This window comes from Stegodyphus dumicola, chromosome 5, assembly GCF_044657685.1.
Source record: "Stegodyphus dumicola isolate Sdum_Otavi_A_Nest chromosome 5, ASM4465768v1".
NCBI classification, from domain to species: Eukaryota; Metazoa; Arthropoda; class Arachnida; order Araneae; family Eresidae; genus Stegodyphus; species Stegodyphus dumicola.
Window position 1 is genome coordinate 195,837,168 of NC_140772.1, and position 288,358 is coordinate 196,125,525.

General features: G+C 32.9%; 2 protein-coding genes and 1 long non-coding RNA gene across 8 annotated transcripts; 2 read left to right on the plus strand and 1 right to left on the minus strand.

The window, feature by feature from the left end:
• The first annotated feature begins 15,700 nt into the window (after positions 1-15,700).
• Positions 15,701-167,451, plus strand: LOC118196809 (uncharacterized). 4 transcript variants are annotated; one of them, XM_085817514.1, is made up of 15 exons: positions 15,701-16,311; positions 78,051-78,250; positions 96,148-96,615; positions 103,042-103,391; positions 108,911-111,070; positions 124,862-125,055; positions 127,912-128,231; positions 130,069-130,225; positions 130,389-130,560; positions 139,286-139,461; positions 145,704-145,983; positions 150,258-150,604; positions 150,733-151,148; positions 151,561-151,782; positions 165,542-167,451. In XM_085817514.1, exons 2-15 carry the CDS (start codon positions 78,074-78,076, stop codon positions 165,617-165,619), a joined length of 5,517 nt encoding a protein of 1,838 aa, XP_085673640.1. In that variant the 5' UTR covers positions 15,701-16,311; positions 78,051-78,073; the 3' UTR covers positions 165,620-167,451. The 4 variants fall into 4 exon arrangements, with proteins under 4 accessions (XP_085673640.1, XP_085673642.1, XP_085673641.1 ...); XM_085817516.1 differs by having other exon boundaries at positions 167,054-167,451; XM_085817515.1 differs by having other exon boundaries at positions 145,707-145,983.
• Positions 167,452-167,597: 146 nt separating this feature from the next.
• Positions 167,598-233,745, minus strand: LOC118196808 (ribosomal RNA small subunit methyltransferase NEP1). Of its 3 annotated transcripts, none has more exons than XM_085817519.1 (7): positions 233,397-233,745; positions 207,653-207,754; positions 202,718-202,859; positions 196,043-196,101; positions 193,022-193,171; positions 171,620-171,736; positions 167,598-168,008 (listed from the first exon to the last, which is right to left on the minus strand). In XM_085817519.1, exons 1-6 carry the CDS (start codon positions 233,547-233,549, stop codon positions 171,623-171,625), a joined length of 720 nt encoding a protein of 239 aa, XP_085673645.1. In that variant the 5' UTR covers positions 233,550-233,745; the 3' UTR covers positions 167,598-168,008; positions 171,620-171,622. The 3 variants fall into 3 exon arrangements, with proteins under 3 accessions (XP_085673645.1, XP_085673646.1, XP_085673644.1); XM_085817520.1 differs by having other exon boundaries at positions 171,610-171,736; XM_085817518.1 differs by lacking the exon at positions 167,598-168,008 and having other exon boundaries at positions 171,444-171,736.
• A 33,049-nt stretch (positions 233,746-266,794) lies between these two features.
• LOC146997382 (uncharacterized) lies at positions 266,795-272,545 on the plus strand. Its single transcript, XR_015041029.1, has 3 exons — positions 266,795-266,888; positions 269,437-269,528; positions 272,410-272,545. It is a non-coding gene; the product is annotated as an uncharacterized LOC146997382 (long non-coding RNA).
• The last annotated feature ends 15,813 nt before the right edge of the window (positions 272,546-288,358 follow it).

The following is a 288,358-nucleotide window of genomic DNA, read 5'->3' on the forward strand; positions in this document are numbered from 1 at the left end:
TAAGAAAAGAACTCGATTGACAGATGGGCATTCACAATCCGCAAAGAAGATAATTTTTAGCAAATCCTCTCCGGGCTTATGAATTTGATCAGAATCGAAACGCAGCCAAGTGTCAAGCTGTAGTACGAAACAAAGATGCTTATAATTATTTACATATGTATGTTACATACATTTATATATGTATGTTACATATATACAAACATATGTAATTTTATTTATACGTAGAATAAAAATTTCATAAGAATATAAGAGAAACAGGCTAGGTTGTCATTATTTATTCTGAAGGTTTGACCAACTTGGTAAATTTTCTGGAAAAATGTAAAAAGTTTTGTAATTCGTTTATCTTTAGTTTAAATGAAAATAAGTTATTTAATGAGTAATTACACATATAAGAATGATCGGGTCAGTCCATAAGTTCGTGCGCATTAAGAGTATGCGTGGAATTCACTATGACGCATTTACTAAAACAATACAATTTTGAACCTGTTGAAACTTGTCATCGTTTGACTAACATATTATCCAGTTCATCAGCAACTTTCGTGAATATCGAACGCATTTTAGTACCCATAGAAGATGAATATAGATAATCAGTACAAACGTACATTTTATATTTTCGTGTGGTGAATCTGCCAGTTTTGCAGCGATAAAAATTAATAGTGTACATGATGAACACACTATTAGTGTGAGGACTGCCCAGAAATGGTTTAAAAAATTTAAAGTTGGAAAAAGCAGCATTGAGTATGAACCCCGTTCAAGAGATTTTGAACTGTTAGAACCAAATCAAACGATTCATTCAGAAGTTTATAGTGAACAACTTTGCCGTCTAAACTCAGAATGGATCAAAAAACGCCCACGATTGGTGAATATCGAGAAAGCGTTGTTTTATCATGATAACGCTAGACCGCATAAGGCTCGAACAAAGCTGCAAAAAATTAGTGAATTTAATTGGGAGCTTTAGCCTCATCCTGCTTACTCCCCAGATATTGTCCCAAGTGATTTTTCACTTATTTCGTGCCTTAAAAAATTTTTTACTGGGAAAAAAATTTAATTCTAAACAGGATGCACACAATGAACTTTCAAGTTTTTTTGCATCAAAACCAGAGTCTTTCTACAGCAATGGCATAAAAAAGCTGCCTGTAAGATGGCGAGACATTGTAGATAATGGAGGGAAATATATAATTGATTAAAATATTAAACTGTGTTTTTTTATACTATTTAAAAATTTACCAAAAAGTGTGCGCGAATTTATGGACTGACCCAATATTTGAAAAAAAAAATGTCAGTCTAAGTATTTAATATTTAACTGTCAACATTTTTTAATTATAAAGTGTAACCAACAAAAATGTCTTGCAGGTGTGAAATAGAAAATAAATGTAAATTTGAATATATTTCGTATGCGATATTATTAGTACTGTTTATGTATGTTTTGATGAATGTTTAATAAATAGTTAAAAATCTATTTTAAACTCTTTTTATTTTGATAATAAAATTTTTCATTTTGTTAAACAAAAACGCTTTGGCCCGTTAGCTATTTTCAGACTCAGCATGCGGGCCTGCGTGCGATTTTGAGTTTGTGACCCTTGATGTAGGCAACGAAAAAAGTTTTCGTTGTTTTTCAAGTCACCATTTGATGAAGCGCTCGGCAGGGAGGAAACAAAATACCCCACGAACCGGAAAAGCGATAGAGAGTTAGTGCAACCATTGACCTACAATAATATGAACCTATCTCAAACTACTGCTTAAGCTGCTCTTGTTTTCGATCTATTGTTAATTGTTATATAATAATTACCTATGTAAAATATTCATCGTAAAACTATTAGATTTAAAAAAAAAATTCTATGTTATTTCTGTTCCACGCGATCATACTGCTCCCTTTTGTGACCTCTGAGCCATTTAAAGTTCTTCAATGACGAAAGAAATTTACCTGCTTTCAAAGTAGTCCATAAATATTCCGCTTTCAGACAGGAAACAAGATTCTGAAGTGGGCGTCTCTGTATCTGAATTTAGACTGCATTGGTCAAGTGCTTCTTTATTTTATGAGGCAAAAATGCAGACGTAGAGACACTGGTTTTTTTTAAAGCAAGAAAGATGAAAAATGAGCAATGGACTCGAACCAGGACCTCTCGATACGCACCGAGTGCGCTGGTCATTACACCACGAAGGTTTGCTAAGAAGGCGGGGAGAAATATCTTATACAGTCATTAATATCCATCTTAAAGCTTTACACAATTCCAAATCACAGCTCTTAATGACGGCGTATCTTATATAAAAACACCTTCAAAGTGAGATAGAGATTTCTTTCAGAAACAGAAATGCTGGACGCTAGGGGTCTCGTGTTTAAATTCAACTCTGGAGATACAGGTCATAAATTTGAATGTACTGAATAAACCGAAATTTGTACAAAAGTCAGATACTGATGATATCTTTTTTGAAATTAAACACCGGAAATGTAGTTTCTAAATACTGTTACGAATATTGTACATAGAAAGATGAGTTTAGCGCAATTATAGGTGAAATTTTTGAATTTTTCTGCGCAATGTAATAACAAGAAAAATATAGATAGAAAAAATATGCCGGAAAAGTAAGAATACATTTGCAAATCCATTTCAACATTGAGCAAAGGGTATTTTGGTAATTTGGCGAGAAATCGCCCAAAGTCGCCAAACTTAGCGACCATTTGGCGACATTTTAGTTCGGTCTCTGTATTACTGTAATAAATTTCGCAATTGAATAAAGGTAATTGATCGCTATATTAGCTGTAACCGTAATTTGACTCTCGTATTGCCTTCCAGTAATTTCGAGACGCAGAAAGTACTAGAAATATCTCAGCAGCCGAGTAAAAATTATATAACGTCGGAGAGAGCATCTGCTCTCAGTTGTTGCTGTTAGCTATTCGGAGTACTCATATATCTCCGGATAGCTTTCTCTTTAGATGTGCTTTGCATTGCTTTGTGTTTAACGTTCATAGCAGTTTGAAGTGTAACTACTCATTGTACTCTGTGATGTTGTGAAGAGTTGTGCGACTACTTCTGTGGAAAGTTACAGAACTCTAATGTGTTTCTTTTGTTAGAAATAAATTTTATCAGCCTATCATCGGACCTGTGTGCATTCAATCTATTCTGAATCCGTACGCACGCAACAATACATTTGAAAAAAAATTTGCTTTTGTTTTGCCCTTGTTTGAGTTATCATTTCTTTTTTAACGGACAGAACAAAGTTATAAATGATCAAATTATCGAAACATTTTAATATTACTTCTTTAATTTTTTAAAAAATTTTGTTGTATTTTGAACTGATTGTTTCTAATACTGAAACACAATTCTTTCATTCTCGTTAATGATGGCTCATTATAACAACAGATATTAAAAACCTCGCTAGTTTTACACTTTCCATTAGCTAGCTTCGATTACCTCGAAATATTGATTTTATGTTCCTTTTTCCTTCCTCCTCTCTAAGTTGGTAAAATGACAGTCATTTGACGAAGGTAATATGAGTTACATTTTAAACTTTAGAAATCATATGCAGAATAATAGGTGCCATCCAATGTTATATTTCCATATAATTTTAAACCTAAAGCTTTTAAAATCGAAAACAGATAAAGTCATTTTTATTCGTTCATATGGCAGTACTATACGCAAGGCTAATTGTGTGTTTTTAAATTATTTTTCATTACTTTATTACATATTAAAATGTATTATTTGCCAATCATGTTATGTTTCTTTAATATTAAAATTTAAAAAACATACTTACCCTCTTAAAACATATCACTAAATTTGTCACCTCCGTTTCTAGTATTTATAGTCGCCGTGGCATAAAATATTTAATTTAACGATTACAGCTGTAACGACTTGTCCAGTCTAGCAGTACACTACCTCAATTTCGCCGAAGCCCGAAGTTACCAGTTCTGAGGGTCGCATTAGTGGAAGTGTGCGATCTGATGTGCATTTTTTTTTTTTTTTTTTTTTTGATGAGCGCGCGAGATTGGTAAAATTTGTTTGATAATGGAAAAATTGTTGCTAATTTTTCAGTGCTATTAAACTGCTCAAGAGCCACGAGTAAGATTCCACGGAGCCGCATGCAGCTTGCAAGCCCTAGGTTAACCAAACGAGTTCGGTAATTGTAATTAATAAAGTTTGAAAGCAATATTTATCTCATCCAAGCTCTATTTTAATTGATTAATTTAAATTAATTTTACAGCTTTGAAGCTGTAGAGTTTTTTATTTTATTTTAAAAGAAATTCACACACTCTTTGATTAGGGAAACTGACTTATGAAAAAGACTTTATGATATCATAAAACCTTTAAGATATAAAGGTTTTATGATATCATAAAGATTTAAAGATAGATATGATTTAAAGGTTTAAAGATATCATAAAACAGAGATATAAATTATTCTTACGAATTATATATAATTTTTATCTATTACGATATTTCTCTGTGCGTCTTGAAATTTTCAATAACTAATTTTTACAGTGTATAGTTTTAGTACAGTTATAAACCGGAATTCACAAATTTCACCTCGCTTGGAAAAATATCGCCGCTTAACGAAGCATCGCATTTACGAAAGACATAAATTATGAGCTTTAATAGGTTAAGGAAAGAACTCCGAAGGAGATTTTCGCTATTACGAAGAAAGGTTGAAAGTTGAATTACGGTTAAATTTTCTCCCGCGACTTCTTATGACTAAAAAAAAAAAATCTTACTATTGACCATTTCATAGCATACGTTTTTAAGGTAGTTCCTCGAAATTTGTTTTGGTTAGCTACAAAGAATTATGTATAAGAAAGAAAAATGTATCATTCTTAATACTTGATCATACTACATCTTACTTCAAACCTTTCGCAACAAAAAACAACAAATTTCCATTCTAAGCAATGGATCAGGTAGGCATCGAAATTGTAGACACATTGATTTTAAGGATAGACATAACGATAAGATATCAATAGTTAATCCTTATCCTCTGTCTTCTACATTACAGGCTTTGCACCGATGCATTAGTGTCACTGTCACTCTTTTATAGCTTTTACTTAAGTTGCTGGTTTACTATTATTACTTATTTATTTACTTTAGAAGATAAACTGTATTTATATGATTTGTGTCCTTATCATATCATTTTTTCTTTACTGTCATTTTAGGTTTTAACGGCTTTTTTGTAAGATTTGATAATGTTCTGAGAAAATTTTAGGAAAATCAAAACCTTTTTACTTCCTTGTACGAAGTAAAGGAAGTATTGTAATCACGAAATATTCCGGGTACCAGAAGTTCAACGAAAATATCCATTTCGACCGCTATCGAATTCAATTTAACGATGTTTTTGCGTGACATCTGTACGTAAGGACAGAATAAAGGACTCCATTTCTCCAAACGAACTATAAAACTGATTTAAAATCGATTCAGAAGAGACTTTTTTGTGGCGGCGATGTATCTCGCATAACTCAAAAACGAATAGCCTCAGAAAGTTCAAATTTTGTATGCAGGTCTGCTATCAAATGTAGGTGCGCCTCCCTTTTTGTTTGCAATCGGCCGCACCAAAGTGCATATATATATATATATACTCTGGTGCTCGGCTCAGCGAGCTCAGTTTATTTATTCTTATATATTTGTAAATTATGCATTATTTGCTTTAAAAGTGACTGAATTATGTTGTTCTTATCTTCCGGTTAAGGTTTTTGTGCCTTTAGTTAACCTGCAGGTTATAGTTGTAAAATTATCAACAGTTTAAAAGTTGTTCAAGTGCGGCTAAGCCTAATTTTTTTACCATAGTAGACATTTTTTTTTTACATTTAGAACTTAGCAGAATAGTGGATTGGTTGCCAATCTAGAGAAACTAAGCTTCGCAACAACAAAGTAACGCCTCCTTTTATTATTGTGAATTAAATTATGCTTAATCCATTCTGTAATTATCATTTAATTATTAAATTATCCCATAATATTGACTCAGTATAGCATCTACAACAAATTAAGTCAGTTTCAACGCCTTCGGTGTCTTTTTGCCGAGTGAGACCAAAAGTACACTTTCAGTTTTGTGCATCGAAAAATCTGCCTTCTGTGCTGCTGTCCGAATTACTTTTTTTTTTTAGGAGTAAGTGTAATTTTAATTGTACAATTTTTTTAAATATTAACTGTATTTGGAGTTTTATGCTTTTCTATATCTTTCAATTTTTAATATAGATATTTTGAGATTTTATGCATTTTTGCCTTATCGCGAAGTGAGAACTGAATTAATTGAATGAGAAATATATCTCTAATGAAATTCGAGGAAACAAGTTTAAATGAAACGCAGGAAAAAATTTGTATAATTTAATATTCCGTACAAGGAAGTCATGTGGTGTACACATCCGATTTTTCCTATATAAATTAATAATGAACGTTTCTTCATTTTATGTTATATCGGTTTACAAAATGTTTCACAGATATGTTCTGTTAAAGTTCAAATTACTGCATTTCGCTTTTACGAAAGACCTGCACTAAAACTTCTCTTTGCTCGTCAGAAGAGAATTTTTGCTTTTACGACGGGGGCTGACGTACGGAAATAGTATTAGCAATTGTTGCACGCAACAGCTGAAGGATAGTGGGGCATTTTTGAAACAGCTGCAGAATAGTGTGGCGTTTTTAAACGTTAAGAACAAGTTTGTAAGATGTTTCAGTGCCTAAAAAAAACGGTGCGATAGAATAATTCATGAATCTAACCGGTGAAGTATAACGTCGTATTTCTTAGTCTTAACGTCATATTGCTGTGTCAACGTCATATTCTGTTTTCTGTGTCTTCTTAGCCATAGCACATCAAATGCGTCAGATTTTGAAGTCGTGGTATACAGATATCAAGTCTGTGCCTGCCATCATCGACTCAAATAAGATGAGCTGTGGTATATGATCATTATTCTCCATCTCCTGTATATATTCGCTTTTATCTCTCACCATCCAAACTCCAATGAATTAATTTTTTTTTTAACTTCCGTTCGTTTTTTCTTTTTTTTTCTTTTTTTTTTTTTTTTGACGGTTTTACAAAGTAAGTGCGTATTCTATATTTTTACTTTACATAGGTGTAAATTTTATCACACATTTTATGTTGTTATTATTTAATTTATTATGTGTTATTTGGTTTAACACAATGAATTATACACATAGTGGTGTGAAAACGATCAGAAAATCTTTCTCATGTGTATGTCAATGATAATTACTTTTTCTCTTCATGCCGTTTGGTATTAAGAAATGTTTTATTTGAACGCTCTGCTTTCGCAAACCCGAGAAAGCCTACATTTGTGACTTCACATTTTTCTCCTCCCTAATTCCAGGTTTATGTACGAGTTACTGACACTTTCTGGATTGTCATTCTCAAATACTTCTATCGATTTGAGATGTAAAAGCAAAGTATAAACATATTCTAAAATCATTTATTTGAAATTTATAGTGTTTACGAATTTTGTATCTAAGTAATAAACATTAGTGAAATTATTTGTGAAACTATTTTTTTTAGTTCAAAGGGGCTTTGTCCCTGAAGAAGTATTGTGTTCGTTTTGCGATTTTACGTCGAATCACTATAAACGGCGCATCACGTTTCAAATTGTTGCCACCAAATTTTAGTCCTGCATTATATTTGAAGAAATTAAATAATGAAGAATCTGTATTACATGTATGTATATTTCTCGCGTTGTGATAAAACAACGGTACCTAGAGCCATCCAATTTTGAATGACGTAATCTTACTGCGAATATGGGCATGTGAAAGCCCAAATTTTAAATATGGAATTTTTTATTATCGATTTCATATTTTGTAAATCTTTAACGAACTTTTGATTAACAAACTCAACGATTTAAAAGCGAGCAATGGCAGCACTCTAACGGGCGACCGCGTGGAACTGTGTATCCGAAATTTTCATGATATTTAATAAAAAAATGTAACACACAAAACGTTAAAAAAAAACCTTTGGACGTAAGTTTTTTTTTTTTTTTTTTTTTTTTTTGTATAAGGTAACACGAAAATCTAAAGAGGCCATAATTTGTCGGAAAAATAAGAATACCAGGAAATTCTATTTAACATTGAGTAAATGGCTATCTCACCATTTTGGTGAAATATCGCTAAGCTCGCGACAGTTTTGGCAACTAATTTTTGTCGCCAAATTTGGAAATAGATTGCCAAAAGTCGCCAAAACCTGGTGACATTTTGGTAAGGTCCCTGCATCACTGTAATGTGTCTTCTAATTGAATAACTGTGATTGATTCCATATGTAGCTGTAACCGTATCCGTCCTTTGTATACCTTCCAGTAATTTCGTGAAGTGCTAGAGATTCCTCGACGGGAGGGTGAAAACTATGTAAGACCAGAGAGAGCATCTTCTCTCAGCTGTAAGTTCAGAGCGACTTCGGAGTATTGAGATATCCGTGAGAGCTTTGCGTTTTAGTAGCGCTTTGCATTGCATTGTGTTTAACGTTCTTAGTAGCTTGAGGTGTAACTACTGATTGTACTCTGTGATACTGTGAAGAGCTGTACGAGTATTTCTGTGAAAATTTCAAGAAATCTGAAGTGTTTCTTTCGATAAAGTAACTTTAAACAAGCTATCATCGGTCTTTGTGCGTTCAATCTATTAAGAACCCGTACGCAAGCAACAATACATTAAGTTTGCCTAACTTAAATACCGCTACGCTCGGCCGCAAATTAGAAGTAATTCTTACTCGTTGCCTGGATGTTACACTCATGGTGAAAATTTTTAATTAACTTACTGGATTTAAATGAACACTTACTTCAATTGCTGGAAAACTTAAATTTTTGTGATACGGTTTTAAATGCTTTGATATTGAACGATTGAAATCTTTCAACATTTCTGGATCTAAAGACTAGTTCGCAGTGCATGATATGACCGGTTTAAAGTGACTCATAGAACTTATTCAGAAGGCGTTTCGTACACGCATCTTGAATGTCAATCAAATGTAAGTGAAATCAAAGCGGGTTATTTTTTTTCTTTGAGGCGCCTACCCTCAGTATGTTTCCTTAGCAAAAATGGGACATGGAGCAATGAAAGAAAATGTTCACTGGAGCCGGATGGAGGTCACGGCCAAGATGGGATTCTCTCTGCGTTGAATTTCCTCGACATGTTCTCGTAAAATACCATAAATTACATTCCGGACATGGAAAGAGGGTTTCAGAACATTAAAATTGTTTTTGTGCTTCATTTTTATAACTCCGAATGCAAAATGTTTGATACGAGGAAGAAAGCTTGCTCTTGTCTGAAAGAAAAGAGATCACAATATTTACATTGTAAAAGATAACACAAAAAGTTTAAATAAGTAATACTGGATAAACTGTATTTCTAAAAATCCGTGTAATACTAATAATCAATTAAATCAAAAATTCGGGAAAGTATCAGCGAAGTTCTCTTTAAATACGGTGGAAGTACGAAAGGAAAAGCTAATTGAATCATTCATCAGCACAGTCACAGATCTATATACAAGGTTCAAATCTATTTTATTAACGCAACAGCAGCGATGTCCGGCACAGGATGCTAAAAATGTCAATGGAATATTTCTTTAGATCCCTACAAAGGTGCAGAAGGATATCCTCTGACAGCTGACTGCTTTGGAAAGTATTTATATGTACATATTATTAGTCCAAAGGAGCAATTTGTTCAAAAGGACAATTATAATTTCGTTTTGGCATTTTGCGTTGATTCACTATAAACGACGAATCACTGGTTAAATTGTTGCCACCAAATATTAGAGTTCTGTATGATATTTAAAGAAATTAAATAATGAAGCATCTGCATAAATGTATGTATATTTCTAGCACTGTGATAAAACAACGGTACCTAGAGCATTCAAATTTTGATTGTAATCCTCTCTCGAATATGGGCATCTGGAAGCCCTAATTTGGAATTTGTCAATTTCATATTTTGTAACACTTTAACGAGTGTTTGATTAAAAACTCAAAGATTTCAAAGCGAGCAGTGGCAACACTGTATGGAAAAAAAATTTATCTCCAGCGCGCGACACTTTGTATCGGAAATTCTAAAGTTACGCTTATTTTAAAATTATTTTGCAATATTTCTGTTAAATTAAATTTTATACCTTAAATGCGAAGAACACGATATTTAATAAATAAAGGTAACACACAAAACCTTAAAGAAAACGTTCTTTTGGGCGTATTATAAAATCTGAAGCTTTCAAATTTTATTTTTTTATTATTTTTATTTATTTTTGTGTTGCTTTTCTTTCACTTTCATATATAGCGCTTTATCTCATCCACAGGATTGGGAATTGAAGACTTGATTAAATCGGTGCCAAAGTACTTACGTTGAAACAGTTCTGGCTAATTATTCAGTTACAAAATAAAGAAAAACTGAAAGTTTTCAGATTTTATATCACGCCTAAAGGGACGTTTCTTCTAACATTTTGCGTGTTACGTTTATTCATTCATGTTCGCACTTAAACCATAAAATTCAATTCAATAGCAATATCATATTTAAAAAGAGCATATCTTTAGAATTTCCGATACACAGTCTCGCGCGTTGGAGATAAAAATGTTTTTTTTTTTTTTTTTTTTTTTTTTTTTTAAGTACAGTCTTGCCATTGCTCGCTTTGAAATCGTTGAGTTTGTTAATCAAAAATTCGTTAAAGTTTTACAAAATATGAAATAGATAATAAAACAAATTCCAAGTTTAGGCTTCCAGATGCTGATATTCGAGTGGAGGATACGTTATTCAAAATTTGATGTCTCTAGCTACCGTTGTTTTTTCACAGTGCGAGAAACATACGTACATTCATGCAGATTCTTCATTATTTAATTTCTTGAAATATAATGCAGGGCGCTAATATTGGGTGACAGTAATTTGAAAAATGAAGCGCTGTTTTATAGTGGACGACGCAAAATGGCAAAACGACATTTATAATCCTTCTTAGCAAATTGCCCCTTTGGGCTAAAGAAGCACCAAATACTTTTGAATTATTGCGAGCTACCAATCTTCTTTAATATATGTTTTAAATCATTATAAAAGTTATAATGATAGGAGTATTTCACAACATTATACTGCAAAAATTAATAAGTAATTTTTCTTCTTAAAATGTGCTGATAATACTCAGTTCACAATTTTAATAATTGCCATTGATTGAATGGATGATAACAGGACTCTCAGCAGTTACTAGTAGTCTCGGTGAGTTATCAAATTCCATGAACGATTTTTTTAAACTTACTAATCCGTTATTAAAATATTCACTTTTCAAGAGCGGCCTTTCATTAATGATTATAAACAGCAGAACTTAATTTATTCGCATTCCCGAAATGTCTAATACGTAAAACAAACAAACTTTTAATCGGATGACAGAACCGCTTTATACGAGTTAAAAAAAAATAGCAGCACAAATTCGTAAATTAAAACTGTAGTAAAAATAGATGCCGATAATTAGTAGCGTAGTAATTTTTACTGTCACGAATTGACGCGATTATTTTCCGAATTTTAAGGAAAGTTTGAGGTTTCGCAAATGTCAAAATTTTTCCTCAGTTATGAAATAAATTTTAGAATTTCTGACTTTTACTGCTTTTTCTAATTTTTATTTTTATTTTTATTTAGCTATGAATTACTTTTCATAGCTAAATAACTTTATCTCAGAGTTTATGCGAAAAAATACACTGTAAAGAAATTTGATTCTAAAATCCAAACCACAGATTTTAAAGACACAATAACACGCCGAATAAATACTAATTCAGAAGTCAAACAACAAAAATCAGCGTTATACCTACAAAATACCTGCAAAACCGCATTTTTGCGGTTTTGCAGCTGAAGATGATGGTTCGGTAAAACCATCGAAACTAGTCCTGTGAAAATTTTGTAGGTATAACGCTGATTTTTGTTGTTTGACTTCTGAATTAGCACAGATTTTAACTTCTAACTATCCCTCTAGAATACTAGTTCCAAGACCTTAGTTGAGTAATAACGTTTGCATCTTCTGTGATTTTTCACGTGTTACAATCACAGAACTGACGCAGAAAAGAAAGTGTTATGTAAAAAAAAAATGATTTATAAAAATGCTATTTGCTTAAATGGAAATCCAGCTTTCAAGTGCAGGTATTGATAGGATTTGGTATAAACACAAGTTTTTTTGGCATTTGTATTATTGCTTTGTATCTGATAGAGATTACTTTGGAAACTTTAGCATCTTTGACCGCTAAATTATTTGTTTTCAGCAAACTTCTAGTGCAAATGTTTTGCTGTATACTTTTCTCCAAAATTTTAACGGACAGCTTAGGCCTCGATATTATGAATGTAAATCCTACGACAAACAACTGTTAATGCGATTATTAAGCCTCGAATTCAGGATATGCCCAGCTACCATATTGCGGATTTTACCTTTTTTCCACAATTAAGTTATAGATTCATTAGGTTTAAAAAAAAAAAAAAAAAAAAGCAAGAATCTTGAAAAATTTGCAATGCCGTCGCCGAGACTCGAACCTGGAAGTCTCGAATATGCGCCAAGTGTGCTATTGTCTAGCTTTCTCCAGCATCAACTTTTAATAATGGATTATTTTTCATAACAATACGAAACGTAATTGCGTTCTTATAAACGTACTTCTTTCCCTTAACTTTTAATGGTCATCCAAGTAATTAATTTGAAAAATTAAATTTTAAGATTAAAACTTTAAAACAAAACTCATTTTAAATCAGGAGTCATATTTCGCATGTAAAAAAAATAGTTAGATATATGCCTGGAGCTTAGATGTTGAGAAATGACAAGATTTATATTTCGAAAATAGGATATAGAAGAGAGTTATATTACCGGCATGACAAATGAATGTTATATTGTCAGCATCACGACTAAGTCATCACGACTAAGAATGTCAGCATCACGGCTTATACGCTGCTAGCCATTAAAACTGCTACACCAGTAAAGAAAGAAAACAGTATAATCTTGTTTATTGCACATATACATTATGATAGAAGAAAGACATGATTAAATTTGTTGGTACATAGAGTGCATAATTCAGTACACAGAGCTGCCATCTCTGAAAGCAAAAGCGGCTTTAATGCGGCTGGGCATCAAATCGACTGAACTTGGATGGCAGATATGGGTACTTCATGCCATGCGGCTTCAACTATGTGTAAGAATTCATCAATTATAGTGATTGGAGAGTGGTGGCTTTCCAGTCTCTCGGTAACCCATGATCAGATGTTCTCAATGGGCGAGAGTACTGGCCGTAAGAGAATGTACTGGCCATGATAATGTTTCGAGAAATGTGAGGACACCACGGTAAATAGGCGGTAGTGCCATTATCTTGCTCAAAGATGAAGTCACGGAGACCTTGAAGATAGAACACAACCTCAGGCCTTAAAAATGCAGAAATATAATAGCTGCTGTCTACATTCCTCTGCTATGCGAATAAGAAGTGACCCGGATATGTACCCGATGACACCCACATCAGCGCATCAAGTCCTGTACCTCCATGACGATGGCGAATGAAAATTGACAACGTTCATTCTGCTTGGTGCCTCCATACACAAATACGTTCATCATGCTGCTATGTGCTTAACCTCGATTCGTCTGAAAAGAAGACGTGGTGTCACTCCTGTTTCCAGTGTTGTTGTTCGTCGCACCACTGTAGACACGCCTGTCGCTCCGTCAAGGAAAACTGCAACAATGGTCACTGTGCCCACAGTTCGTCGTACTTGTCCATGAGAATACTGTCCTGCACACAAGCGAGGTTCCTGACTCAAAATACGTCACGTGGCTAGAAATTGACAAAACTGTTCTTTTATGGGATCGGATCGGAATGGTTAGCTCACTGAAATGAATCGGCTGTATTTTATAACTCACCACTCACTAACAGTAACCTTGCTGAAAAATATCTGGAATGACAGGTAATGAAGAGCGGTTAGAGAGGATGAAGCGAAGAGCGGAAAGATATCTGGAATAACAGAAACAGCAATGAGATCAAAACAGATTAGCGAGGTTGGAGCGAAGAGCGAAAAGAATGGAAAAAGGAGTGAGGTCGGAAGAGCTGAACCAAATGCCAACTCCCTGAACTGATTTCCATTGTAGCTTTCAGGTTCCCTAAAACCCCCTCTCTACACAGAAATGGTAATAAAATTCTAGATAAAACATTTTCAAGCAGTTGGGAAATGGTAAAAATTAAATTCATTTTTAACATAGAAAGATAATTTTTTCCCCTCCCCGCTCTCGTTTTTCTTTTTTTTTTTTTTTTCTTCAAAACTGGTAAAATTGATTAGTTTGTGAACGAACAGTAGATCTCTATTCTTGGCACGCTTCCGACAAGAGCTCTTCGTGAATTGTGAAAGAGTTACAACTCCGCTTTCTAGAATCGGAGTAAATTCAGTAAAGTGAATCGGTTCTTTGAATCATTTCCGAAATGGATAGTCCAACTTCTGACTATGCTGCACGATGCCGCAAGGCCGAAAGGACAACATAACTATCCTCAAGCGTTAGAGACGACCTCTGGGATCCTGCATGATATTCAGTTTGGCCCTCCTGGACCCATTAATTTTAATTCGCTTTACCTCGACCACCATGAGTAACAATATTGCACAACGATAAACCGCAGTCTCGATAGACCATGATCCTGCCACGGTCGAATTCCAACACGTGCAGGTAGGACTTTCTCCTTCTTACACGAGGCATTCCACGACGTTTACATAAACATCAACGCTCGAATGCGATTTCCAAGTGAGAAACCCGCCGTGCCTTCTCATTTATGTACAGTGTGGATGGCATTACACATACCTACTTTGCGCATACGCTCGAATGCTTAGCATTTCTATATTACAGTAAAGTACCTTTCGCTCATATTTAACGTTTGCTGCACGAATTCTTCATGGTATGGCAATTGTAATTGCCAGCAGTGTAGCTTCGGCAAAAACAAGGATATGAATTTTTTGCTATTTATCTTTAAATGTACCTCATAGATTGTTTTTCGACTTGACAGAGGATTAAAGCTAAAATTAATAAATTTATACACTACTAAATATTTACTAAGAAGAACAGAAGAGAATAATTATGTAAAAACCATAAATCGATTTTCTCCATCCTTTAACAAATTTTCCAACATTTAAGTATGTTTTGCTCGAAACAACAATTTCGCAGATTCGTGCCTTTAGCTTTGGTGCCAATGTTGTCTTCTTTTGATAAATGTATTATGTGCTTAATACACCTTCATTTGAAACTCATATAGCAGATTTCAGATTAGTAACATTTATTTCCTTTTATAACATATGTTGCAGACAATGCAGCCAGTGAAGATTATCTGGGCAGTTGTAAATAAATACAACAGAAATGATTATCCATTAAAAACGCATCATTATCGGGCGATCGTAAAAGATGCAATCACGAGAAATAAAAATAAAAGAGAATAAATAATTCAATAACTATTATGTCGAGCAGAATCCTCTCTTTAAAAGAAGCATTTATTCTGCTTTCTTTAAATAATCGGAACCATCATTTATTTTTAAACGGCTAGTTTTGGTTTTTAATGGTTAATACAACCCGGACGCTAACAGTTTATCTGCAACGGTAATTATGGAAGAAACCGAGGAGGGAGTAATCTGTCTCCCTTTAATCGAAACAAAATGCTTTATTATCGCCGGAAAAAGACCGGTCGATGAGAAATAAATATACCACACCACCCTCTAGCGGACGATGTAGGCGTTCTGCGGGCAACGTCACGACTGACGTCAGTGCAAAGCTAGAGTTCCGTTCCAGGTTGCCAGAAGATCTGTAGTAGTCGCAGCTTGAGTAACCGTTAGTGATCCTTACGTATTTCAGCTGCGGAATTCGTCCATGTAATGGGATATTTTTTCTAATTTAGTTAATTTTCTTTCCTCCACTTCAATCCAATCCGTAGACAAGAATGTGAAGCGGGTGTGAGGAGCGCTTGTACTTTTCCCAATGTGTGTATAAGGAATGCACCCATATGAAAGTGAATTTGATTTGTCGGCCGCATTTTATGTGACTCGGTGCCACCGGAAATCTAGAGAATTGGCACTCGGCGAAGTGCGCCCTCCCCGTCTGTAGCGGACAAAAATGCATTCCGTAGAAAATTAGATAAAAAGATTTTTGATAAGCGAGCTCCTTTAATGGTTCTCATATTTAAAACAGTGTACGTTACTTAAGTTTGGTGTTCATAACTTGTTTATCTGGTGGACAGTGAAAAAAAAAATTCTGCGCCAGAGGACGAAAAACAAACTGGCAGTAGGACATAGTTTTTTCTTTTCACTTTTCTGAAACTGTTTTCACTTCGGATTATTGTGTGTTTTTAGAATAATTTTTCAGTGCAACTGATAAGTATTAAAAGAACAACTGAATTAAATTTATTGGGTAAGTAACACTTATTTTTTATGACTTTTATAATTCTCTTAGACATTTTTAAGAGCTGTATATTAATTAATATTTTAGATTTTCATTCTAGTTAAAAAGCTCAATAGAGATTTTCAATTTAACTATCTGACCCAGAAAATGGGTTATCAAAGTATGCTGGTACTTTCATTTTAAATACTTCATTTTTCATATTTTCTTAGGAAAATATTCAAAAGAAAGAAATGATTACAAATCTACGAATTGTATTTAAAATATGTTGTATATTTTTTATGCTTCGCGTAATATTTAATTAATAGTTTTTGAATTTTTTTATTTATCTTATTTTTTAATACATTTTGAAGTATTATGTACGTTATGCATCGATTCGTCATCAAAATTATTATCTTTTGATCCGCTGTTTATTATTAATTTAATCGCTAAGATCTTTAATTAATTTGTGTTATTTTTGCATGTATTTCTTATTTGTCATGCAAGTAGTAAGAATCTTTAGAAATCTGTAATTTTTTTATTCTATTAGAACGAAACTCTATTCACGTCATTACTAAGCTTCTGTTTGTTCAATTTTGTTCATTGTACTGGATAAGTGGATAAGACCCCTGAATACTGGTAATTTAATGTGGATTCAAATACCAGCGAACGGGCTGGCCGCGTAGACCTTTCTTGATTTTTCCCCAGACATGAAGTAAATATGAATCCGTTTACCTCAGAAACTCCTCTGGAAAGCATCCATTCTGTTAGGCGGATAGCCTTCATGTTTTACTTTAACCTTTTCCATTGCGCTTAATTTAGTTTGCTTTGTATTTGGTAGGTATTGTGCTTAAGGCAAGGGATGCCTCCGTGGTAGAATTTTTAAGGGAAATTTCCTTATATTCATGTCACGCATGGGGAAAACTACGAATACTCCCATCAGACAGCCCATGTGCCTGGAAACGAAGCCAAGTCGAACTACCAGTGTTCAGCGATTTTATCCCTCGGCCGCCAGTAGGCCTTTCTATTAGGTTATAGAGATTATAATATTTTCATTTAAGCAAAAGTAAAATGAAAAAAATAGGCGAGAGGGTCTGTCTCTTTTTGTCGGATATTAAAGCTGTAAGATTTTAATTTAGGTTTAAATATTGAAATTAAGCTTCTTTTTGATACTGTGGCAAGACTGCATCTCATGAACTGGTTTGGAATTTGTGGGAAAGGATAGTTAGGAATTTCTTTCAGCTTGCGCTTCCACCTAAGGAATTAATGACAAAAACTTGTGGGATTTCTCACAGTAAGATTACTGTAGAAACTGAAGACCCTTAAGAACTGATAAGTGAGTAATCGCTTGAGTTCGTGTGACAAGAAAGAACAAGATGGAAGGGTAAATAACCCATTATTATTCAAATAAGATTTAACAGAACTCCGTCTTGGAGTGTACAATAAAAACCGACGCTTGGGCTTGAAATTAAGAGGCTAAGAAGTAAACTAAACTAAAGAGATATAGCCGAAGCTATCAAGATTCTAACCGAGTTGGCCCTTAACGCTAACTGACTGCGAAGCTATCAAGGGCCTCAGTACGGCCGAGCGTAATAACAGCTGTGAGAGAGAGTAGCCAAAAAGGCGGACGCGCGCTAATCAGAATCTCTGATTCTCTCTAACTCAGCAAGTAGAACTACGCGGTTAAATACCGCTCTTCCTCATTATGTATTCAGACGTGAATCTAAAACTACGTTCTGGCCGGAAGTAGTAAGTTGAAGTTAAGAACTGGATAGGAAAGAATTTTAACTCAAAATTTAACTCTTAATAAAATTAGCATAGTCCTTACAACCTACAAAAGCGGAAATTCAGAGATGTATTCCAGAAGTTATTGAGTAGGTCAGGTCATTAATCTCTGGTAAAGTGACTGCTAATCTGCTGACGTTTACTATAGACTATTACTGAATTTGGCATGAATATCTCCTATAATCTTTTTAACTTCTGAGAAACTTTTCCAGTTATGACGAACAAAATAAGAATCTCAAGAACTCATTCAGTTTTGTTCGATATCTAGATAACAAGATGATTTTAATTTTCATCTAAAATTGAATTAATTCATCTATTTAAAACTGCTTGAGAATGTTAACTTTATATGACATGATCTTGATACTCTAATCGTAATAAAAATAGCTTCTTTGATTTTACAATCGCGCGACCCGCACCATTGTAAAGTCGTGAGTATTTGACCCTCTAAAGGTACTGAGTTTGACACGCCTGGTATAGAGTAATAACTCTTGTATAGCCTGCTTCTGTAGGTTTAGACTAACGTAGCGACAGAAAGATAAAAAAATTGCAAATGAACTGTGAAAAAATAATAAATCATACATATTTTTTTAATACATATGATTTGTATTAAATGCATGTATGGCTGCATCGTCACAAGAGAATCAGTGATAATATTTGTAGAGACACTAGGTATTTTTTAAACTGGGAGACGCAAAAAATGTGCAGTGTCCTCACCTGGACTCGAACTTGGGCCTCTCGAATACACGCCGAGTGTGCTACCGTTACACCACGAAAACATGCAGAAAGGAGGGAGAAAATACCTTATATACTCCCACGACTGGGGATTAGGGGGCCCAGTCGCCAAATCCTGGTGGTGAGGAATCATCATCCACCACCTATTAATTCGGGCGCTACTGTAGAGTCATTTTAGAATTTCGAAAAAAGGAAATCGAAGAAATCCGCAGTGCCCTCGACGGGACTCTGGATCCCTCAAATACGAGCTGTGCAACCGTTACATCATGAAAGAATGCAGAAAGGAGGGAACAAATACCCACCTAACCAAACAAGTTGGTCTTATGGTCATAACAGGTCACGCCACGATGTATAAGTTAGTGGCAATGCTACTTTATATTATATTGTGGTGTGGCCTGTTATGACCATAAGACCAACTTGTTTGGTTAGGTGGGTCGGCCTGCGCCTCCTTCTGGTATTTTATAGATGGCTGTTTAGTATTTTTAGAGGGAACAATATCACTTTTGCCTGTCTTGTCATATTTATATGCGCGAAGAAAAAATAATACACCCGTGATAATTTTAGCTGAATGAAAGCAAGATACATTACAGTAAGCGATTTTACTTAGTGATTCAATTTTCGTGTTTTAAAAAAACAATTGCTTTCAGTAGATCATTCATTCAGAGGCTTTACATTATTATTTACCGCCCAGACGGTAGAGATCCTAATGTGGTACCAAAGGCCCCAAGTTCGGACCCCGAAGAAGGCATGGATGTTTTCAAACGTATAGTGTCTTTGCGGCATCTAAATATATATCTAGCCGAACGTCCTCTCGAGAGGTTGGTGGTAGAGGAAAAGGGGTGAGAAACCGTCGACCCGCCCCCCCCCGGAGTGCTCTCGATCAAAATTGGGCGAAACTGAGTGCATGGTGCTCAAAGCTCTTGCCAACGGCAGGTGCAGTCTTGCTCTCTTTGCCACGATAAATTTCGGTGCTTTGTTCTGATGGTACTATCAGACAGCTGACGTACGTCGCAACAACACAACACACATTATTATTTTAAGTAGCTAGAAATTTATTTTCTGGCCCTAAAGTGTTTTATTTTTTAATTAAATTAGTAGTAATAGTAGAAAATACTATGTAAAAATATGCGCCACCCTAAAATATCTGTTGTTGATTTTCCGACATAATTCACGCTTATTGTATTATTTTATTAACCATTTGATAACCGCTAAATTTTAACTGAAAGCATCATTCGTTTGGTGTAGATGGCATGTTTATATGGATCATTATATTTAGAAAACAAGATTTTTCCTTTCGGAAACAAAGATTGAAACTGGCCAACTGAGATGAACATGCCCGGAATGTAAAAAGAATATGATAGATGAATCTAGGAAGAGAGGTTAGGAGAATTTTTGGAAATTACATTACCGTGTACTAAGGAAATCAAGATCACTCAACTACCCTTTAGGCTCGACTGCATATTAGGCGGAACAAATTCGTCGAAAGTGAAGATAAACAAAAAACACTGACCCTAAGTCTTGCCCATAGGACTAGTTTGAGTGAGGTGGAGTTCACTAAGATATACGAATCGGTGTCTGAAAAAGACTTGATCCGCCACGAAACTTTCCCTGGGAATAAATAATAAGTGCCTCATAAAGATCATTCATGCATTAAATTTTCGGTAAATAGAGCAGGTAGACTATATGTTTGAACTTACTGAAAATTGTTTTTATTAAAAATATTTTAACTATAATTTTAAATTCCATCATTAATGTTATCAGGCAATGCTGTGTTATTAATTAAATGATAACATTTATTGAAGTTTTGTATATTTCTTAAGCTAATCATGGTAGGGTTGCAGAAACTCTACAAGAAATTTAAGGGTTCGTTAGGGAATGACTGGCATGGGAAGGTAATGACTGACATGACCACTCCTCCATTGGAAAACTAATAAAACACTAAATCTGCCTCTTGGCAAAACAAAGGGTCAAAACATCCAACTTTCAAGTTTTGAGTAGAAGTTACTGTTGTTTCTACAACTTTTTGAACCATGAGTATAAAAATTTAAAGGAATATTTCTCCACTTAAAGATTATTTTCTGGTAGCCGGATTGGTATCTAATTGCCTTTTATTTTATTGCATACATCACAGGTAATATAATATCAGTGCTTTATGTTTGAATTAACATATCATATGGGTCTTTTGAAAATGGGTTTAATTTAGGATACTGTAACTGAAGGATCTTAGACCTTTTCTGTATGATGGCGTCTTCATAAGTTTGACGTAACCTATTCATAACCATTTTAAACCTGAATTTTAAGATACGCAAAGGCCCAGAAGTAAAATCTTGTGTTTAAATCATTAATGGGCGAATTATTCAGGTTTCTTTTGGTGTTATTGTTGTTTCAGATCTTTCAGAGAATAAGGAAATATCTAAATATTTCTACAAGCAAGCTGGCGAAAAAATAGTACCTTTTGAATTCTAATCCTTTTTTACAAAGGCTGACTGAAGTGTTTTCAGACTACTTTCTTTCTTTTTTCGAAATTAGACATGTCTTTGGTACTGGTTTGTCAATAAGGTGTACTGGGTTTTGTCACTGAGGTGCTTGAACCTGCTGTTTGGCAACCATGGTCTTCAGAAATAGGTAGGAATAAGTGAAAGTAACTGCTACGTTTTGCCAAGGCGGGTGAGGAAGACGCGATGAAGCAATGAGGATTTTGTTAAACTTGAAAGAATCGAAATGAAACGCATGAAATGTTACAGTGTGCAGATGGTGATAAAACATGCAGCCATTTTTCAGCAGTTCAATAGCAGAGGCACTTCAAAGTGAAAATACGTGAGTGTTTGACGAATCATGTTCAGACAAGCTATTCATTACGGATGTCATGGATGCCAACATTGCACAGTCATGAGCACAGTGGCCAGTGACTGTTATGTTAACGTACTGAAAACATGTATAGGAAGACGTTTGAAGAGTATCCTGGTTTTCTTCAAAAATAGTGATTTTTTTAATTTTTGTTCCAAGATAACCTGCCGCATTTTGTTGCTGTAATGTTGCCAGGACTGTCTGAAATAGATCTTTCGGCACTAGATTCCCCTTGATGTAGCCTAGACATATAGTGACGTGAGACATTTGGGCATCCTTAGAATTGAAAAAGCGACTACGCGTTAAGAGGTTTTCTTCCAGATGATGAAGTAGTGCTCTACTCACAGTGTTAGATTCCGTTTTGAAAAAGGAAGGTGGGGAGGGGGAATTACAGAGCCAGATTGTGAATACGAGAATCTTTTATGTATCTCGAGCAATTAATTTTCATTTTTTTTTATGAAGAAACATTTAGGATTATTATAAAACCTTAGAGGATGATGTGCGCCTCCCTGAAACTTTGGGTCTTGTGAACCTAATCCAAAATTAGGCCCTGATTATTGCTAATTTACTATATTAGCATAATGAGACAGCCAAGGTTTTTAAAATATTCTGGGAAATATGAAAGCATTAAGCTAGGCATTTCATTTCAGGGAAGTAACGATGTTTGTTTAAGGTATAACAACTGACTGTTTTGTGCTGTCATGGCAAAAGGTTTGCAGTTTCACTGTCATCGTCACCAATATGTTGTTTTCCATAATTTATATTGTATTTCTATTATAATCCTACTGTCTGTCTGAATATTATTACCTTTCAAATTTGATTTATAAATCTCTTTCTATACCCTCACTTAACGGCAGGTGCTGTAAAATATATAAATATTCAGAATTTCAGCTTACACTTGGGATCATTTTAAATCATTGAATGCTTTCTTTTAATCGTACGTGCATGTAGAACAAAATGTGTTTACAGGAACAACTAAATTATGGATGTTATGTATTCTTGCCAAAGTGCTAATCGGAGATGTCTTTCACAAGCCCCAACTACTGTGATACAAGATAACAAATAATGAATTATGTACTGAGCCAGGGGAAACAGAACAAGAGATTCGTACTTTTCCATTGGCTGTCCATTTTGATGCAGTAAAGGAAAGCAAACAAAAAGCATCTGTAACATAAATAAAATAAACTGTGGGTTATGTAGATTTTTTTAACTTCAAAATAATCATAAACTTCAGGGTGCATTTTACAGATAAAGCCAGGAGAAAAGAGTTAAGAATAAAAAAATTCATTACAGTTACCCTTGTTGTTCACGCACTGGAACGAATTTTTTTTATTCCTCATTCACCATCAACAATGCGGGGAAAAGCATGAGTGTAAAGTTCCTTACCATGACTTTGAATTGGAAATTAAAAGATAAGAAAAGCGTTTTCGTGTAATCCGGATCTATATTTGAAATTTATGTTAATCAAATCCTTTGCTTTCTTTTTTGTATTAGCTTTTGTTTCATATTTTATGAAAACGGTACATAAGCGCTCATCACATTCATGAGATTTCATTAATTCCATATTATAGTTAAGGAAAAAATGCTGGATAAGTGCCAAAAGCTTTTGCAGTGAATATTGAAAACGCTGTAGAACTCCAATTAATTGAGATTCGTGACATAAAATGGTTATTGTAATTCAGTTTTATTATCGTAACTCACTAGATGGAGCAACTCCGATTTCATTTTATTCCTTTATATTTAAGCAAAGGTATTTGTTAAAGTTAAATAACTGCAATATTGATATTTATAGTAAATGAAAATAAAACTTTACGACAGAAGACTCTTTCAAATAGCGGTAGTCCTTAAAATTCATTCACACACAAAAAACACACACACAAAAGTCAAAACTCACTCAAGGAAAGCTTTGTGTTAATATAGATGAAAAACTCATAGCTAGTAATGTTTTGTTTTTTAAGTAACGATTTCTCCTTTTCATAGTCTGTGACTAATGATAGTATTAGGAATTTTGTACATATGCAAATAATTTTAGTGAAATTGTAGTAATTTTTTCAACGTAACATGAATCTAAAGAAGCGAAGCTTGCCAGAAAAGTAAAAATACAAAGGCAAGTCTATTTAACATTGAGAAACGGGCGATAGTTTCAGCGACTATTATCTTCGCCAAATTTTGCGAGATATCGCCAAATGTTGCCAAACTTGGTGACAATTTTGAGACATATTGCACCGTCCCTGTGTAACTGTAATGGGTATTGTAATTGGATAATTGTAATTGATGATATATATAGCTGTAAGAGTATCTGACCCTCATATGCCTTCCAGTAATATCGAGAAATACTAGATATTTCTTGGTGGAACTTAAAGGACATCGGTTAAAAATATCACCGGTTACCATATTACGAAGAAGTCTTTTAATCATGGACACTGCTTCATACAATCAGAAAGTCCATAGAAAGTTTCCCGTACAATTGGCTTAATGCTATATAAACAGGCTTTTGCATATTGATTTTCAGATTCGCATATTTTGATCGGGCTGATTATGGAACATAGCGGGAAAAAAAGCAAGGACTGCAACAGAGCAAAATAGGGTATTTTTAAGAAATATATAGGCCATTTTTAAGAAATATATAGGTCATTTTTAAGAAAACTTAAAACGATAACATAGGAAGTCCGTCTAAGCATAGAGACACCTTTATGCAGATCTACCAGTATTCGTCAACTGAGAATATTTGGGCTGCTTTTTATGAATAAGCTTCTGATTATCTAATTTTGGCTGATATCTTTGTAGGTGCTATCTGGTAGTGAAGAAGGAGACAACTGATGTATTATAGTTGGATAAAACTGAGCTTTAGTTTTGTTGCAAAGTTTGACAGATCCGCCAGACAGTCATTAAGTCTTGATTCGATTTTGTCAGTATAGTGCCACAGCACCAGAGAACAATGCTATCTGCAAACGTGCCAGTTTAATTCCAGAAGAAGGAACCGTCTCTACGCTAGCCAAATAAATAGCGAAACGTGTAGGCCAAAGGACTGATCCCTGAGAGACTCCTCAGCTAAGTTCATAATTTTTGGACTTAAAAGTGTTTTGTTGACGTTCGCTTTGATATATCTATGCTGTAAAAGTCTGATATCCAAGTCAGTGCATTGCCTCGAATACTTAAAGTGTTATGTAGGTTTATAATCAGTTACGCCTCAAAACTCAACTCTGTCGAAGGCTTCCGTTAGGTCTAATAGAGCAGCCACAGAATAATGGATAGGTTTAAGATTTTGGCCGTATTTTATGGTTTGGAAGAAATACGGCATCTTATCTGTAGTGCTGTGTCTCCTTGTAAAGCCCTATAGCTCGCTAGGCACTAAATTGTTGCTGTCCAAATAAGATTGAACTCAAATTAAGATCATTTTCTCCATTATCAACATGCTATTACATTTGTATTGATATCTACATGCTACACCAGTAAGTGCAATAGATCTGAAGTTTTCAGGCGAGTTAGTTTTCTTGCCCTGTTTTTTTTTATTGGGATAACCGTGGCTGTTTTCCAATCAGATGGTAGCCGCCCTTTAATCTAAGAGAGATTACTGATTTCAAGTAGTCTGTGTTTTCCTTTTAAAGCCAATTTCCAGCATTTGGCCACGGGATTTGCTGAGATCGAGGAGGGCCATCGCTAGGAGAAATTTCTACATGGAGATTTTGATTAAATCTGGATATCTAAGCTCGGAACTACATCATCCATTGATTACATTTTGGAGTTTTTTCTCAAAATGAGCCTAACCTTGCACGTAAAGTCAAAACTTGTTAATTGAGAATGGGGTGCAAGACGATTGACAGCTGTTTTGTCTCTAATAACATGTATTATAAAATGAGTTCTTTCAACTGTTTTCAACTTCACTGTGACAAAAATTAGTAATATTTAAATGAAATTTCAAATTACGGATTTTATTTTTGAAATTGTTACATTTGTTTGGTGAAATAAGCATTAAAGCGCATTTTGATTTGCTTCATTGTAACATTAAATCATGTACATTATGGGTATATATTGGAAACTAATAGTGTACCATGTAAATGGTCAAATACTGTACAATATTTAACTTTAAATCTCGAATAGCTGCAGTCTTATATTTTTCTGAGTGTTTAGTTATCGCTCACATTGCTGTCAGAAGTCCAGTTATCCAAATAGTTTATTTTTCTTTCTGAATCGAGTAAAATCAAGCTCGTTGTTAATTTAGTATATGTGTATATTTTAAACGCTTCATTTCTCTAAATAGTTCGAAATATAACTGCATATGCTTAAGAAATTATTAAATAATTTAGATGAATATATACATGACATTGAGATAGTCCACAGTTTCGATCATTTCCGTAGCGAAGTAGAACCACCATTTTTAGGCCAGAAGGGCTTTTAGTCTCAAAAGGGGATTTTGAATTGAATCACTTTTCAAATTGTTATCACCAAATGTTATCGCCGTGTTTTATATTTAAAGAAACTAAATTATGAAGAATCTACTTTGAATGTATGTATGTTTCTCGCATTTTGAAAAAACAACGGTATATAGAATCATCAAATTTTGAATAACATAGTATGATTAGGAAACTCAACGATTTCAAAGCGAGCAGTAGCAACACTGTAGAAAATCTCATTTGGGCATAATATAAAATCTGAAAGCTTTCGGATTATTTAATTTTTAAATTCATTTAGATTGTAAGGAATCATTTTAATTACATATTTACAATTTTTAACATTATTAATTCCACTGCTCATAAATGTCATCTTAGCTTGATTTTAAATGAATATATATAGTTTTTATGTATATGTGTATTGTTTCACATGAATAAAAATTAATTTCCTAGTTTATATTTAGCTTATCAGCATAAAGTTTTGTTTAGGCTTATTCATTGTTTTATTTTAACTAAAATGGGAATGTGGGTTTAGTGAAATAAAAGTAAATTCATTGTATAGTTTTGCTAAAATAGGTGTACTTTGTATTTGTTTGATGTAGGTAAAGGTATATTTTTAATTATCTATAACTCGTAAAATAAAATACAATAAATTAAAAAAATAAAAGCTCGTATTTGTATGAAAGAACAACTTAGGTATTCGAACTTTCCGAATATCCATTTGGCCTGTAATCCGAATTAATTTTGATAATTTGCACGTCTCGTGTGACTGGTTTTATATATTTGAAATGTGCCGGAGTTCATGAAGAATTTACAAACATAAGATTTCACGGTTAATATTAAAGAAGTCATGAGTCCTAGTTTTCCGAAGAAAGTTCATTTTCAGGCGACGAATATATAAATCCTGCAGAGAAAATTTCGTAGTGTCTTTGTTTTCCGACACGTATTGTAGGAAAATAACGTGATTGCGCGTCTCGGCTGCCCTCTGCAGTAAATGTCATGGCTGCCGACAGAGGTGTCGAAATGCTTATCGGGAAACGCTTTCGCAAAACGAAAACATCTCACCGACGCTTGCCTCGGTAAACTGCAAGTCATATTTGCAATTTATGGTTCTCAGTGATGTCGCTGGGCAACGTAACGTCCTAGATTATCATTCTTTATCAAGGTAAGTGACGGGAATATCGGAAATGCGGTAAAATATCGTTTCGCGTATTTTCTTCCGCTGATGCTCTTATATTTAAAATGAGCGAATTCTTTTGATTGTTGCGTTTTTATACGTGAATGTCTTTATACTACTCGTATTTCAGGGTTAGAAAATTTCGAATGAAGATTTAGAATTACTTTTTCTTTTTAGCCCAAAGGACGTTATATCAGAAGGGCTATCAATTTCGTTTGCGTTGAAAACTTTAAATGTCATTTCATTTTTCAAATTGTTGCCACCACATATTATCGCCCAGTGTTATATTTAAAGAATTTAAATAATGAAGAATCTGCATATATGCATGTATGTTTCTCGCATTATGATAAAACAACGGTACCTAGAGCCATCAAATTTTGAATAATGTAATCTTCTACCGAATATGGGCATCCGGAAGCTCTAATTTGGAATTTGAAATTTGTTTTATTATCGATCTCATATTTTGTAACATTTCAACGAATATTTTATTAACAACGAATTTTTGATTAACAAACTTAACGATTTCAAAGCAAACAATGGCAACACTGAATGGAAAAAAAATACCTCCAGCGCGCGAAACTGTGTATCGGAAATTCTAAAGATATGCTCATTTAAAAATTATTTTGCGATATTGCTGTTGAATTGAATTTTATGGTTTAAGTGCTAAAAACATCTAATAAATAAAGGTAACACACAAAAGGTTAAAAAAAGTCCCTTTGGGCGTGATGTAAAATGTGGAAGCTTTCAGATTTTTATATAAATATTTTTTTACTATAGATTGTCACATTTTATACATTCGAAATTCAAATTGACAACCTTCTAGCAGAATAACTTTTAAAGTTTTAATTAAAGCCATGGATTGCACAGTTTTACAATATAAGTGGAGTTTACTGCTAGAAGTTTACTTATTTTGACATAAGCAGCGGAGAGCATTTAAAAATTTAAAGGTTAAATCATTAACGTATAGCAACCTCGTTAAAAAATTTGTTAAAAAATGGTTCTTTTGATTGTCCGTAAATAGAAAGAGAGAATAAAGTATCTGCCCTGAGATTTGGCTTGCGAATATTATAAATATAGTTTCTTGTGAAAATAAAGCTCTGCTCATGTTGCAGGTTTTGAATTATTTTCCTTACTTAAAGAAAGAAACTTTGAGAGATAATGGTTATAATTGGTAAAAGAATTATTCGAGAAGATGCCTACAGCTGTAAGGGGTAGAAGCTAACCATTAAGAAAGTGGTATTAGCTTTACAATTCTTGATATTTATTTTTGTAAATAAAGGAAACAGAATCGCACATTTGAAATACGTGTAGTAGTGGGCGATTGTTTGTTATTAGTTGAAGTGTATTTGTTTTGTCACATGATCATATAGTTCAGAACTTTTTGGCCACCACATGATGCTACTGAACGTGCTATATGATTAATTTCTGGGTCGCATTAGTAGAGAAAAATGCAATTTAAAATTTAAATGCAAATTGTCAAAGGAATATGTGCAGTATATTCAGGTTATGAAATAAGGTGCTCTCAAAGAGAAATCTTTTATATGTATGACTTGTAAATTTAATGAATGAATAGACACGCATAATTGTACCATATACAAGTACTATCAAGAGGGCATAACTTTCAGAGCTTTATTCATTTCTTTGAAAGCGACCTTGATTGAAGTTTTAAGTTGTCCTAGTCAGTGGTTGAGATTTAATATCATCCATAGCTCAACGCTCTTTTGTTTATTAGATATAATTATTGAAGATTACAAGTAACTATAGAAAAAAGATCACAGTTTAATCATAAACTATTTACAAACCCAGACCGCTTTTGAAGTCATATTTAGATGAAAGGTTTCCTTCTCTAATAATCTGAAGTCAGGATACGGAGAGGAGGAATGTTTCTATGATTTAATAGGCAATTAATCTTTTTCCTTTTTTCCTGTTGAAGGTTCAGCTGTAAAAATGGCACTGTTAATTTTTAATAGTAATCAATTAGCAAACGTAATGTCTTATGCCCTCCATGTTAATTTAGCATGTGAAAAGATTTCTCAGAAAAGGGTGTTACAGTCAGAATATTTTCACACTTAATTTCTTCACCGCCCTTTAGGGAGACGGATGACACTGCTACTTAGAACTGATGCATCATTCTAATTCTAGTTCGCGCGTATTTAAATGAGATAGAAATAGATAGTATTTAAAGAGAAGTTTTTAATTTAGTTAGACCCTGTTCGCCTACTGAAGGCTTAATTTTGAACGTTATTAGTTGATATTCGAATCTTAGCAATCTGTCTGGAAGCTACGAAATTGAATTTTCCTCTACTAATAAATAAAAATGTATAATCATATATACGTATAACACGCAAATTAGGGTAAAAAAATAAGAATGAGAAATAATTTGACATTCTTAAGCTAATAGGAATTTTATGCTTCAAACTGGATTTTTAATTTTATGCACCAAATTGCTTTGAAATATGAACCAGTAGGAAAACATGCAAGTACTTCACATAGCATTTAAAATAAGGTACGCACAATCGCTCCCACATAAAATCAAGTCTATCAAGGCTATTCTCTACAAATAAGGAAAACATGTATAATCATATATATGTATGACACGCGAATTAGGGTAAAAAAAAAAAAGAATGAGAAAATATTTCTGATTCTTAAGCTAATAGGAACTATCAAGACTCCTAATTTTATGTTTCAAAATGGATTTTTAATTTTATGCACCAGATTGCTTTGAAATATTAACCAGTAGGAAAACATGCAAAAACATCATATAGCATTTAACATTAAGTACGCATAATCGCCATCACAAAAAATGAAGTCTGTTTAGTGAAATTAGAACGTATATGATTTCATTTCGAATACTGCAAAAGAAATGTATCATCACCGTCATCAGCAGGAGCATAGTTTTTGATTTTGATGCAGGAAGGATGATACACATGTAATCCTCAAAGTAGCAGCTCAATGTACGACAGTCTACAAATATTGAACCATGTAGTAAAATCATTCGAAGCTTTATTCTCATCCCATATGGCAACCTAAATTCAGTCATAATAAATAAATAATTTATAGCATAATAAAGAATTATCTACTTTATTATCTGGGGAAATACGTGAGCAGACAATCCAGGACCTTTCAGAGGTTATGTTTCTCAGTTCCAGTCCTTTTGTTTTGATGTCGCAGGTGATTCTGACGTCACAGTGAGAATGTGCGCTGCCGCCACAGATTTTAATGAGCTTAAATTGCAAAAATTTCTATTTTGTCAGGATCCCCTCTCGTTTTGTTGAATTCCACGAACACGAATGATTTGTAAAGTAATATAAAATAGTATGGTGTGTTTAAGGTACTGTGAGGGTGCTTTACTGTTAGGAGAAAAAAAATATTGAATCATTTGCCGTTTGGTATGACACTATGCCTTCTCAGTGACTGACAGTTGTTTTACCTTTTTGCTTTCATGCAGAAGGTGATCATTTCGAGAAATTTTTAAATCTTTCTTGAATATGCTTATGTATCGTTATATGTGACCTTGTCTGTTCCTACATCCACTGCATTGTTAAAGTTTTGCTAAGCATATAAACGAGAATATTTTATGTCATTTGAGTCATGCTCAGAACATACATGTAAGCCTTTCTTTGTTGTGTTTTTCATCGCTATAGGTGGTAATGAAAAAAAAAAAAAAACTGTTGATATGACCCATATATAAACGCGTAGCTGCCTGTCCGCTCAACCATAAAAAATGAAATTTCAGATATTGTTATTTGAAGGTATGCGGTCGAGACTGTGATGAGTTAAAACAATAGAGCTCTCATGGTTACAGTGAAACAAAATTGAAATTTTCGGATGGCAACACCCATTTTTTCTTGCCCAGATTGATTAGCGTATTAAAAACCATAATAATGGTGTTTGAATGATACACGTATGACGAAAACTGTCGGCGTATAACATTTACAAAGAAGAGCATTGTAAAGGACCAGTGATAACACAAGAAAGAGGAGGGAAAAAAAACTTTATTGGACTTGCAATTTTTGAACATGTAAACAGCGTTTTGAGATAAGACTCATCTCATCTCCCTTAATTTTGCAGTTTCATCCTCGCCGACTCCAATGGATTTCTGGTTTTGAAGTTACATGAAATGCAAGGTATATATATCAAATCCACCAGATTTGTCAGAATTGAAAGATGATGTTACGTTCGTCATTATTGTCAACAATCTTCCTCATGCAATATGTTATGGTCTACGAAGGTTGGTATTTGCCCGGGAAAAAAGTAGGTTTTACTGCTCAAAAATTTGAACTTTTTCATTGTAATCGCAACCGTAAGAGCTCTATTGTTTTAAATCACAGTCTCGAGCGCATTACTGTCAAGTAACAGAATCTAAAATTTCATTTCGATTGGTCCAGCGGATAGGCCGCTAGGGGTTTATATATTGCCGAAGTTTTAATGACCACCCTTGTACTTCATCTTTCAAAGGGCGTGATAAAGTAATTCCAGTTTCATTGCATTTAAAAATACCACGAGCTTCTTCATAGTCCATTAACGCATCACTCAAGACGTCATTTAGGCTTTGATAGCTTCATTTCAATCAGCACTTCTGATTTCCTCGCATACAGATTTCAGAAAGATTTAATGCTGCTGTTTAAATCGCACGAGCATCATTTACTTGATTGAAATTTATTGTTTCCAAGCCTTTTAGCGAACGCCTGAGAGTTGTTTTTCCCCCAGTGGAGAAGCTAGTATTGAAATTAACATCTCTTTTGATGTTTTTAACTTAACAGCGCAGTATACGTCTTTAAAATCGGCATCCTTAATCTCTTTCTGGGAGTTTTATTAGAAGATTGAAAATATCTTTACCTTTTTCAAAACTGCTGACCTTGATATGAGAATATAATAATTTTTCCTAATTTATAATTGCGTTTTTACATCGACAGTTTCCATTGTAAGTGGTAAAATGCTTGATTTTGTAGATTTAGGAATCATTATGATAACACTCTCTCTAATATATCAATTAAGTACAATTCAGAAGATTTAGCAGAAATGCTCTTTTCCAAAACGGAAATTTCTGTTTCCGTAAATTCCGCAAAGAAATCTTCAGAATGACTCTTGAAGACATTCCTTCTTGCCCGTACTGAAAGGATGTCTGTTAAAAGACATTGCTAAATATTTCATTGCAAAAGTAATTTTTCAAGAATCAAAACACGCCTAAAATAAGGTAAAATAAAAGAAATTATAATAAAGTCGAGGCCAAGTATGACGAATTAATGGATTCTTTTTGTTAGCTTGTCCAGTTAACGAGACTTTTCTCTATTACAAAAACTGAACTTTGTGCCAAATTACCCGAAGTGTTAATTTAGCAAGAGGAAACTGTGACATTACAGCGTTTTTTGATAACTTAGCGAATTTTTAAAAAGTTGTAAAATTTTAACAATAAGTTGTAAAGTTCGACGGCATTGGCTATCAAAATCTTCATTCTTAATAATATATGTGGATTATTTGTAAGTGTTCAGCAGCTGATTTGAACTGATAGCTTTCTTCTTTTGATGTACAGAACCCATTTCTTCCCTCCATAGAGCTAGTCTGGAGTTTTAAAATTTGCGGACCTTCTTCTTAAGCTCCTTAAACGTATGCCCATGGTATGATCTTTTATAAAATTTAATTTACACATTTATCTTTTCAGATACATATTTTTTATAGCGGTGTATGTTTACAACTGATTTTTAGCCATGGCGACAAATATTAGAAGATCTACGTATCTCTTAGAAGTAGGATGAATGGGTCACTTTTTGAAACGATCAGGTAACTTGGAGCTGATAGATGAAAATTTTTTGCCAGGGCACATTAGGTAGTTTTTCCAAAATCTGCTCTAGTAAATTATTTTTTCCCAAGTTATTCTCCTAGCTCCCTAAAGAACTTTTCCATATTTCGGAGATATGACCACATATTGCATAAAACATACAACTTGACATGAGCGGGACGATTAAAAAATATTTGGCCAAAAATTAACAGGCAGGTAGAGGTTTGAAATAAGCAAATTTTGTAATGGAATGTAAGTACTGGAGACAGGAGACTACTGGGTGAACAGTTGTGCCGCCAATGAAGATTTTCAGCTTTATTGCTCACTCAGTGGGACCATGTTAATTAAATTTTATAACATTACTATTAAAATTTGATTTTGATGTACATATAATTTTGGCATACATTGACAGAATTTCATATAAATATTAACAGAAATTTTGATAGAAGAGTTAAATACAAAATTTTTTTATATAAATAATATATGATTTTGATGATATGCTGAAATATAATAATAGTTCATAGTTCATAAATAGTTCACTATTCATAAAAGTTCACAGGTCTGAAGTCTATTAAAGTTTATTTATCTGATATAATTAGTTTGAAGTAAGTTCTGATAAAGTTTATAGTTAGTCTGGAGTAAGTTTCATATTTGTAGACTGAAGTTATTCTGATTATGTCGAAATAATGGCTGGTGTGGAACTGTGATGCCTTAATTTATGCTGCCTTTAGATTATCACAATTTTCTATGTGAGTAAACAAAGGTCACCTTGAGTGGCACAGAGTGCCGTTGAGCGGTAGGTAAAACAATCTACTGATGTAAAGCTTCAGTTCTTGCGACACCGATAAGCGTTTTATCAATGAGTCAGAAATTGACCGAAATGGAGCAGTTGCCTTAAAGGAAGTACTCGGGACTCGTTTATTCTTCGAGCTACGGTTCTGTTTCAATTCCAGTGCTGTAAATAAAATGCATCTCCACTTGCGTGTAGGGATAAGTACTGCTCGAAATTCGCGCGTAGAATAACAATTTACACTTGGAAAACGCATTTATCTACCGCTCAACAATTCTTTCCAATCTTCAGTGTGCTATTTTTGCGCGCATATTCATTTACAAAATCTGTTTATATCGTTCCCCCTCTCTACCTGCCCTGACATTTTTGCCACATATTTTTTAATTATCCGGTTTATGCATATATGCGCTTCTATGATTCAAAAATATGCTGCATTTTGTTTTCTTAAATTTAAGAAATGCATCCTCGTTAATAACTTAATTAACCACCCATTACATTTTTCTAGTTCAATTCCGCCCTCGGGTGCTAGCCATTTTATTTAAGCTTTGGCCACTACTAAGGTTAGAAGCGGTAGTCAATTTTTTTTTTTTTTTTTATGGAGGCACCTAATAAACGGCCATCGTTACCTCCTCTGAAGGTAGAAACAGTTTACCTTCTCCAGGCCCTTCAGTACGATATTCAAAGTCACTGACTACTTTCCCGTCTAGGCAGCCTAGTTCCATGTAAATACAAGGAAAATACCTAGAACAGTGCTGTGTAATATATATATAGACCACTATTTCATGCTATTGAAAATATTCGGTAAGGAACAGAATTATCTCATTTCACGCTGTAAATGTCCAAGGATTAAGATAGCTCTTATTATCAGGAATTTCGAGACAAAAGTGAAAGATTGTAAGTCACTTTGGAACGAAATACCTGAAAATTCAAGTTAAACCCACGCCGAGAATCGAACCACGGATTTCTCAGTTGATATTTGGATGCGATAACCTGTCTACTTTTGATAAGAGTGCACACGAAAGGAATGTCATAATCCCCTACGTTCCCTCCTACTTAAAAGGCGACAGAGAGGCACAAACTCTAACCCGTTAATACAGGTTTTGCTAATGAGGCCAACATTTTTAAAACATGCGATACGACGTGATGTATATCACAAGGTCAGCTAGTCAGACGAAAAAAATTAGTAATGCTACCAATAAAATAGCGAAGATCAGTAACGCCAACACAACGTTTTGGTATCTTGCGCTAATAATGTATCGTAATGAAGTTTTTCCCAAACCGAAATATTTTTAACCAATAGAAATAGGAGAAAACGTAGCTTGTTTTACAATTTTTTCTGAAACTGTATATACGAGAAACTTATCCGCAAGCTCTTCCTTTTTCCTGTAAATCACCTCTGAAAATTCAGCGTCGTCGTATATACGAAAAGCCATCGTCAGTATAGTGCGCTGGTCAAGCCAGGACAACGTGATAAAATTTTACAAGTGAGTCTAAAGCATTACCTGAATAATTGATGATTATCATCATTGCTTCAGAATAACGCTTCCATTCAGGACATTAATTGAATTACCTCATTTGGTAGTGGTAAATCCTTCCTAACAATGTGGGCATGTATTGTTTGTTTGTTTAATTACTTAAACAAAGGACACAATTTCTTTTAGTCCAAAGGGGCAATTTTCCCAGAAGGGCTGTTAATTTCGTTTTGACATTTTGCGTTGATTCACTATAAACGGCGAATCACTTTCACATCGCTGGGAATCGGAACTATGATCTTCCAGTTGCTAACGCGCATGAGTAGATTGTTGTTAATTCTTTATATAGGCCAGTGGTTGTCATCATTCATTGCTTCATTTACTTATTTTGTCGTATGTCAAAATGTCACTCTCCTTACCAGTTTATTATTTAAATTCGATTTTAAGTAGTGCATAAAAACTGAAGACCGAAAATTTTTATTTTGATGTTATTTAATGTTTATTATATTTAATAAATATCTAATTTCTAATCTTTGTGATTATATGAGTTATTATTTTGTATTTGGTAAACGATTATTGAGGAAATGTGAAAATGACTGTATGAATACTGTACGTATCCAAATGATCAGAAGGTTGTTGATGCTTGTTCCTTGATCTATTGCACCAAGATATTTTACTGTACATTTATTTACAATTTATTTACAAGTCGTATGCCACTTGGCATGTTTACAAGCGTTATGCCTCCTGGCATGTACATAATAGACATATTCTGCCACCTGGCATGTGAATTGATACATCATATTAGTTTTCTGCCACCTGACAGATACGATGCAATTACCTCAATTACCGGTAATACGCCCGACATTTTGGCGTGTCCGCTTCCCTTACGTTCTGTAACGCAACTAACTCTTTATGCGGTGCGCCCTCTGGGCACAAATCACCGCAATCACCGAGGAGGCCAAAACACCCTCCCTCCCCCCCCGATGAATTACATTCATCTTAATACAATCTTCAATATATGCAAACAAGTAAATGAAAAATATAGAAAATGAAAACTTACAAGAACCTTCAAAAAGTATAAAATTACATATTACACTTACCAATCTTCTAGCAAAACATCTTATATCTTACTATATTGAAACGTTAACTATGAGAGTTAAACTAGAACAAACAAATAAAATTATTAGTACAATAAGAAATGAAAATAATAATAAAACATATTCAATATAAACCAAACACTTAAGTTAATGTTCTTCAACTGGTAAAAGACACAGTTTGGTAATAGGACGTTTAATGTCCCCGTGCACAGTTTTTAGTCTAACCACTCGGACATTATTGTCTCTTCCAGGAAACACTTCTATTACTCGCCCGAGTTTCCAACGTAATGAAGGCATATTATCTTCTTTAATGATAACCAAGTCATTTAGGCGAATATTTCTGCTAGGCTGTCTCCATTTGCTACGCTGCTGTAGTTGGCACAGGTACTCTTTAGACCACCGCTTCCAAAACCCTTGGAACATCTGCTGTGTTAGTTGCCATCTTTGCAATGGAGACACTCGTACTTCGGTTAAATCTTGTTCCGGAACAGCTGTTAAAGAAGTCCCTATAATAAAGTGTCCAGGAGTCAAAGCTGTCAAATCATTGGGATCACTGGAGACTGGTGTTATTGGCCTCGAATTTAAGCATGCTTCAATTTGTGCAATTAGAGTTAGAAACTCTTCATAAGTCAAAATTTGAGTTCCAACACATTTCTTTAGATGCAGCTTCATAGATCTAACAGCTGCCTCCCATATACCACCATGATGTGGAGCAGCTGGCCGATTGAATATCCACCTTATGTTTTCATTTGCTAACCACCTTTGAAATTCTGAAGCCTTCCGTAACTCATAGGCGGTAAGCATACCAGATTGCTTTTCACGAACGGATTTACAGTTGTTCACGAAGCGCAGAACATAAGCCATTATTCCCAGTACTTTGGTTAAATTTCCGTACAGTTCAAGATTTAGTAACGGTTCTGTGGATTCCACAAGTGTTTTCAAAGTAACACATTTACGTTCTTCACTAACGTTTTGCAAGTCAGCTTCGGTATTCATTTCGTTTATGTGATGTCGAATATCTACTTCTGAAAGCCAGGGTGGCCCAGAAAACCAATCACTATCATTAATTAGAGCTTCAGCATCCATCCCCCTCGTAAGTTTATCAGCAGGGTTTGTCTTCCCACTGCAAAAGTACCAGTTGTTTAAAATTGTTTTCTCCTTGATTTCTACCACACGATTTCTAACAAATTGTTTCCACTCGTTGGCAGATCCCTTGATCCAGTGAATGCAAATTTGGGAATCAGTCCAGTAAAATATATTTCCCTTATCCAACTGCGGAAATATCGATTGCAAATACGAACCTAATCTTGCAGAAATTAATGTTCCCAAAAGTTCAAGCCTAGGGAGTGTTACCCTTTTTAATGGAGCCAAACGGGATTTCGACACTATGAAACTCGTTTTACATTTATTTTTCTTCTTAAATCTAAAATATGCTACGGCACCATAACATTTGGGACAGGCATCAGAAAATATGTGAACTTCTATAAACTTCCAACACATATCACTGAAGTACTGTCTGGGAATTTCGAAAAACTTTATTTTTTCAACTTCTTTTAACCATTCCTGAAATATGAATTCTGTATCAAGGGGAACACTTTCGTCCCATTGAATACCCTTTTCCCACATAGTTTGCATTAAGAGTTTAATTCGAACAGTAAATGGATTCATAATTCCTAAGGGATCAAAGAGCATACCACATGCTGCTAAAATGATGCGTTTAGTTATTTTGAGATTTTGTAACTTCTCAAACTGAGATACATCTATTTTCAAATTATCATTGACATTGTCCCAGATAAGACCTAAAACTTTCAACGGTACCAAAGAGTCTTCAGATGTTTCACGAGAGTCAATTCCATTAAGTTTCCATAGTTCATTCAGCTCAGGTGAGTTTGAAACCCATCTACGTAAATTCATACTGGCCTCGCTAAGAATGAAAATCATGTCCTTGCTTAAATGTAAGGCCTTTGCTACATTAACTGTCCCAGAAATTAAATCATCTACGTAAAGCTCTTTTAACATACTGCATGCCTCTTCGTAGGCATTTTCATACTTTTTTAAATGCAGTCTTACTGTAGCTGTTAATAAATAAGGTGAGCACTTGACCCTGAAAGGAACTCGATTGTGTTGAAGAACTTGTAAGTTGGAATTACTGTGATCGAGATTTGACCCTTCCTCATTTATCCACAAAAACTTTAAAAAATCCCTATCTTCTTTAGCTAAGCCTACCTCTAAAAATGCACGCTGAATGTCGGCACAAAACGCAATTGAATGTACCCTGAATTTAATGATAATCTTTAGCAAATCAGGATTTAAATTAGGTCCGCTTTCCAAACAATCATTAAGTGATAAATTTCCCTTACTTTTAGAAGAAGCGTCAAAAACTATTCGAACCTTTGTAGAATCCTTCTGCTCGCGCACTACCGCGTGATGAGGCATGTAATACCCCGTTTTCAAACTACTATTTAAATACGTATCTACCCGTTCCACTATACCATCTCTCAAGTGTTCATTAATTATCTCATTATATTTTAAATATAGCTCGCTATTTTTCTGAAACTTATTATTTAAAAATTGTAAGCGCTGTTTCGCGATTTTATAATTGTTATTTAAACCTTCAACACCCTCTTTCCACAATAATCGAGTTTCATATCTTTTATTCTTGTAAGTTGTATTTCGTTCAAATGACTCTAAAATTTCTTTATCTGATAGAGATATTTCTTTATCCGAACTTATCCCGATAGTTTCTAATTCCCATAATTTTTTAACTCTTTCATAATCTAAGTCCTCATTTACAACGGTTATATGATTAACTCTTGCGTCCTTACACTTTGATCCTTCGTCCTTGCCTTGAATCACAAAACCGAAAGTGCTTTCTGTTGCGACTAAATTTTTACAAATCTTCACGTTTCGTTCTCCTAAAATTTCCCAAATATAATCCGAACCTATTAATACTTGAATTTCGTCACTCGTACCAGCATCTGCTAATTCTATTCCCATCTCAAACGCCATCTTTCGTATCCACCGAGAAGGAACTTTTACTTGCCCTAGTGTTATAGAATCAATGACTATTGCGTTAATTTTTATCTTTTTACTGGGATGGCTTACATTTTGCAATACGATTTCTACGATATCATACAAGCGCTCTTTTGCATCTTTGCATCCAAATGTGAAAATAATAAGCACTTCTTTATTAGTAATTTTCAACCCCAGTGAATCAACCACTTCTCGTAAGATGAATGACTTTGTTGACCCTGAATCTAGCATACATCGTAATACCTTTTCGTTCCCCCTTTTACACCTAACTGTTGCCGAAAACGTCTGTAAAAGAACGGAAGTCGGTGATTTAATTTTGTTATTATTTTCATTACATAAGAGCGAAAGAGAAGGTTCAAGGATTGGCGTTTGTTTTGTCTGATTGGAAGTATCCGTCTCTAAATATTTCGATGCGGCGTCACATATTAACGAATTATGTAAACCTTGGACATTGCACAGTCTGCATTTTTCATCTTTATGAGCACAGAAACGCCTTGGATGCCCTTTCGAAAAGCAAATAAAACATAAACTTCGATCCATTAATGCCTTTCGTCGAGCCTTTAAATCAAGTGCGCAATCATGATTCATATGACAAGCAGATAAACAAAATATGCAGACATTTTGATTCTCTTTCTTAGGCGGGGTAGAGAACTTTCGATTTGGATTAAAATGTGATTTTTGAAAGTATTTAGAGGGAGTTTCGCTTTGACTAGTTAATACCGAAGCACCTTGCTTATTCGTACTGTAATCATTTCTTTTAGAATGCATGTAATATTTATTTCGATAACCTTGATGGGAACCTTTGTTTCGTATTGATGTTTCATTTACATCAAAATTCTTAGAACGCGCTAACATCATTGATGTTTCCCTACATTCCACTTCCGTTTTCAAGAACGTTAGTAGTTCATTAACATCGAAATTTTGTTTATCACTTCTTTTCCTAGTGAATTCTAGAGTTAAATTCTCGGGTATTAACTTTAACAAAATAGGGGATAATAAATGTCCATAAGAACCACTAGTAACATTTAAAGAATTTAAATTCCTTATTTGTATTTCTATATCGTCATAAAGCTTCCTCAAAGAAGCCGTATTTCCGGAATATTTTACAGGTTCTAAACTCAACAATTTATTCATATGCGCATTAATTAGCAGGTCATCTCTGCCGAAACGGTTTTTTAGTATATCAACAGCCACCGTATAGTTTTCACTAGTAAATGTTAATCCACTAATAGCATTTAAAGCTAAACCTCCCAAAAGCGATTTTAAATAACAAAACTTGTCAACCGAACTGAGACTTTCGTTTTCGTGAATGGAATTACTAAACTGATTCCAGAATTCAAGCCAAGAACAAGGATCACCGTAATATTTTGTAATCGTTAATTTTGGCAATTTTAAAATATTAACTTCACAAGTTTTCAACTTCGGAGATATAGTTTCCTCACTAGAATTTCTAGATTCAACTTTACACGCGTTTTTTCTTAATTTTTCCTGAATTTTACATTTAAAACTTATAATTCTTTCCTGATATTCCTGCGCGGAAATTACTTCTGTTTCCAACTCCTGTTCCGTAATTATAAGTTTTTCAATCTCAGAATCGTATTGTTTCAACAATTGCGATTTTTCAAGTAACATTTCGAGTAATTCTTTTAATTTCTCATCCGCGGTTTCACCCTCTTCTAACAATGCAGAATCTATTTTACTCATCAACTTAGTAGTTAAGCTACGCGTCACCGTACTCAACTTCTTTGCCTTATTCATAGCCTCCATTTTACCATTAGATTCTATCAACTATAATAATCACCAAGATTTTTATTCAACAATTCTATTCAAAACTGGAAAAATGAAAAAGGGCCTACCTCGAATTTCTTCGCGTTAAATCCTGGCTTTTCAGTCATGAACTCACTAATTTTCTTCGTCCATTCTTCATCTCCACAAATCACGTCCGGGTCACCAGAAAAAATGTACGTATCCAAATGATCAGAAGGTTGTTGATGCTTGTTCCTTGATCTATTGCACCAAGATATTTTACTGTACATTTATTTACAATTTATTTACAAGTCGTATGCCACCTGGCATGTTTACAAGCGTTATGCCTCCTGGCATGTACATAATAGACATATTCTGCCACCTGGCATGTGAATTGATACATCATATTAGTTTTCTGCCACCTGACAGATACGATGCAATTACCTCAATTAGCGGTAATACGCCCGACATTTTGGCGTGTCCGCTTCCCTTACGTTCTGTAACGCAACTAACTCTTTATGCGGTGCGCCCTCTGGGCACAAATCACCGCAATCACCGAGGAGGCCAAAACAAATACACTGTAGGGTTCATCACTCTTTTTGACTAAAGTAAATGTCGAGGAACCTAGTGAACTGTTAAGCGACGTGCCACTGAGTTCAAATAACTAAAGTCTTAGACTCAAGAAGTGTTTAACTGCCCTATATTTCACTCAAAATAAGATGAACAGTTAGTTGGCCCCTTTCTCGTGCTTACAACATTAATTGAATTACCTCAATTAATGTTGTAAGCCGGTGCTTACAACAAGCTGGGTGCTTACAACAAAGCTCGGGTTTAAACTCAGAATAAGAAATAAGACCTAAATTATAAATAACTAAGAGACTTGGCCGAAGCTAATACAAGTAGGTAACGTAGTTGGCCCTTAGTTTAAACTAGCCGTAGAATAGCAAAAGGCACGTAATATACGAACGAGCGTAATAGCTTCAAGAGAGATTTAGCCCGAAGGCAAACACGCGCTGCTCAGGATTCCTAGCTCTTTCTCACGAAGTAAGTTGAACCTTCCTTAAATACTACTTCTAACTTATTGCATTCAACGCGATTCTAAAAATTCATTCTGGTAGGGAGTTGTAAGTGGAAACAATAATTCATAGGAAAGTACTTTGAAATTAAAATAACTTTACAGTTAAAATATACCTTACAACACCACTAACAAGAAACCTAAAGTGAACTTTTTTCTAGCCCGTTTGAATCACATTATTTTAACCATGCCTTAGCTCAGCGGTGCCCAACCTTGTGCTCGCGGATCGTTTGGTATGTGCTCACCAGCCCAATTAGGTACTATAAACAAAAAATATTTTAAAAATAACCATTCATTTATACTATTTCTTAATTGTTAAAATATGGTAAGCATTTATAATCATAAGAGATATCTTACAAGACTTTATAAAATAATTGATTGCTGACTGATGATAGCGAACATGGAATACCTTATTGCTTCATTCCGATGTTAGATGGCTGAGCAGGGGAAACTGTTTTCATTTCTTTCTTTAGAACTTCTTTCGCCAAAAAAGCAGTTTTTGGAATCTGGAAACAAAAGTTGTAGAATTGAACGATAATAATTGGTTATCCGATTTGTATTTTCTCACGCATATAACAGCTAAACTGAACAAACTGAATGAAGATCTCCAGGGAAAAGAAAAAACCCTCTTTCAATTGACTGGGACTGTAACTGCTTTTCAGATAAAGTTAAATTTGTGGATAAATCAGATGGAAGAAAACAATTTAACCCATTTTCAGAATTTATCAAACCATATTAATAACAACCAGGCAACTGAAACAGAAAAATACTCGGAAAACCTAAATGCACTAAATTTTGAACTCCGCTTCTCTGATTTCCATAAAGTTCATTTCCATAAAGGTCATATTGTTATTCATCTCAAACCCATTTGCCTAAATTAATATTTCAGATGTATCACATAAGACTGGAAATATATTTAACAAAAATGTTGATGTTTTGGAAATGTGCTCGCGATAGGCCAAAATGTGCTTGCGAAAGGCCAAAGGTTGGGCCTTAGCTGTTCTATGGAATAAGTTTTTATTTCAGTATGAGTTTAGTTTAGTTTACGAGTATGCTGCAACTCTCCTGGCCGATAATAATCGGCCTCATGGTTAACGCAGCAGTATGAGTTTATCAGTCGGAAATCGAATTTAATGTAGATTATTTTAGGGAAAGAAGTCCCCCCCTCCCAAAGAGAACTATCACCGATTCAGAACATACGAATATATATGAGGAGAGCAATCGTGTCTTGAAAAATGTTGGTATATGCTTTTCATTGCAGAGTCAATGTGTGTGTGCAGCCTGTTCAACAGCATACGGTCAGAAAGATCTAGTAAGCAAAGAATATGACTGATCTGGAAGTTGCATTTTAAGTATTAAGTTGATTGTATTCGCAAAGCAATAGTTATTATTTTAAGAAGGTTAGGATGTTTGAATCCTCGAACGCTTTGGGGAAAACGAAATATGAATCTCGAATCTTCGTCCTTTTAATCGGCATTCAAAATTCTAGCCTAAAATAACGTTAAACTTCTTTACTCATAACTTTAAAAGATTATTTTTAAAGAACAGTGAAAGCGTTTTGTTAGAAAACAATGCTGCTGCTGTTAGAATTTTCAGTTGCATTTAAATCACCAGTATCAGCCACCAGTATAAACCTAGTGCAAAACTGAAAGCTTATTATTATGAAAGGAATTTTTAAAACGAAGTTTCTTTCCTCTTAATTTCCTGGTGAGAGTTTTGCATTCAGTGTTGTTTCCTATTTATCACCAGTGTTAAAATTTGAAGCAATCCTTCCTTCTTTTTTTTATTTCCTTTAAAAAAGAATCTAGAAAATTAAAATAGTTAATTTGTTGTATCTTGTATTGAAAAAAATTAATCTTCATATTCAAGTGATACAATTAGGTACTTCATGTGCTAATTTTCATTTATATTTTTTAAGTATAGCTGTGATTTAAAAAATTGTTATATATTAGTCACAGATGTAAGACTTAATTTTGATTTAAAATTTTATGTTGAATAAAGCTCTCATTATCATTCTTCAAAAAATTATTTGAGAAATTGAGTTTCGAAAGATTCGAAAACCTGTTTGATTTCGTATTTGAGGAAGTTTAGGATGCATTTTTAAGCTTCTTTAATGTGTATTATATTTAAAGGTGAAATTCAGAAATTCAATAGAACTCAGACAAAATGAGAATCCCTAAGCAGATGGGTTTAAACATTAACAGGCAGAAAAGATGTCGCAATTCTTGTATAATAATATCACTGTAAATCTCTTTTCAAGCTTTAGCTGCTTTAAGATCATGTAAAAGCAAGGGAAAATGCTTCTTTTTATGGCATAGCATTAATTCCACAGCTAAGATATACTATAGCTTTATGAATGAAAGTACTAAGGTTCGATAAAAAGTAGTGACAACACATCGATAGTTGTGAAAAAGCTGCATTATCATAAAAACTTAACAGTAGTCCCCCATTATAATCTTCTGCCATGTCTACCATCTTTCGTCAAATTATTGGTAGGTATCACACACCATCAGCATGTCCACTTTGATTAATATACTGCAGCTACCATCCTGTAGCACAGATAACCTCCTCTGTACTTTAATGGATATGCTGTAATGTTGCATTGGATCCTTCGAAGGGGCTTTTTAATTTCGGCGAAGAGTTGATAATCACATGGACTATATCGGGTAAGTATGCTTGGAATTCCATCGCCACCTTTGCAAGATAACCATGCAGTGTGACACCGCAGATTGTCATAATACGAGCGCTGTTACGAATTGCCAAGGAAGATTTTGCGACGGTAGCAATCAGAGGTACAGGAACACCCGTTGTGAATCTGTGTGATTTCATTGTGAAAATGAAGGAACCACTGCAAAGGCCCCAATATAACAACAGAGAGGAGGTTAATCGTGCGTTAGGGCTGTCGCTGCAGGGCTTTAACAGAAGAGTAGACGTACAGATGATTTATATCGCCTTCCAGTTCTTTGGCACAAAGTGTTGGATCTGGCAAGGGATTATAATCAGGGCTTTTAAATATAAGTACCTAAGATAAATCTTTCTAGGACGTGTTACCAGTACTTTATGTCCAAAGTTTGTGCCACCCAAACAATATATTGATCAGAGACACTGAATGCGGCTCCGATGGTCCCAGTTTCGAATTGCAGAAGACATGGATGTTTGTTTGTAAGTGTATGCAACAAGGGTGCACTCAAAATTCGTGGTGAGTTGAAAGTCCTCTCGAATGGTTGGTAGTAGGGGAAGAAAGGTGGGAGACCCTCGTACCACATACTTGGAGTTTTCTCGTTCAAAACTAGGGCGAAGCTGCGCAGCTAATGCCGTGGAATTATACCTGTACATTTCTACTGTGAAATTCTAGTTCCTGCCCTTTTATAGATGTACCTGTACTTGTCAATCCTTGCTTGTAATGTTAGTTACATTTTAATATGAATGTTTCTTATAAAATTAACAATATTATATGAATGTATTACAGTATATATCATATAGTAACTATTTAATATGAATGCTTCGTATTAAAATAAACAGAATTATGTACAGTATAAAAATGAAACCATTTTTATTTTTGCTGTTATAAATGTTCATAAATATCGTTTAGAGTGTTTTTCAGAGGATATATATTTGTTTCTGCGTTGGAACTAATGCAATGGAGTAGCTGAGGCGGGGCGGAGGGTGCGATCCTCTCCAAGCGGCCCATTTTATTTGCGCTAGTTTTTTTTGGGGGGAGGGGGGTGGCTTGAAACACTTTTTTTTTTTTTCCAGTTAGTATGGTGAATCTTCGAGACAGGTGACAAAAAATTAGATTCTAAATTGCCATATGGAATTAAATTTAGAAGAAAAACAGTTCTATAATAGTCAAAGAAATCACCGCGTGATTTCACAGCGACATTATCTTTTTTATATAGTAGCATAAGCATCTAAATCTGCATAATATTTTTGATGGCTTTGCGGGGGAAAGCAACAAGCAAACATGATTTTTAAAAGTTGGAATTAAATTTTTTCTTCAAATATAAATTAGAATTTAGTTTATTTCCCAACATGTCTTTTTGAAGCTATATGTTTGTACATCAAGGGAGGCGGGCAGGCGGCAAATTTAGGATTCATCTCCGGCGGCAAAATTTTTAGCTATGCCACTACGGTTAGTGTTCGGCACTTGACTTAATGTACACTTTTTGGTCGTGCTGTTTATAGTATAAAAATACCATTCTGATGACATTTCATCATTCTGTATAAAAAGTCCTGTGCGGATTTCTATGATCTCTTTAAAGTATTCACGATAAAGTTTTATGACTTGTAAAAACATACAGTGTAACAGATTCACATCAAATAATATCAGTCTCACGAAATCGAGGCTTGGATAATGAGAAGCTCTTCTGTAATTAAAAACCATGATTTTTAATCAAGATTGTTATCTCATGCATTAATATCTTTTTATTTAATAATAATGTACTTTTATTTATAACTTTCTACGTTTCGAGGAATTTTTTTTTTTTTTACTTCGAGCAATGTTTATTTGAAACCTAGATCTATTTTAAATAATACGCAACTATTGTTTTATAATCGTATGATAAATGTTAGTAACTCCGCCCTGCGATTGAAGCGTGTAGCAGTTGAGAGATCGAGGCAGTTCGCTCGAGGGCTGATGACCTCATGCTAGACAGAGAAAAGAAGGATCTTCGTCGAATCCTCCGAAATGCGTCACCGATTGCGCAATCTGCGCAGTGTGCGATTGCGAAAAGCTATTCTCAAAAAATGCGCTATGCAAACACCTGTCTGTTGACTGTCGGAATCGCAGGGAAGTCGACCGTATAGTTTAAAATCCGACTATAGAAGGAAAGGCTTTTCGCAATTTAAAATCATTACATAACTCGAGTAATAGACGGCTCTTAGCGACAAATGGTATGACTATTTTTTATGGTTTGTTTCTGTACACAGTATCAGAAAGTTTTTTTGTCACGTGTTTCATAAACTCCAGTATAAAAAAATTATGAAGTAAATATGCTGCCATTATTTAAAATCGATTCTTTCCGATTTAGAATTATAATTAAATTTAATTAGCCAACTAAGGCAATAAAAATAATTTAGGTTGTGACATTTTAATTGTTGTGTTAGAAACAAGCTATGATGGGTTAATATTAATTTTACTTGCCCTTTTCCAGTAGCGTTACATAACGTAGAAAATCTCAAATTTGGGAGAACAGATGAATTTAGTGGGAGATCACCAAATCTAGAATGTTAATTTTGAGATCGCCAATTATTTTTTTTAAAGCAGCTATTGAATTTTGTTATATCTTACATATATATGCATATGCGTGAGATAGAATTCTTCTTTTTAATTTAGTTAACCTTATTTCACTTTTAAAAATAGAAAATGCTTTGAAATGTGTTATTTCAATTTCCTTTATGATTGTTATAGCGCAAGTGATACATATACACTGACATGAAGGTAGAAGTGAAAGTAAAAAGTTTTATCGAGTAATAATTAAAACCAAACTTTTATTAACGCTAAATACCGAGGCTGTTCGATATTTTTTAGAAGATTTTGCATTGTTTTATAAAAAAAGTCGTTTGCTTGGAAGTTGTTTTTAAATGCAGATATATTTTTGACAGTATAAATTATCATCTGCTACCTGACAAGTTTGTTTTCATGCAAAATGGCCCTAAAAGAAGCGATGAATGGAAGGCTATGTTTGTGCTTTTTCCGAAGACAATTATTTATGTCTAGTTATTGAAAAACGCTGTGAAAGGTATGGGTTTTCGATATCCTAGATACGTTAGGTAATATTGTCAATAAGAGAGGGAAAAACGTCAAAAATTGTTCATAATAAGCTAAAAACAGAATGTTCCGAATGTTGCAAAGGTAAAAATTTTAATGTTAAAAGAAAGCCAATCAAAGGCCGCGAGTTGCAGAATCATTAAAAAGATCAGTGTCAACTGTAAACAAAGTGATTAATGCTGATTAATCTTAAATAGGCTAAAAACCATAATGTGCATCGTCTTTCTCCACGACATATCGGCGAACGCAGAACGCGCTGCAGAATTCTTTATGCGAATATTTTATTCGAACAAAAATAGGAAAATGTCACAATAGATGAATTTTTGACGTATTTAAAAGACTACAATAAAAAGAAATCTATTTCTTATCATCAAAGAGAGAAAAAAAATCTTTAAAATAATCTAAACGTTTTAATTGATTAAATCAAAAAGTTTTAATTAATTTTTTTGGCTCAAATAATCTAAAAGTTTTTCAGAGAAATTTATGATTGTTGCTGGTTTTTCATGTAACAGAAAATTAAAAGTAAATATGGAGGAGAAAATGTTAAGATCAACTCCGCATATTATGAGGAACATATTTGTACCCAGTTTTCAAATATGAACACTTCTGACACACACTGTGATGAATCAGAACTACATCAAGACAAAGCAAACAACGAAACGCCAAAATTTACTACTCATTTCATGGAACAAGAAACGAGTGCCAAGGCCGTACTTTTCACTCATATCCCTATTAAATCTCTTGATCTACCAATGTATTTTTGCGCTTTTAGACTTTTAAAAAGCAGGTTGTCCAAACGTCGACGTACAACCTCCTTAGACTTAGACCAGAGTTTCTTAATCTGTGGGCCGCGACCCCCATAGGAGGCGCGGGACCTGCAGCAGGGGGCCGCCAAAAATTTTATTAGTTTTGATATTAACACCAAGTCGGGTTACATTACCTGGTTGCTTCATGAGCGCCTTGACGTGATTCACAGCCTTCCTCGGACGACTGTGTCGGCAGAGGCCAACCCAGCGAACAGCCCGCAGGGACTTCTCATGTTCATCGCCACAATCCATCACACTGAGGGCTGCGCGGGAAGCCGTCCCCCCAACACAGCGCTTAATATCTACATGAGAGCGTCCCCACAACAAAGGCAACAGACACGACAGTACCAGTACGGTCCCTGCCAAGCCTGCGCTAACCATAGGATGGACCTATGATTCTAGTCCTGTGAAATCTGATTATATACCCAAGAGACCGAAGCTGTCAGGACACAAGTCCAGCCAGTGGTCTGGGAGAACCCCGGGTCTCCTCCCATAAATGGTTGGTTCCAGAAATTCCCACCAGTCGATCCCCTGGGATCGGTTTGCCCAGCGTCATTAGCCTATACGAGCCAGGGCCTGGACCAAGGCTACGTATAGTTTCCAACGGGGCTACGAGGAGGCTGACGCTTGGCAGTAGTTTTGATATTGCTTTAACTCATTATTCATACAAAGTATCTGAAAATAGATAAAGATAAGACAATCCGGATAAATAAAAAACGAAAACGTTTCGACGCATTCTTTTTATAATAGTCTGTTACTTATTTAAAATTTTCACATTGTTCTATGCCTTAAAATTAGAAATTAAAGTTAATGACCTAAAACTGCAATAATATATTACTGTACAAGTGAAAAAATTGAAAGTTTCACTCACACGTGTGTGGGATTTGCGCAATGCTTATGGGGACCCACACAATTTTCGTAAATATTATGGGGTCCTAGGGACGCGAAAAAATCTCAGTGATAAAAAGGCGTCGCGACTGAAAAACGTTTAAGAAGCCCTGCCTTAGACCTTTAGGAAAGCCGTTCGAGAGCAATGGCGTAAAATACCTCTTCCGATACTACAAAAGGCTGTAATTGTCATGGAAATTACGGTGTATAAAGTAGTACAGAATGAGGGTTGTAAAGACATTAGGTATTTTTTTTTAAGCAGGAGAGATGAAAAATGAGAGTGCCCTCGCCGAGACTCGAGCCACGGACCTCTGGAATACGTGTCGAGTGTGCTGGCTATTACACCACGAAGGCATGCTAAAAAGACGGGAGAAATACCTTATAGAGTTATCAAATAGAACATTTAAAACAGATAAAATATTTCTGTAATTACACCCCAAATCGTCTAAAAATTGTGCGAACGGCCTCTGTAATGTGAAAGCATGTCTGTGTTATGAGAATTAAAATAATTTCACAATTTTTAATCTAACACCAGTGACATAATTTTGATTTCTTTAGGACTGACTGCCTTTGTGCAGTTAACATATATTATGCCTTCTCTCTTCATTGTCTGCTGTAATGTTCTAAAAATATGAAACTGCTGCTTGTAATTTAATTGTTAATTTTTGAATATTGAATAAGAGGCACTGTCCTGCTCAAATTTACCTGTAATATTCACTTTAAAATTGTTATTAATAGAAAAAATACATACATGCGTACAGATCCTTCATTATTTAACTTTTTTTAAATAATGCATCGCGATAACATTTGGTGGCAACAATTTGAAAAATGCAAAGAGTGATTTCGAGTCTAAGAACACCTCTGGTGCTAAAATGAGACTCTCCTGGTTCCATCTCCAGCTTTATGCTCTGCATCACCCGCATGTCTCACCCAAATGTTTCGTCATACACACACATATACACGCCGTATCCATTAAAGTTCTTAACCGCGCTTTGTTTTTGCAATCGCTGCTCCTAGACATGTGCTTTCAGTTAAAAAATTTTTAATGAAGCAAGTATTAAAGCTTTGATATTTCTACGTTAAAAAGTTAAAAAATAAAATTGTATAAAATCTGAAATCTATCTTTTTATTTGGTCCTCCATTTCTTATACATATATTTAATAAAGTTTTTGTATTTATTATAAAAAATATGTTTGACTTCCGAACGCGAAAATTTTGTATTTCGTTATTTATAATTTAATTTCAAAAATTTGTGATTTTTGATGTCCTTTTCATAAGTATATTGCATTTTAAATGAAACACAAATGCAAAGACTTCGCTATTCAATTTGTGTACTACTCTTGAGTGTCACACTTTTTTGTGTTTGTATTTTTTATAATAAGTATAATATTTTTTATGTATAAGTGTAGTGATCGCAGAGATGCATCAGTGTCATAATTTTTACAGAGTTAAAATGTTTTTAATTAAAAGACTCCAAAGCATGAATATTTTTGTCATTTACTGGAAATACATGTCCACGACCTACGGTTGGGAAAATAAAATTCAGGGAAGGACTTTAGCGGAAACGTTGTATATATGTTACTTACCTTTACAAAAAGTTCACTGAGAAATCATGTCGCGTGTTTGAAATTTGTAATAACTGAATTTGGATGTTAGAAACCTTTTGCGAGCATTCTGTGTATAAAAAATATATGAAACCTCGTCTTCCGGGGCAGGGTAATTCGTGTTGCAGTGCAAACGAAGTTGAATGCTCCTTTATTATTCGGTGCGAAATCGCATTTTGATCAAAAAGGATTGGGCTTCCTTTTTGATCAAAAATAGATCCCTATCTTGCTCCAACGATCTTTCATGCCGTATTTTTTCCCGTGGACTCAAACCATCTGAAAGGATGCTACAGATATTCTATGGCTGTACCCAAAAGAAGCATTATACCAGTGTTTCTGAGAATGTCCGAAGTGATGGAGCAGGTGTGTTTCAATTGATGTTCTTCAAATCAATAGGAATTAAATATTAATTTGTTTCATAACGAATAGAATTGCGTTCCAAGCCTTTTCAATTTAATTTTGTAATATTAGCTGTATATGAAAAGAGATTCAGTAGCTTTTTGATAATTCCAGACACATTTTTCCATTTGAAAAATTGTTTTTAGATCAATAGCACTTTTAATAAAGTCATAACAATTAATGTCATAGCGCGGTAAAATATAGAAAAACAATTCCAATAATCCCCCATAGGCTGTGGTCCCAGTTATTCTGAGTATTTGGACTTTTGCGTTAGCATTAACATTTCAAATTTGAAACGCTAGTAACATATTATATTATGCAGGAACATATGCGTTAAGAACATGTATTCCCAGAATAATAAATTATTTTCCGTCACTCTACCAGTAAGGGCATTTGCGTGCGTATAGAAATAAAATCTGTGAAGTACTTCTTTAGAAGAACGAAAAGTAAAAGGATTAAAAAATAAAAACAGTACTTATGGAACAGAAAGAGAAGATTATGAAATCGGGGCAGGAAATGAAATTACTTTTTTTTTTTTTTTTTTTTTTTGTTCAAGAATTTCACATGATAGTAATTTTGAGATAAGAATCAGGCATTTTTTTGACTTCGTTCCTTAAATGAGGCCCAGATGTTTCGCTGCGTTGAATACTCTGGAAATGTGCCTTCTGCTGTTTGTATGGCATAAATTCCCACATCTGTCGCTGTCTGATATATAGCTTATATGATAATTCGTGTACCGTTTCCTAAAATGCATCTTTAAATGCACAATTCGCTACATTTGTTTACCATAACTCTGTTTATCCCGACCAACTGGAACATATCTATTTAGGATAACACTTTGGAAAACTCAGGATTTTGCAATGAAAAATATGAGATTTTAAATAAATGCATAAATAAACACGAAACAGATTGTTAAACAAAACCGTACCGTGAGACTATGCCAGAAACACGAATCTGCATTGTTTTCCTGTTTTTATTTATGTGCACTTTCTGTGCTCATTTTCATGTCTTACATCATGTTGAAAGAGAGAAATCTTTAGTGTATGAAATGAATGGGGGATAGTCAGTGTTTCCAGATAGTGTGATATTTCTCAGACATGCTTCTTTTAACAAACGTGTGCGACTAAAATGTATGTGTATGCGATTTTGCGAAATTGTTGCTACTCCATCATTTCCATGTGCTAATTTGTGCGAATGTAAAATTTATGAATATATCGTAAAAAGCTTTTATGTTAAAATATTTTTAACATGAAAGAAATAAAACATAACTTTTTTATGTTAAAATATTGTAGCAACTAAAATTAATGTATAGTAAATAAATAAATAATTTAAGCTTAAATAGAAGTTGAGATAATGAGAATCTTATAAAGCTAAATAAGTCAATCAAGTAGAAAGGAAAATTCTCTGAAAAGCATTAACAATTAAAATAAAGCAAAAAGTAATGAATTAGAAAAGGAACTACAAGGTCAGAAAACTTAGTTCAAAAACGTTAACAAGCCAAATTTGAAGAAGCACTTGACAATTTCAGTTCTCTATCTTTTCAGTTAAGTGGAGCTATGACTAAAATAAATATTACAATTAGCTTTCCATATCACTGTGTACACTTTTCTCACCCCTTCTTATTTGTTTTCAGCTTTGGTATATGTCTCCTGTTGTTTTCTATATATATACTTATTTTATAAGACTTGTAGGTTCTGAAAGAATGTTTTCGCTTTGTATAAACCATTCTCAAGGAAGGCGTTCTCACTTGTTGGAGACAACCATCGAGTATTATGCGATTATTTGAAGATAAAAATAAACTATCTCTGCATCTATTTTTGTCCTCCATACTATCAGCGACAACGAAAAAAAATCTGTTTGCAGTGTCTGTTCTTTCTTCTGGTCATCTGTTGAGTGACGTATAAACAGGGAAGTCGGAAAAAAAAGAGAGAGAGAGAGGTACGGTATTTATTCCCTTAAGTCTTGAACTCCGGCAAATGTTACTTTGTTAAAAAAAATTAAAAATTTATAAAAACAGTTTTAATTATATAATCTGATAAAATAAAATTTATTCTGGTATTCTAAAAAACATTTCAGTTACTTTGTTTAAAAGAAAATTTATTAAAACCATGTAGAGACATTAGGTTAATTGGAAAAGCCGCAGAGATGAAAAATTAGCAACCGCCTTCGCCAAGAATCGAACCACGGACCTCTGGAATACCAGCCCAACGTGCAGAACCACTACACCAGGCACGCTAGGAAGGCGGGAGAAATACCTTATATACTCCCCCTTTTAAAGGGTGACTGGGGTTTTTAGAGGACCCCATCGCCAAATCCTCTGTTCGGAGAATTACTCGTCCAACACTCTTTTAGTTCGGGCGCCACAGTAGAGGCATTAGATAATTTTTTAGATAGCAGGCAAGATGAAAAATATGCAACGCCTTTGCCGGGGAATCGAACCACGGACCTCTGGATACTGGCCCAGTGTGCAGAACCACTACACCACGAAGGCAGCTAGGAAAGCGGGAGAAATCCCTTATAACGGTTTGAATTACAAGTATATAAGCTGATAAAATAAAATTTATTCTGGTAGATTAACAATTCCAATTAGTAAAATATCCATTATGCTGTAATGAATTGAAAACTGAAAGTTACTTTTATATGTAAAATTCACGCAGGCATTCAAAAACGAATTTGATACTTAAGGCGTTTGTTGAAGTAGATAGTAATCTGAGACCTACAAAATGTTCAAGAAGTTGCTTGCAAAGCCAAATTTGCTGGTTTTACCGATTAATAGTCCCTACTTGAGTAATACAGAATTAGCCATTAATAGCTCGCCATCTAAAAATATAATATCAGCGTATTTCCGCTAATTTATAAACAAAAATTTATAAACAAATTTTTTTTTAATTCATTAAAGCAACATGATTATTTTATTAATTGTAGTTTTCGATGTGCGGTGTAGAACTTTCAGAGTTTATTTTACAGATTTCTCACTTAACTGAAACTGTTTTTATAAAATTTTCTATGTTATTTTAAGACATTTCGTGTGCAGAAACGTATGTCTGCAATACATATTAAGGAAATATGTCCTGTAGTCCTCTTTCACGAATCCTACATGTAAAATGTACAGTTCTCTATGGTCTGTTGATGTTGTGAAGCGCCATCCGAAACAGGTGCTTACCTTTGCCATAGATCAAGTGATTTATGACAGTTCTTCCGACTTCCCTTTATTCAATGGCGAAATGTTTGACATATGTATGCTGGCATTTTTGCTAGTGAAAAGCAGTTACATAAACGAAAACATGCGCGATCAGTTACAACGGCAACATAATCGACTTACCAAGTGATGTTCTTGCTATGCCATGGCGTGCCATAAAGAGTGCTTCTCGGGTGTAAGTAGGTACGGCTTCTGGCACACAAAATTGTGCCTACGTCGTTGATACCGTTAGACAATTTCTTTTGCTGACTGTGACCTTTTATACAGTAGACGCCGCCTGATGTGATCTCGGTTAATGTTATCTTTCGGATATTCTTATTGAGTTGCCGAAGTCCTGACATTCATACGGAAACATGGAAAATACATTGCTTATTGTGATCAACATTTCGCTTAATATTATCAAAATGTCATAAAATAAATTAATCGCCACAAAAGGTCAAATTAGATCATAAAAGGTCAAATTATAAAAAAATCGCAAGTGACCGATAAATGTCAGGAAATAACGGATTAAGTCACCAAACAGCTTGGTTTCGATTTTAATCAACCATTTAAAATGAAAGAGAAAAGAAAGCAAACCTGATTTAGCGTATTCAGTTGCGATCATGACGGCACGCGTTACATAAATGAGGAGAGAATCGTTACGACCTTGTAATAATAGACTATAGTTAGTTTCCATTTGGAAACTCCAGAAACGTACTGGTTCCAGAAACGTACTGGTTAGTTTCCATTTGGAAGTGCCTGAAAGCGTATTGTCTCGTAAACATACACATATCGAATAGTTTTATCTTGATTAATTAATGAAATACCTAACTATTCTTTGTTTTTTGAGGTGGCGGATTATAATGCGTGGTAGACAAATGTCAAGCAGGGCTTAGTGCAATGACATAAATTGCTTGCATCGCTTTATATTTATTTTATAGCGTACTATTCTTATGATATCATAGAGATTAGAATTTATTGTTTTACACGTGTAGACGACGGCACAAGCTATTTATTATGCTGACTTAACAGTTTAAATGAATAATGACATGCTGAAATTTGGATATGTTTCTGCATTAATGATTTCTGTGTCTGCTGACTAATGCTTGAGTAATTTTTGACAAGTGAAAAGTTCTTGTAGATTATTTGGTAATCCGTGCTGTTGATGAATAAGCATACAACATTTTTTTCATTTATTTTGTTAATGTCCAAAATATGAAAATGCTCTGTTATTTGGAAACGTACTGGTTGTTTTAAAGAAAGCTACAGTTTTATTAAGAGAAAATTATTTATAAGAAATGAGAGCGCGTTTATAAGAGGAAATAATAATTATCACTGTTTTAGAGTATAAGACTTTTTAAAGTTAACATGTTTTTATGTTAATATGTGTGTAGCTAAAAGGGATCTCAAACATTTCCTAGTTGGAACCACTTTTATCAATTAAAATGTTCTGCAAACCAACTTACTCTTATCCTCAAGCAGTTTTTTAGCGTATGTATAAATATACTTTTAAAACACAGTTACTCGAAATTCGTTTAATTTTATATTGCTATTCGTCAATTAAGGTAATCGAAGAAAAGTTGTATTTTGTTAATAATTCAAGGCTATTAACATTTGGATATTTTTCTTATTAACTAAAAATTAAATAAGTAATTGATACTCACATTAATGACATGGATGAGACTGTCGTATCTGTCACTGCTGTTCTGTATTAGGTTATATGCTAGTAAGCTTATAACCTAATACCGAAGATTGGCACATACATCAAGTGGATTTTCGTCCATCGTTATTATTTGAATTAGTAATTAAAACTCTTTCTTACACAGATACACATTATTAGCAAATTGAATTATAAAATACCATTGTACAATTCAGTATCTTCCGTTTTCAGTGATAATGAGATACTGAAATTAACTATATCTTTTGCTTAGAATATTATTTTATATCTGATGTCTTAGTTAATGGCAGTTTGTTGCTTTCAAAATCAATAACCCAATGAATCAATAACCCTATCAAAAGAATCAATAACTCATGAATATTCGTCAAACTTATTAGAAAAATAAGTTTTAATTTGTGACTTGAGAGTTTCAAGATGGGAACGTATGTCAATGCATAATTCTTTTTGAATAAGGATATAATTTTCTACTAAAAAGAGATTCTAAGGTTGGAAATGGTGAAACATTTCTCTGTTTTAATCAACTAACTACAAAAGAAGTTTCCTTTTTTACACCCCTTTAATTTCTGATGGGCATTAAGAACAGTCAGAAAATTTTCTTGTAAGTAGAGGTATAATTCTGAGAATAAATACATCTGGATAATATGTCGATGGACTTAGCCCCATCCATCTTTAAGAAATGACGTAAAATCTTGTTAATTTCATTTATAAATAAGCGGACATCATTTAAAAAGAGGATCGTAGAGCAAGATTCGAGAACCACAGATTGAGAAACTTAAAAATGAAGTAAGGTGCGGATAAGTTTAAAAATAAAAGAAAATCCTCATTGATAAAATATGCTTCTAAAAGAAGATGATTTACTTTTTGAAAAGCTGCCATTCCATGCAAAAATGCGTAACTTAATAGGAGAAAATAGTTGCTAATCAGACATTCTACAATCTTTCTTAAATTGACATACGTCAAAGCGATAAATAATTTCGTGTCATGTATGTTGTAGCTGCACAGAAGTTATGCAATTTACTGCTGCAACATTTATCTGCTAAATTGCATGTGGTATAATGGGTAAAAACGACATTAGAAAGGTAGTACATTGTTTTTTCCAATCTTGACGCCGTCATCATGCTGCGCAAGGGCCATCAGTTTGCCACTATTAGTATAAAGCATAAAATGATGAATAGGTTATAATTATTTTAGTTCTAATAAAAAACTGAATTGCGAATCGAATAAATCTTCATTGAAAAACACCGTTTATAGTTTTAACTTTTCTTTGGTGGGTAGGGTCATGTTTAGTACCTCAGAATCAGAACATAATCCTAAAATTAATCGTTCTTATCCCTTAATATGTGCTTATTTGACATTTTCAACGTCTGTGAGAAGTATTATAACATTTAAATTTAATCGTTTCTGATCACACATTTACAAAGGTTTAACGAAACACATTTTGAACTTTCATTTCCGCAAAACATTTCTTCGTTGCTGTATGAGGAAGTGATGGTATGACACATTTAACCTTGAACGAAAGACTTGAAGGACGTTCTGAAATGTTTTTACCTGTTACGGCAATACTCTTCATAGAAGATGATGAAGATGTGTGTGTATTTAGACGTCAGTTGATCATTCACAGTCGATAAAAAGCAAGTGCAGTAGCACCGGTTACCACACTTATTCTGTGTTCGACGATTAAGGATTGAAATAAGTAATGCGTGCATTGTGTAAAATAGTGAGTGAGTTATTACTAAATTTTTTCTTCCTTGCATCGCTTATATGCAGGTATGCTGTGCAATCTTTCAAATAAGCAGTATGCGTATATGATAGTCGTCTCCTGGCTTAAGCCTTAAAAAGTCCATTATCCTTGTGTATAAGTAGCAGTGTATACACTTTCAGTTCTTTCATTCAAAATTTGTGTATAAGCAGCAGTGTATACACTTTCAGTTCTTTCATTCAAAATTAAATTAACTTTCATCTTTTTTTTTTTTTTTTTTTTTTTTTTTTTACCTTTTTGCTTGGAATCTGAACGGAATACGTTACAATTCAGGATCCATCTTTTACAAATGTGTCAGGATTATTTTATGGATGGATTGTAATTTTTAAAATTTTTGCAGTTCGTGCAAAAACATGGACTATGAAACATCCTGAGCGACCTCGATTTGTGATTTCTAGCTGTTTGTTATACTGGGAGTGAGATTAGTTCTCCATTTCAGACATTGCACCTAGTCTTGGCTGTATTCCAGTTAAAACGCTTCGCTACCTTGCAATGAGGGAACCCCATATCGGTCACAGGCAAGAACTACTCTAGTATCGAACATTCTTTATATTCTCGTTTAATGACATTATCCTTCCCAAATAATATTTCCAAATCATCAGTCAGTCCGTGATGCGTTATTATTTTGGCTGAGGCCATTTTCTTTCATCAGAAGGGCATTGAATGAAGCAGAAATTGAAAGTTTTTTATTTAAGAAAAAATGAAAGCATTTGGCATTTGGTCCTTAGAGGATTAATGTATTTGCAGATCCTTTCGCCATTTTTTTTCTTTAGTTGATAGCTTGTTCGAATTTGTATCGCTGTCTAGTTCATACATCGGAAAAATTCTTGAGAAGCTGCTTTGGACATTTTATTTTCTGTTAGTTTCAGTTAATCTATCAGCCTTTAATTTCTCCCTTATCATCTACTTCTTTTCCTTGATTACTCAGTTCTTGAAATAAAATACACTGGTCTTCAAAATTAAGAAAATTTTCACATTTCGTCGTTTATTTCCAAAACTTATGGGAACATTTTAATGAAATTTGGCATGGACATAGATTGACGTAATACAACGAAAACAAACAATATAACAGTTATAGGGCATGATTATGCGAAAGGCTCTAAAACAGAAATTACAAAATCGGGGGAGGGAGGAAGCAGGTTAATAATGTTTATGTTTCTTTTAAGAGCCATCCTACTCTCATAGCGTTACTTTGTTCTCTAAATGAGGCCGTTCGTGAAACCCTTTGGCAGTCGGTCCCAATACTGAAGTAACGCTGTTTCCAGATTCCTGGAGGGTTGTGAAAGTGGGAAAGCTACACCCAGTTGCTCATCAAAGGACATCGCAGAATGTTCGATAGGATTTAGGTGTGAAAATCTGGTTGTCCAGTCAATGTAGTCTACCCGATTAATATCCTTGCTTTCCGGAAAATTATCCACCAACTTATAAGGTATTTCTTCTCCCTTATTGGCATGCCTTCGTGGTGTGTTGGGCTGCACGCTCAGCGCGTAATTGATTGCGTGTGGTTTGATTCCCTGCATAGTTTTCATCTTGCCTACTTCCAGAAAAATACCTAATATCTCTACAAAGTGAACAAATCAAGTGGACGAATTCAAAAATATGAAGTGTGGGTCAGTTGCATCCTAGAAATGGCAAATACATGTGATGTTGAAGAACAATAAGGGAATTTCTGGTTCTTTTCATATGAAGGTACATCTAAAATCAGCTGTTTGGGTGAACTGGGACTCATCTATGAAGAGAACGATCCACTACTGATGCTTGGTTCATAATCGATGTTCTCTGTACCAAGCAAAACAGGCTGTCTTGAACACAGATGGGAGCAGGACGCTGACAACAGGTTTTCTTGCAAACAGACCTCTTTCATGTAGCTTTCTGGAAACAGTTAACCTTAGAAGTTTGGCCTCTTCTTGCTCCTTGGAGGTCACAAAAGAGCTGAAACTCTGTTTTAACTCATGTTACACCTCAATGAAATGAACACATGTGATGTTTCCATTGGAAAACTTCTTCCAGGCTTTCATTCTACAGATTTGGTACACTTTTACCATAAGTTGCGCACGATACTAGGCGTTACATTCAAATTTTTAGCATCTGCATTTGAGTCTACTTTACTCCTGTCGATTATGCATTCCATAAAGAAAATGTTTGCTAGTTTTAACTGTTTTCTTTTGAATTTTAACAAATACTGTAAAAAAGCGTCAGGAAAATTGCTGAGGAATATGAGCTATTCAATGTTAGAGGGCACATGAGATGTGTTGGGATTTTGGGGGGAGGGGGAATCCATTACTATTCATGTGACACCTTAAAGATAATCCTTAAGAATGGGGTTTTGAATAAGCAGTGTTATTACAGATAATATTGCAAGATAAAGGAGAAAAAATAATTAATTTTTTGAAAAATTTAATTTTTAATTTTTATGAGAAAAAAATTTATTTTAACTCTATTTTAATTTTAAAAAATTGAAAACTTAAATGTAAAATTAAATTATTAACTTTAAAAAATTATTTTTTTTCTTTTTATAAAAGTATGAAAATAATGAATTTAAACTATTATTTTTAGCCTAAAATATAAAATTACTTAAATTTTTCAAAGAATTTTAATATTTGCATAATGCAGTGCAATTCTTACCTAAGCAAATTCAAGTTAAGTGCTGTGCACCAGTATTACAAATGCTAGTTTTTCGTCATCTTTTCCAGAGGACAACACAGTACATATTTCCTATCCATCTTTCTACTTCTTATCGCAGAAATATGTAAATCAATAAAAGCAATAGCGCTTACTCATTGTTAATCCTGGTGATTAATAACTAAGCACATTATTTTCACTTAGTTAAGTTGTTTGAATACGGCAAAGTACATTTTCGGCTGAGGGGAGTGTTGCCTTCGTTGAGGACATTCTGAGAGAAATTGGCTGGTATTCATCGAACTTCACTTACATTGCTGTTACAGTCATTTAAGCAATCAGTTAAAATACTTGTCGTCATCATTCACGTGAAAATTCCATCGTAAGTCTTAAAGCCACAATAGGATAGCCACTTTTTAGCAAAGAAAGAGTTGTATAATTTTCATGCTTGACTGAATATCACATAATAATAAATTCTAAGACCAAAGCATTTGGAATTTATGTGCATACTGAATTGCGAATACGCGAATTTAATGAACCATTCAGTATTTCGGTAGTTGCGAATACGCGTCATTTTGCCTTATACAAGTCAAAATATATTTCTTATATGCAAGGAAAAAAAAGCAAGTTAGAAACATATCGTCTGCTTTCTTCGCTTCAAAACTTGACGTACAAATTCTAAAAGCTAGATTTCACCTTTAGAATTCTAGGTATTGTATGTGTGGTTTATTAGTCATACTTATTCCTAAAGACTTAGTTACTTCCTCTGTTATGATATTGTTATTTATATATTTAAATATATTCTCCGTTTGATAGGCTAGAAAACGTACAAATGTTTTGAACTTAACAATTGAACCAGCTTTAAAAGGACAACAAAAACAAAGTAAAAAATACAGTAATTTAAAGTTGAAAAAATCAAAACGAATGACACACGATGTATTTATGCAATTTATATACAGTGTCTCACAAAAGTGATGGGATACTTGTGCTTTACAAAAGGAAACTGTAGTAAAATAAATTTAAAAAAAAAAAAAAAAAAAAAAAAAAAAAAAAAAAAAAAAAAAAAAAAAAACGTAAAAATTTTTTGTGGGTGTGTTTCATACTTAGTAACAATTATTACATAACATATATTTTCTCAAAATATTAAAATTTTAATTTAATAAAAATACAATTGTTTAGAACGGAGCAAAATATGGCTCACATAAGTGATGGGACACTTAATTTTCCATCAAATATTTATCCAAAAATTTTACTTTATAAAAGGTTTTAATATTTTGTTGGATTTCCTTTTACTTTTAAAACATGATTTAATCTTCTTGGGATGGATTCGACTAATTTTTTTTTCGATTTCTGGAGTGATTTTACCCCATTCTCCTTGAAGCACCGATTTTAATTGTTGTTTTGAAGAAATGGTGTGTTTGCGAATTCTTCATTCCAATTCTTGCCAAATATTCTCTATGGGATTTAAGTCTGGAGATTGTGGTGGTGTTTTTATTATTTCAGGACAGTTATACAGCAGCCAGAGTCTAACGTTCAAAGCAGTGTGCTTTAGGTCATTGTCCTGGTAGAATTTAAAATCGTTATGAAGGTTCAATTTTCGTGCTGAAGATTTTAAATTTTGATTTAAAATGTCAATATACTTGTACTGATCCATTATACTGTCAATAAAAACAAGATTACCAACTCCAGCGGACGACATACACCCCCATACCATAACTACTCCTCCTCCACCATGTTTTACTGTTGGCACCAAGTTCTGTTTGCGAAATTCTTCCCTGGGTTTTCTCTACACCAAGATTCTACAGTCAGAATCAAATATATTAAATTTACTCTCATCAGCAAATATAACTTCATTCCAGTAATCAGAATTCTTATTTATGTTGCATTTTGCGAAAGCCAGTCTGAGGTTTCTATTCTTTTCACTCACGAAGAATTTTTTCCTGGCTGCTCTACCGTGATATCCAGCAGATCGAATTACTCTTCCAATAGTCTCGGGATTAACAATTACTCCATATAATGCTTGTAAATCAGCAGCAACTTTAGGAGCACTCATTCTTGGATTTTTTTTTTTAATATTTCGAACGATAATTCGCTTTATTCTATTGGATGGCTTTGATGGTCGGCCAGGTCTTCTTTTATCCTGAATCATATGATTCTTTTTATATCGTTTAATGATATTGAAAACTGTTGAATGACTCAGGTTAACTGTTTCAGCAGTTTCTCTAATAGAATTTTCATGTTCAATATGCAAATTAATAACTAATTTTCGAATTTCAGGCAAAGTTTCTTTTCGTTTAGCATTCATGGCTGCACAGAGATAAAAAACACAAAAATTCCAAAACAAACTGGAGAGAAATACTGCAGATGAATTTATAAATTATTGCCAATTGCTTTTGAGTAAAAATAAAAACCCAAAAAATATTTTTATAGCTTACTTCAGACGATTTTTGTTGCATAGTACGTAGTAGTATCTAATAGTGTCCCATCACTTATGTGAACTAGTTTTTGCTCCGTTCTAAACAATTGTATTTTTATTAAATTAATATTTTGAGAAAATGTATGTTATGTAATAATTACTAAATTTAAGTATGAAACACACCCACAAAAAATTTTACATGTTTTTTAATTAATTTTATTACAGTTTCCTTTTGTAAAGCACAAGTATCCCATCACTTTTGTGAGACACTGTATGTCATCTATATATATATTTCAATATATCTTCCTTATTTATGGAAACATAAATTCATTTTGAAATTTTAACATCTGTTCCCGTTTACAGCTAATATGATTAATTTTTTTCTGCAGTAATAATAGCAAAAGCGAGAAAAATTTATCAAATCATTTTCAGATGCTTTATTTGAGTATCTGCTAAGACAAAATATGTGAACATTTTGCGAAATGTTTTTCATCATGTAATAACATAATTCCTCATGTTAGTATTCTGGTCTCTTTCTCGAGCTAATCATTTGTCACCATCGGTATGAATGCCATCCTATTGTAAAAAATTTCTTTCATTCTGGAATGTATTTTAAGCCTGTCAAAGCGCTCATGGATGTTACTTATCATGGCAATTTTATCATGATAAAATGGTTGACAAGCAGAGAAATTGGTAAAGAGCTCGCCCTCCCCCCCCCGCAAAAAAAGAGATTGTTTTGCTTTGGCCAATAACTATTTTGTAACCCTATTTTTATTTTTATTAGAAGTTTAGTACTAATATTTTATTACCTTCATGAAAATACTCCAAAGCTTTCTTTGTCTTATTTGCTTATATTTGTATCATATTTTTCGTCAGCACTCGTACTATTTAATTGTGCTTGTAATTCACAAAATAAGTAGCAATTAAATGTTTATCCACTGAACAACTCGGAAATCTCTGTTTATCAGCATCAGGAGGGAAGAACGTTACTCTTTTCTTAGGAAGCGTAAAGCGTGAAACCATTATTTTCCTCCAATTTCTCCCAGTATAATTAATGTTAGATAATACATATGTATCGATAGTTCGCGGAATTTTGTGAGAAAAAATTTTGAAGTAATAAACGGAATTATTACTTCAAAATCTTAGATCTTAGGTGTCATCTTTTTCAAAATGTCAACTTATGAGGTAATTATTAACGCTTATGCCTAGTTCAGTATGTTAGTTTTAAAACAATAAGAAACTTTTTTCTGCATTATTTCTCAAATATATTCTTTATTCTGGAAAATAAAAACCTAAAGCGACGCTTTCTTGTAGACCATATCAGTCTGTAAAGAGAGTCCGAATCGCTGGTGTGCGTGTGTGCTCTAGATCGCGATTCCTATAGAAAGGCAGTAAAATATTTCACGTTAGAAATGTATACACAGATTTTTGACGTTAGCAGTTTATTGTAGTCTTTTTTTTTTTTGACAACTTGTCCCCTTTATGCTACGTTAACAAGGATTTATCATCCACCTGCCCACGTAATTTTTATTCTTTGCGCGCCGTAATATATTTAGTTTATCATCTACCCAGTAAACTGTTATTCCTCAACCATTTTGACATTCGTCATAACCTAAAATCTTTAATTTTTCTTTTGAGTGAAAACTCTGTGTCACTTAATAAACGCAGAGCTATTTAAAACCAGTGGCATATTTCTTTTTACATCTTTTAAGGATTATGTTAATTATATGAACAGTTAAATTTTAAGTTAATGTTCCTTTCTTGTCAGATTCTTAACTTCAACTTACTACTTCCGGCCAGAACGTAGTTTTAAAATCACTCTGATTACATAATGAGGAAGAGCGGCAGTTAACCGCGAAGCCTTTTGGCTACTCTCTCTCAAAGCTGATATTACGCTCAGCCGTACTCAGGCCCTTGATAGCTTCGCAGTCATCTCGTGTTTAAGGGGCCAATTGCATTAAATCTTTGATAGCTTCGGCTATTTCTTTAGTTTAAATTAGTTTACTTCTTAGCCTCTTAAATTCAAGCCCAAGTGTCGGCTTTTTTTGTACACTCCAAGACGGAGTTCTGTTAAATCTTATTTGAATAATAAAGGGTTATTTACACTTTCATCTTGTTGTTTCTTGTCACACGAACTCAAACGATTATTCTCTTCTGTTCTTAACGTTCCGCAATCACTTAGCGTTTACAAAAAGAGGAACTCTACAATCTTTATGTTTGAAAAGTATATCTAACAGCTATTTGATAATGCGTTTGGCTTATGTAATTCATAATGTATTTTAACGGATGGTTTTTCTATGATTTGTACCGTAATCGTAATTAATGAAAAATTTCAAACACCGTATGTTTATCTATTTGCGTTAGAATAATCATTTACGCGCCCTACCAACATTTATTATTATTTATTGTAATAGTTGTAAATAATGGAGACACTTCTCCGCGTTCTTTTGGTAATCCAGTACCAGCATTAATTGACTTCAAATGAATTAGTAAAATAATTACTAATTCATTTGAAGTCAATTAATTTATAGTTAAAGATTTTCTCTTAAATGCAAAAGCTCTCTTTCGTTCTAAGGATATAATAATGACTGTGTCAAATCTCTTTAACGGAAACATTTTGCACGCGAAAGTTCAATTTTCTCATCTCTCGTAATGCCAAGACATGTAATTTGAATGCCTTTGTCATGATTCAGAATTAAAAAGAAATAGCAATGCGCTTTCTGTTCGTTCCCTGCGTTAAGAATTCAAAATGATGTGAATGGAGAAGCACCTTATTTTATTTGACGTGCTTGTTTCAGCTATTGATTTTTATCTTATAAATCAGAGAGAATAATGTGATCGAATATTTCGCGTAAAGATGTATTGCATTGCATTTATTTTAAATGAAAGATATAACAAATGCTAGATTTCTCTCTTTTCTTTTTTAATCTTTTTCTGTATATCTTTTTCTTATTCATTTTTTCCTTCTTTTTTTTTTCTTTGTATTTTAACGCATTGTTGAAATTCTTAATTTTGTTTAATTTCCTTTTGTTTCTTTTCTTCATTTTTTGTTTCCTTTTTTATACTTTTAATTATTCTCATTTCTTTCTATCCGTCTCTCTTTCTGTTTTTTTTTTGTGTCACGTTACGTTATATTACATTATTACACTACTTAGTACAGTCATAGTTTTGCAGATTGCCAGTTCTGAGAATAGTTGCCATTCTCTAGCAAAATGTTAGACAAGCCTATTCTCTAGCAAGACCTTAAATTTGTGGCTCAAATTTGAGCGATCATTTCAGTTGACATAATGTTCAACGAATATTATATGACGAATTGTGTTTCATAATCTTATGTCATTAAGAGCTCTTTGAGTTACAAATACCTAAATCTGCTGGTACTGGATCGATAACTATGTAAAAATACCTTGGAATCTGGTTAAAAACTAATTACATTTTAATCTTTGTAAAGTGTTGTTTAATCTTTAGAGCCTTGGTATTAAATAAAAATTCTATAGGGTTTCCCAACGAAAGCGCTTAATTTAATATGCCCAATAAAATACTCTATTTTCAGGGAATGGAAAAGTTTTAACATATTTTCAACAGGTAAATTTTGCGATTTAAGAATGAAGAATAATATACTGATGTCCTGTAGAGGTGGGTAATGACACGTTTCATTTCTTGTGTCAGGTTTTTTTTTTTTTTTTTTTTTTTTTTCCTGTATAAGTTGAAAAACTTTTTGAGTGTGCAATAACACTGTCGCACAAAATAGTGATGTTTTCAACAGACCAACTAGCGCGGTGATTCAGTGTGTGAATTCTATCATACTACAACTGGTAAATGTTCCGATTTAAGAATGAAGAATAATGTATGGCATATATCCTGTGGAGATAGGTAATGACACGTTAGCGATATTTTCAATAGACCAACTAGCGTGGTAATTCAGCGTGTGCTGTCAAAACTTGTGTCCTCAAATTTCTGTATCAGTCTGTGAATTGTTAGTTAATTGGATGCACTTTCACATCCAGAGATTGCACGAAGATCCCTAACAAAAAAAAGTCTGTGTAATAACACTCGCCATCCTTGCGATGAATTTTCACAATTAAAATCTCTGTTCCTTTGCATAACGCTGCATGTCGACTAAGCTGTAGCGAAGCTGTGAAATGAACTGACAGTGAGAAATCCGTGTTACTAGGTCAAACCAAGCTCGACAGTCTTAAATCGGAACATTTAGTTGTTGTAAGTATGCTTTCTGCTTTCTTAGAATAAAGTATAAATCAAGCGCTCCTGCTTCGGAAGAAATCCGAATGACTCCTCCCTAATCTCCCGTCGCCCTTTAAAAAGGGAAGTGTATAAAGCATTTTCTCTCCTCTTCCTGCATGCCTTCGTGGCGTAACGGTAGCACACTCGGCACGTACTAGAGAGTGCAGGTTCGAGTTCCGACGAGGCATTACACATTTTTCACATCTTCTGTTTAAAATTACATAATGACTCTACATATTTAAACTTTGTTTCAACTCAAATCTGGAATGGCTCGCTATATGCCTTGTTAAATTCTCTACTCTGATTATTTGAATCCATGTAACCATTAAATCATCTTCATAGAAATACAATAATATATGTACCTCAAAGCATCAGAGAAGAATCATTAATACATACTAAATTATTCACCAGTTCAATATAAATAAAAGTTCAATTTCAACAATTAAATTCTACTGAACCTGTGTTTGTCATGGAATATTGTATTTTTTCTGGTCCTTCATGTTCGAAGAGGCACTGAGAATAAATATCGTTTATAAATTTAGACATATTTCCCTAGGCTGAGTTATCTCATATTCTACTTAGCGAGTAGGGCTGTTACTGGAGGCAGGCCTTGAATATAAAATTTTCTCTGCCAATTCTGCTCTTGAGTTTCCTTAGAAGAGATAATACAGGTTTAACATTGTCTTGTACATGACAAAACATAAGGTCTCGTGAACTAAAGATTAATATGAATTCTATCAATTCAAATATTTTTTTAATGTACCTTAGTCCAAAAGCATGAATCGGGAAAACTCTTTAGAGACGGAGATTTCAGAAACGGAGAATCAAGATGCAGCCCAGAGTACTGACGAACCTGCTCATAAGCCTGTTGCCTAATGAGTGAGGGCCAAATGTCGAGAATGGGCGGTTTTGCTGCAAAATTTACAAACAATCTATAGACAACTCTGCTGCAAATTCAAGGCCAATCTGATTTTCACCGTCTTTGCAACCTCCGAAAAAAACTCGGAATATTACTTGACAACTCCCCACGAGGTTTATCATTGGTTCCATTAGAAATTAGAATTCATCTTTATCTAGTCGCTTAGTTTTAGCTCCATCCCCTTTAAAGCAAATGAGAGGGAAAAAAATTCATCTGCCATACCTCAACATTATGCTTATTATTGCTACTCTTCAACCCCAACACCACGATCGCCAATATTCAGAAGCAGATCCAATTGCTAGATTGGGATAGGGTTTTTTACCCAGGCGCCCAAACATTTAGTTCACGCAGAGAGAGAGAAGTAAATCGTCAGAACTCCCGTGAGGCGAAAATTTTAAATCCACGGGAAAGATTTTTAGACCTCTTGTTCGTTTCCGAAAGAATTTAGACACAAAATGGGAAAATCACCATCCGGTCATTAATGACTAGTGAAAGGCAAAGAAAACTCTCTTCTGACATTAAGAGCTCTTCCTCCTCGTTAAAAATTTGCAGAAAGCGCTAACGAAACATTTTCCTCTTCTTACTTAATTTCAAAGACACATTGTAGTTTCTCATCCTAAATTCCTGAGCTAACAACCTGGACTAAAGAATTGAAGATCCTAACAAGTTCATATTTAAATTTAAATCATTAATATTATTAATATTAGATTTTGTATATAAGGTCTAATAATAATAATAATATACTTTTGTGAGACATTATGATTTTTGGAAGCAGGATAGATGAAAAACTAACAATCGCCTTCGCCGGGAATCGAACCACGGACCTCTGAAATACCGGCTCAGTTGGCTGACCACTACAACACGAAGACACACTAAGAATGCGGGAGAAATACCTTATATACTCCCTCTTTAAAACATCGACTGGGGTTTTCAGGGGACCCAATCGCCAAATCCTGGGTGAGGAGAATCATCATCCAACATCCTTTTAGTTCGGGCGCCACTGTAAAGACATTAGGTATTTTGGAAGCAAGAAAGATGAAAAATATGCAACGCCTTTGCCGGGAATCGAACCGCGAATCTCTCAATTACGCGTTGAACGTGCAGACCAGTAGCATACCACAAAGGCTCGCTAAGAAGGCGGGAGAAATACCTTATAAATTTATATACAAAGTTACTAAACAAGTTAAAAAATATTACAAAATATTTTTAATTATTGCAAAATATTTTTTACATTACAAAGTGTTAAAGAACTTAACCATTATTTTCTACCGTTATCATATTTGCATATTATCTCTTATTCATTAAGGAGAAGAATGTATTGTTACGCTCATCATATTCGTAATACTCCTGTACCGTGCTTTCTTGTTTAGTTTCAGGATCCCAGTGATAAAGAGTCTTTTACCGCAGCTACCAGATACCCTTAAAGGTTTATCCATCAGCATATATTATAGCTAACTTTCGTGAGAAGATTTGCTTTGGTTTCAGACGTCAGCAATTAAGAACGGATTTAAAGAGAGAGCAAACTTTCGTAAAAGATAATCTTTATGTTGTAGTGTTAACCACAGTTCTTCTGTAAGGCGAAAAATGTTCGCGCATGCAGTTATTATCTATAACCTGTCCAACTTTGAGGCGCATTTCATTTGGGGTAACTAAGCGTTGCCATATTTCTGTTTATTGTTAGCCAAGTAACAGGGGCTTCATCTCTTAACAATCACATCAAAAGGAAAAAATTCCGCTTTACATATTCATTACATGTTAATGGATATTAGTGTTATATATTTTTTCTTTGCGAATTTGATAACATTACAATATATATTATAATACTGAGAACTCTCTCATATATTTTCACATTACCAGTTTCAGTTTATTGCGCTAAAAGTTAATGAATGCAGACAGCTACGTTGTATTGTTGCAGTACCCAAATAACAACATTATCCGTATTACGCTATTGCATAAGTATTGCCACTGCTCGCTTACAAATCGTAGACAAAGTTAATAAAAAATTTGTAAGTTTTGCAGTGAAATAAAAATAGCGTTGCCAAACATTAAGTGCATTATACCCGATTCCAAAATTCTTGGAAGGCCATTTCGACTGTTCCCATCTTCGTACGACTTTAATCAGCCGAGATATTAATTAAAAACTCTGAAAATACTAATTCTCGCACTCGTTTTTCGGAGTGGCAACAATCTAGCGCGTAGGAGATAAAAAAATGCTTTATTTCGAAAGTGTTGATACTGCTCGCTTTCAAGTCGTGGAGTTCGTTAATCAAAAATTTGTAAGTTTTACAAAATCTTTATCTATTTATATATATAAACAAGAATTTATGTTTGTGTGTTTGTTTGTTTGTTCGCATTATTGATTTCTGATCAATTATAATAATTTTTTTTGCCACATTTAATCGGCTAATATTGAATATATAGGTGAAATATTGGATGGAACTTGAGCTTTTACGACCATTTGTTTGGAAAGAAGAAAAATCATTAAAAAGTGCGTGCAGTTGTTACTGATATAATTAATGAAAGAGAATTAGTTTATTTTTCTATCGACATTTTTTATGTGGGTTCTGTATCGCATCAGACTGAAAAATGTATGACTATGAATCTTATTTTTTTGCATCGTTATTAGAGAAGTACTACAGTGGTATCGTTCTCTCTGTTGTTGTTATTGGATTTCACTTAATAGAATTAGCATAAAGCACCTTAATTTTGTTGGTTCATTAATGTTTCCTTCCAGTGAAATTGTGCCAGGTTGAAATTGGTTTGGTTTATGTAAATAAGGCAAAGCCTCGAGGGCTATCTGCCTAAGGGGAGGAATGCTTTCGTGAAGGACTTTCTACGGAAAACTGTCTCGTATACACATAGAGAAAACCACGAAAACGTCCATGCAGCCAGCCCGTTTGCGGGATTCGGACCTCGGATCGAACTACCAGTGTTCAGCGACTTTACCGCTCGTCCGCTGGCGGCAGTTGCCAGAATTTTAGCACAGTTTTTTAGATTAAGGTTAGGACAGCATCATCCTTATCTGATTTTTCTGTTACCATTGCAAAATGAATTTTCTTACATGTCACAATTCTTTTCAGTAAATATGGTATTTTTCCCGCCTTCGTGGTGTAGTATTCGGCATGCTCGACGCGTATTCGAGAGGTCCGTGGTTCGAGTCCCAGTGAGGGCATTGCTCATTTTTCGCATCTCCTGCTTTGAAATAACCTAATGTCTTTACAGTGGCGCCCGAACTAAAAGGTGGTGAATGATGATTCTTCACCACCAGGATTTGGGGATTGGTTCCCTTAAAATGTCAGTCCCCCTTTAAAAAGGGGGAGTATATAAGGTATTTCTCCCGCCATCTTAGCATGAATTCGTGGTGTAGTGGTCAACACGCTCGACATGTATTCGAGAGATCCCTGGTTCGAGTCCCGGTGAGGGTATTGCTCATTTTTTACATCTTCTGCTTCGAAATAACCTAATAGCTTGTCATATTTTCTTCAAAACGTTTGCATTTATCGTTATGTTATTTTAGGAGTAGCTGTTTTATGAACTCTTGTTTTTTCTGTTATTCAAAGATGATATCTCACGGTAGTATGCAAAATTCCAAAATGGTTATTAAAAGCTATGCGTATGTAACTCTGTGCTCTAATTCAACACTAAAATAACAAAAGCTTCAAAATTATTAATTATCTTGTTTGGTGCATTGCATCTCGTTTGGTTGCGAAATAGTTTCGTCGGTAGTTCTATAGTTGATTCAAAGTTAAGATGAGAGCATTGGGAAAGCTGAATCGACGGATTAGTGGCTACTTTTCGTGTATTTCTTCACTCTCAGCAGTTTATTTACATACCGATGTGCCATATGAGTATTTAGTTCCCCCTCGTTCCCATTTCAAAGTAAAATTTCCGATTCCATTTGTTGAATGCTTTACGATTTCCTCTAAGCTGAATGATAAAGAAATAATACAACTACGTATTGTATTAAATTGGCATATTTGGTATAGGAAGAACGTATAAAAAGTTAGATTTTTACAGAAGCCCTGCCCAGCTGCAGTATTAAAAAGGCTCCCGTATTTTAAGAAACGTCGCAACTGAAAATGCGGGTCTAGGATTTGTAGTTAAGGCAATAAATTCTTTAGATAGCATTTCTAAAAGCCCTACATAGCTATACCTGCAGATATCTTAATGAAAATAATTAAACTGAAATTTTCAAATATAAATCTATTGATTCCGATGCTTTGTTTTCTTTAATAAGAGAATACGTTGCCATTAAGTTTGCAAGTTCTAAATTAATCTGATTCCCGACTTCCTATTACCTCAATTGTTGAAACGACGAAACGCTGTTAGTACCTGAAATCAAAACCACGATTTATCAGGTTTGTTTACTGGTAACGAGGCGTGCAGTGCCACGAGAAACTCTTGTTTCGAAACACGTGAATCGACGTTTGACTTCAGTTTCCCAACTGTCGAATTGTTTTATAACAAGCTGGGTTGCTATGGGAGAATCAATGAAACATTGTTTTTATCTCCGATTCCTTTACGATAAAAATCATACAGTATTCAATAACAGTTCACGTACATCTTCAAACTTTCATGCAGGTGTTCCTCAGCGTACGACGAGGTTACGTCATGATTCATTTAAGCTCAAAATACTGGAAGCCAAGAATGAATCTGATGCACTTAACGATTGTAGCTGAAAAGAATCTTAGAAGACATTTTTAAGTTCCTGACGAAACATACCAGGCACAATCTTTAGCGCTTTAACGCTAGAGAAAGGCTTATTATTTATTCATCATACTGAAATAAGAAATAGACATATGTATTTAAGTAATCCACTCCAATCAAATCCAACAAATTGACAAACTGGAAAACATAAGTGTTATGCAGTTCTGGCATTTTTTTAAAAAATAACTTTTGCCACATTGAACGTCTGCACCTCAGTAAAATTAATGCTAGATTAAGAGTCTAAATTTTCGAGCGGTATTAGTAAGTATAAATAGTTCATATAATTTACTGAATGTTGTTCTGAAAGTGAAAAACTATGTGGCTTTTGATTGTGATCGTAACGTAGGATAATTATGGTAATTTTGGCTTTGAAAAAATTTTTTAGTAAACTTTGCAAGTAAATATATGAGGAATTTCTTTTCAGCTAATTAAAACGTAATTAATAATTTACCAGTTAGAATTTTATTTCTCCAAAATTAATAAAAATTCATTATTTTTTAAAAAATTTTTATCGTATTCTCCCTACTCACATAATCGAATGTGTTTTCAGAAAACTCTGCAACTCAGTTTAAGAAACTTTGTAATGAGAAATATACTCAATTCCTGATTACCCGTGCGAATTAATGCATAGGTACGCATGGAAATCTGGAAAACAAAAGTAATGAATGATTCATATAAAATAATAACAAATATATACGTTCCGCAGTAAATAAACTTTCCTGAATGTTTTTAAGTTGTATCATAATGTCTAACATGGGTTTTCTTTGTAAAATTTGCATAGATTTATGCTATTTAACTGGGGAAGTCTTTGTTTTATAAAATCCTAGAGTATTCGTTTTATTTTAATAGTCACTTTTCGGTGTTTCTTTCGTTTATATTTTCAGTTTGTTTTAGACATCAAAAATAATTTCAACGAAGCCAGGTGTTATTACCTCTTTATAAGAGGAATTTTTCAGTTTTAGAATGTTAAATCCATCTATTAGCATTAATTCGTTTCTAGGCCTTAGCAATGAAATCTACTACATCAAAAACTGGAAGTTTCGTCTAGAAAGTTCAAAAGTTTCATTTTTAGTACTATTCTCATAACTTTTCTATGGGAAGGGATACACAGGTAAAAATATTCCAGAAAATAGGTAACTTTCGTACAAATGGTTATGAGTTCAGTATATATAACGAGCAGTATGTAAGGTAATAAAGTGTTTTTCCGCTTTTTTGGAATAGCTGAGAAGGAGTTTCGAAACATTCTTAAATATACCTCGAAGGAAGTATTTACATAAACAAATTTCAATTTTTTAATGGAAACAGTGTTTTTTTGTATTCATGAAACTGTGTTCAGTGTTTCATTAGCATTCGTTAATTCATCCTTTTAGGGATAGATTGTGTACGCGGACATATACTGTTAAACGGAGTTTTTTTTTAAGTATAACAATGTACAAAATACTGTGATGCTTCTTAAAAAGCAATGTTGATTTCATTAGAAATATATTTCTTATTCAGTTAATTTTCTCCCTCACTTTGTGGAAGGGCAGAAATGCGTAAAAGCTCAAAACATCTTCAATAAAAATTGTAAAATACAGAAAAATATAAAACAACAAATACAGTTAAAAAAAAAAGAAAAAAATAGAATTAAATTTAGAGTTTTTGCGCAAAAACAAGCGATTTGGCCAGCGGGCAAGAAGGCAGATTTTTCGGTGCACAAAACTGAAAGTTTACTTTTGGTCCCACTTGGGAAAAAAGACACAGAGGTTGGTGCACACAAACTCACTTAATTCATTATTCTACTAAGATTTTCAAACGTAAACAAATGGTGGCATGTTAGGCTTAGCTAAACAAACAACTTTTAAATTATTGATAATTCTACAACTATGGCAGCAGATTAATGAAAGGCATAAAAATCTAAACCAGAGCATAAGAACAACTTAATTCAATAATAAGTTGGTAACTGTGCAAAAAAATAAAAAAACGGAGCTCACTGAGCTGGGTGTTTGGTGCGTAATATGTATATTACATACGTATGTATAGACGTCGTGAAAAAGTCTCTTATGAATCCATTTTGGGAAGAGGAGTCCTTTATTCTGTCCTTACGTATAGATGTGACGCAAAAACATCGGTGAATTGGATTGGAGAGTGGTCAAAATGTTTTTTGTCGTTGAAAAATGATATACAAAAATTTTCGCGACTACAATACTTCATTTACTTCGTACAAGGAAGTAAAAATATGCATCAATACATCAAGTGCAACCATCTCATTCATTAAAACTGAACTTCCTTGCAATTAGAATCTGCGATTTTGTTTCTGAAAACATTTTTCTATTTGTAAAATTAAAAAGAAAAAAATCTAATAAACCATTTTTTTCCTTAATCTTAATCTAATTATTCTTTTTAAGTTCTTTGTGTGCATTTATGTGTATTATGATTATGTTTTATGCTGTACATTATAGAGAAAAGTGTAAGGAGTGTCGATGAAGAAAACTTCTTTTAAAAAGTCACGTCATATTTTTGATCTAGGAAATAGATAATGTAAGAGTTTAATTAAAAAAATATCTTATGTTTTTTGGTGATGTAGATGTTATAAACGAGTAAAATATAACTTGAAAAAGGTTAGGAACTCGCCAAAGGTTTTTATTAGCAGAAGGAGTAAAAAGTGATGTTGACCTTTTGAGGTTTTTTTCTCTTCTCAACGCTGTGATTCTCTTTTGAGGTTTTTTTTCTCTTCTCAACGCTGTGATTCTATTGGTTGGGCTTATTGCTCTACTTCGTAAACAGAGCCAGACGCACGTCAACCTTATTTCTTCTTTCCTGACCGAATGGTAGTGAAAACGAATTCATTCTTTCCTGTTTGGATATGCCATGTTAGAAACCATTTTTGTGAAACTTTGATGTGTGTTTTATTTCGTACAATTTGACGGGTCTGAAGATAATTTTGACTACTGCTTAAAGAAAATTCAACGTATCATGTTTGCACATTAGGTTTTCTGATGCATAAATACCCTTATTTTAAACAATTCATAATACATGAGTATTTAATAATAGAGAATGGTAATTTGGTTTTTCGTAGCTACAAAACAATACTTTCCGAAATGTGTTTGTTACCTAATGTATAATAACCGCAAGCATTGCCATTCTTTTCAAGTCCTTCATCACCTAGTTGAACTTTTTATACATGGTTGAAGCAATTATGCATTTCATTATTATTATAGTTTTCGGCATTGAAAGATGCCCCGGTATTGTTTAGTATGGAAAATAACTATTCGATTCCTGCATTTATCTGGATAAGCGCTTTCATAAATGTCTGTTATTATTTTGATGGATTAGTTGTTTTGCAGAAGTTGACTGTTAGTGCAAATTCCAAGGTGTGAGTTTGAATCCCGTAGTGGACTGGTTGTTTGTGTTTGTTCTTTATCTTTTCTCGCGGGTGCAGTATTGGTCTATTGCCTGGTCATTGTTCTCAGTGATGCGACGATAAGTTCGACGAATTCTGCTCATCCTTACGTATTACGTACTGTCCATCAAGGGCATGACTATTGACTGAAAAAGAATAGGGTAATTTGAAAGAAACATGCTTGGTCAGAAAACGAGAAAAACCTTGATCCGTATTGATTCGATTTTGTTCTTAGACGACTGCTGATTTAATTCAGCACCAAATTGTTTTATACAGAGTATTTCCACAAAAAATTCATTTTGACAGCGAAATTGTTTCTCACAAAATTTAGGTTTTCCTTCTATTCCGTGTATCATAATTTTCATTTAAGATTTTGTAATGACTACTTTTGGTGCACGAATCTCCAAGTACTAAACATCTTTTAAAATACAACTCTGTTTTTCATACGAATTATTATTTTTTTGTGACCCTCGTGTGTACCTAACTTTTTTTTCCGAAACTGTTTTACTTTAGCTGAATATATAATGCTGCGAACCCTCTACAATACGACCATCAATTGTTCAGCGTTTTCTTTTTCTGATATTCTGTAGAGGCGGTCTTCTCAAAGAGGTAATATTCAGTATCGAAGAGTATTTGTGCTATGTGAAGTATGATTCACTTTCGGAGATGGTCGATACGTGGAGGTTCACTACACATGGCATGAGAAATGTCTTTTATAACTTGTACTAATGGTACGTTTATATAAGATTTATAAATTGTATTAAATGGATACATTATTAATTTGCAAAATAAAGATAAAATCAGATAAATAAAAGAAGTGCAGTGGAATTCCTATTATCCGGGTTTCAATTACTCGAACTCTTAGTTATCAGGATAACTTGTTCTTCTTTCAAGGCCATTTCAAATTAAATTTGATGTTAATTTATTTACATATTTTAAAATGTTTTCATTAAATTAAATGATACAAAGAAATAATCAGTAGTTCTCAATCTGTTTTGCCCTATGCACCTCCTTTCACCATTGCTAGAAGAGCATTCCCTTCCTTTTCCAGAACTCGAAAAAATACATTTATGCAGGTTAAGATTATTTTTATGTGCTTCTAAAATTAAACAACAAAAAGTGTAGAAAATGTTGGTAAACACTTAACGTGAATAGTAATAGATTTTTATATTCATTAACTAAAAATAAATTCTTAAAAGTTAAATAAAAAGCTGACCGCATTGCCTCTCTGAAGCTGTGGAATTCCCTTTTAGTTGAGAACCCTGAGTAAAATAATATAGTTTTAAGAATCTATTTAATTAATTCAGATAAACCTTTATTGCGCTTCTTTAAGTTGAGACTGAAAATTATGCTTTCATTTCACCATCATCGCAGGATAGCGATATGATGCATTTTAACTTCCTTTCTATAAGTTTTGTTTATTCGTAACAGGTATGAGGATAATTCAATTAAATGGTAGAGTAAGATTTTTTTTCCTATTTCAGCTTAGAATTCTATTCATCATTGTATGAAAAGGTTCTCAGCTGCTTCTGAAACGCCGCCACAAAGTGCCTTATTACCAGAAGAAATCTCTTCTCCAAATTCTAACCGTGAAGGAAAAGATGACGGATTTGAAAAAGCTTATCAACATTTTTTGGCCAACAGGAACCCACACCTACAAAGACAACGTAAAGAACCTCCGCAAGTGAGTGATACACCTATTTTTTTTATTTCGCTTCCCTCCAGTTTTTACTCATCAGTTAAAATTAAGATGTATTGAAGTAAGGTGTATTTTTAGAAAATTATGAAGTATTTCTCTGTATTTTTTTAACTTTCGGTATGAAATAGTGTACAGAAGTGGTTCCGAAACTTATTCAAGTCTCAGCGCCTTTTTTCAATTAAACTTTTTCTTTGACGCCCTACCCTAAGTAAAAGTATGACTAATCGTAAGTAAGAGATAACAAATAAAACTCGTCTACGTTCATTATTTACATTTTCTTTCACTTTATTAACATTAAATTAATAATTAATGTGATAGATGAGTCTGTAAATCACTGGCATTTTCAACCCGTGGAATTAAACTGGACAAGGCTACCCTCATTTGTTTTTCTACGCTGATATTTGCCCTATACTTGCTTTTTATTACAGTGACCGCCAAAAACCCGGCTTCGCATAAATGCGACTTCGAAAATGGAATTAAAATCCGCTGAGCCTTATCACTCTTAGAAGGAGATATTCATCTTTTATTGAAATCCAAAGTTCTGTCCGTTCCATGCTGCTAAATTTTGGCGGCAAGATAACTCGATTCTCTACTTCCGAAGAAGTAAATTCAGATGGAGCGCTAATGTTAAATGGGTCTTGAATCCATGCAAACCCTATCCAAATTTTCATTTTGAGAGTGTTTTCTCGAACCAAATAATTAGCTGTGATAAGTGCCCTTCAGACATGGCTTTCACATCTTGAGAAAGATCAAGTTCATTTGATGTTAAGAATTGCTTCAGTATTAAAAAACAATCTCTGTATACATCATTCAATTTTCTTTTCCATAGCTTGAATTTTTTTAAAAAAAGCTGCGATATTTTTTTTAACTTCAAAAGGTTGATGTATTTTCCCTTCACAGAGATATTTAAGAAAATTCAGCTTTTAAAAAGGTCGCATAAATATACCAGTTTTATTTAAAAAATCAGTATCAGCAATCCCTTCTGCATACTATATACTTCCTTTTTAAGGAAAGAAACAATTTCTCGCCGCAGTTCAAAGGTACGCCCTTGCGAGGGAAAAAAAAGGGGGGAGGACTGTTCTGTATCTTCCGTTTTACTGGACCGATTGACAAAATTTAACTTGCTTTTTTATGTCTCAAAAGCGCCGACTTTGGATATATATTAAATATATATATGTATATAGCACTGTTCTAACATAAATATTCTCATACAAAATCGGACTTTTTTGAATTGACATGACGATTTTTTTATGACATAGCATAATGTATCATATGGCACGATCGACAAGGCGCAGCGCTGCCGGATCGCTTTGGCAAGAATACTCTGCGCAGTGCAGGATTTATGTATTAAGCTACACAAGCTATAGCTTAGGGCCCCCGCTTTCTTGGGATCCCAAAAAAACCGTCTAGGTATCCAGATATTATATTTGGCACTGACCTATAATATCTGGACTTATAAGGGGCCCCATATCTCAAATAGCTTAGGGTATTATCAAGTCAAAATCCGGCCCTGACTGTGCGCCGGCAACTTTACTTTTTTTTTTTTTTTGTTTTGTTTTGTTTTGTGTTATCCAAATATCTTGGTCCAAATAATTATAATGCATTTACGCGCCTCTGTTTTGTAGTGCCTCTGTGATGAGGCTGCAGCTTCCCGTGGCGTCGCGCCTCACTTTTTTGGGAACCACTGGACTACAGTAAAAAATTTTAGAATTGTTACGTTTTATGGACTCCGGCCGTTGACGATTTGATAATTAGAACTAGATACCAGAGAAAGTAATAACTGGACTATTAAAAATGCCAGTAATTGGTTTTCTGTAAACGTTTATTCGTTTACAGTTTTTTCATCAACTTAGACCTTTTCCTATATTATCAATATGTCACACAATTGATAATATGTTGTGTAAACGCTTAATTGCATATATAATCCGCCTTAAAGTATATGCTTATTTTTTCCTTCTTTGGCTAATTAAAATGCAAAAATGTTCCTTTCGGTGCAAAAAACATTGCTCGCAATTATCAATACTGGTGAGCATTAATCGTTTACTCTTTTTATTGTCCGTTTCTGTAATCCGCCAGCCACTGAAACTTTCCAATAAAAAGAATGAATCCACAAAAGAACAAAGAGCAAATTAAGTTCATAGTATTAAATACGAAATTTCATTATTTAGGTACATCCCACAATGAAATATGATTGCTCTGTCACCTTATTTCGGAAGCAGGTAATAGATTAAAATACTGTTTTAAAAAACAACGTATTTTATAATCAAGTAAAACTTCACAGAAGAGAAAAGGGGTAAGAATTCAATTAAAAATTACTATCCGTGTTTTGATAATAGCTGGATGTCAGGCTCTTATAAATGTCTGTCTGTAAAAGCTTATGCAGTTCTTGACATTTCCAGAAAATTTTCGTCGTGTTTAACTTTATGCTTTCGTTTAATTACACAGTACGTAATATAATAATAAAGCCTTTCTTTATAATACATACCTGCATACTGGATTTTTTTATATAACTTTTAGCAACTGCAGTACGTAAAAAAGACAATGCTCCATGTTACTCGTATTCTGCAAACACTTTAGGAACGTAAAAAACAGTTGACATCATAGTATAGCTAGTTCTGAATTAATTTAAAATATTATTTTTTTATTTTTACAATCGAAAGCACAAGGTAAAGAGCTATAATGTTACCAATTTTTCAAATCTGATCGTGATTTTTATCTGTCGTATACAGTGTACTACTTTGAAAAATGTATCTTCCTTGTTGTTTCGTGCATATCTGGTGGTGATGGTGGCAATACTATTTTATTATCTTTTTGTCTCCGTATCCATTACGTCTAAGATCTCCATACTTGTTGGGTAATTCATGTTCCAATATAACGCTTTATACAAAAGCGCAATAAAATAACCAAACATTTATCTTAAAATTTGCGAAACATAACGAAATAGCTTGTGAAAATGGAGTATGCTTCGTTTATGGGTGGGATAATTAATGAAAATCGAAGGGAAGGTCATCCGGATGTCTGTATTCTCTTACATGTTACATCATTTTTCATTATTCTGGAACTTCTTCGGATGAGTCATCATTGTCGAGCATTTATAATCATCATCTGTCTAGCTTATCAAATTACTGAAACCGCAAACCTCTTACTAGTAGTTTGTAAATTATTTTTCTTGGGCATTTCCTCATCCTCGATTTTCTCATCTATAATGCTATAGCTAAGTTTCCTAATTGTATCGACGAGACGAATTGTGAAATACTCATTTCCCTTGTCTTCATTTCTATTTTTATTGCAAAGAGGCTTTGTCCCTGTAGGAATATTGCTTTCGTTTTGTGATTTTGCGTTGGAACCCTATAAACGGCGTATCACTTTTCAAATCGTTGCCACCAAATGCTGTTGCCCTGTATTATATTGAAGAAATTAAATAATGAAGAATCTGCATAAATGTACATATGTTTCTCGCATTGTGATAAAACAACGGTACTTGGAGCCATCCAGTTTTGAATGACGTAATCCTACTGCGAATATGGGCATCTGAAAGCCTAAATTTGGAATTTGTTTTATTATCGATTTCATATTTTGTAAAACTTTAACGAATTTTTGATTAACAAACTCAAGGATTTCAAAGCGAGCAATGCCAACGTTGTACAGAAAAAACATTTTTATCTTCAGCGTGTGAGACTGTGTATCGGAAATTCTAAAGATATTCTCAATTTAAAATTATTTTGGGACATTGCTGTTAAACTGAATTTTATGGTTTAAGTGCAAAGAACATGATATTTAATAAGTAAAAGTAACACACAAAACGTTAAAAAAAAACGCGCATTTGGACGTAATTTAAATTTTCTTTTTATTTATATTAGAAATTCTTCTACGCCTTCCGTGTCAAAATCATTGGCATGCATACTGACTTCATCGTTTGGTTTATGGCACTTAGGAAATTTCACATTCATAATATCGTATTCATCAGCGCTGAGTTGTATGAAATCATTTAACGCATCTATTTTCATATGGAGTCCAATTTTATTGGAACGATTTTCTTCATAGTAATTTGCATTCTTTTGCCATGTGTGTAAATAGTAGGCATTCCTCCGTCAGACCCAGATCCTTGAAGACAGAAATTCTAAAATAAAATAGTTTCATGTTTTACCATGAATAAATTACGACATTGTTTTTTTTTTATCAGCTTACCTATTTTCTGTTATCTAAGAATGCACAAGTCGTATGTGTATGTGTATATTTGTAAGTGTAAAGTGAATCAAAATCAAATGTATTTTACAACTTATATATACATAGCCTTGCGGGATCCCATCACTTCGTGTGAATTCGAAAGTCCTAAATTAAATGTGCACTGCTTACAGTATTGTATGACTTTATTGGATGGTTGACTAATTTTTTTCTGATCTAGAGATTTTGTGGTTATTATGTTTTTTGGGGTTAGCATTTTTTCATAAGGAAATTAAATTTTTGTGTGAACATATTCTTCTTACTTCTTCGTTTAGTTAGATGAAAGTTTTGGCAGTTTCTTTTTTAAATCTGACTAAATTAGCGAATATAAAATAACCCTTTTTTAAAGTATGTATTTAATTGTAATTTTAATCTGTAAAGTATTTTCTTCCTCTTTTCCGCGTGCTTTCGTGTGTAACTGGATAACACGTCCGACACGTAATTTGAAGACCCGGAGCTCGAATCCCATCAAGGACATTGCATATTTTTCGGTTTCCTGACATCGAAAAACCTAATGACAATGGTACAATGTTTTCTATTTCTATGGTAACTTGGAGACTCCGAAATACACTACTTTTTCGTTATTATGCGAGTACAATGACAGAATTAAAATCTACGTTTACTAAAAGTAAAGGATTATTTATAGTTTTTTAAAAATAATATAAGAAAAAATTAACACATAATCTGCCGCCCAGACGGGATAGAGGTCAGTGACTGTTGATTGCCGTACAGAGGTCTCGAATCTCGGAAAAGGCATGGATGTTTGTAAATGTATAGTGTCTGTGCGGCATAGGGGCACCCTAAATATATGGCGAGATATATTTAGGGTATAATAGTCCTTTCGTGTGGTTTAGTGGTAGGGGAAGAAGGGTGGAAGATCCTAGGATTACGTCCCGAGGGGCTCTTTCTGAAAATTCCAACTGCCTTGATGTTGTGTTAACCACTCTTTCCATGAAATATGGACTCGACAGTAAACAAACAAACAGAGAACCTCTAAAATCAATTTATGATTTTCATGTGAGAAACGAAACAAAGAAAGTAGAAAGACACAAACTAAAAGCGATAAGGTAACTATGATATGTCTATGCATATGTGAACATAAATCAAAATCACATCGTATATACATTTCCTGCATATATTTATTTACATAATATACGTACGTATATTACATACACTTACGTATAGTACATATAATACATATGTTTTAGATAATTATTTTTTTAAAAATGCTGTGACTTTTCAGGTGCCGTTTATTAGTCTTTATAACTTTTTTCAAAACTTTTACTCTGGGAGAGAATCTCGAAAAGTTCTTTCAATAGACTCCATTTCAAGCTATATCGAGAAGGGCATTATTTATAGGGAGGATGTGATATTCGATGAATTTCTGCTTTATTGAATCCTTTGAAAGTATTTGAGGGAATGGAGTAAAATTCTGATAGTGCGTTAAAGTACTTTCGTGGCGTCTGGAACATAAGAAAGATATTTTGATTGGAAAATCGAATGCATATGTTTTTCATCCTCGCTCCCAATGTTAACATTAGAGAAAACTGAACGAAAAAAAAAGTGATTTTAAAAGGAATACAAAATGTTATTCATGCAAGAATTCCGCTACATTTCACATAATGTTCACATATATGATAAAAGGGGGAAATGTCAGAATTGCATTATGAATCCGTAAAGCTGAGTTGGATCATTTTCTAATGTAAGAATATCTCCCCACTTGTTTAATTTGCCATGTATGCCATTCAGAAAGACATTTTATAATAAAAGCGTGAGGCGAACAGATCTGGTGTTCGTTGCCAAAATTAAAATAATCTAATCTTATTAAATGCATGTATTTCTAATTATACAATTTTCATTAAACTTAAGCAGCCCCTGATGTTTGTTATTTTTTTAGTAGTAGTTAGTTATAGGAGATCCTTTATGCATTTACTGTGAATTTTTATTTTAAATTTGTGACCGAGGGATCACACCTGAAACACAAAACAGTGTCTAAATGGTAAGGCTGTATGCTATTGTCAACGTCCGCACTTGTGCAGCCATGCCGGAGCTTTTTCGTTAAATCTTATTAAATGCATATTTTGTAGAATTATATAATTTCTATCACTTTTGAAACCACTGTATTTCAGTCATTTTAAGACTGAGATCCTTCATTCCTTAATGTAGGTTTTCATTTTAATTCTGTGACCGAGAGTATTACATCGGCATATAACATAACATCCAAATGTTCCTTCAAATCGAAGGTTTGATTGAGTATGTGTCTTTGATGGGGATGGAGCAACACCACACTTCGTACGGTTTGTGTGCAGAGTTTGAAATCGTTATTTGCTATCCAGTGGTACAAAGTGTGTCGCCAGATTTTCATATCATACATAAAAACCTACGTAATTTATGTACAACATATATCTAATAATGCATTCTATTTTGAGATTAGTCTTCTCCAATTGTTAAATTTTTCAACAGTGTTTAGTTTACTCTTTCCTCTTATCGATAAACTGAATTATTGCATGTAGTCAACACCAGCAGTACAGTTTGGGAATTAGTTCACTTTCATCGCATCGTGATCAATAAAGTCTTTGAAAATCAATTTACCGTACATTAGAAAAATTACGTGTACAAGTAATTACAAGTATCTAAGATAGCTGCTAATAAAATATTTTCCTTTTGTATCCGTTTCGGCGGTAGGACGGATATTTTCTTCTTTTGATGTATCTGAAAACAGCAACACAAATTTACAATGATCTGATGTCTGACGAGCGGGCACAAAAATCTTCATATTGCATATTGCTAAGCAATTCATTATAATTTTCTGCAATGAAAATAGAGAACTGAAGTGAAATGCAGGTTGTATATGCCGTGAAACCTGTCTTGGCGATTATCTCATGTAAATAGCCATCTCTGAAAATTGCCAGTATTTCATAGAACATAAATAAACATGGGTATTGAATATCATCTCTCTAAAACTACTGCTTCTTTCATAGAAGACCAAAACTGTCTTGAATCATGAATGGTCATTTCAGGGAGATTTCATTTTAATTAATGCCGTAGTATTAATGCTCACGCATAAAACATTGTTAAATATTTTCAGGACCTGCAGTATTTCAGAGTACTTTGCTTCATGTTTATTATTATGTAAACTAGTTCCAAATCCCATTATTAATTTTCCAAAAGCATGTGTATTACTGTTGCAGATTGATTGCAAATAATCAAAAAATATGTTTCCTCTTGTTTTTTTTTTTTTCCTTTTACCAATACATATGCCATTAACACATCTTACACAGAAAATCATCCTGTAAGAAAAAGGATTTGGACACCAGATGGAAATACTTTCCCATACGATGTAATTCTGCCCAATGCATCTGCCATTAACACGCGTGGAAATCATCCTGTACGGAAAAGGATTTGGACACCAGTTGAAATGCTTTTACGTACGTTGTAATTCTGTCCCATTGACCAAGAAATCGGACGCAAGTAATGTGGCTCGCAGAATGATTTCAAACAACATTTCATTTATTCTGCTTTCTCCAGTCTGACCTCATTTTAACATTTCCGGTAATTGATTTCTCACATTTCTGTTGTTATCGCAAGCACTTCATGGAGGCGTTAAGTTTATATTCAGTCTACGCTCTGCTGATCCAATTCCATTTGTGGAGACTTTTTTATCCAAAGCTAAAAAGAAAAATATCGCCATTTTTTATAATTTTTTATTTATTTATTTAATTTTAATGAAGCTAAAAAATGATCTTACTTTTTTAATTTTAGTGCATATCTCATCCGCTTATGATGGAAATGAAGTTCATAAAAATTTCAGTCAAAAGCGTGTTCACCCATTGTTGAAGCAGTCTTTTAGTTATTCCTAGTAACTTTATCCATGTCTTGATGTTCAAGAAAAGTAATAACTGATTATTATCGATGAACAATGTATTTTTAATTGCGTTGTAATTGAAGTGCACGAACTTCAGGAAGTTCAATACAACTATATTTTTTTAATCAAGGTATAGTTCATAATTTTTACCTAGCACAAACTGAAAAAATACAAAAGCTGAAATCTTTCAGATTTTATATTACGCCCAAAGGGGCGTTTTTTTAACATATGTGTGTTACCCTTATTTATTAAATATCATGTTCTTCGCACTTAAACCATAAAATTCAATTCGGTGCGAGAAATATACATGCATTTATTCAGATTTTAATTTCTTTTTTCTTTTAATATTTGGCAACAATTTCAAAAGTGATTCGTCGTTTATAGTTAAGCAACGCAAAATGCCAAAATGAAATTAATAGCCCTTTCTGGGCAAATTGTCCCTTTGGGCTAAAAATACTTTTTTGCGTTATGAAAGTTTTGTTACTTAATATAAAAAAATTTTATTGCGCATTTCGAGATTTCAAAATATGTGATCCAGACATACAGAAGCGTAATACTACGCGGTTAAAAATGAAATATATACCTCTAACGGTAATAAGCAGATTAAGTAAAACATATGATGGCAGAATTTGTTTTTTATAGACTTATGTGTATTGCAAAGTAAACCCTTGTCGAACGCGAAGGTTACGTTATTTACACATTGCTCGTACGGCAAAACTACGTTCCGCAAAATTAACTTCCTATGGAAAAAATGGGTTAAAGGTTATAGTAGTTCAGGTTAAGGAAGTATGTATAATTCATAGAAACCTAAATATTATTGTAATTAAAGAAGAAAATGAAAAAAAAATTTAATGAAATGATTTTTCTATTACTGTTTAAAAAGCAGGTATATGATGCAATATTTTTTTAAATAGCTGGTGATTTTTTGCCTAGGACACTGTTCTGACACAAATTATTAAATATTAAGGAGTGGAAGGTTTTTCGATACCTTTAATAAAGTATTCTCTTCTTTCTTCATTTAGGTCAATCTCTATTACAAAGTTGGACATTTTCTGTTTATATATATATTTATTTATTTATTTATTATTATTATTATTAGTCCAAAGGAGCAATTTACCCAGAAGGACTATTACTTTCGTTTTGGCAGTTTGCGTTGATTCATTATAAACGTTTATTTTTTTTTTCAAATTGTCGCCACCAAATATTATCGCCTTGTGTTATATTAAAAGAGATTAAATAATGAAGAATCTGCGTAAATGTACAGGGTGGCCATAATTAAACTGACAGTGCTCACAGTGTTCTGTAGCGCGATCTATTTGCGAGAATGACGCCACATTTTGTAGGAAGATTAAACAAGACGGGGGACGAAGGATTCCGCGAAAAAAAAAATTAGTTCCAAAAGTCACCGCTAGGGGAATATTTGGCGCTGTGTAATAGAAAATAGAGTGTTAACAAATGCAAATTAATACGGAATAAAATTGCCTTTAATTATGATATGCCGTATGGAATATGGATATGCCTTACAGTACGGTATGGAAAATCTTACGAAAGATTATCAACTTCTATCCGTACAAGATCAGGCGTGTAGAGGAGTTACTGTACCCCGACCATGATAAGCGATTGACTTTTGCTCTCACCTTTCTTGCCAGAATGGTGAATGATGCTTGGCCGTGATGGATGATCTTATGGGGAGATGAGGCCCACTTTTATCTGAATGGAGCTGTGAATACCTAGAACTGCCGAATTTGGGATGACAAATCACCACATGCAGTCACAGCAGTTCCCTTACATTCACCAAAGGTAACTGTTTGGTGTGGGTTCACAGCGGAATTTCTCGTAGGTCCATTCTTCTATGAGAACATTACTCCGACGGGACCGGAAACCTGTTCTGTTACCAGAGAGAAATATTGCCACATGTTGAACACCTTTGTCATTCCGGCACTTCAGCAAAGACAATGCGTGGGGGAAATCATTTTCATGCAAGATGGAGCCCCTCCACACGTTGCTGTACGGGTGCAAGAGATACTACTACAGAAATTCACAACAGAAAGAGTCATTAGCCGCTACTTTCCAACTGCATGGCCACTTTGGTCGCCTGATCTTACCCCATGCGACTTCTGGCTATGCGGTTACCTTAAGTCCAAGGTCTGTCAAGGAGTGGTCCAGGACCTGGCTACGTTGAAGAATAACATATCACGGACTGTACGGGAAATTCCTGCAGACATGTTACTTTCTGCTGTTGTGCATACTGTGCACAGAATGCAATATGTTGTCCACAACAATGGCAGCCACATTGAACTTCATTTGAATGCAAAATAAAAGGTTATTTCCGTATTGATTTGCATTTGTTAACACTCTATTTTCTACTACACAGTGCCAAATATTGCCCTAGCGGTGACTTTTGGAACTAATTTTTTTTTTCGCGGAATCCTTCGTCCCCCGTCTTATTTAATCTTCCTACAAAATGTGGCGTCATTCTCGCAAATAGATCGCGCTACAGAACACTGTGAGCACTGTCAGTTTAATTATGGCCACCCGTTATGTATGTGTCTCGCATTGTGATAAAACAACGGTACCTAGAGCCATCAAATTTTGAATAACGTAATCTTCCACCGAATATGGGCATCTGGAAGCCCTCTTTTTGGAATTTGAAATTTGTTTTATTATGTATTTCTTATTTTGTAACACTTTAACGAATTTTTGATTAACATACTCAACGATTTCAAAGCGAGCAATGGCAACACTGTACCGGGAAAAAAAAAAAAAAAATTATCTCCAATGTGCGAGATTGTGTATCGGAAATTCTAAAGATATGCTCATTTCAAAATTATTTTTGCGATGTTGCTGTTGAATTGAATTTTATGGTTTAAGTGCCAAGAACATGATATTTAATAAATAAAAGTAACACACAAAACGTTAAAAAAAAAACGCCCGTTTGTGCGTAATGTAAAATCTGAAAGCTGTCAGATTTTTTTTAAACAATTCGTGTAGCTTCTTATACCTTGAAAGGCTCTTTATCTTCTGCACTATCGCTGCTTTCACCGTCGACTAGTATTAGATCATCCGATACTTTATTTGTCATATCATCGATCGTCATTCTCAGCTAATTCTTTAATTTCTTGTTCTTCCATGTTTGAAAATACTTCGCTGGCTTTCGCTTTTGTAATTTGTACGATTTCCTTGTCTTCATTTTCAGTCGATAGAAATCCTTTTGAAATTGTTGACAATTTCTTGCCAGCGCTAATGCCAGCAAGCATTCATTGTTGATGAATTCACTTGTTCCCATGCGATTTGAATAATTTTTATGCAGTGTCTTATGTTGAACTGCTTCCAGAATGTCATTAGTGTGTCGCGCATTCCTTCATCTAGTGCTTTATTTGCAAAGCTGTAAACATGCCTGACATAACAGGCTTTGAATGTTTTTTATGATTCCTTGAGCCATTGGTTGGATTAAGGAAGTGATTTTCGGTGAAAGGATTAAAACCTTTACATTTGGATGTAATCATATCAAGGTTTCACTACCGTATTCTGGAACGTTACCGAGAATTGGGAAATTTTTTCTGTTCTACTTAACGACTCTAATTCCAATTCATCCTTACCCTTAACTTTTAAAGAAATTACGTTTTAGTTTTCTTGTTTCATAAATAGATGGAGCCGGTATCTTAACTCCTACCCAGCCATTTTTATTTTATCTTTTCACTACATCTTATATCGTTCATTTGCACTTTGGCAGCTGAGGGTCATGGTTCCGTAAAACCATCGAAACTAATCCTGTGAAAATTTGCAGATATAACGCTGATTTTTTACTTCCTTGTACGAAGTAAAAAGGAAGTATTGTAATCGCGAAAAGTTTCAGGCAGCATATTTCAATGAAAATATCCATTTTGACCGCTATCGAATGCAATTTAACGATGTTTTTGCGTGATATCTGTACGTAAGGACAGAATAAAATACTCTTTTCCTTCAAAAAAATTATAAAACTGCTTTAAAATTAATTCTGAAGAAAATTTTTCGTGGCGTCTGTACGAACGTCTGTACGAACATACAGTGTCTCACAAAAGTTATGGGACACTTGTGCTTTACAAAAGGAAACTGTAATAAAATAAATTAAAAGAACATGTAAACATTTTTTGTGGGTCTGTTTCATACTTAAATTTAGTAACAATTATTACATAACATACATTTTCTCATAATATTAAAATATTAATTTAATAAAAATACAATTGTTTAGAACGGAGCAAGAAATGGCTCACATAAGTGATGGGACACCATTAGATACTACTACGTACTACAATAAAAATATTTTTGGGGTTTTTTATTTTTACTCAAAAGTTATTGGCAATAATTTATAAAATCGTCTGCAGTATTTCGCTCCAGTTTGTTTTGGAATTTTTGTGTTTTTTAGCTCTGTGCAGCCATGAATGCTAAACGAAAAGAAACTTTGCCTGAAATTCGAAAATTAGTTATTAATTTGCATATTCACCGTGGAAAATCTATTAGAGAAACTGCTGAAACAGTTAACTTGAGTCATTCAACAGTTTTCAGTATCATTAAACGATATTAAAAGAATCATATGATTCAGGATAAAAGAAGATTTGGCCGACCATCAAAGCTATCCAATGGAATAAAGCGAATTATCGTTCGAAATATTAAAAAATATCCAAGAATGAGTACTCCTAATGTTGCTGCTGATTTACAAGCATTATATGGAGTAATTGTTAATCCTGAGACTATTAGAAGAGCAATTCGATCTGCTGGATATCACGGTAGAGCAGCCAGGAAAAAATTCTTCGTAAGTGAAAAGAATAGAAAACTCAAACTGGCTTTCGCAAAATCCAACATAAATAAGAATTCTGATTACTGGAATGAAGTTATATTTGCTGATGAGAATAAATTTAATATATTTGGTTCTGATGGTAGAATCTTGGTGTGGAGAAAACCCAGGGAAGAATTTCGCAAACAGGACTTGGTTCCAACAGTAAAACATGGTGGAGGAGGAGTTATGGTATGGGGGTGTATGTCGTCCGCTGGAGTTGGTAATCTTGTTTTTATTGACAGTATAATGGATCAGTGCAAGTATATTGACATTTTAAATCAAAATTTGTAATTTTCAGCATGAAAATTGAACCTTCATAACGATTTTAAATTCAACCAGGACAATGACCCCAAGCACACTGCTTTGAACGTTAGACTCTGGCTGCTGTATAACTATCCTGAAATAATAAAAACACCACCACAATCTCCAAACTTAAATCCCATAGATAATATTTGGCAGGAATTGGAATCAAGAATTCGCAAACACACCATTTCTTCAAAACAACAATTAAAATCGGTGCTTTAAGAAGAATGGGGTAAAATCACTCCAGAAATCACAAAAAAATTAGTCGAAACCATCCCAAGAAGATTAAATCATGTTTTAAAAGTAAAAGGATATCCAACAAAATATTAAAACCTTTTAAAAAGTAAAATTTTTGGATAAATATTTGATGGAAAAGTAAGTGTCCCATCACTTATGTGAGCCATTTTTTTGCTCCGTTCTAAACAATTGTATTTTTATTAAATTATTATTTTAATATTTTGAGAAAATGTATATTATGAAATAATTGTTACTCAATTTAGGTACGAAACACACCCACAAAAAATTTTTACACGTTTTTTTTTTATTTATTTTACTACAGTTTCGTTTTGTAAAGCACAAGTGTCCTATCACTTTGTGAGACACTGTATGTACGTACGTATCTCGCATAACTCAAAAACGAGTATCCTCAGAACGTTGAAATTTTGTATATAAGACTGCCATAACATGTAGATGTTCACCTCGTATTTTGGTTGCAATCAGCCGCACCAAACGTATATAAATATGTTTATATATATATCCACTCTGTTACCCGGCTCAGTGATCTCAGTTTTTTGCTCTTATATGTTTGTAAATTGTACATTTTTTGCTTTAAAAATGATTGTATTATGTTGTTTTTATCTTCCGGTTAAGGTTTTTATGCCTTTAGTAAATCTGTATGCAATATTTTTAGAATTATCAACAATTTTGTTGATCTAGTGTTGATCAAGTTGTCTAAGTGCCGCTAAGCCTTTTTTTAATGGCGGCCATTGATGTTTACATTTGAAACAGGAGACTAGTGGATTTGTTGCCTATCTAGGGAAACTTAGCTTCGCAACAACAAAGATAACGCATTCATTTGTTATTGCCAATTAAATCATGCTTAATTCTTTCTGGAATTTTTTCGAGGAAATAAGCGTTTGAGATTTACTTCGTAATTTTTAATTTAGATATTTTGAGTTTTTATGTATTTTTGCCTTCTCGCGAAGTGAGAACTGAATTAATTGAAGGAGAAATACTGAATCTTCTGTGAAAAACTGTTTCTTTTTTGTTTTGTTTGCTTAATTTCTTTTATACATAGTTCTATCTTTATTATAGTATTTGAATAGAACATGTGGCAACGATTAGATAATTCTTTAAATGATATACATTTTGTGCATTCTGAGTTATAATATGAATGAAATATAATACTGTTTAGTAAACCTAGCGCCAGAGTGTCGCTATGGTAAACAAAGTGAATTTTAAAGAATGCATTTATTGTATTGTGGTTTATGCGCTGTCGGCGAAGTAGGTTTAATTCAATCTAATAAGTTTAAATAAAATGCAAGAAAAAATGCGTATAATTTAATATTCCGTACAAATAAGTCATGTGGTGTACACATCAGATTTTTTTGTTTCAACTCTAAATTAATATTTGTTCGGCATGTTATTTTAACATAAATTGGAAGAACTTTAACGCTGAGGTTTTGCTCTATAAAGCAATATCTGACTTCTGTAATGAAAGACTTAACCGATGCTCTGCTGCGTACCGCGTACAGTTGAAAATTTTAGATGAATTAAATGACGACAATCAAGAGAACGCGAAATACGCAAGTCGGTATTCGATATCGATTTACTGTATACAGCATGTCCAGCCGTACTCAATTTTGTTTGTCTCATCCTCCCCCCCCCTATTTTTTTTCGTGGTCTTAAACATGTACTTCCTATTACAAAAATATTTTAAATGAAGCAAATATTTATGTCTTGGCAATTTTAAATTTAAAGAGATCAATTTTGTAAAATTTGCGAAGTTTAACATTTTATGCGTTCGTTTGGCCGCTGTGTAAGGAAATTTTTTTATTTTTATTTATTTATTTATTTATTTATTTATTTTTGTAGGGTGCAGGGTGTTTAGAAGTGTGAGTCCCGCACGACGGGGGAGATCTGAGATTATCCAAATGTTTGAATTTGTATGTTACTAAAAATAAAATATTCGTTTGAAAAAATGTTTCTGACGTTAAAGAGATTAAATAATTTCTGTGCAGATTACTGTGAACAGCATTAATCAATATATTTTCGCAGTGGAGATACTATTCACAGAATCTTATAGACTCCGTGTTGTTAAAAAATACTTGCAGATTTCATCATTGGCACGAAGCAAACTCGTAATGTTACTTGCATTAATTAAAAATTAAAACTATTTGTAGTTTAATGAATTTTTATATGGTTACCAGATTGTGATTCTGAAGTAATAAAACTTCATGAAAATATTAATAAAATAGTTTTAAACTTCTAAATTACTTGCATGAAAATTCTTTCAGCGTATCAAATATCACAAAATTACAAATTAAAGACACTAATGAAGCTCAAAAGAATGTCATTGAATAAGATTTAAAGGCCAAAAATCAAACTTGAATAATTCTGCTTTATTTATTAACCAGCTTCTTCAATACAAATTAAAAATGACGTCTAAAATCGCAAATTTTAAAATCGAATATATTCTTTGAAGAAACTTATTAGGTCAGTCAAACTTTTGTGATTTATTTTTATAATAATATTATTCCTATGTAGATTTTGGAACGAGGGAAGCGTATAAAAACTCATAACATTCATAAAATGGATCTTTTTCCTTAATTTACGAGTAAAAATAACACAGCATTAATATTTGCTCCATTTGAAATATTTTTGTAACAGAAAGTATATGTTATGATTAACGGTTGTGAAAACAAAAGGTTGAGTTTTCTGGAGACTTTATATTTCTATTATTGTTTTTAGTTGAACAGGTGACCTAAAATAAAACAAAAATGCGAATTGCGTGTAAAAGTTAGGAATCAAAAATGATAAGCATTTAAAAGACCGTAAGAATATGTATGTATTTAGGTGGAAATTAAAAACATGTGTGACAATGTATACAAAGGTAGAAAAATGTTTTCGAAGCTAAAAATTTTGAAAAGAAAGTAAAATGAATTTTTAAAATGTTGAGTCGAAAATGAATTTAAGAGAATTTTCAGATATATATTAATCTGAAATTTGTTTTAAAATGTGAACTTGTTAATATGAATTGAAATGAATTTATGAAATAAGTAAAATAGTCGCAAGTGAATTTAAAAGAGCTTACTGCTTTTGTAGGATTATAATTGTGTAGAAGTTTAAACCAGTGTTCTTCAAAGCGAAAAAAAAAATCTTTAACAGAAGTCCTAGCCTCACTTGTGCTTGCAACTAAAACATAACCGCTTGCAGGTATTTCCAATGACATAAGTTGAAATTCAAATTCAGGTAATGTAAGCGGAGATTACTCTAGTTAAGTTGGCTGAAATACGTTAACGGCGCATTTTTTTATTTCGGCTAGCAAAATGACAAAAGCCGAAATAATCTCCGGCAGAGCTGGCGATAGGACGCAGCTGTAGGTGAGGCTGTCAAAGGCTGTGAATTTGAATCATTCAAAACCCGCAACTTAAATACTCACACAACTTATTTGCATTCTGGTGAGAACTGTGGAAAGAAGAAGTTGAAGCTTTATAAATCGATACGGAAGGTAAAGCTTTAAATCATAATTGATGAATTAACGTAAAATATTTTACAGTTTGTTATAGGTTAGAAAATTGTTTTAAAAGTATACATTTTCTTAAATGAAATAAATTGAATTTAAGAACTAACTGAAATATTTGGAAATAAATATAAAAGAGCTTACAAATATGCCATTAGTTTAACTAAAAGATCTAAAAATAATTTAAATGCTACGCAATTAAAGTAATTATTAAGTTTTGAAAATGTGTTGTAAGGATTATGTTAATTTTATTAACAGTTAAATTTTGAGTTAAACTTCCTTTCCTATCGATTCTTAATTTCAACTTACCACTTCCGGCCAGAACGTAGTTTTAAAAGCACGTCTGAATTCTAATGAGGAAGAGCGGTATATAACCGCGAAATTCTACGAGAGAGATACCAGATATTCTGGCTGCACGCGTCCGCCTTTGTAGGCTACTCTCCCGTAAGCTATTATTATGCTGGGCCGTACTTTAGGCCCTTAATAGCTTCGCAGTCAATTAGCGTTAAGGAGCCAACTGTGTTAGAATCTTGATAGCTTCGGCTATATCTCTTTTAATTAAGATTAGTTTAGTTTAATTCTTAGTCTCTGAAGTTCAAGCACAAGTGTCGGCTTTATTGTACAACTCCAAGGCGGAGTTTTGTTAAACTTTAATTGGAATAAAAAAGGGTTATTTTACCCTTCTAGCCTGTTGTTTCCTGTCACACGAACTCAAGCGATTATTCGCTTATCAGTTCTTAAGATTCTTCACTTCCAACAGTAACTTAGAATTACATAGTAGGAAATCCTACAGTGTTATTAAAAGACTTGTTGCTCTGAAAGTTAAGTTAACCAGTAAAATAAATGAATTTGAAAGTTCCATGTTTAATTTCGTTTGAAAGTTCCATGCTACTCCTTCTTTTTAAATGTTCTAAATTTGTTATTTCTCGCAGCATCCAGACTACAACCTAAACCAAGACTGGCAGAGTGGTACATTGGAGAACAGCAACACTTCCTGGGAAGGGGACTGGACACCGATTGCAACCAAACTAGACTCCTCAGGAGGAGGAAGTGGCTTTTACAAATATAGGAGCACGACCTCATATCAATCCGGAGGCAATCTACCAGCCAGCAGTTCGAGTTATGGAGTAATGCAGTCCTCGTCTAATTCCCCAAGTGCCTCGTCGTCCTCCTACTATGAAAACAGTGATTTTTATGGTGGTGGGTACAATAACTATGATCAGATCGTGAGCAGTTATCAGGCAACTCCGTACCATTATCAGTCTGCGAATGCAATGCGGACGTGTGACGCTTACAACGGCAATAGAAATCCGTCCAATTGTCCTCCGGCCAAGCAAGCTCCCTCCGATTACCAGCGGAGGCAGACTCGCTATGGCATGGATGCCATGCTTAGAATGCAGGTAATCTGGATAATTTGTTTTGTTCTGTAAATTGTTTAAATATGTAAAGACTGCATCGAAAAGTATTATGTTACCGCATCTTATTTACCATCACTTTTGAAATAATTCCAAGGTGGGGAAAACACTGATCCTTGCGCTTCTTGGACAATCATCCTTTGTCATTGTATTCGGCATAGCTCTTTAATTAAATTACTATCAAATCGTGCCCTTTCTTATGTTTAATTTTTGTGAACGAAGAAGAGAAGTAAGTTTCATGGAGCGCTACATCTGATTTCTAAGCCAAGAGTTAGGATAAACTATGACTATTGGACGTCCAAGTCTGAGACTTCCATCATCGATGTTATGCAATCAGTCTGGGTTGTTCGCTTGCCAGTGTGCCTCTGTATATCCTGTAGTACTGAATGCAATATAACTTAGAATTTACAATCTGTTTTGTATCTTAAAGTAACTTTCATAGAAATGATTTTTATTTCCTTTTGTTATAAACCTGTAAAAATGAATATTATTTCCAATTAGGATCTTCAAAAAAGAAGGTCAGAATAATTTGTGACGTATGCTTGAAAGTCTCGATAGATATCTAAGTGATGATACTTTCGATTGCTACTCAACAATGTATGCATGTAGACTGCTTTAAAAAAAAAAAAAAAAAAAAAAAAATGGGACAGTGCTATATCTCCCGTTCTACTGGGCCGAATGACAAAATTCAAACTGCGTTTTTCATGTCTCGAAAGCGCGACTTATGATATATATTAGATTTATATATAGCACTTATCTAACATAGGAATTTTGACACAAAATCGGACTTTTTCTGAAATAACATACCAATTTTTTTCCATATTTCGATTCTACGGTTCAAATTATGCCAGAATGCCACGTTTTGTAAAAGTCGTACGAGTAGTTTTTAAAATATTAGCTCTCAAAATTTTAGCTCCTCAATGTTAATTGAATTTGGCAAATATTTATTAATATCTCTTTTTTTATTAAACCTTTTTGATTTTTCCTTTCACATTTCGAAATTAAGGTTCATTCCAAATAAAAATTACCCATTTTTTGTGTTTTATTTTTTTAATTTCTATTTTTAAATAATTTTTATAAATTTTTCGAAAAACATTTTGAATTATAACCTATAAACATTTTACTATCATCTTAAAGTAGGTGTATTTCTAAGCATACCTTCAAAAAATTAGACTTTTTTATTCAAAATTTTCTTAAGATATACACGAATTTACATATTTTCGCGTTTTGAAATTTGGCATTTTTTTTTGAGCGATAATAACGGCAAATGTGGTTTATGGATTTTTGTTACAGTGAATTGCCACAGCTATTTTTAACCTTGAATTTCAACTAAAATTATACGGAGAATTAATCATATGAAATTTTATCCCTCAATCATGCGTAATAAATATTTATTAATACTATATGAAAAGCTATTTTTTAAAAAATTATAGATGATATTCAAATTTTTAACTATTTTTTAAAATTCTCTTTTTTCCTTTAAAAAAAAAATATTTGTAAGAGTAAATTTTTTTTTTCGGCGTTTTATCATCTGCTACTTTATTTTAACTTCGTTTAAATCGAATTGTCTAAAACTGAGGACTTCGTTTGATGTTTATTTGAATTTTATGAAAATATTTTTATGGCATTAACTGCATAATTTATTTCTAAACAAGCTGTTGCTTATGAAGTGGCTGAAAGAGTGGCTGATACTATTATCCATATTTTTAAAGCACAGTATATATTTATAGAAACATAAGATTTAGAATAATCATTTTTATAAAAGTCAAATTATGATATAAACATACAACCCTCTAGAGACCGAATTAATGGAAGTTCAATTGTTATGCAGAAATGATCTGCAGCTACTTAATGGCTGGATAAGTCAACAGGTTCTGTGGACAAGTAAGAATAATTATATAAACGACACCCAACATTCTGGATTCAATCAACAACGAAGGTACGATGTCGATGTTTATTAAATGAATTTAAGAAGTTTTTAAACATAAAAAATAAACTAATTTTTTATGCTAAAATGTATTTTTATGCGTAGCGTATTTTCATTATATCCTTAAGCCCACCATCGGCCAAGCGGTAAAGACGCTGAACACTGGTAGTTCGGTCCGAGGTTCGAATCCCGCAAACGGGCTGGCTGCATGGGTGCTTTCGTGGTTTTTCCCACGTGTAACGTGTATACGAGCCAGTTTCCCTTAGAAAGTCCTCCACGAAGGCATTCCTCCCTTTAGGCAGATAAACCTCGTGTGCTTTGCCATAACTGAATAATCCAATCCAATTCAATCCATTATATCCTTAAAATTCTAATTTAGAATGTAATTGTCAAGAACTGAATTCTAGTTATCAGTAATATAATAAGTAATTATTACAGTTATTAATAAATCCTTCATATAAAGTAATTGCAAATATTTCAAAAAACTTTCTGTCTGAATGCAAATATTTTTCTATGCAAATATTTCTAATTTTATATTAATTAAGATTGCAGACAATATTATTTATTTGCACTTCAGTCCTTACCGTCAGCTCTAGTAGAAGTTACAAATCAATTATATTTAATTAAGGAATGACAATCTAAGTTTAGCAGCAGCGTACCGTAACAGCAATTCAATTATTGGCGCCGTATCTTTCATGTTACTCCCGATTGGCAAGCTACATGATTTTTAATGAGTATTCGGGTTTTGCTAGTAACTTCACTTGGAAATCGCGCTTTAGTTATTTGAACATAGAAAGAACATGGGAGCTATTTGGTTAAGATGCTTTCATAGAGAACCTTTGTAAAGAAAACCTAGAAAACTACGAAAACCAACCATGCAAGCCTGGGTTAGACTTCGCAACAAACAATTAGTATTTAACAATCTTCAAATGCTAGGCAACTGATGAGGCTCCAATTAAATCTCCAATTTAATATTTTATTTGTAAATATTTAAGATATTGTTGTATTTTTAGACACAAAAAGCAGAATTTAAGTTTTGTTAACTCGTTAGTAAACTACCAAGCCGTAGTGCAAATGAATATTCAATTTTTTTTGCAATAATTGTATTCACTTAATATTCTTGGAATATGAGCTAAAGAAGGAATATTCTCGGAAGATTAAAGAAGTGTTTAAATCCAGTGATATTTTGTCTTACAAGCTGAGGATCAAAACGATTCTGTAAATGGCTGTGAATTAAGCAGATGACTTTTAATCTTACGTTATTCAGTTAGAAAACATATTCCAAATGTTTTGTATCGCATGACAATGCATCTTTTCATTATTCAATAACTAATCGGAGAACCGCTTGTGTACCGAAAATAAGTATATGTACTCAATCGTCCTGCATGTTCTACAAGTTTGTCTTCTTGTGATTTTTTTTCTCTCCCCAAAACTAAAGTTGCCTCTCAAAGGAAAGTTTTTTGACATTGAAGAGACAAAAGGAGTACGACATCTACTTTTAGGATTGGATTGGATTGGATTAATCAATTACGGCAAAGCACACGAGGGCTATCTGCCTAAAGAGAGAGATGCCTTCGTGGAGGACTTTCTAAGGAAAACTGGCTCGTATACACGTTACACATGGGGAAAACCACGAAAACGCCCATGCAGCCAGCCCGTTCGCGGGATTCGAACCTCGGACCGAACTACCAGTGTTCAGTGTCTTTACCGCTCTGTCGCTTGTGGGCCATCTACTTTTAGAGGCATGTCAAAAACAGATCTCTACAAGCCTTCTCCTCCATTACATGTCGTGCATTTAGACAAAAAGTTGCATCAGCGTGAATTCTATAATCTATTTCTATTAAATGAAGGATGCCTTCGTGAAGAACTTTCTAAGAGAAACCACCTGGCATACACGTTACACATGAGAAAAATCCACGAAAACGCCCATGCAACCAGCCCGTTTACCGGTATTCGAACCCCGGCGTGAACTACCAGTGTTCAGCGACTTTACCGCTAGGCCGTTTGTGGGGCTTTATGAAATGGAAAGCGATAACTTTATTTAAAATGATTGTCAGAAATACCAAGATGTTTCGAAAAGTTGGATACTTTTTAATATACTTGCAGAATGCCTGAAGAAAAAGAATAAGAATAAAGCAGAATGCCTGAAGAAAAACTGTTTAAAGCAGTGTATGCAAGTCATCTTAAGTTAAAATGTCGGTTATACATTTCTCTTATTTGTATATCTTTTCTGAACGGAACATTGAAAGGCGTGTTAAGTGTGCTTTACTGTATTTTCGCTTTTAATATATGCAGTTTTCAAATGCTTGTAGTCTGGGTTACAAAGTATTCTTCCGAAAGAAACGCAATTCAGATAAATAAAATCAAATTCTGGAAAATTTATATTAATAAATATATTTAAAATGCTCGGTTCGAATGAATAAGTAGAAAATTTTAAAATAATTATCTGAAGAGACAATGCAACACTAAAAATTAAAATAAAAGTCTAAAAATTTAAAAATTACCTAAAATAGTAATAACTAAAAATATAGTATAAAGAAAAGTATTTAAAAAAATAAATAAATAAACGATGCACCTTTGATTTTTTAAACTACGCAGTTCAAATGAGTAAATAGAAATTTTTAAAACAGTTTTTCGAAAGAAACTATGCAGCGTAAACAAGTAAAATGAAATTCTAAAAAGAAAAACGTTGTTTAAAGTTAATAACAATTATAATTAAAAATATAATATAAAGGACATTATTTGAAAGAAGGAACGATTGAGTCTTTTTTTTCCTCTCACGCACTATGTAAAAATGGGAATGAAAATAGGTTGCCACATATTAAGAAGTTCGCCAAGTGAACTAATTTTGGCGCAAACTGAACAAAAAGCGCCAGCATAAATTGTTGAATTTCTCCGAAAATTTCGCACCAAATTTTACAAAATTTAATATTTAGGCATAATTTGGGTATTAGAATCGAAATATGTAAAAAAATTGGTATGTTATTTCAGGAAAAGTCCGATTTTGTGTCAAAATACCTATGTTAGAATAGTGATGTATATAAATCTAATATATATCCTAAGTCGTGCTTTCGAGACATGAAGAACGCAATTTGAATTTCGTGATTTGGCTCAGTAGAACGGGAAAAATATAGAACTGTCTTTTTTTTTTTTTTTTTTTTTTTTTTAGCAGTGTACATTATAAAGAATGTGCTTTTTACTGAATGTAATTAGTGAGAAATCCTCAATAATACTGTAAACGACTTACTGCTGTATCAAATATGAAAATGCAGAAATGTAAGAAGGGCATAAAAGACCATTTCATTTAAAATTCATTCTGTCAAGTAAGTTGAACAGAAGGCGCACTTGTTGCTTACAAATCAGCCAGCAATTATGGCGAGAACTCAAAAGTAGAATTTTATATCTAAAAATAAATGTAAGTATTTATTATCCAAAAGCCACGCTACTAATTTAAAAACAAAAGTCTTCCATATCATTGCCCATAATACATCGCAAAATGCACAAACCATGATAATAGAGGCTACAGAAATGAATGAATTAACCTCAGAATGCTAATTTAGCTTAAATTCTAGAACGAATGCTTTGTATTGACTGTGAGCAATTGCATGGTATATACATTAATTTCGAAAAGAATCAAAGTACAGTGTTTTAGAATCAAACAGTAATTTTGATAATTTTATGGTCATTATTTTTTCAATCAAAAAATAGCTGCACTATTGAAAAAACTGTTTCTCATTAAATGTAAAAACAGTTTTTCTTTCTGTCTTTTGGGCCCACCAGCGGTCGAGCGGTAAAGTCGTTGAACACTGGTAGTTCGGTCCGAGGTTCGAATCCCGCGAACGGGCTGGCTGCATGGGTGTTTTCGTGGTTTTCCCCATGTGTAACGTGTATACGAGCCAGTTTCCCTTAGAAAGTCCTCCACGAAGGCATCCCTCCCCTTAGGCAGATAGCCCTAGTGTGCTTTGCCGTAATTAAATACACCACACCACACCACACCTTTCTGTCTTTTAATACTACTTCATACATTTAAATAACTATAAAAAACAAGCATATCTATAGTGAACTAAATGTAGTGAAAATTAATAAAATGATCTCTTCTGTTTTGACTAGTGGTTTTTTGTGTGGATAATAATTCTCTGTCAAATCATAATCTGTTAAACTAGGTGATTAACATTTTAGTGAATATTGTTTTACAGCTTATGAAATTACTTTGTTTATACTTTGGTCTGCTTGATCTTTATCTGTTACACACATCTTCATTGTAAGTTGTGTGTTGTCAAAAATAATATTTTTATATCATACATTAGTGTATGAAAATATTTCTTCCAAAAAATGTCAAAACACTAGAATCTCGAGTATTATGTGGATAATTATAATCATTCGTAATATATGGAACATGTAACTAATATAGTACAAACCTAAACTTTTCATTTACTTTCGAATTTAACAATAAATAATTGATTACTGTTTCTTTTGCCCCACAGATCAAATCTGAACCAGATCCAGATAGAGAAACCTCACTAGAAGTTGATGGTGAAAACTTCACTTCTCTTTTTACAAAAAGTCTGACATCTCTTTATTCCCAAGATGCTGAAAATGCTTTTGCAGATGACAATAAATCGTATGGAGCTGATGTTATGGTTTGTAACCCAGTTTCTGGAGCCACTTCAGTGGAAGATACTGGTTACCAAAGATTGGGTACTTCACTTCCTCAGTATTCTTCTAGTTACCAAAACGAGCGAAGTAACTTTGGCTTTTATGAAAGCAGAAATGAGCCAACAACCAGTGTAGTAGAAGAACTAAGATCTGAAGGAGAAAGAACAAATGCATTTAGGTATGGGCTTTCGTTTTAAACTATATTTCGCTTGTAAAAGATAAAAATGTACAAGGGGTGATCAAATGAAAAGGTACGAACAGACGTAAAAACGTAACAGTTAAATATTTGCATATTCTGCCATGGGAGAACGTAGCGAGACATCTCGGGATACGATTGGAGCCTCTGACTGGGATCGGAGCATGCGCAGGAGAGAGCAGAGGCTCTTGTCAAAATCGGCGTCCAAATGATGCGGCGGTCCGTATGAGGACAGGATGGCGTTTGCGTTACAAAATTCGACGACTGGCGAGCAGCGAGGTGTTATCCGATTTCTGCCTGAGGAAAGTGAGAAACCGGTAGCTATTCATCGCCGGATGGTGACAGTTCACGGGAAGAAATGTGTGTCTGACAAGTCTGTCAGAAAATGGAGTGCCCGTTTTCGTGCAGGCCATGAGTGTGGGTTATGACCCGAGACCAGGCCAGGCAAACACTGTCATCACGAGCAATCTCATCGACAAAGTGGACGACCTAGTGAGAAGTGATCGGCGTGTCACATTGCGAATGTTGGCCGTGAAGGTGGATGTCAGCCATGGAACCGTGTGGACAATTGTTCACGACAGGTTGCGATATCGAAAGGTGTGTGCCGCTTGGGTTCCGAAGCAGCTCACCGACCAGCAAAAGGAACTGCGTATGGGGCAACATCTGTTTCGGTATCAGGAAGACCCCCTCTTTCATGGAGCGTATCGTCACAGGTGATGAGACCTGGTGCCATCACTACGAGCCAAAACGGGACAGCATGCAGTGGAAGCATGCGTCGTCACCTTCCCCTAAAATGTTCAAAGCCGTGCCGTCAGCAGGCAAGGTGTTTACCGTCCTTTTTCGACGTTCAAGGTCCGCTACTTGTGGAATTCCTCGAGCACGGAAAAACCATTAACTCCGCTGTGTACTGTGAGACACTCAGACGTCTACGCAAGTCCATCAAGAACAAAAGACCGGGGCTGCTCACGGAGGGTGTGGTTCTGTTCCATGATAACGCGCGTCCACACGTCTCCAGAGTCACACACATAGAACTGGCCGAGTTCCAAGTGGGAGACGTTGGACCATCCGCCCTACAGTCCGGACATGTCGCCCTGCGATTTCCATGTGTTTGGTCCACTGAAGAAACACCTGAAAGGGAAGCGCTCCAACTCGGACGACGTACTCAATGACGCTGTGAAGGACTGGGTCTCGTCAAGGCACCAGGAATTCTGGGAACAAGAAATCCTGCGGCTTGTTCATCAGTGGGATCGTTGTGCTCAGGCCTATGGTGTATATTTTGAATAAGTCTGCATTTGTACCAACCGTGTCGTTTCGTACCTTTTCATTTGATCACCCCTTGTACTTATTGTTGTAAATGTCTGGTTATATTATCCGGTTTTAGTACCGCAGCTTTCTGTGCATGATTATGATTAGCTTTTACGGTAACGACTGACTTTATCAGTGTTTGACTAATTCACTAAAAATTATCAGTTAGAATTAGAAACAACTAAAAATTTATTTTAAGGCCTTCTTTTGGGAGGGGAGAGTTCGCAGAAACTTGAAAAAAATATCTCTATTAACCATCTCTATTAGTATCTGATTAAATATACTACTGCTAGTAGTCAGCAGTAGTTTGTTTAATCAGATCCATAGAGAGCGAATGCCATGCACGTTTGAAACGGAGAACCTAAATTCTTAGGAAGCTTAGCTGGAGTTATGATATTTTTCTCAAGACCTAAAATGCATTAATGAAGTTAAAAAAGGTGGTAAATAAAGGGGAAAGAGAGAGCCCTTTTAATCATGGGGCTGTTTCGTAGCTCTCGATAGATCTAGGTGCAATATAAACAGGCTTCGAAATCATTTATAAATAAATTCAACTAGTCAAACTAAGGAACCTGAGGGCGTCTTTGCAGTTAGTTTTGGGAAACCAAATACGGATTGTTTTTTCTCACTTTATATTAGTGAGTCCTCTATGAAGACATCTGCTCAAGACTTTGAATCTTTTGCCGTCTAATTGCTCAAATTACAACTCATCAGCAAGCGGTAGGGCTTCGCATAACTACTGAGACAAACGAAATTTTATTTAAACTGTCATTTTTAAATAAAGCAACATCAATCAATCACAGGGGCCCTCAACTGGTTGGGGGAGAGGAGTTTCACGATCTTGGGAAAGGAAATTCACAGATCTCAGAATGGGTATTAAAAGCAACTAAGACAGTTGTTGAAATTGCGTGACCAAAACTTCTGAAGAAAATCAATTTAATGTGGCGTTAAGTGGAGAGAAATCAATAGAGACCTTTCTTTATTTACATTTGTTTAAATATAACAATTGACATATTGATAAACATATACATAAGTTTTAAATATAATTTTATGTGAAGCTTTAAAACATGCTAAACTGAAAATATTTGAATTCTTAACAAGAATATTTCAGTTGGCGGTCGACGGGGGGGGGCAGAATAAAAGTTTGTCTTATGGTGAGAAGTGGATATACAGGAATAAATGTTAAGAACTACTGTTCTACCACTGGCTGGACTTATGTCCTGACAGCTTCGGTTCCTTGGGTAAATAATCAGTCTTAACGCTGACTAGCACCAATGTTTATACGGTGGTGGGCGCGGGCTTGGCGGGGACCGTACTGGTGCTATCGTGTCCATTGTCATGGTTGTGGGGACGCTCTCATGTAGATATGTAAGGGCTGTACGAGGGAGGCTGGCTCCCCGCTCAGTCCTCGGCGATGGATGGTGGCTATGAACATGAGAAGTCCCCGCGGGCTGATTGGTGGGTGTGACTCCCTTCCGTACAATCTCTGAGTGTTGAGAGCTATTAACATGTAAGGCAGCTCAAAGAAGGAAGCCAGGGAATGGATGCTCCACTCTTGGTGTTAAGTCCTCTTTCTCTTCTCACTGCAGCTTTAATAGTTAAGCTATTTTGCATGCTTATCCGTGATGTCCCATTTCAACCTTTCCCACTTCAGGCTTTCCGGAAGTGGCTACAGAAATCGTGTTACTGACTGTCTTTCTTCCTTCTCTTCGTCACTACAATTGGTATGTTGTTGGAGAGGGAAGCAGGCATTCTAAGATAAAGATCGGGTGAAAACTAATTTACGTGATCAACGTTAAAATAATTTTATATAGGTAGTCCTCAACTTACAAGAAGGGCTATTTTACTGTTTCTGTCTTAAGTTGATTCGAATGTAAGTTGGGAAACTTACTTTATTTTTGATTAATAGTATTTTTGTAAAGTAGGATTTTGTTTAACATAAAATAAGCGTACAAATGTATAAATTTACATATCATTTATAAAGAGTTTATTTGCATGTATGCACATACGCACTACATATTTTATAGTAAATTTAACATTTACTTTAAATTTATTGATATGAAGAAGAACACAAAAATATATAAACGATGTTTTTAACTAAAAACAACAGGAGAGTAATTGTGATTCCTTCGTTATTGCTGTCTCGCCCCTTTATATATTTCGATCAGTTCTTTGATCCACATTTTCGAGTAGCTGAAGTCCTTGATCTATTTTATAAGATGCTTCAAAAATTCTTATATAGTAAATTGTTTTGGCAGTTTCTCTTCCTTACCTTCCTCATAACTTCTGAGTTGTAAAATTATTTCAGTTTTGGAAACTAATCAGGAGGGTATCAATTAGAATTCCTTCTTTGTGATCCATTAACACTTCTACATCCTCTATATTGATATCTAGATGCAGAACTACCACTTCTCAACCATATTTTCGCCAATCTGTTATAGATATCATACTCATTTTATTCTTCCAACATTTTCCAAATTCTTCAAATTTCTGCCAGGAAAAGAGGACATACCTTTTATTTAAATATCATAAAGTAACTCTAGCAGATGGTCGTAAAAAATCTATTTCTCTATAAATGGCTTAAACCTCTGGTCATTTCATAAAGCATTAACATAAACATTTTTATAATAAAGCACTTTTTACTCTTTTTTAACTATTATTTTGCAAATTCAGGCTATTTTGAACTAAAAAATTTCCGTTTTAAGCATTTCACTTTCATTTAATACAGCATTTCTCAAACTTTTTTCAAGTGGGTACCACTTTTATAAATTTGAATATTTTGCTGATCACTTTATTCTTCCCTTTTCAAATGCAGTTTTTAGAATATGTTTCAACTAGTATAGATACATTGCTGTAGAACTGAACCAGTCAAAGAACTGCCCATATAACACAATACAGGGTGTCTATAATTAAAGAGTCCTATTTAATGAAAAAATGAAGATGTCTTTCAGAGGAAAAAAATTAGTTACAAATAGCATCAGTAGGGGGCGCATTGTATGAATAAATTATACATTTAGCTACACCTTTGCAATAGATCTACAATTTTACAAATTTTGTCCCCCCCCCAAAAAAAAATGTTCCGCAAGATTCCAATCATTTTTAGCTATCATCTGAAATCGAAGAATGTCATGTTTCACAGTTGACTGAAGTGTGTGCTGGGAAATTTTCAACACGTGGCGTGAAATACTGGCTTTAAAATCAAGTAAAGTCTCGGATTGTTACGACTTTACCATATGTTTCAAATGTCCCCTAAGTCAAAAATTGCATGGATTTAAGGTATGGAGATCGGGGAGGCCACACATTAACGAAAGTGCCGGCTGTTTTAATAAAACAATCTTACTAACAAAGCGCGATCTCGGAAACTTATCGTCATTGTGAACAACAAGCACATTGAAAACAAAGTCTCCGCGAATGTTTTTAGGTTTTATAACAATTGCTGCATGACGTCGCAAAGATTTACATTTTTACTGCAGGTTTTCAACGTAAAACGCCCTCTGGTGACGCTATTTGTAACTATCTTTTCCTCTCTGAAAGACATTCTCATTTGTTCATTCAGTCAGTCACAAAGTTTCACAGTTTTCTGATTACTAGTTTCGCATATAGGCAGCTCTGAAATAGGGTTCTTTAATTATAGACACCCTGTATTTTATGATTTATAGGGTGTATGATCGTGTAGTCTGATTTCCACAAATAAATGTATAAAAAACTTTGAAACTATTCAGTACATTTTATCAGAAACATTTTTATTTAGATAAAAATCCACTGAAAAGTATTAATTTAGCTTTTGGAAAAATATTCACTTTTTTTGCTTGCGATTATAGCGAGTTTTAATGTTAAATATTTTTAGCAAATAGACGAAGAATTCGTTAACTGAAATATGTAATGATCCTCATTGAACGTTTTCTCATCCGGTGATCTCTTTTCGCTATTACTGCTACTTTCTTGAATTAAGTCAAGTACTTTTTATATTTTAAGTGGAAATTTCGGAAATATTAAAGCAGCAACTTTTAAAACAGTAATAAATTTTAAAATGTTTAAGAAAGAAAAATAAAATCGTATATTTTATTTTTAATTGTGTGAAATTTAGTTTTATCTAATATAAAATAATGAACGGTTTTTAAAATTAAAGCAAAACAATTGTGATTATTATAACTAGTACTTTACTGTAATTTTATTACAACATTTTTCATTTATTTCAGATACGATAGACCTTCATTTGATGACATGCACCTTTATGCTTCTTCACCAAATGATTCAAAAAGTCAGACAAAGAAACGCAAACTTTCAATGCCAAATATTAATCCCGAAGGAAACTTTCCAGGATCAGATAATCGCAAGAAAACTCCTCGATTGTTGTCTTTCAAAAGTGATTCCAAATGGACTCCAAATTCTTTCTCATTTAGTGATGTACAGATAAAACAGGAACCTATCGATGATTACAATACAGAAGATTTGGATTCACAAAATCGTGGAATATTACCTTTTAAAGATAATTCCACAGGAACCAGCAGCAAAAATAGTACACAGCAGCAAGACCATCCTAAACCTGTGCCTCGAAAACGTAGTCCTGGAGCCACTTGTTTTGATCGTTTTGAGAAAAAGTCCACGCCCACTAGTAAGAAAGTGTCTCCTTTATCAGTGTATGCGAAAGTGCAAGATAGCATTGTTTTAAGTGTAAAATGTAGGCGTTATAAAAAGCGAACGAAGCCAATCGTTGCTAAAGAAGAGCTTTTATATCCTGGTAGAGAAGAGATTGAAAATTGGAAACGGATGGGAGCATACAGCCAGAGCCCAGATGAGGCAGCAAAGCAAGTTATGGGAGATCTTCTGGAACGGGTCTGCCAAATTAATGATACAAGTATAGCTGATAATCCAGACCTCATGCAAGTTGATGTTCATAAAGTGAAAGAACTGCTGTTTCAGTTTTGTCAGAGGTATTCTTTGGATTGTAATGATTTTGAAGACATTGAAAGTGTATTAAAACCATGCATTATAAAGGATAAATCGGCAAAAAACTCCGAACGGGCTTCCGCCATCCGAAAAAGGACCAGCGTTTCTCCAGTTCATCCCAAAGCGGTGATAGAATTGGTGAACAAACCCCCAAAATCTGAAAGGGGTGCCAAGAAAGTGAGTAACGAGGCTCCTAAAGTAGCTGAAAGACGGGTTCTCCGAAAGTTACCTGGACGTGTAGATCGAGGCAGGCAACTACGCAGATGTAATAAGGTACCCGTTGTAAGAAGGCGCTATTCCACCAGGAGTACTAAAGATGTCGAGGAAGTGATGAATAGTGATGTGGACATCATCATTGATTCTTCGACTGATCGTGAAAGCGAGGCCGGCAAGGAAGCGGAAGTCCGGAAAAAATCTCAAAGGCTTAAAGGCAAACATCCGGTATTGGAAACGCCGGCCAAAGATGATAAAATTTTTACCAAAAATTTCAGAAATTCTAAGAAAGATGATCTTCGGTCTCGAGAAAAGAAAGATAATGAAAAACTAAAAGATACTTCTAAAGATTTACCGAAAAAGAAAAGTCCTCGTGGAAATATAAAATGTAATGATACCTCACAGTCATCTTCTGTTGATTGTGTAGATGTTGCAAAAAATCAGTTACCAGCTTCGGTTGTTTTGTTGAAAGACAGCAGAGAACCTATATCTGTTTCTAAAAGCAGCGAAAAATCCTTCAGCAGAACTAAGTCTGTAGAAGGGAGAAAGTCTCAAAACAAAGACACGTCTAGTTCTGCTTCCAGCTCAAAAACTAGTGTTTTAATGACACATCCAACTAACAGAGGTTTGACACGGCGTACCGATAACCGCGAGTCTCCTTTTGTGTCATTAAAAAAAACTAAAGCTACAACATTATTGAAATTATCTGATATTAAAGTTGAAGATAATTTTACAGCTGAGTTCTCCAAAGTAGCCAAAGAACCATTCAAAGGTATTTTATCATCTAACAATCCAAAAAACGTGGAAAACATTTCCTGTCCTAACAGTAAGAAAATCGGTAAAATAGATGCGGATGAAAAGCAGTTTAAGATATCTGCTTCAAAAGAACCCAAGAATTCAGAAAATGAGAAGAAAAATCCTCTAGTTAAGATTATTGATGATGAGAAAAATAGGACAGGAAACGAAATCCAGTCAGATTTGCCAAAATTGGAAAAAAATATTTCAGAATCGTGTGAATTTGAACCACAAACAACACAGTCATCCATTTCTCAGTTGAATGAAGAGAATGAAGTCAGAACTGCCGATGATGACGAAAATTCAAAAAATGAACACAGTAAAGATAATTTCGGAAAACCTCCTGAGTTAGTATGTATGAATGAATCAAAAGAAAAACCAAAACTTTCTGAAGAAAATCGGTAAGTTCAGATTTTTAACCAAAGCATGAAGTATAGTTGCAAAATTAGAATTTTTTAATTCATGAATTTGAAATGGGTGAATAGTTATTTGCAAGTGGTCTTTCCTTCTGATCATTAAAAATATAAATATGTTTCTCATAATTTTCACTTGATAGTGTGATACCATTTTGTAGTCACGAAATTCCTCTTTTATAAGATATTTAAAATTATTGTAATGCTGTTTTCATTTCTATGATGTACAGATTATTTTTAAAAAAGTACAAATTTAATTAATGAAGATATAGAAAAACATTTTACTGCTATGACAGTGCAGAATTGCGTAAAATTTATCATTGTAATATATTCAGGAGCAGGAATTTGGATGATGTAGAAGTGTTGATCCATAATGACTAGGATATTGGAGGCGAAGGCAGACTTAAATCTTCATTTTTTATTTTAGCAAACTTGCTGCAGCAACAATCAAGTTGGCACATTAATTGTGCCTATTCCAAGAGATTTTACATTTTAGATAAATTTGCAGTAAGAAAGAAAGAGCAGACAGACTGCAGTGCTGCCAGGCCAAAGCATAGAAAGCAAGTGCGTAATGTTCAGGACGAAATCTTAGTCAAGCTGAGTTAATTTTGGTTCTCAAAGCATTTTGATTGGATAGTTAATATTGCTGTAAAATTATTATTATTGGCTGGTTGAGCTTTAGTTCCATTTACATAATCAGAATTACGTAAGAGTCATATGACATAGAATAGTCTCGAAATGACGCAGTGCAGAGAGAGAAGTTACTATTTTTAGAATAGAGAAGGGAAATTAATTTACGCTGCTAATTTAATCTTTTACATATTCTTTTTTTTACGTTATGAATATTTTGGTGTAATTAATATTGAGAATGGATAGATTGCTAATATACTTTCTCCTTATAATTTTTATTATGAACTTGCTTTTTAAAACAAAATTAATTCTAAACATAAACAATGATACCAGTTGTATCGAGAAAATTGTGCCGTTTACACTTGTTGCCAGATATGCTTTATGGCTACCTAAGGGTGGAGTAATTATGTGACAATCCTCCCACCTTTTGATTAGTAATATACAATTAGTAATCAAAACATGCGATAAAGTTCTGAGTTCAAAATAATAATTCAGTTTAAAAGTTCATTTCAGAAATCTAGAAGGAAATTTAATGGTCCTTCTATTTCTTTTCACGACAGTTTTCTTATTTCATTGGCGAAACAGGAAGAGATTGATCAGGCAAAGAAAGTTTCCCTTCGTCTATCGGATCCTCTTTAGCTGATGAAGATTTCTCAAGGGGGAATATTTTTTGAATGCGTCGTACCACCTCACCATAAGCTCACTTAACTTACTCTGGTGTTTCCATCTTTATCGGAATATACAGGGTGAATTTGAACAAGTGGGTAAAGCTTTAGGGTGTGATAGAAGACAGCTATACGAGCAATATTTGTCATAGAATGTATAGTCGAAATGCAAACGGCGAACCGCTAGGTGACATTGTAAATAAATGGTATAAAAAGGGTTGGTCCTCGCACCCTAAGGCATTTTCAGCCGTGGATTGTTGGTTATACGAACCACGAAATTTTCAGGGCAATGGATTGGTCAAGGTGGTCCCATAGCTTGGCCACTAAGATCACCGCATCTCTCGTGTTTGGACTTTTTTTTATGTGGGATCATATGAAAAGCCTTAAATACGAGTGCTCCATTGAAATGAATATGGATCTAGTCGCCAGGATTGCTGTTGTTGCCAGCGATGTTCGGGAAATATCTGATGTCTTCGTAAATGTGCATCAGTCCCTATCCTGCCGATGTGAAGCCTGCATTACAGCTGGCGGAAGGTTTTTTGAGCAATTTCTATGAGCATGTTTTGTTAAACTGTTTTCGGAAGTATCTCCTCTCATTCTTGTGTTAATTCTTTAAATGTAACAGTGGAAAACTACCCATCAATTTCACACCGCTTCCGTTCTGACCATACATTATGTGACGAATATTGCTCGTCTAGCTGGCTTATATCACCCCATAAAGTTTTGCCCACTTGTTCAGATTAACCCTGTATATAAATCACCTAAGCCAGCCAGAATGCCCTTCGTTTTCTCTTTCATTTTCAGTTGGATTTGAGCCACTTATCAATTGATTGGATTTAAGCCACTTATTTGACCAATACCAACCAACATGGCCCCTGCCCCCATGTATATTCTATAAATTTGTTGGCAAAACATCCTCCAGAGGGTAAATCTGATGGATTTACAACTTCTGTAACATGGTGTCAGTCTTCAGTTTTCATATTTTACGAATGTTTCACGAAAGTCTCATTATCATAATAGAGAGCTATTGAAGAATCAGTCCAATAGTATTCTTTCGAAATCTCGATTCTACGATTTTTTCCCTTAATTTAAGCTAATCCAGCTCCAGTAAAACAGGATAGAACTTAAATATGGGGATTGTGCATTTCTTCAACGGAGCTACTCTGGACTTGGCTGGAAAAAGCTGCACTTTTACTCGCTCCTTATTTTCGCTTTTCAAATGAACTACGGCTGCGTATGACTGCTTCAAGGCATCAGTGAAAGAGTGTAGGTTGTATGATACATCATCGTCTAATGTTACCTATCTAGGAATCTTCACCGAGAACAATAAAGGTACACTGTAAAAAAAAAAAAAAAAAAAAAAAAAAAAAAAGGGGGGGGGGACAGTTTTGGACTACTGGGCTGATTGGCGAAATTCAGATTTCGTTTTTCATGTCTCAAAAGCGCGACTTAGGATGTATATTGGATTTATATATTGCATTGGTCTAATATAGGTATTTTGACACAAAATCGGAGTTTTTCTGAAATGACATGCAATTTTTTTCCCATGCTGGTTATCAAAGATTGGTGGTTGAGGTGAAATGCAGTTGTTAATCGTGCCCCATAACAATCCAACAAGACCTGATGATATATGGAAAACGTTCCTGGCTTTCAGCATAGTTAGCTCCAATTAAAAGTTCTATAGGTAGTGAGTCATTTCGTACATCAATAAGACTGATGCCTTTATTCCATAATTGAACCATCCAGGATCCTGCTTGAACACTAGGAATGTGCCCACAAGTAACCTGATGGTCCAGAATTAAGATTTAATAAGAGTAATTCACCAGTACCTTGTAGTATTTATGTTGCTTTCTAGAGTTAATACCCCCAAACAATTTTTACTTCGTTGAGCACTCGCCCCTATTTGGTTCATGGTAGATTTTAAGAATATACGACCTCTGTGAGTGTCAAATAAAGCTCTTCTCTTCCCATTTGCTCCACTGGACACAGAGTTTGTAGAACTTCTGTTTCGCTTTGGTTTAAGAACGTTACATTTTCATCAATGTGAGAAGTCTCTGGATCAATACTCTTACCAGCATTATACAATTCAGGGCATAGTTCAGTGCTGTAGTCTGATCTTTCTTTTCACTAATTATGCATTGAAGAGTAGTCTTACAATTTTTTTGAATGAAACCCGATTCTCAAACATGAAATACAGACTTTATTTTTCTTTAAAATATCCTCTTTTTCCTCAAAAGATATTTTTTGGCCTTTAAAGCAGTCTTGACAATAATGTGTTTAGCCACAAAACACACAAGCAGGTATTATAGCTCCAGTACCCGACACTAATTCATTAACCACCCGAACAGATTGTTTTTTCTCTTGTATTCATTGCTAATCATTCAGAAAAATTTGAAAGTTTATCATGACATTGTTTAGTACAAATGCGACATATTTTTCCTCGATATTCTTCAACTGTCAATCAACATCAGAATCTTCAGATTTGGCATGTATTAAAGGAGTACAAATTTTATCATCCAATTCAGCCATATCTGTAGCAATTCACTGTAAAGAAGACAATTTCATTTCAATTTCCTCACGTTTTAAAAATGCTATTAACGAGTTGTAATGCTTCGTGAACTTTGCTCTGACAGGTGTTCCTGTTTTAATATTTTCCATATTAATAAAAATCTTAAAATAATGAAATCAATATCAACAGATTCACTGACATTATCTTTAAACATCACGTCCAAGCCACCACAATACTGAGAATAGATAGACTGCTAATCTACTTTCCCCTTAGAATTTTTATTAAGAACTTATTCTTTAAAACAAAATTGATTCTCAACATAAACCAGGGTTCGTAGCGGTCCTTACAAGTGCTTATAAGTCCTTATATTTGAAAATAAAATATAAAGGCCCTTATAGGTGCTTAATTTTTCTTTAAAGTCCTTATTTTTTGTTTTTAGTGCTTATTTTTTACTTTTAGTGCTTTTTTTTAATTCTTTGTTTTTAATGAACGCGCATTTTATCCCCGTACCAAAGCCGAAACTAAATAAACAACTTTTCTTCCTTATATGCAACGTCAGATGGTGAATCATACTCCCGGAAATTTCTTTCCCTCCCTTCCTCTGCATTAACGTAACCTATGGTGCGCGCGAGAGTACAGACAGGTGCACGTCGTTCTGTTGGCCAAAGATTTGCGAAAACGGTAGAAAATTCCGGTACATTCGGTATTCTTTTCCTCCCACCCAAATACTGCACACGTTTGAATTTCTATCAAGATTTTAATAATTTGCATTCTCGTTCCGCGTGGTCAGTTCATATTCGCGTTTTTATGTGATCGTTATGCTTATATTATGAGCATATGTATGACTATTTATAATAATATAGTTGCAGTAACTGCTGAAGTATAGATAAACTTCCAAAAATGAATATTCGGAATGGCTTAAATAAAAGGAAAGTAATCGAATAATCAAAATAATTTCATTTTCTTTGCCACAATACATTATACAGTACGGAGGTTGGGAGTTTCTCCGCAAAATCTGTAATATTGAAGCAGCGGACTTTTTTTTTTTTTTTTTTTTTGTCACTGACCTATCTGGATTGAATAGGACTAAAAGTTTTTGCGGTCTACCCAACCCAAGCGAAGATTGATTCTATTCCGGAAATTTAATACAGTCTGTTGAAAATTAGAATCAGAAACACCCCAGATTAGTAAGTCTCTTTCTTTTCCTTTATTTAGTTCTTTATTCTCCGAATACCGGCAGGTGTTGATTCCGATTGCGTAATATCACATATGGAGGTGTTCATGCGATGCGTGCGTTGTTATACAACAATTTCAAATTAACTAGAAGTGGACTGTACTAAATATTTTATTCGACAACTTTAATCAAATGCGTGCCATCTTTCAAGCGATGACTTACTACTAACAACAACAGCAATAAAAAATAAAACTGAGTAAGCGTTTACAGGGTTGCTGTAATGAACATCTGCGCCATGCAAGGCGCCAAGAAGAGAAAAAATTACGTAATCCTACAGTTAAATAGTCTTAATGACTTAACATACCCCCCGGCATTGAAGGGTTACTTCAATAATTTCGTGCGATAATACTCATAATAACCTACAAAATTGTACAATTACTACCTTATACAATAATGCAATACGAATAACATCTCTTAATTCAATATAATAATATTCAATTTTCAATAAAAATTTTATACACAATACAATGTACAATACAAGTTTTATAATAATAAGCTAGCACTTAACACTTAACTAAGCTACTTCTTGGGATAAAATTGCAATTTTTGTAATTCCACGCTTTAATGATGCCCTGTGCTGTCTGTATTTCTACTACTCTAACCTTACCGTCAACTCCAGGAAAAATTCTTGTAATGCGCCCTAACACCCATCTACAGACAGGAAGCTCATCCTCCTTAACTAGTACTAGCATACCTATTTTAATATTCGTTTGTTCTACCTTCCATTTTGAACGCTGCTGTAGTGTGTTTAAATAGTCCCTATGCCAACGATTCCATATCAACTGGACAAATCTGGTAGTTCGTTTCCATCTTGAGAGTCTGTTTTCAGGTATATCAATTAATTCGGGTTCTACTATAGCATTCAAGGGTCTTCCAATGAGAAAATGACCTGGTGTTAATGCCTCTAAATCATTTACATCGGAAGATAAGGGAGTAATAGGGCGAGAATTTAAAACAGACTCTATCTGAGTTACTACAGTTAATAACTCCTCGAAAGTCAACCTTGCATTATCTACAATCCGCTTTAAGTGATATTTCACGGATTTTATTCCAGATTCCCATAGTCCACCAAAATTAGGTGTCCGTGGGGGAATAAACTTCCATACTATTCCTTCTTCACCTAAATAATCTGCTAATTTTTTGTCAGGATTTCTAATTAAATTGTTAATTCTTTGCAATTCGGCATTTGCGCCAACGAAGTTTTTTGCGTTGTCTGAGAAAATGATTGAGCATTTTCTGCGCCTAGTAATAAATCTCTTTAAGGTGGCAATAAATGCGTCAGTGGTGAGATCACTCACTAGTTCGAGATGCACTGCCTTTGTTATAAGGCAAATGAAAAGAGCTAAATATACCTTATGAAGAGTTCCTTTCCTCTGTCCCTTGTACCTAATAAAAAATGGACCGCAAAAATCGGTGCCGACATGATTAAAGGGTGAGCTTGGATTTACGCGTTCTGCAGGTAATGACCCCATAATTTGTTCGATAGTGACTGGTTTATTTTTACTACAAATTATACATTCATGGGTAATCTTTCTAGTTAAATTCCTACCTTGTAATGGCCAAAATTTCTGTCTCATAAAACACAATAATGCTTGCGAACCTACGTGTAAATATTTCTGATGATAATGCTCAGCAATCAGCTTAGTTAGTTTGCATTTAACAGGCAAAATTATTTGATGTTTTTGTGAAAACATTACATTGGCCCCTTGTAATCGGCCTCCTACTCTCATTACATTATTTGCATCTAAAAAAGGGTTCAAAGAAAGTAAATTACTTTTATTATTAATGGGTTTACCTTGTGCGAGGGAGTTATAATCTGAATAAAAACTACATTTTTGAACCTCTCTTACTAAAAAGGATTCTGCCTCATTTAACTCCTTTGAACTTACTCCTCCTGTTCTTCTCTGTGCTCCTTTCTGTTTTGCACACCTAGAGTTCCAAATGAACCTGAAAATATAACTAACAATACGTAATAATTTTAAATAATTGTTAGTGATATCTAGGACATTATCAATAAATTTTGAAGGCAAAGTGCATAAACAAGCAATGTCAGTTCTTTTTCTCAGTTCATTAGAAAATGTCTCTGTTTTTTCTAATTGTTCAAAGTCAATGTTCTTGTTAGGTATGACACCTTCACTCAAGAATGGAGGACCTTTCCACCACAGATCAGCATCATGCAGCTTGTCAAAACTCAGTCCTCGGGAAATAAGGTCTGCTGGGTTCTCCTCTGAACGCACATAATTCCACTGGCGTGTATGTGTTAGCTCTTGGATCTGCAACACTCGATTAGCAACAAAAGTTTTTAGTACATGCGGGGGATTCTGAAGCCATGCTAACACTATGGTTGAGTCACACCACAGACATATTTTGCTGATGTCCAATTTCAATAAAGGCACCACCTTTGCAACAAGCTGTGCTAGCAGTACAGCTGCGCAGAGTTCCAGTCGAGGTACTGTCAGCGGTTTTAGTGGAGCTACTCTGGACTTGCTGCAAAGCAAATGTGAAGATGAATTATTGTCACTTCTACAGCGTAAATAGATGGCTACTCCGTATGCGTGTTCTGATGCATCTGAAAATCCATGAATTTGTATATCAGAAAAACTATCCTGTAAAACATATCTACTGACTTTCAAATTGTTGATAGATTGCATTGAATCAATAAAAAGTTGCCAATCCTTAATTATCCTTTCGGGTAGCGGATCGTTCCAATCAAGCTTCAATAACCAAAGTCTTTGGATGAAGATTTTTGCTTTTGTTATCCCTGGACCAAGCAGTCCTAATGGATCATAAATGCGAGCAATATCAGACAACACTGTTCTCTTTGTGTAAGTATTTGGTTTCTTGATGGTTGATTTGTACGAAAAACAATCTATCTTTGGATTCCATAATAATCCTAAAGTTTTGATGCTCTGATCGTCATCGAAATTACTGAAAGAATATTCCTCTTGTCCATCCGGAAACTGCAAAAGATCAGGATGATTAGCACACCATCTGTGCAGACGCATTCCTCCACGTGATAATAGGTTAATCAATTGCGACTGTAATTCTTTAGCCTCTATTAGAGTATGGGCTCCTGTGAGTACGTCATCGACATAAAAATCCCTTTGTACTATTGGCGCTGCTAACGAAAAATTATTTTTCTCGTCTTCTGCTAATTGATTAAGTGTGCGTGTTGCTAGATATGGTGCGTTGGAAGTACCGTAAGTTATAGTCTTCAGTCTATAGACCTTAACTGGTTCTTCTTCACTACTCTTCCATAAGATGCGTAATAAATCTCTTTGATGTTCTTTAATCAAAATCTGACGATACATTTTTACAATGTCTGCTGTGAAGGCAATTTTATGCGTTCGAAATCTGCAAATAATATCAAATAGTTCGTCTTGAACTAACCCTCCATTCAGCAGAATATCGTTTAACGAAATTCCAGTAGTCGTAGGAGCAGTGGCATCGAACACTACCCTAAGTTTAGTGCTAGGTTTCTCGGGTCTGAAAACCCCATGGTGAGGAAGATAATATGAGAAACTAGAGCTATCCCCTTCATCAATTTCTTCGGAATGGCCTAATTTATTATATTCCTTAATGAAATCTTCGTATAAGTGTTTCATTGCGGGATTGCGAGTGAAGCGTTTAAGTAGATAATTCAGTCTTTTGCTAGCGTTTTCTCTCGATTCCCCTAAAAGGCTAAGTCCTTCCTCCTTAATTGGCATTTCCACTACATATCTGCCATCATCTTGCCTCGCGTGTGCACGAAGAAAGTGCTGTTCACAAAATTCCTCTTCCTGACTTTTCACTTTTTTTGCTTCATTAATACCTTCAATCTCCCAAAACCTTCTCATGTTGTCAGATAAATTATCCCCATTTTCCACAAACCCACAAAAATTATCAACACTGCCTTGCTGCGGCATGCGCACTGACCCGCTAACGATGTATCCAAAAACTGACTAATGGAGAATCAGGTCTTGCATATTTATTCTATTTGTTCCCAGTAAATCAAAAAATATTTCGTTAGATAATAAAACATGTATTTGACCAGGTTTATAAAACTCTGGATCAGCTATACCAATGAGTTGCAACTGCTTAACATCAGAAATGTTTATATATCTAGCAGGCGTTACCCGAGTTATTTTTGGAACAACAAAAAATTGTAAGGTACGAATAAAATCTCTAGTAGCGTTAGCGATGGTTGCTATAGCTTTTTCCTTAACACCCATAACTGTACCATTGATACCTGAAATAGAAGCGTTTATTTTTCTTTTCTTCAAATTCAATAACTCAGCACCTTGTTTAGTAATGAAATTATTTTGAGAACCGGAATCCAGCAAGGCTCTCAGCGAGATAAATTTTCCATCATTACCCTTAACGAAAATAATTGCAGTTGAAAGTAGAACTTGTTTATTAAAAGAACTGGAAATATTCAGCGCAGTACCGTTAATGGACCTTGTTTGGTTGGTTTCATTAGTGTCACTAACCTTTTGGCTGCTTGCCATTGGAGTAAATGTATCAGCATTTGGAGAAAGATTACTGCTAAATTTATTAGTCTTGTTTGTGATTTGATTCGATGTGCCGTTTGCTCTATCGAAATTTTCTTCATTTCGATCAAAATGTAAGAGCGAATTGTGAAATTTCTGACATTTTCTACATGTATTAGAACTTTTACAGTCCTTGATTGTGTGGACCGAAGATAAGCAATTGAAACATAATTTTTTTGTCTTTACAAATTCCAATCGTTTCTTGACTGTTAGATTTAAGAATTGCGCACATTTCAACAATAAATGATCAGCTTTACAATAAGGACAATTTTTTGAATTTTCAGAAAGTGATGTAAGAGCCTTGGTATTAAATGAACGTTTCGATTCCCCATGCGGAGGTTTGTAATGTGATAGGGTGCGAGCGTGTTCCTTCAGAAAACATGTCAGTTGTTTAACCGTTCCTATCTCGTCTTTTTTAAGTGACCTTTCCCACCAACACCGAGTATTTCTATCCAACTTTTCAACTAATAAATAAACAATTAACGTGTCTGAAAATTCTTCCACCTTTTGCTCCAATGCTTCCAAGGATCGTAAACATTCATGCACCTTATCGATAAATTTTAAAAGCGACGAAGTAGAATCACTCGTTTGAGGTATAGAAATTAATTTCTTTATGATAGAATTGATCAAATCTTTTTTGTTGCAATAGCGCTCAACCAACAGATTCCATGCTATGTCATAATTCGAATCAGAAATTGGAATGGACTGAATAATATTTAAAGCGTCTGCCTTACACGAACTCTTTAAATATTGCGATTTTTGCGCATTAGTTAATTTGCTATTTTTATGCACAGCTGCGGAAAATAAATCCTCAAATTCAATCCATTCTTCGATTTTCCCACTAAATATTGGAAGAGACAATTTAGGCAATTTTATATCCGAAACAATTATGTCTTTACTCGAACCGTTTTCATTTGAGCAGCTATTCCTTTGAGAACAGATCTCAGAAATTTTTCTTTTAATTTTCAAATGAATTTCATCGAGATTATCTACTACATTTTCCTTTTCCTTAATGAATTCGTCAGTGTCCTTTTCTTCACAATGTGCAAATAAAGAATCGAAAATGTTACTTAATTCCTTTTTAAATTCTAATATTTTTGATTCGTATAACTCCAATAAGGAAATATCTGCTTCATCCACTGTAGAATTTACCTTATTTTCAAACTTTCTGATACTGCATTTTAAACTTTTTTTGTTAGCTTTAATCCCTTTCAATTCACTCATCATGAACAAATAAATAATTTATCACTTACCGTGATTGCAGATTTCTCGACAGCAACACCGGAAATGAACGATGACACAGTATTCAATCTTAATTGCGTAATCCACACGAAAACGAAAGCATTCCAAACACTCTATATGAAGCTATCCGTAATACAACCAAACGAAGGTATTACAAATGTTCTAAAAGTTAATTTTAGCAACGATATCTTTTACCTGTGGCTCGACGGGCCATAAAGTGTTCATGCGATGCGTGCGTTGTTATACAACAATTTCAAATTAACTAGAAGTGGACTGTACTAAATATTTTATTCGACAACTTTAATCAAATGCGTGCCATCTTTCAAGCGATGACTTACTACTAACAACAACAGCAATAAAAAATAAAACTGAGTAAGCGTTTACAGGGTTGCTGTAATGAACATCTGCGCCATGCAAGGCGCCAAGAAGAGAAAAAATTACGTAATCCTACAGTTAAATAGTCTTAATGACTTAACAGGAGGAATTACGCCGCACGTATTGCGCAATAACGTTTGCGGTATTTTGCATTGATAATTAATTTTGATGTTCAATCTGAGATTTGTTTATGAACACTTAAAAGAGTTTTACTGTGCTTTCTAAGAGAATATTTCTCAGTTCCGTTTGTTTTTATATGATGCACAATATCGAAATGTCAAAATCATTTATTTAGCCAAAATTTAAATCTAAAGAACGGCTACAATCTCCCCCACTCCTCTTTTTCCAATTACTATGCGGAAATTTCCGAGTATGCTTTTACTGTTAAAGGATGACTGCATGAAGCAAAATCCCGTCTTCTGATTTCAGAAATGTGCCTCTTTTTTACTTAAATTACTTTGTTCGGGATATATGTTAACGGAAAACTGTTATGGAATGAAAATGTTCAGAATTTTGATTTAAGTTGAATTATTTAAATATTAATATGAGTGGAAAAATAAATTGTATTTATTATTAGGTGCCAAACGAATACAATTAATATGGCTTATTATTATTTATTTTGGAACTACTCTGATATGCGCCCTCAAGTCGCCAAATATTTTTGGCGAGAAACTTCACGCTGCCATATTACTGTCTAAATTTTTTGTCTACATTTTGAACTTTTAGCTTAAAATGTCTCCAAAAACGCTGTTTTCGCACATACAAAAACTACGTTTTGAACACACAATTTAGCTAAAAATCCGAAACAAAAACAAAAAATTTAGATAGCAAAAACGTAAAGTTTCTAACCAAAAATATTTGACAAGAATCCATGTACACAGCGACATGTTTTAACTTAAAAAAAAAAAAATCTACGAATTGCACAATGTAGGCAACGAACGAATCTACAAACTACGCAGACCTCGCTTTAATAAATTAACATAACAACAATAAATTTCAAAGAATACCATGTACACAGCATCCTGTTTAAACTTAAAAAAAATTCTACGAATTGCACAATTTAGGCGAGGAAGGAATCTACGATCTACGCACTCCTCGCTTTAATAAAATAACATAACAACAATAAATTTCAAATAATACCATGTACACAGCGTTCTGTTTCAACTTTAAAAAACATCTACGAATTGTACAGTCTAGACACTAAACAACAAAATAAACTAAAATAAATTTCAAACAATTTAAAAAAACAACAATAACGACAGAAATTCATACTCTTTTACATACAGAAATTCAACCAATGAACATAACATTCTACAAAATAAGAACAAGGATAAAATAAAATGCACTTACCATGAATTAATGCGTTTTCGAATAGCAGAAATATAAATTTCATACCGCCTTTAACATGCCGCCACGTAATCACTATCGTATTTACATGACAGCCAGACACACTATCCAGAAAATTTATACTATGGTTTACAAATAAATAAAATCACAAATCCCTACTTTTATCATGCACTGCCGTTAAAAATAATCTCCCAGACCCTGTTTCCACAGTTCCAAATACCCACTACCCCTCAACAGGATAGCCACAATCATATTTCCTTTTGCCGAACTTCAATTCAACAACTACCATTTTATCTTTCCCTCCCATCTTCTCAGACACAGAGGCGAACCAACGAGCTCCAGCGAAAGATTTTTCAACGTCAACAGGGTTGCCATAGAACACGCAATCGCGCCAAAAACCAGCGCAGAACACATATCGCCACATTTGGTGAAATTAGGGCATATATTAGAGTTGTACCTTTATTTTCTATATTTTCAGCTGAAATATCATCAGTAAATTTTGTAATATAGTTTAGTTCTGCATAGTTTTTTTTTCTCTCATTGTAAACTAATTCTGTAAATTGAACTGTCATTTAATTGTTTTCCATTTTTGAGGTAATGCTCATTCTCCTAATAAATATTGCATTGCTCATATTTTAAATTATGAGTCTAATTTTTCTTTTAAGGTTATGCAGTTGTGTATAATGTAATTAGACAGGTGCTTATTTTTCCTTAAAATGTGCATGAAAAGTGCTTATAGGTGCTTATTTTTTTAACTAAAATGTGGCTATGAACCCTGTAAACAGTGGTGTCAGTTGAAAATTATCATTACATCTGTTGCTAGATTTGCTTTGTGGCTACTTAAAGATGGAGTAACTACTCAACAATTAATGAGTTTTAACATATGATGAGTTAAAATCCCAGCAACAGTTTTGGTTGCTTAATTGTTTTCATAGTTTTCTACATATGTAATGTAAATATGAACCATTTCCTTTAGAAAAGCTGCTATGAAGATATCTCAACTTAGTTGATACCTTCTGAGTGCTTTGCTATATTTGCCTAAACTAATAACAGTTAATTTAAAATTAAAGATTTGGATCTAAATGTTCTTTTATAAAAAGATTATAAATTTCCTGCATGCATTTTATAACACTTGAAGATTTGTATGCATTTTATTCTTGTAAGATTTGTATTTATGAAAAAAAAATTGAAAATGTTCTGCCTTTGACTCTTTTTTCCCCTCGCCAAACAAATCCTTGCTTATTCTAGATCTGAGGAATACAAGTCAAAACAGCCTTCTGAAAGTGTAGAAAGTCATAATTCTAACACTTCTATGATGGGACGAGTGGATGAAATATTGAATTGTTCTCAGAATGCTGCCAATCAACAGTTTTCTGAATCTGAAGACTCGGACTGTGGTCTAGTCATTGATCTAGAGAGAAGACAGTCAGTTGAAGAACAGAGTAAGACTTACTAACTCATGTGTACTGTATAATTTATGTTTTCTATATATAATACAATTATATATATGTATTGATTGGTAAGCAATTTTTGATTCATCACAGTTGATAGGTAAAATTGAAAAATAAATGAACACAAATGTCATATCACATATCCAATATGTCATATACATGAATTCAATTTCGTTAATAATTCAATTTAATGTTGTATTGTACTACATGTCATAAATTAACCCACAAGGAATGTATGTGTTAAATATTTTTAACCTAATATAGATTGCAACTTATTAATATTTTTTATAAAATACTTGTTAATAATAATTAATAAGCTATCCACCCTTGATCTATATTATATTCAGATAATTATTATGAAAAATTCTTAAGTAGGTCGATTCCAAAGTTTCAAGACTGATTTTATTAGGCTATATGACCTCTTTTCCAAGTTTGAATCCTTAACATTAAATTACACTTCACAGCATTTTATAAAAGATTCAAAACATGACACAAACTGTTTTGTGTCATCCTAAGTACTGCAGGCATGGCTTTTTCACTTCCTCATCAAAAGAGGATTTTTCATCTCATTTCTCTTCATCTTTTTCATCTTCTCACATAATTGCCATTTTAATATTACAACTCTTAAAAATCATGTCACTATCAAGCATTTTCATGGAATAAAACCATAGTTAAAAGATTTGCATAGCATTCACATAATAATCACTGTTTATTATTTTTCAGTGGTTATGCAATGATGTTGTTTAAGGCCCCACTTTCTACCCCCCCCCCCCGAAAAATTGTAGCATATTCCATATAAAAAAAATCTGATGTGTACACCACGACTTCCTTGTACGGAATATTAAATTATACGCATTTTTTCTTGCATTTCATGTAAACTTATTGGATTGAATTAAATCTACTTCATCGACAGTGCATAAACCACAATAGAATAAATACATTCTTTAAAATTCACTCTAGTATTTGTTTGCCTTAGCGACACTCTGGCGCTAGATTCACTTAACAGTATTATATTTAGTTCATATTATAACTCATAATGCACAAAATTTATATCATTTAAAGAATAGAATTATCTAATCGTTGCCACATGTTCTATTCAAATACAATAATAAAGCTAGAATGATGTATAAAAGAAATTAAGCAAACAAAACAAAAAATAAAAAAGTTTTTCACAGACGATTAAGTATTTCTCATTCAATTAATTCAGTTCTCACTTCGTGAGAAGGCAAAAATACATAAAAACTCAAAATATATATATTAAAAATTACGAAGTAAATCTTAAACACTTATTTCCTCAAAAAAATTCCAGAAAGAATTAAGCATGATTTAATTGGCAATAATAAGTGAAGGTGTTATCTTTGTTGTTGCGAAGCTAAGTTTCTCTAGATTGGCAACAAATCCACTAGTCTGCTTTTTCAAATGTAAACAATCAATGGCCGCCATAAAAAAAAAGGCTTAACGGCACTTAAACAACTTTAAAATTGTTGACAATTCTAAAAATATTGCACACAGATTTACTAAAGGCATAAAAACCTTAACCGGAAGATAAAAACAACATAATTCAATCATTTTTAAAGCAAAAAATGTACAAATCACAAACATAAAAGAGTAAAGAAACTGAGATCACTGACTCGGGTAACAGAGTGGATATATATATAAATATATTTATATACGTTTGGTGCGGCCGATTGCAACGAAAATACGAGGTGCACATCTACATTTTATAGCAGTCCTATATACAAAATTTAAACGTTCTGAGGCTACTCGTTTTTGAGTTATGCGAGATAACGTACGTACGTACATACATACGTTCGTACAGACGCCACAAAAAATTCTCTTTAGAATTAATTTTAAAGCAGTTTTATAATTTTTTGGAGGAAACGAGTCTTTTATTCTGTGCTTACGTACAGATATCACACAAAAACATCGTTAAATTACATTTGATAGCGGTCAAAATGGATATTTTCATTGAAATATGCTGCCTGAAACTTTTCGCGATTACAATACTTCCTTTTTCCTTTTTACTTCGTACAAGGAAGTAAAAATGGACTCATATCCCTCATAAAGGGCCCCATATCTTAAATAGCTTAGGATCTCATCAAATCTAAATCCGGTCCTGCTTGTGCATGACTGCCTTGAAATATCTTTGTTGTTGAAATGCTGATAAATGGCTAAATGTTTCATCAATTTATACATACTGTAATATTTCAAATGTTTTAATATGGCTTTTCCTAAGTTTAACACAATATTCAATCACATTTCTGCAGCATTATTGTCTGAAAGATGTCTTCCTTACCCACCATGACAGAACATCCTAGATGTTTTCATTTCTGTAGCTGTGATTCGTAGTTGTACAGCTGCAGGTTCAAACATTTTGATCTTTGCGAAACTCTCAGTACAGGTTACCATGTCTAATGTGTTCAGAAACAGTCCATGAAACCTAGTCAACCCTTTTAGTTAATTTTGTAACTTCTGAATTTGACTTTTAATTCTTTGAAAACGTTTGGCTTAAAAAAGAAGTTTGATTTTTTTTTCTTTTAACTCTGATGTAAAATCCCCTTGCCATTTGTTAAACTATGTACTTTTATTTTAGAACAGTATAAATGATATTAATATTAAATCGAAAGAAATATGAGAAATAATAATTTGATAAATATTTGCTTTTATTAAAATAATTTATTAGAATTTCACCAGAAATTTACTTTCAGATTACGTTTGCATAAAGTTATGAACATTCAAAAGATAAAATTGTTTTTCTTAAATGTGATATTTAATTTAAATTATAATATTTTGATGTATGATTTATATTTGCTGTATCATCTCCTGTTTTTCAATCCACTTTTGAAGAACCAAAAGAAGCAGCAAGTGTGGACCAGAACTTCGATGATTGTGTTATTAAGAAAGAAAAGGCTTCTCCTGTTATGCATGAGGAAATCAATCATATACCTGTTGAAAATACAGAGGAAGATGATGATTGTATACTTTTGCAGCCATCAGATAACATTCCATCAGTCTTCAGTAATCACATAGACAAACCTTTATTAGAAAGTTCATTTTCTGCACTAGGCTCCAGTCACGACAAAAAGATGAAAAATCAAGAGAGAGATGAATCCATATTAAGGACACTCCTACTAGAAACAGGTGAAATAGCTGCTGGAACTTCTCAGGTATTTATGAAATTTCTATATTTGCTTTAAAAAGTAAGCTGTATATTATTAGGATTTCCTAAGAGTTAGTTTGCTGAACAAAAATTTTTAAATAAGTAAATAAATAATACTTAGAATTAATTTCTCTAAATTAGAGGGGTTTTATTCCTATTGATTCTACTATGGCGTTCGAACTAAAAAGGTGGAGGATGATAATTTGTCACCATAAGATTTTGTGATGGATCCATTAATCCCCAGTCGCCCTTTAAAAGGGAGAGTATATAAGATACTTTCTATCTCTTTTCCACATGCCTCCGTGGTGTAACTGGAAGCATGCTTGATGTGTATTCGAGAGGTATGTAGTTTGAATTCTGGTGAGCACATTGTGAATTTTTTCAATTTCCTGACATTGAAAGATTCTGAGCAGCAGCCGAAAAAAGCAGCAAGTGTCGACAAGCTACAAGTTACCCCATAATAATTCAAAAAAGGACGAATCTGCATGATCTACTCTTTCAGAAGAAATAATATTAAATTAATGTGATCCCCATTCTTGACTTGCTATTTACAAATGAATTAATATATTCTCTTGTCACTTATGGTCCAGATCAAGGTGACAACAGTAACTTTAATACACAGAAAGTAGACAATTCAGGGTGAAGATTTACAAAAAATTGGTTTTATGGTAAACCAATTATTGGGGAAGCTGATAGAAGAAAATGGATTTTATATTCCATTCATCAAAATGCATTATTTTGCTTTCCTGCATTTAGACCCACAGAAAATATTTCAAGGTTGAAGGCAATTTCAACAAGTTATTTCCCAACACAAAAATTCTCTAGAGCACCCAAAATCCATATGTGGAATGGAAAGTAATGGGAAAAAGTCTAAAATCAAGAAATACAGTGGCGTAAAGTACTGAAAATAATACTAGATGCTATTTTGTTATGTGCCAAAAATAATATTGCGCTTACAGGTTTAATTGAAATTATTGAAGATACAAACTGTGATATTTAAAAAAACAATTATTGAATTTGCTAGCAATTATAATACTACTTTAAAGGAACAAATGAGAAAACAGAAAAGGTGCAGTTTCATATTTCTCACATATATTCAAAATGAAATTGTAGAGTCATTAGTTTATTTTGAAGCAAGAGACATGAAAAATGAGCAGTGCTGTCGCTGAACCTGGATCTCTAGAATATGCACTGAGTGTGCTATCGTTGCACAACGAAGGTATGTAGAAAGAAGAGAGAAAATACCTTATATATTCCCCTTTTTAAACACGATTTGGGAATCGCCAAATCCTGGTGGTAATAAACATCATCCACCACCTTTTAGTTCGGGTGCCACTGTAGAGTCATTAGGACTTTGAAGCAGAAGACATGAAAAATGAGCAATTCCCTTGCCAGGACTTGAACCTGGACCTCTCGAATATGCTCCGAGTGTGCTACCATTACACCATGAAGGCATGTAGAAAGAAGGGAGAAAATACCCCTTTTTAAAGGGCGACTGGGGAGGAGGGGATCTAATCCCCAAATCCTGCTGGTGAGGAATTATCATCCACTACCTTTTAGTTTGGGCGCCACTTGTAGATTTATTAGGTTATTTTTTAACTTTATTAATATGCATTAATTAACATGGCATGCAAATAGAAATTACTTTATATTTTTAGTTGTAGAATCAGATAAAATGTGATAAAAATATAATCTCTATTATTATTTTCGATCAAAATGTATTTGTACTACAGAAAAAAAGAGAGTCCAGTTATAGGCTGTAGTCCCAATTAGCCTAGATAAATGAGTTCTGTTATATTATTAAAAAACCAATTATACTTATCAACTTCCACATTAAATTATAGGATATACTGGAGAATCAGCGTTCAAGTTCAGCAATTTCTATAGACTCAAAAGCAAGCATTAATCAGGATGTTATGAAACTTCTTATGTACCAAACATACCATGAAATGTCTCCATGTGGTTCTTCACCTGATTTCGATGAAAAGAAATTTCCACTAGGTAAAAATATTTCAGCTCCTATTTCTATGAATATATTGCTAAATTATCTGCCCAAATGTTGGATTCACACAATTTAATGAAAAGCATAGAAAATGATTTTAGTATTTGTAAAATTTGTGTTACATGTACAGTAATTTAAGAGCAATGAAATAATTCATTACAGATCAACTGCCGACAGATATTAATGCCAATTTGCTCTCAGATTCAGAAGAATGGAGTAGAGATCCTCGTTTCATAAAAGAAAAAATAAAAAAACTCAAGCATGAAATTGTGTATCTGCAGTGTATGGCAGAGCAAAAAGATAAAGAGCGTACAGCCATTGTGTGCTTTAAGAGGTATTTTTTAAATTATTTATTATTTTCCTTCTTATAATGCTTCACTACTGTTACGAGTTCTTAATAAAATTATTACAGCAAGTCATGTATATTTAAAGAATAAAAATTATTCTTATTTTGATTCTGATATAAAAATTTTAGGAATGTAAAACATCATTATGTTGTTATTATTACTGATACTCCTCATCTAAATCAAATCAAATCAGATCAGATCCGTAAAATTAACCATATTTTCATATAAATTATGGTCATTATATAGATCTTTTATAAAAACTCAATGACTGTGTAATCAGTTAATATTTGTATCTAACTTTTTACTAGTGTATTACCAAGTTTATCCACATGATACATATACAATAATTAATAATTTATTTAATTTATATAATTAGCCAAATACAGCACTTTTTTGTTTCTTTAGTTTATATTTCTTTTGAAAAATTATAATTTTAAATGAAATGAGTTATTTTATTTTTGAAATAGTTTATATGATTGTCTTTTGTATTGTCGCCAAAATGAAAAATCTGATTTTCAGATATTTAAAAGTACATCACAAATAATATTACAATGCCGTAAATAATAAGCACATAAAAATTACAATGAAAAAAGAATATTAATCCTTCAACTTACTTTTTGAGTGTTTTGAATGCAACTTTTAGGCCCCTTCCTCCCAAAAATATAATATAAATTCTTCAAAATTGGCATCAGAATCCAGTTTGTAAAATTCATTTTCACTCATTGGGATGTCTGGATTCATATCATCATCACTTTCAAAACTTTCTGTCCTAAAATTGTATGTCCTTTTTGTACACAAGATTGTCCTCTCTGCCATCAAGTTAGTGATGTGGCACTTTTTAAAACCTCAAAATATCATTTCAGAATGGAATTCCAACCATGCAACCTTTATTAAATCTATTCTTTTTAAAATTTCCTTTTTTCATTATTGCATCATCTTCTGCCATCATCCACTCCATCCATTTGCTAAAGCCATTCCTTAAATGGCTTATTTAAACAAACATTCAGTGATAGATGTTAATAATCCTGGTATTACAACTAATTTTGCTTTCATTCACTGCACTTGTCTTTCACTTTATCAGCAAATTTTGAATGAGTCTGAAACCAGCTAGAACAGATTATTAAATACTGCACTTTTTTTTCCCAGCTCCATTTTCTTTTCAGCGAGTCCAATGTGCTATATTTATCTATTCAGCTTTTTGGGATTTTATACCCTTAGGAAGAATCTTTCATATGAAAATAATTGTAGGTGGTAAACAGGTTTGATCTGCCATGGGCACAAAACTACCATAAAATAGCATTTTTCTTGATTCGTCGTCTTCATGAAAATGGTTTTAGAACCTTTAGTATGACAGCGTACAAATAATTTGACATCAAATCAAATGACTCAGGAGTTTCGTCCATACTGCCAATTTGACACAACTAAAAACCATATTCTTTTCGTAATTTTATCATGTATTATTCATTAGCTTAAATTTTTGCTTCTAACTCTGAAGGGAATTTTTATGCAACTCTAGTTCATAAAATGATTGTACCATCCCACACAGGCAACGAAATCCCCTGGCTTGCTTTGAATAAATTCGGGTTGCTTCATCATGTTCAGCTCCTTAACTGAGATAACTGCATGGCTTAAATAAAACTTTCCATTTCTGATTCTTAAATACAAATGATGAATTTTTTCTGCCTAGCATAAAACATAGGCCATGCTTACCTGATTTTTGGCTTCTCCACTAATTCAGGGTTCGTACGGTCCTTAGATATTTTGGAATCGATTTTTGGTCCTTAATTTTGACCAAAAGCAGCAGAAGGTCTTTAATTTTAATGATCTGAAATTTTTGTCTGTTTTTACGACTGCCATTTTGAGTGAGAATTAGCATTTTGGAGGAATATTTTTGGCGATTCACTGACATATATGCAAGAAGTGAAGCATAAGCATTTCGAAATTCACTTTTTCTAATAAAAAGCTCTTAAAAATTTTTCACATTTGGGGATGTGAATTCTTGTATTAAATATTTCTAAATTTGTCGACTTTTCAACATTTTGGCGATTTTAAGATCAGTTCTATAGAAACTTTTAAATTCTGAGATGTGAGAAACTTTTGACGATTCTTTTTTTAAATCGTAACATTGATAAACTTTATTAAAATAATGGTAATATATTGAAATTATATTTAAAAAATAACATTAAAATAAAACATTTTTTTTTCTGTCATATTATAAAAGTTTCATTTTGGCAACTTATTATACAATATTTTTTAAATCTGGCTATAAAGTACAATTTACGAAACAGCTCTTAGCAAAAGCAAAATAAACTATGTAATTTAAAATTTTTCATAGTAAGAGTTTCTCCCATATAATTGCCTCAGAATATTCAAAATTGTCAGAATGTGCATCAGTTTTCGCAATAAAATTAATTTTACACTCTCCCCCCCCCCCATTTTTTCCAAAATATTTCTGGCTTTTTGCTGTTACAGAAATGATAGGGATAATTTTTCTTTAGGATTTTAGACAATGCAGCTTGGAAAGCTTAGAAGGATTTGAAGGCAAGATTTATAGAGCCACGATTTTAGAAGATTCGAGAAATATGTGACAAAATGAAAAAAGTCTCCATGGTATCAACACGTAATAGATGTATTTAATAGAACGTTTGCGATGAATTTCTTACATTTTGGATAATGTCTGGAAGAACAATGAAAACATAATGTTTAAATGTTTTACTTTAAACTTTAATGTTTTCTCATTTTTGATACTATAATCTTAATATGTTTATCTTCTCTTTATTTTCTCTACTTTTCACTAGACACAAGCATGGAAAATATCAAAAGTGCTTCTAATCTTATCACATGGACAGACATTATAGAAAGGGATTTTTTTATTAATAAAGAAATTGAAAACTTAAATTTAAAAGCTTCATCTAATATGTCTTAATACATCATACACATGCTGGCACTAGGCATTTTCCCACCTGATGCAATCTCTGTGGATCCTAAATTCTGCTGCCTAGTGCCTTTCTAAATTCAGCTTCCAATGCTTGCTCTAAATTCTAAAAGTTTTACAATGTCTAGATTTTGTTGTTCGGTGTGTCACTAAATTCTAAAAATTCTGCCACATCAGCTCTGTAACCGCCCTTTACCATATATGTTTCAAATTTCTTCTAAATGTTTATATTACTAAAGAAATCAAATTAGCTGCCTTTTCTGTACATTCTATAAATGCGTTTAGTGTTTTTTAGAATAACAGAAATCCTTAATTAAATCCAAAAATTCTAAAATGAAAAGGAAACGTGTTGAAGAAAGAAACCGAATACATAAAGAAAATTATTCTCCAAAGATATGTGCAGTTATTATTATTTAAATTACCCAATTGTTTATGAGTTCAGCCTTTACTATAATTTCCCATTTTAATTTCCTCATATGATAGAGTTACTGAGCCAGATAAAATTAAAATTAAATTGTATAATCTTTGACCAATTGTCCACATTATTAGTTTGAATTTGACTGTTCTTGTTTAATTACGTAACCGTGAGCTGTAATTGATTTTGTTAGCATCAACTTGCTTTTATGTTCTAAGATTTTTTTAAATAAGAGGCTTATTTAAACCTTTGTCTGATATTGTAGTTACTTTCAGACATAGTGGTAATATGCTTCGTGTCTGTCGGGGGTTTTGGACTATAACTTTTATCAGATCAAGTAAACCCTCATAACTACATTGTGGAGAGAGGTTGACAAGTTAGGAGACAAAGCATGCAAAGACTAGCAAGAGTATTGATATACAAATTGAGACAAATCTTTAATTGTTAGAAAAAGATGCTTAAAGAGAAGGAAATCAATATAAACTAGCCAAAATGTCTGGGAAGGCTTCAAATTAAAATAATGGATAAATATTTTGTTGAGTGTTGTTGTTAGCTTTTAATGTGTAATTATCCTAATATTGTTTAAGAATCAATTAAATTAATTTATTAGATTTTGATTTTAATAGGGCTTTTTTAACAAATATTGTTAAAAAATAAAATTTTATAGTGGTCATGTAAATCCATAATGACTAAGGTTATCACATGTTTATAACTATGCTTACCCTTAAAAATTATCTCTACATATTAAGCGAGTTATTGCATTTCAATAATAATCACTGTGGTCCCAAGATAAAATTAAAAAATGTAAAGATTCGAGTAAAACTTATTCTTTGCATCTAAGTGAGACTTAAAATAATACAAAACAACTTATCACCTGTGGTGCTTTAATGGCTGATTGGAACCTTAAAGTATATTAACTGGATTATAACCCCTGGAACTCTACACGAAGCTATGACACTAACTGCAAACAGAGCCTGACTAACTTTCAACACTTGCCAACCATGCCTACATCAAGCCTTTCAGGTTTGTTCTAATCAGCAGGTCTCTCTCTAGACAAGCAGCAGCATTGACAGCATTCAGTCTTTTGTTATGAATCATGCTGATTATGGTCTTACTTCTCATTTTAACCTATGCCGTTTGACATAAAATTTACCTGCTATTTACTAACCCTCTAGACTGACCAAGTATGTGACAAAATGAGACATTTAAAAAAAAAAAAAAAAAAAAAAAAATCAACATAAAGCTAACTGTTAGTAAAACATAAATGTCACTTATCTTCTTTTAAATATAACAAACTATTATAAGTTTAATCACTTATCTTCTTTTAAATATAACAAACTATTATAAGTTTAAATATTAAATGCTACTTGATAAATTGAATAAAGTTTATTTTATTCTCAAACTTATTAATAATTATGTTAATACAAAATTGAAATTCAGGCATAGATAATATTGTTAATTGAATTTATTCAGTTCCCATTTGCTCATAGGTCCTTAACCCGGCGGAAGGCGCGTCAAGAAAAGTTACTAGAGTGGGCGCGTGGGATATCATATACCCCAATATTTAAAACACGGTAAAAGTAATTTTATTTAATTGTAGAGATTTATTTTCTTTTATAACACATGAATAATACTTGGGTTATAAGAAATTAATTTCCAAAATAAGCTTATAGAGAGTTAAAATTAAGATAAATAAAAATAATAATAAAATAAAAATCATTTCCTTGGTCTTATTGCTTCTCTAATACACAATCCTTATTTGATCTGTTTACACTTAATAAAATACATTCATGTGTTCTTGGCACAGAAAGTTCTCATTTTAGACATCGCATTTGAGTTCTTCTGTCCCTGGCTCAAGAGCATTCATCAAATCTTTTATACTTAGTTGTTTCGAATTTCATATATTCGTTTGAATTATTCGTCGAAACTTCTGCTCTTTTTTTTTTTTTTTTTGCACACAGTACGTAAGTCTCTGAATATAAATAAAGTATTAATATCTGGTCATTGTTCAGTACTTTTTTTTTTAACTGTAATGTTATGTCCCTCAAAAATAGGCATCGGCTTCAGTATCTGGTTGGTGGAGTAGCAGTTGAAAGTATTATAATTCGAAAATCATTTGCAGCAACCTTTAGTGCAGAAAATAAAATTAGCATTGCCCACCTCCTTTTTATTCTATCAACTGAAAAACTTGCTGATATTTCATCCACAGTGTCCACTGCTCCCTTAGTAATATTATAAAAACATATAATTTCTTGTGTTTTCTTTTCTCCAGGAGTATCATCTACAGCAGCATCGTTATGTAATGTTGAAAGCGTTAGAACAGTTTTTCCTTCTCTTAGGAACATAAGAAATTAATGTTTAATTTTTTTTCCGAAACCCAAACAGTGTAGAAAATATTCCTATCTTCATTTTCAGTTTCCGAAATGCAATCTTCATCACTTTCAACAATTTCTAATAATTCTCACAGTAATTCCATCTCCATTTGCCATAATAAGATTAAAAATCTTTTAAAATATGATTTCAAACACTTTGAAATCGTTTACGAGTGCAAATATTTACTGTTTCACTCAAATAAATATTAAAATAATTATACACAGAAATAAATTTCTCAAATAAATATTGTCACAAAAGCACTTACACGGACAGGTGCGTGGGGTGAATTAACGGGGGGCGCAGCCCTCAGCCCACCCAACCAAGAACACTTGGTCATATGACTTATCACAAGGGCCGGCCCATCTAACAACAAACGAGGGGCCAGAGACCCGGCCGTGCTCAAAAAACTAACAAAGAAAAACAAACAAATAAAATATTAAACTATGAATCCCGGGAAACCAAAAGCCCCAGGAACCGAGTAACAAAAATGTTAGAAAAAAGAGAACTAAACAAAATCATAAATACGACCAGTGAATTTCATGTCATCACTGGACCTTAAACATTCACACAAAAGAACATAATAAAATAATAAAGAACTGTTAGAAAATAAAAATAAGACAACACATAACCAAGCAAATACAATACAAAAACACCATTCACACATAGATTCCTATGGCTTCTCTTGAGCTATTCACAATCTTCATAATTTGTCTAGAATATTCCACAAAGTTTTTATAATTTTTCTTGAAATCACTTCTATAATATTTTTGATATCTATCCCTTGCACTCCCAGTAATAATACAGTTCTCAAAGAAATGCATAGAGTCTCCAGTGACATTACAAATATTACATTTATCATTGTCCTGCAATCCAAAACGTTTCAAGTATGCAGGGAAGCGTCCATGTCCCGTAAGCATTTGATTGGCATCTATATCGTTATATAACTTCATTTTCTTTTCAATATTTATATTTTTCAGTAAACCACAGTTTCTATTAGATTGTTCCCAATTATTTTTCCATTCGTTCAATACATAATTATATAGAGTAGAGGTGGCCCTTCTTCTAGAGTCTGGGATATTTTTAATAATCACATTTTCATCCACAGCTGCAGACTTAGCTAATTCGTCCGCCCTCTCATTCCCTTCATATCCTGCATGTGCTTTTATCCAGTGAAGCTTAATATTATGTATATCTTTCAATTGTGCATATGTCTTTTTTATTTCAAATACAAGAGAGTTTTTACTTTCAGGACCCGAGAGGGTCTGTAGCACTGACAATGCATCAGAATAAATATTTATATTATATCTAATTTTCAATGTGCCTTTAATCCAATTGAGAGCTTCAAGAATAGCATACATTTCTGCTTGATAGACAGAATTCATAGAATTTAAACGAAATTTCCAATTTTGTATTTCAATTCCATAGAAGAATACTACAATCGCACCTCCAATACCCCCTCGAGTCCTGAACCATCTGTGAAAATATTCATTTCCTGACATTCGAGAAATGCACAGTCATAAGGAATCAAAATCTTATTACTAGGATGAATACAATCATCATCGAAATTTAGAAACGCTTCACTTTTAATAACACATTCATTTATATCTATATGATCAACCAAATTATTCGAAAGTAAAAATTTTTTATAATAAAAACTATACTGGAATGAGAGGGGCGGGACACCAGCAAGGAGGCAGACCACCTCTGTAGAGACTGTCCTGAAGACTCTCGTAACTGCCAGCATCCAGCTTCTCTGCAAAGTATTCAATTTATCTCGCAAGTGGATCAACTCCCCTGCCCTAGCACCCCAAGCACCTATTCCATAGAAAATCTTAGGTAAGATAACACTGTTAAAAATTCTCTTCAGTATCAGCGCTTTTTTATGCAAAAATTATCAGGTGCGTGGGGTGTGTTATACCCCAGTTGCAACAAAATACCGATAAATATTTTTCTGAAACACACAGGCAAAGGAAAAGCAGTTCTGAAAGTCAACCACTGCTAGAAACTCAGCTACTGAATGCAGCACAGAATTTCAGTTTCACAAGTTAGGGATATTCCACTTTTTTGTAGAGGTGGGGTATGATACACCCCACGCGCCTTCCCGCGGGTTAATTTTTTTCATTAATGGTCCTTAATTTCCGTGAAATGTGTACAAACCCTGTAATTCAAGATGTTTTTTCCTTCCACTGTTGATTTTTTCATTTATGGAGAAATGCTGAGCAGCCATACTGTCGTTACGAGTTTTCAGCAAATGCATTACCTGTAGTTTGAAATTTGCCATATAAGAATTTTATCTTTCCACTAATCTTTCAGACAAAAAATAAAATGCCGAGACTAGTACACATACCACAGATTGTATACAAGACAGGAAACAAATAGAAAAAGTGTGCAAGTTTCAGATAAGGTTTACCGGAGTTAAAACTCTCACTGTTGGCTTCTGGTGTTTTACTTTATAGCGATTTAATTGGAAAATATTCCTCTTGATAGACTTGTTTGGCAACAAGACATGTTTAACCATTACAGGACTTCCCCTCCCCCATTTCAGTTTATGTACAGGTTTTGAATTTGGGGTAAATATTTGAATTTCGGGTAATTTGTGGTAAGAAAAAATTCTCTTGGCTTATATTCGGAAATATATGATATTTTAAACCTCAGCTAGCCATGTTATAAAGTATGGAACAGAATTGATTAAAATACAGTCAGGTGTACTCTTGAAATGTAGCAATTGATTTATTTATTAATCTCTTAATTGTATTAAACTTGAGATTCTTAATATATAATGTTTGTTTCATAGCAATATTAAACTCGCTTGTAAAGAATTTGTTATACATGTAGGAACTAAGAAAATTACTAAATTGTGTTGTGAATATAATCATATAAATATGTAAAATTACGTAATGTAATATGTGTTTGAAAATATTTTGCATGCGTTAGAATTCATATTACGAAATAAAAACGAGTGACTCTTACAAAATTTTAATTCATGCAGATACAAAGAAGAAGTCTTGAGACGTTTGATCAAAGATTATGCCTTTAATGTGCAAGATCACGTTCGGGACTGGATTCGTTCTCGGAGGGAGAATACTTCATCTGAATCCAGAAGTTCCTCCAGTCAGCAACAATCATCACCTTCAACGTCATCACAACATCCACTTCAATCAGAAGGTTCATATAAACTTTCCATAATCCTGCCTTTCATATCACTAAAAGCTGATGCTGATTATGCTGCATAATATTCTTTACATATATTAAGTTTGATCATGTTAAAACATTCATTTAATTACTAAACTAAAACGTTCATTTAATTACTAAACTTACGCCGTTCTGAATTTAAACTCTCATAACATTTTCTGGGTATTTTTATAGATTTCGCACTACTTTATATAAATGCAGCATTTTTTCCCCGATCATCAGCTATCAGTAGTAAGAGAACCAAGCAATGAAACTTGCTTGTGTGAGAAAACTGATCTTAGAATCCATATTCTTTTTATCTAAAGTCCTAAGAAAGAATTTAATGAAGCCTAGTTTTATAAAGCTGAGGCAAATAAATATTTCTTTGTTTACTAAGACTTCATGTATCATATTTTCCAAATTTTAAATGAATATTTTCTAATTGTTCTTGGAATTATGATAGTGCTTTTCCTATATAACAGTTCTCTGTAATCTTACTTATTGTTACATTTGAATGCAGCGATTTCTGGATATTCATGATTATGCAATAGACTCATTTCTGAAGACAGGTATATTGACAACTCTCTTACTTTGAAACTTTTACCAATAAAATCACTTTTTATGATGGTGCATTCCATAGTAACCAGTAAGGGAACTTAATGAACTCATCCAAATCCAGTCCTTTGGTGCATTGTAAAATTGTTAATAGTTCAGAAGATCAAAGCTTCAACTCATCATTATAAATTTTAGAGGTATTTTCTCTTTTTAATGTATGAACGCCTTCTAGTACCTTTGTATACTGTCAGCTGATGCGAATTGCAAAGATATGAAGGATATCTTGAAATGATCTGGTTAAATAGCTCTATCTTTTCTTAACCCTTTGCGCTCGAGGCGCTTTTCTGTCGAGTGAACCAGCAACTCGAGAGTAATCAGCCACTCCCACTTATATCATGAGTTCCTTATTGTTAACTTAAAATAATTTTTGACACAATAAAACACTTTAAACTCGTATATTTTAACATTATACATATTTTTTTAAACTTAATGAAACGTATGTATTAAACATTACATTCTAAAATTTTGCTTCGTATGATATTTTACAAAACAATCTCCAATATGCATCCTTGGCTTGTCGGGGCATGTGTCACAGTAGTATACAGTTTGTCACTTTTGGGACGTTCTTTGGGAGCAAACCTTGCAATCTTTTTTTTTTTCCCATCAAAATAATATGCAACTTCCCATTTAGTCGGATCGCTTAAAAAATGCTGTATGAAGTAGAAGCTGTGCTGGGTTGTTTTTGTCGAAAGTCTCCTCTCAGTTGATCCACTAAAGTCTTCAAATATTGTAGGTGAGTAAGCAGCCATTCGTTTCTCTGCTTCTTTACTGATTTATAAAGAATGTATGAATTGATGGAGCAGATCTCCAAACTCTCAAAAAATAGTTTTCGCCACCATTTTACAGATTTTCTTAAAAAACAATATGTCGAAGCCAGTTGGTCAGCTCGATCAACACCACTCATAAATTTGATGCAATTTACAACATTGGGCTTTTTTATAACGACTTCAATACCGCCTCATAGAGTTCTTCTTACAGGAGTTATTCCCGCATTATTCCAAGTAGTCAAAGCCGGCACAATCCTCTTGTCCTTCCACGCAAAAACCAAAATATTACCTTTATGATATGCACATGTGGTTCGATTTTCAAATTTTGGCTTTCGTATTTCACATGGCAGGTGCTTTCTATTTGTCATGATCATCCCACTTAAGTGGCACTTTTGTTTGCGTAATTCTTCTGCCAATATGTAACTCGTATAATAACGGTCCGTGAACATGTGGTGTCTGTCCCTGAACACCGGGAATTTAATCCTGTATCATTTTATATAGATGTAGCATTATTCTGTTTGATACCGGTAGATCGGGTCTTATTAAAGTTTCTGTTGTTAGAGATCCATAATATGGCAGAATAGCACAAATGAAGACGGTATTTGAATCTGCAAGCGTATAAACCCGAATACCCCATTTTGTAGGTTTCATTGGATTGTACGTAATGAATGATATGCAGCCTTTGAATTTGACAGTCGACTCATCCACACAAATCTGCTCTACAGGTACAAAATAATTCAAGAACCTTTCATTTATATACTCGAGGAAACCAGATACTAACTGCAAACAGGTTCTAGGGTTTGTGTTTTCTGAGGGTATTGTCTTGAGGTGAAGTCTCCAAAATATTTGACAAAATCGGTCTCTCGTAAACGTGTCTGAGTAAAACGGAATATAACTAATATCATTTTTCGACTAGTATTCTTGTATGTTTGCCAGTGGCATTGTCCCCATATTTATGATTGCCTCAATAAACGCCCAAAATTCGGTAACTGTTACATCGTACCATGATCGCCATATAGAACGAGATGATAAGGTCTTCCCTTCCACCTTCCTTGCAACGTTATTGTTAGTTTCCTGCACTAGGTCAGTAACTAATTCCTCGGTGAAAAATAATTTGAAAAAATCTATTGGTTCTTTTATGTGTGCAAATACGTGCGGTCTTACTTGTCTTTCACCGGATACAAACGGTATTCTTCTGGGGATTTCTTCGGATTCTGTGCACACTGTCCATTCTGAAGGTTCAATATGTACCTTCAAAATGGACAGTGTGCACAATCATTTTTGCTTCCAGATTAACTATCAATTATTCAGATTTTTCGTCTTCTTGCTCCTCTAACCTCGTCATTATCTTTATCACTTCTGTCTTTGTTCTCATGGGCAAGCTGTCTATGTAGTGATGTAATTTCGTTCGTCATTACCGAAAAATTAAACTCGTCTTCGCTAGAAGTAACTTCTTCATCGTGTTCCATACTTACTGGGTTCAGTAACTTTGAAAGAAATACTGCGATCGGCAAGAAGGTTGAGTTCGAACTGATGTCGAAGACAGTCCTACCCGCTGTCGCAAGTATTTTTGAAATAAGACATTTAATTGCATAAGCATTGCAAAGACAACATTTATTTCAGATAAGACATCCTTATAGCTATTCAGACACCTCATAATATGATGTACAAAAGGCCAAGTAGATCTTTCAAGCAATATCCCTTAGGTCAAACACAAATAAACACATCGATTCGATTGGTGCCTCTCAGGCACCGCTCGAGTTATCGCATCACATGCAGTGGTGCCTGAGAGGCACCGCTCAAATGCAAAGGGTTAAATGTTCCAAATATTTTTATACTCTTATTATGCCTATAATGTAGGAAAATGTTTAAATATTTCATTATTAAGAAGTAAAGGTTAATTTATAAAGAACTATATTATGTAGCAGATATATAAATTCTAAAATATGTCATCAAATATTGTGGGGAAATCCACAAATGCATATTTATATCAGAAGTAAGTATCAGTGAGTTAGGTAACTGCTTCATTTTCTGGCATTTCCAACATACATAATTTGCAATGAAATTTTAATACAGAAAAGCATCGCCAATCATTATTGTAATATTGGGAATGGATAATACCAGTGTGAGTTGTATTTTTCAAAATATACTGGCTCTGGCAATAAATTCATATTATAATAGTTAAGTTCAAAACACAGCCAAAAAACTCATATTGCTATCATCATCTGCAAAAAAAGCTATCAAATGCTTGCGATTTCAGAAGCTAAAATTTCCTGGTCATATTCTTGCTGATTCTGGTGTCAGTTTATAAGAACTATGGTGTGAATAGTAAATTTATTTCTAATTCCTTTCAAGTTCAAAGATCAGTTTCCCTGATATGCCAAAAAAAGTTTTTTATAAATTCAGGAATGATAAAAAATTCCCAATAATGAACGAGAAACAATGCTTGAAAACACTACTTTTTTAAAACTATCAAAGTGGAAGTTGAATGGAGAGTTGGTTTATTGCATATTTATTGATATGTATTAAACTGAAATCAAGACTTATATTATTTGGCTTTATTTATTCATTGCATGAAAATTTTAAAATTTACTATATTTCTATACTTTTGAAAAAAAGGCTTCAATATAAATTCAGAATGAAAGCATTTCTCAATTAATCCTGAGATTTCTTGCACAGCTACTACTTTATAACTTTGCCTGAAACAGTTCATAAATGTAAATGGTATACAATAAACCCTTGCCAAACGTGTGTGTGGGGGGATTTTTGCTTGAGACAGTGACTGATGCGAATGTTTGAATTTTTTTGTCATGAGTTTTTGAATGCCCCTTATAGAATATCCTTTTCTTCTTTGTTTGGATCAGTTCTGTTACAAAATGTCTTAGGTGAGCTGGTCACATGGTACAAGCACCAAAGCATAGTCGGTTCCTGTGTTCAATAAAGTGAAAAGGTTGATAGCAATTGTGGGTAGCATTTTGCTTTAAAAAATAAGACAGTTCCTGTATCTTCATAAACAATTTATTTCTTGTAAGTTAAATGCACATTATCTTGTTTTTCACTATCAGCACTTTTATTGTCAGCTGGTGTTAAAAGATCATTCGATTCTTCATTTGCCATTTCTGACTTACCATTTTCGATTAATACCTGTATTTCTCCTTTCCTATATCTGAAAATCTTTCATCAGGATTGCATATGCAATTTGGATAATTTTTTGGGTTTTATTCCAATCAATGGAAATCCTTTAAAACTGACAACTTCTCACCATGAAATGCCAGCAATCGTTCAGCACTGATGAATTCACTTGTTCCCATGTGAGATTAAACATTTCTATGCAGTAGTTTACTTAATTGCTTCTAAAATAACATTAGCATGTAGTGTTTTTCTTCATGCTGGCCTTTATAAGCAGAAATGTAAACATTGTTCACATAAATAAGCTTTGAATATTTGTAGGAGCTCTTGATCCATTTGTTTTATAAGAAAGCAGTGTTAGGTGGGAGGAATAAAACATCTGCATTTGGACATAATATTTTGAAGGCTTCATCATCATCATCTCCTGGAGCATTATTGAGAATTAGAACTTCAAAGCTAAGGTTTTACTTTTAAAAGCAATGTTTGATTTTTTAACGAATTATCAAACCATTCATTAAAATAGAAGGCTTTCGTTATCCAAAATTTTCTACTTCTCTTCCACATTATGTGCAACTGCTTAAAATTGTAACCTACAGCATGAAATATTTTAGATCGATAAATAAGAAAAAGCTTGCACTTGAAGTCACCAGATGCATATCCCTTTAAAAAAAAAAAAAAAAAAAAAAAAAAAAAAAGTGAGTCTATCCTTAGAAGTTTTAAAAACCTGGGGCAACCTTTCATGTATTTTGTGATAGAGGTTTGTTCTCCCATTCTCTTATAAATTAGGCTCATCTCATCCATATTCAAAATTTGTGTGGAATTTGTTCTTCTCTTAAATAAATTTACAGCTTGGGGCTTGAATTTTTCTGCTGCTGCTTTATCTGTAGTCAGCTTCTGCCTGAAGCTTCATATTGTGAAAATTAAAACAATGCTTAAAGTTCTCAAGCCACCTTTTGCTTTTACGAAAGTCAGTTTTCTGTGATGATTTGTCATCGTTATTTAAAACAAAAGAAAACATACCTAAAGCTTTGTTTCAAATAGCAACACCATCCACAACTTCAGTTAATTTGATCATCTGTTCAAGCTATTGATATTTTTTCCATTTGTGAAACTTTTCTTGAAACACAAGAAATCTTTGTCGAAGTACGCCTTTAAGCTTTGGCAGTAGACCAGATCATTGCTTCATTCTCCTGTATTGTTCTTTTGCTTGATTTGTTTATTGCTGGTTCTCTTGCAAGCGATGAAACATGTACCATTTTTTTATTTATCCAAAATTTAAAATTTCTGAGATAACATCATAATTCTGCATCTTTTCCCTATTTTATTAATCTTCTCCCATTTAGATGCAGTATTGAATTTCTGAAAATAAAATGCAAAAAGAGAAGAGGATAAACAGTGATAAATATGTGATTATACCTCTGAAATGATCACAACTTGGCCTGGGTTACTCACCTAGCTGACAGTGCCAAGCAGAAACCACATGCACGAGTGGTCTCTTGTGAAGAGTGTATTTATATGGCAGTGCAGCTGATGCTGTGCAGTATACCACTTATGTATATAATTCTAGCATTCAACAAATTAAATAGAAACAACTTAGGTAATGCGTGTGTGCAAAATCATGTTTGTCAAATTCGTGATTGGGAAGAGTTTATTGTGCAAAATTATATGTTATTGATAAATGTAGATTGTATTTATTTATTTATGTTAGTATTACTATTTTAATAGCAGAATCACAGCCACGAATGTCCCCAGCTCATCAAGTCATTCAATTAGCCTATCATGCTACAGTTAAAACAGATGTTCCAACATCAGTTATTGCTACTGACAGTAGTAAAAGTCCTCATTGTGGTGAGAAATTGCCTACTGTTGAAGCTATGATTGCAAAAGCTACAGAAAACTATGGTGTTGACATGAGAACTGTGAAAAATAGTACCACTACAACAGAAACTATACTGCATAAAGTTCTTTCTTCTAAAGAAGCAATTTACAGTCCAACAACCTGCAGGTAAAATTTAAGATTTTATATTATTACAAAGAACATTTTTAAACTTTCTGTATTGATACATTTAAAATTGTATAATTTGTCAGTAATGTTAAGTTAAAGATTTCATGACTTTCTCATTAAAATGTTTTGTTTCTGAATTAATAAAATTATTTCCTTGATGGTGATGCATGCATTTGAAAGTTTTATATTTTAGATTTCTTTTCTATATAAGTAAAGTAAATAACGTTATGATATTTTCAAAAATATTTAGTGAAATTTATAGTTAAACACTAGGCTCAAATTAGCAAAATGCCTTCTTGTATGATGTATAATCAGTTTTATCATAATAGTGAAATTATACATGTGAAATTGGAACATTTGACCTCGGATGACTAATGAGAACATCTAGTATGTTCAATGCAATTCTGATTTAATTTTAATAAGTAATTGAAAACTTTATCAGTATTAAAGGGAGCATAAATTCAATTAAAAATTTATAAATGGAGCTGCAAAGAATTCAAATTAAGCAGAATTCAAGGTGATAAATTATTATTATTTACTGATGCCTATTGGTATATACTTTTTCAATATATTTCAACTCTGGTTTCAAAACTAGCATCAGGTTTGCTTTTGCCATTTACAATTTTAGAGTCATGTGTTATTGAATGTTATGATGTGTTATTGAAATGAATATATACGTATAAACTGTGAATATTGTTATTATTAATATATATTAATCTTGAACAGGGCTCGTACACATTTCTGCATAAGGAAATTAAGTACTTTTAAGGACCATTAATGAAAAAAATTAAAGACCTATGAGCAAATGGGAATTGAATAAATTCAATTAAAAATATTATATCTATATTAGAATAATTATAAACGCCATATTGCAGTGATGACAGTAATAGACACAACATTCCAAAAATCTTGGAAAGACTGTGCTAAAGACATTTTTGATGTCAAAAATCATTACTTGTTTTTTAATTTGTTTTTTTAACCTTTTAGCTAAATTTTTGGTTTAAAGCTATTTTTTGTTCAAATATTTGAATATGGTTCACTTAACAGCAGAGCATATGATTATTCTATAAAGACACAGAAAAGTGTATACCATGTCTTTCTATATGAAACATATTAAAAAAATTCTCAAAACTAATTTTACTTCAGAATTTTATATTTATATGTATTACAATGTTTTAAAAATACATTTCAGTTAAAAAGTGAAAGCTTTAACTTATTAAATCAGCAAACAAGCACTTTAAACCAATGTATTAGTCCTTTCATATAAATGAATAAAGTATTACAACTTTATGAAGAGGTTCACAGTTTTCAAAACAAATCCATTTATATCAGGTAGTGAGCTGTGATATGCAGATGGATTTTGATGTTTAACTTTTTCAACGCTTACCAATCTGTGCATATATGTTTTTTCTACGTTTTATATTACATATAACGGTTTTTCATGCATGTTCATAGTTTACATTTCTTTGGTTAATAAAAATTTTCACTTTTAACTTATCACGGTTTTTCACTACAAATATTTAATATACTTACTGTTTTCAATAAGTGCAAGTTTTTTTGCAAGAAAAGTTATTTCACTAAAAGAAAAAATTTGAGAAAATGGTCATGATGTGCAATTAACTGTTGGAAAAGAAACCATTTGGAAATGTAATGTCAGCAGCTAATAAAAAGAAGAAAGGTCTTTGTTCTGAGAATTGATTTAGTGGATCACAAATATAGTAGTTTCTTACTCTACTGCAGATTTTTTATTGTTGGAGCAAGGAACTTATTTCAGTCTGATGGTGTGACAAGTAATTAAACATGGGAAAAACAGTGGTCATCAAGTGGAATAATTACAGTTTGTAAAAAATTAATTTTCTGATATGTCTATGTATGGTGCTATTTTAAAAAATTCCTAATAAAATTGTATGCTATAATAAATTAAATACTTTAGAATTTATGATTTTGTTCAAAAATAATAAATGTAATGAGTATTTTATGATGAAAAACCAGTTACATCGTTAAGCTTCAGTTTCTCACATATGCCATATCAGTAACCATTAAGCATCTTGCCAACACAGAAACATGCCAGATCAGCATTCTCGCCAAGGCCACTGCAGAAGAGAAGTACCAGTCTAGTAACAAGTTGCTTGAAAAGACATTTGCTAATTTTAAAACTTTACTGCTGACGCTGCACTTTGACAAAGGAATTTTCCGAATTTCGTTGCCATATTTATCATTTTATTATCAGAAGATAATACAATTAGCTGCTCCAATAGTGTATGGCCTTTTTATTTTTAGCAATCAAATATAAAACTTTATAAATTTCTCAAAATATCAGTTTTCTTCGTTTGAAGATTTTTAACACTTGTTTAAAATATTCTTTTTGTTTACTGAAGCTTGGATATAAGATGCTTTCTAAATTTGATGGTTTCATACACTCTATAACCAAAACATTATTGCAAATTAAACAAAGAAGTTGTTCGATGCCATCACAATTGAACGTAAAGCTAAATTAGAGAAATATCTATCAAATTTTGGCATATTAGATGCCCTTTTTCTGATTTTTAGATCCCGCTTAGAGATTTTGTAACACTGCCATGTGTGTCCACTACCTATGTTACTCAAGTTTAACTATTTATCTATGGGTAAAAATTATTTTATCTTAAAATATGAATGAAATAATATCACTCGTAACAATTATTTGAATACCATCCCTATTTGTATATAACAGTAAAATACAATAATGCATTATTCTTGCATTGTTACCATAAAACGGAAACAGCAGACTGGAAAAACATTATCACCACAATAACTGCAGTGACTACATCTTTATGATTTTGCATATTGCAAAATATTACTGCATTTGCGTCATATTTTGATCCTGAAATAACTTATGCTGAAATTGCAATGCAATACTGCTATTTTGATGTTAGTGGTATTTTTCAGCGCATAAATATAATTTACAGCTCAACTTAGCTGGTATTATAATTTTATATTTGTATTGTACAGAAAATTTAATATATCAATTTAAAGATAATGATGGGATTATGATTAATATTATTTTAAATCCATGTATTTGAATTATATTTTTGCGATTCCAACATTTCGGTTTGTGACCTTATTTGTGTCAGAACCCATTGTTTAAGAAACACTACTCTATACAAAGCATTAGTTTTTAGGGATGCAGACCCCGCTGTTATGTTACTCGGATGGTCATCCAGAGTGGGTATAATTTTTCAAGGCAGAAATTTTTGCATTTAAACATCTCGAACCACTTTTGAAATGTGTCATAAGAAACAGTACTTTATCCACATGCAGCACAAATCTTATGATCTATCTGACATGCATTTTTCCTTTTTTAAGAAACTTTTGAGTCTTCTACTATTACTACTACACTGAAAACACAGTTTATGCAATGCGAGCAGAAAAGACTGTTTTTACACATCTGCTTCAATCAGTGTCACACCTTACCAGCAGTAAAACAAAATAAATGGTAGAAAATGCTGTTTGATTAGAAAATTTGCAGAACTTTCAAATTGAGCAAATAAATTTGTGGGAAAGATTACCAGTATGTCAATATATGTAAACTTTTTTGACGGGATGGGGCTTTCCAGCAGAGCCAGTTTTACATAAGTTAGAGCTTTATTTTAGTCTTTTGAAAGAAATTTTCTTGTAAAGTTAGAAAGCAACAAAATTAAAAAAAAAAAAAAAAAAAAAATAATAATAATAATAAAGGACATTAGTTTATATAACATTAGTTTTTAAATATATTTTGTAAAATAATAATAATTACAAGTGTAGTAGTAGTACCTTTTTGCCTAGAATTAATCTATTCCAAGAACTAATATTGCTCAATGAAACCACAGAAAATAGGAAATAATGTGTATACACATTTATATAATATATGCATTTATATTGCATATATTGAGATAAATTATAATTCATAAATTACAAAGATTACAACATTAAATAACACAGTGCAATGTATATTTTATAGTGCCCTTTTCCACTCTCACATAGAAGGGCTTTTGATATTTTAACCAAATCTTCTAAATAATTAAGTAATGAAAATGCATATGTGTAGTCATGGTTAGAATTGAATTACTGAGTAATTTAGTTTGCTGTATTTGATCATGTTCTCACCCAGCATACATTTTATAGCTTAAAAACTTTTTATATCTGTAACTTTTAAATCTTTTTCTGGACTTGGTAAGCTGAAGATATGTGGCATAACTGTATTTATGAACTACTAGGGGAAAAGCACCTTTGTTAATGGTTTTAAAATATTTCAGGTCACCTTCAACATCTGATCAAAAAACAGGAAACAGGAAATGTAACAATCATCATCAACAGCAGTCCCTACAAATATTCCAAAAGACTCTTTCATCCACAAAAGAATCTAATTTCAACTCAAATCATTCAGTGTCTCCAGTATCGGAAGTGCATACTGTAGGAAAATCAGTTTCTATGCATCATCCTCATCTTCTGCAAAAAGTGTTAACAAAGGAAATAAGTCATGCTCATCGCTCTAGTGTGTCTCCTCCTTCTCTACAGCCTGAACTTCGACCAATTGTGTTCAGTTCTCAAGCCTCCAGTTCTCAGAAACAATATCCTCTTGATCTGATTGTTACTCATACAGGTAAATTTAACTTTTATCTCAAAATTTGTTTGAAACAATTTCCATCATCTATATTTTTGTCTTCAGAAATTCTTTTTAACTGAAGTCAACAGGCAAAAATATATTAAATAAAGTAAATAATATTGCAGATAGCAAAGCAGAAGTATCTAAGTCATTTGAAGTTTGTGCTGGATCATCAAAAGTTAGCATAGAAACACTTAAAAGTACTCGTGCAGTATCTAGCCCCAAATGCACTTCCAGTAACTCTTATTCAGCATGGAGCAGTGTGCAGATTGGAAGAAACATGTCTATCTCTACAAGTTCCATTGACTTAAGACCCGACCATGTAAAAGCTCAAGATGCACTTTTGGCAAAGAAAAGGCCATCCACTAATGGTCATACAAACAGACAAGGTTTTATGGTGGTACCACCTGCCACGACACTGCAGCAGTCTCAGAAGTCTAATGCTTCTAGCAACAGCCAGCAACTAAAGTTAGATACTGGACATCATGAAAGGTCTTTAAAAACCAGTGTAGAGAAGATATACAGTCGTAAGACTGAAGAAGTGAGTATTGTTTATTACATTAATCTAAATTTTACAATCTGATTTTCAAAGAAATATAATGAAATGGAATCGTGTAGTACCATGACAGTAGTGTAGCAAAACTGACAGAAACCTTATCTTTAAGTATAGGTCAACAATTTTTCATTTACAACCTCTCATATTTTGTTCATGCAAGTGTCACACACTATAGATACTTAATTTTGTTTATAAAACTGTTTTAACTTACAAACATACTGTACCAGATATTTATATAAAAAATAAATATATTATTCTAAATTTATGTTGTTACTCTTTAGAATTATTCAGCTCTTGAATTCAAAGCAATTGACTGAGTCTTAATTTTCTTAATGTCCTAAGTTTGTGTTTATTGCTGTGACCATTTTTTAATTATTATTCCTTATTTTCATTGTAGGAACGCCAAACATTATCATATTCATCCTTGCTTGGCAGTAATAGTTCCATGCCATATGTAGGTCATATTGTTCGTAACAGTGTTTCCTCCACTGTCAGCAAAGCACCGTTGCCATCTACGTCAAATAGCAGCACTCCTCGATGCATGGGTTGTGGAATTTCAGATGCGAAGTTCCTTTGTTCTGGTTGTCGAAAACATTGGTATTGCAGTGCTCAGTGTCAAGTGAGTTATATTAGTAATTTATTTATAACTTATTTTAGAAATGATTAGTTACAAGTTAACTTACATAATTAGCTTAGAATGCAAAATTTGCAAATTTACTAGTATTTGAACTACATATCTGCTCAAGCATTCTCATCTTTTTCTAAATTTCATTTAGATTGGTTGAGAATATATCAAGAATTTTTTATGACCACACAGTATCTCAAGAAAGTACATAAGGATTATGTTTAGTTATTTCTAACACTTTTCACATTTGACATTTGCCCTCCAGAACGCAGATCAATTATGGTTTTTGGAATGTATATCACTTTTTTTTTTCAATGAAGTAATTGTATTTTTCTGAAGTAATTATTTTAATAGTTGAGTCCAATTTCTAAGAATGCATCTTTTAACCCTTAATACGATTTTATTAAAACTATGTGTACCAACAGATCAAATTAAATTAGGTAAGTCACACAAGACTTAACCCGGCGTTACTCGCGCTAATCGTATGTATGCAAGTGCTCACGCCGGGCCTCAGAGGCCCGTTTATGGATTTATATTTTATGCAGGTCATTAAACACCCCATTAAGCATTTACTAACAACATAATTTAAGACAATATTTAGAGCTCTAATTTAATTCAATATATGTATAGAATTTTTTTAAAAAACTTACCAAGTTTTTTGTACAATTGGTACATGTTAAAACAGAATGATCTCCACAGACATTTCTTTCACATTTTGTACATATTATCTTAGATTTTCGGTCCTTTGAATTTGGGCAAATATAGCACCTTTTTCTCTCAATTACTTTCTGTTTTTTAGCAGTAGGTTCTTTGCTCTTGGGAGATAGTTTTTCTTGCAAATGTCGAGGGAGACATGGTACAGCGCACCTCTCCACTGTGTAGTCTTTCAGCAAATCTGTTGCAAGATCTCTCAGAAACTGACTGTGCTGTAAGGATGGATGTTTTGAGCATTGGAGTAAAACTCGAGCATTGATTGCAGCAGTATTTAGCTGTGTAAAGAACAGAACGATCGGCCATCTTTTGCTGATTCTTGTAGATAAATACGCTGTAGACATTTGGTCCACCACATCAACAGCTCCTATCGTCAAATTATAAAATGTTATTATTTCAGGTTTTTTTTTTTTTTTTTGCCTCACCTGTTGTTTGGTCAATAGCTTTGTCGTTACGCATTGTAGATAAGAGGTTAAATTTTTTTTTTTTATTTTAGGAACATACGACACTAAAGTCATGTCTTTCTGGAATGCAAACAAGGATGAATGCACCTTACGATTTTTACTGTTCACAAACTCTTTTAGTATTTTCCTCTTGTTCTTTCTTATGGTGCCCACTAGAGTAATGTTTTTCTGAAGGAGATACTTTGCAAGTTCATAACTAGTATACCAGTTGTCGACTGTTACATCTCTCTCAGAATTTAACTTTTCTGTTAACCTTTTGACGACTTCAACTGGTGAATTATTTACATGATACGGGCCTTGGGGCTGAGTACCTACATAAACTTCTAAATTACATGTAAAGAAAGTTCTGGCATCAACAAGAGCGAAAATCTTTATTCCATACCTAGCTGGCTTTTTTGGCATGTACTGTCGAAATGAACAGCATTCTCTAAATGGTTCGAGTTTTTCGTCAATTGTAACATATGATCTAGCTGTGTAAAACTCCTGACAATTATGCACAAATGAGCCAAATACATATCTTATTGGGGCAAGTTTGTCCATTTCTTTTCTCATTTGCCTGTTTCTAACATCATCAAATTTTATGCATCTCATAAGAAACAAAAAACGATTATGAGACATGGTCCTGTGAAATAGTTCTATTCCCATTCCCTCAGTACGCCATAAATCTCTCAGATGCACATGGGATGATTTATGAATACCACATAAATATAGCAATCCAATAAAAGCTTTAATTTCGGAGAGTTTTGATTTTTAGCATCGCATTCTCTCTGAAAGTTGTCACTGATAGTGTCAATATATATATTTGTACAGGCGACGATCGTATTCAAGATATTTTCATCCAGTAATAAACTCGAAGACTCAAAAGGAGAAGTTACGTTTTTTGCCACTCGAACATTTCCAGGCAACTTTGAAATAATATTTCGCGATAAAGTTCGAACTTTTTGATGAAATTTTGTTTTCTTCCAAATTGTCTTTCCATCTTTTCCAATAAAACAATCACAAACTGAATTAGAATCAATAGCGTCCTCTTCATCAAACTCGATTTCTTCTTCAGACAACGTATTATGCTCACTAAACCTTTCATCGCAATCAGACAATAAATCATCACCTTCAATAGATTCGATACTTCATCTAGCAAATTACGTAATCGTTCCATTTCTTCATCATATGTTAATCTGCGAGCCATGTTGTGCTACGAACTCAGTGCACTTCAAACTCGAAATTAGAAACATGTTTACTCGCACCAGGCCTAAGCGACCAGAAAACTGGCTTTTTGTCCGAACAGAATAAAAAAAAAATTCCTGAAACACCCCCTTTGTGTCAAAGGTCACCTTACACTCAGCTAGACCGGGTGTGGTCCATTTCCGTATTAAGGGGTAGGGTTTACATAGCTTTAACAAACTGATCGGACCTCGGGTTAATTTTGAATATTCCTTCCACAACATAAATAATATTCGATTTAACAAAATTGCAACAGTGGCTGTTTGGCGACACTTTGCAAAAATCATTGCCATTTTATTGCTGGGCCTTAAACCTGCATACAAAAATTATTTATTTACCTATATATCTAAAAGGTATCAGAAATAACAGAAATGTCTCAATAGCCTTTCAAGGTTAAAGGTTAAAATTAGTATAACAGAGGATGGCTCTGTCAACTAGAAATGTCCATTCATATACAGTGATTTGGTCTCATTCCCTTCTCAATAAATTAGTCAGAAAAGCTAACTCTTAATTGCACAGTTATGTGTGAGCAATTAGGTGCTGACCCTGAAGTGAAGGTTACATAATTAAGACAAATACTAACTTTCATAAAAATGCTATGATCTTTTATGCTGGGCTTTGGATATGGAATATTTTTAATAAAGTATATGCAAAGCAACTTTCATAAGAGTCAGTGTGAAATCAAAATTATCATTAATGAAAGAGCAATTTAAAAAAAAAAATAAAGAAAATAATCCATATTATAATAAACATAAAAGTGCTGTCTAACAAATTATGTGTATGTCAAACAGTTTCAAGTAGGAAAATAAAAGTTCATTTGATTATATATATTAAAATAAGAACAAAAAGAAGAAGAAACATCAGAATTAAGAAACTAAATTATAAATAACATTAAAGAACGATATTCACTTCAGAACTCGAACAATGCCATTGAGTTTAGACTCATGTAAAAAAAGTTGAATAGAACTGTTTGCTTTTTGGCAAAGTTCATTCTGCTTTTATCCCATGTAATTTTAGACAGCTTTGTTTAAACTGCTTTATGATATTTTTTTTTTTTTTTTTTTTACTGTTCCACAACAAACACATTTTTTTAGACAAAACCATTTAATCTGCAGCCTGGTTAATTGGGAGTTCACAATAATAGACTTCAAGGCTCTTAGTGCCACTGTTCAAGGTAGAACCACTAAAAAGAAAAATACTGAAGTAGAAGAATGATATATATATATATATAATGTTGTATGAACTTTTAAATCCATTTAGTGCGAATACAAGTTATTATTACTTGCGCAATTGCTGCAAAGTTAGTTAATAATAATTTATTTCCTAAACCATATTGATTAATTGATTATATTATCTCCTAAGTTTAATTAAAGTAGAATTATTTTAAAAGTGTGCATCCATACTGGCAAGTTATATTTTGAAAGATGTTTTGAAGTAATTTGAAAGCAAAATGTTAATAATGTTTTAACGGGGACTGGAGTTAAATCATCACGAAGAATAATATTACAATTGCAAAAGTAAAAATTAAAACATGTAATTATTGTCATTGATCGGAAATTAGTTGACTTTTCAAGGGGAACAAACCAACTCCCGTTCAATGATCAATAATTGATAGAAATACGTAAATATGAAAGTGTTTCGTCTTTACTCGAGTTATAAATTAAAGCCAAACCGGCAATTCTAGTCAGGCCAAATATTTCCGCGAATAGTTGTTACTCAAAGAACTGATTCTCATGAAGCATTTTAGTCAATTCAATTTGGAGTAAAAATCAATTACTGTAGAGAAATCTTGTAAAACTCGAGTAATCGTCCCCGACACTATCATCTTTATGTATTTGAGTACTATATTATTTGTAGAAATTAAACATTGGAAATTGTCATTATGAAATCGAAATCAAAGTAAAGTTGAAATAAACATAGAAGATTATAAAAAAGATAAATAATGCAAACTTTGCAAAAACAAATCAAAGAGAACATAAAAATAATATAAAAATAAAATAGAAAATAATATAAATAAGATCAGTGAATGTACATGAAGATATAAAGGCCAGAAAGGTATTAAGTAACTTACATTCTTTCTAGTGGGGGAGTTGGCAGTGTGTTCTCTTCGTGTCTGACTCAGAAGTGTAGGGTGTCCGAAAATTCTTAGCGGCAGTAGGGGCTTTGAATTATATCAGTCGGCAAGACTTGGGTGAAGAAATTTATGGTAGTGGGTGGGACTTGGAATTCTTGAGGGATGTATTTTGTGGAGTTCTTATCTGAGGTTACTAAAAAAATGGGCCTATTTCCTGCCTTTAGACTGTCTACTAGCTCTTGGATAACGAAAATGCCTTTTTCCTTTCTTAAATTCTTAATCATTGCGACACGACAATTAGCCAGAAATTAATTAATTTCCATTCACTAGTATTTTTGAAAAAATCTTAACAGACGGTCTCTCTCAGATAAGAACTCCACAAAATACATCCACAAATAACTTTTGAAATATATGTTTAAAACTAAAGGTATAATAACCAAGTAAATAAATTAATGAATGCTGATACAGAGACTAAAGCTGCATTACATATATCCTAATTCTAATGTATTTTATATTTAGGCATATAATATCCTAAATTTTACACATATATAAGTATGTAAAGATATAAAAATAAACTTAAATAAATAACAATAATTAATTTTAAAAAAAAACTGAGAGGGTTACTGAGAACGATTTTAACTATTGCCCAAAAGTGATTTTTTAAAAATTTAATATGGTTGATCTGTATAGTTTATCAACGGAGATGGCCTATAGGATATTAGATGAATATGTACTTATACTAACATGGGTACATTATATATCTTTTGTAAATTAAAAATTGAAAAAACATGTAATGTAATTCTATAATAGTATTTAATGTTCTTAATTAGGTATTTCATGAATTAATGCAAGCATTTTCATTTAAATCAACCAGATTAAAAAGGAAAAAAACAATTTTTAAGAACTGCATTCATCACTTTTAAATAGTTTAGTTTGTCACTAATAACACACAAATTAAATATGAAACAATGTTGTATGTTTTTCCAAATGGCAACAGATTTGACTGAAAACTGAAACAAAGCAAAATCGCATTTTGAGATTGGTCCTTTTGGACCAATAATTTAAATGAACAACTGGTCCTTTTGGACCAATAATTTAAATGAACAACAAATTATATACAAAACCAAAACCCAAATTATGTACTGTAAGTTGCATTAACTGCATCAGTGCATTAGTTGCATCATTGGCAAGCCAATTCAAATATCACATTATTCATTTCTGAAATCATGAATTGAGACAAAAAATTTGCAAGCCCCCCCCCAAAAAAAACTATTTTAAAAAACAAAATAGTTTTTGCATTTGCACATTTTTATGTGCCAATTCATAATTCCAGAACTGAATCTGATATTTGTTTAGCTTATGTTAAATATACATAGATGTAATATTTTATATCAAGATCATACATTTATATAACAATATTCTGAAATGAATGTTTAAAAAATAAAAGTATAATACATAATACAAGATATATTTTTATTCCAGAAGTAGCCAAATATTTGAATCTAAAATTTTAGTATGGGCAGATAGTTTGAATCAGTTCTATTCAATAAAAAATACTATTTTTAATATGTATACATCCATTTTTGCTGCAGCTACGTATATACTGAAGAAAAATGTTTAGGCATTTCTTACAAATGCATAGGTGCACTTAAGATAACAAAATAAAAACTAGCTCTCTTTTCGTTTAATTAAAAAGCAAGTAATTTGTGATATTAAGAAATAACTTACAATTTCGACACTTTATTTTTTCTTTTATTATGCCATTGTTTTTGTCAATTGAATTTAGCCTTATTGTTTTAGTTTTATTAACTAATTTTTTATTTAAATATCTTAATCGTATGTTCAAATTAAGTTTCAATTCTAGCAAATGTAAATTAATTTTTCAACGGGAAACAGAGCTTTAAGAATTCTCACGAAGTTCTATATAATATTTTATTCTTTTCTGAAAGTAGAACTTTTGAAAATAAAAACTGCTCTTCCATTTTAAAAACTTGCATTTCTACTATTCAGATAGTTAAGACTTCTATGAGACAGATGCACTCTCTCCATGATGAAACACAGTTTTCATCTTTAACTAATATATATTGTTTCATAAGAATAAATTGAGTTTAATTAAAAAAAAATTAAATTTAACTAGATATTTAATTAAATATTCTTTGCGCCATTGCTGCAAGGAATGAACAAATTTAAATTCTAAACAAATACGTATAAAAGTAAAAAAGTAGAAAAGCAAATTTAAATTCTAAAAAAAGGAAAAAAGCCAAAATAATTTAAAATTTAAAAATATGCAAACATGTAAAAGATTTAATTCTCGAACTAATCTACAATATCATTTAAATTCAGAAGCATAAGTAAATCAAGTGTAAAATCTATCCATGAAAATAAATCTACTAATTTAATAAATTAAAATTAAATTAAACAATTTTTTAAAAAAATGCATATGTGAATGATCGTAGAGTAGGCAGGAGACAGACTTATCAAGGGGAAGTTGCCTCCAAACCTAACTCTCCTATCATTCAATTTGTGTTTCGTCATTCATGCAGGCAAGGGTAAAAGTCAAAACCAAAAGTAATTCCAATAAAGTGGTACTCTTAGAAATTAACATTTAAGTATTAACATTAAAGAATTAAAGTTCAAAAAGGAAAATACTAATTAAGTCTTTTGAGAAACAAGCAAGTAAAGTCAAGAATTAAACTTTTTCTTAAAAAATTAATTTTTTATAAAATAATAAAAAATCTAGAAACAAATGTATTTTAGAAATCCTTGTCTACAGAAACTTCCCCTACACGAATATGCATATCAATAAAAAGAAACTATAAAAGAACTATACATAATCCATATAAACCAATAAGAAATAAAAAACAAAAAGAAACAAAAAGAACTAATTCACAACAATACTTGTAAGCACAATTTCTACAAATAACAAATACAATAAATATTACTGCAAAATCAATTTCCTTCATCCTAACTATGATCATATTCAGTTTAGCAAAATTTTCAGAAAAAGTCAACAACTTTTTCCAGCTACCAAAGTACAGATCTCACCAGCTTTCAAGTATCAAAAACCTCTTAGTAAATTGCTAATTAACCACCATGAATTAGCTACTACAGCCCATTGATACTGTAAAGAGCTTCAATACAAAGATTTCATAGATAAATTTCATCAACATATTATAACAGGTAATTTAGCAATAGTTCAAAACCAACATTTAAGAATTTTAATGGAAAAAGGTACCAAATTTAGACCAGTACTAAAAATTAACAAACATCACAGTTTTAAAAGTTTCATAAAAAATATAGACGAATTTATAGTTAAAACTAGTTTCAAATTAAATATTCCAAATTCTACCTTTATGGCATGGAAACATGCAGTATTAGAAGAATTCAAGCAAAAAATTCGAAGAATTGAATTTAATAGTCATTTACAGTGGAATATTCTCATACCTCTTTTACAGGATTTAAAACAAAAGTTCATAATTACCAAAATTGACAAAGCCAATAATAACTTTAGCATAATATGAAAATTTTTTTATGTCTCATTAATTAATACTGAACTCAATAATGCCATCATTACTTACAAACTCACCAATCTACAAGAAAATGTTATTGCAAAAAAAGCTAAAAGCATTTCATAAGAAAGTGCAAATTTCACAACCATCTAACTACAATAGATTAGCAAATCTATATGCTCTCCCAAAATTTCATAAATCACCACTCAAATTTAGATTTATTGCTAATGGTACAAATAATTATAAAAAGAATATAGATTACATATTTGCAATTGTACTTAAAAAAAAATCTCTAATTTAATCCAACATCTTGTTAACAAACAACACAATTATAGATGGATTATTTATAATAATGCTCTAGTTCTCAGCAGTTTTAAAAGTTTAACAATCAAGAACATTAACTGCTATGACTTTGAAAACCTTTATACTTCTCTACCATTAGAAGAAATTTTTACTAGTTTAATGCAACTTCCACAACTTTTTCCTGACATACTTGACATCCTTTGTATTGAAAGATGGAATACTTATCTGAATTGTGCATTATTTAATAACTACATTAAATACAATAATAAGATCTTTCAGCAAGTTAGAGGAATTCCTACGGGAGCAAACAGTTCTACACAAATTTGTAACCTATTTCTTTTTACATTTGAATATAAATTCCAACTCAGTTTAAATAAAAATGAATTAAAGCTATTTACTCATACTTTTAGATACATAGATGATATTATAACTTTCAATAATAATTCTACTTTTGAGAAATTCAAAATTTACCCAAATAGTTTAACACTTAATAAAATGAATACGAATCAAGATACTATTGAATTCCTAGACCTGCAAATTATTAAACACAATAAAATTAAATTATTTGATAAAAGAAGTAATTTCCATTTTCCTACTATTAAACTAATTAATTGGAACTCTAATATCTCTAGAAAAGTAATAGAAAACACATTTCATAGCCAAATTATCAGAATAAAAAATATATGTACTGAAAATGACGATTTAAAGAAAGAAATCATAAAACTAATTAATGTACAAGTTGATAACCAAGTACCACCGAAATTTATTAATTTATATATTAAAAAGGCAGGCCTTGACTTTACTTTATAATTTTTTGGATCTTTTGGATATGATATACCTTAAACCTTAACTGGAGGGTAATGAAGGATATAAAAGAGTAGAGAAATTATTGTAAATTTTTATTGTAAATATTTTGTAAATATGTATATTTAATCAATACTGGATTCTTTCCTTTTACTAATAAAGGGGCAACTCTTTTCAAAAGTCTCAATTATAGTCCGAATTGAGTGAAGATTTTAATCTTCTTCTAATTTTCCACACTTTAACCAGTATTTAGTTAAGTTTTGATATACCAATTAAATCAAGTTCATTAAATTTTAATATTTTCTTTCATCAAATTTAAGTTTTATTTAACCTTCTAAAGGAATTTTTGAGAAATTTCTGGGAATTTTTAGAGGTTTTTTAAAAAGATTTTACTTTAAAAGTTTAATATTAAATCATTTCAGTTTTTCTTAATTACTTTAATTTTTTGAAATTTTCACACAATATATCTTTCACTTAATTTTTTTAACAATTTTTCAACAGAACACACATTTCAAATTACAAACAGTTTACATTTTTTTCACATACCACTTCACTTTAATTTCCTTCAAGCAAACATACATCTCTTGATTATTGGCTCAGTTACTTAACTCCCTAAATAATTGATATTACTACCTTTAGGATTTTAATTTAATTAATATTAATATTTACAAAAAATTTTTTACTATAACAAAGATAGCAGCTTGACACTCAACTGTACCTACATAAGCGCCATCTATATAATTTGAAGAACACACTTACTTCTCTTTCACAACACTTTTGCAGACCCCAACACTCATATAGTAGGTAAGTTAGAATTAAAACTTACTATTTACTTGCTTTAAGTATTTTTTTTTTAAATTTTTTATGTAGTATCTAAGTATTTTCTAAATATGAAATTATTTTTAAATATATATTTATTTTAAAAATTGTGAATTAGTTCTTTTTGTTTTTTATTTCTTATTGGTTCATATGGACTATGTATAGTTCTTTTAATTGATATGCATATTCGTGTAGGGGAAGTTTCTGTAGACAAGGATTTCTAAAATACATTGGTTTCTAGATTTTTTTATTATTTTATAAAAAAATTAATTTTTAAAAAATATAATTTTTTAAGAAAAAGTTTAATTTTTGACTTTACTTGCTTGTTTCTCAAAAGACTTAATTAGTATTTTCCTTTTTGAACTTTAATTCTTTAATGTTAATACTTAAATGTTAATTTCTAAGAGTACCACTTTATTGGAATTACTTTTGGTTTTGACTTTTACCCTTGCCTGCATGAATGATGAAACACGAATTGAATGATTGGAGAGTTAGGTTTGGAGGCAACTTCCCCTTGATAAGTCTGTCTCCTGCCTACTCTACGATCATTCACATATGAATTTTTTTAAAAAAATGTTTAATTTAATTTTAATTTATTAAATTAGTAGATTTATCTTCATGGATAGATTTTACACTTGATTTACTTATGCTTCTGAATTTAAATGATATTGTAGATTAGTTTGAGAATTAAATCTTTTACATGTTTGCATATTTTTAAATTTTAAATTATTTTGGCTTTTTTCCTTTTTTTAGAATTTAAATTTGCTTTTCTACTTTTATACGTATTTGTTTAAAATTTAAATTTGTTTAAATTTAACTAATATATATATATACTTAAACTATCATGTTCTATGACAGTCATGTCCAATATCCATTTGGAATTTTCCAATGGGCAATCGATATTTTTTCAACATCACTATTTCTGAATATGAAAATGACATTTTGCCATTATTTTCAACTAGTTTTTACACCAGCACGTCGCAAACCAGCTGAAATTTTAACACTCGTCTAGTCTATCTCCTTTATTTGTATTTTCTTGGAACTCGAATGAAACCTTCCTTGCCTAGTATCACTATAAGTAAATGATATATTATTTATATTATTAAATATAAATTATTATTACATGATATTTTGTCACTGAGATTTTTCACATAACACGTGAGCTCTGTCAGTTAGCAGCAAACTTTGTATTCACCAGCATTAAGTAATTCCTAAAGTAGAGTTTTATTTATAACGGAATATTCAAATAACACGAAATCATTATCTAAAAGCCAATTGCGAATAAACTTCAAAAGATGAGGTGTTTTCCCTGAATTCTGGTCTTCCTGTGATATCAATCGTCCAGAATTAATGCAAGCGCTTATCTCAGTTTCTGATTGCTTAAATCTTTTCACTTAAAAGACCTTACACTCTTACTAACAATAATTGGAATATGGATAGTCTTTGGTGTTCTGGTTAGAATTGTTTTTTTAGAAGAAAAGGGCAAAATATTAACTTCCATTCAAACAATAATTACTTTAATTAGATAATTAATACATATAAATATGCAATGTAATATAAATTAGATATAACAATAATAGTATAATTAAAAACTGCTGAAGCAAAATGTGCAATAATTTTAATATGTAATTTGGTATGATATATTTTGTGAAATTGAAACATGCACAACTTAACATCTCATTCTTCTTATTGATAATCTGATCTTCATTATCTTAACATTTTTCTTCTGGTGGGAGGTTGATTTTTTTTATATTTCTTTAATATCTGATTGCCTGTAAAGTTGAATTGCTGCTATTATATTGCCTGTCTATTACATTTGTCAGTTTATTGTAGTCACGTACACAAGTTAGTTTCTATACAATTTCTTGCTTCTTGTTGCATTTTGAATTATCTGCAAACTTTATGCATACGCATTGAAATCATAAAAACATTTTTCTTATCGTGCCATGTTATGGCTATCATGGTTCAAAAAGGAGTAAAAGCATCCTTCTTCCATTTATGAGTTTCTCTTTCATTTGTGGACTTCATTTTTTTTTTAGCACCACACGTCTGTACCATTTTCATTTTTTTTTGCACCACACGTCTGTACCATTTTTAAACTGTACATCAAAATACGTAAACTTGTTTACCAGTAATCTATACGTAGGATACGACTTTTGATTCTAGAAGAAGTATTACAATGCTTTTTGATTTTCCAATGTTTTTATGCTGGGAATATTAAGAGATATCAGATCCCATATAAATAATGAAATCCTGAATTGAAACCTACTTCACAGTTGCAAAGAACATATGACTTTGTTCAAAATCTATTTGCCTTTAGTGGAATGTTCAGCTTGAAGTATAGGAGCAGACTGTTATCTGCGCACATATTCAGTAAGCGTAAAATAAATTAATAAATGATCTTGGGTGTTTCATTAGTTATTTTATAGATTAACTAATCAGAACTGATGCACAGTTGTCATTACAATAGCATTTAGCATTTATTGACAGTACTATAAGTAGTGATCTCTTCCCATTATTTTGTCAAAAATACCCCCTGCTTCTCAATAGTTAACACCATTCTTGCCATGAGTTTTGCAACGTATTTGATCAATTCTTCATTAACAGTCTTCTGACAATGCACTCTTAATTTTCTGAGTAATTTATGCTTCTTTGAATTCCATGCATTAAAATAAAAAATTATAGAAATAAATTTTGCCAGCATGCAAATAATATCTCTGCAGAGACTTTACTTTGTATATTATCATCATCTACTTCTTCTACATACACAAACTTAAATTTTTTATTTATTTTTGGTAAGATACACCCAAATCAGTTTCTAACTTAGTGGATGTATTTATGAGCACCAGCTTTCTTGAAACCATTTTAAAAGGCAAAAGAACTTGAAGCTTTTATTTAAATAAAAAGCAAATTATGACACTTCTAGAAAATAACGGTACTTTGAAACAGCAAGTGGATTTAAATCCTTCACACTTTTTTTATCCTGAAATTTATAATACTCTTGTTAATCACTTACTGCTCTGTAATACCCAAAACTGATGTTAAAAATAAAAGATAAATGAACATCATTTGTTTTCAAGAAAATGCCATAGCTAACCTGTTATTTAAACCAAAATTACAATTGCATTAATAGTTTAGTCCATTTAGTGATAAACATGCTGCAGAATGTTTCTTCAAAATGCTCAGCATGATTGAAATCATGCGATTTAATTCCAAAATGCTGTCAGCTACAGCTAGTGCTTATCTCTGAGAGTTGTATTATTAAGGTTTATAGCATATATTCATCTCTGCAGGTCTTCATGGATGCTGGCCAAATTTGGTACTGGGAGTTAACTATATAATCTTGCTTTAATAATAATTGGAAATATAACTCCCCAGTTTGATAAACACATAAAATGTTTTAATTTTACTGCAAAACCGATCATTTTAATGGTTGCCTTAATTGCATATTTGATGGTCTCAGCAAGATTAGAGAAATGATCTTAGATCACTCTCTAACCCTAATGAAAAGAGAATGAGAACTTATAAAAAAATTAATTTGGGAACAGCTAAAAGCTGAAATAAGTTAATAGTTAGAAAACACTTGAGATAAATTAATAATTTCTGTGAAAATCTATGTGAACTATGTTTCAGCTTTTATCATAATAAAAAGGAAATGTTGAAATAATCAAAAAGGAACCCCCTATTAAAAAAATCTTCATTTCAGTTTTTATTTGTAAATCTAAGTGAATTGCATTTTTTATGTTTTATTGTAGAAATGTTATGAAGTCTAATTAAGACAAAAGAATAGGATTAAATATAAGATCAAACATACCAATCAATTTTGCATTTTTTCCCCTCTTTTACAGACAATGCGATGGCCAGAACATTCTCGGGTATGTGCTGGAAGCCTGTATAATCAGAGTGCAGGGACAAGTTACTCTTAATTGTGCTGGCATGGAGATGCTGAAAGTATTTTGGCATTGGTCAGTGGAAATCAAAAGCAATTGTGAAAGTTTGTGTAGTTGCTCGTTTACCACAATGATTTTGAATTTTCCAATATTGTGCCGTTTTGGTACTGACTAGTTTGTGGAAATTCATATACATTTAATGTCTGGTGTTTTTTTCTTTTTTTTATTACATTGGACATTAAGTTTCTGTAAAATCAGGACCATGATTTTTATAAAAATAGAGAATACATATATATCTGTGTATATAGATATAAAAAATCTGAAAATTTTACCAAAATTGTTGGAAAGTGCAACTTTTTAAAAAATAATGTCATTGCTGTTTATTTAAATCATTATTTTAAATATGTTTTTGTGCAATAAGTGAAGTTTTGAAATCATTTACTTCTTGTGATATGTGTTGTGTGCAAAACACTCATTGTCTTCATATTTATTGTATGAGAAATTTATCACAATTATAAATATATCTTTTGATGCAAATTTCTTTGTGGATAATCCGAAATATTTCCCACTTCATGACAGTGTTATGCAGTATATATTTATCATATTACTAATATCATACTTTTTGTAGTGATGAAGTAGGAAATATGGTAGTATATTGTAATTTATATATATAATAAATATATAATGATTTAAAAATTATAAAAATATGAAATATAAATTTTAAACTTAGTCAAACAAATAATATGAAAAAATTCTGCATACCATCTGTATTTGCTGCATCTATACATAAAAAACATTCTTTTACATAAGTTCTGACAATAAAATACATAAATATTTTTCTTTTAAATTGTTATGGTGTAATTTTGTAATTTTAGAAACTAGTTTTTAAGATTTCATAAATGAAAAATAACTGAGCTTTCTGTATACCAAAAATGAGGTCCAAATAGCATTTTACAGTTCTTCATCAATAACTATTTACACTGTAAATTGCCATTTTGTAGACAGACATGCTGTGTATACATGCTTAATAAGAATTCGTGATCTTTCTTGCACGTTTTAATTAATCATTTTATAAAATTTCATGTTTTAAAACATAATGCCATGGGTCTTCAGTAATAGTTTTAATGTGTGTAATGTGTGTAAATTTAAATTTCTTTAAAAAATAGCTTTCAATTGATATTGTTAATGATGAAAACATAATATTTTGTTTCCGGGTTCAACATTTTGTAAATATTTTAAACATTTAAAAACTTAGAGCAGTTATATATCATATAAACATTTCTAATGATGTACAAACTGTTAATTTTAACATTTGGTATTTATTATTTTAAGGTTCATACTTCTTTAAAATAGCTTCCCATTAATTTAAAATAGTTTATTACTTCTTTTAAAATTTGATTAGTTTTACTCAGTTTTTGTGTTAAATTAATACTATTTAAAAATATTTATTATTAATTTTAATCTTTTCAGCTATCTTCTCCGTCCCTAATTGCATAATTTTTGCATTATCAAATCAGCACAACTACAGGACATAAGTAAAAGTTTTTTAATTCTCGTACCTTGCTTTGGATAGATATGTTGGTCTTTCTGAGGATCACCAAAAATAAAGAAAGAATTCTTAACAGAGCGAGACGTTTCAGTGAAACTACCCAAATACTTATCTGTCAGAAATTAGTATAGATGCATCACATCTGGAAAATGAAAATTAAACAACCATTCTTAAAAATTTTTTTGTCATGATGCTTTTGTCTTGTGTCAGGCAGTTTGTTTTTATTGTATGCATTTTCTTTGTGCATGCTTGTGTCTGCATTTTTTGTGCAATATGTTGGCATCATGAATGTAAAAATAAAGCCTATTGATAATTGAAATGTAAGAATTTTTCTTTAAGTTGGAGATATGTGGGAAAAAAATTTATTGGGGAAATGTAACAAACTTTCATATTACTTTCAACCAGGCTTAACTGCATATAGAACATTTTTTGTAATTAATAAAACATGATTTCCACACCATTTTCCTCCACTAGTTCATTAGTCACATAAAAAGGCCTCAAATTATAAAACTGGGGTTTACTAGAATTTCTATATGTGGCATAAATACTCTATCAATCATTATTAGAATAACATGAAATTTAAAAAGCTTGTGTAGTACATTACAAAGGCATAAAAAGAACAAATAAATTTATATATTTGTTCTTATATTATACAAATATTATATAAATATTATACAAATAAACAAATTACATAAATATTATACAAGTTAAAAAACTAACTGCAATGTCAAAAATGCTTTGCAGCCACATAAGCCTTGCACTGAGCTCAAAACACATTCCACTTCAAAAGAGTGTTGAACTGTATAATGGAATTCAAACCAAAGAAGAAACCTTGTGAGCAACTCTATGGATAACATATCTTAGTGAAATCAAGCCCTGTAATCATATATAATAATATCATAAACCACAAATCTGCAACATCTGACTCAATCACCATATTACATGCAAATTACATGTGCACATGTTAATTTCTGAAAACAATACAAATTCTACAGCTAAATTAATTAGTCAATTACAAAAGAGTTCTTGATAACTTATTCCATAGTAAGAGGAATGTCTTCATGGAAGACTTTGAGGAGAAACTTGCTCATTAGGGAAAAATTCCATTTAGGAATTCATGTAGTCATTCGAAAGCAGGTAAAAAGTAAATTAGTACTATGAATAATCTATGTTTAAAAAAAATTTTGAACATGAAAAATATATAAATATGAAATTTTCACTATACTTTTACATTTTTAATTATTTTAAACAAACACGGAAGAAGTACAGGAAATTTGAAAGAAAACTTCAGAAACACTAGAAATACAATAGAATTGAGAATTAAGAAATTCTATGGATCCTAGTGCAGAGGTGGGGTTTCTATGATTTTCAAGTATTTGTGTTCTAAATTGCTTTAGCGTACATAGTTAAAATTCACCAAAATGTAAGTTTTTGTGAAGTTCTTTGAATCAGCTTGTATATATATACTTTGTGTAAGTAATTAAGCCTATTCTTTCCTGTATATATTAACAAGATGTTTCATATACAAAATATTAAAAGACATCCTTGACTGTGACAAAAATACATATTATGAAATGAATGTCACAATGTTAATGACCTATGGTACATGAATTAAAGAATTAGTTGATACATTGTTTAGAAAAAATGAAGAAAGCAAAAGAAAAGATTTGATACAGGAATTAATCTTTAATCCTCTCATATTTAATAAAATCATAATTAATATAATTAATAACTAAATCCAATGGCTTCTTACCTCTCTATAGTCTTTACCAATGAACTGCATTAGATAAAATATATATGGAAGTTACAAAGTTTTTGTTAAATGTGCTTAAGTAAAAAAAATATTTTTTTTTAGCTATCATCATAGTATTTATTTTTGATCACATAAGACTAAAATCATGGGGCTGCTAACAATGGCAAATTTTAAATCAAAATTGTGAACAACATTTTTTAAATGAACTGAATATAATCATTCTTGTATGTTATTTCTATACTCTATAATCAAAATTATCAAAGAGAAAAATTTAAATGCATTCATTCTTATATTCGTCATCTGTATACTATTACCTCTATTGTTCACTAAAATTCTATTAATATAATACATATATAACTTTTCTATGATTTTTAGTCACATTATGACAGCTAAAAAAAACCTAAAAAAATAGCTAAGATTTTTTTTTTTAAATTTTTAATATATTTAGCTAAAACTATAAATTTTAATAGTTACTGACTGTCCTTATATACATATACATATACATAATTTTCCCTTTTTTTAGTCTAGTTTAGACAAAAAATTTTTTTTAAATGATCCTGAACACAGGAAAACTATTTCTCCAAATCAGCATAGCAATGAAGTATACACGATGCCATCTTTTTTCATCAGATTTCAAGAGATTAACAATTACATTCAATTCATATAAATTTCTGCTTTATTAATCCTTTGATAGTCATCAACAAGCTCATCTTATGTGCCAGTTATGCACTGCATCATGTGTAAATGAACACAGCTTGCATTACAAATTTACGACTGACTGATATTACGTGCGTACTTGGGTAGGTAAACTGCTTAATCTTGCAACTGCTTAAAGGGCTAAACAATTCAATATGACAATCATTTAAAATCTTAAGGCTGTTATAAATCAAGGATTGAATCTTTTGATTTAGAAATCCAACATTTTAAGCTACTGCACAATAATAAATCGAAGAATTCTTGGAAGACTCAAAATTTGGTAAACTAATTTAGAAAAATTTGCATTTAGGACATCATTTTGGTATTTTTGATGGTGCAAAGTTTGAAAATGTATGATGCTTAAAATTAGTTTTAAGAATTGACTAAATAAACAAAGCCACCACTTCAATAAAACCATACAAAAATGTAAACATTAGACATATTTTAACACAAATTAATGCAAACTGAAATAGAATAGGAAGGTAAATTGAAATTAAATGAAGAAAAAATATTTTTTTTTGGCAATCAGTAGGCCCTAAAAGAATAGAAAATAGCATGTTTTTTGGCATTTAAAATATAAATGAGGTAAGATTAGGATGAACACGGGAAGCACATGATGGATATCTGCCTAAGGGAGATGATGCAGTCAATGCAGAACTTTCTAAGGTAAACTAATTCATATTATGCACGGAGAAACCACAAAAACCATCTATGCAGCCAACACATTTACCTGGATTCAAATCCAAACCAAATTACTAGTACTTGGCAGTCTTACTATCATACTAGTGGGGAAAAATATAAATGACTGAAGTTTCTAAATTTTTGTAAAATAGAAAAATGCTAAAAATGGTGGAACAGAAAAATTAATATGATAGAAATTCTGATTAAATTATGAATACTTGCATGGGCACATGACATCAGGAGAACAGTTAGAGCTGATTTGGCATAGTTGTGTGTCAGCACAGTAGTTACAGTTGGTATGGCATACATATAGTGTGACATCACTCCAGTTGTAAACATTGATCTTTTGCTTTTGCTCACTCACATACAGCAGTCATGCTATTCAAACTTGACATTTTCTATAACATTCGTAATGTAATAACAGAACGTAGAAATCAGTAATAATTACAAAAAATGCACAATAACTGTCTTCTCTACAGACCTTTAGATATTTAAAAAGAAGTTGAATCTGCCTAGCTGCCAAACTTGAAGTATGAAAAATTGGGCATTTCTGCATTGCATGGTGAATTTCAGATTACCTTATATTCACCTTATGATATGAAATTCAAGTTATTGAACTGTTTATAATACAGATTTAATGCAATAAATGGTAATACATAATTATGTTCTTCAGCTACTTCTATTTTGTGGTTTTCTTACTTTTATATTGAGAAAGTCCTGCACAGGGAAGGAAAGCTTTTATTTAACAATGTATTTTTAAATACAATGGAAGTAAAATTAATAATTATTGTACCTACTATCATGTAGATAAATTTAGTAATGTTCCATTTATTGATATAAAACAAATACAAATATTAACTAATTAAACATTGGTTGAATCATAAAAAAACTCTACGAATGTTTACATAGATCGAAACAATTCAAATCAAATAAAATTTTATATACAAAATTATGCAGAAAATTACTAAAAGATAGAGAGTGGAGTCTGCACAATTTAATTTATTGCTGGGAAACATATTTCTCAGCAGTTTAACTTAAAGTGTAAAAATAAAATACGGTAAATCACCACGAGATGTTGTGATTTACTAGGTAAATCACCACATCTCTTTGTATTTTATTTTGTATCAAGAAATGTGATGAAAAATTAAAAGTTGGCAGCTACGAAAGGAATATAATCAAAATGATTGAACAAATAATGATTTTATTTTAACAACAGTGAACTGCTTTTCAGCACACTACAAATAAAAAATTTTTCTATAAAAACTTTATTTTGTCAAGGTTACATGAATATAATAATTTAGTCTCATCATGTAACTATATTTACAAATGTAAAATATGTATATTTACTTATTAATACATTTTAGTGAATTCCCCACACTTCTTCAAATGCTGAACACAATTTAGCACAAGTCAAAGCTGCAGACAAAGGATAACCACTAATAGCAACTGTTTCCTCTGTATAATCAACTTTCACCTAAAAATTATTAAGTAAAATTTCATGATATGATATAAGTATGCAACCAAAAAGTATATTTCAGAGCAATGTAAATATTATATTACTTGCATATTCCCCCTTTATAAGGAATTTTATTGTATAAAAATCGGGAGGGAAAATTACGCAAATAATTTCCCTAAGATGCCATTACAGCAGGATGAAAAGTATTAATGAATAAATTACTAGTAACTATCACAGTATCATTTATTTAAAAGAAACCTACATTCCAATAAGAATATATAGTAATATTAACCTTACAATATTTAATAAGTTAGCTTCATTTCTATTGCATTGCAACTCGAATCTTGCCCATTCATGTAGTTGTTCCAATACTACTCTCTAGGCCTCAAATAATTCAGTGCTGTTAGAATAGCTGTGTCACCATTCAGTCTGTCTTCCCATGTGCAATGATGAACCATGAAAAGCATTAGATATTTTTGCATTTTTGAAGCTCTTTTGTAATACAGTCAAAAGTCGTTAATCCGGACTCGTTGGGACTTCGGTGATTCCGGATTATCGATTTTTCCGGATTATAGATCACCAGTTTAAATCTCGTAAGATGGCATGCAGAAATTCTAAAATTAAAAATATGAAACCTTAATTTATGAAATAAAGAACAATTATAATCTAAAGGGTATCAAAATTTACAAAAAAAAAAAAAAAAAAAGGCTTAATATTTATTTGTTTACTTTATTAAACATTTCCTTCAATGTAAGTTGTTTTAAGTTGCTTCGTTTTATGTGATAATACTTTCTCTTTAATTCTATAAACAGACACAATTTCTTGTTCAGTTACCAAGTTCCGCTGTTCAAGTCCCGTTAATTGTTGTGCCGAGAATACCGATTAACTTGTCAATCGAAATTTTTTCGTTTTCACTAACCTCTCTGTCACATTCTTCATGTTTTTATCATTTTTTGCAGCAATTCCACTTTTTGTTTGATGGACATCGAAACATACTTTTGTTTTGTACGATCCTTTGGGAGCTTCAGAATCGGAAATTCTATTTGACATAATCGAAAGTTCAACTTTACTTTTATAAAATTGCTCTTACAGTCTGCAAAAAATAATAAAGCGGATCCAATTCGAAGATTAAGGAAGAACGCAATCATCAACATTAACTGAAATAGATAATTAGATACTTTTAGATTATACCGTCCGTTATACATAAAATGCGCATGCACACGAAAACGTATTCTGCGCTTGCGCACACGCATATGCGGTGCGGTAAAAGGTCTTACGCGCACGCGTAAACGCCTATGCGCATGTGTCAACGCGGCGCATGCGCAGAAAGTTTTTAGCTTTGAGGTCCAAATTAACGACTTTTGACTGTATTTGCTTAACTAAGTGAAGTGCATGCACCCAAAATTCGGAAGTAAATCATTAAGTAATATGAAAATAATCACTACACGAAAGTAACCATTTTAAAATTTAGGGGAACTAACTTTCTGAATGTCTTGAGGAATTAGAAAATTATATTAATATTTAAAAAAAAAAATCAGAACACGTGTGTTTAAAAAGCCGGGAAGCAAATATGTGTGTAAATACAAAGAGTTGCCAACTTTCCCAATTTAGGCAGGAGACTCCCAATTTCCAATCATACTCCCGCCAACTCAATTTTCAACATATTTCTCCTGGCTTTCTCTTATTCTTAACATTTCTCATGATTTTTATGTAGCTTGGCTTAATACTTTGTTTCTTGCACCCAAAAATGTGATTTTTCACAGCTGAAAGCACTTGTTTTTCGCTATATGCATATAAAAGAAATGAAGTCACTTTTCATCACTAAGATATGGCATGTCTCTGCTTTGTGTATAAGAATCTGAAAACATTGTGTTCCAGTTTTGCAATGAGAATCACGCACTGCATTTGTCATTGCAATTTTTTGATTTTGCTTGGTGGAAGGGCTGATGTTCTTAAACACGTGCGTACACAAGGACAAAGTTCTATTGGGGGAAAAAAATTTTTTTTCTACGGAAACAAAGTACCAAAAAGTTGGTAATGCTGGTTCTCTGCAGTTTACTATTTTACTGGAGAACCAGCCATGGAATGCATAGGATCATGCTGCAGCTTTTTTAGAAAAATGTTTCCCTGGAGTAAAAAATATTCAAGTGCAAGGTAAAAAATGGCTGCAGTTGTAGAAATGTATTAAAAAAATAAATCTTCAGTTGGTTGCTATAACACAGTTCCATTCTGCCTCTCTATAGATGGATGAAATAATACCGATGCAAAACTGTATACAATTTTTTTTTTTTTTTTTTTTTACTCTAAAGTCTTCAGAAATTTATTATTAAAGTGTTAAAAGAAAGTGCAATTTTTCAGGATAATTGCTTAGCACTTAGTGCCGCACTAGGAATTCTATGCTTGAAGATTGATGTTGCAAGCATCTTAAATAATAATAATAAATTAAAATTACAAAATAATTTTTAAAATCTGAAAGGTTTCAGATTTTAAATTATGTCTAAAGGGGCTATTTTCTATGTTACCTTTATCTATTAAATATCATGTTCTTCGCACTTAAAACCAAAATTCAATTCAACAGCAATATCGCAAAATATTTAAAAGAGCATATCTTAAGAATTTCCAATACATGGTCTCGCATGCTGGAGAAAAAAAAAATTTTTTTTTCAACGTACAGTGTTATCATTGCTCACTTTGAAATTGTTGAGTTTGTTAATCAAAAATTCGGTAAAATTTTACAAAATATGAAATAAACAATAAACCAAACTCTAAATTTGGGCTTCCAAGATGCCCAGATTCTGGTGGAAATATATGTTATTTAAAATTTGATGACTCTAATTACCGTTTAATACAATGCGAGAAACATACATACATTTATGCAGATTCTTTATTATTTAATTTCTTTAAATATAATACAGGGTTCTAATATTTGGTGGCAATAATTTAAAAAGTGATTCACTGTTTATAGTGAATCAATGCAAAATGCCAAAGCAAAATTAATAGCCCTTCTGAACAAATTGCCCCTTTGGGCTAAAAAACACTGAAAGCTTTCGCATTTTATATTACCCCCAAAGTGGTGTTTTTTTAACGTTTCGTATGTTAACTTTATTAAACTTCATATTTTATGCACTTACAACCATAAAATTCAATTCAACAGCAATATCGCAAAATAATTTTAAAATGAGCATATCTTTAGAATTTCCGACACACAGTCTCGCACGCTGAAGATAAAAATGTTTTTTTTTCATACATTGTCATTGCTCGCTTTGAAATCATTTAGTTTTTTAATCAAAAATTTGTTAAAATGTTACAAAATATAAAATCGATAATAAAACAGATTCCAAATTAGGGTTTTCAGATTTTGCCCACATTCGGTGAATTGGATTATTTAATTATGGCAAAGCACACGAGGGCTATCTGCCTAAAGGAAGGGATACCTTCGTGGAGGACTTTCTAAGGGAAACTGGCTCGTCTACACGTTACACATGGGGAAAACCATGAAAACACCCATGCAGCCAGCCCATTTGCGGGATTTGAACCTCAGATTGAACTACCAGTGTTCAGCGTCTTTACCGCTCGGCCGCTGGTGGGCCACATTCGGTGGAACATTACATTATTCAAAATTTTATGGCTCTGGGTAATGTTGTTTTATCACAACGCAAGAAACATATGTACATTTATGCAGATTCTTCATTACTTAATTTCTTTAAATATAATACAGAGATCTAATGTTTGGTAGCAACAATTTAAACAGTGATGCCCCGTTTATAGTGAATCAACACAAAATGTCAAAACAATATTCTGGGCTAAAAAGTAAATTCATATTTTCAAATTATGACATGCACCAGTCACTTCTTACATTTAGCAGTGAAAAAGGGCCAGCTTTTGTGCCAATAAGTGTGGATGAGAACATACTGTTATATTTATTATTATGTTGGAAAGATTGCTAAAAGCTTGGAAAGTTAGCTTAAAAAACTGAAGGAAAATTTGAAATATGTATGCACATGACGGTTATATTTAGAAAAATGTTTTTCTCGAATTCTCAATGAGCGGAACCCACTTTAAGGACGAAGTAAATGCTTCTAGAGTTAAGATAAAAGGCTCTATTGAAAGTTACAAAATACCTTTAATAAGTGGTGATGCAATTATTACTTCTGCTGCTAAAATAGGTGTGAGACAAATTAAGTAATTTCTGCACTTCCAAGCAATTTAACTGGCTATTCTCATAATATGAAAAAATATATGTGTAAAGCTCTCCCAAAATAAAAAAATCGCTTGACAAGGGACACATTTTCCGAGTTTATCGTGTCAAGAACGAATATTTATGTTTTTGCCTTCAGACCTCTACAGAGCTTTTTTGTACGCTCCATTTTTCCTACCAATTCTTCTCACTCTTTTACGGACTAAAAATACAATTATGTGCTTTTCGAAATTTCATATTCCTTTCTTTTAGGGAAATTCTTTAAAATTTTCATTCCTCCCTTTTGCAATGTTTTGTACATTTGTTTATTAATTTCGTTAGTGCTATAACTTACTAGTGTAAGGCTTGTGGTATACTTTGTGGAAAACGAAGAGTTGGAATTAAGAGTTCACATTATAAAAGGTGTATCAGTACAGCAGTGAAAAACTTTCAAAAGAGATAGAATGCACCTAAATGATGGAAAATCACATAGCAATGCATGGTTGGATACATTTTCCTGACACGGTAGTGACGCCACAAAATGCAAAAAATCTGATGTGTACACCACATGACTTCCTCTTACGGAATATTAAATTATACGCGTTTTTTCTTGCATTTCATTTAAACTTATTGGATTGAATTAAATCTACTTCGCCGACAGCGCATAAACCACAATAGAATAAATGCATTCTTTAAAATTCACTCTAGTATTTGTTTACCATAGCGACACTCTGGCGCTAGATTCACTTAACAGTATTAATAATTATATAACAGTTAACTTATATAATAATTATATAACAGAAACAAAGTTAACTGTTAAATAATCCAATAATTATATAACAGTTAACTTATATATATCGTTCATATTATAACTCATAACGCACAAAATTTATATCATTTAAAGAATAGAATTATCTAATCATTGCCACATGTTCTATTCAAATACTATAATAAAGCTAGAATGATGTATAAAAGAAATTAAGCAAACAAAAAAAAAAAAAAAAAAAAAAGGAAACAGTTTTTTACAGACGATTGAGTATTTCTCATTTAATTAATTCAGTTCTCATTTCGCGAGAAGGCAAAAATACATAAAAACTCAAAATATCTATATTAAAAATTACAAAGTAAATCTTAAACACTTATTTCCTCGAAAATATTCCAGAAAGAATTAAGCATGATTTAATTGGCAATAATAAATGAATGCGTTATCTTTGTTGTTGCGAAGCTAAGTTTCTCTAGATTGGCAACAAATCCACTAGTCTTCCGTTTCAAATGTAAACATCAATGGCCGCCATTAAAAAAAGGTTTAGCGGCACTTAGACAACTTTAAAATTATTGATAATTCTAAAAATATTGCATACAGATTTACTAAAGGCATAAAAACCTTAACCGGAAGATAAAAAGAACATAATACAATCATTTTTAAAGCAAAAAATGTACAATTTACAAACATATAAGAGTAAAGAAACTGAGATCACTGAGCCGGGTAACAGAGTGGATATATATATAAATATATTTATATACGTTTGGTGCGGCTGATTGCAACCAAAATACGAGGTGCACATCTACATGTCATAGCAGTCCTATATACAAAATTTCAACGTCCTGAGGCTACTCGTTTTTGAGTTATGTGAGATACGTATGTACATACGCTCGTACAGACGCCACGAAAAATTATCTTCAGAATTAATTTGAAAGCAGTTTTACAATTTTTTTTTTTTGATGGAAAAGAATATTTTATTCTATCCTTAAGTACAGATATCACGCAAAAACATCGTTAAATTGCATTCGATAGCGGTCAAAATGGATATTTTCATTGAAATGTGCTGCCTGAAACTTTTAGCGATTACAATACTTCCTTTTTACTTCGTACTTCGTACAAGGAAGTAAAAAGGAAAAACAAAAAACAGTGATAGAAAACATGTTTTATTTAGTACAGCAGATGCCTACAAATAAGAACAGAAACAAACAACAATTCTCATTAAAGGTGTTCGAATTTACGACCCAGGACCGTGATGCAGGCCTCACTTCTGTGATGCATGGAAGATTTGCATCACGAATGGAAGATCATATAGAAGATGCATGACACATGGTTCCTGCATCATCGTCTGAATCGTAATTTTGAACACCTTCTTTGATGATGATCATTGTTTCTTTATGTTGTTTTTCTCTTTGTTTTTGTTGCACTCGGAATAAAAAACACGTTTTCTCATTCAGTTTGTGTCCTTTACTTCTTGACTTCTGTGTCATCAATACTGCCCCAGGAAGGTGTTTCCGCATGCATTCCTATGTGATTTCACATTGTCTAGTTGTACTCTTATCTCTCCTGAAATTTTGTCACCACTGTACTGATACACCCTGCATACTAGGATTAAACAGTTTTTTTTTAATACGAGAATGGGTATTTTCTTTCATTCAACATGCACTGCACATGCGAATCTCTCGATGCTCAAGGTTACTGGAAACATGCTTTGCCTTCCTGACAGATAATCTGATTGGAGCTGCAAAAAATTGGCTCTACGCCAACTGTCCGAATGATGCCCACGCGATACACAATTAGCTAAGAAAGTGATCACTTCCAACGTTAGCATAAAAATTGCTTTTTGAGGGGGGGATCACCGTATGAAATTCCCTGATGTTTCCAGATTTTGACTAAAATATTCAAATTCCCCGACTTTTCCCAGTTTTCAGGTAGCGTGGCAACCCTGTCTATCTTAGTTGGTTGCTACTATAACATTGCTACTACTTCGGCTATGTTTGGGAACAGAATCCGTGACCATTAACCAAGTACTCTTTCCAATTGATACATGTGCATCATTAACCCCCTCTTTTTTTATAATTCAGTACTTAAACAAAAGAATTTAAATTTCACCCTGACATCATCAGTTCATCTAATCTATTAAGACAAGGTGCACCCCTCACAAGTGCAGAGCTAAAAAACTGATTTTAGATAACTTATTACTTTACATAAGTCCTGATTGTTCTAATTAGCTTTAATTACATTTTAGGCCTAAAATTTAAGACCATATTTAAGTAACATTGAAAGCTTTCAGATCTGCCAAAAAATGAAGCAAGGCAACTTCATTTTGCTATATTGCAGACATGAGTCTAAGACAGATTTGGCTGTAGGTTTGTATTCTGTTAAAAATAAGGTAAATTATACTGATGTATCACTAGAAAACTGGAGTTAACAGTAATGATTCTCAGGAATGATTTTGTCAACTTTTTTCTGGTACATCTACAACCACAGATTAAAGAACTGTGAATGAGTCTGATTTGAATTTCAGAAGAAACTCCATGTTGTACCACCAATTGGTTTAATGAAATGCATTGAAGATGGCAAAACTTTAAACCTGTGAGTGCAATTATATAGGAAAATGCAGATAAATATATTATATATTGCAAAGAACAAACAAATAGCATACAAGAAAATTTTTGCACTTCCAATTTCAAATAATCTTGCTATGGATCTCTCATGAACTGACATGGGTGCACATCAGTTGAGGCATAAAAATGACTGACAGGCATAATCAAGGGATGTCCAAAGCAGTGCATGACTTCACAACAAATGACAAAAACTCAGAGTATTAACAGTCTCAAAGCAAATAATAAAAAAATGCAAAATAGGTCTTTCCAGATGGAACTTCACTAACAGAAGTGGAGATATAGTACTAGCAAATAAATGACTAAATTGGAAGAGAAATACACCAATGTAAAATTAAAAGCAGGCAAAACAGCAATCTTTTATTGATATAAGGATTTTGAATTTTTAATTACATTACAGATTTTTGACTAAAACTATCGATTTTGAGGGAGATCAGTCACAAGTCTATCTTCTTCAGGAACAAAATAATTCAGGAAAACAGAAGTGATAACCATATTTATATCAAAAGCAATGGACAGAGCAAAGAGAACATGAATGTAATGCCATCTATTGAATAAAACAGTAATTATGCATGAAAAGCTTATACATTAGAATCCTGGACGGATTGGATTGCAATGAGCATCATTAACTAAAGGAGACAAATTTTTGTGAAGGTAAAAGCCTCAAGGAAATCCAATTCACAAAATGAAGAATCTTTACAGACAATTTTTTCAGAAACAAAGTTCAAAACTGTCAAATTCCAACTAAGATTAGTATTGAAGATTTACTTATTTCTCTTTTTTAGACATAAGATTCATACTGTTGACAGAAAAATGGTTAAGTTCATTTAATATGGCAAAGCTCATGAGGGCTATCTGCCAAAGGGAAGGGATGCCTTCGCAAGCGACTTTCTAAGGGAAATTAATTGGTATTTGCATTACACATGATGAAAACCAAGCATGCAAACAGCTCATTTACCTGAGATCAAACCCAGGTTGAACTGGTATTCAGTATTAACCACTCAGCCACTGATGGAGCTGCTGATAGAAGGATGAAAATGAATGACATTAAGGTTATTAATCTTATTTCTACCAGCAAAAAGCCTTTTTTGACAGCAAGACGAAAGTTAAGCAGTTGAGAGAAGTAACATAAAAATCATTAAAAACAGAAATGTTTCAATATATGTATTTGATACATGCCATTCGAAAATTGAAATTATAAAAACAACCAGTTGAAATTTTGTATCTGTAAATAATATCAAAAATTACTCTGATGGAATTAAAAAATTACATATAAAAACATTTTTATTATCAACTTATAAAACACTCTTAACTTTGTTAAATGTATTTATAGACTTGTAATGCATAGTGAATTGAGTGATAAGAATTTGAAACAAACTTTTTACCAAAATAAAAATATAATGAAAATGAATAACATTTTGATCATGTAAAAGTATGAAAATATTTTTTCCAAAAAACTTTAATTATGAGAAGTATAACAGAGCTACCACTGTTGAAATTATTTCTTTTTCCCTCCGATGGAACCAATTTTCTTTTATTATTTATCATCTGTTGCCGACTAGGTCACGTGACTGGCGGCAGAGAAAGAATGTAATAACTCTTTTAGTTTAGTTTAAGTGCGACGCTTGAAATGATCTGTGCTTGGCCCCATAGCGGTAATCAACAAATATAATAATTGTTCTTGATAACCTAATCTTGGCCCTATGATGGGGAAATTTATATTATATGCAAATTTTGTGTTTTGAATAATGTAAATAATGTACACAAGCTCTTCATTAAATATTTCTGTGTTTCAACTGGAAGTTCTTATTTTCAAGTTGAGTCTTTACGTGAAAATGGTATATTGACTCTTGATTATACTAGTATATTCTTGACTAATTTGATGCTCTCCCAACTCCTGAAAAATAGAATCGTGAATTCGTGATCACAATGCTCAAGTTTTATACATGTTTTGGTGCCGAAATTTCCGGACCTTTAGATATGACGAAATCGAAACTGAATATAGTTCTTGATATGTCCTGTGGTGGAGTAATGGAAGGATACCTGAAAATATCAGATAAGCCATTTTCTTTCATTCTTGAAGTATTCAACCTTGAAAAATAATGATTGAGTTAAATAAAAGTATTGAATATTTATGTTGATTTATTGAAATATTACTTGAAAGAATAATACTTCATTGATGCTTAAAAAAATAATTGGTCTTAATCGAAGGAATTTGTGGGCTATATTGTTTTTAAAGGAAGTGCTTAAAATATTGAAATACTGTACTTAAATTTTTGTTACAATTATTTGTTGAATTTTATAAGATTATATTCCATTACTTGAAATTTGGAAAACATAGACAAATTAAAGTCAAAAAGAGCTGCTATCAGATCTGCAATCACTAAACAAATAAATAAAGCAGAAGATTTGCTGGTAGCAGCGATTGAAAGAACTGACACAGATTCCTTGTTAGAGTGTCAGGATATTTTGTCAGAAAAAGAAAATTCTTTAAATGAACTTGATAAAGAGATAGATAAATTGATTGAAGATAAAGCTGAATATGAAAAAGAATTAAAATCGGTTGAAGAATACTCTCATAAAATTTTGAGTATGAAATCCAAAATTAAGAATAAGTTAAGAAAATGTAAAGCAGATACTGAAGTTAACGTAGTTCAAAATGTACCTGTAACTCCTGTAATCGAAAATAAATTTGTTGCGGCAGTTAAGTTGCCGAAATTAAATATTGAAAAATTCTCTGGTGATCCCAGCACTTTTTTAGAATTTATTAACTGTTTCAAGAATGCTGTGGATAACAATGATTCTTTGTCAAAAATAAGTAAATTTCAACACCTGAAATCTCTTTTGACAGGTACTGCATATAATGTTGTATCAGGGTTTGATCTCACTGATGAAAATTATGATGAATGCCTAAAATTGTTAAACGAAAGATATGGTAGGCGGGATACAATCATAAACTGTCATATAAATAAAATTTTGAACTTAAAGCCAGTAAAATCATCAAATAATATAAAGGGACTTAGAAATCTGTATGATAAATGTGAAATACATATCAGAAATCTCAAGTCAATGGGGGTAACAACAGGTTCATACGGGCATCTACTTATGCCTATACTGTTAAAATTGTTACCAGAAAACATGGTTCTAGAATTTCATAAGAAAAATAATACAGAAAATGAGTATAAGGTCAATGACCTATTGGAATTTATAAGAGAAGATTTACGTGCCCGTGAGGCCACATTATTAGTAAATAATTCTTCTAGTAATAAAATACATGACACTTACTAATTTTAATTCCAAACAAAAATATAATCAGAACTATAAGTGTTCCTTCGGCTGCTGCCTTGAACACTTCTATAAAAATACATTGTGTAATTTGTGATTCTTCAGATCATACAAGCTTGGGTTGTAAAAGGTATACAGACCAAGAGAAACATTTTAAATTAAAGAAGGGAGGACGCTGTTACAAGTGTTTCTTAAAATCACACCTGTCTTCTAACTGTAAAAGTAAATTAACCTCATGTTCGAAATGTGGTAATAAATTTCACAATGAGCTGTTCTGTAACAAATCAGAAAACCATAAAAGTCCTGAAAATTTAACGCAGATAAATCCACAACCTTAGTATCTTGCGTTTCTGAACAGAAAAATAAAACTATTTCTACATTACTCCAAACTTGTATTGTATGTGTCTCTGGAGGTGAAAACAGAATCCATGCAAGGGTTTTGTGTGATAGTGGTTCAGAAAAATGCTTTATAAAAGAAAATTTAGTAAGAAAACTGAATTTAAAGCCTATTAGAAAAGAAAATTTATTAGTATATTCATTTGGCAGACGAAAACCACAAGAATCATCATTTGACGTAGTTTCTCTTGAATTACAAAATGTTTCGCAACCAAGCAATACCATAAATATAGAAGCCTTGGTAGTTGAAAAAATAACTGGCGCTACAGTCAAAATTCCAGACAAAGGTTTGATTCAACGATTGAAAATGAGAGGATTTAATCCTGCTGATACAGGGCATGAACGGGAAATAACTATTTTACTAGGGTCAGACTTTTTATGGCAAATTCAATTAGGTATTCTAGGAAAAATTGGAAAACATTTATACATTGCAGAAACTATTTTTGGACATACTATTCAGGGGCAGATAGAATCAAAAAATAGAAAAATAAATTGTTGTAGCATATCAGTTGAGAGTGAAAATGATGAACTGAAGAAATTTTGAGATTTAGAAATCATGGGTATTGTTGAGAATAACGAAAAGAATTCTAGCGATTTAGAAATCATAAATGACTTTCAAAATAATTTGAAATTTAAAAATGGTCGTTATGAGGTAAAGTTACTATGGAGCAAATCTCGCGATTTATTGAGAAACAATCTTGAAGTGGCTAAAAGAAGATTTGCTAGTCTAGAAAATAAATTTAAGTGTAATGAAATGTTATTTGAAGAATACAACAATATTCTCAGGGAACAAGAACATTTAGGAATTGTAAAAGAATGCCCTGAAAACAGCTCGACACTTAATTCTTATTATATGCCTCGCCATCCTGTAATTAGAGACGACAAAACAACAACAAAAGTATGCATCGTTTATGATGCTTCTTCAAAATCAAATAATGCTCTTTCAATTACTGTCTTCACCCAGGGCCAAATCTAAATCCAAATGTTTTGGACGTTATTTTGAAATTCCGCGAAAATAGGATCGCCTTTTTGGCAGATATCGAAAAGGCATCCTTTCAAATATCAATCGCAGAAGAAGACAGAGATTATCTGAGATTTCTTTATTTTAAAAACCTTGATAGAAAAGAGAGTGTAATTTCTTACAAAATGACAAGAGCAACCTTTGGTGTAACTTGTAGTCCTGTCATCCTTGCCTGCACAATAAAACATCACATTGGTAAGTACAAGAATTCTAACTTTAAGAGTTTTGAAATGCTTAACTCAAATCTTTACGTGGATGACCTATTTTCTGGAGCGACAACTGTTGAAGAAGCGCTTAATCTATCAAATGAATCTATTAAAATTCTTGCTGAAGGAGGTCTAAATCTAAGAAAATTCGAAACCAATTCCCTAGAGCTTAAGCAGAAATGGCTTGAGGAAAAGTTAATCTCTCTCAATAGTGAAACTACATGTACATCCTTAAAGGTACTAGGTTTAATATGGAATAATGATGAAGATGTCTTAGGACTAGAATTAACACCCTTACTGTCCTGTATAAACACTGACTGTACCAAATGTAATGTATTAAAAATAGCAGCCAAAATTTTTGACCCATCCGGATTTATCGCACCTTTTGTATTTCAAATTAAATGTTTATTGCAACAGCTATGGCTTCAAGGGGTACCTTGGGATGAAGTCTTTTCTGGAGAACTTGAAAATAACTGGAAAATATGGCTTTCTGAAATAAAAGAACTTAAAATGTTGAAAATTCCCAGATATTATTTTCATGTACCAAATTTAGACAGGGACACTGTTCAGTTACACATTTTTAGCGACGCTAATCCGAATGCGTATGGCTCAGTCGCATACTTGAGATACAGAACTGATGAAGATAAATTTGAAACTACATTTGTTTTGGCAAAATCACGTGTTGCACCATTAAAGAAATTAACGCTTCCCCGCCTTGAATTGATGGGAGCACTGGTGGGTGCTAGGGTTGCCAACTACCTAAAAAATATTCTACATATTTCAAATGTCATTTTATGTTCAGATTTGGAAATAGTTCTACATTGGATTAAAAGTACAGCTAAAAGATGGAAACCTTTCATTGCTAATAGAATTTCAGAAATACATGAAATTTCAGATCCTTGTTCATGGAGACATTGCGAAGGAAAACTCAACCCTGCAGATCTAATAACAAAAGGTTGTTCTGCAAAAGAACTGATAAATTCTTCGAAATGGTGGCATGGCCCTGCACTTCTTTCGTTACCTGAAAGTCAATGGCCAAAATCCAAACTATCAAAACCAAAATTACATGATGTATCAGAAGAATCTCGAAAATCGGAAGCTATCCTAGCAAGTGTGATTAAAACTGAAAAAGTTTCACCCATGAATTTGACGAAATTTAGTTCCTCGAAAAAACTTTATTGTGGGACTGCTTGGATTTTTAGATTTATATCAAATTTAAAAGTAAAAGGGGAAAATAGAAATTTTGCGGATAGAGTTAATGAATCTCCGCCTTTCGCAAGTTGTGGACTCGATTTTGAAGGTCCTTGGCATGTAAAAGAAAATGACAACAAATATTACATATTATTGTTTACTTGCACCACTACAAGAGATATTCACCTGGAGCTCATAAAAGGCATGAGCACTGAAGAATTTTTACTTGTGTTCCGCAGGTTCGTATCCCGAAGAGGTTTGTGTTCCATTGTGTACTCGGACAATGCTAGAACATTTAAAAGAGCCAAACTTGAGTTAAAGCAAATGTGGAAAGTGATTAATCATCCTGAAGTTAAAAAATTTTATGCTTCGCATGGAAATATATTGCAGAACGTGCTGCCTGGTGAGCGGTTTTTATGAACGTTTAGTTCGCAGTGTAAAAACTAGTTTAAGAAAGAACATTGGGAAATCATCTTTGACTCAAAGTGAATTAGAAATGCTTTTGCTTGAAATAGAAGCGATGATAAACTCGCGTCCATTAACATACGTCTTTTCTGATCTTGAAGAGCCCTCCGCACTTACTCCAGCCCACCTGTTGATTGGCAAACGACTCTTGAGTTTGCCAGCTGTAAGGAGGAATGACTTGAATTTACCAGGTTCCAGAGATAAATGTTAAAATGTTTCCGTATACGAGAAAATCTAATAAATCCCTTTTGGAACAGATGGAAAAAAGAATATCTCCTGTGCTTGAGATCTGCTCATTATACCGGTCAGAAGAAACCATCTGCATTCAACGTAAATGATATAGTGCTTGTTCATGATGAAAACTTACCTAGAAGCTGGTGGAAATTAGGAAGAATAACCAAAACCTTTATTGGTAGAGATGGAATGATCAGATCGTGTGGAGTGGAAACTGGTAATTCGGTAATCAAATGTCTAGTACAGCTATTGTACAATTTAGAAATTAATGATATTAGTAATTGCAATAATCAGTGACTGGTCAAAAAATAGACTGAATGACTGATAAACTGATAATTTTTTTTGTTATAATGTTTTCATTTATTCATCTTATTATTTTCCTTGGTTTAATGATTTGTGGTGATTTTGAGAAATGTTAATTTAAATGTTTTGTTTTTCTATAGATTCAGAAAAAACTTTCTTGGTATTAAGAAATTATTGATATAATGTGACCTGTATATGTAAATAATTTTTATTTTTTTCTTATTGTTATATTAATATTGTAATGGTTTGTTAAATTTGTGATGAACCTATTGTTCATCGGGGGGAGTTTGTTGAAATTATTTCTTTTTCCCTCCGATGGAACCAATTTTTCTTTTATTATTTATCGTCTGTCACTGACTAGATCACGTGACTGGCGGCAGAGAAAGAATGTAATAACTCTTTTAGTTTAGTTTAAGTGCGACGCTTGAAATGATCTGTGCTTGGCCCCATAGCGGTAATCAACAAATATAATAATTGTTCTTGATAACCTAATCTTGGCCCTATGATGGGGAAATTTATATTATATGCAAATTTTGTGTTTTGAATAATGTAAATAATGTACACAAGCTCTTCATTAAATATTTCTGTGTTTCAACTAGAAGTTCTTATTTTCAAGTTGAGTCTTTACGTGAAAATGGTATATTGACTCTTGATTATACTAGTACATTCTTGACTAATTTGATGCTCTCCCAACTTGTGAAAATAGAATCGTGAATTCGTGATCATAATGCTCAAGTTTTATATAACCACATCTTGGCTAATCAACCATGTCCCTTCAAGATACATTTTTACCATATGATTTGAACTATATTTTATCTTGCTCTACCTGTTGCTAGAGCATTTCTCCATGCCTTCATCTCATTGGAAGAAACCTCCACATCAACCTCATAAGATTTTTAAACGACATCCCTTTTACCATATGATTTGAAGTTATTTCCCTTTTATCCTGATCTACCTGTTGCAAGAGTGCCTGGACATTTCAAAGTCATTTCTCAATGCCTTCACCAGCATCTCAGGTCCATTTCATCAATTCACTTGACACTGGGTGTTTGTGTATCTTGAATTTTATTCACCATTTGTCTGGCGCATAATAACCCATGAGGTTTTGTGCCATTAAAAAACCAACTAACCATCAAGATACAAATGCATCGGGGAAAATTTGGGCGATATAGCTCTCCTTGGAAATATGTTGAAAGATAATAACAAGAAATATATGACATGAATAGTTGCACATTATCTTGCTGGTCAGATTACAACGTTTTTAGTGAGTTAAAATTTGACCACCAAGTGTAAATAGCTTTGTATATACATGAGCCCTTTTTTTTTTAATCCTTCTGGAAATAAATTATTTTTGCAATATTACAATAGGAATGGCATCAAAACAGGCCAGTGAATTTCATTGACATAGCACTGCCCTGTGAGGATTTCACGATTCCTTACTTGTTTATTGCAGGATTTCTAAAGTGGAGAACACTTTTTTAAATTGTAATGCTCTGTGAACCACAATACACTTGTTACCTCCTTTAAAATGCAATTTTTTTATCATATGCCACTAAAGTATACTTATATTTTAAAGATGCAAGTAATTAAAATTCATTTAATTTTTATTAGTATTAAGTAATTAATAGAAAAAATATTTGTTTTCAATAAAGCAAGGTTATTAAAATTTGGATAATTATTATTTAAACTAAAAATTCAAAATAAACATTGGTATGTCCATTAATTAATAAGATGAATGAACTAGCCAAATCTTGCATAGCTGTTTTATGTTTGGATGCATGATGATAAGAAACACCATGGTCATAGTGCTTTAAATCCCCTTTTGTTGTTAAGACTAGAGTGGGAAGTTTATAGGTACAATAACTGATAATAAATTTTATAAAATGTGAATTCTGGGGAAAAAAGTGATAGTTTTTTAGTGTGACATATGCAGTTAATCTCAGTTTCTTTCTCATCCTTTTTTTTTTTAAATCTAAGAGGACCACAAGGACGAGCTTCAAGAAGCACTAGTGGTCTGCAGATCACTGATTCAAAAATGCAGGGCTATTGAATTTTAGTTTATTTTTCTGATGACACAAACTGGATTATTTTACATTAAAATGAACAATGAATTGCATAAGTATATAAAAATGGTGATACATTGTATATTCAATTGGCTATCTTTTACAAATAACTGATGGGGTATTAACAGAATAATAAACAGTAATTATTAAAAACTGTCATCTCACTGAATTGTTGAATAAAAGGACAAAGCTAAATGTGCAATGCATTTTGAGTTGATATGTGAAGCCATCCACCATTAGTTTTATCTTATTAATTTTTTAAATTCTCAAAATTTTATAAATTCAATTTTTTAATTCTCAATTGTTAACTGTGTACACATACGAAAATTCTCCAGAAGTAAACAAACACATTTCATAAAACAGGACTTCAAGCAGTATATCTTTCTGGCAGATCAAATACAGTACACAGTACGAGATCCTGACTCATAGGGACTTCAACAGTTCTGGATATAGGAGCATCAGTTTAAATCTACACTCATGTCCATAAATTAAGGATAATGCAAAATCAGGCAAGGAAGAGTTAGAAGCAAAACAAATTTGACTTATTTATTAAACAAAAGGTAAAGAGCAAAAAAAGATGCTATACGTTTGATATTATTAAAAAAATTAGCGATTTTTTTTCCCTAGAGCAAATTTAAAAAAAAAAAAAAAAAAAAAAAAAAAAAAAAAATCTATTTACAAAAAAACAATATTACATGGTTGGTATGATTGTTAATACACTGTATGTCTCCCAGATGATGCAATACAGTCCGTACAACGCCTACGCATGCTGAGTATCAAATTATCGATCTGATCTTGGGAGATATTACACCACTCAAAAAGCAATGCTCTCCGAAGTTCCAGTAGACATGTAGGAGGAGGTTGACAACTCGTCGGCCAAGCATGTCCCATACGTGCTCTACTGGATTCAAGTCCGGTGAGAATACTGGCCGGTCCATACGGGTGATATTCTTCCGATTGAAGGCATTCGCTTACAATGTTTGCACGGTGAGGACGGGCATTGGCATCCATAAACACAAATTGTGCGCCCATGGCACCCCGAAACAAATGTACATGTTGTTCCAGAATGACGTCCCAATAGATTTGGCTTGTCATGGTTCCAATTTGAACATGCAGGTCAGTTCTGGAACCAAGAATAATTCCACCCCAAACGAGCACTCCTGCACCACCGTAACGGTGTCGTTCAATGAGGTTTTCTTGGTGGTAATGGGTACCTGGAGTTCTCCATACGAAAGTCCGGCGAGAATCAGACTGCAAGCTAAACCTGACTCATCGGAAAACATCCCACAAGCCCACTGTTGTGGTGTTCACAATGCATGCTCTCTACTCCAGGCTAACCGCAGGCAACAGCGAGTTGCAGTAAGTGGAATGCATCTGACAGGTCTACGAGCATATAGACCAATCTGCCCTAAGCGTCTGTACACGGTCTGCCTTGAAATTGTCGTACCAGTGGTTGAAGAGAGCTGACAAAATAGGTCTCAGGCTGTGCTCCGCCTGTTTCTTTTGGCAGTAACTGCCAAATACGGGTCCTCATTCGGCGTTGTAACTCTGGGGCGACCTGTGCTGTAACGTCTACTCACATTACCATTATCTTGGAATCGTTGCTAAAGCCTGGAGATGACACGCTGGGCAATTCCAAGTTCGTCTGATACTTCCAGTTCGGTACGCCCACATTCCAGGCAGCCGATAATTCTATCACGTAAAAAATAATCCAAATGCATCCTTTATGTCATAACTATTCGGTTATTGCACTGAAATGCTTATAAAACACCTGCAAACAATTTTACTTCTTTGCCTGTATTCCTTATGTATCACTCTCTTACACTCGTCATTGTGACGTACCATCGGTGTCATCTGGTTACTTCCTGAAATTTGTATATGATTCTTGAAGATGTGTGTAGTGATTTTACAGGTGATATATTTATTTTAGTATTCGATTTCCACGTGACTCCGAATTATCCTTATTATGGATATGAGTGTAGTAAGATGACATGTAGAAATGATAAAATCAAAAAGCATTTATGACCTTAAAGAAATCATCCTAATAATAAACTCAATATTTTTTCATCAATTTGTCCACTTTATTAAACATTGCTTTCAATTTAAGTTATTTAAGTTTCTTTGTTATTTGGGCCAACACTTTTTGTATAGATAGACACAATATCTTGTTCACTTTACTAATAACTGATGGGGTATTAACAGAATAATAAACAGTAATCATTAAAAACTGTCATCTCACTGAATTGTTGAATAAAAGGACAAAGCTAAATGTGCAATGCATTTTGAGTGACATATGTGAAGCCATCCACCATTAGTTTTATCTTATTAATTTTTTAAATTCTCAAAATTTTATAAATTCAATTTTTTAATTCTCAATTGTTAACTGTGTACAAATACGAAAATTCTCCAGAAGTAAACAAACACATTTCATAAAACAGGACTTCAAGCAGTATATCTTTCTGGCAGATCAAATACAGTACACAGTACGAGATCCTGACTCATAGGGACTTCAACAGTTCTGGATATAGGAGCATCAGTTTAAATCTACACTCATGTCCATAAATTAAGGATAATGCAAAATCAGGCAAGGAAGAGTTAGAAGCAAAACAAATTTGACTTATTTATAAAGCTTATTTATTAAACAAAAGGTAAAGAACAAAAAAAAAAAAATGCTATATGTTTGATATTATTAAAAAAATTAGCGATTTTTTTATCCTGGAGCAAATTAAAAAAAAAAAACCTATTTACAAAAAACCAATATTACATGGTTGATATGTTAATACATTGTATGGCTTGTCATAGTTCCAATTTGAACATGCAGGTCAGTTCTGGAACCAAGAATAATTCCACCCCAAACGAGCACTCCTGCACGAAGTCCTGTGCCAAGTACCACAATTATCAATCGAAATTTTTTTTGCTATGCCAGTTTATTTACTACTAGTAGTGATATTCTCTAACTTTTATTTACTACTAGTAGTGATATTCTCTAACTTTAGAGCCATACTACAGATTTTGCCCTACATTAATTGACGACTGGGTGCATTGTCATCACAACAGGGCCCACCAGCGGCCGAGCGGTAAAGTTGTTGAATACTGATAGTTCGGTCCGAGCTTCGAATCCTGCGAACGGGCTGGCTGCATGGGTGTTTTGTGGTTTTCCCCATGTGTAACATGTATACGAGCCAATTTCCCTTAGAAAGTCCTCCACGAAGGCATCCCTTCCCTTAGGCAGATAGCCCTAGTGTGCTTTGCCATAATTAAATACACCAATACACCGGGAAATCTTCTGTTATATTATCTTCATTTATGACCACTTCTCCAGAAATTCCATTACTTGGAAAATTTCACTTTTTGTTTGCAATATCCGAAAACCTTCAAATTGATGGCTATCATCATAAACCTTAGACCTATTTCTCACACATGCTTAAGGCTCATCAAGGGAGAATGCTAAGACATTTTATGGCCAGTTGTCTATGAGCCCTAAATTTTGCGTCTCACTAAATTCTAAAAATTACACCACTTCTGAATTTTGCATCACAATGCCATCCAAAATTCTTAAGATTTTGCTATGCTCTCTAAATTCTAAAAAAAATTGCGTCCCCTAATTTCACTCGACTAACGCAGATGCACCAGCTTGGCGCAGGTTCTGGACTTATCTGAATAACAAATCAGTTATTCTTAATGAAAACTGCACTAAATATAATATTTGGTCTATGAGTATCATTTATAAAATCTAATTTTTGTATATGGAAAGAAATTTTGAGTTAATTTCTCCTTGTCAACACATTCAATACTTAAGAGCAGTTAGCTTAAGTCCATAATCATCGCCAAGCATAATGTCGACATAAAAGATTACCATGCTCTTTGGTATTCAATTACTAACAAAAAAAAAAAAGAGTTTAGACATTGTTGCAAGTGTCCTTTCTCAAGCTGCCATGTAATGATTAAATCAGAAAATAATAAATAATATTTCGCAAAGCAAAATGGCAGCTATGTAGCCAACCTATTGGTCATACAGATTTATGCTAATAAATGATTATTTCTTCAGTATGGAGTATTTTATTCAGTGCGAACTGAAATTAAGAATCTGGACTCTCCCCGTTTTATTACAAAAAAATAAACAAACTTAAATGTGCATGCATAAGACCCATATCACACGGCATTTGTTTCACACGAACAACTATTTCGGACAATTTTTCTACCTGCTTTACTATTGAAAGAAAGACGTGCGAGTTTTCCCTTCCTTTCAAAAAAAATTGCAAGTTGTTCGTTTTCAACCAATCAGCTATCAGCTTGTTTGTAATGGGAAACCAGTTTCCCCTGCGTTAAATCCAAAGCGATCTATGGTGATTGGCTGTTGTGACAAAGCAGAAAAATTGTTCCAAACAGTTGTTCTTCCGAAACGAACCGACGTGTGATAGCAGCCTAAGCATACCCAAAAATAGTTGTGGGTAATCTGGAGGTCAAAATTTTAAGCCTTTCCTCATACTGCATATCTGGATTTCCGACTTTCTGCTATATACAAAAGTAAGTGTTTAGTTTCTTAAAAAGATAGTTAAAAATACTAAAGCTTTTTACCTGACCATGAGCCATCGCTCCAACAACTATAACAATAGGTTCATCATGTGGGACCAATTCTCTAGGATTGACAACTTTTTCTGCATTATATGACGTAGCTATTTTCTTACATCCAACAGGCAAGTGATTAGTGACTGGATTTTTAATTACCTGAAATAAATACATAATTAGAGATACCATTTTTACACTTTACATGGTGAATGTTTTCGTACTAAAAATTTACAGCTATTTAAAAGTACTTTTTCCTGGAATCATAAACGAAAAATATATTTTAGCTTCCAGATATCCATACCTGCAAATCAATATTAAAAAAATATTTTTCAATTCTACAACAATTGAAAGCAACCAGATTCTCACACACAGAAATGAAACCAAGCATCTAAGAAAGCTGTAACATTGTATCAACTTTATGATTCTTGAATATGAATTAGCAGACTTTTCGATATGTTAATTTGTGCTCACTTCTGTCCCTATTTAAGGAAAATATGCCCTTCTGAGTGTTGCATGTTTAAATCAAATATTCATTATAGTTTTATAAAATATGAAATAGATAATAAAACAAATTCCAAATTCAGGCTTCCAAGTACCCATGCTTGAATGCAGGACTATGTTATTCAAAATTTGACAACTCTAGGTACCATTGTTTTTCCACAATGCGAGAAACAGACATACATTCATGTAGATTCTTAACTTTCTGTTGTTTATACAACTAAATAATATTTGGTGACAACAATTTGAAAACTGATTCAGACATTTAAAGTGCCCTTCTGGGTTAAAAAGAAAAATTAAATGGACCCTGAATCTAATGAGAAATTATTGAAGAGATATTTTCTTTAACACAATCACTGCCAATTATGGGCTTGCGCGTGATATGGCGTTATTGCTGAACAGCCAATTCAGCACCGATGCATAATATGGGGTATGGCTTAGGTGCCAGTCGTGCACTGGTGCAAGAGTAGCTACACTTCATTGTTTATTCTCCAGTTCAATCGACATTATGTTTTGAGCCTGTATGCTGGTACTTGAAGGTTAGAAACTAGTTGTATTAGTTTCAAATTACTTTATTAGTTATTGAAAAAAAAATTGTAGCATGAGTTGTATATGATTAAAGTAGATAGTTGTAGAAGATATTTCTGCACAGCCTTCACATTAAAAGAAAAATGCAAAATAAAAAGCCACTAATGGCTGATGAAATTTCAAATTTGTTAGATGAACTATTGGACAATTACCTGAATAATTTTAGTTGTGATGGTGAAAGCAACGAGGAATTCTTTCCTCTGAAATATGTCCGATATATTTCAGATTTGGAAGATGAAGACCATATCATGTAAGGTGTGACACGTATATGATATTCTGCTACGGTAGAAAACATAATTTGGAAAAATGAATCAACATCCATGAAACAATTTCCATTCACAAAATTTGAGTGTTTCCAACAACCTGTTCCAGGTGACTTTACAGTACTTTTGTCACTTTCTACCAACCATATGAATGAAACAGTTGATAAAATGAATGATTATGCTCGCAAAATAATTTGATATATATTACATATAGGAACCATATGAATTAATTGCAGGCAAGATTACTGGAAATAAATACACTGTTTGTCTTACGTGTATTCTTAGGTAATATTAGCAGGATTGATTTTTGTTATTATTGAAAGCATTGTACTTCACAATGCTTTCAATAATAAGCAGAATGCAGAACCCCAAAGCAGAATGCAGAACCCCCAAAGGATCAACTGTATAATGTCAGAAGAATTGTCAATTTGTTCAATGCATGATTATTTGAAATATATTGCCCAAGACGAGATATTAGTTTAGATGATCAATGATATTGTGGTGTGGACAACTTATTTTTAAACAATATATAGCAAACAAATGCCATAAATCAACTTGTATGTGATAACAAAACCTAGTGGTATATTTCTGAAGTTTATGGAATGCTAGATGTAGGATGTAACGTATTTATGGGCAATTATTATAATGGATATGAACTGGTAAAATGTTATGACAGAAAAATAAAAAAGAACAGGAATACATTTCTGAAAGAAGTTAGAACATTCCCCTCCCCCCCCCCAAAAAAAAAAAACTAAAGAAAGGAATAACTATAGTTTAGCAAGACTGCTAAGTGGGAGGATAAGATGCACTTACATTTGTAATGAATACAAAAATGGTATAGTAAAGGGTTTCTTAAACTTTTTGGTGTGGGGACCCCATAATATTTATGAATATTTTGTGGAATCCCATAAGCATTGCACAAATCCAACACATGAGTGAGTGAAACTATCAGTTTCTTCACTTGAAAGATAATATACTATTGCTGTTTCAGGTGATTAACTTTAATTTTTAAAGTAAAATAATCATATCTATTATAACAAAAATGTGTTGAAATATTTTCATTTTTAATTTGTCTGTATTGTGTTATTTTTTATCTATTTTTAGATACATTATGTAAAAATATTCGGCAATCGTAAAATTATTATAAGTTGAAGAAATATTAAAACAGCTAAAATTTTTGGCGACCCCCTATTGCAGGTACCAAGACCCACAGTTTAATAAACTCTGGTATAGTAGAAAAAACAAACAAAAAAAGGCAAAATGAGATCAAATCCACTTCCTGTAACTCAATATAAGTAATTAATGGCAGGGAATGATAAGTAAGATCAAATTCTTGCCTATTATCCATGTGAAAGTGAAACTATTGAGCTATAAAAACTATTGAGTGACCTACCAAAATATTTTCACTTATTTTGCAAATAATGATTATGAATTCCCACTTCATCTATAACAAATATTACAATGGCAATGTAACTTTGACTTTTCATCATATCATCAAAACATCAAGAAAAACATTTAATGTCCCCCCAAAAAGTTACATGAAAACCCTTTTTTAACTGATAGCTTCTATATCATAAATAAATAAAGAAAATTAATAAAGCATAGTTATTTTTAATTAAAAATATATCTAACTAAAAGCAATTCAGTAAACCTCTAGATTAAATATATAAATAGTCATTACCTTCATAAGTCTGTGATTTCCATCTGCAGATCTAATAGTGAGTTTGAATAGTAACTGCACTGCAAGAAAAATTTTAGAAATTGTAAAACAGTTACATCATAAAATAGAAATAAATTAAAAATGAATTACGTATCAGACAACTGGCATATGAATATATTCAAAGTCTACTGAAAGTTGTCTCCAATAATGTTATTCCAAATTTCAACAAACATGCACGTGTTCAATTGAGACATACAGAGTGGTCATAAAAAAAAAAACTCCCCTGATATATAAACCACTATCTGCCTACCCGTTCAACCAATGAAATTTCAGATATTATTATTTGAAGGTATGCACTGAACACTGTGATGATTTAAAACAATAGAGCTTTCAAATTTATGGCTACAACAAAAAAAAAAAAAAAAAAAAAAAAAAATCGAAAATTATGAATGGCAACACCCACTTTTTTTTCTTATACTTCAATGTATTGAAAAATCATAAATGACATTGCAGCGATACATGCATGATGAAAACTGCTGACGCAAAACATCTGTAAAGAGCATTGTAAAGGACCAATGAAAACACAGAATGGGTGCGCATTGACACACTCTGTATAATTTTCACATAGAGAGACAGTAAAGCACTAGTCATAGAACACCATGTGCAAAGCATTGCTTGTGGAAAACCTTTAGTAAGCAGTGTGGGAAGACTTTCTTCAGTCAGGTGTTTGAATGCACTAACAAGATGTTACTTACAGGGAAACAACAAGGTGAACCAATGAAGCTGATTTATTGAATGGGGAAAATGCTACTGAACCAGTGCAAGCTTATCAACAAAATCAGAAGCTCAGATGAGGCCCATGTTCCATAAAAATTGTAAGTTATTTGATAAAAAACTTGATGCTGGAAGCATGACCGTTATTCCAATGACCATCTGTTACTATTGTAGTTATTGTGAAAGTGCATAATATGATTACTTCAGGTCCATTGCACACTACAATAAGCATTGCCTGCAGTTTGGATGTACCAAAAATCAGTTCTCAAGTTTCTGTGCTGTGGTCTGCGGATGTTTCCTTACTGATTCCAGCATATCCAAACATTGGCAATTGGAGATGAGCAACAGCATGTCGACTTTGGAAATATTTTCTTTATCATGATAGCAGATGAAGACACCATGTGGCTACTTTGGATATTATGGATCGATTAGGTGCATTTCTACACTATTCGGAATGAAAACTTCAAGAACCGTGTTTAGTGGGCTGATAAAAATCCTTGCAATGTGGCATCAGCACCTTTGCATGAAGCTAAACTCACTGCATGGCATGGCTTCACAAGTGCATTTATTCTTGGTTCTTATTTCTTTATAAAGGCCACTTCTGCAGGTATTAAATCATGCTCCATCACAAGTACTTGGTATGCAACAACGTTGCAGAATTATGTAATTCCAGAATTGCAGCAGCAAAATGTTGTTGATGGCATTGTATGGATGCAAGATGGTGTTCCTAAACATATCACCATGTGTATTTGGCAAGTGCTGCAGTAGTACTTTAGAGATAGAGTCATCTCCCGTAACTTCGAGGTTCCATGGCCACCACGCCCCCTCCCCTATTCTCTCCGATGGATTTCTGGTTACGGGGTTACCTAAAATTTATATTGTACACATCAAATTCATGAAATTTCTTAGAAGTGAAAGATGCCATAAAACTTAAAGTTATACAGATTCATCCTGCAATGTTACATTCATCATGGTTGTCAACAATCTCCTACATGCAATGCATTATAATTTGCAAAGATGTACACATTGAAAACTTGTAATTCCATCAAAAGTTCCCCCTCCCTCCTCACATCCTGTATATTGTCATTATACCTATGCTCTTCTTTGCAAAGGTTTTATATGCTGGCAGTTTTCATAATATGTGTATGATTCCAATGTCATTTATAGTGTTTAAATACACAGGCAAATTTGTGCAGGAAAAAAAGATGTTGCCATTCAAATTTTTTTTAATATAACCATAACCATTAGAGCTCTGCTGTTTTAAATCATTATATAACTGAAGATAACATCATCTGAAACTTCATTTTGATTGGCTGAGCAGATGGCTACTAGGGTTTCATATCTTGGGGAAGTTTATTTATGACTACTCAGTATATGGCTATCTCTCTTTATATGATCATTTATACACATATGTTTTTTTTTAATATTATGCGAGATACGATTGTGTAAACAAGGCTACTCCTAAAGTTAATTTATGACACTGTATTTTGTATGAATTCCAACAAGGAAGAAATGGTACAGAAACATCCTGAAATTTAGTGAAAATTTTTGGTGTAGATCAAAGACAATATGGTCAAGACTATGATAGAGTAAATCCTTTTTTGACAACATGGGAGCCTGTGGAAAAGCTTAACTCTACTCAACAAACCATTTCAGATCATATTTGGAAATTAGGATTGGTCTATAAATATTCCAGATGGTTGCCTCATGAGTTAAGTAAGAAAAATGTGCATCAAATGCACATCTCTACTTGCTCAAAACAAAAATTGGCCCTTTTTGAACTAGATGATAACAAACTGCTGATGAAAAGTAGATTACCAGTAAAAATATCATTAGACCACATGCTGAAAGTGACTCTCCGACAAATCTCAGTGCCAGGCTGGGAAATTCTCCCATACCAACTATACTTTCCATACTCGGTACCCCCTGATTGTCATTTGTTTTGCTCCTTGGGAAAAAAAAAAACAAAAAAAAACTGCAGATGTCAGCCAAAGCATTAGCTGAAATCTTTGCCTCTAAGGACAATACATTTTCGAAATCTGTGCTGCTCAAATATCTGAAATGCCCATACATACAAATTTCAGTTGGAATGAACTACTTAAGTGACTGACGTAATTACTTCTCTCTTGGGGATCTTTGCCTCGTTTTCCCCATTACATGCAGTTTCCCTTTAAGACAAGATTGCAATGCGAGCATCAAAAGCTAAACGTTGACATTAAACAAATTACATTCAAATAAGAGAGCTACTTTAGTTGCTTCAAAAGAATGTCTATGCGTGCCATTTAACAACTCTCGGAAACCAATGAGCCAAAGCCACGATAACGTGATGGGAGAAAGCACCACATATAAAACAGATTTAGGTTTTTGCCCAACTTTGCTGTGAAGGTATTAAAAAATTTTATTTTCAAATTTTGGCAAAAGGTCATCAGTAATGACGGAAATTATATGTACAATAAATATTATTATTAAAAAGAATAAATAATGTGAAAAAAATAAAAAACAATGTAAAAATACATTATTTTCTTTCACTTCTCAAATCAGGGTTCATAGCCACATTTTAGTTAAAAAAATAAGCACTTTTCAAGCACATTTTAAGAAAAAAATAAGCACCTGTCTAATTACATTATACACAACTGCATAACCTTAAAAATTTGACTTGTAATTTAAAATATGAGAAATGCAGTATTTATTAAGAGAGAATAAGCATTACCTCAACCATGGAAAATAATTACTTTTTTTTTTTTTTAATTTTAAATAACAGTTCAATTTACAGAACTAGTTTACAATGAGAGAAAAAAAAAACTATCCAGAACTAAACTATATTACAAGATTTAATGATGAAATTTCAGTTCAAAATAGAGAAAATAAGGCATATTTGTTCTATTCACTTGGAACTTAATAATAAATACAATTTATTTTTTCACTCATATTGATATTCAACTAATTTAAATCTAAATTCTGAACATTTTCTAAATTTTCATCGTATATCAGTTTTTCTTTAACAGATATTGCAAGCAAAGTAATTTAAGTAAAAAAGAGGAACATTTCTGAAATCAGAAGACAGAAATTTACTTCATGCAGTCATCCTTTAACAGCAAAAGCTTAACTACTTGCATACTTGAAAATTGGTGAATATTCGGACAGTCCAGCGTAACTTGAAAAAGAGGAGCGGAGAGAGGATAGACTGTAGCCGTTCTTTAGATTTTTCCGCTAAATAAATGTTAAATAAACGTTTTGATATGTGCATCATATAAAAACAAACCAACGGAACAGAAAAATATTCTGCTTTGCAAGCACAGTAAAACTCTTTTAAGTGTTCATAAACAAATCTCGGACCGAACATCAAAATTAACTATCTCTGCAAAATATCGCAAACGTTACTGCGCAATACGTGCGCCGTAATTCTTTCCTACATGATATTACGCAATCGGATTCAACAGCTGCCGGTATTGGGAGAATAAAGAACTAAATAAAGGAAAAGAAAGAGACTTACCAATCTGGGGTGTTTTTCATTATAATTTTCAACAGACTGAGTTAAATTTCCGGAATAGAATCATTCTTCGCTTGGGTTGGTAGACCGCAAAACTTTTAGTCTTATTCAATCCAGATAGGAAAGTGACAAGAAAAAAAGAAAGAAAGAAAGAAAAGGTCCATTGCTTGTTTTACAGCGAACTGTAACAGTTTCAATATTTGAGATTTTGAGGAAAAAGGGGAGAACCTCCCAATCTTCGTACTGTATAATGTATTGGCCAAAAAAAATGAAATTATTTCGACTATTCGATTACTTCCCCTTTATTTGAGCCATTCCGAATATTATTCCTTAGAAAGCTAATCTGTGTTAAAACACAACCATTTTTAGAAATTTACTATACTTCAGCAGTTACTGCAACTATGTTATTATAAACATTCATACATATACTCATAATACAAGCATAACGATCATAATAAACACGAATATGAACTGACCAAGCGGAATGAGAATGCAAATTATTAAGAGCTTGATAGAAATTCAAATGTTTGTAGTATTTGGGTGGGAGGAAAAGAATGCCGAATGTACCGAAATTTTCTACTGCTTTCGCAATTCTTTGACCAACAGAACGACGGGCACCTGTCTGTACTCTCCAAAAGCTATTTCCGGGAATATGATTCACCAACTTCACCATCTGACATTCCATATTACGAAGAAAAGTTGTTTATTTAGTTTCAGCTTTGGTACGGGGAAAAATTGCGCATTCATTTAAGAAAAAAAGCACTAAAAGCAAAAAATAAGCACTAAAAAGAAAAAAATAAGGGCTTTAAAGAAAAAGTAAGCACCTATAAGGGCCTTTATATTTTATTTTCAAATATAAGGAATTATAAGCACTTATAAGGACCGCTACGAAACCCTGTCAAATGCATAAAATTTTTCTGGTAGACCTTACATATATGATAGAATGAGAATAGATTATGACACATCAAGAAATACACTCATAGGGAATATTAAAGGAAAAAATAAAAAAATTCATGCAACTTGAATGACTTTGTGGTTAAGAACATGGAACTTGCACAAGATCTTTATTTTGTTATGCCTGACATTATCTTCTAAACGCAAAATTGCTTATTTCTGAATATATATATAGGGCTACAGATTGTGACATGAAGTGGAATAGGATAAAAAATGTGTTACCACTTTTTAGGGATATTTAGGAAAAAAACAATAAGGCATGTTGTCATCTCTAACCAAAATAAGCTTTACAGAGACCACACTGTATATTATATTATCTAGGAATTCCTGTAGTAACAAAAAGCTGATGTTCCAGTGTTCTAGTTCCATAGAAATTCTGTTGGATTTAACATCTGGAGAATATATAGGCCAATACATTTGCAACATTCCTTCACCTTCAAAATAATTGGTCACTAATGCAACGAAATGGGGACAGCATTATTCTTGATATGGAGCAAGTCGTAACTGGCCGAGATCCTAAACAATTTAACTTCAGAATCGCATATGTCATCTCATTATATGTCAACAATCATACTACTACTCGTAAAAATGTGTAGCTCAATGCAGCCATTCAAAATGATGCCCACCTATACTGCGATTATACCAATGTTTTTCACAACTCCAATATTTAGTACACCAAACCTGGATAGTTGAGCTTTGGTAGTTGCAAAAAATTATCTTGCAGGCTTTCCTGAAGTTAGCTGCCTACTTCTCTTAGAAATCACTGCTAAATAATGGTCCTGAGAATGTGTTGTAGGACATTTTCAACATATATTGCTATCATCTTTAAACTGTTTCCATCCATGACAGGAAGTTTTTAGCTACTTTTTAGGTCATCATTTATCCTGCTTCTGTCATATACCACCTTTCATAATGCCTTCTCAACAATACATTTCACATAAAAAAATTTATCCAACTACTAGTACAGTTCTTGAAATTAGAATCTGAAGCATCGCTTGAATTCCTTTCCACGTGCTGGAAGAATGAAATGAAACTATTTGCATAGTTCTCTATACTGAAAAATGAATCACATTGAACTAAATGATCATCCTCCAAACAAAACCAGTTGTATTTTATACGTACTTGAGCTAAGAACTAACTTTGAGCTACGTACTACTTATTTCAGTTGAGTTCACTTAAAAAGATTAACACCAGTCAATGGACAGGTTAAAGCTTAACGTGACATAAAAGATATATATGTGAATATTTACTCTCCAGAAATAAATTATAACCATATTTTCTAAGATATAATCATTTATTAGTTGTAACAGAAAATGGTAAGCTGTTAAATATGTTAATAATTAATAAATTTAATAAATAAAGCTTAGCCATTGGACCAGAAAACATCATGTTCTGGGAACTTTTGCCTATGGATTTATGGCTATTAAGACTTTTTTAAAGGAGGGGGAAAAGAGAAAAGAAACCACTATAAAACTTACCTATAAGCCCAGAAAAACGTTTGAAAGTTCTTGGAATTCTGGTCTGTGGATTTATTTCTATTAAAGCATTCTTTTCTGTGTGAACAAACACTTGCAACAAGCCAGCTCTGTTTAAGGGGCTGTCAAACAACATCATTAAACACTGAAATGAACATATATATATATTTTTTAATTTTTCAGTTAATCATACAAATCTTACAAAGAAAATGAAAAACCTTCAGCACATGCTATAGCTATTCTCAATATGTTAGGCAAATAAGTTCCTGCCAAAGTGGTTAAAACCAATGATCATAAAATAGTCAAGAACTAACAGTTTTTCCATGAACTGTTAGTTCCATATGGCAGTATTTGAAAAAGCATGTACATTAGCATATGATATTGAAGCCTGACTGAGTGAGCTTTAAACCTTTTCTCAGTTATTAGTGTCAATCACATCTACTAAGCATTTGGTACAGAAAACAGTCAACTTTTTTATTTTATCCAAAGCAACAGCAATAAGTTTCAGCAGATTCTTTAACAATAATGAAAATTATATATCACCACAGCCATTCCATTGTATCCTTTGAAGTTGTTTTAAAGATAGTTTCTCATATTGGCCTTATGTGCTGAATGACTGTTCATCAGGTTTTTTACACTTGAGCCAAAACATCTCGTAAATAACTTTATACTTCCATAACATTCTTACATTAAAAATAGGACTAACTGCTTATTATTACCTACTTATGCAACCACTACACTTCTGATGTCCTTTCCTTCTGCAGGGTTAAGTACTAATACCTTTCTTGCTATTATAGTCGAACCTTGCAATAACAAACTTCAAGTGACCGGAAGTTTGGTTTGCTACATAAAATTCTATAAGAAAAATTAATTATTTCACAGAAACATGTAAAAACTGAATGATGAATAAAGGTTTAAAAAAAAAAAAAAAAACATTAACATAGCCACATCCAAAAGTGTACAAAAAGTGAATATTAAATGTAATTAAAAAATAAACACTATTATGGTTATTTTTATGGCTATTTTTATGTACAAGCATTAAATTTGTTTTTCATTCATTTCCAATCTTTCTAAGGTGTATGGAAATTCATTTGTCTTTACCTGAATCATTGGTTGAGATACTGGCAGATTACAACTTCTTTAAATGGTGAACCATTTCAGAAATGCTTCTTCAACATTTCTGTGCTCCCCGTATCTCAACTTTTTCCTCATATCCAAATTTTTCTCACCTGCATAAATTTTAGTTTTGATTTTTTCAAATGATATCAGTAGTAAATTTGGATAAGGACTCTATTTTTGTAAAATGTTTTATTGCTCTATCATCTGGTAAGAACGTTTTTAACTCAACTATTATCCTCTGGATTTTTACTTTAATTTGCAGTTAGAATTTCTAATAAATTAAAACTAGTCTCCTTGAAAGATACAACTAAGGACTTTAAAGTTTTAAAAGAATTTGATACTACAAAATTTATGGAAACATAACTGTTGAAAAAAAACTAAGCATTCTTGTGTCAACATTAAAAACAAAGATTTCTGAAAAAAGGAAATTCGAAAGAACATCAATTTGAGAAAAACCATTTCAAGATTAACAATTACGTGTCTACAAGTCAAATTATGGAACAGTCTGTAATATGCAAGACAGGATCATCAGGGCTAGTTAACATGACTAAAGTTGATGATCTCTTATTTGCTGGAAATGTTTCAGGGCCACCACAAAAATCTTCAGGGTTATGATCATGCAAGAGAGATGCAACTGCTAGTAATGCTGTGCATTCTGAAGAAAAGCAAGCTGCATGTGCACATGCCAAGGTTGGTGTAACAACTCAGTGATGACATCCCAGACCTGAGGGTACAATTTTGTGAATAGTTTTAGGAGATGGTGACACATGAATCAGGATTATGGGTAGCATTATTTGGTTGCATGAAACACAATTTATACTTAATGTAACTGTCAATAGGTATAATTGAGTGTACAGACTGAAGATAATCTACACATACTGCTGAAAAGGTTGTAAATTTGCCTGACATAAATGTGTGGTATGATTTGTCTTCCAAAAGACTTATTGGAACTTTTCATTTGAAGGTACTATAACAGGAGAAGAGTACCTAAAAACAACTGCTGATTCCATTTTCCTAGCCATTTGTGCAATATATGGGAATGAGAAGTTTTATTACCAATAAGATGGTGCACCATTGCACTACAATAGAGATGTGTGAGCATACCTGGATCAAAATGTACCACACCATGCAAGGAACAAGTTGAGGATGACAGGATACAGGGAACTAATTGAGCCTTCAAAGGGTCAGGGTCCAAATCCAGGAATAAGCCATGGGCACTCAAAATATATGGTGACCAAAATTCTTCTCAAGTGGTTTGGTGTTAGGGAAGGACAGATGGGTCACCCCCGTAAACCATTCCCAGAGGTGCTCTTCTTTAAAATTTGGGCAGAACTCATACTAACAACAGATGCAATCATTCATTCCTTGCTGAGATAAAATTTGTGGGCTTGTTCTGATTAGGTCAGACAAGTGAGATTACCAACAACATTATAGAAAGACTGCTTATTATCACCTTTAGGTAGAAAAGTGCACGTTCTTCGACACTGCAATGCTTCCTCCCACTTTTATTACCATACATCCATGGCAAATTTAAATGGCATATGATTTACGCAAATATATGGAATATGAATTAATTAATTGGGCAACTTCATCATGAGCAGCTGCTTTAAAAGGTTGATTAACTCTTGTTTCTCATCTGATCAGTATTAATTTTAACATTCTGAGTGGCCAGGGTTTTCGCTAAGAAAGCACAAATTTCCCAAAACTACTATGAGAACAATTTTTTAAAAAATTTTAATGTAAAAACTCTGCTGGTATTTCATATCTGGATTTCTGTATTTTTGATATATTGCCTTAATTTCTTTAACATATTTTAATATGCACCTATATATACACGTTCTTACAGACATAAAAAAAAAAAAAATTGTAGTATATATACAGCCTTGCCGCTTACAGGGTTAATTCAAGTGAGTTAAACGTAAGCTATAAATTTGATCTGCTTCAGTAATTGATTTTATAATAATGAGTGAGAAGCATAATGAGGTTTCGAATGACAAGCAGCAGACAGACTACCAGATTTAATATGGAGATTTCGTAAGTTATGAGTAACTGCAACTTTATTGATTTGTTTATAGCACAGAGTTCAGCTTGAAAAACATAAATTTCATGAAGCTGGTTTTTCCATTTTTCATTATGTCTAATAATTTACCATAACATAAATATAACCCAAATAATGATCAATTTTTTATCCGTACCTGCAAAGTATGTAAAAAAAACTATAGTTTACTAGCTTCAATAATATGGCTTGGCTAACCAGTGCATTTAGAAGAATAACAAGGATTAATTAAATTTTTTTACCAATTTTATTTTTAATATGAAAGACTAATTTTAAGCACATATTTCTGTAAAATATTATATTAATAAACACAACAAATTTATATTTTTCCATTATTATAATTGCATTTTGATTAAAGCATTAATTATTATGCATACACATTTTATTCAAAATAGTTCAATGAAACAAACTAATTTAAAACATTATACTAATTAGCATTACTACAATGTTTTAAGTATTTTCATTAGTGTTTACCAATAAACTCCTGCCAACGAATGGTTTGTCCAGCAATTAAATATCTTTCTGCAAAAGTGCTTCCCTCCCCCCTTCTTTTTAAAAATAATTATGTGCAATGTGTGTCTCTTGCTCAAATTTTCACTTCAAGCACTGACTTAAATTCAAAATGGAACCTCTGTTTTTAATGTTAAAGAGGTTTCCTTTAAATCTTAAATATGGCAGGTAGAATTACACAATCAAATTACTCAGTAGACTCACACCATATAGTTATACAGTCAAAAGTCTTTAATCCGGACGTCTATAATCCGGAATGATCTATAACCCGAACCTCAAAGCTACAAACTTTCTGCATATGCATAAACGCATTATGCATAATACGTTTACGCATGTACTTTTAAGGTATAACGAATGGTATAAGCCAAGCTAAAATTATCTAATTCAGTTAACATTACAGATTGCGTTGTTCCTTAATCTTCTAATTGGATCCGGCTTATTATTTTTTGCAGACTGTTAGAGCAATTTTATAAAAGTAAGCTTGAACTTTCGTTTATGTCAAAAAGAATTTCCGATTCTGGAGCTGCCAAAGAATCTACAAAGCGAAAGCATGTTTCGATGTTCATCAAACAAAAAGTGGAATTACTGCAAAAAATGGATAAAGGCATACCCTTTGTTTCTCTAACCATTCCGAAATCTGTTTATCAAATTCACGCTGCTCTGCCGGGGGGGGGGGCGCAATTAACTGGAAGTCGATCTGCCAACACTATCGTTATCTTCAGGGCAGATGCTTTTATTTTATTCAGCTTATAATTCCTTACTAAATGTAGTATTTCATCTCGTTGTACTCCGTCTTTGATATGATTTTAATCAAATTCCTCATCATTATAAATATTACGAATACACATCAAATAGTTTTCTGCTTGCAATTTTCTAATTTCGACTATGCGTAATGTATGCTTTACGCATGCGCACGTTGAAAGAAATGTTTAATAAAGTAAACAAATAAATATTAAGCTTTTTTTTTGTAAATTTTGATACCCTTTAGATCATAATTACTCTTTATTTCACAAATTACGTTTTCATATTTTTAATTTTATGATTTCTGCATGCCATCTTACCAGATTTAAAATGATGATCTATAATCCAGAATCGCTGAAGTCCAGACGAGTCCAGATTAAAGACTTTTGACTGTACTGTAATATTCTTCTGGTATGCAGCACAGATGCAGGAGGGGGAGAAAGGAGGACCGTTTAATTACAATATTAAGACAAAAAAAAAAAAAAAAAAAAAAAAAAAAAAAAAATTCTTACTTGGTGTGTGATGTCAGGTCGACAAAGTGAATTATCTTTTTTGTACTTCTTTAAATGTCCTATATGATCTTCACTGTTCAACAGTTCATGATGCTTGCCATTCTGAGTGAAAATACAACACATAATTTTTACTTTTGATAATGATAGAACTAATAATCATAAATGGAAACTTTAACTAAATATATATATATGGCTTTCACCATATCATAAAAATAAGACTAGATCACTTAATTGTAGTACACTGGGGGTATCTGCAAAGGAAAAGATATCTTCATGGAGACTTTCGGTAAAGCATGTACGAGATTTTTAGTAATTTCCAATTTATTCGCATCCCCTTGAAAAATATTCACAGGGCAATGCTTTTATTGCAAAAATAGGTAATTTATGATGCTCCAAACTATATTTATGTGGCAATGGGTTAGTCTATATTTTCTTTTAAGGTGCTCCTTTGATTATCACCAAGTTGTTGTTTCATTTATTGCCACATTGTTGTTTCATTTATGGTAGGTAACCTGAATAGTTGAATGTTATGGAAACCCTATTATGGCATGATTGGTTGCATAACTGCAGTGAATTTGACTGATGTGAAAATATTTGTAAGGGCTTATTTCTGCGTTGGATGTCGGTTAGGAAATACATTGTGTATTTTGTGCTTTGCATCATAAAATGGCTGCTGGTGGTATTGAATGAGACAGCAGAAGGTGTTTTCTTTAAGTGGTTGAGAACAGAAGAAAAGAAACTTTGTTGTATGTAATTCAATGGAGTATTTTACCTGGAACAATGATCATATCCAACTGCTGGAAGTCGTACAATTGTCTTTTTGATAATGGATTTGTTCACTTATCAGTAAATCACGCAGTGACATTTAAGGATCTGGAAACAGGAGCTCAGATCAACACTATTGAAGGCATGTGGGAATGCAATAAAAAGGGATTTTCAGAAGAAATGACACCGACAGTCCAGCAATACAGAAAATATTTTTTACTCTTATTTTTGTGAATTTATGTGGAGACGGCAGTATACATATTCTAGTTCAGATAATTTTAGAAAGTTTTGGATGATGTTAAGGAATTTTGTGTGCCACATACTGAACACACAGAAATTTCTAAATAAGATAAATCAATATTTCGTTTTTGTAGGAACAAACATGTATTTAATTTTTTATGTTATTTTATTGTGTGATTTATAATGCAGTTTACTGAGCATTGATCGGTTATACATTTTATTGTTATTGATTTTACTAGGTTTTCTCACAACGTGAATTTAAAGGTCATTGTACTACCACTATACGATATGTTTTGATGATGAATTTGATTTTAGTTAGTTTGTCCAGCACCTAGCGAGTTTAAGGAGTAAAGTATAAAAGTTTAAAAAAATCCTAAATTTTCAGAAAATTATCTTGCCCAGTGCCTTTCCAGTTTAGGTCCTTTCAAAGCATTTTTCGTGGTTTAACCAGTCTTTTTCCTTGGGTCTTGATTTTGTTGAAGCGTTCTTGATAACAGTGTGTATCATTGACCTGCATCGGGCAAGCAGCACGATTTGGGTTTTGTGGATTTCTTCAAAGGTCAACGAAATAAGCTGTACGATCTGTTGAACTATTAAAACTCTGTATTAATCAGTCGATGATGGCATTCCCGAGTCGTAGGATGTATAAACTTCACCCCTGAGTGATGAATTTTTTTTTTAAAAAATATCTTGTCTTTTCTATTTACAAATATACTCGAATTGAGTAATGTTAAATTAACTTAATATACAAGAAATTAAGTGGTAATCATTTGTAATATATTGTAAACTGAGAGGTGATTAGAATATTTTAAATAACGACCAGTTAATTTTAAATCTGTAAATGAAGGTTTAAGATTTGTTTTATCAGCTTAAATGGTAAGCTATTGAATGTCAAAAAGAGTAAACTTATAAATTAATATGAGTATGCTTATTTGTAAATAAGTTATGTGTTATTTATCATCTTAAGGTTTATTAATTATTGCAAGCTGTAATTGTGTGTCACAGCATGTGTTAATTTTCATAGTAAAATATGTGGTAGGATTGACTGATCAGTTATCCAATATTTAGGAATATTCTAGAAATCAATAAATGTGTGTGTTTAAAATTTAATTGTATTTTGTTTATTTATCTTGTGTGTATTTTTATAATGGTCTGTCATGTCACTCCATTATTTGTTTGAAGGAGGCTTTTAAGAAAAATGGAGTTTTATTGAATTTGGAGTTATTGCTATTATTTTCCCTTTTTACACAGGTACTCACAATGCTTTATTGTACTACCACTATACAATTGTCCTTAGGATGAATTTGATTTTTTGTTAATTTGTCTGGCACCATAAATCAGTTAAGATGAGTTAAAGTTTAAAAGTTTTAAAACCTCTAATTTTTCAGATTCACAACACTAAACTGTTAACGTTTAAAAACCCCTAATTTTTCAAGTATTCAACACATCTATGCCATTAAGTAAATTACCGGAGATGTATTATACTAAAAGTATATAATGGCAAAAGTATATTTACGGGTAACCCTTGGCAAAACTTGGCGGTATATGGATATCGAGTTTGTGAAATTCTTTGACTTGTTATTTTAGCTTGCACAAAATAACAAGTTTATTACACAAAATAACAAGACAAAGAATTGCACAATCTCTGTATCTATGTACACATCGACCTATTTTCACTTTAAAAAAAATGCCAGAATTGCACAAAAATGGCACTGCGCACTCCCACAACTTTATCCATGTATACAATAACGTATTTTCACTTAAAATAACATCAGAGAATTGCACAAACTAGACTTTGTGCACTCCTTGAGTTTGTCCATATACACATCGAACTATATTCACTTTAAAAGTCAAAGGAGCAGCCAACAAAAAATATATAATCTCAATAAACTACATTTTAAATCAAACATTGAAATAACAAAAAAGGAAATTCATCTTTGCACTACACAAAGGAAATATTCACTTACCTTATTTAAGAATTCACACATCTTTAGTCAACAAAATTCCTTAAAAGCATCCAAAAACTTCCTAAATATATCTGAACTAGAATCTGTATACTTATGCCACCACATAAATTCACAAAATAAGAGTAAAAAATATCCTCCGTAACGATGTTCGACCATACGTATTTCCTTCCTACAAAGAGGACACCTAATAATGGCTACTAAGTAAACCTCTTAGTAGCCATTATTAGGTGTCCTCTTTGTAGGAACCAGTCAAATAATGCTCTTTTCCTCTTAATTTACAAATCGTACAGAAACTTCAAATTAATCTTGCCACATTCGGCCATTTTACCATCTAAACCATGAAACAACCAATATACTTCCTAACCAACACTTCTCCAAGCTCTTACGAATTTACTGCAATGATGCAATCAATTATGTCATAATAGGGTTTACATAACATTCAACTACTCAGGCTATCATAAAAGAAACAACTTCGCGATAATACAAGAGGTAAACTTAAGTCAACTCTAACTGGATGTAATCTTTAATTGTGTTTAAAATTTCCATGAATAGATCTTGCATTATGTTTAACTTCACGCCAAAATAAGTATTCGAGTTTGTGATTTGAGTTCACGATCCACCTACACTAGATTCCTTGTGAAGACCACTTTTTTTCATAATTTTGATTTTTAATGATTGCCAATTCAATTCTTTGGCCTGATTAACAGTTGCCAGATTAACGGAATTTGTGAAGTGATTAACAGTCTGATGCACGCAATACCCATGCCGGCTCACTATTTGCTTTTATAAACATTTAATTTTTGAAACACTTCTTAGATGAAAGGAACCCAATGTGAACTAAAGCATATTCAGCAGACAAGTAATTAACAAATGCTTCCATTTAAATGTGAAACTATTATTACCTATATACACTGCTCGACATTGAAAATGCAACACCAAGTAGAAGTGGTCAGAAAGTGATGAAATTTGGAAAAAAAGACAGAGACAGCAAGCAGCAATAAGTGATCTTTATTTCAAAATGACAGTCAGAATAGAGAACGAGAACGGCGTCGGCTCAGTAGGACCACCGAGGACAGTGATGCACGAAGAAACACATCTAGGCATAGAGTCAATAAGAGTGTGGATGGTTCTCCATTAGCTTTTAACCACTTGCCACAGTTCGTCTTCTGAATGAGGCAGAAGCAGAGTCTGCTAATGGCGTCCAATCACATCCCACACATGTTCGATTGGTGACAGATCAGGAGAGTACGGTTAACAGGGAAACATCTGTATATCTTGCAGAGCATGTTGGCAGATAAGAGCACTGTGCATTCGGGCGTTATCCTGCTGAAAAATTGTATTATGCAGCCCCTGAAGGTAGGGGATTGCCACCGGCCGCAGTACATTATCCAAGTATCATTGGGGCATCATAGTGCCCTGAATACGAACTAGAGGTGACCTGGAATCTTAGGCAATAGCGCACCCCACACCATTATGCCACGTTGCCATGCGGTGGGGCATTCCACAGTTACTGCTGGATTAGATCTGTCTCACATCGACGCCACACACGTATGTGGTGACTGTCACTGGATAAACAAAAGCGTGACTCATCTGAGAACACGACATTTCGCCATTCTATCATCCACATCGCTCCAGTCCGGCACCATTCTAAACGTTGGCATCTATGCTGTGGGGTCAATGGCAGTCTTCTTAACGGACGCTGTGAGTGCAAACCACATTCAACCAATCGATGGAAAATGGTTCTGGTCGACAGGGGAACATCCAGGGTATCTTGCACATGCTGCAAAATCGAAGTACAAGGGACTTGCGGGGACCGCTACAGCTTGTCCACAGATGAGTCAATCCACGCATGCTGACGTCACTCTGGTTGCACCTGCACCCCTCCTTCTTCCCACATTTCCTTGTTCCAACCATGTTCGCAATAGACGATGCACAGTGCTTGCATCCATGTGGGTATCAGCTGCGATTCGACGTAAGGACCAACCCGCCCTTCTCAGTCCAATAACCATATCCCTTGTAAAATTGTCTATCTGCTGGAAGTGCCTTCGTTGACGGTGGCCTGGCACTCTTTCTTATTACACGTATCCTCCGGGACAAAAACCAACTTTCTTGAGTAGTTCGTCTGGCAGAAACGACATGAATATTGCCCATTCTGCACGTTCCTTATATCTTACTTCACATGCGTCGGAGGGCTGCGTATTTCACATCATTCGCATAACTCAGTGATGTGTGTCTACTCTAAAATTTGCATAAATTTCTGACCACTCCTTCTTGGTGTTGCATTTTCAATGTCGAGCAGTGTATTCTGAAAAGTAAACAGTTGTTTCAATTTCAAACATACCGTTTGTTAAATATTATTTAATTATGGACTATTCCATTCATATTATTATATTATACAAGCCTTTGCAGAATTACTCATCTTAAATACTTCAAAAAATAATAGTATTAACAATTATGCAGAAACTGCGCAAAATTGCAGACATCTGCTTCTTTAACCCATTAACTGCCAAAACTACAAGGAATGTTTCTTTTCTCGTGAAAATAATAACAAATATTAAAGTAAGCATTTATAACATAAATTTACATTGAAAATAAAAAAAAAAAAATGCTCTTACCTATGGAAAATGTGAATGTTGCGTTCGCGCAACATCAGCGAAATAAGACTACGGATGTTTAGTGAGTAGGATTGTACTCGTGTGATGTTTCTTTTGAGTGGAGCGCAGGATTACTTTTTAGCTGTATAACGTTTTATAAATCTACAAATCACTTTACTTGTAATTAATTTAATATTAAAATATACATTGTATTTCTTTTACAAATAAAGATTATTTCAATTGAAAGATTCAAGCATGAAAAGCTCGATTACAATCATGATGTAAACCTACATTACATACTTTGCATCTATAATCAGTCTGGCTATGGTACTCTTTACAACAAAGTCTTTTGTTATCAACGTACTTTACGATAAAATGTCTATCATCTCCATGCAATGGTTTTTGAATGCTGAATTTACTAGGTCTTCCTGTTGCTGATCTATTTCTGGCTGATTCTACACTCTCAATAGGAATTTGCAAAAGGAATAAGGCATTCTCGCATCTGAAATCTAAAAGACTATATTTTCAGTAGTAAAAAGTGGTGATATTTAGTAAGTTTAGATACTATCTCACCTCATATAATTTATCAGTATTCTCAATTTGACTATTGTCAAATGCAAATTCTACTTCATATTCCTGTACTGCAAACGTGATATCGATTCTTGTACAACAGGAACAGAAATGTCCTTATCAAAAGACCAATACATTTTTTCTTGAGGTAAAGAATGATATCATGTAAGCAATAATATTCCAATAAATCTTCTCATATAGGCTTCAGATGCAATAAATTCTGGGCGTATATATTTATCTGTTCCCCACTGAGCGTATATATTTATCTGTTCAACGAGCAGAGAGTAAATGTCTAAACCAAAACGAAAATAGAAAATCTGTGCACTAGTTTTACCTTGTATTTTGTTTTTTTATAATTTCTCTTCTATCTCATTCTTCATGTTTTTCCTGAGACATAACTAACAGTTCCTTTTTTATCCACTTCCAAGATTTCAGTCTTCTGCTTTTTAAACTTTTTAGTATGACTATAACTGCTTTTAGAAGGCTGAAACTTACTTCTTACGTGAATTTCAACTTCCCCAGCAGTATCATTTGGTAAAATATCATTACAGTCAAAAGTCGTTAATTCAGACACCCATAATCCGGACCTCAAAGCTACAAACTTTCTGCCCATGCGTCGCGTTGACTCATGCACGTAAGACCTTTACGGCTGTGAATATGCGTGTGCATGTGCGCAAATACATTTACGAATGCGCGTTTAATGTATAATGGACGATATAAGCTAAGCTAAAATTATCTAATTCAGTTAATGCTGCAGATTGCGTTGTTCCTTAATCTTCAAATTGGATTCGGCTTATTATTTTTTGCAGATTGTTAGACCAATTTTATAAAAGTAAGCTTGAACTTTCGATTATGTCAAATAGAATTTCTGATATATATTTACTAATATGTAAAGGATCTACAAAACGAAAGTATGTTTCGGAGTCTATTAAACAAAAAGTGGAATTGCTGCAAAAAATGGGTAAAGGCATATCCTTTGTTTATCTAAACTTTAACGTTTGTTTATCTAAACTTTGTTTATCTTTAACGCCGCAGCGCGCAACAAATTGGAAGTTGATCTGTCAGCACTATCGTTATCTTCAGAGCAGATGTTTTTATTTCATTTGGCTTATAATTGCTTACTAAATGTAGTATTTCATCTCAATGTACTCCGTCTTTGACATGATTTAAATCAAATTCCTCGTCGTTATAATTCGCTTCCGATAACGAAGAAAGTGACAGAGGTTATTGAAACGAAAACATTTCGATTGACAAATTAGTCGGTATTCTCGACACAGCAATTATAGGACTTGAACAGCGGAACTTTGTAACTGAAGAAGAAATTATTTCTGTTTATAGAATTAAAGAGAATGTATTATCACATAAAAAACGAAGCAACTTAAACAACTAACATTGAAAGAAATGTTTAATAAAGTAAACAAATAAATATTAAGCTCTTTTCTGTATTTTTGTAAATTTTGATCATAATTTATTGTAAATTTTGATCATAATAACTCTTTAGATCATAATTGATCTTTATTTCATAAATTACGGTTTCATATTTTTAATTTTATAATTTCTGCATGCCATTGTACCAGACTTAAACTGATGATCTATAATCCGGAAAAATCGATAATCCGCAATCACCGAAGTCCCGGCGAGTCCGGATTAACGACTTTTGACTGTATCATTATTTAAAACATTGCAATTTCTTTCTTCTTCATCACTGGATTGTGCAATTTCTGGGGGAACAACAACAATATCAGTTTCATTCTGGTCATTATTAACATTATCAACCTCTGTTTCTTAATGAAAAAATCTTTGAAGGGCTTCTGCTAATGTAAGATACCTCGTTCTAGGCCTTTTTAAACAACCAGAACATGAACGAGAACATCGAAAGGAATGAGTGAAAAAGGAGATTGACTACCCGTTTCCTGCTGACGTTGCGTCAGTGCAACAATTGTTTTCCTTTTCTTCCCAATACAAATATAAACATCTGACTGATGTAACGTTCTGACAAACGGTGACCTTGACTAAAAATAGATCACTCATAAAGACGGCGATTCTTTCGTTAAATATTTTCAGCAAAAATACCCGGTCGAAAATTTTGCTTAAAATATGAGATTAATTACTATAAACAAAATGATTGTTGAAGGGAAATATTTTTTTACAGAAATAATTTTCATAATATTCCCTACACAAAATCATCTGCTGGTATAAAATATCTTAGGTAGTTATATTTATATAGGCATTTATTTTGACCGTTGCGTCAACGCAACACCAGCAGCTAATGGGTTAAAACGCTTAAGATTCCAGCACAGAAATCCTGCCAGTCTTAACACCAAAGTATGCAACACTATTTTTGAAAGCACAAGCTAATGACTCAAAGAAATATAAATATGGTAATGTTAAATTACATATACTGATTAATATATCCACAAAAAAATATAATTACTCAAGCTATAAATGAAAAGTTATCGAACTGGAGAAAAAGAAAAAAGGTTTCTCAAGGAAAACTGATTAAAATTTGATCTTAAGTGCACTAAAAAGTTAGAATCAAAGAAGGCAGAATAAATTTATGAGACAATTACAAATGAAACTTTTATTCTTGATCGTGTACTGATTGCCTCTACCAGCATTTCATAGACCCCCTCCGTTTAATTAATCACATTAAGAAACAGTCGAAAATGTAAAAGTTGTTTACATGTAGTTCACAGCTTAAAATGCTTAATATATAAAACGAAAAATAACTGACTATGAATGAGCTAAATATATATAGAAAACACAGTTGCAACATGAAAAATAAGCCTAATAAGTAACAGAAACAAATTGCATCAGCATAATTAAAAATTAAGGTTAGAATACCTACGTTAAAATTACATCAGCATATTCATAATAAGAAAACACAGTTGCAACATGAAAAATAAACCTAATAACTAACAGAAACAAGCCTAGATTAAAGTTATATCAGCATATTCATAATTCTGAAGCTTACATTAATTACATTAATAAGCTAAACATAAATCTATGCACAATTATTTATAAATGAAATTTCAGATTTTCATGGTAGTGAACATAATGATGATTTAACATACAGTGTCTCACAAAAGTGATGGGACATTTGTGTTTTACAAAAGGAAACTGTAATAAAATAAATTAAAAAAAACATGTAAAATTTTTTGTGGGTGTGTTTCATACTTAAATTTAGTAACAATTATTACATAACATACATTTTCTCAAAATATTAATTTAATAAAAATACAATTGTTTAGAACGGAGCAAAAAATGGTTCACATAAGTGATGGGACACCATTAGATACCACTATGATGCAACAAAAATCATCTGAAGTAAGCAATAAAAATAATTTTTGGGGTTTTTATTTTTACTCAAAAGCAATTGGCAATAATTTATAAAATCGTCTGCAGTATTTTGCTCCAGTTTGTTTTGGAATTTCTGTGTTTTTTATATCTGTGCAACCATGAATGCTAAACGAAAAGAAACTTTGCCTGAAATTCGAAAATTAGTTATTAATTTGCATATTGAATGTGAAAAATCTATTAGAGAAACTGCTGAAACAGTTAACCTGAGTCATTCAACAATTTTCAATATCATTAAACGATATAAAAAGAATCACATGATTCAGGATAAAAGAAGACCTGGCCGACCATCAAAGCTATTCAATGGAATAAAGCGAATTATCCTTCAAAATATTAAAAAAAAATTCAAGAATGAGTGCTCCTAAAGTTGCTGCTGATTTACAAGCATTATATAGAGTAATTGTTAATCCTGAGACTATTGATTAATAAATTTATTAATCAATAGTCTCAGGATGAGCAGAGTAATTCGATCTGCTGGATATCACGGTAAAGCAGCAAGGAAAAAATTCTTCGTGAGTGAAAAGAATAGAAACCTCGGACTGGCTTTCGCAAAATCCAACATAAATAAGAATTCTGATTACTGGAATGAAGTTATGGCTAATCTTTGGAATATGGTAACAGGTGGTTTGGCGACATTTTGGTAAGGTGATAAAGGTTACTAGCTAGGACTTTAGCAGTGTACATGGATAAAGTCAAGAGTGTGCGCAATGCCCTTTTTTTGCAATTCTGGGATGTTTTTTTAAGTGAAAATAGGTCGACGTGTACATGGATGATACCGTGTATGTGCACTTCTTAAAAACGCAGCAAGCAGTGGGCGATTCTGCACTTTCTCCCAATTTCGCACCTAATCTTCGTCATGATTAAGCACTTTTGTTCCATAAAAGTTTTAGCATAAGCGTAATGCGGGTTGCAGATTGTTGGAAAAAAATGTTGAGCACAAAAAAAAAAAAAAAAAATCTTTACTTCGTGAAAACAAAATGGCGTCCAGAAATAAAACTAGCAGGTTGCTGTAGCAGCGTTGGTCACCAAAAAATCGCCAAGTTACCATAATCCAAAGATTAACTGAAGTTATATTTGCTGATGAGAGTAAATTTAATATATTTGGTTCTGGCGGTAGAATCTTTGTGTGGAGAAAACAAAGGGAAGAATTTCGCAAACAGAACTTGGTGCCAACAGTAAAACATGGTGGAGGAGGAGTTACAGTATGGGGGTGTATGTCGCCCGCTAATAGTTAGTAATCTTGTTTTTATTGACAGTATAATGCATCAGTACAAGTACATTGACATTTTAAATCAAAATTTAAAATCTTCAGCACAAAAATTGAACCTTCATAACAATTTTAAATTCTACCAGGACAATGACCTCAAGCAGACTGCTTTGAACGTTAGACTCTGGCTACTGTATAACTGTCCTGAAATAATAAAACCACCACCACAATCTCCAGACTTAAATCCCATAGAGAATATTTGGCAAGAATTGGAATGAAGAATTCGCAAACACACCATTTCTTCAAAACAACAATTAAATTCGGTGCTTCAAGAAGAATAGGGTAAAATCACTCCAGAAATCGCAAAAAAAAAAATTAGTTGAATCCATCCCAAGAAGATTAAATCATGTTTTAAAAGTAAAAGGGGTGAAAATGTGCTTTAGCCCACAGCTTGGCGATTTTCAGTAGCGGCAATTTTTTGAAAATCGCCAGTAAACATTGTATAAACAAAGTTGCGAAGGCGGAGCTATGTGACGTTCATAAATGGGTGGGACTAAGATTGTGACGTCACAATGTATTCTTTACAGATGTAGAAATAAGTATACTAAATTTTTTGTATTTCAAACTATTAAATATGGTAAGTGAATTGTAACAGTTATTGAAACTGTAAACAATGTCGCAGTCTCTCATACAGGGTGAATATTTTTAAGCTTTAGTATTTATATAAATAAAAGCAGATTTTTTTAAATTTTAATTTCATATTGCGGAACATTTTAACTTTATCATCTTTACAAAATTACCTTATTGCTACCTAACAACACCATCTCTTACATACTAGTAAGTAAACAATTTTCATTATTTTCTAAAAATTTTTAAGCTTTATATTAATAAAAAAAAAAGGAAAAATATTTATTATTGAATATCAACATCATACACAGATTTCATTTCCATGTTTCTTAAATTCCTAAACCACGTTCTATAATTCTACCACGTATTAGAATTCTACACATTAATAAATTTTAAAAATCTAATTTCTCACAATGAAAGAAAATATTAAAAATAAGCAATTTTAAAAAGAAAAAATATTTTAACTTACCCTTTTCAGGAAAATAAAAAGTCTTTTTGACAATGACGTCACGTTTCCCTTGCATTTACAATAAAGTAATAAATTTACATGTACGTTCACTCACCTCTCTCAGCATCACAGATAAATCCATAGCGATTGTTTATTTAACAAAATATATGCAGAAAAATGGCAAAAACACACAGATAAAAACCACTCGATTGATAACTACCACATAAGAACATTCAAATGGCAAATGAACTAACTGCTCAAATTACGAAGTAAAAATTCCAAAAGAAATCGTCTGCTTGGAAATTCTTTTTAACTGCAAGTATAGTTTTGAAAGCATAAATTAGTGTCTGCTACTTGACAATTTGTCTTCGGACATTTGTGCTCTCTCCGAAGAAATTTATTCGTATCTAGTTATTAAAAAACGCTGTGAAAGCCATGGCTTTTCGATATCTAAAGCTATGATAGGTAATATTGTCAATGATAGGAAATTTAAAAAAAGACAACAAATATAATGAAATTAAAAAACAAAATAAAATCTGAAATTTAAGATTTTACATTACGCCCCAAAGGTGCATTTTTTTAACACTTTGCGTGTTACCTTTATTAATCAAATATCATGTTCTTCGCACTTAACCGTAAAATTCAGTTCAACAGTAATATCACAAAATAATTTTAAAATAAGCATATCTTTAGATTTTCCGATACACAGTCTCGCGCGCTGGAGATAAAAATCTGTAGAGCATTGTCATTGCTTGCTTTAAAATTCCTCAGTATGTTAATCAAAAATTCGTTAAAGTTTTACAAAATATGAAAACGATAATAAAACAAATTCCAAATTTCAAATTTGGGCTTCCAGATGCCCATATTCGCAGGAGGATGACGTTATTCTAAATTTGATGTTTCTAGGTACCATTGTTTTATCAAAAGGCGAGAAACATACATACATTTATAAAGATTTTTAATCGTTCAATTCCTTTAAATATAATACAGGGTGATAATATTTGTTGGCCACAATTTGAAACATTGGGTACATTGGCATTTCCCACGTACACATCGATCTATTTTCACTTAAAAAAACATCTCAGAATTGCACAAACTTGGCATCGTGCACCACATTGGCTTTGCCCATGTGCACGTTGATCTAGTTTCACTTAAAAAAACATCTCAGAATTGCACAAACACGGCATTGCGCACCACATTGGTTTTGCCCATGTGCACATCAATCTATTTTCACTTAAAAAAAATCCCAGAATTGTACAAACTCGGCATTGCGCACCACATTGGCTTTGCCCATGTGCACATTGATCTATTTTCACTTAAAAAACATCCCAGAATTGGTCAAACTCGGTATTGCACATCACATTGGCTTTGTCCATGTGCACATTGATCTATTTTCACTTAAAAAAAAAAGTCTCAGAATTGCACAAACTCGGCATTGCGCACTGCATTGGCTTTGCCCATGTACGTATCGATCTATTTTCATTAAAAAAAAACATCAGAGAATTGCACGACGTTAGCTTTTCCAATCTTCTAGGATTGAGCCAAAACGAAATACAAAATATTAAAATAAGCAACTTTAAAACGAACCATACAAGAAAAATTTTTTCACTTACCCTTTTCAAGTCTTTTTGAGGGGTTTCATATATGAATTTATTTCAGGGGGGAAACCCTTTTGGGTCCCCCTTTAAATAAATTTACAAACGTTTATATGCCGTTTCCATAATATATGCAGTAAAAAGGCTAAAACCCACTGGGGGGGGGAACACTCGATTAAAAAAGAAACGACATAAGAACATCCAAACCGCAACAGAATTAACAAGTAAAAAAAAAAATTTTTTTTAAATAATGAAAGCTTTTAGATTTTACATTACGCCCAAAGGGGTATTTTTTTAACGTTTTGTGTGTTACATTTCTTTATCATATAAAGTTCTTTACACTTAAACCATAAAATTCAGTTCAACAGCAATATCGCAGAATAATTTTAAAATGAGCATATCTTTAGAATTTCCAATACACAGTTTTGCGCTCTGCACGTAAAAATGTTTTTTTTCCCCCGTACTATGTTGCAGGGTCGCCGCTTTTTCGGATGGCCCAAACTTTCCTTTCCCCATCGATGACGAATAGCTGATAGCTTTGCACTTTGTAATCGATTACGAAGTCTCGATACTTTGTTTACGTTTTATGTGAAATTGTGGTAAGGTTGTATATGGAAAATCTTGCAGAATTGATAATGGTCGCTCTTCATATTTAATTTTTTTTCTTGCTGTATACTAGACTGGATGCAATAAATCTCGGTTTAATCCTAGTATCCGGTGCACAGTCCTACAGTCAATTATTTCCATTATTCGAATTAATTCGTTAAAAGTCTTAATAAACAAACTTATTCATATTGCTGATACAAAAATATTGATATGCTTTGTTCAATTCTCTTGTTAATAAAGAACAGCAATTGTGCATGTAATGACAGTAAAAAATAGTGAAAATTTATATATGTCTGTATTGTTGTGCCTAAGTAGTAATAATGCATGATTATAAAATAAATATTAGTATCTACTGAAGTAATAATTACATATGTTAGAACACAAGAAGAGAATCTGAATTGTTATTTATTTTAGTGACCCATATTTTTTTTTTTTTTTTGTTTCTTCCAAACAGCAGAGATGCGTGTCCTAAATTTTGTACTGAACAACACAAAATTATGTTCAAAGAAAAGAAATTCATAAATTCTGCTTTGTCTACGATTGCCAGTTAAAAAAAATCATGTTTTCCATTTCTCCACATCAAAAAATTATACCGGGGGGGGGGGGGAGACACCACTTTAGTTGGCATTTGATGTTTTATATCAATAAAAATTCCATGGCTTTAACCATTGATCCTAATTTTAATCCCTCTTCATTGTTAGCTTTTAAGGAAATTTGCATTTTGATCTCTTTCTGTCAATAGTGGTATTAAGGATTTGGTTTGCATCATTTAATCATACTCTCCAGTTTCTTTCTGTTGCTTCTCATATAGGCACATGCTGATTTTTCATTCTTGCAGCAGTTATGTTTAATATTCAGACCTGTAGTGCTTCAAGTTTACAAACATTTTGTTGACTCTTGTTTGTTATTGATTTCTTTAGAAATAATAATCCTGCTTAGTGTTAAGATTTATGCATTGTTTATATAAGATAATTATTGGTTGATCTTTACATTATGGTAACTTGGCGTTTTTTTGGCGAAAATTTGGCGACCAACTCTCCTACAGCAACCCTCTATTTTTTTTTCCCGCCGCCATTTTGTCTTCACGAAGTAAAGACATGTTTCTTTTCTTTTTATCCACTGAACACTTCTTCCAATAATCTACTAGCCGAATTACACTTATGCTAGAAATTTTATCTAACAAAACTGCTTAATCATGACAAATATTCACTGCAAAATTGGGAAAAAGTGCACAATACCATACTCCTTACACGTTTTTCACAATAACACATACACATAAACCATGTACACGCCGACTTATTTTTACTTAAAAAAACATCCCAGAATTGCACAAAAATGGCTTTGCGCACACTCTTCACTATATCCATGTACACTGCTTTTTTCTCATAAATTAGAAAAATTTCATGAAAATACGTGACAATTTTCTCAATCTTTAAACCTGGTAAAAAGAACATATATGAAATTACCTGATCGCGAAAAAGTATTTACCCTTTCCAAATATGAACATTTCCACATATAAAATAAATAAAATATCCAAAAACTTTTACCTCTAAATCATCTATTACATTATACACGTCACCAACGAATTCATACCGCAAGCATTACAAATACTTAGTATTAAATATTTAAATTATTTCCATGCACGTTTACTTCAACTTAAACGTGTACCAAATTCCTACAAACATAAAATTCACAAAATAACTATAATTTAATTAAAATATCACTAAACCATGTACACGTCGACTTATTTTTACTTAAAACAACATCCCAGAATTGCACAAAAATGGCATTGTGCACACTCTTCACTATATCCATGTACACTGCTTTTTTCTCATAAATTAGAAAAATTTCACGAAAATACATGACAATTTTCTCAATCTTTAAACCCGGTAAAAAGAACATATATGAAATTACCTAATCGCGAAAAAGTATTTACCCTTTCCAAATATGAACATTTCGACATATAAAATAAATAAAATATCCAAAAACTTTTACCTCTAAATCATCTATTACATTATACACGTCACCAACGAATTCATACCGCAACCATTACAAATACTTAGTGTCAGATATTTAAATTATTTCCATGCACGTTTACTTCAACTAAAACGTATACCAAATTCCTACAAACATAAAATTCACAAAATAACTATAATTTAATTAAAATATAATTAAATTCAAAAACACTACTTAAAATATAAATGAGCACATACATTAAATTAATACATACGTAAATACCCATTTCGAATTCACTTTAGTTACGGCCATGGGATCCAAAAATTCACGAACACTGTTTCACACAACACAGAATAAAGCCAAATACAAAATTTCCAGATTTTTTCCAGATTTCCTCCCTTTTCCGATTAAAGAACCGTAATTCGTCCATTAATATCACATGACATATCCCATGATCTCTCATTTCCCTCACACAAAATAACGCGTAATCGGAACTGAGTACTGCTCACATTATCACCAAAGTGCCAGTTAGTAACCTTTATCGCCTCCAAAATGTCGCCAAACTACCAGTTACCATATTGTAAAGATCAACCGAACTTTCCTTACACCCAGTGTGCATGCCATGCTGAATGCATTATTTCAGATTCAAAATGTACAGACAGAAAACAGTACCAGGAAGTGGTAATTTAACAACATAAATAACATTGGCATCAATTATCTCCTCCCTAAGACAACCACTTCCATAGAAAAATGTTTATAGCAGCTGTGTCTGGCTGTCTTACAGACAGTTCACTGTATTTTGTGATTTAAAATTAATTAGCTCGTTATAATACTGATGCAATTGAAAGTTTTTTTCTCAGTTCAAACAACCCATGTTACTGATCAAAAAGTAGTATCTTATGATTATTAGTCATATTATTAAAAATTTCAAAATGGCTTTTGGAAATTTTCTCCTTACACAATGATTTGCAGTTTGGCAAAAAAGGACCATAGTATACGGTCAAGTATTAAATTTTGTTTCTGAAACAATAACCAGTAATTTTGTTTAGAGTTAAAAATCATTTCTATCGTATATGTAAATCTTTTTAGTTTTTAATATACTTCAGAAGTTCCTTTTCTTATGCCATAAGGCATGTGTAAAATAAGTTTATTTCCTTGTATTATTATTAAGCCATCCGGAAGAAGCCTTTTTGTCAATTGATCACTGAAACTTACGCCATACCTTTCTGTTAATTAGAAAAGAATTTTGGATAATAAAATACAGTCAAAAGTCGTTAATTCGGACACCCATAATCCGGACCTCAAAGCTACAAACTTTCTACGCATGCGTCGCGTTCACGCATGCGCACAGGCGTTTACGAGAGCGCGTAAGACCCTTACAGCTGCGAATATGTTTGTGCGCATGCGCCTTTAATGTGTAACGGAGTTATACGCTAAGCTAAAATTATCTAATTCAGTTAATGTTGCAGATTGCGTTGTTCCTTAATCTTCGAATTGGATCCGGCTTATTATTTTTTTGCAGACTGTTAGAGCAATTTTATAAAAGTAAGCTTGAACTTTCGATTATGTCAAATAGAATTTCCGATATATATTTACTACAAAGCGAAAGTATGTTTTGAAATCCAAAATCTGTTTATCAATTTCACGCTGCTCTGCGACAAAGGGGGGGGGCAGAAACGTCATTATTAGATTATGATAGATTAGAAAGATTATGTCAAATAGAATTTCCGATATATATTTACTAATATGTAATTTGTATCTACAAAGCGAAAGTATGTTTTGAAATCCGAAATCTGTTTATCAATTTCACGCAGTGGATTGGAAGTTGATCTGTCAGCACTATCCTTATCTTCAGGGCAGATGTTTTTATTTTATTTGGTTTATAATTCGGTACTAAGTGTAGTATTTCATCTCGATCTACTCTGTCTTTAATATGATTTAAATCAAGTTCCTCCTCATTATAATTCGCTTCCGACAGTGAAGAAAGTGACCCAGAGGTTATTGAAAACGAAAACATTTCGATTGACAAATTCGGTATTCTCAACACAGCAATTATAGGACTTGAACAGCGGAACTTTGTAACTAAACAAGAAATTATGTCTGTTTAATAGAATTAAAGAGAAAGTATTATCACATGAAACGAAGCAATTTACATTGAAGGAAATGTTTAATAAAGTAAACAAATAAATATTAAGCTTTTTCTTTTTGTAAATTTTGATACCCTTTAGATCATAATTATTCTTTATTTCATAAATTACGGTTTCATATTTTTAATTTTGTAATTTCTGCATGTTATCTTACCAGATTTAAATTGATGATCTATAATCCGGAATCGCCGAAGTCCCGACGAGTCCGGATTAACGACTTTTGACTGTATATATTAGAAAAGTATTATATTATTAAAATATTTTTAAAAATATATTAGAAATCCCTAACTTAAAGCAAGCTTTCATTCTTCAATTACATGTCCATTTCTGATACCCAAAGGCTAATTCCATCATAATAACTTATCTTTTAACCGGTCATTATTCAGCAAAACCTTTCTATTTGAAATTTCTGTGATCATCCTTTGTAATAAAGGCCCAAAATACAACCTCCACCACCTGCAAAATGCAGGTGGTAATGCAGGTCCATCTCTTTGTAGGAATCTCTGCGGCTGTTACTGGAAGGCACTAAATAGGTTTCCTTATTCTCTGTTTGTTATTTAGTATGCGATAATTTTTGTGTATGTGTATTTGTATACTTACTTTTATACGTATTTGTTAAGAATTTAAATTTGTACACATACATATATACTTTTGTCTACCATTGGAAATAAAAATATATGCATTACAAATCCGAGTTATTAAGCACATTAAGGCTGTTTACGCCTTTCATTCCAAAACAGATATTCAAATTAAATACATTAGACAATTTGTGTTTATCTACATTTGTTTCAATAATAATGTTTTTGTTGGCGTTAATTTCTCTAAGTAATTTAAACATGAGGTTGTTTAAGGCCATTTTTTACCCATTCATTTAGTGAAATATTTACATTTATTACTTTTTTTCCCATTAGATAATCCAAGAATTTTATATATGTTACAATTTATGGTATAGGCTTGTATATATGCAATATGAATATTTTTTTTTAATTTTCAGAAGAAAAAAATTCTTATCTTGTATTTGTGATCTTATTATTTGATTGTGTTATAAGGCATTTCTCCTGCCTTCGTAGCATGCCTTTATGGTGTAATGATCAGCACACTCGGCACACATTCGAGAGGTCCATGGGCATTGCTCGTTTTTCTCGTCTCTCAGCTTAAAAAAAAAAAAAAAAAAAAAAAAAAAAAAAACCTGATATCTCTAGAGTGTTTTCTTCAAAATAAACAAATAATCTGATGGAATGAAAATATTTTGGCCATTAAAACATTTTAATCTCTGCTGTTTGCATCTACATTTCTTTTTTTCACATAATTTAAAGTTTTCAAGTAGTTTGAAGGTTTTCAAACTATGTTTCAGAGAAATTTTAAACCTCATGCAACCCCTCTGGGCCATCTAAAAGTCAAAATCAAAATTTAAAACAATTTTTAATATCATTGAACATACTTAAAATAAAGAAATAGTTTTTATTCTATTGTTATTGTTACAAAAAAATAATATTAAGCAGATCTGTTTTTATGATTAAAATTATAATGAAATAATGATTTTCTTTTCACTTTCTGCATAAAATGCACAAATTTTGTATTTCACTTCTTTTTTAACCATTTATTTTTCTGAGGATGGAAATGCTTCTCTGGAAAAAATTGTAATTTTAGAGTTTTTTCTGAATTCACAGATTTGAATACAGTTGGATAAAAAAGCCACAATTTTTTAAATGGATGACTAAATATAGCCCTGGCTTTTGTTATGTTTTATGCATTTAATAAATTTCCGCCCGACTGTTTATTCTTTAATTCTACCTAACACAATTAATCGATACTTGTTTCTAATACAGTCAAAAGTCGTTAATCCGGACTCGTCGGGACTTCGGCGATTCCGGATTATCGATTTTTCCGGATTATAGATAATCAGTTAAAATCTGGTAAAATGGCATGCAGAAATTATAAAATTAAAAATATGAAACCGTAATTTACGAAATAAAGAACAATTATGATCTAAAGGGTATCAAAATTTACAAAAAAAAAAAGCTTAATATTTATTTGTTTACTTTATTAAACATTTCTTTCAATGTACGTTGTTTAAGTTGCTTCGTTTTTTATGTTATGATACATTCTCTTTAATTCTATAAACAGACATAATTTCTTGTTCAGTTACAAAGTTCCGCTGTTCAAGTCCCGTTAATTGCTGTGCCGAGAATACCGACTAATTTGTCAATCGAAATTTTTTCGTTTTCAATAACTTCTGTTACTTTCTTCGCTATCGGAAGCGAATTATAATGATGAGATATTTGATTTAAATCATATCAAAGACGAGATGAAATACTACATTGAGTAAGCAATTATAACCCAAATAAAATAAAAACATCTGCCCTTAAGATAAGGATAGTACTGACAGATCAACTTCCAATTCAATGCACGCCGCCCCCGGCGTTAAAGATAAACAAAGTTTAGATAAACAAACGTTAAAGTTTAGATAAACAAACGTTAAAGTTTAGATAAACAAAGGATATGCCTTTATCCATTTTTTGCAGCAATTCCACTTTTTGTTTAATGGACTCTGAAAGATACTTTCGCTTTGTATATCCTTTACATATTAGTAAATATATATCGGAAATTCTATTTGACATAATCGAAAGTTCAAGCTTACTTTTATAAAATTGCTCTAACAGTCTGCAAAAAATAATAATCCGGATCCAATTCGAAGATTAAGGAACAACGCAATCTGCATCATTAACTGAAATAGATAATTAGATAATTTTAGCTTAGCTTATCCTGTCCGTTATACATTAAACGCGCATTCGTAAACGTATTTTGCGCACACGCACACGCAAATTCGCAGCGGTAAAGGTCTTACGCGCATGCGTTAACGCGACGCATGCGCAGAAAGTTTGTAGCTTTGAGGTCCGGATTATAGATCATTCCGGATTATGGGTGTCCGAATTAACGACTTTTGACTGTATAGAATTTTAGCATCAATTTTACATAATAACATGAGTAATCTTTTTTTTAATTGAATTTTATCATTATTAACAAAATACTTTGGCATTATGAACTGAGAATATTTTCCTTGACTTTTATCTTTCAATACTTTAGGAACTGGTCATTGATTTACATCTATAATAAAAGAAATAAATGCTTGTATGAGTTTTAACATATTTTTAAAAATGCAATAAACCTCAGCTCCTTTGTTGCATGAATAATGTGAAACTTCCTGTTAAGTATTTTTTTAAGATCTTCTATGTAACAGTATAGACTCCATGATTATTCCTTAAAATTGGAAGTATCAGAAACAGATGTAAATATGTATTGTCTTCTGCATTAACTTACAAAAATAATAGTGTGAATATCTGAATGGAATTATATGAAAGAGCTACAGGACACTATGTTTTCACTATGGTCACTATACTGGAAATATTAAATCAAACAACGAGTGCACGAAAAGATTCAGTAAGAGGATATTCTCTCTTCTGTAACAATACATTTGACTGCAGTTGTTCCATATGATATTTCTATACAACATCCCAAAATCTTGGTAAATAACTTTCTAAATTAAGTTTACAGTGTAAAAAAAGTAGTGGAAAAATGTTGTAGTCGTGTAACTGGGCTACCATACATAAAAATTAAGCAGTGTTACAAGTGTTTTTATCTTAACTGCCTGTTACAACCAAATAACTAGATACAAGAAAGGACATGCAGTGTCAGTACAGCTGGATGATCCCTTTTACAGAGTTCCTAATTTGAAAACAAGTTAGCCAGTAAAACTACCCTTCATACTGGTTTGCTTTAGATTCATTTGGTAACAAATATGCCATTAAAGTCTGTACCAATCAATCAAACAATAAACTTTGTTACAAGCAAGTTTTTGTTTGCAGGATGTTGTTCATAATCGGTTTTCTTTTGGTGGTATAGCAACAGCGAAGGGAGAAAGATTCTGGGCAATTTAAATTCAACTAACATAGCAAATTCCATTCTTCTGTAACTTTATAATTTGATACAGCTTTATTTTTCAGAATTTTATTCATACTACTATTTCATCCATTGCAGAAAAATTCCACAAGTGCATATTTGAAAATTAATTTCACATTTAGAAAAGTATGATTTGTTTATAAATGATTTGTTATAAAAATATGAGTTATAAAACTCATTCTAACTTGGACAAATGCACACAAAAAAGGAAAAAAAAAAAAAAAAATACAAAAATGGTGATGCTGCTTATTAAAAATTGAAGCATTGTTATATGCACATACACATGGTGACACAATTTGGTGCAACTTGCTAAATTTGTTGTGGTAATATGGTAGCAAAAAATTTTTTTGTCATTTTGTATTAAAATTATTAAGGTGTTGACGGCTAGCTAAGTTACACAAAGCAAGGTAACGTACAGTAAGAGCTGTGTACCTTAGGCAAAGAGATGCCTTTGAGAAGGTCTTTCTATGAGAAATTGACTTATATTCACATAATACATGAGGAGAAACACGAAAATTCCCATGCAGCTATCCCATCCACCAGTATTTGTACCTGGATCAAACATCCAGTGTTCAGCTATCTTATCTGCTAGTCTACTGGTGCCAGTCAAAATAGACAGTAATGTAACATTATACAAGCTAAGTGGTATTCACTTATACACCACTAAAGAAATAAATACATTTCAGAAAACTTTCCTATTTTCCAAAAGTGTCAATATCTTCATTATTATAACTTCCTGATATTTCAATGCATGTAATTTTATGGTGACCTATTAACTTAAAATAAAACAATATTTTTTGAATTGGTTGTGTTTAATTATAACATTATTTTGAAAAACGTTGTTCATGATAAAACTAAAGAATAAATTTTCTTTATACACTGACACTTAAATTATTAAATTTCAAATCAACAGATTGCATTTATGCAATAAGACAGGATGAAAAATACAGTAGTCATTGAAACAATTGTTGAGTTTCTGAAGAAACAACAATAAAAATTTTCAAATCTAACACAGTATACCTTGTTTAATGTTTAATATAGTATGGAATGTTTTGTAAAGCATCAGCTATTTAAAAAAAGTATGCAATAGCTGACAATGAAACCAAATAAAAATCAAACAGAACTCTATTACACGTTATGCAACAAAATTAATGAATATGAACGTCTATAAACTTTTTTTTTTTTTACTTGGACTAGATCTCAAACCATCAACTAGATATTAGTTGCAATATTAGATATTAGCAATAAAATTAATAAAAATTTATGTTGATAAGTACTTAAGAACAAATAGAACAAAATGGCCAAACTTTCAACTAGATAACCAAATAAACCGTTTACGTTCTAGAGGATTTTATTTACTTCACATACATACATACATTATCTTTACATTTACTTTCATAGCTCGTATCATACATAACATACTCTTATCATCGAATTATTTTCTATAGTAAGCAAATTTTTTTAACAGTTTCTACTTTGTGTCTGCAAAGTATTCCTTTAAATCGCAAGGTTTCGCGATATTTATTTTCCTTCTGACAAAGTTCATACACGAATCCAAAACATTAAAACCTTCGTCATCGATAAGCAACGGCCATTTCATTATCGATGACATACGTTTGCCTATCGATAGTAAAAGGAAAGTTTGGGCCATCCGAAAAAGCGGCGACCATGTTGCAGTTGCTCGCTTTGAAATCTTTGAGTTTGCTAATAGAAATTTCGTTCAAGTTTTACAAAATATCAATCAGATAATAAAAAAAAATTCCAAGTTTGGGCTTCCAGATACCCATATTAAGTTGGAAATGTATGTTATTCAAAATTTGATGGCTCTAAGTACCGTTGTTTTATCAGAATGCGAGAAACATTTATGCAGATTTTTCAATACTTAATTTCTTTAAATATAACACAGGGCAATAACATGTAGTGGCAACAAAATAACAACACAGCTTCAAAACATCGCGTTAGCCATGTTGGCGCGTTTATTGCCCATTGAAAAACAATCGCCAAGCAGTGGGCTAAACCGCATTTTAACCGTAAAAGGAAATCCAACAAAATATTAAAACCTTTTAAAAAGTAAAATTTTTGGATAAATATATGATGGAAAAGTAAATGTCACATCACTTATGTGAGCCATTTTTTGTTCCGTTCTAAACAAATATATTTTTATTAAATTAATATTTTGAGAAAATGTATGTTATGTAATAATTGTAACTAAATTTAAGTATAAAACACACCCACAAAAAATATTTACTTGTTTTTTTTAAAAATTTATTGGTACATCTCTAATATATGCCCTAATTTCACCAAATGTGGCGATATGTGTTCTGCGCTGGTTTTTGGCACGATTGCGTGTTCTATGGCAACCCTGTTGACGTTGAAAAATCTTTTGCTGGAGCTCGTTGGTTCGCCTCTGTGTCTGAGAAGATGGGAGGAAAAGATAAAATGGTAGTTGTTGAATTGAAGTTCGGCAAAAGGAAATATGATTGTGGCTATCCTGTTGAGGGGTAGTGGGTATTTGGAAGTGTAGAATGGGAGATTATTTTTAATGGCAGTGCATGATAGAAGTACGGATTTGTGATTTTATTTATTTGTGAACCATAGCATAAATTTTCTGGATAGTGTGTCTGGCTGTCGTGTAAATACGATAGTGATTACATGGTGGCATGTTAAAGGCGGTATGAAATTTATGTTTCTGCTATTCGAAAACGCATTAATTCATGGTAAGTACATTTTATTTTATCCTTGTTCTTATTTTGTAGAATGGTAGAATGTAGTTCATTGGTTCTTTAGTATGAATTTCTGTCGTTATTGTTGTTTTTTTAAATTGTTTGAAATTTATTTTAGTTTATTTTGTTGTTTAGTGTCTAGACTGTACAATTTGTAGATGTTTTTTAAGGTTGAAACAGAACGCTGTGTACATGGTATTATTTGAAATTTATTGTTGTTATGTTATTTTATTAAAGCGAGGAGTGCATAGATCGTAGATTCCTTCCTTGCCTAAATTGTGCAATTCGTAGAATTTTTTTAAAGTTTAAACAGGATGCTGTGTGTACATGGTATTCTTTGAAATTTATTGTTATGTTAATTTATTAAAGCGAGGTGTGCATAGTTTGTAGATTCGTTCATTGCCTACATTGTGCAATTCGTAGATGTTTTTTTAAGTTAAAACATGTCGCTGTGTACATGGATTCTTGTCAAATATTTTTGGTTAGAAACTTTACGTTTTTGCTATCTAAATTTTTTGTTTTTGTTTCGGATTTTTAGCTAAATTGTGTGTTCAAAACGTAGTTTTTGCATGTGCGAAAACCGCGTTTTTGGAGACATTTTAGGCTAAAAGTTCAAAATGTACACAAAAAATTTAGATAGTAATATGGCAGCGTGAAGTTTCTCGCCAAAAATATTTGGCGACTTGAGGGCGCATATCAGAGTAGTTCCAATTTATTTTACTACAGTTTCCTTTTGTAAAGCACAAGTGTCCCATCACTTTTGTCAGACACTGTATTTAAGAATATATAACGTATTTAAGAATTATATAACATATAAGACATTTAAACTCATACAAATGTTAATCAGTTGTTAAAAATGTAACCCAAACTCTGTAAAAGGAAATTATTACAAAGATATGCTCTACTGCATCTGACCGAATACTAAAATCACTTTCAAAGCAGTATCACAACCTGTACGAAAATGAAATTTCAAACTCCTTACCTTAATCGTCTCCAAATTTGCATTTTCCAAAATAACAATCAGTCGCTTATCTTGCTTTCTTATGTGTTTCGGTATGCTTTTATCGTCTGCATCACTTTCATTATCACTATCATCAAATAAATCCTCATCCACATGCTTTCGTTTGGCGGTCATCTTTTAAGTTTCAAAATATTGAGTTGAGTTGAGCAATAATAGCTCTTACCTTAAATTCTGTTTAGCGTTTTGGAGATTCTAAGGGGCGAATTCAACTGTAACGCTTGGTAACTGCTCTTGCATTGCAAAGGCTACTCTACTTTTCGGACACCTCTTTTGCAAATACGTCATTACCACAGAGGAATTTTGCACCCACTCCTGACTCCTAACCTATCACAAACCCTTAACAGCGACTGTAAACAAGATGGTTGAAGTGATTTTTCTCAGACGTTTAAGAAATCGGAGAAATGCTGATCGAATTCCTTGGCATTTAAGAGACAGACGTAATCCTTTTAAAATATCGGAGCGTGAATTCAAGAGTAGATTCAGATTAAATCGGATTGCTTCAATGAATTGAAACCTTTTCTGAAGGCAACTGCCAATAGATATTCTGTTCAAATGCAGGTTTATTTTTAATTTACATTATGAAAACTGAAATACTTCTGGAAATGTTACTGTTTCAAAGACTAAGATTAATGACCTATATGAGAATATCACATATTTTTATACGTAAACACACAAATTTTTAATGTTCCTATGCATCAGGATTTTCATCCCTCGTTTTTTCGTAGTAATGATAGAAACAGCCTTTTTAATTACTGCAAATTTTGGAATTTTCGCGTTTTAATTATTCTAAAACGTAATCACGGAGAAACTGTTTCTCTAAGAGAAATTATGGTTATGCCTTCTTTAATATATATATGTTTTATATGTTTGCACATTATTTTAACTTTAAATATGCTTTTTTACGTATATACATGTTTGTTCAAATGTAATATATATATATATATATATACTCGATTTCGCACTAAGTGAATTTAAGATCATACAAAATTATATATATACATTCTGTAACTGTAGGAAAAAAGCATGTCTAATTTCAGTTTTTTAAACAGTTTACATGTATAGAATAGTATATCATCCCCAAACATATTAGTTAATTTTCTCAAGAGCAGTTACCATAATAAGCGTTACATAAGTATAATGTCTTGAGCGTTCTTACAGTGTGGTTAATGTCATGGTAATTCTGGATATTTTCTATAGAGCTTGCATGATAACTATACGTATAAGTATATGCTCATTTTCAAATCTCTTATGATATGAGAGGTGGGGCAACGTTCGAGCCAGACGTCTTATCGCTTCGCTCTCCGTTTCCTTGGCGTTGCTGCCACCCCGCTACTGAACCGAGTTCATCGACCTCGCCTCACGGGCTCTGGGTTGTTTTCTTTTTTGGATCTCTTCTCGCAGAAGCGTCGCCTTACCTCCACTGATGCATCCTTCGCTGGATAAAACAGGTCATGTTTTATTCTTTCTTTTGATTCTCTTTATTCACCGTGCTGATAAGGGTACCTTCGGGTACGGCCTTTAGTTAGGCCTACCTTTTGGCCTCACATGATTAATCAATATGACACAAAAAACACAAATGTAATTAATTATATCACAAACATGGAAAATTCATTTCCAAACTCAGAAAATCCTCACACGAGACATCTCAATGATGAACCCAACGTTCTCCAAATATTAAGTCACAAAATTTATCCAATGACGTCGAAACTACCAGATCCTTGGTGGAAGATACCCAAGATATCCGTAACGACCCAAATGTGATTATGTCCGCTAGTGATAAAAGAGAACAAAACTTTCTCCTTGTAAACGCAATTAATCAACTGCATATGCGCCCACCAGCGGCCGAGCGGTAAAGACGCTGAACACTGGTAGTTCGGTCCGAGGTTCGAATCCCGCGAACGGGCTGGCTGCATGGGCGTTTTCGTGGTTTTCCCCATGTGTAACGTGTATACGAGCCACTTTCCCTTAGAAAGTCCTCCACGAAAGGCATCCCTCCCCTTAGGCAGATAGCCCTAGTGTGCTTTGCCATAATTAAATACACCACCACCAAATGCATATGCAGGAAAACGAGATGGCCAATGCAAAAATAAATAAATTACAAGCCTCTAACGACAAGCTCGCTAAACAGTTTGAAGAAATTAAGAACTTCTGCGACATACTTCAATCAACCAATGGTTTCAAAGAACAAAGAAAAAGAAAATTGCGCCATAGACTAACGGATTCTGACTCCGATGAGGAGCCTTCCCTCAAAACCAGCAATCGATATAAACAATTAGAGAACGAAATAGACGACATGCATTTGGACAACGAAGATGAATCAGCCACTCAGCTCACTACCACCCCAAAAGACCAACCAAACAAGAGTGACACCATTCCCGCAAATGGAAAAACAAACTCCAGCCGAAAAACAAGCAGAATTGACCATTATTGTCATAGATGACGTACCAAAAGCGGATGAAATTTTAAAAAACTTAAACAAGCAAACCGGAAAAGAGATAACTGGCACGTTAAAAGGACGCCGCCTTGAAATACAGCCTGCAGACTCTAACTCACATCGATTCATTGACAAAATAGTTGAAGAAACAAAGCTTAAAGCCCATACCTTTTTATTGCCCGAAGAGAAAGTTTTAAAAGTCATAATAAAAGGCTTACCCATCACCACAGATCCCCAAACCATCACTCAAGAGCTACTTGACAAAGGATTCAAGGTTAACTTTATTACACTATTAAGAAACAGAAGAGAAAATAAACCAATGCCGCTTTTCTTAGTACATATACCAAAATCAGAAGAAAATAAGTATTCAAAATCAAATAAGTATTCAAAATCAAACGCATAGATTATATGAACGTATCAATAGAATCATTACGCAAGAAACCTGGTCCTCCACAATGCTGTAGATGCTATAGATGAATAGGTGCAACATAAAAATCCTCTCTTGGAACGCAAACGGTCTTTACCATAAAAAAGATGAATTATCCAACCTCATTATTGAAATTGAACCTGACGTAATACTCATACAAGAGACTCATCTTAGAACAGCACTCAGTACTTTATGCTAATTATAACACCTACCTTACGGATCGTGAGACAGAAAGAGGCGGCTGCATCATCACATTTGTTAAAAGGAGCATAAAACACTCTCAAATTCCAAATCCCAGCGCCACTTTCGAAAGTAACACAATAGAAATTTCAATAGAACACAAAAAATTCAAAATTTCTAATATATACATCACACCAAATAATAATCCCAGCGCCAAAGAATTGATTCACCTCCTTAATTCTAATACTTCTACTATTGTCGGAGGGACGCCAAACACCCCTGCTGGAACCGAGGACCTGCTAACAAAAAAATAAATGACATATTTAAAATCATTCAATGAAATAATTTTAACATTCATGCTCTAGACGAGCCCACCCATTACGGGTATTATAGCGCCACCACAATTGACTTCATCTCAAATAACATTACTAACAGATGCAATATCTCTGTAATTCCAACCCTCTCTTCCGACCACAACCACATTGTATTTGAAATCCCCATTAAAAAATACCTCCCCTCACTTGACAGAAGTATTAGGAGTTACAAATTGGATCAAATACTCCGAAATTCTGAATAACTCCATACAAGGAAACCCATGCATTAACAACAAAGAAGATTTAGAACACGAAGTCTCAAAATTTACCAACTGCATCAATTCCGCTTTAAAGGAAGCCACCAATACTTTTTATGTGAACAAGCCTTTCCTTCCCTACCTGCCGATATAAGAAATAGTATTAAAGAGAAAAACAGGATCCGTAAAAGATGGCAAACTACCAGGGATCCACAACTCAAACGCGCACTATATGCCAAAAGAAATCAACAGAAGAATCAAGAACTTCAAAAACAAAAAAAATGGACCAATTTCCTAAATAACTTGGCTATAGAGGATAATTCCCTATTTGACATTTGCCGCAAATTCAAGAAACCTTATAAGCCTATCCCACCTATCCATGGATCTAGTGGAATTTCATATACAGATGATAAAGCTAAATCTTTTGCGGACTATATAGCAGATACATTCACTCTTAATCCCACTCCGTACGACCATATTCAACGGGTCAGCTTGGTGGTCAATAATTTCCTTATTACTCCTGCTCCGCACAACTTCACTTTCCTGACTACCCCAACAATCGTTGCCAACACCATCAGCTCCTTTCAAACGAAGAAAGCCCCAGGGCACGATGGCATCTTGACCAAAGCACTGAAACATCTTCCGCGGTTTTCCTAATCATCATAGCACTTGTCACCAACTTCTTAGAGTTATCAACATTATCACTGAAGGCTACAACTGCAAGCTTCCGACCGGTGCTATATTCCTCGATATCGCGAGAGCTTTTGACAGGGTATGACATTGAGGCCTTATTTACAAACTAATCACTCTCAATTTTCCAGATCATTTTATTCGCTTAATAGCCTCTTTTCTCAGCAACAGAACATTCAGAATCAAAATCGTTACTGCTTACTCAACAACCAGAGTAATCAAAGCTGGTGGCCTACAGAGGTCGACACTTTCGCCGTACCTTTTTAATATTTATACACAAGACATCCCTAAAGACCCTTCTGTTCATCTTGCACTCTTTGCCGATGACACCGCCATACTTACTAAAGACTGCACAGTAATAGCCGTAAGAAACCAACTCCAAAACTATCTTATAAAACTGGAAAAAATGGCTCACCATTTTTAGGATTAAAATTAACACTGATAAAACCAAGGCAATAATTTTCCGTAAGGAAAACATGAAATACTATCCTCCACCCCCTGAAATATTTGACGAAGAAATAGACTGGATTAATGAAACCAAATACCTTGGAGTCACCCTTGATCAAAAACTTACCTTTAGAACCCACTTTAGCTCCGTAGTACAAAAATTTAAAATCACCACAGCTACTATGCAACCTCTTCTTGGTAGAAAAAGCAACTTATCTACTACAAAATAATTAATTTTATATCGCTCCATACTTCGTCCAGCCCTCCTTTATGCAGCTCCTATCTGGGAACATGCAACTAAAACAATAGTAAACAATTACAAATTCTGAAAAATAAAATTCTACGAGAAATTATCAATGCTCCATGGTATATTCCAAACATCTACATTCACACAGACCTTCAAATCGAACTTATTCAAGAATATATTAAACGATTAGCGGTCAACTTCTTTTATTCAGTACAAACCCACAGTAATAACCTTATTAGCACTGTCAGACACTCTCCGCATCCCAGTGAAAAACATCGGTATCCATGTGACATCCTACCCACATAAGAATTACAACCTTAATTGACTCATTCACGCTTAACTGACTCTGCCGTCTGCGACCCGCGGCTACATCTTATAACGACACTGAACTTATCCCCCTTTTCGCCGCCGCTAGCGCGGACCTGACTCTCTTTTTCCGCCTCCTGCACCTACTTCCACACTACTCTTTCTCATCCTCCCTGATTCTTATCAGAAGTCGAGTAAAAAGATGTTTCTACATCTTGACACTCGAGAATAAAATACGATCTGTGTATGTTATGATACAAAAAGTTATTGCAGACTTTCACATAAATATTAATATCTTGGTATTCTCGCAACAAGTGACTTAGCATCTGTCTGATGACTTACCTTACTTCCGTGTACCATGATCAGAACCAAATAAATTGATAATCTTATCATACTAAATCACAGGAAAAGCAGCATTACATAAATAAATGCAAAAAAATTAAATGTATTTACTGTACTAATAGATTATTATACTACACCACATTTGTTTCTCCCTATAATGGGAATGCAAGCCATTTTTTCCTAGAAAGTCCTCCGCAGAGGAATCAGTTTTCTTAAGCAGATTGCTCTTACGACATTTCAGTAACCTTGATTTAAGTATAAAACTGGATAGTATTTTCTTTCTGCATGAAATGTGTTGACTGAGTTTTAGAAATGTAAGCTACCTTGCAGTTAGTGTGATAATACAAATTTTTAGTACTTGTGTATGGTATCGTCAACCATGAAAGTTGTGCCAATTGCTCCTGTGGAATTCTGAGCCACACATTTGTATACAGCAGTTACAACAAACCATACATCAATCTCTTTACATAATACATGAAATAACCCTACTGTGCAAGTATTCGACCCATTTGGTGAAAAAACTTTCGTTGATTATTACTGTTATTTTTGCCCTCAGATTTTACCGAAAGCTCATTTGAGAACGCTATGAATACAAGCTGTCCACAGGTAATTGTCCCAATCTCTTACTATTTTGTTCGCTATTTCCACATTCAAGAGATGTTAATTCTCTCAACCAGTTGTAAAAGAACTGGAGTGCAATCACAAATGTAATTCTACCTAGCTTACCAAGAATTATTTTGGGTTACATTCAAATGAAACTGCAGATGTTACGAGTGTCGTGTGATATTAATTTTGCCCATAATTGGTATGATCGCGCTGACTGACAGTGATTTCCCAACATTGACTTTATTACTCTAGAGTCAGTGTTAATATTTAGGCTTTTATTATTGCTAAAGATGCTAATTTATGCTATTCTTAGCATGGAAACTATTTTGGTGAGACTGCGAAAATAATTTAAGTTGATAAATGTATACCTACACTGTAGGCTTTCGGGTGTAAACAGAACCTTAATCTTGCAAGATGTATTTGCGCTCCCTTCTATGCTTATAATAGTAAATTATATTTCCGAATTTCAAGCACCTTTAGGCTGCTATCACACGTTGGTTTGTTTCGGAAGAACAAATGTTTGAAACAATTTTCCTGCTTTGTCACAACAGCCAGTCACCATACATCGCTTTAAGCTTAACACAGGGAACACTGGTTCCCCATTACAAACAAGCTGATAGCTGATTGTTTGAAAACGAACAACTCGTAATTTTTTTGAAAGGAAGGAAAAAGTCGCACGTCTTTCGTTGAATAGTAAAACAGGCAGAAAAAATTTTCGTTTGTTTCATTTGAAACAAACGTCGTGTGATATGGGAAAATGCAATCCCCCCAAATGGAACTTGAAACATCATATCAGTTATCTTCAAGCATTATACAACTGCCCTGAAAACAGCAATATTTTTTCTTTTAGCTACGGATTTACCGAACACTGGTAGGTGGTAGCCGATCCGGGATCAAATCTCGGCTAATCGGATGTTTGCACGAGAGTTTTTATGGTTTTTGTCATGTGTAAGGTAAATATCAGTCATGTGTAAGGTAAATAAGGTAAATATCAATACTTTAAGACATTCTTCACGAAGACATTCTTTACCATAAGCAAATAAGCTGTCGTGCGTTTTGGCATAATTTAAATAAACCAAACTCTTGTTTGCTGATTTACGTCCAAACCTCAAATACTTCAGTACATGTAACCAAATAGTTTTTGATAAAGTTATGGAATACAAAAGAAAATGTGTAGTTATCTTTCACTAGATCGGCGTTTGTGTAAAAAATGCAAGAGCAGTAAACAAAGGATCTTATCTTAATTAGAACAACTGATAACATAACGACTGATAAAGTCGTTATGTAACAGCATTTAACATAACGACTGATAAAGTTAATCAGTCGTTTAACAGGAAATAACTGTTTTTAAAATCAACTTCAGATTTTTTCTGCAGGATATTAGTCATTGCATTGGGAATTATATGCATGATATTTGATTAAAAATAAATCCAAACTTTTTCAAAGTAAAATTATTACTCTTATTGGCGCATGTATAGATGAAGATGAGTAGGGCAGTAGGGCAGCAGATGAGTAGGGTTCAAGGGCAGCAGATGAGTAGGGCTATCAAAATATTTTGAAAATTGGGACTTTGAAAATCACCTCAACGAATTCTTTCCAAAATTTTCGGGCGTTACTTTATAGTGAACTTATCATTTCATTGTCTTGACATGATAAATCACCTTAAAAAGCATTACATTAATCTAAACAGTTAACTCATACTTAAAAGGGGACAAATCGCCTTGATGTCAGCCGATGGCCTACAGTTTAATTGTTTTAGCAATCTAACTAAAGTTTTGCTCTAGTCCAAATGGTAATTCGTAGTTGGCCACCAACCATATTCAGCCCACAGGTCAGGAGGGACCAGCTCCCTTGACAGACAACGGCGTATATACTGGCTTAATTGTACTTTAACGGATCTGTTTAAAATTAATGCGCTACCTGCTAAGATCTCTTTCAGTATTGATGACTCAACTCATAGATGGCTTTTAAAAGTAATGACTTTGATATATCTTAGAAACACCTTTAGGGATTTTTTTCATATTTTAAAATTTTTACATTTAGTTAGGATAACGCTATGTTACTACTGTGTATTTAACATCCATACAGCTTTGCAGGTATTTCCATTTCCCGAAATATAAGATCTGTACTTGTGCTCTTTGCTAATAGTCAATTTCACATAATCAGTAGCGTATCTAGAGCATGATAGGCAGGGCAGAGAATAATGGAAGCGTAGCATCGGTCATAGGCTACACTTTGATACCAAAGAGAGAAAAAAGTAATTTTAAATATTAAAAATTTTAAAAGTATTTCAATAAGTATTTTATTTAAATTATTTGAACTTAAAAATAACAGCAAGCAGCTTAACGATTCAACCTGGAATCAGCTGCAGTGAAATTCCCTTAAGTGGCACTCCACTACATGGTAAAACTCCAATGTGGCCCTCCACCATTATTCACACCCTCAAGAATTAGATTCTTAATACCTAGGCAAGTGGATTAATTTGATTACGAAAAGCTGGAACACCGCGCGAGAATTCAGAATTTTTAGCCATGAGAACAAATTCATCTAGTCCTAGATATATTGCCACTATTCTTCCCAACTGCCATTTATTCGGAGAAGTTTTGCCTATTAACGATGTCAGGAACTTCCAGATTCCCCAGATCACTTGTCCATTTTGTTCTAGAATGCAAGGTATTTTAGGTATTCACTGCGCCATCTCTTTATTTTTCTGACTCTCTGCTTTATTTTTTGCAGCAGATCTCACGTGGAGTGAAGGTCTTAAAGACTCGTACAGCTATTTTCGGGAACACTTGCAATAATTTCTTTTACGAGTAAATGAGGGTTAGCACATGTAAACTTAATAACTTGAAGTAATGGGATTTAAATTCCTAGAATTTAAAATACCATCTACTTCTTCAGGTAAAGCAACCAGCTCTTCAAATGTGAGTACAGCCTCTCCGAGATCACTCTTCCAAGATGAAACTTTACGAATTTAACTCCGATTTCCCATATACTACTGGCGCGCCAGCGGCCGAGCGGTAAAATCGCTGAACACTGGTAGTTGGGTCCGAGGTTCGAATCCCGCGAACGTGCTGGCTGCATGGGCGTTTTCGTGGTTTTCCCATGTGTAACGTGTATACGAGCCAGTTCCCCTTAGAAAGACCTCCACGAAGGCATCCCTCCACTTAGGCAGATAGCCCTAGTGTGCTTTGCCGTATTCTCAATACACCGTACACCACCCATATACTACGGAAATGTGGAGTGGCAAGAGTAATCGTATGCCATTAAGTAGAAAAATGGTCCAAAAAAAAAACATTGAACTCTTTTTACTTAACTTCGTTAAAGCTATTTCAAGTTGAGTAATCTTTTTCTTCGCTCCAATAAAATTAGTCGCATTATGTATTGCATAATGCGACTGAAAATGTGTTGTTCTGTCACATTCTGTGCAATTTTTTTTAATGTGAATTCACAGGCTTTCTATCGTCTGAGTGCTGGCTCCACTAGCAGGATAAAAAATTTCGTTTGAGAATTTACAGTATGGTTAGGTGTATCTCTATTGGTTTGGAGTACAGTAAGCGGACTACTCATCACAGCAAATAACTGTTCCTTACGCCTCTTGTCTAGGTATAATTGAAAATAGCATCCGTCTGTTTTACCCTTCAGCCACGAAATGCCATCTTTCTATAATATCTTTACAATTGACAACATGGCGCTGTTGAGAGACCGAAAACTGAAGGGGTTTCCTTTAGCTTTTGATATTTGAAAAACCTACTCTGACTTTCCGTAATTTTGAAAGTTTTCAATATCGTTTGCATCTGACTTAGAGAGGGTGATAATTTTTTACTGGTCTCTTTCCTAGAAGCAGCTGTCCACAAGTGGTCTTGCTTGCTATCGATGAAGGTAGCAAGTGGTCCACAAAAAGAAGCAGTGTCTCATCGAGGTCTTCAAATAGGTGCTGTAGTGCTTCAAATCGTCTTCAACGTTTTCCTACAGCACCTATTTGAAGACGACAATGAAATATTGAAGCAAACACACCTCACATACAAGACCAATAATAAACGAACTTCCAAATTTCTTGTATAGATAAGAGGGCATTGCATCTACCTTTTAGATTCACGTATATGAAAAACCGATTCGATTTTTCCCAATAGCGTTATGTTTGGCGTGGCTTACTTTGGAATTTAAACTTTCTGTATTCTTGATTTTGGTCGTTGGCTATGCATTTTCGTCTAACAACTCCCCTCATTTCACAACCGCACTTAATACACTTAACACATACTGGTAAATTATTTACATCGAGTAATAAACCTCGAACACGAAGATATTACAGATTTTCCAGTTGCAAACATACGGTAGAATTCGGCCGCTGTCATCTTAATAGCAATATTTGCAATTAGAAAATTGAGAGATCTCGCTTTCATTGATTTCTTTTATCCCAGTTGTGGGAGTACTACGAGAACGTGTAAGATACCCTGATATGAGCACGGTCAAATCATTTGATTCATGCTCATAGCCAAAGGCAAACAAAGCGTAGGTTCTGATATTGCAGATATGGCCAGGAAGCTCACCTGTTGTAAGAATACTGTTTTTTTCGAAATCTATTTAATTATTTAATTCATGCTGTATAGAGGAAGAAGCTGTGTTTGAAAGTTTTTTGATCAAGTGTAAAGATATTAAGTAATTTTTTTATTATTTTTAGGTCGTTGAATTTTCTCTCGCAGCAAGAAACAAATTTTTTAAAACGAATAATTTGCTGTTTCGAAATTTTAAAGATTTACTAATTATGTTATAAAGATTCTGTACTGTTTACTTTCAGTTACAACTGAATGTGAAGAATCTTAAGAACTAGCAAGCGAATTGTAGAGACATTAGGATTTTTGAAAGCCGGCAAGATGAAAAATTAGCAACCCCTTCGCTGGGATTCGAACCACTGACCTCTGAAATACCGGCTCAGTGTGCTGACCACTACACCACGAAGGCACGCTAAGAAGGCGGGAGAAGTACCTTATAGAATAATCGCTTGAGTTCGTGAGACAGTAAATAAACTTGGAAAAGATTAAAAGACCCTTTATTATTGAAATACGATTTAACAGAACTGTGTCTTGGAGTTGTGCAATAAAGCCGGCACTCGGGCTTGAACTTAAGAGACTAAGAATTAAACTAATCTTAACTAAAGAGATATAGCTGAAGCTATCAAACTTCTAGCGGAGTCGGCCCCTTAACGCTAATTGACTGCGAAGCTATTAAGGGCCTAAAGTACGACCGAGCATAATAATAGCTTAAGAGAGAGAGTAGCTTAAAAAAGGCGGACGCGTGCTAACCAGAATCTCTGGTTCTCCCTCACTAAGACAAGTTCCAAATTCCGCTCTGAGCCGCGAATAGCTGACTGTAATGCCAACTGGATTCCGGCTGTCATAAGGTAGATGTTTCTTTGAGTACATCAGGTGAGGAAATGCATGACTGTAAGTCCAGAGGACGGCTTTACAGGTGTAGGAGGAGTGACCATTTGTGACATGAGAAATTTGAGGACATCTGAATGGCTGAAGTAGTTTCAGGGAAATAACTGAGAATACAGGCTTTGCACAAAATTACATAAGAATAAACAATAAAAAAGAAAAGTGATCAAGTTCCTTGGTGCTATGTAAAATATATACGCTATTTACATGCCAGCAAAATGTGTAAACGATAAGACGGGCTACGTAGTCAGAAGTCCATAATCATGTGATAGTCACGTGAGAGGTTTACCTTCCCGGATTGTGACCCATGGAGATGCTGCTTGAAAAGTAGTAAACAGTTTATTACTGCTAATGAGCATTCACAATCGAAATTATCAGAGCTAGGTGGGGAAGACTTGATTTTTGTTTAGCATAAATGACGCAAATGTCGAAGGTGTTTGTCTTTCGTCAAAATCTTATAATGAAATAAATTGAATGCACTGAGATCATCACATTCTTCTACACTTTTGTAGAACTTCTCGTTTAGATTTCGTAAATAGTCCTTGATCGTGTCAATCTTGAGGTCTTGGTGGAGGCGTTTATTTCTTACATAGTAATAGGCGTTTGTCATAATCCGTGAATATTTATTTTGCAAGATTTGTAATTTATTTAGGTCAGAGTCCGTGGCGGCGGCCCAGGCTGGAGCAGCATAGGTTATGATGGGGTGAATCGTGGAGAAATAAATGAGTCTTTTCTTAAATAAATCCAATCTAGAGTATTTGCCGAAGAGCAGGTAGAGGGATTTCATCACTGCAGTTGCTTTTTTGCGGATATGGGTGATGTGCTTTGTCCATGTGAGTCTGTCGTTCAGTATAACACCCAAATATTTTGCATGTGGAACTATAGGAACTGGTTCGTTGAACAGGACCAGATCCTTCTTGACTCGAACGTGTCGTTTCTTCCGTCTTATGATAAGAAGTTGTGATTTTGCAGGGTTGATTTGAACTTTCCAATTTCTACACCAGTCCTCTATGAGTGGGATGTTACACTCTAAATTCGAAGGAGTAGTATCCGACTCCAAAGCAGTGATATGCCGCATCCCTCTAATGCCAAAATGGCACCAACCTCGAAGGAGAGACTTTTCGTTCTACTAAAAAGTTGTTACTTCTCACACACAAAAAAAAGGAGTGACCCTTTCCTCGTTCGCTTTTCTTGATAGCGAGATATCGCTCGATATTCGGGTGAAACGACACACATTACAAAGAGTTATAATACTCTGCTCACTCCTTGATGGTACGATTTTTATATACTTATTTTATATTTATTTTATTTGCAAACTGAAAATTGGTATTTGCTGTATGTAAAGTTTATGGCTGAGGTAAAGTTTTAGATTTCTGGTTAATATTATCTCTTGAAAAATGTTTTACACTACTTTTTAACATGCTGTTGTGATTTTAAATATGTGACATATACATCTGTTTTAAATTTGCTACCCATGTACTTACAAAAACATTTACTGGTGATGAAGAAGATTATGAATCAATGTAGACCATCACTGAAATAAAAAGCACAGTTTAAAGATAATCATATCTTCATTGTTTGGACATATAGTTTTTTTTCCAAATCTAGCGAAATATATATTTAAAAAAATTACATCCACATTTTTTATTTTACAGAAACAAGGTTTTTGCCTTTATCTATGTGTAGTAAGTAATAAAAATAAGGAAATCAATGCAACTTATATATAAAAACTGGAATAGCAAGAAATTCAGACTGAAAACTTGGTTTTTGAATAAAAAATAAGGTCTTTCAGGTACTTAAAAATTTGAATAAATGTTTCAGAAATTTTCAAAATTTGATGTGAGAAATAAAAAATGCTTAGTTTATAAGGTATTTCTCCCGCCTTCGTGGTGTGGTGGTCTGCACGCTGCGCGCGTATTCCAGATGTCCGAAGTTCGATTCTCGGCGAAGGCGGTTGCATATTTTTCATCTTTTCTGCTCCCCCCCAAAAAAAAAAATACCTAATGTCTCTACAAATTTCATTAAAGAAATTTAAAAATCATATATAGTGATATACATTCTGAATTTTGAATACATATTTTAATTAAAAAATTATGATTATTCATAGCTTTCATTCACAAGATTAGAGCATGCAATTATGTAAGCTAAATTTTCCATTAAATAATCATAATAGTCGAAAATTAATTTATTAAAAATATTTCTTAAAAAATTTTAAAGTCATGGAAATTTGAATGTGTTAAAACAGCTGGTCATATATATATATATATATATGTCTCGGTAAACCTTTATTATAATCTTCTAGATTTAACTTCCTAAAATGTTACTTATAAATGAATATTTTAATACAGTTTGTGAATTTATGTTACTGGTAGTTTGTCTACTTGAGCATAATATGCATAAAAAATCGAATAATAAATTTTAATATACATTGAAATAAGAAAAAAATGTGAATTTACTTTCTCTTACATGAAAATTATTCAGCTTTATTTACAATGTATGAGATTCAGAAAATGAGTAACCATAAAATACTCTCATGCTATTGCTTTTAACTTCATATATTGCACAAAATCTTGAGAAAGAAATGTTTCTATTTCTTATTACAAAATTATGAAGAGCTTAAATTTAATTAACCTATTACGCCAACCTATGAATAAAGCTTAAAATCTTCAGTTAGCTTATAACGATTTTACTTTTAAGAAATCATATGCATACAAATTTCTGTACCTTAATCATTACAGGTGAATGAAACGACTATAACTTATTTTTATATATGCTAATTCTAATTCCAAGTCTCATATGCAAAGAATAAAGTAAATTTTAAAGTTCAATAATATGGCTTAGCTCATATGTGTAAGATAAAAATTCATTTTTCATAATTCTGCCGAAAATTCTTATGTTTATTTAAATTCTTATGTTTATTGTTAAATTTATTGATTAAATCTAAGTAGACATCATTAGCATAACTGCAGAATTATAATAATTTCCATGAACACAGTAATTTAAATATAAATGAAAGCAAGCAATGCATGGGAAACTTTTTTTTACGAAATATATGTATAGATACATATATAAATGGACAATATGACACTAAAAATATGGCAGTAAAATTTAAAAAGTACTATAAGTTGAAAACGATACGACTCCACCAGACAATTCAGTAAAGTATGCGATTTTTATTTCTTGCTGACATCCTACAAATTCTACCAAACAATTTGCTCACTTGTGTTATAAAAAATCAAAACTATAGTATGAATTTCTTTTTTACCTCTGTTCTGCCTATTTGAATTAAAAATGCATTCAAAACCGAATTTAACTAATTAAAATCGATAGTGTTGTGTAAATTCTACAAAAATAAAAATAATTTTAAGAACTGTTTATGAAAAGTAGCATCCATGCATGTAGCTTTTATCGTGTTTAGCAGTATGTAATAATTAAAACTACGTTACAGCATTATACTCTAAAGCAAATTTACAGATACCTTAAAAAAGCGAAAATTAAAACTACTTATTACATCCTTCAATTTTTTACACGTAAATCTAACTATAAGACTATAATTTATAATGCTTAGGGTATTTATATTAAGAAATAACTGTATGTACGTTAGCGAACTTACTTTTGGCAAAGGAGATGCATCCATTGTTACGGCTGTCCTCGCTTGAAATGGCGAGCTTGAGAAAACATGTTCGGGAACTCTGTCTTGACAGAGGGGCCTTCTGTCTCTCAACTCACTCCCTTCTCCTTTGTCATAATTGCAGGCGGCGAAACATATTCTGTTACCAAGACAGTAAACCTGCGTTGTTTAACGCGAATGCTGTCACTCTGCAAATCTCACTCTGAGGGATTTAGAGTATATCTTGAAGCTTCTTAATTGTGTGATTTACATTTGCAGACTTTACTGCCAGAGCAGTATCGTCTGCATAACATTCTAGAAGGGAGCTGCCGTGAAGCTGAAGATGAGGAAAGTCGGAAACATAGAACGGGAAAAGAATCGGACCAATCACTGATCCATGTGGAATGCCACTATAGATACTACCTTCGTAGGAGCTTGCCTGGTTAACAGTGACTGTGAATTTCCGGTTTGTTAGGAACGAGAAGATTATGAGTACGAGTTCCCTTTCAGTTTCATCTGGATGAGTTTGTAGATAAGACCTTCATGCCAGACGCGATCGAAAGCTTTCGCCACGTCTAACATGAGGATCGCAACTGTTTGTTTACAATTCAGGGCAGTTCTTGCAAACTCTGTGAGCCTTACAAGTTGTTTGTAGTTGACAAATTTGCCCTGAATCCAAATTGTTCGGGTGGGAGAAGTTGAGATATATTTTCATTCTGTCAAGAGGAATTCTTTCGAAGATCTTACGAAATCCCGAGACCAAACTTATCGGGCGATATCCGTCTGGATTTGTATGGTCTTTGCCCGGTTTGGGTATCATGATGATTTTAGCAAATTTCCGCTTGTCTGGGAAATAGGCAGAGACAAGACAGGCATACAGGATGCTGGTTAATTTACAGATAATATTGTTAGGAAGATGTTTAATTGCTGTATTTGTGATGCCGTCCTTTCCAGGAGCCTTTTTTGGTCGTAATTTTTTTACACGAGTCTTTACTTCTGCGGGCGTAGCGAATTTGATGACGTTATTCGCACTGGTGAATTTAGCCAATCGCGGACATAAGAAGTATTCTACGTTCAGAGTCTTCGTTCATTGACTAGCTGTTAGGAGTGATCTGCAGTTCCAGGTGTTTGGCGAAAATATCTGCTTTCTCCAGGTTTGAAGTTGCAATTATGTTATTAACAATCAGGGGACGGTTGTACGAGTAGGTCGTTTTTAGATTTTTGATTAGAGTCCAAAATGAACCTTCGTTGATGTCAAGACGAAGCATTTTCTCTGACCAAAGATCTTCCTTATGTTGCTTGATTGATTTTCTAATTTCGCTGGTTAGCCTGTTAATGTCCCTTTTAATGGCCGGATTCCAAGTCAGGTGGTAGACTTTCCGGAGCCTGTTTCTCTGTTTAATAAGGAGCCAGATATGTCTAGGAATTCTAAAGAGGTTATCCTTGTTCGGCGGGTGGTGGTTCGCTTGCATGAATGACAGAGTTCTGTATAGTATTTGTCAGGGTACGGATAGCAGAGTTAATACCTTTCTCACTGCGTAAGTTACTAAAGTTCGAGACTTTGTCCTTCATCAGGTTTTCGAATAAAGTCCAATCCTTCACAGTACGAATATTATTTACACAGTTTTTAGAAATCTTAAGTATAGCTATAAAGGGTTTGGTTTGGTTATTTAATTACGGCAAAGCCTCAAGGGCTATCTGCCTAAGGGGAGGGATGCCTTCGTGGAGGACTCTCTTATAGGAAACTGGGTCGTATACACGTTACACATGGGGAAAACCACGAAAACACCCATACAGCCAGCCCGTTCGCGGGATTCGAACCTCGGACCGAAATACCAGAGTTCAGCGACTTTACCGCTCGGCCGCTGGTGGGCCCCAGTTATAAAGGGAAGATGGTCCAAGCTTATCTCGTGAAGAACTTCAGTCACTACAAGGATCTCACTAAGACAGTAGAACTTCGTGGCTAAATACCACTCTTCCTCGAAACGTGTTTCTAAAACTACGTTCTGGTTGGGAGTGGTAAGTTGAAATTAAGAAGCAATAGTAAAGGAAGTTTAACTGGAAATTTAGCTGTTAATAAGATTAACATAATCCTTACAATGTTATTAATTCTATACATAGATAGATGATTTCAGTGCAATTATATGTGAAATTGTTGTATTTTGATGCTGGCGAGAAATCGCCAGACGTCGCCAAAATGGAAAGGACTGCTTCCGAAACTACAGTCACCTTGGGATGGTGCTTATAGTCCTAAACATGCTGAGACGTCATAGTTCGGAATTGTACGTCATCGAATTCACGACAGGTTAGCCCCTTACTATGGCCATAGTGCATAGTACGTAGTGTATATAGTATAAGTTCATGGTCTAATTTGTTTTTAAATCTGTGCACTTATTTATTGATTTAATATTTGACTTTTTATGTTATTTACTGAAATCATCGTTTTAGTATTGCATTGATTTGCCTTAGTCGTAAGTATGGCTTTCTGCCCGGGGCGTGTAGTGCTTGGGAAGGGGGGGCAATGTTACGAATTTTGTACATAGATACATGATTTTAGGGCAGTTATGCGTGAACTTAAATTTAATTCGATGACGTACAATTTTTTTTGCTGCGTAATGTAACTCGAAAATTCTTAACAGAGAAGCTAAGTCGGAAATGAAAGAATGCATGGGTAAAGTCCATTTAACATTGAGTAAATGGGTGCCTCCTTAATTTGGCGAGATATCGTCAAGCTGACAACGGTGTTGGCGACTTATTTTGCCGCCATATGTAGCGAGAAATCACCGAAAGTTGCCAAACTTAACTAACATTTGGCGACATTCTGTTCCGGTTCCTGTATCACCTTAATATGTATTGGAATTGAATAATTGTAATTGACCACTGTGTTAACTGTAACCGTATTTCACCCTTGTATTTTCCACCCTTGTATTACTTTGTCCAGTAATTTTGAGAAGCAGGAAGTACTAGAAGTATCTCGGCAGCCGGTTGAAATCTATTTAAGGCCGAAGAGAAAGCATCTACTTTCAGTTGCTTAGTTATTGTTGTTAGTTCCCTGTGAACTGAGATATATCCGAGTTAGCTTTCTTTTTAGATGCGCTTTGTATTGAATTGTGTTTAACGTTCTTAATAGTTTGAAGTGTAACTACTGATTGTAAGCTGTGATGCTGGGAACACTTTTACGAGAATTTCTGTGGAAAATTCCAGAACTTTGAAGTGTTTCTGTTGATTAAATAAATTTAATTAACCTATCATCGTACCTGTGTGCATTCAATCTATTACGAACCCGTACGCAAGCAATAATTAATTAGTTTTACTAATTCATTGATGGGAAGTAAGTGAGGGCAATCTGCTTAAGGGGAATGTCTTTATGAAGGACAATCTATGGGAAACTCTTTTATTAAACTCTTTAACTGGAAATGAAACCAAAATGGCGATTTTCTCAATCCGTATTGTAAAAATCGTGGTTGCTTCATAAATAAAACCAACTGTATAGTTCTGCGCAGCTGTAAATAAGAATGAAAATGGACAAAAACTATATTAATAGTCAATGGAGAAAAACGGAGTAATCTAGATTCTGTACAAAATTAGAGAAAGAAACTTATAACTGGGTATACGTTACATGCTTTAAACGTCTATATTTAATCTCCAGATGTAATTAAAGTAAACCCTTACGTGTTATGCCCGCTGAAACAGATTTGACGTAACCGCTGCTCCTTTCGCTTTCAGTTAGTGGACCCTAAAAAGTGCCGAAGTGAAATCACAAGGAGCTATAGTTCAAATTAAAGGCATACAAAGGAGAATTACTGTTATCTGCAAAGTCAAAATTCAGCCCAAACGCAGCTAAGATTATATATAAATTTAAATAATTGCTGTCGATTATCCCCTTGCAAATGAAATAAATTTTTAATTGTTATTGTCGATCGATCGCGTCGGGGAATTTCTTTCGTGTGTTTAAAAATCAATTATTTTAAAACCAAATCGAAACATTTCTTAGATTTTTTGAATTACATTTTTAATAGGATTTCATTCAAATACACGAAAAGAGACGAAACGCGATTAGATTTTCTAACTGTAAGAGATTTTATCGAAAAGGACTAATTCCCTTTGAAAAGTCAGCATTTTCTGATGGAATCAACAATAATAAATTTTGTTTTATTTCGTATTTATAAATTTTTAATAAATTTTAATGCATTTTTAATAGACTTTTAATAATTAAAATGTTTTAAAAAACTTTTAATGCATTTTAAGGCAAAAATGCATTATAATTTAAATGCATTTGCACTAAGTTTTAGTGCTTATTATGTTGATACTCTGTTATGTCGAATGCAAATTTAGAGGAGCAAAATTGATCGAGAATATGGTTAGAGGAAATCATATAATTGACCATGTAGCACAGAGATTGAAAGAAATACTAACAAGAGTGTAATGTTTTAAATTATCATATCATTAACAAGAGTTTAATGTTTTGATTATCATGTTATCATATCATTATTTGAATTTTCATCAGCGTTAATAAATTTTCATTATTTTAAATATGATGTTTTATGTTTTAGAGTGTGTCAAAGGTGAAAAATAATAACTGTAATTTATTTTTAAAAATGGATTTGTGATGTTTCATAGTTAAATTATCTTCCTTTCTAGTTGTTCACATGAGACAAGTGCCTCAGTTGCCTGACCTTTGTCTCGGCTCTGCGTCTACCTGACAAATTTTATATAAATAACGTTCAAATATTTATACTAAACTTAATTGACACTTTATTAATATTTATAATGTTAGTGAAATGAATGAAAGATTTTTCTAATGCCATATATTACATACATAGGCAGATAATAATCGTTTGTTCACCCTCTAGCAAAGTGTTTGTTAAATTATTAGGAATTATTTTTTTTGACTGTTTGTTCATTTATGTTGGCAGCGATTTCTTCAACGGCTCCAGTAAATAATATAGATGAAATATTTATTTTCAGTGTTTGATGTAACACTGGCGTGCGTAACTTCTTAAAACAACAATTTTACTACATCTGAAAAATATATAAGCGAAATATGCAACGTAATTGTGCACGCATTCAAAAGGCCATTTATGCAAAAAGATCAACAAGAAAAATCTGCCAACTAAAACAACGGCGAAGCACAACACACCTTCCGGGAAAGCTGAAAGAAAAATTTTCCCTTATTTGCATATGAAACGAGAAAAGAGACACTTCTTCCCTGTTTCCTAAATCCCTCCTCGTCGAAATAGGAAGCAGCTTTCCGCACCTTCGCGTCCGTTGCTTGTTCTGGCCCGCTATTTTTCTTTCCGATTATCTCCTTGTTGTTGTTGGGGGGTCATTGACTGCTGTAGGCTCGTCCTTAGGAAATCGATTCAGGGACAAAGATGAAGAATTTTGATCCAAGAAATAAATATTAGTTGTTAATTATCAATAATATCTTTTCGTCTTACAATGCTGATCAATATAATATTGTTTCGAATATTATACAGATACTATTGGTTTTAACCACATGTAAATAACCTTATCAGGAAATGCTCGATCAAATGAATTTAATTTACTAAATTACACTGAGTACGAACTGCAGGCATTCGTTTCTTGTTGCCTTTAACACACATTTTAGAATCAGATATTTGAAAACAAACATGTGCTTAAATTTACTTTATTCCTTTTTTCATAAAGCATGTGTACCTAACATTAAAAATAGTTAAATTAATTTTCCTTTCGAGATTATACGTAATATTGTTCAAATAGATAGAATTCTGTCTTACCGAATTTATCGTTATGAAAACCTGTTAGAGAATAATTTCTGATTTATTTTAAAAATTTGCTCAGTAGTTGAGCTTATTTACAATAGATGGCGCCACAGCACCTTTAGAATTTTTTTTAGACTAAACTAGCGCTTTCAATTTTCTAGTATATTATACTTCCGGATTATGCTCCTGTATTCTATTTATGAATAGGTACGCAAACAGAGCTTCAAAACACGGATAACAAAAATATGGTCCTGTAAAATCGAAACTGCAGTTAAATTCAGAGTGCAGTAAAACAATGTGAACTTTTCTAAGATTTTTAAATAAGCGATGTATTAGCGTATTGTTTAAAATGTATCTTAAGTAAAATTATACGTGCTTTATATGAGTGCATTTGTGTTGTAACTTTCTTTTTCGTTCTAGGTTGTACTAAATGTAGATTTAAAATTTCACGTTTTAATTCTTTGAACTACTTTTGATAATTAAATAAAATAATATTTTTAAAACCACATCTTTATTTTTGATTATTTTTAGAGATGTACTACATAAAATAGTGAAAACTGGTGAAGGGAATATTTATTTTTTTACTCTTAATTTTAAGACATCATTTTCTCTTTCTTAGAAACTATCTGAAATGTTCACAATTCTGGGAATTTTATCCGTATGAAATAGGAATCAAATATGACGCTATGTCGATCTAAGGAGAAAATATGAAGATATATCGACGATATGACGGGGCGTCAAATATAACGGTAAAGAAAATTTTTTATTTTGAAAAGAATAATAACCAAACATCTTTGATATTTCTGAAGAATATCTTTACTCGAAAGTTAAACTTGATCTGTTCGTTATGTTAAAACAATATTATGGCATTGAAGAATTAAAATGAGTTTATTTTCTCCCACGCACTTTTTAAAATCTAAGGAATTGTTCTGTGGGAAATTCTGTATGTATGTTAATTTAACGTACTGATAATGTTTACTTTGAAAAATTATTAAGACGTCACATAAACATTAATTTTCCTAATTCCAAAGCGGATATTTATAAATGATAATAACTTCAGTTCTAAAACTTTTTCAGGATCTCTGAAACTCTTTGTCATAATAATTAAAACTTAGTCAAGCACATTTGGTGGCCCATTTGAAAGGCTGATTGGTTAATTGATTATGGCAAAGTGCACGAGGCTGTTTATATAAAGGGAAGAATGCTTTCAGAGAGGATTTCTAAGAAAAACTGATTTTTATTCCCATTAGCATGGAGAAGACCATGATGACTGCTGCAAGTATACTGTTTGTTCATTGGGGAGGAGGACCATTCTTAACTATCACTGATCCGAGCTTTTACTTTTTCCATAACTGGTTAGTTTAATGTTTGAAGGGACTAGAATTTGACTTTGGAATGTACATAGCTAGGGTAACATGGGTACATTTCGAGTACATTTTTTGTGTTATACACATTTTTTTCTTAAAATTTCGAAATGATAAATAAGTACATAAACTACTACTGGTTTAGTTAAAATATAATTGTTATATCGAGGTAATTACAAAGAAATTAGAATGTAGACCAAGTTCAATTTATAAAAATTGCGAAAGATAAAGCAAGTTCAAAAGGAGCGCCTAGTGTTGCTCAATTTTAGAGCTTCAAATAGCATTTGTCAAGGAAAAAGGGTTTTGAAGCTCGAAACCAAATTGTTTAACTAGACAGGCTAAAACAAGTTTCGTTCCAACTAATTCACTGAGACTTTGAACTGCAAAAGCAATTCAAGTTCTTAAAGGTAATTAGACAGTTATGCTGAACCATTGAATTTCTCTCTTTTCCCGACCTGTTTCAGACCTGTCTATGCATAAAAATAGAAATTTGAAATAAGTAATAGGCAATTACAAAAGCGCAACCGATATATTATCAAATGCTAGTAAAAGAACAAAATACCAGAAAAATCCTAAAAAGGAATACGCTATTCAGGAATAAAATAAATGCACACTAGAAATTGCAAAATAAAAATAAAAATGCAAGAAAATTCAAGAATAAAATACAAATATGCTCAAATTATTTCAAAATGTAAATTAATTTGATTGTCCTATATAAAGGCAAAAAAGTTATCCGGTCAGTTACGTAAAGTAATTATCTTTTGAAAAAAAAATTAATTTAAATTTACTAATATTGAGCAATTTTGTTAAAATCTTTTAATTAAAACCCAAAGTACGACAAAATTTTTACCTTGAGAAGAAGCGAGCCGATATAGTTTTAAAAAAATGCCAACTTCAAAAATAACATTATTATTTCGAAAAGATAATTAAAATTTCTGACTTCTGTCTTCAAAAAAGCATATTATATTCATGATGTAAAATTAATAAAAATCAGAAGAATTAAAGAAATGTGAAATACTAAAACTCAAAAATACAAAAATCACACACACACACACGGAAATGCAAATACATACAACTTTATACAAAGGAAGAGGGATGCAATAAAATCTGATATAACGTTATCAAGAGGGGTACACCAGACTCAATTAATTAAGCCACCCTCCCCATTGAAAACGTCTAGGTTTCTGTTATCCAAAATTACCTGATGAACCATTCTAAATTATTCAATTATAATAGTTCATTCGAAAATTCTCAACTCCTGTCCGACTCAGTGAAAGAATTCCAATTTCGTAGCAAGCAAAATAATTTATTTAGACACTATTTACAGAATTTAAAATTGAAATAAAGTAGAAATACGCAAATTCAAATACAAAAGTACTAATAAATTAACTGAGAATTTAAAACTTACTCAGAGGACGAAGAAGCAGTGAGAGAAAAGTCCTACACGCAACATGCAAATGAAAAAAATCCCAAAGCTGAATAATGTAAATAATTAAGTAATTTTTTTTCACAGAATCTAAGACTGTTGGGTCTTTGTGGAATTTATTCTAAATTTCTTACTTTTTGTCTATACTGATTATATATATATATATATATTTAAAAAAATATATATACGTAAAAAAGCAAATTTAAAGTTAAAATTAAAAAATTTGCAAACATATGAAAGATTTAATTTTCGAACTAATCTACAATATCATTTAAATTCAGATAGCATAAGCAAATCAAGTGCAAAAACAAAACATGAAAATAAATTCACCAATTTAGCAAATTAAAATTAATCTAATTTTTTTTTAAATGCATAAGTGAATGACTGTTGAGCAGGCAGGAGACAGACTTAAAAGAAATAAAGTGGTGCCTTGAAAAATTAGCATTAAAAATTAAAAGTTTAAAAGGAAAATACCAATAACGAAGTATTTTGATATATATATATACAGGGGTTGGACAAAAATATGGAAACACCTTTAAAAAAACATGTTTCTTTGCTTAATATGGTGTAGGAAACCCGTTGGCATTCAAAACAGCTTGCAGTCTTCTCGGAATGGATAAATACAGTTCCTGTATGTTTGCCAAGGGAATATTATACCATTCTTCCTGAAAAACGGTGGCAAGTTCAGATAACGATGTTGGCGGTGGATAACGAGAACGCACTTTGCGTTCCAATGTAGACCACAAAGGTTCGATAATATTCAGGTCTGGTGACTGTGGTGGCCAGGGGAGATTGGACAACTCATCCTCGTGCTCAGAAAACCAGTCCTGGACAATGTGAGCTGTGTGAACAGGGGCTTTGTCGTCTTGGAAGACACCATCACCATCGGGGAACAAAGTTTGTACCATGGGATGAACTTGATCGGCCAAAAATGTTCACATAAGTCTTGGCAGTCATGTGCCCTGACACAGTTATCATGGGGCTAGCAGAGAACCACGATATGGCTGCCCAAACCATAACAGAACCCCCGCCATGTTTCACTCTTGGCAACAAGCAGTCTGTATTATAGGCTTGAGATGGCGTTGTCCAAACGTAAACTCGGCCAGAAGTGGGAAACAATGTGAAAGAAGACTCGTCCATATTACTCGCTTCCACTGCTCTATAGTCCAGGCTTTATGACTTAAACACACCTTTTCCTGTTACGGGCATTAGCATCACTGATGAGTGGCTTCTCAATTGCAGCACGGCCAGCAATTTCCTGTTTATGAAGCTCCCTTCTAATTGTTTTTGTACTCACAGGGTTCGGTAACACAACATTCATTTCAGCAGTAACTTTTGCAGCTGTGGTCTTCTTATTTTTCGTCACAATTGCCCTTAATGATCGTCTGTCACGATCACTCAGGACACACTTTCGTCCGCGCTGTGATTTAGCAGATGATGTTTTTCCGCTTTTCAAATATGCGGAATAAATCTTCGATACAGTACCTCTTGAAACACTAAACACCTCGGCTACTTTGCTTACGGAAGCACCTACCATACGTGCTCCAACAATTTGCCCACGTTCGAAGTCTGTTAACTCTGACATAATGCAATGACAACCTCACATAACAGTACTCCGACAACAACTGAACTGTTTAGCACATTTACGAAGTTGTATAGGTGGCGTCAGTAGTCAAAAACGCCAGCGCAACGTACATATTTCATTAAAATCAATCTTTCTTTTCAAACATGCATTTCACAAGGTGTTTCCATATTTTTGTCCATCCACTGTATATATTTACGTAGTAAAAAAGGGCTTTGCATCAAAATATGACCCAGGTCTGAATCCTGGCTAACGAATAGTATGTATTAACAGAGAACATGTTGCTATATTCACTTTTAAGACAACAACAGCCCGTTCCCGCAGTGACCAAATGCTAAAGCATTCTCAGAGTGTTGCCAATCTTCAAAGCAGGTAAAAATCACTAATTTATCTTTTTAATCAGTTTTTTTATTGATTAACAAAGCAAACGTCATAAAAGGAATAAACGCATTTTTTAATAATATGAATTTTTATTTTAATGTTTTCAATGATGTAGCTAACTGAAAAGACTTAAAACAAATTATATTCATTATACACAACATGTAATTTTCATGAGCATTTGAAGCTTTAGCACAGTTAATAAAGTATATTTCTAATGACATATATTAGATACATAAATATTTATTTTTTAAAAACTCTTTTAATGCTTTACATTTTCTAATTTTGAAAAATTGTTTAACTTTTTGAAATTTGTAATGATAAATAATTTTTTGGAGGATTAAGATCGTAATCTATTGTCTTTAGATTACAGTTTCCTTCTACCTCTTGTATTACTTTAAATTAATTGATAAAATTTCTCCTTAAATCAAACTTAAAATCTGGCAACACAGTGCGATGAGTTTCTCTTCAAACCATTTTGTTACATTATAGAAAAGATACTAGAGTTTCGCGTATAATTTCGCTAAAATTATTTACATATATACAAGATATGTAATAATATAAAATAATATTCTAATTTGCTACTGGCTGGATAGAACCTTCAGGCGGGATCCTCATGCTTCAGGCGGGATCCTCTTGCTCATCCCTAGTGTAGGGGTCTTTTCAGGTCATGATTTTGGCTTTTAAGAAGAACGAATAGACTTATCCAGCCACATAAGAGACGAAAAACTGCTTTACAAGTAAACAAAAGCTAGATATGTTTGCTAATTTGTGAAATATCTTCATAAATTACTCGTCTTGTTTCTCAGAATATTGGAGACCGACGCTTGCAGACGCTGACCTAACCAACTTTTATATACACATTTATATATCTTCAAGTTTTCTAAATTCATCTAGAAATGAGATGCGCATTGCTCGTCTTAATCGAGCGCAAAGAGTTCATACATTTTAAAACATAGTCCTACCACATACATAAGTGCCTAAAAAAAGCGTTAATTATTCAGTTGTAGAATTATTCATTAGAGAATATGGAGATAACAAGGAAGGGAGAAAGAGTCTTAAAGTGCTATGGGGGATAGATACCCAGTGGAAATTCTCGTTTACGTGCGCTGTAGAAAAAGAAAGACGATATTTATAGTCTTAAAACTGCAAATCGGCAGCGAGCTTATTCATCTGAGCAAACGCATTCGGTACGTTAACTGATGTTTAATATCATATGAAAAACTAAAGATCTCAGCTATTTTGGGCAAAGCATACTTTGCAGTACAAAATATTGCAATATAAAATACTAGAAAGCTCGGCGGTCATACAAATGACCGCTGTTCTAGATATTATAAATTGTAATTAAAGTGATTTGTGCGAAGTCTAATAACTGAGTTACCCAGGGCAGGCGTAAATCAAACTGAGTCTGCTAATTCGAACTGAATTACCCAGGGCAGACGGCGAGGACACCCTTTTGCTTACGGCCCCATGGGGTTTCCCCCTTCTACTTGCTTAATTGCTTAAAGTAGAGTGCAATGAAGGAAACCACTGGCGGTACATTTCTTAAGAACCACCGCTAGCTCAATAAATAAAGGTGATTTAAATAATAAAATTTTAATTCACATGTCAAAGATCTCTTTGTACACAACATCAACATTTCTTGTATAGATCTTTCCATCATTTTTAAGCTCGATTTGCAAAGGAACATACATTATTTTTAATTTTACGTCCGTTCTTTCCCGAACTCTTGAACAGGCAGCATAAATTTGACCGTGTCCAAATACAGGTAAAAAAATGTGGACACGCTTAAGCGTTTGGCCTTGAGACTTATTGATGGTCATAGGAAAGCCCAGTTTTATAGTCTACGCCTCAATTGAAACGGCAACTCTGTGCCGTGGCAACTTGACCCCATTGGCTAGTACATTTACGCAATCAACCCATAAACTATCAGCGACAAACAGACACTCAAGCCGCATATAATAAAGATATTTATTCTACTTGCATTTATTTTTATATTCTTTTTTTTCATCATCGCCGGTTTTTGCCGGTTGCATATTTCCAAATTCTATTATATATCAATGTTAAATTTATTTATTAAATGTTAAATGCACGTGGTCTTGTATTTTTAACTTTTCCGGTTGAGCTTTCTTATAATATTCGTCACGCGCTGCACTGACGGGGAATAAAACAATTTACAGTTACGAAAGTAACCAATAAACTATCGGCGACAAATACTTAAGCCACATATATATGAGATTTTGAAAACAAAATACAGTGAAACCTCGAGATACGAGCACCTCTATATACGAGAAATTCGAGATACAAGGAAAGTATGAGCGAAAAACTCGTCTCTAAATACGAGCATTCACTCGAGTAATGAGCAACGAGCCCAGGCTGTTGGTATGCGTGGCGCTTTTTTCGATCCATCTCGACTCGGGGAATACCCTTGTCAGATTACTCTGTGTTCTTTGATCTAAGTGTGCGCTTATGAGTTAATTGTTTTTTACATTTAAAGTGAAAATAATTATTTCACGATTTCTCCCAAGATGATTGTTGCCTCAGATAGTGCTGCAAAGAAGGAAGTGCAAAAAGAAGGAAGTCATGGCCGTTGAAATTAAGAAAAAATCATAGATAAACATAAGCGTGATGTAAGAGTGATGGCATTGACAAAGACTTGCGGCCGTTCGAACATCGACGATCTTCACTATTCTGACGAAGAAGGAAGAAGTTAAGAAACTTAATGCGGCCAAAGGAGTTACCTTTATTTCCAAGCACCGTCCAAAACCCCTAGAAGATGCTGAGAAGCTTTTGTTGGTGTGGATTAACGAGAAGCAGTTAAAAGGCGATTCAGTGTTGGAAGCTATCATTTGCGCTAAGGCTAAGAATCTGTACTTGGACCTTCTCCGAAAAACACCAGGTACGTCGATTGAAGATGATATGGTAATGGGATTTTTGGGGGGAGCGGAAAGGATTAACTGGATTTCCATTATTTTTCAATGGGGAAGTTTGTTTCTAGATACGAGAAATTCGCTATACGAGCTCAATACTGGAACAAACTAAACTCTTATCTCGAGGTTCCACTGTATTTGCAATCTGAATCCAGTTTAACCCGGGAGCACGCGCGCCGGGTATCTTATACCCGGGGACATATTCTTTGTCCCTTATCTCCAAACCCTTTTCTTGGCAATGGGCGAAACCTTTTCTAGCCGAATTCAAGGGGACATTCTTGAAGCTGGGAAATCCGTGGAGTGATTCTTCGAATACTTTTCTAGAAATTGTACTGTTTGGGTATGTAACACCCGCGCGCCTTCTCGCGTCTCTCAGATTTTCCTGCTCACTTTCTTAGTTAGTCAGCATGGCGCGGCATCTAAGTTACGATAAAGAAATAGAAAGGTTGAAAAATATGCTAGAAACCATTTCAACAGATGATGAATCGTTTAGCGAAGTAGAAGAAGAATTAAGAAATGAAGATCATAATTCATCAACAGACATCCTAATTCATAAACAGACAGTGTTACAAACACTGAATTAGATAGTGAATTAGAAAATCAATCTAATTATGAAAGTGTTGTCCTACTATCAATTATGCACAACGATAATAAAATTGATGAAACCACTGGAGTACTAAAAAATCCGGAGATTATTTCATTTTATAATCTAACCAAAGGAGCAGTATATGTTGTTGATGAAATGGGAGCAGCATATTCTACAGCTAGAGTATCGAAACCGTAACCTGTGGTAATTTTTTCTCGATTTTAAATATTGTAGCAATTAATGCACGAATAATCTTATTTTCTACAAAAGAACCACCAATTCAGTTTAGAAACAGGCGTTCTTTTCTCAAATCATTAGGACTGAAGTTAGTAGAAGAATACTCAAATCAACGGCAGAAATAAATCATGCTCCCTTTGAAACTAAAAGAAAAAATAATTTCACGAGATTTCTGCATGAAACCACCATCTAAAAAGATGAAAAATATTTAAAGAAGATGCGCTGAGTGCCCTAAAAACAAGGACAGAAAGACACGGTTTCTGTGCGAGAAATGTAATATCAGTATTTGCATGGAGCATATGTGTTAAAACTTTCAGACATGTGAAAAATAATTGTTAGTTAAGTACTTCATCTATTATATTCTTTAAAATATTCTAAAGTTCATTTTTATGTTAATCCACATTTATACTCTTATTTATATCATTAAAGCAATTTAAAACGTGTTAATTGCTTTCGGGTATGATATACCCAGCGCGCCTTCTCGTGTTCATAATTTTGGTTCATAATCTCGTGCTCGTGGGTTAACACCTCGAAGAAAAGCTTGCCATTAAGCATTAAATAATGTAGAACAATTACAAATTAGGGAAAAAAATCTCAATTTATTGCTGAATAAAATTAAACTCAGCTGGAAAAGAATTTCACTTTATGAACCCCGGCGTTTATTTATGTACTTCTTTTTCTGACAGTAGAAAGCTAATAAAGGAAAATATCACAAAATTAAAAACACGTTGGGTTGTTAAATTGAATAAAAAATAAAAATGAGTATGGGAATTTATAATTTATGTGTTTCTAGAAAGTTTCGTAATTAAAATTAGATTTCCTTCTGAATTCAAGAGACAGAGGCACAAATTAAAAGTTTTGCAGCCAACCTCATACACATTCATAGAAATTTAATTTAAACTGTGTAGTAAAATCCTCTTTTAATATATTGAAAATAAAATAAAAGTGCTTGTCTATCGTGGACAGGTAATAACTTCTATTTATTTCCGATGGGAATTTATACAAACGGAAAACAATGACGTCTTAAAAAAGGTTTTTCTATATATTGGTATTTTTAAGGGATTACATTAAAAACTCAAAGAGAAAAGTGTCAAAATTTTTCTTGATAGATTAATAATTTCTTGAGGTGTTTCCTGAGGTGTTAATAAAATCCCTTTCCGTTATGATGCTAGGTTATTTATTTGGATAGATAGAGATATGTTTACAAGGTGGTTCAATATGAGAATTGTAGCACAAATTAACAAAATGGTGGATATGCAAATAAAACAAATCTAATTGATAATGCGCCATCCCAAACCACTAATCTTTAAACTAGTACTGGAGAGATTATTTTAACATTATTCATATGTGACATCAGTGACCCAGCCTGTGGATTATGGGGTCATCTTGCAAAGAAAAGCATCCACAGAAAAAATAGCTTCTGCCATTTACTAGACGGAAGACTTCATGGAACATCTGGGGACATCCCAACTTCTTCCAGGAGACTTACCTGGTGGAAAATATGAACAAAATTTAAAAACAAATCGTATCCTTCTTTTGGGGGGTGAGAGGGGAAGGAAATGATGGTACGATTTGAAATTAAGTATTGCAGCTAATTCGAAAACGTTTGGAGCATTCTGATTTTGGAACTTGTACAGCAAGAAGGTTTGGCCAGTGAAAATGTAACTGCATCAGATATTCCCGAAATCTCTTCTATTGTTCAAGTATTTGAAAAAGTAAGTAAAGAAAACGATAACAACTGGACTGAAGAGAGAACGCAAAACGAAAATTCAGAATATTGGCGGAATAGCCAGTAAATTAGAGGCGGAGGGGGGAAGAGAAAAACATCCTAAAAGTGAACTAGAGTGTGGCTCAGGAATTTCTCGACATGCTTTTGACTAACATGAATCTGAACTCGAGTATGTAACTTTAAAGTTTGATAAGTACCTCCTAATTTTCCACATATTATAAACATGGCTGTCATAATAATTGCTTTTGCTGTTATCGTCTAATCGATTAAATAAAGCATGTGAGTACTAGCCCCCATAGCACAAAACATCCTCAGGATGTCCTATTTAAGTCGCGATATCCCGGGACATACTTAGGATGTCCTAAGGATGTTGATTCTCAGATGTCCTGAGGAGATCGTAATTTAACATCCTGAGGATGTCTTATTTAAGTCGCTATGTCCCGGGATATGACAGGATGTCCTGAAGATGTTGATTCTCAGATGTCCTGAGGAGTTCACCAATTTCACATCCTGAGGACATTCATTCTGCATTGTCCGGAGGACTTTCGTTGTCAAACATTTTGAGGATATTTGTTCTTAAATTTACCAGTTTTAATTTTTGGACATTGCACATCTGAAACTTGCACATTATTTTATGTTTCATATGTATTTTACTAAGTTGTTTCTAAATGCTGTACATTAAAAATATTGATATGATTGATGATTTATTCTTGTTATTTTGTTATTAATTTTAACTGCTATTTTTTCTGAAGTTTTTAAAAATTTATTTAGTCATGGAAAAGATTTTTTTCAATGGATTAGCATTTTCTAGAATATTTGCAAAATTCTAAATAACATATATTTTTTTTATAAAAAATATTTAATTACGGAAACGAAATTTTTTTTTAAAATTTGGGTGTAGAGACATTAGGTATTTTTTTTGGAAGCAGGAAACATGAAAAATTAGCAACTGCCTTCGCCGGGAATCGAAGGACGGACCTCTGGAATACCGGCCCAGTGTGCAGAACCACTACACCACGAAGACACGCTAGGTGTGGTGGTGGTGTATTTAATTATGGCAAAGCACACTAGGGCTATCTGCCTAAGGGGAGGGATGTCTTCGTGGAGGACTTTCTAAGGGAAAGTGGCTCGTATACACGTTACACGTGGGGAAAACCACGAAAACACCCATGCAGCCAGCCCGTTCGCGGGATTCGAACCTCGGATCGCACTACCAGGGTTCAGCGACTTTACCGCTCGTACCGCTCGGCCGCTGGTGGGCCGAAGACACGCTAGGAAAGCGGGAGAAATACCTTATATTACTTCTCTTTTTAAAGGCCGACTTTTTTTTTAAGGGGATCCAATCACTAAATCCTGGGTGTGGATATACCTCATCCAACACCTTTTTAATTCGGGCGCCAATGTAGAGACATTAGGATTTTTTTGGGAAGCCGTAGAGATGAAAAATTAGCAACCGCCTTCGCCGTGGATCGAACCACGGACCTCTGAAATACCGGCCCAGCGTGCAGAACTATTACACCACGAAGGCACGCTATGAAAGCGGGAGAAATACCTCATAAGGAAAATTTTTTTCGTCTAATTACAGGACAGAAAATGTTTTTCAATCGCGCGATCCGTTATTGATATTGAATCACAGTCGTGCGATAATTTCGCAGTAAAGATACATCTCTGATGACTATCCAAGATTCTAGAAACTTTGGTCTTATATAGAGATGGTCGTCTTATAGAAATTATGCTTAATATTTATTTATAATCTCAGAACTAGTGGTCACTTTCAGAAGTGGTCGTTTGAGAGGCGATATTCTATATATTTATTTACTGATACTCTCAGATTCCAAAATTTGTTTATATTCTCAGAAATATTGGACGGAAGGTGTTCGTCCCATACATGCAAAATTTTACATTTCATTAAAAATGAATTCGGCATTATTTAACTATTTCCCTATTAATTAATTAATTAGATAAAGACAAAAATTAGGAAATAGTACTGTTTATTACGGAATAATGTAGGAAGTTCTACAGAACTATATTCTTTCGCGTCATTGCACATTGTATCCGGCAAACTACAAGTTTCTCGTATTCTTCCGCAAATCCGTAAACATCTGTCTGATTTGAAACGAAATCCAAAATGGCTGCGCCATGAGGTTAACTTGTATGGATATTTTTTGTTGCGTGAAAGGTAAGTTCAGTTGCAATACTTGTATGTTTACTTTTTTTGCTTTTCGAATTTATGTCATTTTGACAGTTAAATGTTTCACAGCTTTATGAATTGTTACCATTCTGTCGTGAATTACGTGTATCTCAATGGCTGGCTGTCTTTTCAAATATCTAATTTGACCTGCTATCCAAATGTTTATGACTGAATTTTTTTAATCTAGTTTATGCATTCAGTTTCAAAATAATATGTGTGATCAGATTGCTTATTATTTTATTGCAACAATAAATTTATGTTAAATAGTTTGAACAATTGTATAAAAATAAGAGTTTGCATTGTTTTGTCCAAAATATGTATGATTGAAACATTATCTTAATCTAGTTTGTAATTCAAGTTTTTTGGGGGGTACTGTTCTGTTATTGGGACCAGAATCGGAAATGTATGAACCTGTGTTCGTAAGTATGTGCATAGATGTGTATATGTAGACACACAAACATACAAATATACAAGCATACATAAATACAATTCTGAACCCGGTCATGATAACAGAACAGTGCCTTTTTTTAATCTTTTTTGAATATTTTATAAAAGGATTAAGCATTTTTCAAACTGCATATCATTTTAAGATTCGACTTGCAGGAAGACAAAATATGGTCATTCAATCAAATGCTTATGTAATAATGGCTTTTAACATTTTCTCATAAATATTGTTTGCATTTTTATTGTATTTTAGATACTTTAGTTATGTAAAGTGAACGTGAGAATATTAGGAAAGCTGAAGAATATGAATAGCTACCATAATACATGTATTTTTTCATAGAGCCCATTGTTTTAGAAACCAATGCACCATTATTATATGCTGGCTTATTTTATAGTTATATGCAGTTTAATTTTATGTTCATGTTACTATGGTATTGTCATTATAATAAAAGTATTTATAATTTTTGTTGAATCTTGCAAGTTACCTAACATTCAGAATTATTACTACCAAATTTTACTGATAGGTTTTTTTCAAGTTGACATAATCTGTCTGATAAATAAAATAAACTGGTGTTTAAATTATATGCATTTCTCTTAATGTTTCATTGAAAGTGAGATGGAACTATAAATGCTATCCAGAAAAGTGAATTCTTTTTGCAGGAAATAACAAACTGTACTAAATGATTAATGTTTATATCATTTTAGAAATGTCAATATTAAAGTTTCTCCCCCTTCTCTTCTTTGATTTTGAAATAATTTATAATAAAATAATATATGCATAAGTGTAATTAATGTAAAGTGTCATTCAATAATATAATTTATTTTTACTGATATTTTTATATTTCTTATCTGGGTTTTCTTTTGGTGTTAGAAGGAGGAAAAGACTGTAATGTTTTAATTAAGGAAATAATTAAAACATTACAGTCTTTTAAATAACACAGTTACAGTAATGTTTATTGAAGCAATCAGTACTGTGTGATTGCCAGTGATTGAATAATGTTAAAATGCATTGTTCATAAGGAAATTTGCTTATCTTTGTGTTATAGATTTTATTTTGACACAAGCTGAAATTTGAATTATTGGAAGCACTTTGAAAACCCAAATTATTTCCTGAATCATTAATCAGGCCAATATATAACATACAAATTTTCATACAAAATTATTTCTTTGAGCATATTATAAAGAGCTCATTTAATTTTATTATTTGTACAAATTTTAGACAAAAGTAGCATGTAACAGTTAAAGATTTATTGAAGCCTACTTGTTACTTGTGGTAACAAAGAAGTGTGAAAGATATTGCCACATTAGCGAACATGACAATCTTTGATGCTTAGTTTAGTAATTTAATAATATATTGAGAAATGCTGGGAACTTTCAGAAGTAGACATTTCGGAAATGATGGGCTTGATAAGAAATTTACATGGTTTTATTATTTATTCTTTAGTTAAGAATGGATTTTAGATGTTCATGTGAAAGAATTCTGTTTAATTATATGTGAAAGAATTGTTAAAGTTTGGCGTTTAAACAAATGAATTAATAATATGCAATTATCTTTTTATTATACATATATTACTATATATTTCTAATGCGCTATGTAAATGTCAGTGCTAAACAATTGAGATACTATTGTCAGGGCAATCTTTTCTTATACATGAAAAATTCTGATACTTTCTTATCATCTGCCCTCACAGCTTCAACTTATGCTAAAACAGCAAGAGTATGCACACGATAATAGCAAACTATGAATATGCATACCACACACATGTATTTACATGCTTTATATTTAATCTTTATTTCTGAATAGTATTCCATTGGATGAAAAATATGTGAATATTGACCCAATGTGTATATTTTTGTGTGTGTGCATCCTAAAATTTCTTGTTTCTTACAAAGTGCTTATTTGAATTACTGCTTGTGAACAGAGCAGTAGATATGAACCATAAACTAACCAATTTGCCAATTTTCACAGCTTTGCAGATAGTCAGAAAGCACCAAAATTTGTAATAATGTTAAGTTTAAATGATGTTCTATACTTTTGTGTTAATTTTTCTATTCTATTAATTCTATTACTGTGTTATCAAACTTTCTGCAGGAATTTCAACTGGTTAAGATGTTATTACCATGTGGAGAAGAATTTGGTTTTCAAGCTAGAAAAAAAATTGCAGCTGAAGGATTTTGTAGAAGGTCAGTCAAACTGGTTTTAGTTAATTATAATTTAATTTTGGGTGAAGAATTCTCAAATTTATTTATCATAAGTGTCTAAAGGTCTTCTAAATTAAATTCTGCTTGTTTTTGAAATATTTCATGACATTCGTTCTTTGATTATTATTATTATTATTTTTAATTTACTAACTTATATTCAGGCACATAATGTTGCATTTAATGCCATACCTTAAATATTGTATATAATGTTAAAATAATACATTTCACTTAAAAATGTGGTTGTGACAGTAAATTTTCTGTTACATTTAATTATATCTATAAACATTGGTATACATCATTTTTCAATAATCTGTATATTATTTTGTGCATTTCTTTTACATCCAAGATCTGGCATATGACTTGCTTTTCAAACTGATAACATGGTGTAATAATGTAATCTAATGGTTAAAGTTTACTATGGAACGGGCCAAATTTAATAAATTATTCTTTGATAGAAATTTATTCATGTGTTCAGTGTGTCTCATCTCTTTAAATTGCTAAAGTAAATTTTATGTACTTGCATTTAGGAATTTTGACTGTATCAGAGTAATTTTGTTTCAGTTATTATAACATGCAAGGGAAAAAATCCATTCATAGCTCTGAATTTAAAATTAGTTAATTAAAGTCCTTAATAAAGAGGGACGTTTTGTTGTTTTAAATGTCGATAGAGTTTAATTCAAAAATATGCCACATTAAGTGTTAATTTTTAACCTAATTTAAAATTTTCATTACTTTAACATGTCCAATAATTGTAATTTTAACTCTGATATTGTAATAATATCAAAATTCCTCACTTTTTGATAAATAATCCAAATGTAAAACAAGAAAAGAAAAAATTAAAATCTAGAAGTATATTTATTTCATACCTCTAACAAATAAAAACAACACAAGCACTTTTTACTGTCTATCTGCATAGTGTGGCATGTCCCGTAAGACTGAGATTTGTATGGTCAAATCCATGTTTCAGTTAAAGGAAAATGCATGCACAGTCTTCTGATTTTCCCTTCGATTAAGGATTCTGTATATACTAGCATAAGAAATATATTAGTTAATGTAGTGTTATACATCAATATTTATAGACAATTATTGTGGCTATGTTTATTATAATTTTGTTCACTGTAATGGATGGAGTGCCTAAACCATCATACTGTGTAAACAAAACTCAAATCTTCATCTCTGCATACTGCTCCACTAGTGTTTAAACCACTGAAATGGTGATTATGGTAGAACATCTTTGGTAAAAATTTACTCTACTGTAACCCTTGGTGAATCGTTTCCTTTTTTTATATCAAGATTGTCACCTGAGAGGATCGGCACCAATTTCAACGTGGCCGCTACACAAAACCAAAATAAGAAGTCAAAGACATACACAAACTCTGTGTCCATGTACACATCGACCTATTAAAACAGAGAACTGCACAAACTGGGCATTGTGCATTGCCTTAACTTTGTCCATGTACACATTGATCTATTTTCACTTTAAGAAAATCAGAAAGTTAAAAATATAGTTACCAGAAAAAATTCGCCACTGTCTTAACACACAGACAACCAAAAATACACAAACAGAGAGGAGTAAGTTACCAAAAATACATATTTCCTAACATAAAAACATTAAACAACAAATCTTCTAACAAAAATTAACACACAGAGACAAAAAAATAAATGAAACGTCATTTTTTTAACATACCTTTTTTTTTCACATGCATATGTTTAGGCTTCCCACCACCATCCTCCAGGTAAGCAATTCAATTAAATTTTTCGTCTCTTAGTCACCTCAGACATACTCAAACGATGGTACCCACACCAAAATAATAAATAGCATGTTCAAAATACAAGACCATACCACTTCCGTGCAACCAAACACAGCAATTTTTTTTTTTTTTTCCAAAGGCTACTTTCGCCAACATTATCAACATTAGGGTTACCGAAAAACTTATTTGACGCAATGGGCTTCCACATTTCACAAACAACCAATACCACTTTGCGATTTTTTTTCAGACAGAAACCAAGGTGTACCATACAGTAAAGATTAGCCACATCTTCATTTACTACTGTTACAAGTACTTCTTTGGTAAATTTCTGCGGTTAAATTCAAAAGTTTAAAATTGCATTAACATGATCAGATTCAGAGTCATAGCTAGGGTTTTCAGCGCTCAGGGACAACTGAAGATTTCGTGCCCCCTACTGCTTGCCAAGGATGGAAAACATTTAATTCTAAAATGTTCTAACATCAGTTTGGCGCCCCTTGGATTCTGCACCCGAGGACAGATGCCCCCCCTTGCCCCCCTCTAGCTACGCCCCTGATCAGATTTTATTTTCTGCACGTAGCTAACAATTACTTATGTGTTGTCAAATAAATGTTACCAGATGCAGTTAATTATTTTTTACTTGCCAATCTCATGAGACAAGTTTTTTTTTGCTCCTGCAAGACTTTACTTTGTGTTGCAAAATAAATTCATTCTCACTCTTTTTGGACTTGCCTACACATTAAATTTAAAATAGTTTTATGAATAGGTAAGATGTGATTATCATAACTTTGTTTCTCTCTTTATCTTGGCAACTTTATATGTTGATTCAGTATACAGGTTACCTACCAGTGGCTGATTGATAAAACTGCTCATATGTTCAGCTGGTGGTTTGAGTTTATTTTCTGACATAAAAAATTTTAAAAGGCATCCCCCATGTTTAAATTAATTTTAAAGGCCTATAATCGAAAAATCAAATAATTGCTGCTCTGTTTATAGGTACTAAATGTTAAAATATTTTAAATGCTTCCTTTAATTTGCATTCTAATAGTCATTTGTTTAAATTTAATTATGAATTATATTCACATGTAGTAATTGTGAGTGTTTTTTTATTTTAGGTGCTGTGAAAGGCAATGACAGAGATCCAATTTATCAAGAGTTCTTATATACATAAGAATACATGGATATAACATTGTTTTTCATGAATTCAAATAAAATGTGATAAATTGGATTAATAAAAACTATTTTGAATTTTGAAAAGTGTTTTTCCTCTGTTAATCATATATAGTGCCATAAATTTCTGAATGTGTTTATTTTTCATCCAAATAAATAGCTTTACAAAAATTTGTCATATTAATAGATATTGCATAATTTAGCATTATTATAAATATTTATTATAGCAGATTTAGCTGAACTACTTTTTTAGTCTCTTTGCAGATGAAGTCACAAAGGTAAGTGGTTAGATATTTTGCTGTATTCCCCATTAAGTAATTTTATCTGGTATATTACCATTACTTATATACTAAAGGTGAAAGAATAAGCTTTCCTTGAAGATACAAAAATTTGCAGATATTTCAAAAAAATTGGTATACGTAAAAAAGTTCTTAAATTGCCACATATGCGAAACTGAAAATGTTATATATGAAATAGTTCAGAAATATAAATATTTTCACTATTTTTTAACTATAATTAATTCACTGCATTTGTTATATATAATCACAGTTTAAGGTAGCAGTGCTTTTCTCACTGTGATTTCTCATGTATTTTGATTCATAAATACACATACATAAATCCACGTATTTTGATTTCTCTTTTGAGACCGAATAAAAAATTCTCGTTGACATTGAGAGTTGAATAAAAGCTCACCTCAAAATAAAATACGTAGATAGGATGTCCTAAGGATATACTGGGATGTGACATTAAGCGCTCAGGAGGATGAGTTTAGGAGGAAATTGGGATATTACGGGATGTCCTGAGGATGTAGTAAGTAGGACTTTTAATAACATCCCATATGCTGTCGATGGGACATAGATAAGATGTTTTTAGGATATAATGGGATGTGCTTAGGAGGTTCGTGGGATATCCCGGGATGTCCTGAGGATGTAGTAAGTAGGAGTTCATATCCTAATAACATCCCGCACGCTGTCGATGGGACTTGGTTAGGATGTCCTGAGGATATCCCGGGATGTGACATTAAGCACTCGGGAGGAGGTGTTTAGGAGGTTCGCGGGATATTCCGGGATGTCCTGAGGATGTGCGCATATCCCGCGAGCAACATCCTTGGGATATCCCAAGGATGTTTTTGTGCTATGTGGGAGCTTAAGACGGGAATGGTGTTTCAGCGGACGTTCTAAGGACATCTATTTCGTATTCATATTACACATGGAGAAAATTATGAAATTTCCTGTATGTATGGAATACAAGTTTAGTCCAATTACCAGAATTATCCAGTCTGATCCATTTGGCTATTGGTCGACAGAGTTTGAGATGATTCATCCGAATTTCACAATTTTATGTGCATATTGATTCATTAATTATCATGGGTAATTAACAGATCAGTGCACTGTCGAGAACAACAAGGAAGAATTTTATCTTTTATGTAGTTTTTGAAAGCTACGTAGTGCATCACGTCAACATTTCTAAAAGTTTAGTTTGCTTCTAAAAATAATAAAAAGACGATTTCGTCACCCCAGAACAGCTTATTTCGAAAATGTTATTTTAGAGAAATTTTGAAAGAAAATCCTTCCTAGAAATACCCTAAGAAGAGAAATTCAGCTGCTAAAAAGATTTGGGAATATGGGAATAAATGAAGAAGTGTTAGTTCATCTTTCTTCTCTTATCCATTTAAGATAAAGAGATTATGCTTTTTCGGGAAGTGAGCCATTGATGCATTAATTGTTTAGAAAAGATGAAACGAATTTTTAAGAAATGCAATGACTTGTACGAGATTCGTTTCACCTATATTTTATATATTTTCAGTTGGTTAGTCTTTCTTACCCGGCGAAATAGCGTGACCGAGTTGATGAAATCCTGAATGGCTGGTAGTTCTACTCGGGTTCGAATCTCAGCAAACTGGACTACTTGCATAGCTTTTGATAAGCATGACAGTTTCCATATGTAACATGAAAACTATTACAGTTTCCTTTAGAAAGTCCTTTTTTCATAGGTAGCTTGCCCTCGCGTATTTTGCCATAACTGATTAAATAGATCTTCAAAGTGTCGAGCACAATCCTGTACTTCGCTAGATGACAAAATAGTATTACAATTACTGGTATATAGAATAAAAATTCCTCAATTAAGGAATATTGCTTGTAGGGTTAAACTAAAAACATAACGTTAACACAAACATTCGATTTAATTATTTAATTAGGGGGAAGCACTGTAGAGATATCTATCTAAAAGTAAAGTACCTTCAACACGAACTTATTGTAATTAAAGCTGACGTGTACTATAAAGGGAAAATATCAAAAATTCTCTGTAGCCAGTCTATCGAAACCTTGAGTATCAGAATTCAAGGGCGAACAGCCATTGTTTTCTGATTTTAGCCATCGGCTACTAGTAAGCAGAGTTAACAACATATTTTCGTGCGGCAGAGTAATGAATTAAGTACATATGTAATGTTTATTGGTTGAAAATATTTTAAATTGAAGTAATTTCATAATTACTATGACAGCAGAAGAATAATCATCTCTAGAACCTTTACCAAGTTTTTCTCTTCATTTCTCTCAGTTCTTTACCAAGTACTTTACGTTCAGTTATATAAATACCTACCAAGTTTTCTCTTCATTGGAGTACTTAACCCTCAGTTAAATAAATACCTAACCTTCTTTTGCTCCTGCTCTGTTTTCACGCGCTGTACTCTTGCCATATCCATGCGAGCGAATTTACTGCATGGGAGGTTTCATGGTTTTTCCATGTGTAACATAAATACGTGCCAGTTTCCAATAATCAAGACTATCACTTCAAATGATAGTTGCAAGTTTTACATAACACACTGAAGGCCAATATTTGTTGTCCGTGCTAAAGGTGACGAAAAGTAAAATGAAGAAGTTCATTGCATTTATTGGCGGAATTCGAATCAACGATGGAAACACGTCAGGTTAGTTTTAAGAAAGCTAAATAGTTTCAGCATGAAAATATCATGATAAGTTTACAACACTGTTTCGATCTATTAACGGAATTAATTGTTAATCACATTAAGCTATGAATTTTCCACATTTTCATATACAAACAGGCTGAACTTTCGAAAAGCGATAACAATATCCGAATGATAATGTTAACCTCGATTTCATTAAACGGACTGTACTTTAGTATTAAAGATATTTTTGGCAACTTGGATTGTTGAAGATGCATTCTGGTCAATGACGATAGTAAGATTCATCGGCTTGAGCCTTGAGCACTTTATTGTGCATTATTATCTTAGTAGTCTAGAAAATATTTTTTCCATGACGTGAACTTGGCTTTCAAGATTTTTTGTTTATAAACTTTTCTGTTTTGCCTAAAAACTATAGTAAGTACAGCTGAAAAAATCTTTATTTTAGTGTATGTAACCTTTTAAATATTACATAATTGTATAAAAATGTTTTGGAAAGAGAGCACAGAGTCTCCGCAAATGATTTACTGGTTTAGGAGCATTACAGGCAGTACCTGTATGGTAAAGTTCTAGTATGGTAAAGTTCTACTGTTGTAGTATTTACCATATGATAAAGTTCTAGTGTTCCTTGTGTTTATTCCTATACCGTCGTGTCTTGCATAGTTCCACAAAGTGCGACCGCCAGACGTTGAACAGTATTTCGTTATTGTTTCCTTATTTATATTTCAAACTGTCATAAATCTATTTTATCAACCTATTTTATCTTCTGTTACACAGAAACGAGAGCTAATAGAACCTTTAAACTTATTTTCATGACAGATGACAGAGGACGGGGACAACTGTTATCTAACAGTAAATTATCTATTAGGGGGAAAATTAACTTGATATCAAGTATCGAGGTAGCAGTTGTCTTCTTTTTCGCCATGTTCTATCCAGTGTTCCTGGACGTATTGTGCTGCGCTCATTCTACTAGCGCTCTTCTATGGGACTCGAAGTTCTGACAGCCAGAACACAGCATGAACTTTTCATGCTAATCTCGGCTTAACCTCTTGACTTCACAGGTCCACATATGTGGACCTTCAATTTTGCGATGCTGGAAATATTCCAAGACACTTTTACTCAATTGCAACTCAATTACCACGTACGGGGAGGTTTCAGCTTTTCATTATTACCAATGGATGGCAGCGCAGGTGCATACTTTTGAAGAAATCAGAGCTACAAGCGGATTGTTTTGAAAAAAATGGCGCCGTCGAAAAGTCTCCGAAAAAGTAAGTAATAATTAATTAATTAATAATTTAATTAATGTTTAAAATAAATATTTAGAGCTATTTAGGTTAGATCTTTTGTTTAACGTTGTTGTTTGTTCGTCAAAGTTATTTTTTGTGGCAATGCATTGAAATGTGTTCAGGTCCACATACGTGGATATCAGTCCGTTAGGGAAATTAGGCTCAATTGGTTACTGTCATACGTTTTTTTAATATTATGTTATTTCAGTTACTGTTTCTGAAGTTTATGTTTTAGAAACAGCTCACTGAGGGCACAACTGATTAGATACATCTAGTATGTAACTGTAATCTTAAATTATTTGTATTTTACAGGTTTTTTTTTTACCCTTTTCTCGCTTTATTTTTGAATTAAAATATAATATTCATAATATTGGACTTCTACTCTTCATATTCTTTGACCCATTAAAATAAAGACAATGCATAGCTATTACTGACCTGATTTTATATTTTTAATGTAATTTATTGTTTGTAATTTTTGGTTATTTCATGTTATTAGTTGTAACTGATAGTAACTCAAGTTAACATGCTTGCAGGATGACTTTGAGAATGCTCCAGAGCCTTTTTCACCCTTGGCTTTGTGTTTTGAATACCTGAGCGCGGAATGTTTTGAAGTAGTAGCTGCCCAAACTAATTTGTAGTCTGTTAATCAGAAATATAAATCTGTAATACGAACGCATGTGAAATAATGCGACTTGTTGATCTCAATACTTGGATGGGCACACTGAAATTCCCTCAAGCAGAATTATATTAGTCAAGAAACCTATCAATAAGATGTTTTCATGAAACAATGGCAAGAGACAGACTATTCACTCTGCCCCAAAATTTTCATTTTGCAGCTAATTTAGCATCCCATGAAAATGATGCTAAAGTAAAGTACAAACCTTTTTAAATCCCATCAAGTAAAAATGCTTTATTTGCCTTGACCGCAAAACATTTCTTTGGAAGCGAAAATGATTTCTTTCACGTACTATCGGTGTACTGAGATGACAAAAAAAAAAAAAAAAAAAAAAAAAAAAAAAAAGGCCAGTTCGAATCTTTTCCCATTTTGTGGATTTGGTGATATCAAAGTGTTGGGCGATGCAAAGTGCATGTTCGCTATTACAAGCGAAATAATCTTACAGGTGCTAAATTTCTCATGGAATATCGCATGCTAGATGTATCAGCATTGCGCAGATACGAAGGAAATATAATAACTAAGAGAGAGAGGCTAAGACTCCCTTCAAGTTCAGGTGAGGCAGTATACCCTAAGAAAGCAGAGGAAAGTAATTTCTCAACCAGTAAAAAACACGAATCTTAATGGTGTAAATCACTTACCAAGACTCATAGATAACAAAAATGCATCTAAACGTAGAATGCCAGGGTGCACATAAAGAACAAAATTATTCTATATCAAATGTAAAATGTATTTATGTGTATTAAAAACAATTATTTTGAAAAGTTTCATACAAAATAATGTGTTCATAAAGATAAAATATTAGTTAAGGTTACTTAAAATTAATAAAACAATCATACATTAGAATGTTATTGTGAAATTATATTGTGTTCATGTTTTATTTCACATTTTAAACTGATGGCGGCTTTAAATATTAAAATTTATAAGTGTTAAAATATGAGTTTATTTACTTATTTGAATCCCAAGGTACACATATGTGTACCTAAATTTTTTGGTCCCCAAATATACATGTACCAAAACAAAAATCTTTTTTTTTCCATCTATAGACCGAAAGCAAGCATATAAACTTCACGAATTATTTTTAAATTAAATATTTTAACTTCGGTTGTGAAGAGGACAGCGGAAGTTGGAGTTAGTTGATAATATTCAGCCCTGGATTAGATAATTAACTTGTTGCAATCGTCTGCAAGGTTGAAACCTTGCCAAACAAAGATGTGCATTTGAGAGTTTGTCATCAAAATCCGAGCTCGAATTAAAACTCGAAAGCCAAGTTTTCGGTTTTATTCGTTTTGTGCACTCTCCGTAAGTTTTTCACAAAACTGATTATGCAACTTTTGGTCTCGTTCATTCTCTCTCCCAACACTGTCGTACGTTTCAAGTTGGAATTCTAATACTCCTCTCTTCTGCCTCTCAGAAAGGAATGCGACCCTATGTTCTATGGTAATTATTGCTCATTTGGATGATCACCCTTCTTAATTTGTAAGAGATCACCCCTCTTAATTTGAGAAAACAACTTAGAATCACCCTGTATACATGTAATAAATATAACATAATATTATTGACTAGTATTACAAGTACATATGCATATACAATATTATGTATGCAATATAAAAGATAACTATACTAACACTAACAATATAGTGTATTAATACAATAACACATCATACTATAAGATGTATCTGATGCTACAAAGTAAATCTGATCAGTATGTTGTATCTATGATTTATAATAAATAGACTAGAGAATAAACATTAAGACATGTTATTTGGATGACATAAATCTTGTCTAAGTGCATTAATGTTTTGTATGATTTTGCATACTTTTGCAACAATTGTTTTATTTTTGAGCATAAGTCTATAGTAGGCCAGCTTGTTATTTGTTGAATGTGGAAGATGGTGTTCTGATCTTAACGGACAATCAAATACATAGTCATATAAAGAGCCTTTGGCTATGCCGATGCAAACATTTGTATTCAAAATACCGAAAAATTTAGAATAGGTAGGAAATGGTTCATGTCATGTGAAGTTACTTAACGAAGCTACAAGTCGTTCAGCGGAGACATCTGGGAAATCGTCCAATATGCATCTGCCTGTTTGGCATTGCATCCATTCTTTTTGCCATCTGTTCTTGACTGTTTCCTGTAGAATGACCTTGAGATACGATGGAAGCGCAGGAATTGTAATCGTTTGGGCATCTTTTCATTTTAATGACAAACACTAATTAAAAAACTAAGTTCTCTTATAGAAAATCTTAAGAACTGCACTTGTAGCTAACATTATCACGAAAATACTACAAGAGCATAACGAAGTAACTAAATTTTTCAGCAACTTGCTTAATGAAACCTTCACAGTTACAATTACGAATAGTTAAAATTATGAAAAGCGTCATTTTCGCTTTTGCAGCTGACGATGGTGGTTCGGTAAAACTCTCGAAACTAGTCCTGTGAAAATTTGAAAATATAACGCTGATTTTTGTTGTTTGACTTCTGAATTAGTATTAAATATATATTCAAGCGATATAATTTAATCGGATCTATCAGAAAGAATACTAATTCTTTTATTTATGAAACATAAAAGTCTGTTAAAATCTCTAACTTTGTTAAAGGAATAAAATATCCGAGAAGAATTCTTATGGAATTTTCAGAATTTCGTTTGTAATAATCGGATTCGATGCCGTATTATAAAAAATGGAATGGAACATATGACATATGAAGTACATAATGTTTAAATCCCACAAGCTTAAATACTTCTGAATAGCTTTCAGAAGCAATCTATATTTATTTTCTGATATTTCAATTTGTAGTTACTTTTATTAAGACCTGTACTTTACGGAAAATATATGTTTGTGTGTCAGATTAACGATCAAGTCGAGAAAATCCGGAGATGGGGCTGGAGTTTAGGAAGCTAAATATCTATAAAGTTAAAAAGTCTTTGTTTTCTAGTCAAAAGATCCTCATTAAATTCCAACAAATTAATGTTTTTTATTTTCTAGATGAATATCATTGGATAAATTAAAAGTAAATCAATTTAGAAAAGTTTACAGTAAATATTTTTGTGCATAATGTAATTAAAGTATGACCTAACAATGGTCGGAGTGCTAAGGCCGCTGAATACTGCCAATTTAATTCGAGTTACAAGGACGGTAAAACGTGCTGTAATTTCGTGTTTTGCTATTCGCTATAAACGTGTACTATAAATACGAAACGATTTTCTTTAAGAAGTCCTCTGTGAAGGACTATGTCGCATTGCTTGCTCTTCCATAATCAACAAAATAATAACTATATTCAAATCATATTTTGAACATATAAAGATATACAGGGTGTTTCAGCAAATCGATTTCAAACTTTCAGGAGAGAGAAAGAGTATTTCTAGACGATAGAAAAACACATAGCAATGCACGGTCAGAAACGCTTTCCTGGAACGGTAGTGACGACACAAAACACGAGAAAGAAAGGACACGAACAAGGTGAGAAAACATGTTTATTATGCTTAATGCAGCGGAAACCAAGAAATAAGAACAAAAATAGACGATCATCATCAAGGAAGGTGTTCGAAATTACGTTCCAAACGTATCCTCAGCGTGGGATCGGCAGGGTTAGTTCGGCGCCTTGGCCAGACCTCACCCCCATTGATTACTTCCTCTGGGGGTATGTCAAGACACTGGCGTACGAAACCCCGTTAGAAGTGCTTCGAAACTTGTTGCATGCATCGTGGCACCTGCTGGAGAAGTTTGGGACATGCTTGGTATATTCTAGAATATCAGATCTTCCATGTTGCGAAGATGTGAGGTCACGGGTCGTAATTCCGAACACCTTCTTTGATGACGATCGTTGTCTATTTATGTTCTTATTTCTAGATTTCTGCTGTACTAAGCATAATAAACTTGTTTCCTCACCATGTTCATGTTGACCTCACCATGTTCACCTTGTATTTCCTGTTGTCACTACCGCGCCAGGAAAGCCTTTTAGACCATGCATTACTATGTAATTTTGCATCGTCTAGGTGTACTCTATCTCTCCTCCATATAAAATTTATATTTTATATTTACAGAACATTCCAGTCAACGCAGCTGAAATGGCTTATCCAAAATTCTCTTTTACTTTGAGAAATTTTATAATTGGGAGTTTCTGTCTACTATCAATATTTTAGGAAATAAAGCACATAGCCTCTTTTCACATATTCCAGTACTTTACTCCTCATCCATTTTCGAGCTTCATAGATTTTAAGCGTTTCAATCCTTTACTAAAAGGCTGACAAGTAAAAACTGATATTTATATTAGGGAAATAACACTGAAACAAAGCAAGTACTAGTAGTAGAAACTCTGAAATCTGAGTTACATGTAGTTAGTTGAAAGTTCATTAGTCATCCACTTTTGATGAAACTCAAGTCATCGGTATTGTTCCTTCAGGCTTAAATATTGTTATTAACAGGAGTGGTTATTAACTCCTTGAAAAGTTATATCGCTATTAGTTTTCGAGTAAGAACTTACTGTTTTTAGTTTGATAAATTGTTGCAGGAATTATTCTTTCCATAGTATGGCGAATAACTGGGTAGTAGGAAATGGCGCAGACACTGAGGCTGAAGTAGTGGTTTTGAACTTGCCACTTAAGTGAGTTGCCACTCTTGTAAGTTTTTTATAACAATTGTTTGAAAATCCTCATAATGTTTAAAGACGAAAAGGCATGTTTCAAACTACTGTGGAAAGCTAGAAATTATGCCTATTCCGTTAAATCTATGACATATCGTACGAGGCGTTAGACTTCATTGATCCAATGATTAACTCTAAGAGACTATATTTTAATTAAACTAGAACCTTAGACCATATACATTTATCAATCACAGCACAATTTTGTTAAATTCTATTAATTTAAGAATTATTTTGCTAACCGAGTTGATACCAATTTTATTTCATAAATTTCCTTATCATTTCAATAACTATAGTCGAATGGGGAATTTCCTAATTTGAAAACAATGTTATTTATTTTAAACAGATTTACACCATCTGAAATATGTTTTCTAGTTTGAAATAATAGCATGAAAAAACATAGTACTTATTGTTAATAAAACGGAGTTTATTTTTAAATATCGACTGGACCATTCAACCACACGTTCACCTAGAGTGTTTTTTCATCATTTATAATTTGATTTTGTTGAACATGAGCTAAATAATTACTCATTGAGAAACGGTAATTAAATATCTGCATTGGAACTTCAAAAAACAAGTATTTTATTAGCATTCTTGGGTGTTAAAAAGTATTATTACTACGAAATTAATAGGTTGCATTTGAAATCGGTATAATGCTCTTTTTCAATAATGTGTTAGAAATGCTTCAGGATGAGGAATGGTAAATGTTATCTATTTCTAACCCTCGTTTTATTTTCAATTTCTCAACAGTGTGGCGATTTTACGCTATTCGCTTCATAGGGAAAAATAAAAATGCTATAGTAAATATAATTTCTATATAGACCGTTATATTGCATTAAAAAAATTTGGCATTTTTTAATAAAAATTTAATATTACTTGCAAACGCTTTTGTAGGCTGATAATTAAAACGATAGCTGTTGCTAATTAAAATACGATCTTTAAAACAGTAACATAATAAAGAAAATCTGATGTGGTAACCATATGACTTCCTTTTAGCGGCCTCTTAAATTATACACATTTTTCGTTGTTGTTTTATTTAAAATTATTTCCCCGAATTTCATTAGAGGTACATTTCTCATTCAATTAATTCAGTTCTCACTTCGCGGCAAAGCAAAAGTACATAAAAACCAAAAACATATTTATTAAAATTTATAAAATACAGAAAAACATCAAATACTAGATACAGTTAAAACAGTTAAAAAACAATTTACAATTAAAATGAGAGTTTCTATGCAAAAACAAGCAATTAGACCAGCGGGCAAAAGGGAACTTTTTTCGTGCACAAAACTGGAAGGTTACTTTTTGTCCCGTCGGCAAAAAGGCATTGAAGGTGCAGAAACTGAATTCACTATTCTACCAAGTTTGAAATGCAAACAAATGACGGTTCGTTAGGCTTAACTTGCCACTTCAACTTTTAAATTGTTGATAATTCTACAACTATTGCATGCAGATTAACTAAATGCATAAAATCCTTAACGAGAATATGAAAATCATGTGATTCAATCACATATAAAGAAAAAAGGAAGATTTTACCAACATATAAAAATAAAAATAACTATGCTCACTAAGCCAAATAACAAAGTAAGAATATATATATATATAATTAGTGCAGCTGATTGCAGCGAAAATGGGTGGTACACAACTACTGCATGTTTTAGCAGTTCCATATACAAAATTTCAATGTTCTACGGCTACTAATTCTTGAGTTATGCGAGATACATACATACGTACATACGTATGCACATAGAGATGTCAAGAAAAAATCTCTTCGAAATCCATTTTACAAACCGTTTTGGCAGAAACAGTCCTTTATTCTGTTCGCACGTATAGATGTCAAGCAGAAACATCGTTGAAATGGTTTCGGGAGTGGTCGAAATGGATATTTTTGTTTAAATATGACAGCCAAAAATTTTCGCGTATGAATACTTCCTTTACTTCTTACAAGGAAATAAAAATAATAATTTTAGATAAATTTGATGTGAAATTTGCAGCTGCGAATGAAAACAATATCTCTAATTTGTTATAATATAAATAAAATATACTTACACAAATGTGAATATAAGGGTTTGAGTAAATAAAATTTGTTGCATGAGAATAAAAAATGGGGTATCTGAAGTCAAATGCTTTTATTGATAATATTATAACAGTTAAACAGCGAAATTTCAATCTGTATTTAAAACACAAAAGGGAGAACATTCAGTTCCGCTTTACTTTCATCTAACAGCGAAAAAACATTTGCAAAAGTTTATGTTTTCTTAAAACCAAATATCTCCTTCGGGATAGTCTATCGAAGAATTACGAAATTTACCAATTTCAGGCTGCTCTGTATAACGTTTCCTAGCAATATCCTTTTTCCTTTACAAAATGAATAAGTTAAAGCAGGTTCGCCGACCCAACTTATCTCCTTGAAGAAGAATTAAGCAAAAGTAAAGATGAATAACTTTCGCAAATCCTACCTTTCCCGTTTCGAAACAGGTGTTTCCTTTCCTGAGAAGTTCAGTGATGCAACTTAATATTTTGATGGCTTATACAGTAGTTCTTTGAATTTAATACATATAAGTTTTTTTACTTTATTTGGAAATAAACTATCCATTTCTTGACCTTACTGACGGACGTTTTGACCAACAGATCTAGAATGTTTCATACACTTGAGATATATCTAAATTTCAGCAAAAGCTAGTGGCTTTTAGGCACCTCCCGCACTGAATGAAAGTTTGCGTCTATTTTTAAAATATGTATCACGATATACTCTTCAGCATCTATGATTATGTTTATTATTTTATGTTTAATAAATTTGCTTCCCTAATTTTACTATAATTTATTGATAAGTGAGAATATAAGGTATTTCTCCAGCCTTCTTGGCATGCCTTCCGGGTATGGTGGTCTGCCTACTGGGCTCGTATTCAAGAGGTCCGTGGTTTGTTTCCCGGCGAAGGCTTTGCTTATTTTTCAATCTCTCTTGCTTCCAAAAAATCCTAATGTCTCTACAGTGGCCCCCGAACTAAAAGGGTGATGAATGATGATTCTCCACACCCAGGATTTGGCGGCTGGGTTTCCTAAAACATCAGTAGCCCTTTAAAAGTGGGAGTACATAAGGTATTTCTTCCGTCTTCTTGGCATGCCTTCGTGCTGGGGTGGTCTGCACACTGGGCGCGTATTCCAGAGGTCAGTGGTTCGATTCCCGGCGAAGGCGTTGCTCGTTTTTTTATCTTTTCTGCTTCCAAAATACCTACTATCTCTACCAAGATTTTTCTCTAAATCTGAACTTGCTCCATCCTTTTTAAAATAATTTTTGTATATATATGCTAGTTTTTGAAAGGTAGTATTTGTTACTCTAATAGAGACCATTAGAATTTTCGATCCAGGAGAGACACATACATACAAAAAGTATCTGGTGTGTTCACCCTGAAATTGTGCTTCTCGAAACAACTAAATCTTTTCCTAATAACGATGCATTGAATACCTTGGGAAATAAATATGCTATTATAGAAATTGTTTGAAGTATGCAAGTTTTTACAATTGTTTCATTGATTAATATGATAGGAAAATTAAACTTTTTTTATTACAAATGTGTACTGTTTATCACGTTTTGTGGAATATCTTATGTAACTTTTTTTAATCAAGCACAGAAAATAATTTTAGAATTTTCATTTATTTTATCTGGAAGTCAATTTATTATTTTTTTCAATTTTCGTTTCTAGTTACTTACTAGTTGAAGGAATTAATAATAATAAAAATCTATATTGTGTTTAAAATATTTTTATCATTAAAGTATTATTTATTAATGTTACATCTGGACGCAGTTTTGATTTTACTGTTGTCACTTAAATTATCCATTCATATTTAATTAGCACAGAAAAACTAATTGCTTTGAAATTACATCCCTATGACTTTCATTTCTTTTGAAAGGTATTTATTAATAACATATTTTATGCTTATTTCAAGTTACTAGTGTTGCTAAAATTTAATTAGGGTAGTTTTAAAAACTAATTTAACAGCGAAAGAAAATTTGTTTAGTTTACTTACAAAGTGCGGCTTTCATTAGCATCTATAAAATAGTGAAAAGTGGGAGTACATTACGTGAAACAACAGTCTTACTGGACCGATGAAAATGAGTGGGACAGGAAAATTCATCAGTCGAGAGACTTAAATCGTATAGCGAGATTTGCTCGTAGCCATTTAAATTCCTTCGTATCTCCATAGTAGTTTTAGCAAGAGAAGACAAGGAGTAAAGCAAAATATATCACATTCGCTATGACCTCCTCAGCAGCTAACTGTGTGATAATTTGATTCTGGTTACTGTAGCGACTGTTTTTATCGATGCAAGTTAGAAACGTCGAATTTTCCTCATCCAATGCCATTCCGCAGATTTTTTGTTTCGTCGATATGACCTTTATAGCTAATGGGGTTTCGTCGATATGACCTTTAGCTAATGGGTCCACAGCACCTATGTATTGTGCTAGCAAGACAGTGCATTACTTTTCATGATATATCATGAAGATATATCATCTAAGATCTTATATCGAAGATAACCTCTTACATATTATATACATTCTTAGATTGTTGTTTTCTCGGAAAAATTATTAGCTTTAGCTTGCAATTAATAACTCCAATATTCTGTTTTGAGTTTCAGAATTATTGCTAATTATTGTTATGTAGATATGAAACTCTCTGCTATTCTCAGTATTGCACCTAAGTGTGCTATATTGTTGGAATTTTTACTGACAGCTACGTATTTTGCTTTTTAGAATCAACATACATGTTGCCGTAAAAACTTAACTATCTGGCTGACCCGTCTTTCTTCCCATTATACTCACTGCTTAAAAACTTATCCTTTCTTCATTTCTTTTCTTCAGCAACGTTTGAAAGGTTCTCATATTTAATCTGAATCAGAATTCGGACAAATCCTTCAGGAGTCCTTTAGGTTTACTCTTTCATATATTGGCTGTCAGTGTCAGTTAATCGTCGCAGGGTCGGCGCCAGAACGTGTGCAACCGGCGCGGCAGACTTAGGAATGGCAAAATTTTTAGAATTTAGGAAGGATTAGGCTGCAAAATTTTGGATTCCCGAAGTTTTGCACAGGGTGGTAAAGTCTAGCGTCGGTCCTTTAGTAAAGCTCATGAGTTTAATCTCGCTCTACTCGGGCAGTCTCTTTCCTTTGGATAGATTCCCAGTGTCTATCTCTCTAGAAAAGTAACTTTCGAGTATAATACTCGTTTGACCATTGGTGAAATATTGATGGACTCCATAAATATGCCTTTCTCTTTTATTAAAGTGAACATTCGAGAAATGAGCAAGCATTTCACGCAGGAAAAATCATTAAATGATATGTTTATCTGTAAATTAGTTTTATCCGTAAGTTATTTTGTAATTCATCCGAGTGTACAAGAATACAGCTAATTTTTGTAGGTTTGATTCCAGTTCATATCAATGGAGTTAATAATAAAGTTAGCCCCAATAAAGTCGAACCGATTCATACGAAATATTGGTTTAATGAATTAGAATTTTGTTGCACTATTCGTATTGTAGTATATAGAGCAATAAAATTATTTAGTTCTTTTACGGTTTGTATGCTTAAGAACCACATTATTTTTGTTCCAAGAACACTTTATTTGCATTCGCACGAATCAGCTAACTGGTTGATGCAAGAACCTTGATTCTAGACCAGTCGTGATCTTAAACCAGTCTTTTTTCAAAATTTTATCATTTGATTTAAAAATGACAAACGTGTGGTCTTTTAGTTTCATATAAAAATAGTTTATTCATAACAACATTCATTAAAAAAGAGTGATTGTTACAATTTTAGAAGATTTGGACAATCATTATCACATCTTGGAAATATTAAATGATACAGTTTTAACTTTAGACACAGAAGTTAGTGTTTCATGCTTTAGATTTTATATTTATAAACCCATAAAATTTTATATTTCATATCTTAAAATAAATCTATTTCTTCTGTATTACTTTCAAATAAAAAAAGTTTGGAAAAATGTCAAAAAACAGAGTAATGTTTTCCAAATAGTTTTGTTAAATTATGTTGAGAAAATTAACCTGAAAATACAAGAAGTTTTAACTACGTATTGACTAAGTTATTTTTCATTAAAAGCAAGCTTTTAGATTTCGCTTTAGTATCTTTTAATACTGAGTAAAACCTTTTTCAATGTGAAATATTCGATATAATTCGAAACAAATTTAAGATTCAAATTTGGATTCGAGAAAGGAAAATTTCTGAGATAAATAATTTAAATATTAGGCGCAAAACAATCCTTAAAATTTAAATGATGATTATATTGTTCATTAAATAGTTAGACTTCAGCGTAAGACTCTTCTTTGACCACAATTATATCAATAAAAATTTGTAATATATAAT

Coding starts and splice junctions, on each gene's coding strand:
- LOC118196808 (XM_085817519.1), bottom strand. CDS start 233,549: ATGACCGCCAAACGAAAGCATGTGGATGAGGATTTATTTGATGATAGT. Junction 196,102..202,717: donor ACGTTTTTCTGGGCTTATAG/GTAAGTTTTATA, acceptor TTTTTCTTGCAG/TGCAGTTACTATTCAAACTC. Junction 171,737..193,021: donor GAGCGATGGCTCATGGTCAG/GTAAAAAGCTTT, acceptor AATAATTTTTAG/GTGAAAGTTGATTATACAGA.
- LOC118196809 (XM_085817514.1), top strand. CDS start 78,074: ATGAAAAGGTTCTCAGCTGCTTCTGAAACGCCGCCACAAAGTGCCTTA. Junction 96,616..103,041: donor ATGCCATGCTTAGAATGCAG/GTAATCTGGATA, acceptor TTTGCCCCACAG/ATCAAATCTGAACCAGATCC. Junction 145,984..150,257: donor TACAGTCCAACAACCTGCAG/GTAAAATTTAAG, acceptor AAAATATTTCAG/GTCACCTTCAACATCTGATC.